At 43.5% G+C, this 255502-nt stretch overlaps 7 protein-coding genes across 15 annotated transcripts; 3 read left to right on the top strand and 4 right to left on the bottom strand.

Moving 5' to 3' along the window:
- Positions 1 to 11368: 11368 nt before the first annotated feature.
- LOC141948709 (receptor-interacting serine/threonine-protein kinase 2-like) lies at positions 11369 to 27552 on the bottom strand. 4 transcript variants are annotated; one of them, XM_074881492.1, is made up of 12 exons: positions 27374 to 27440; positions 24768 to 24933; positions 22356 to 22509; positions 22002 to 22157; positions 21711 to 21859; positions 19881 to 19930; positions 18609 to 18770; positions 17776 to 17861; positions 16232 to 16300; positions 15270 to 15438; positions 14221 to 14355; positions 11369 to 12895 (listed from the first exon to the last, which is right to left on the bottom strand). In XM_074881492.1, the coding sequence occupies exons 2-12, from the start codon at positions 24917 to 24919 to the stop codon at positions 12573 to 12575; spliced, it is 1605 nt and encodes a 534-aa protein (XP_074737593.1). In that variant the 5' UTR covers positions 24920 to 24933; positions 27374 to 27440; the 3' UTR covers positions 11369 to 12572. The 4 variants fall into 4 exon arrangements, with proteins under 4 accessions (XP_074737593.1, XP_074737594.1, XP_074737596.1 ...); XM_074881493.1 differs by having other exon boundaries at positions 24768 to 24929; positions 27374 to 27429; XM_074881494.1 differs by lacking the exon at positions 11369 to 12895 and adding an exon at positions 13005 to 13236.
- A 45359-nt stretch (positions 27553 to 72911) lies between these two features.
- Positions 72912 to 85301, top strand: OSGIN1 (oxidative stress induced growth inhibitor 1). Its single transcript, XM_074881496.1, has 6 exons — positions 72912 to 74242; positions 78463 to 78565; positions 81096 to 81232; positions 81548 to 81739; positions 82077 to 82168; positions 82937 to 85301. The coding sequence occupies exons 2-6, from the start codon at positions 78481 to 78483 to the stop codon at positions 83928 to 83930; spliced, it is 1500 nt and encodes a 499-aa protein (XP_074737597.1). The 5' UTR covers positions 72912 to 74242; positions 78463 to 78480; the 3' UTR covers positions 83931 to 85301.
- Positions 85302 to 105275: 19974 nt separating this feature from the next.
- On the top strand, positions 105276 to 191178 carry NECAB2 (N-terminal EF-hand calcium binding protein 2). Its single transcript, XM_074881556.1, has 13 exons — positions 105276 to 105503; positions 114527 to 114551; positions 145400 to 145508; positions 165944 to 165969; positions 169464 to 169561; positions 185422 to 185558; positions 188499 to 188617; positions 188781 to 188860; positions 189662 to 189718; positions 189847 to 189959; positions 190300 to 190377; positions 190750 to 190841; positions 191026 to 191178. The coding sequence occupies exons 1-13, from the start codon at positions 105306 to 105308 to the stop codon at positions 191052 to 191054; spliced, it is 1161 nt and encodes a 386-aa protein (XP_074737657.1). The 5' UTR covers positions 105276 to 105305; the 3' UTR covers positions 191055 to 191178.
- A 739-nt stretch (positions 191179 to 191917) lies between these two features.
- On the bottom strand, positions 191918 to 196648 carry SLC38A8 (solute carrier family 38 member 8). Its single transcript, XM_074881593.1, has 10 exons — positions 196471 to 196648; positions 195735 to 195933; positions 195380 to 195533; positions 195135 to 195239; positions 194753 to 194810; positions 194370 to 194484; positions 194090 to 194237; positions 193805 to 194004; positions 193555 to 193606; positions 191918 to 192032 (listed from the first exon to the last, which is right to left on the bottom strand). The coding sequence occupies exons 1-10, from the start codon at positions 196645 to 196647 to the stop codon at positions 191936 to 191938; spliced, it is 1305 nt and encodes a 434-aa protein (XP_074737694.1). The 5' UTR covers position 196648; the 3' UTR covers positions 191918 to 191935.
- A 2881-nt stretch (positions 196649 to 199529) lies between these two features.
- On the bottom strand, positions 199530 to 226712 carry MBTPS1 (membrane bound transcription factor peptidase, site 1). Of its 2 annotated transcripts, none has more exons than XM_074881143.1 (23): positions 226658 to 226712; positions 224185 to 224677; positions 222772 to 223029; positions 222156 to 222359; positions 221675 to 221785; positions 220242 to 220351; positions 219746 to 219862; positions 218690 to 218757; positions 217951 to 218053; positions 217063 to 217214; positions 215929 to 216090; positions 215216 to 215360; positions 213942 to 214130; positions 213171 to 213343; positions 212063 to 212178; positions 209931 to 210087; positions 208939 to 209063; positions 207836 to 207913; positions 205312 to 205452; positions 202847 to 202978; positions 202197 to 202323; positions 201385 to 201515; positions 199530 to 200362 (listed from the first exon to the last, which is right to left on the bottom strand). In XM_074881143.1, exons 2-23 carry the CDS (start codon positions 224369 to 224371, stop codon positions 200166 to 200168), a joined length of 3183 nt encoding a protein of 1060 aa, XP_074737244.1. In that variant the 5' UTR covers positions 224372 to 224677; positions 226658 to 226712; the 3' UTR covers positions 199530 to 200165. The 2 variants fall into 2 exon arrangements, with proteins under 2 accessions (XP_074737244.1, XP_074737245.1); XM_074881144.1 differs by lacking the exon at positions 226658 to 226712 and adding an exon at positions 226015 to 226634.
- A 1448-nt stretch (positions 226713 to 228160) lies between these two features.
- On the bottom strand, positions 228161 to 237226 carry HSDL1 (hydroxysteroid dehydrogenase like 1). 3 transcript variants are annotated; one of them, XM_074881601.1, is made up of 5 exons: positions 237153 to 237226; positions 235991 to 236223; positions 232191 to 232636; positions 230010 to 230237; positions 228161 to 229088 (listed from the first exon to the last, which is right to left on the bottom strand). In XM_074881601.1, the coding sequence occupies exons 2-5, from the start codon at positions 236208 to 236210 to the stop codon at positions 228987 to 228989; spliced, it is 996 nt and encodes a 331-aa protein (XP_074737702.1). In that variant the 5' UTR covers positions 236211 to 236223; positions 237153 to 237226; the 3' UTR covers positions 228161 to 228986. The 3 variants fall into 3 exon arrangements, with proteins under 3 accessions (XP_074737702.1, XP_074737701.1, XP_074737703.1); XM_074881600.1 differs by lacking the exon at positions 237153 to 237226 and adding an exon at positions 236876 to 237129; XM_074881602.1 differs by lacking the exon at positions 237153 to 237226 and adding an exon at positions 236706 to 236725.
- Positions 237227 to 237228: 2 nt separating this feature from the next.
- Positions 237229 to 252378, top strand: DNAAF1 (dynein axonemal assembly factor 1). 3 transcript variants are annotated; one of them, XM_074881598.1, is made up of 13 exons: positions 237229 to 238184; positions 238518 to 238658; positions 239117 to 239252; positions 241881 to 241972; positions 242833 to 243054; positions 243807 to 243973; positions 244242 to 244363; positions 244901 to 245115; positions 246277 to 246537; positions 247126 to 247235; positions 249859 to 249927; positions 251105 to 251477; positions 251782 to 252378. In XM_074881598.1, the coding sequence occupies exons 1-13, from the start codon at positions 238055 to 238057 to the stop codon at positions 251877 to 251879; spliced, it is 2136 nt and encodes a 711-aa protein (XP_074737699.1). In that variant the 5' UTR covers positions 237229 to 238054; the 3' UTR covers positions 251880 to 252378. The 3 variants fall into 3 exon arrangements, with proteins under 3 accessions (XP_074737699.1, XP_074737698.1, XP_074737697.1); XM_074881597.1 differs by lacking the exon at positions 238518 to 238658 and having other exon boundaries at positions 239162 to 239252; positions 251105 to 251453; XM_074881596.1 differs by lacking the exon at positions 238518 to 238658 and having other exon boundaries at positions 239159 to 239252; positions 251105 to 251453.
- The last annotated feature ends 3124 nt before the right edge of the window (positions 252379 to 255502 follow it).

The raw sequence follows: 255502 nt of genomic DNA, 5'->3' as shown, positions 1-255502 counted from the left end.
ATACGGAAATAAAAAGGGAGCCCTTAAAATAGTACCGTTAGCATATTCCTGCCCTCAAGAGGAGCCAGCCACACCCAAAATTTGGCTCAATAAAATACATCTAATGGATCTCTCAAAATCGTGATTAAAAGTGCCCTGCGGTGTCTGAAAATAATAGTAAGCAATTTGCTGTTCAGCAGACTTATCTGGGGTAGCATAAGGAAGGCTTTCTTCACCTTCCTCTACCAGGTTAATAGTTTTATCATGTCTAAGCCAGTGAACTCCAGGCTACAGCCCTGTCTTAATGTTCTTTTACTGCCCTTTTTGCTGTTCCCTGCTAGGCAAAGAGAAGGTCAGTGCCTGGAAAGACAGCAGGGCTCAGGAGACATGATAGTCTTTGTCTTGCTCAAAACAATCTAATTATCCCTCCCCCCCCCTGCCACCCAGTCCATGATTATTATCTACAGTCTCAAACAGATGAGTCAGAGGTGGAGTTTTTCAATAGGAGATCCCGGATTGAAAACCTTATGGGCAAATAAAAATTTCAAGGCTGTAAAAGAACAGTGAAAGGCAAACTAGGCACTGTTAATAGCCATAAATGTGCGAGTAAATGCAATGGTGGAATTCCATTCCATTGCCACGAGGCTTACATTTCTAATTTCCATACTACTTCCTCTCTCAGAGTTCCCTTGTTTTATCAAGGAGGGTTTTTTTTTACCTTTATTGTCACAGAGACAATTGGCAAAGCAACTGCTGCCCTCCTCTATATGTCCAGATATTCCTTACATTGTGTTTGGACAACAATAAATGAAAGTATTTTTTGTTAGGAGTTGGCTTTTTAAGTGCACATATGGGAGAGAACTACATTAGATTTAATTTCCACAGGTACAAGCACCATAGCAAAACAAACTGTCATTTGCAGATCATAATCTGAAGGAGCCTGATCATCTCAGCTCTTTAATTATCTTTGTTTCAACTCTTTGTTTGGCTTTTTTTCAGGTTTAGGTCTTGTGCAAGTACAGCCACACTAAATCTATTACCTCCTAAAACTACTGACAGTGTTGTAAACCAGCAAACAAAACCAGGCTGCCTTTGTCTGGGAGCTTAACAGCCCTGATAGATTACTTTGATTTTAAGCCACTTATACAGACTGATAGATCCCCAGAATATAGTTCAAATTTCTACAATATGAAACTGATTGCTGTTATAAAGATACTATGAACCAGAAAGCAGTTATTAGATGGTAATAGTGTTTAGTTATTGCTACAAACATTGATAGTGCTCTATTTTCTGTAATACTAACAGCATCTTTCGGGTAGATGGATACCTGCAAGAGTTGTCTCGCACATTAATCAAGAAATGGATTGAGTGTGAATGTAAAAGATGCAGCTGATTTCAGTTGTTGCTAGACTGCCTTTTAAGCTCTCTCATAAATTGAATCCACCTGAGACAACATTCATTCCTCAAAAAATAAACTTGTAAATTGGGAGCCAATTATAAAATTGCATTAGGAACAAGAAATAGGTGAGAGCTGAAAAGGCATAGGCAACAAATTATTAGGCATATGCTGGAAATACAGAGGATGATATTTTATTTTAGAACCTTGAAAAAGATTTATTGGAAAAAATGCCCATTTGGGAATTTCAAAATAGAAGTTCACCCTTTGAATTCTGAAAACTTACAATACTATAGAGGCTGGTATGAGAGACACAAGTTAGGGTCATCATAAGGCTAGATAATGCTTCTGAACTGTTTGCAAATGACTGGAACCCACACCAGAATAATCATTCAAATAAATATTTTTGTCCATTTTGGCAAGGTTCATAATTTTACAAATTGTTTCTTCAATTTTACTATGGAAACCAAGTGTAAGTCTGGACTCCTAATTTTACTTCTTCTCTTCTTGCTACAGATTACCTCTACAAACTGTAGGCCTCATCCCTGATTCTCCATAAATGGCCACTGGTAAGTTATGTTTATACAGGAGTGTGCATTCTCTAAGCACTAGCAGAGAAAACCTAAAAAAAAGGGACTTTGTTTCCACTAGGATTTTATCTGATACTTATTTAATCAAGTTACGGTTACATCTCTTTTAGCTGGTGAGAACAAAGTCAAACTGAGTTTTGACAAATCTGTGAGTTTTGCCCTTTCTGGTTGGTTTTTTTTTGGTCTGACTAATATTTCCACTTAAATGCATCTTAGAAAATGCAAGTCAACTCAAAAAACTTGAAGAATAAACAGATTAAATACCCCTATACAAATAAAAATTGAACTTGCGTCAGACTAAAGGAAACAGAATCCACAGGTTATTCATGAAATGGTTTTAGAACATGACAGAGCCAAGGTAAAAATTGCTGTTAAATCTAAGTGAATCTGAAACCCAATCATCAGCTTTGTGCTTGCTAGCAAGTCCATTCTGGTGTGCGGGGTGAGTTTAAGCATATCCTTACTGCCTAAGTCCTCCAAGAATTCATAGAAGAATGAGCATGTACTGAGCTCCTTAAAGGTCAGCAGTGAAGGTGTATTGTGTATTTGTAAGTAGTACTCATTGCTACATGGAACTTACACTAATAACTATCATGGAGCTGTTGCTTCCAGCCATGGGTTTGAGGGCTTATGTTCTTTTTGAAATTTTGCCATACAGGGTGAGTCTTGGGACCAGTTTCATGCTTCTTTTGAAATGTACAAGGGAATTATTTGTAGGGTCCCAGCAAATGATAATTTTATAAGTACCTAAAAGCAGAGATTCTTTTTGGTAGTTTCAACCTTCATCATCTCAAACAACACAGTGTCGACCATGTAGTCTGTAGTCTTTCAGGAGAGCAACAGAAACAGTTAAAAAAGGAGTGTAAGTGTCTCTCTTCTTTGGACAAGTTTTCAAATGTTACCGATAAAACTTTGCTAGGAGGGCAAAGAAACAACAGCAAAAAAATCAAAATATTCAGATAAATGTCAAAGGACTCTAGTATTTTTTTCAGCATTATTTTTATTAAAGCCCCAAACTTTCTATTTTCATTTTACTTTTTTTTGCTACTGTAATCTTCTCTATTACAAGTGGAATGTGTGATACATCATGTTTTTCCCAGTCAGTTTTGGGGGGATTATTTGGAAAAAATAATCCTTTATAGTTATATTTTTTTTAAAAGATACGGTTTGACTTAATTTTTTAGACAATTAAATCATTCAACTCTGAGACCCTACCCTTTGGTGATACAAATTGTCTTATCTATGTTGAATTAACTTCATAAGGATCTGGCTATTTATTAATGAGAGTGGGTGAATCACTGGCTTCATTTTCTTGGAAAACAACATAGGAGTTCGAATCATTGTTTCACCGAGACTTAAAAAGCTGCAGGGATTTTTAAAGATAATCTTCTTTGTCTGTGTCTGTTTTGAAGGCTAATAAAAGTGATTACGTATAAAAACAAGCTAAGGAGGATTTCTAGCTGTAAAAAATAGCTTCTTAAGAATAAATATTTTTTTCTTGTTTCAGGTGCCAAATTAGTATGTGGGTATGCATTGATTATGAAGTCCTTAGTGGTAGCGTTTGTAACCCAGTTTCACAGTATTTAGATAAATTTCTTTTGGACAAGACAGTTTGAAGACATCTGTTGTTTTTTTTGTGTTATGCAACTCTCAGCCTTCCAATATAACTGCTCGGACTTTCTTCAAAACAGCAAAGTTCCCTTCTGTTACAGATTTTGCTATATTATTGTCAGTCCTTTTTTAATATACTTTCTTCACTTGTACCCGTCTCTTTCTCTGATTAAAAGCAGGAGCATGGAAGCTTAGAAGATTCTGGTAATACTCAGCAGTAGTTACATTGATACCCTATTTGCAAGCAGCTAGTCACTAGAGGCTGAAGCCAATGTCATCATTTTGTTTGTATTATCATGCTGAGTCCAAACTTTGCAATTTAAATTCAACCAGATGCTCCTTAGCAGAGCTACTTTGAATTCAGCGTGCTACAGTACAACCCCATCAGTGCTGACCCCACTGATGCATCTTTGCTTTTAGTGCACTTCTGTTACTTTTCTCCTAACTACTGAATTACCCTGAAACATTTCTATGATACAAGTAAATTTGTATCTTTTATAAAAGAGTTCTCCTCCTTTTTATTTAGAGAACTTACAACAGCATAATACTTTACAGTGGTGGGAACAGTTGTTGGGTGAACAGATGATAAGGATAGCCTTTATTCCCCAAACTTTCAGACTTCTGCAGAATTCTGTAGTTGTATTTGCTCCAAATTTAGGCTGACTTTGAAAGTAAAGTTTTCCAAAACATAAACCCAAAGACCTTTCTGTATAGATTCCCACACAGTGTATGCAAATCAAATATGACTATGCATGTTGACCTGAACTAATATATTTTGGCTATAAAATGAACAGATTAATGTGTACTCCTTTAAAAGTGCAGAAATAGTGACAATTAAACAAGTTCCAATTCTTAAGTTTATATAGCATAGGCATTCCTTGTAAAATACAGAAACCATGTTGTTTCATAAATATGAGATCAGAACCCCCTTGAAATTTTTGCTGAGTACTTGCCCAAGACTGCATGTTCCATGAGTAACATTTTCAGAATGTCTCAATGTTTAAAAGTACACCTTAAAAATTGAGATGTAAAATATTTTAACATTAAGAGAGTCCTGAAGATTAGGGAAATTGCATTTTATTGAAACACGGGAGCATTTATTGCCAGTCCATTTGCCTTTGCAGTAAATAGGATAGCCCCATTAATGGATTTAGTCTTTTGTCTGCCAGCACAGTTGTTCCAATTTATAATCCATTCTTTGCTAATATTAGAAGGTATTCAGCCCTAAAATTAAAATTATGGTTGGCTTTGCTAACTTTTCAGAAATGATTTCTCAGCAGTCTATTTGTGTGCATTTTGCACTTTGCTCCTTTGTTCCACACTTGGCTCTTCATTACTTGGTGCATACAGTGTCCCACAGAGCAAATCGTAGTGGACTAATTAAGAACTACCAAGAGTTTCCCAAGTTATGCAAGATCCCCACAACTATGAAAAGCCTTTTCAGCTTCCCAGTCACATACTGTGAAGTGCCATAAATCAAACTTTTGAAAACACTCAAAGCTGTGCTGTGCATACTTAAAGGTATATTTTAGTTCCAGCAGAAAGTAGTTACTTTTGTCAAAGTTTGCAGCAGTACTGTTTTTCTTAGTTTAAATCCCACAAGCTAAGAGCATTTTGAATATCAGTAACATTGATTTAATGAGAGACATGCTCACTTATGCAATATTAGTGGCACTGTTGTCTTTACTTTCACATGAATCTGGAATAGCAAGTTAAGTGAGAGCAAGCATTTGGGCTTTTGTGTCAGAGCTCAGGCAGTATGATAAAGGAAACTAAACCTTATGGTTATGGGTGTCGTATTACTGCTTGTGGAGGTCAGGGAGATATTTTTACCTCGGTGTCTACCTCTGTTTTACTAGTATGGGAAAACTTGGAAGACCTGAACTTATTTTGAAACTAGGAGATGGCCAGATTAATTGTTAAGATGGGTCATCAGTGTCATCTCATGCAACAAACTTTATGGTTGGAGTCCTGTAAGAGTCCTCACCTCACACTTAAATCGTTTGATCACGTAGGTTGCTTGGTGTCACACTACATGAACAACTCTGTATTTGTCCTTATTGCAAAGGACACATTTTATTACTGAAGTATTGCATCACTGAAGAAATTGTTCTTTTGGATTATTCTGTGCTGGAATAATGTACATCATAGTTGCTCATAATGTTTTTTCATTAAAACAAAAAACAAAGACATTAGGTGGTTGTACTGAAACAATCAGAAGACAGCTGCATTGCGTGCTCTTGGAGTTAAATCCAGTATGTACTGTACAGTACAATTACAGCTGTGAAATCCTGATGATTATATTTTATTTTGTTCAAAAAGGCTTTCTCTGTCCAAAAAAACCCATCTGTGATTAAACAGCTGTAAAAACAGACAGGAAAAATCCTCTCTACATGCCCAAGCATACCTTAAAGTAACAAATCTGTAGTGAACCTTTACCTCTGCCGTTGCCACTATGCACAGTAACTGGTACAGTTAATTGGCCCTGTTATAAGCAGGAGAGGCCTGGCCACAGTGTATGCACCTTCTCTTGCTACTGAAAATGAGCGTAAGGAACACTGAAAAAGAAATGACAGCTTTCACTGCTGGTGGCTAGTTTGGCCAAATAAGCTGAGAATTGCCGTATTTAAAAAAATATTGTCTCAGACCAGCTAAGAACATCATGGACTTGGCAGTTTACGGTTGGTCTCGATGATCTTAAAAGTATTTTCCAATCTAAATGACTCTATGATTCTAAGAACAAATTAAATTGCTATATTGATATACTAGTAATGGAATAGCAGAAAACATTCCTACTAAACACATTAAAATAGAATAAAATGCAACAGCTGAGGAGTTTAAACCCTATTATTTATCTCATATACAAAAAGAAATCAAAGACTATCCAATTGTTTTTGAAAAACATAATATAAACCAGCATCTAAATCTCTCTTCTTTTGAATATTTCATTAATTTTATACCTGAGAGATTTCTGTAAAACAAATAAATCTGCAGCTTTGAATAGCAGCATACAATTGATTTTAGTGGAGAGAACAGGTTTTAGCCAGAGATGCCAGACTGCATTTGAACCAGCTCAGCAGGAGTCAGAGCAGAAGGGAGGAGACAGGAGTATTGGCTTGTTTTGCAGAAAGCTTCCCTGAGTTGAAATATTTATTTGGCTGTAAATCTTTTTGTCTCATACAGGGTTGAGTAAAACTTGTCTGAGACATGCAGTCTATCAGAAAAACAATCAAATTTCTGTGTGAGGTCATACCAGTTCAGCACAAGTAACATTCTATTTTCAAGAAACATTCTATTTTTTTCTATGATTTTGTTTGCATTTTAACATTGTATGTTCTAAGTTTTTCTTTACGTTCCTGTGGTTTCATGCAAAAAGGGGGAGGAAAATATATTAACACAAAGAAAATCCCATTGTAAAAATAGACAAAGGGGACAAGAGAAGGTTCACGGTAATAAAGAATCTTAAATAGTTTTAATTAATTTTTCTAAATGAAAAGGAATATGTGTTTTAGTGGCGCTCTCAGCAAACATTTAAGGGATTGACAGAAATCTTGCTTGATAAAGAGCACCTTTTAATAAAGATGGGAAAGATTTTCATTGTATTTGAAAGATGATCAACCATGATCTGCAGAGAAGCAAAAATGTAGGAGCGCCTTCTTTTCTTTCTAGAATTCACAGAAACACTGTAGAAGGTGGAAATAATCTCTGTGGCTCTTTAATTCAGGTTTTCTCTATTCCATCTTCCTGATAGCTGACTTGCTAACAGGCACATGACTTCACAGGTAGATTTTAGTGAAATAAATAGCGATTGAGTTACAGGGCAGTTGTAAGTATTCATATTATGTAACTCCCAGCAAAAAGACATTCACTTCTCCCTTAAATCACTGTAAACATTTGTATGTTGCATAAATAAACTGAACAGGCTGAGGGAAAAGGCTTAGCAAATCACTCTTGTTTATATTAATTTTGTCAACTAAAGAGCTCTTGTTCAGGTAAAAAAAAGTTCCATGAATACTGCTAATTGCTCTGGGTATGGGAAAGGAGACTGTCTTCATAACTGCCTTTAAATCTTTTTGAGCACCTGCTTGAAAGCCACTCCAGAATCATAAAGCTGTAAGACCAGACAACTGCTTTGTACCAAGTCCTCTGTTTCATCATTGTGTATTCACCACCTCTGCTCCAGACTCTTCTATCTTCCCTTTGCCTCCTGTTTGCTAGACCAAACAGTTTTATCAACTTGTCCTTACATGTCAGGTTTTCTCACTGCTTCTCAGTCTTCCTCTCTCTTCTGGGCTCTCCTCAGTCCATGCTTACAGCTGAATACTGTTTTCCAGCCAAAACATTGGCAGCATAGAATGGAAAATGGTTACTTCGACACCTTGCACACACAGAGGTGAACATAGCAGGCACTCACCTCACAGTGTTTTCCTTCTAGTTTCCTGTTCTTTTGTGTCAGGGCGCTATCACAGCACATATGAGTGGCATAAAGACAATTCTGTTAGGAACGTATTTGGCAGCTATTCCAAGGTCAAAAGTGTCATACATTTGGGTTTTTTTTTTATTTTTCAGGTGTATTCCTTGGTTATTTCTCTCAGTTTTTTTTTCCCCAGGTAACATTCTAATGGGTTGAAAAAAAGCTTTGAGCCATTTTTGGTCAAAGGAAAACAAATATAATGTTGGTAGTTAGTCTGTTAATTAATATGAACACTTTTCCTTAAAATCGAAGAACGGACTAACTGTACAGAACTTTGTGGAGTACAGCCAGGTTACTTCTGAAAAGGTGAAATTCAGCTGCACTTTCTGCTCACACTGCTGTTGCTGTGTGGGAAGTTCAAGACCAATAGTTCGAAGTAGGTGTTGCAGTACTTCAGAATGTTATCACATTTCAAGAGGTGAAGTTTTTTATTCTAAATCACCGCCATTTAATGGATGTATTCTTGGCAAAGACATAAAGGCAGGAAATAACAAAATACTGATCAGAAATTTCTGTCATATGAGCACAAGAGCTGGAAATAGTACATCTGAGCTTCATGTCTACCACTTTTGTCATGTTGGGATTAAGCAAAAGGCAATGCTGCAGCTACCAGCAGCCTTTCTTCAACACAGACTGAATTTAACAGTACAATTAATGTATTCTTGCAGCTAACTTTAAAGTAACACAAATAACTCATTAAATATGTTCTTTTCAGACCTTGTCAGGTAGTTTAATTTATGGTGGACTTACCTTCAAAATCCAGGAGTTTTGTTTAACTTGGCTGACATACCAGCTGTCAAGTCAACCATGCACTCAGTAAAGAAAATGTAGTACCAGGCAAGGCAAGCAAAGGATTACTTCCTTTGATAAAGAACAAAATCAAAACTATGCTAAGGCCTTTTGAGCTCCAGTATAATATTTTGCAAAGGGGGCAGGAAAAGAATGAAAGGGAATATAGCACAAGATGATTTCATCATGCATAAAAAACCCCATCAGCTTCAGAGACAACATATATTACTGGAGGAGAGCATAGATAATAGCTGTATAGCACTATAATCATTAAATATCAGTAAAGAAACCAAAATTATCTATGCCTGCCTTGATGATGTTTGGGTCCTAGTTCCACAAGTATTTGTATGTGCACTTAATCTTCTTTTCAAATCTTCACATGAATAGCTCAAATGACTAAGCCTGTGCAAGCATGAAAATGTTTACAAGGTTATGTAGAATTCAGACTTGAAACAATAAAATAAGAATCCTTGAGGTTTAGTATGTTTTGGTTAGTGTTTTAGTTTTCATACATACCTGGTGTAAAATTCTTCTGTGTACATTCAGAAATGCATTAATGGACTGCTAAAGTTTTGTAGATTTGTATTTTATGAATATGCACTTGTCTTCCTCTGTTATTCTCTGGAACTGTTTTTAACAGGCACTGGTGACAACTATTGAGTGGTATTTATAGCTTTGTTTGTTTTGCTCTCTACTGGAAGGATTAATCTCTTAGACATTTCATTCCAGTACCTCAGATTACTTTTCCACAAATTAACCTCAAACAAATTCTAGCGCAGACGTTCTTCCATTGCAGGAAGTATCCCAGCTAAGATAAAGGTGTTGTATAGATAGGAAAAAGGGCAAGGGACAGTCATCTTTTTACAAGTCAGCAAAAGATAGCTGCAACCAGCATCAAGAAGAAAAATATATTACAATAAAGTCAGAAAAATAACCACCTGCATACTCCACTTAGTGTTCCATTAATAAATCTAAATAGCTTCATAGAATTTGAATATGGCTTATTTTTGACATCTATTAATTCTAGTTTTGTCTTTTCTGAGTAACTGCAAGAGAGAGGTTTACTAATCACTTTGTATGGTCAGTCCTGAAGTGACGACTTTTTATTATTCCGTTGGCTGTTTTCTAGAGTTACCCATGTTTTATATTTCCTTCCTGGAACTCTAGGCATTCTTCACGTTCAAGCCTTTTTTCTTCCCATAGATACTAAAGAACGGTTTGATTCTTCTGTCTTTACCCTTGCTTGGTGTCATTTATTCTATTTTGGTTTGTGATATCAAGAGAACTGCAGAATACAGAGGCAAGGACAATAGAAATCTTAGTCAATGAACTAGCTTGGGTACAAGTAGAATACTAGAAGTTTTAAGCAGTTTGATATGATCAGCAGTTAATATGTGATCAACACATTACATCAATGTCTTTGTTACATAGCCAACACATTATAGGCGTTATAAGAGTATGTGTTTTTGGGGAGGCAAAATGAAACTATGCTAGTTTCAGGTCACTGTATTCTAGTTTTGTATCACAACTTTTTATATCAACAGCAGTTTCATTTCAATAAATTAGTAGCATCCCTTTAAAAATACCACAGTTAAAGACTCCCAACAGCTGCAACTGTCAACAAACTCCAAAATTTAAATGTTTTGATGACACAAGGGAGAGTTATGAGGAAGTCTATGCTTTTGGCTATGTCAACTTAAATATGTTTATAGCAAGGTTTTGACAGTAGCATAGCTAGTTATAACAGTGTTTTTAGCCAAACTATCAACACAAAAAATCTCAAACTCATGCATTGATTTCAGTTGAACAAGGTGGCAAAAATCTGATTGTGGATAGAGTTAATTATTAAATAACATATTTAAAGAATTCTATTCAGGCTTTTTTGAACATGAAGTAACGAATTTGCCTTTGGTTTGTAATTTGTTATAAACTGCCTTCTTGGGTTATCTTTTAAAAAATTTGGGTAAGCATGATAGTAATAGATTTAACTCTAAGGTCACATCCTATTACAAATACTTAAATTGGAAAGCTAAATATGAGAAGAACAAAAATCTGTCTGGAAAAACAGATAACTTGGGCTCCCACTGGCTTGATGCCAGTTCTGCAATTAACAGTTAAGACTGGGCTTAGGTCTGGCATGAAATGATATTCTCAAGTAGGCAGCTGTTTCAAGAAAAGAGCCCAAACTGTTTCTATGTCAAAAACATAATGACAAAAAAATCAACATAGCCTGCCAGCTGGCACATCTTTCACAGAAGCGTAAAGTGTCCAGCAGAACAACTCAATGGATTAATCTGTGAAAGCTGGTAATTAAGTTTCAAAAATATTGCCAGTTTCTCTTCTAAAAGTCTGTAAATATTTCCCACAGGTGAATGATTATCTGTGGTACTCCGATTATTTTATGCCTTCCTAAACAGTCAAAACACCATGACAGCAGTTCTTTTCTTCACAAGCAAGACATCCTTTTTTAGGAGACACTGTTGAAAGTTCCCATTTAAAGTGTAGACTGAAAAAAATTCAACAGTGAAGTAGATGTTTAACTCCTTTAATAGGCAAAACTGTTGTCAACACATTCTGATAGACATCGCTTTTAATTGTAACAATATATTACCTCAAGACAGTCTTAAAGTTTAATGAATTTACATTAAAAAAATTGTTTATAGTTCCAGCAGCATTGCTATATGCGATGTAACAGATTTCTTATCTCTTAAATGTGTGTAGAGAATACATCATCCCTGTATTTAAAACTGCAAGCTACCAAACTACTGAATTCAGTAAGCAGTTTGAAACTGCAGAGAGAACAAATGCAACATAGGGAAACAGAGTAACGTGGTTTTGCATTTGAAATAGTTGTAGATTGTATAACAAGTTCTCATGTTAATCCAGTGCCATGAAGCTTGAAGGAATCCTACTGTGCCTACAAAAAAAAATATCACCATCTTATATAACCTCATTTTTATTATAATTAAAATAATCTTACTACTTTCCTTTACAGTGCAGCAGAACCACCATCTCAAAATCATCAGCTTGGCACCTCTTCTTCCTGGTTTCACTTTACATTTGAACAGCAGACATACTTAGAGAATGACATGGATATACAGTATTAATGTTTTTCCATTTAGTAAATACTTTAAGCCCTACCTCTCCAAAGTGCTGCTATCAGTGCCCCATTTTCAGAGCATATGATCATTTGTGAAAAGAAGTAATTTATATGCATAATATATAGTTTCCAAGTCTTACTTGAGGCCCTGTTGAACAAATATTTCTTGATTCTCTTAAGCCTTTCACTCTAACAGCTGGCTCGGATACCAGCTCAGTGAAAAGCAGTAAACTTTTTTCTCCTCATCCAGTAACCTGTTGTTTGCTATCCTAATTTGGAAGGATTTAGTAACAACCGTTCTTCCATAGTGTGACCTCCAAAAAGTCATGATCCATTTTCCTCCCTTCTAAAAAAATCAAGGAAATAAGGTGTCATCTGACTTGAATTATATTTGCTCTGGCACACATTGCAGTCCTCTCATCTCTAAGGTCCACAATTTGTTATACCAGTCTTGGTAATTTCTGCAGACAGTGATTGACTTGACCTATTAATCCAGCTAGCCTTTTCCACTAGAGGACTAAAATCATGGGCTGTAGGAAGGACTGACTTCAGTCAGTGGGTTAATGAGGAATTAACAGGAATCACTGCCATTACCAGTGCTCTGATGCATGTAACGAACTGCAAAAAATTAAGTCACAACAACAGCCTATTTACCTTAGAAGGACAGTCTGGGCAATGGCTGCCTTGTCCCAGAGGACTACATTTGGTCTCTAAAAGTACAGTCACTACAACCTGTGCTGCCCTCTCTCCAAGGCAAAGGCAAGTGTCCAACAATGCCCGAGCACGCCCAGTCACTGTGGGGTAAGAGGTAATTGTTTCATAATCCATTCGGGACAACATTTGCTGTGAGCGAAGGACATCAAGGATGTGGTTGAGGCGTCCTTCTGTCATGCAGCTCAGTATGATCTGTCTCTGGCATGCTAGTATTTGACAGCAGTTTCCTTTGCAGCAAGTATCTTGAGTGAAAAGGAAACAAAATGAGATAAACTAAGTGCTCTTTTCTTCCAGAAGTTGTTAGCAAGTGATAGCATCAACACCAGAAACAAATTCAGTAGAGGAAAGGAGTAGTAGGAGTTAAGTTTATTTGCATTCTTTGTTCAAAACTAGTCCAATGTATTTTCATCTTTTGTTCAGAACTCATGAAGATCAGATTACAGAAAATAAGTGGTTCTAAAGATTATTAAATGCTCAGATTGTGTAAGAGGAGGTGATTTTCAGGTCTTGTGCTATTCATCTAACATCTGTATGAAACTTTCTACAAAGCATCTTGGCTTGACATAGATGAGAAAACACTGTCCTGTAGGAAATGGAAGAACAGATAATAGGTAGTTCAGGGTAGTAGGACTGTTTGAAACATAGCGTGAAACTGGGAACTTGAATGTATGTCAAAGCCAAACTAGTAACAAAAGTAATACTCTTGGCAAAATGGTCAAGAGCTTTGTGTTCTGTCTCTTTTCACAAACTGATTGGAATACTTAGACTGACGGTAGGGTTTTTAGTGTACAGTAAATACCACACACCAAGAGAAAAATTAGTAACCAAAAGCCCTTGCTGCTTTGGAGAACATGCCTCTGTCGTTCCGATTTCTGATTATTGCCAGTAGAGTTCTGTGATGAAGTTTTCCTGCACACACTAATCTGTTGATTTATGCAGAAATTACATCATCACTCAGAAGTAAATTGAAATGTAGAAGGATGGCTAGCTAGATGTGAGAATTATCATAGGCCAGCTTGCAAAAACTTAGCAAAAAAAGCTCAAAGCTTCACCCACAGGCAGGGGCAGGCTTCACAAATCAGAAGCTGGCCTTTTCTGCCTCTGTTTGGTAGAAAGAACTGAGAGCATGTAAGTAAGAAAATGGATGTCCCCCCTCCTCCTAGTCACCTGTAGTCAATAGCTACTTTTTTTAGAGCTATAGAATACACAGCTTAAAATTAACAAAAAAATTTTCCAGACTTAAACAACTGATGTATTTCACATCCAGTGTGTGCTATATCATTTTTATTATGGTATTTTCAGAACTGTTCTCCGCCTGAATATGACCCTGGAAAAGAAAAAGCCAAGGTTCTTGGTGGCCAGTGCCTGAACTTCTGAGAACATAGGAGCAGCTAGACACAAATAGACTCATGAGACATTTGTACCAAGTTTGGAGGAGTTATTACAATGAATAACCGAAAATGTGCACAAAATTTAGAGATCCGTGTCCTCCAAAATTTAAACAATTTAATCACTAAGATCTGGCCAGGGAGAATATTGCCACCTCGAGCTGGAAATGGTGTCTTACCTGTCACTGCTTGTGGTGTGTGCTTAAGAGCCAGTGGTGGGTCATTATGCTGATTGCTTTCTTTGCCTGCAATTGAACCAGGTAAAGGAATCGTGCAAAAGGAATTTGATTTTCTACTGTCAGAGCCTGGGTGACCTAGAAAAAGTTTAAGATGAGTAAGATGAGACCTTTGAATTGAATAACAACAGAACATTATACATGTCAGCCACTGCAGAAAACTGTAACCGAAGTGAAGACTAACTTGAGAGCGCTTATTTATTACTAGCTGTTCTTTGGGCACTTCTTAATACTTCCTTATTCCTAGGGAGATTTTGGTATATATTACTACATACATCTGACTTTTTCAAACTGTCTGTAGGAATTTGTTTCTGAAGTTATGGAACATTCTATTCTGTCCATAAATCTGATGGCTATTGATCAGAACTAAAATGCTTGGAAATGCAGATGTTGCTATAAGTAAATTTCCTATGGCTCAACTTTTGTATCCAAAGGCATGAGAAGTACAGAAAAAGCTTTTAAAGAAATATCTCTTCTTGACACAAATTCTAACACTTTGATAGGACAAATCCACATTGGAAAGGCAAAGGAAGTTACTTATTTAGGAATGGAGATTACCAGGAATCATTCACATGTTCCTGGCAACACAATCTTTTTAAAACATATTTCTTTTCTTAGCAAGTTACAAAAAAGCAGTTATTCTTGGTGGCACAAAGGTAGTGTGGTTCCTAGGAGGGAACCCCAGGACAGGGGTTCTATTAAAGCAACAGACAATATTTAATGCATGAGGAAAAGGTAGCTATACATGTAGGTCAGGGTTCTAAAAAAAAAAAAACAACCCAAAAATTAGCAAAAAAAGGCTTTTTGATCTGTACACTTAATCAAATGGTATTGTGGCATCTCTGGATTTCTGCAGATGATACCAGTAGAGAGCACAGCTGTACTCTGAGAAGGGACAATTTTACATGGAAAATAACTTGTATATGGAACAACTGGTAATATTTATCCTTTTCTTAGAATAGCTGGAGCTGAATATGTTTCAAGGTAGAGACCTTTCTTTGTTGTTGTGTTCTGTGGGATAATATTTGACAGACCCCTCTCAAGAATATTTTCTTTTCCTGCGTTATTTCCACCGCTATTAAGTAGAATAGCTGACAAGCTTGGCACTACAAAAGGAACTTTCTTGCTGATTAAGTGGTTGGTTTTTTGTGGACAGATAACCTGAAAAAGATCAAAATAGAGAAGAATTATCTTATTGGAAACTTTTGTTCTAAAGCTTTTTCTAAGCAGTTTTCTCTTAGAATATAAGACAGTAGTATCACAGTGCAGGGCACAGTGGGTATGCAGCTGTTGAGCCTGCAGACATACTTAATTCAACTTTAGCCATTGCCTTGGGTCACTGTGGCAGCACAAAGACATAGCTAGTTGTGCTAGGGTTTACTGCAGTCCTAGGTAGTTTCTGCAGCCTGTGCTGTCAGCAGCCATGGTGTCATTAGAACTTGAGCTGTTTAAAGCTAGCTCCAGTCGAGACGTGTGAGCTTCAAGTTTTATCTCTGTATCTTTCAGTATTGACAGGCCTGCCACAAGTGCCAAAATCACTTTGAAAATGGGAGCTAACTGTATTTTGGAGTTATCACGAAGGAGTTGGCCTTGCTCTAAGAAAACTGGTTGCAAATGCTAGAATTCAGCCTAGCACTTTTTCCAGCCATCATTTTGAACACACTACAAGAAAGGTTAGATTTTTGCAATTTCATTAGGACCTCTTCAAGGAGAGGTTCAAAGCAACTCTTAAGTGGAGGAGGTTGTTTTTGCAAGAGCAACATCAGAGTCAGCTGCTTGGAAGAAGGTAACACAGTGGGTTTTGTTAGCTAACTGGATGGAGTTATCCTGGTTAGGGACAAAAAAGGTTAGGGTCATTTTGCCCTACAGTGTTTGTATTTTACATTGTCAGGGCTGGCAGGAGAAACAAGCAGTTTATTAAGTACTCTTGTAAGACTTCATGGCATGTGCTCACCTCTGAATTGCATATACCCGTCTGCAATGTGTATATTTCTGAACCTTTGCATGCGTTGAGTGCTGTCTCCTGGAAAAAATAGCACAGTAACTCCAGTAAGCATATGTATGGTTTGTTCAATTCACAGTTGTCTGGAGCAAGAATTTGTACTGACACTAACAATTCTGCATTTTAACACATGTAAGTGGGCGTAGAATCTGACACAACTCTACCCTGTTACTGCTTATGCTGTTTCAAATTTATTTTAAAACCCAGTTTCGAATCATGGAGGGGAAGGTGAAAATAGCCTTATATTGAGAGAAAGGAAGATTGGGCTAGTTATAACATGTTTTCCTTTAAGTATCCAAACAGCAGGGCCATCCTGTGTTTAGCATGCCAAACTGTCTACAATAAGGATGTGTCAATACTTGTAACTTTTTTCCATTTTGTATATCCACAGCAGATTTGTTAAACTATTTTTTAGTTTATATACATCAACATTTATGAAACAATTCATTTTTAAGAATCTCCAGTAGGATTTTCACAGTCATTTTGAACATATTATCAGTTCTGTTGTTTGAATAATAAATAGTGCTCTTTGCTAATTTAACAAATAGAAAAATAAAACCTTGCTCAAGGCAGATTGATTAGATTATGGATTGGCAGTACAATCCTAAACAAACTTCAAAAGTAGTAAAAATGACTTGGACTGTAACTATGTCACCTTTTAAAACATTGATCAAGTCTGTTCTGTAATCCCAGAATGTGATTGCAAAATGTAGAAATAATCCAGCATGCATTAACATAAACAACTCACATAAGCACAGCAATGAAACCGACAACACAGCATGGGTTGTGTAAGTCCAGATGGAGTCAGAATACTTGTTCAAGGGCTGAAGCATGTGTCACTAGTTTCCCCACTATGACTATCTAAGTTAACTACGTAGGATATTGCTATATTTGTGGGAGTCAGATTTGTGCCAGATTTCCCATGGCAGTGTAGATGTATATGGAGTTAGCTGTATCCCTCAGTTGCTGGCCATTCCCCATCCATTTCTGTGGTATCAGAGAACTCTCTGAGACCCTAGGACAAGCAGTGTCTTGTGCCTAGAGCATATCAATCTAGAAGCAGTGAAGCATACAGAAAAGAGCTGATACTAGTATTGCTACAACAGATACAAACACTGTCCAGGTTTTGCACTAAACATCTTCTAACCAGTACTTGCAACAAAAATTGTCCTTGGTTCTAGCCCTAATCTGATCTGCTTAAGGCTGATATTTGTTCTCACTCACACGAGCTTACCAGTCTGACTACAGCTGGAAAGAAGCTGTCATATTTTTATAATCGCAGGTAGCAATTAACATAGTTTCTGGAGAACCTCACAAAATATATTTTGTACAATTCCTGAATGAACCTGAAGTGCCAAAGGGTACTCTCCAGCTCTCTGGCATGTCCAATAAAACAATGAAGACAAAGCCTTTCCCAGTTTTGGACCACAAAGATTGAAATTGAAAAAAATCAAGTAATGTCCTTGTCGGAGAATAAAACTTAATTTTGCACTAACCTTTGCATCCATCAGATTGTAGATTGCAGTGGAAATTTCCTCCTTATTTATACTAATCAGAATTCCATTTAGAAGGTCTACACATTCTGCAGGGTAATAAAGCATTTTAAATACCACATTGCGTATGAAAGTGTGTCTATATTTAGGCATTGGCGTACTGCAATTTTACTATTATTGTTGAGTAGCTAGATGAACTAGATGAAATTAGTTTAATATAACTTCCACCTCATACCTCCTGCTCTTGGTTTCATTTTTGAACTGATTTTAAAGAATGATTACAGTCACATTAAAATCATATTTTCTTAAGTGTTCATACAGATATAGTGAAATTACTTGCAAAAGGTTTACATATGACTGTATAAGTCTATCACAATAAAACTATATGCAGTTTGCTTCCTCAGCACTTCAACTTTGAAATTTTGCTCAAAAGTCCTCAGATATCACAATTTTAACATTTCTTAGCTATCTTTTTAGAAACAGATGATAAACATAACAATTCCACTAAAGTAAACAATGATAGCACACTTCAGAGGGAACTGGTCATGCAATGGAATCAAGAAATGCTGAAGACAGGTTGATCTCTGTTAAACTAGATTATATAGCTAATAATAATTTGTATGCATTTTTACTTTATACTAAACACAATTTTGGAGATAAGTTAGCCATTTCTGGTAGGAAGCTTCAGTTAGAAAAACCATCTACAGTACTCTGATGATCTAAAGACTACTTTCACTTCAGTTGTTCTGTCATTGATTTAGGGTGCTAGAGCAATGTTCCCAGCAAGACTAATCTCCATTGCGTATCTTACAAGGAAAGCAACTCCTGAATGTTACCTGCAGTACGTGGTCTATAATCTGGTTCTTGATACCAGCATAGAGCGATAAGATGCAACAGTCTATTCCTCTCAGGCAAATTACTTGGTATAAACTTTTCTGAAATGCCAGGCCGCAAACCGCTGCAGATTCCTGTCAAAACTTCCAGCAGGGTTGTTTGACCTGCAATTTATAGGAAAATGTCACTGCAAAGCATATTAAAAACCACAGAACTTTCTTAAAATGATATTTAACATAAGTTATTTTGTATATTTTAAAACAAACACTGCTTTTTTTAAAAGCAAAAATATATTAACACTTGTGAATAGATATGCTAATCTTTAACAATTAACTATAGCTGATTATTGGAACATTTCAGGATAAAGAACTCTGTCCAAATATTGTCACAAATGTATTGTAAACTACATGCGCACACATACATCAGGAATACATGTAATTATTATGGGTATATTTGAAACACACAGTTTTATATCCACCTGCATTATAAGAATGTAACTCCTGTTGTACAAAAAATATCTCCTGATGGCAGCCACAAGATGGCAGCCATAAACTGTATGAACGTTAAGGTACTATTCTATGCAGTATTTCTAAAAGGTTCTCAGCTTCTAAAATACAGGAATCCTTCAGTCAGCTTTGCCATGAAGAATGGAGCCTATAGCAAAGAAGCCTTTCATTGATCTCCACCCTCCATTAAACAGGGATCATTCATAGAGTGTGACAATTATTATACAATGCTTTGCAAACTAAGTTCTTTAAAACTGCTCACACTTTCATTTAAGAAAGTAAGATCCCCTGATTACTTAAGAGAATTCAGCATGAACTGGCATCTCTTGATTGGGATTTGAAACTCACAGCAACTTTAAAAATCAGCATTCTGCTCATCCAGTTAAGCTGTTTGTCACTAAATTGTTCCCCAATTTTAAAGTGACAACTGCCAAATATAAAGTGATATTCTTCCTCACTAAAAGTAAGTGGAAAACCCAACTCAGTAACAGAGTGCTTCAGCAAGCACAGAGAGATGATACAAGTCAAGTAAGAAGCTATGCCTTTCCCTCTCAGGAAGATCAGCTTCCTTGGAAACACTGAGCATTTGTTGAGGGATTCTAATCTTTACATCCTGGAATGTGGAACTTTGTGCTGTAACAGTAATAGAAGGCAAAGGGACATCTGAAAAAGGCAGTGATGTTTGTATCCTAATTTCCCTACAATAAGGGAATTTGTGGGAAAGATTAGGGCAACACAAAGTCTGACATGAACAATAGAGATAAATACCTTCAAAAGGTTTCTGTCTGCTTAGGCTCTCCCAACAAAGTATTCCAAAACTGAAAAAAGAACAGTGAAATACCATTCATTAGTTTGCAATCCATATCGATGTTCTCATTTCCAAGAGAAAGTTTATTGGTTTAAGAGAAAGGAGTTTTTCAAGGCTAAGTGTATCCAAGTCTTTTCTAATTTGATTAGATCCTTTTTCCTGCATTATTAAGTTTCAGTTTTCAGCTGAGCTGTTCTTATAAAATATTAATTTTGATTTATTATTTTTTTAAAAAAAAATTTAAACATAAGATCAATTAGAATTACATTTCAGGTTACCACCTTATCTCCATTTGCTCTTGTGAATTTCAGAACCTTCTGTTCTCCTTTCTCTATCATTTTTGTTTTGTTTTCAAGTAATTCGAACAGCAAGTGAAAGAGCTGAACTTTTCAGGTACTGACAAGCACATCAATTAACCTACCAAAAACTTGATTCTGACCCACTGTGTGTCTATTTTCTTCAGCAAATTTTGATGAGGGTCCAGATACCTTTTTCCTTTTCTGACATCCTAGGAAGTATTCCAGTGGTACCATAGATCTACATATGTAACACACAACTCAGATGGTATAAGATACAATTGTTTGATAAAAAGCTCAATCTGCAAAATCAGAGGCAGAAGCAAGAAGGCCTCTGGAAGAGAGAAAGCAGGCTATGGGTGAGTCAGAATCAAAGCAATCAAAAGGGGAAGAAGCAGTTCTAGGATAAACATATCTGCTTACTCATATCTCACTGTAGTGCTGAATTACAATGTTTAAAAGAATGCCCTCTTCTGCCTTATTTCCACATGAAATCTGAAAGTGCTTTACTTAAATACCCTCTAGGAAAGTATTAATGTAATGTGGACATACATGTAACTTACATGTACTTAATATTTCATATATGACACACACTTTTGTTTTCTCTGTTGCAGCACTGTCTAGATGTGCACCAATCTCATGCACTGAGTCACATCAGAGCATCTAAAATTATATAAGAATGACATGTTGGAAAATGAATTATGCTACCTGAAAGCAAGCCTGCACTCTTCCTGCACAAAAATCTTGTGTTTATGAACAGCATCAGATTAGTCACATCATTTATGTGACAATAAAGAAGGAGTTTAAATTTGTTACTTCCATAAAATCTCTGAAAGCAGAAGAGTGGTCATGCTTAAAAGTTATTTATAATGTTAGTCCACAGGCTTTGTATGCCAGCTGTAACAATGTATGTCCATATAGACAACAGTCTCATTTATTGAGGCAACCACAAAGCATGTAACATATCCAAAAGGGACACGTGGCAGTAGGTAATCTTCCTCCTTCATATAAATGACTTTTAAAAAGTATGAATGCTTGAGTGTCTCAGTAAGTTATTCCAGCAGAGTTCCATAGGACCCAAATGGGACACTATTGAGACAAAGATCTTATTTTTATCTGGGCCTCATCTAGGCATAAACATTTCTTCTTGAAACTAAAGCTAACAACAGTTCACACTTAGAACTTATGTGAAGTAGTTACTAGGTTTCTAAATGTATATGAAAGTTTTGGCAGTTATGCTTTTTAAACATTTAGGTCCATTATATAAATATTTTCATGACAAACTTTGAGAAGAGTTCTTAACCTTGGTATATTGTTCACCAAATACAGAGAATTTCACATTTAATTCACTGCTGAAATTGGCCTCATATGGAGGCCTACTACATTTTGTAGACCTGGCATTTTTACTGTAGTGTCTTTGAAAATAAGTATTTCAGCAACACTGTAGAATGTAGCAAGGACTAGGTATGACCTGCCCTTAGAAATCTCATTCACCTGTAAATATCACCTTCCTGGGAAGGAGGGCCTCCTTCAAGTATTTCAGGAGGGAGGTACACTAAATCCTGGCAGTTTCTCTGGTTGCAGTTCTGCAGGTCTGACCTCAGTTGCTGCTTCCTCCAGTTGGTTAGACCATAATCAGATATCTACAGAGATGGGAAAAAAAGTAAATTTTAGTAAGAATACCTCAAGTCTTGGTATTAAAATTTTGACTATTAGGATAAATATATGCAGCAATAGGACACTCACTGGATTTTACATTAATAGGCTAAAATTAGAAGCTCCTACCTTGGCTCTGTACTGCATATCCAAAAGTACATTGGAAGGTTTCAGGCTGCAGTGGCAGAAAGCAGGTTTGAGGCTGTGAAGGTGATGCAGCCCTTCAGTCACATCCGACAGGATCCTTATGAGCAAGGGAAATGGGACCTCTGGGTACAGCTGATGCTAAGTAACACAAAATACAGGTTTTGGAAGTGTGAAATTGTTACTATTCACATTTTCATTTGGCAATAAACAGAAGTACAGTACAGAAGCTAAAGAACAGATTGACTATGACTACTGTCCATAATTTACATGCTGATTTTTCTGATGGCTGACCTTGTAATTAATTTTGTCACATAAAAGAAGACTTCTTTTATGTACCTCATGGATGAGCGAGTGGAGGGATCCATTGTTCATCCATTCAGTCACTATTCCCACAAGTCTGTGGTACTGGTAAATCCCAAGAGAAGGCAGGAGACATTCAGACTCAAAGCGTCTGACACTTGCTATATCCTGAAGTAGCAACTTCCACTCCCTGTAAAAAAAAAAAAAAGGTTAGAGGCAGGTTAGACTGAAGGGAATTTCAACTAGAGATGAGATAGTGCAGGATATGGAAATGAGGGATAACCATATGGTTGAACACAAGCTAATATAATTCTACCAATAAACCAAATATTATATCACCTTCCAAACAATTCTAGGATAATGAAGCTATCCCTTGTGTAGTGTATTTTTCTAATATAACATGAAAGACCTCTGGATTCTTTGCTATGAACATTAGAACACAGTTTAAAGCAGGATTGAAGTGTGAAGGCTGGAGAAAGCTGAATTATACGAAATGCTAGATTAAGAAAAATCAAGGTTTTTTCCCCTTACTGTCCCCAAGAACTTGTATGGTATCTTTTTGCTATTAGTGGGATCCACATTTAGAAGGAAATTATGATCTTCCATGCTTATCTAATGGGACCATGTTATATAAATGATATATGATATAGCATGTCATAGCATGATATCAAAGTGAAGACAAACTCAGATCTGATGTAAACAGTACCACTCTAGTGACACTGCCAAATTTGATTGAAGCTCAACTGCAGTTGGATTGTAGACGTGAATTCAGAGTTTATTTACAGAGAATAACAAAGTTTGGCTTTGATCACCATCAGAAGAATAAGTTTTGTTGTCTGAGGACTTCAAACAGTTACTACTTTGTGCACAGGAAGCACTGAACTGTCAATTCAATTGTGCATTTTCATGGAAATAACTTCTGCTACAGATTCATTTTGTTTCTAATTGTATGTTTGATTTTAAATATCTGATTATGGTACTTGTGAGCTGAAAATTCATTGAAATTAATTCAAAATTCAGTTGATTTCAACAGACCTGGAGCTCATTCTCATTATGCTAACCAGCCTTTACATTGAGACTTCAGTTTCTCACACTTACTGTGTTGATTCACAAGCCTGTAAACTAATCACTGGAAGTAATTCACAGGCCCACCTGTTTTAACACTTATTTCCACAAATCTAAATATTTATCATCAGCACACAGAAACATGTTACAGCTGGAGTAAACCACAGTTTATTCTCCCAGCTTTCCTAAACACTGTGTAGTGTAAACAAGAGAACAGAATGGTAGAAAGAGAGAGAAAAGCAAAACAGTGGCTTTAGTTTTAGGGAGCAAATTTGAGTGAAAAGATGCCATATCAGGGTAGCATGTTAAATTCAAAGCAAAGGAAAATGTTGATGTCTGTAACTAACTGTTTTGTTTTAGGGTTTGTTTGATTTAAAGAAAATGTGGACAGGGGACAGAGGAAAATTTGTTCTTTAAACAAATAACATTTGTTTAAACATTTGTTCATTAAAAAATAACATTTGTTCAGATTACAAAATTGCTGGACTTCTATTGTCTAAAAAGAAGCAATCCTCACCCCCAGCCGTAAAAAAAACCCTTAAAATTTTCAACTCTTCCCAAATTCTGGTAGCATTTGGTTTTTGAAGTGTCACTGACAATTTAAACTGTCAGTTTAAAAATATTTGTATACTGTTTTTTCCTCCTCTGCCTTTATAATGGAAAAAATTAAACAGTATGTGTTCAAGTAGGACACTTTTGGTTTTTTAAACAAAGAGCCACCTGCATGGCAGCATTCTTAGTTAACAAGAGTAACTAGTGCATAGATGCACATCAGACACTCCTTTTTTGATAAACAGTCAGGTCAGTGCATTCCCTAAAATGCTTTGGTCTTGCTTCATCAAAAGTAGCTTGCGGTTACTTTTGGAAGCTTTCTGTGTTTTTGTTGCACACTGGAATTTTGAGGTCAGTAGGCTGATGCCTGTCAGTTACTGCTCATTTGTTTTTATAATTAGGACATGTACATATCTTGCTGCCCTGTAACCCTGACCATTATCCCTCTCTCCTCCCATTTCTCTACTCTCTCACCTGGTACATGTAGGTCTAGAAATTTAAGTTGGTCTTAAAGTCAACTGAGATCTCTTCAGGGACCTTCAGAAAGATGTCATGCTATAGTATGCTGAGTATTACTACTACTGATCAGGGTTTGTAGACATTATTATAGTAGAGATAATTAATAACTTCAGGATTAAGCTCTACTTTTGTAAAAATTTGTAAAAAAACATAGAGTTTGTTTCTCAGTATAACGGCCTCCAAGCCTCCTCTTGGCTAGTGAGGATTTCTAGGAACAGAGACATGTTTAGGGATCAGATGTCACAATTCATTCCGGTGCCATCACTGCAGTTCTGTGCTGCCCACCTGCACCGTTAGTTGGCCAACACATACCTCTCTGTAGTGTCCTGGCTGGTCAGCAGCTTCACAGCGATGTGAGTGTTCCAAGAAATATGAAAGGCTTTCAGTGCAAAGCCTGAGCCTGTCCTGGTCAAGGTAAAGCTATCCAAATCTTCCTGAGCTATTACAGGTAACGATTTGGCCATTTCTTGATGGCTGGCTTGGGGGAAAAAAATGGCAGAAAAGAAAAAATTTTAAGAACTACTTTTTGTCACTACTACCAAAGCCCAGTGAAGTTGCACCACCTCTTATTTCTCAAATACCTATCATCCTAATCCAAACAGGCTTCCTTTTACCACTCTGTCAGACTTTCCTTATAAAGACAGGAAAAATGCAATAATTGCGAAGGAGTGTCTGGACCATAACTTGTCATCTGAAGCTGCTAATTAATTCCTCATTATTATTTCCATCTGGTGACTTTGAAATGTTGGGTCAGTATTTATACTATATGATTAAAATGTGATTTTAAAGTGATACTGAATTATGTAGACAGCAAACTAGTATCTTACAGTTACATGCTAGACAAATATGGTTTCCCTGCTTCTCATAAAAAAGGCAATTATTCAATAACTCCTTTCAGTGTGTTCTGCATCATTCTCTCATATCTTCTTTAATACAATGTCACATGTGAATGCAAAAGCAGGGTAAAAGGCACCTGACCTGACTTCTGTAAGCTGGCAGGACTCTGCTAAATGGAGTTGTGTCTTTATAGCAGCCACTAATTTGGCCAATCCTCTCTCTATACAGTACCTCTCTAGGGCCGTCTGAATGTCTCAGACATATTGCATGGCAATGCATGAGGATTGGAGATAACCTCTGCAAATCATCACTGTGTTACTACACGAGTAACATTTTTAATTACATCTGTGAAGCTACATTAGACTAGAGATAACCAAAAGTCAGTGGTGAAAGAGGAGAACAAGCAAGCTAAGAAAACAGATGGGATAAAACCATGGGTAAGGATTACTGCAAGATCAGTGGTCAGTGAGTCAGAAGAACTGAAACTGGAATACTCCCTTCAGGGTCCAGTAGACCAGAGCTAGAAAAGGAAACACATAAGGGAACTGAAGTAACAGGGCCAACAACTTGAAGTAACCAGTAAAGACTGTTGAGTGTGAATTGTGTCCTTCTAGAAGATGGGCTCTACAAAAAGAGCTCCTGGGATGCAGAAGGCCTGAAAGTCTTCTGAGTTTGAGCAGATCACTTATTCTCCATGAGCAAAATGAAGATTAAATTCGCCTGTGCTTATGGCTTCTTGTTCATGACCATCTTACTTTTGGTTAACCTCAGTATCTCAGCTGTGCCATGCAGGCATGTTCACAGAGGGGTACTAAGCTCAGTTTTGCAACTAATCACAATTAAAATGCAAATAAAAATTTGGCAGCTGATTTACCAGTTTGGCTTTAATAGTGTTTAATTCTGATAGGAAAACACAGTTGAACTTTTTGCTGTTAGATTATTCTAGTTTGAAGGTAATAGCTGCCTTAGGTGCTTCACTTAGAGTTTCCTTAAAGAATAAATCCAATATGGTAGGAGTCTGACAGACAGGTTAAGAGCTTCAGAAAATTGGAAAAGATTCCTCTGAATGAAGATAAATTTCCAAATAAGCCATTTAGCCTTTAAAGTTGCAAAGACAGACCACACAGATCTACCAGTCCTAAGCATAAAGGAGGTAATCAAAAGGCTGGCAGGAGCAAAATTATGTCTCATTTTTATTATATACTATGATAAATAATGATTTAAATAGTCAAAATAATTTACTCAACTCCAAACATAGTACAAGGAAGATCAAACAATGAATAGAGAATCTAAACCATTCCTGAAAGTATTTTTGTTTAAAATTTAATCAAGTAAAGCTATAACAGTTTTTAAAATTCTTGCTAACTGGCTACTTAGATAAATCTACCCATCAGCTCCTATTTTGGATTTGCAAAACCTAATTTAACTAGAGATTTTCTAAAAACAAAATGAAAACCATTTCAAACTTTCTCTGTTACAAACTATGACGTGCCAAGCACAATTCTACCCATGTCTGAGTTTGTACATGTTTTCACACCTCAACTTAGAGTGAGTTGCTGATAATCTCCAGAAAAGTTTAACCCTAAAATGAGAACTCTTTTATTTATCTAGGGTGCTGTCCAGATTCCTGAAACAGTTGGAAAGACTAATCATGGAATATGGGACTATCATGGAATTACAGATAACAAAGTCTTTCTCTACCCCCCAGATTGCAAGTTTGGTACCAAAGCCATTTTTTCCAATAGTTCTACCCTTCTGAATGTTTTTTCTCCTAGACCATTTTAAAAGCTCACTATCAAACTACAAACCCAATATTTCTTAGGTGACCTTTGCAATGAAGTGTTTCATATTATTTTTAGTAAGACTCTAAAAGACTCTGACAGCTTTGTCACCCTCCCCTAGTTGGGCAGGCAGCAGCAGGAGGGAGACTGCTATAAAACCATTTGTTTCAAGTTTCTAATTTTAAAGGTAATTTTAAAAAAGTAATTAATAGCAAAGATATTTTCCTTAGTATGAGAGAAACTCTACATTAAATATTAAGATGACTCAATAAAAGAAATTGGAAAAAAAAATCAACTTACCTCTGAAAATACAGGCATAAAAACTGTGGGACAATGGAGTGAAACTGCTGTGGATACCAAGTGTGAGTCGGCTTTAAACTGCATTCAAACACAACCCGACCTTTCCTGCGTGAGTCAGCTGCGTTGTTGATTTCTCTTTTTATTGGCTGCCTGAAAACATCTTAAATTTCCTGGTCGGATATACAAGCTGTAACTCTTTAGTGACTGCAGATGGATTTTCACAGGCTGATTTGTTAACTGCCTGTAATTAATGAGAGCAATTTCAGAAAAAGGGGTTGGATAGCTACTTTTTGCCACAATGAGGAATGCCAAGAGGGAAAGCTATATAAGAGTGAAAACCACCATACTGGATATAGCCCAGCTACGGAAGCATGTAGAGCTGCTCGCAGATTGTGCAGCTGATGCTTATCTCTGCAGTAGCTCAAGCCAACAGCACAAGTACAACATCCCTTTAAGCTTTTAAAGTCAAGTTGATCTTAAAAGAGAATGAAAATTGCCATTTTTTCTGTTTACAGGGTTGGTAAACATAGGGCTAACATTAGGTTGCAAAGAAGTAAGGATCGACTGGCTGTCAAGTAGCCCTACTGAAAAGGATGTGAGGGTTATGATGGAAGTTAAGTTGATCATGAGCCAACAGTATGCTCTTATCACAAGTGTGGACAATTGCATACGGAGCCACATTAGAAATGCAGTCAGCAAAGTAAGAGAAGTAGTTATACCTCAGTACTCAGAAATGGTGAGGCTGCATCTGAAATACTGTAGCCAGCTTTAGGGCCCTCAGTTCAAAGAAAATGTTGAGAAACTGGAGAGGATGCAGTAGCTCTAGGCAGCTACCTAGAGCACATACCTTACAAGGAGAGATTGAGGGAGCCAGTCTTGTTTGGTCAGGTGAAGGAGGCAGGGGGGGGTCTAACTAGAAGCCTACAGCTATTTGAAGGTCAGTTGCGTGAAGATAGAGCCAAATTATTCTCCATGGTGGAATATAACAACCAGTGGCATAGGCAGATGTCTCTACTTGAGAGGTTCAAGCCAGATGGTAGAAAAATTTTTTCACCAGGTAGATAACGCAGTATTGGAATGGGCCACTCAGGTTGTAGTTTCTATCCTTTAAGGTTTTCTAGACTCAACTAGGCAAAGCTATGGCTGACCTGATCCAGCACTGCTGGTAGTCCTCCTTTGAGCAGGAGGCTGGGCTAGAAGATGCCAAAAGTCCAGAATATCTTTAATTTTATGAAAACTCTGGAAGGCCTAATTGTATTCCTGCTAGGCCCCCAGCATATACATTCACACTGAAGCTTGATGGGACTGCTGGATGCAGGCTGTAGACTTTAGGAGAAAGCAGTCATTTCAGTTGATCACGTTTATTCAAACTTTCTACTCCATGGAGACTGTATTTCTTCATAGAGTGTGACTTTAAAGCCAATGTCAGTCAATGAGATCCTGTCCACAGACTTCTGTTGGTTTTGGATCAAATCCTAATGCCCCAACAGGGAGGGAACAAGCAGAAGGCAGTTACCTAATCCTCCTGTGACCATGGGAAAGTCCCTTATATCTAAAAATCATGTGGCTAGGGCTCCATGGCCTGAGAGGAAGCTCACTACGAGTAGGAAGCGTGGAGTATGCCTTCATGTACAATGCGTTATTTCCTGACAGCTGTAGCTATCTGACCAGCATCAGCTTTCTCTGCCCAGCACACCCCTCCAAAAGTGAAATTAGTATGAGGGAGCTGAAGTAACAAAGGTATAACAAGTGAGCTGTAACAGTCCTGGAGAAGGCTGGAAATATGTCGGGTTGCTGTGGCCACAGGATCCTCCTCCCCTTGGCTTTATCAACACCACATTCATTTGTGTCCATAGTCTACACTTCTGCAAAAAGTACATTAAAAATGTTTTCCCCTGTCAGGCTCAGACTGTACTGCAGCAGAATCCCAGCTGTTCAACATCCTTACAACTAATTAGAGAAACTTCGGGGGGGGGGGGGGAAACTTTGTAGACAGTTTCAAGGACTTAATTTTGCAGAAATTCTTTGACACTTAAAGTAGTCTTAGGTACTTCTGTATTTTTAGACTATTATGTGCTGGGGAAGCAGGGTACTAGAACAATCCTGCATTTGTTTACTCTTTTTGACTATTGTTTTCATCTTAAAAAAAACTCAGTTTAAAACTATAAAGCTTAATTTTAATCCATATTTGGAGAAACCAGAAATGTACAGGCCAATTTGCGGTGCAGGTCTGAACTAATTAAGCATCATTATTACTGAACATGTTAATTAAAAAGAATCAGTTAGTATTTTACCTATGCATAATTTATCCAGAGAAATTTAAAGCCTTTCACATAATATGAAAGCTTACAAATAATGAGCAAGGAAAAAACCTCCACAGGCTCACACAAAGGCTGTCTTGTGCAGTAATTAGACAAAATTAAGAAAACCAAAGTTTAGTTTGACTGTATGTTGGGGTTTTTTTGTTGTGCTGGGGGGTTTTGGGTTTTGTGGTTTTTGGTTTTTGTTTAATTATGGAGAATACTTGGAGTAAAACCTTCCAGCAAGGAATAATGGGTAAGACAGACACTGAACTTTCTATCTCCTATGCATGTTATTGCCATACAGATACCTAAATACATAGATACTGAAGAAGTAGACACAACTCTTGCCAAAAACAGTAGCTGATTGATGCCTAGAGACTGGGTGCTATCACCAAGGACAGAGAAAGACCGAGATTCTAACAGAAGTACCACCAAGTGCGCTTCTGATCATTCGCAAAGGGAAGCAGCAATAAACAGGAAGGCAATCTGAAGAGCACTTCAGATGACCATGATGTGAATGTTTGCAGGGTTCCTTATTTAGTGAGTGAATCCAGCCATCACAGCAGGATTGGAATTACACACAGCAGACAGTGTCTGACTATAACTGCAGGAAGAATTCAGAGACAGTATGTTATTTCTCATATGTACATTTGCTCATGCTAAATGACAGCCAGGTGTTTCACAAGAGCCATGAATCTCAAAAAACCCAAAGACCAGTTGTTTTTTGTTTTGTTTTGTTTTTTTTTTCATTCAGAAGACAAAACTCTGAACCTCTAAGTGTCAAAGAACAAACAGTAAAAAAAATATTTAAACTTTTCAAAGTATCCAATGAAGGTCTTTTAAAACCTAACCATAACAATGCAAGAAGAACTAGAACTTTTGATTTTTCAATCCAAACTTGTTCTTGTGGCTCATTCGCAAACTAAGAGAGTATATATGGAACATAAATATGTTCTTAACATCCTGGAAATAGGAATAATAGTGATGCCTAAAGGATAACACAGTTTAAGACATGAGTGATTTATAGGTCTCCCCCTATAATAGTCATGCAGTGTGAACTCAGTTAATATCAAATTTAAAACAAAACGGGAGCTTTACAAGAAGCAGCATTAAAGGCCTGCAGCATAAGACAGAGCATTAATAGGGCGAGTATGTGCAATAAAAGAATGACACAGTACCAGAAGATCGAAGCATTAAGATGACCCAAATACCAAAGCCTCTGATGTATGTTCAGTAAATACTACACTTTGATATTTCAGAAGAGTTCCCATCATCGTTTCTCAATCTGGTTATTCTAGTTGAGCATCTGTACAGGATAATTTTGGCAGAGATATGTTCTAAGGTGTAATTTCTTTGGCAACTTGTGTATTTCAGACGGTCATGCAAAAAGTGAATATTAAAATGGTGTTAGACTTCAAACTTGGGGGATTCAAATGCTTTGTATTTCACCTTTAAAACCCTAACTATAGTGCATGAATGCAGCCAATTATATAATCATCTTATTCTAGAAGATAGGACTCCAAACAGGCATGATACTTGCCCACTGTAATGGGATACTTCAAGATACAAAATTATGGTGTCTGTTTCATGGATTTGCAGTTGAACTAAGGGTTCCTTTTTTTTTTGTTTGTTTAAGAAAATTGTTTCCTCAAACACCCATACCAGGCTATTTTAGAAAATAGTTGTAGCATTCACCTTATCATTAGTGAGACAACTAAACAAGAGTATCACAGCTGCTGGTTGTAGGCAGTTTCTGTAAAAGGAGCAGCGCCAAGCACCCCTAATTAAATTGTACCACAGAAATTCATAGTATCAGAATGGTTTGGTTTGGAAGGGACTTTAAAGATCATCTAGTTCCAACCCTCCTGCCATGGGTAGGGACACCTTCCACCAGAGCAGGTTGCTCAAACCGCATCCAACCTGGCCTTAAACACTTCCAGGGAAGGGGCAGACACAACTTCTCTGGGCAACCTGTTCCAGTGCCTTACTGCCCTCACAGCAGAGCATTTCTTCCTTGTATCTAATCTAAATCTTCCCTCTTTCACTTTAAAGCCAATACTCCTTATCCTATCCCTACACTTGCCAATATATATAAGTCCCTCCCCAACTTTCCTGTAGCCCCTTTAAGTACTGGGAGGCCACTATAAGGTCTCTCTGGAGCCTTCTCTTCTCCAGGCTGAACACCCCCAACTCTCTCAGCCTGTCCTCATAAGGGAGGTGCTCCAGCCCCCTTATCATCTTTGTGGCCTCCTCTGGACCCACTCGAGCAGGTCCATGTCCTTCTGATGTTGGTGTCCCCAGAGCTGGACACAGCACTGCAGGGGGGGTCTCACCAGAGCAGAGTAGAGGGGGAGAATCCCCTCCCTGGACCTGCTGGCCACACTTCTCTTGATACAGCCCAGGACACAGTTGGCTTTCTGAGCTGCAAGTGCACATTGCTGGGTCACAGTCAGTTTCCATTCACTAGTACCCCCAAGTCCTCCTCCTTGGGGCTGCTCTCAATCCACTCCTCACCCAGCCTGTATTTGTACTTGGGATTGCCCTGACCTGTGCAGGACCTTGCCCTTGGCCTTGTTGAACTCCATGAGGTTTGCATGGTCCCACCTCTCCAGCCTGTCCAGGCCCCTCTGGATGGCACATCCTTTCCCTTCAGCCTGTCAACCACACCACACAGCTTGGCATTGTCGGGGAACTTGCTGAGGGTGCCTCGATCCCGCTGTCCATGTCACCGACAAAGATGTTAAACAGTGCCGGTCCCAGTATTGACCTATAGGGAACACCACTCAATTTATTAATTCTTTACCCAACTGTTTTAAATAGTGGAATCTTAAACAGTATCACACAACTCATAATTCACGTAAATGTGAACAACAAAATGAAGTACTCCTAGACTTAGGGTCAGGGTACCCAGATACCCAGAGAGCTTAGGGTTTCATACTTCAACTTGTTAAATGGTTTGTAAAAAGTGCCCTAGTCCACATCCCAGGCATTTGCAATCTGTTTTGGAACATGATGTACTAAACAGTATTAAGGCAGGGTGGAGAAATGCTAAAGCTCCAGGTCCATCAATTATATACCTGCAGATAAATAGTTCTACTAAGCTAATGGTGAAATGACAGAGGCCTACATTGTATGACCTTGCTGTGAATGTATAGCATAGGTATGTAAGAGAATATAAGCAGGCTTTCAAAGCCTTTACCCATACCAAGCAAAACTCAAGCTCTTCTAGGCAAAGGAACACAGTGAGCACTCCCTCCTTGTTCCCCTAAGGATACCTGTTCCAAGGAGAGAGAAAGTACAGCCATACTCATCAAATCCCCCAGAGAAGCCCATCCTATGGAAGAGCACAGCACTAACATCTTTACCAATGCCATGCCTGCCTCCTGGATTTTCCACGGGAAAGTGGGCAAGTTTTTTAATTGGCTTGATCCTAATTGTCACATTTTCTCTGCCTGATAATTCTGAAATATGAAAATATGCAAATGAACACAAATAATCAACAAGGATTTAAAAAAAAAAATCTAAATTAAATGTTTTTTCCATTGTAGGGCTGGTTTGAGTTGGTTTGTTTTGGGATTTTTAATTTTTTTTTTTCAAAGTTGCCACAACATGTACATTAAAGGCATCTGAAAGATACAGATTGCTACTGACTTCCTTTTAAGGCTGGTATAATCAAGTCTGCTTGTAGGCCACTTGCATGTGGTGACATGGAGAAATAATTCTGAACTGCTGAAATAAACGTCAGTGGACTTTCAGTCATCTAGGAAAACACTCTGCTTATGGTGAAACAGTGCTCTAAATTGACGTCTACTGAGTTTATATTCTCTGAATTTGATCAGTAACACACTAAACTGGAATTAAGTACAATGCTTCTGGAGATGAGTACTTCCTCCTTCTTTGTGGAAAGCTGCCAACACAGAGGATGTAAAAAAAAAAAAAAAGTAGAATTTATCTTGGTTTCCCAACAGTCTTTCCAACCACAAGTGTCATTGCCCTTTGCAGATCAAAGAAGCCTTTGTTAACCTGAGAAATTTTAGCTGGGCTAGAATCCATGAAATGCATGAGTGATATGAAGAGATAGCGTCTAAAAAAAAAAAAAAGAAAACAGGTCTTTTTATACCACAAAATCTACTCATGGAACTTCAATCCTGTTCAAAATTTATTAATAAAACAGTTTTAACAGATCTTGTAGCAATCAAGGGGGTAAGTACAAGTTTCAGCTTTCATTTGGAAGCTGCCATATCAAAATCCTCTGAACCTATTCATTACAGACCCAAGAGTTTGGAAGACAACTAAAAAGAACACTGTTTTTTATTACACAGTCTCATTGAAAACATATTAGTTTGAGAAGCTGAGTTTTTGAATATTTGAGATGGCAACACTGCATATGAACTCCTCAAAGGAAGCCTAAACATTGCAATCTTTGGCTTTTGCTTAGCACTTTCTTCCAGTAAATTTTTAATTGCTTAGCTGATGGAGATCACTATCATTTCTCCTGTGAAAGTGTTGAGAGAACAGCGACACACAGTGAGAGACACGTAGGCAGCGTCCAAACAGGCTAGAGAACCCAAGTGCTGTCCTCAGTTGTGTGTTGCAACCACCTTGCTAGCTTTCTTTGGAAACCAGCATTTCATCTGTGGCAAAGACACTTCAGCCAAAAATATAGTAATTAATAGTAACATGATTTAAGAAAATGTCACAATAATGCAGCATGATCTTCTTTTTGGACTGATATTCTGACTTGAACTTCTCAATTATCTAACTATCCATTTTAATACAGGCAAATGAACTTAACTGAAAAGTAAATGGTTGTAATAATATTACCTTAAGTACTTTTTTGCCTCTTGCTTTTTTACGAAAATAGCAGTGTGGCATGAGTGAAAACAGGCAGTAAGGGGTGGACTTTTGTGTTCTTTCCAGGAAGTAGGAACAAAAAGAAATGACCTGTTGCAAATTCCCCCATTGTACTGTGGGAGAGAAAAAAACACCAAGGCTAATCCATGTCCTGGAGTGACATATACACCCACTTCCTCTTGGCTCCAGTAGTCAGAAAAGCAGGTAGCAAAACAGACAGCCATATGGAAAACATTAAAAAGGAAACATTTAGAAATTGTGCAAGAGAAGCTGATGACCCCTAACACCAGCAGGCTTAAGGGAAAAGCCATGAGCTTTCCTGCTTACACAGATGCCAGATTGTCATGGTTTAACCCCAGCTGGCAATTAAACACCACACAGACGTTTGCTCACTCTCCCTCCCTCAGTGGAATGGGAGATAGAGTCATAAAACAAAAGTAAAACTTGTGAGTTGAGATAAAGACAGTTTAATGGGGCAGAAAAAGAAGGGGAAACAATAATAAGAGAATATACAAACCAAGAGATGCACAATACATTTGCTCACCACCTGCTGACTGATGCCCAGCCAACACCCAAGCTGTGGTACCCCTCAGCTAACTCCCCCAGTTTCTATACTGGGCATGACATCACATGGGATGGAATACACCTTTGGCTCATTTGGGTCAGCTGTCCTTGCTGTGTCCCCTCCCAGCCTCTGCTGGCAGGGCAGTATGAAAAGCTGGAAAGTCCTTGACTTAGTATAAACACTGCTTAGCAACAGCTAAAACATCAGTGTGCTATCAACATTATTCTCACCCTAAATCCAAAACACAGTACTATACCAGCTACTAGGATGAAAATTAACTTTATTCCAGCCAAAACCAGGACAGAGATGTACGCTCAGGGTCATGAGAAGCAGCTGGCATTAAGTATATTTGCACAATGCTACGCACATCTCCAGAAAATATTTTCCTCTTAAAGCAAAATACAACAGCATATATTTGGCAGTGTGTACACCAGATTTAGTGACTCTCTGAATTAATATGCACTGGTTGTGCTGCCACTCAGAAGCAAGTCAACATGATGAAGAAATGAGCAAACAGCAGTTCCATGAAATTCAAAGGAAAATGCCAAGTTCCACACCTGGGAGAAATAACCCCAGGCACCAGTACATGCTGGGGTCCAACCAGCTGGAAGGCAGCTCTGCAGAAGAGAACCTTGGAGTCCTTGGTAGATAAGCAGCTGAATGTGAGCCAGCAACGTTCCTTTGAGGCAAAGAAGGATAACAAGCATCCCAGGCTGCATTAGGAAGAATGTTGCCAGTAGGTCAAGAGAGATCTTGCTCAGCACTGGTGAGACCATATCTGGAGTTGCATCCCCAGTTGTGGGCTTCCCAGTACAAGACAGACATGGACATACTGGAGCAAGTCTAGCAAAGGATCAGGAAGATGATTAGATAGTTAATCTGACACAGGAAGAGAGGCTGAGAGAATGAGGATTGCTTGGCTTCAAGATAAGGCTCAGAGGGATCTTACTGATGTACATAAAACACCTGATGGGAGGAAGTAAAGAAGATGGATCAAGACTCTTAGTGTTGCGCAGTGAATGGGCAAAAGGCAATGGGCAGAAATTGAAACACAGGAAAACTACTTAAACATAGGAAAACACTATAAAGGTGATTGAACACTGGAACAGGTTGTTCAGAGAGGTTAAGTCTCCATCCTTGAGGATGTTTAAAACCCAGCTGGACATGGTCCTATAAGCACAGCTTGATTACAGTTCTTCTGTTTTTTTAAAAAAACCTTTCTGCAAAATAACTGTGAAACATAGTTCTAAGAAAGGGTGTGACATCAAACATTTTCAACTCCTTAACGTTGTTATTAGCCTTGAACTGTTGAAAAATTAGGAAAAATCTCCACTAAGAAAAGTAAACTGTGGGGTTATTTTGCTAAGACTGCCACACAAGGATGTCAAATATTTTAAATGTTGGTGTGGAAAACACTTTCTACAATCTGGTGCATTTTATTATATAAGCTGCAGGACTTGTAGTGAGTCTGGTTGGCTATGTACACATTCAAGTAAGAAAGTTGGTGGATATGATATTTATCTCAAGAAGCATCAAGAGGAAGGGAGACCCATTTGAGATTACTTTCTCTACAATTAGTTTTATGTGTGTAATATTCAAATCTAATAGCAAGAAAAATAGCACTGCTTAAATTGCTTGCTTTTGCTCAGACTGCCTGTTTCCAGAAACCTGTCTGTTGTTACCTCCCAAGTGAAAAGTGATACCTGCAAACAACATTGTAATAAAAATAAGGAAATAAATATGGGCATATTCATGGTTAAGCGACTAAGGTGGTTTGGTAGGGTTTTTTTAAAATATCTTTGCCTTCTAGTCTTTATTCTAAAGGCTATTAACGTTATCCAAAATGGGGATTTCCACAGTTGGCTCAGGTTTGTATATGCACTTGCATCACTAGCTGCTGTCTTGCTTAAACAAGCTTAGAAAGCAGAGCAATCAGAAAGATCAAACTCAGTTTATTAGGTATGAAATATTATATATTATGGCCATATACTTATTTTTAAAGTATTATACTAGCATCCTCAATTTTATCTAGTCTTGTGCTTTTGACTTTCCTATGATATGGTATTGTCTAGACAACATATATATTATTTTTCTGTGCTTATTTTCTCCAGACTGTAGAGTAGGATGCAGACAGTTAGCATGGAAAGGTTCAGCTGAACTTTATCAGTTTCTAAATGTTTACATTTTAGATTACATATAATACCTGTTGTCGTTAATTCATAATAAATAGGTAAATTGGGCCTGTCAATCCAATTTGACTTGTTACACATGGCTTCATCGGATAATCAAAACTAAGGTTATCTAAGGGTTTTTTTATAAGTATTTTCCCTCCCCACAATGTCAGAGGCTTATGTGAGTTTCACTGCCTTTTCTTGCTTGCCTGCAGAGAGCAGTTGCTTAACTTCCCTGTTCTACGTCTTTAATAGAGTCAAAAGTTATTGGAACTGTGTTGTTAAGCCAGATGAGGTATAGCACAACTAGCAACTTCACTATGCTACTGTAACTGTAAACACTCAGTTCCTGACACTTCTAAAATTAGTATTGTAATAATTTAAAAAGTCTGAACTGTGTTTTACTCAGGAAGAAGATTCCCAAAGGTACTGACTTCCCAAAGTTGTTTGAAAATAAGGAGCTTGGTAGAAGAGAGAAAGAGACCACACATGAAGATGAATCAGCAGCACTACAGCAAGAGGTAAGTTTTTAGGAGACTCTAAAGACACCACTTGTCACTAGGTTCATGCTGCAGCCTCAATATACCCAAATTTAAAAAATTAAACACAAGATATAAGTCTTCAGAAAATCATGTTATATTAGTTTCAACACCAATGCAACTACTTGTAACTCAAATAAGTTTTTCTGTCCATCCAGCTGCTCTTTGTCTCACCTAACTTCACATGGGCTTGATTCTACTTCTTTTGTTCCAAGAGAAGTGAAAACAAACTGTAAGACAAAGGCTACCTTAATGATTTATGCCATATTGATGTTATTCTACATCCATTAGAATGCTTGTTTAACCAGAAGAAAGGTACTATGTTGTTCCTTTTAGTCAACATTCATGATTATAAGTATTGGAGATCTGCAAGAGTGGGCTGCTCTGCAAGGGAAGGCAAGCAGGAGCCACAAGGACCACATCCTTACCAGCAAAGGCTACAGTACCCAAGCGAGTCCTGTGGAACAGAACAGGCCTAATAATCAACACATGAGTCCTGAGTGAAGAGGCAGGTCTGAGAACAGATCCCAATCAGCAAGGTACCAGACTGAACACAAGCACACCAACAAGGTAGTACAGAGAAGAAAAAAAAACAAACAGGGAGGGCCTGAGCTTAAATGCAGTTTCTGGGCCAAGGGGCAGACAGCGCATGGATGGAGGTCCCAGATGATGCTGATGAGGATAATTAGGGACTGTTGGTGCTCTCAGGGCTCTGACAGAAGATAAATTCCAGTAGTTGTAACCTATCTTCCCCTGTAGGTAGGATCTTTGAAAAGTAGTGAATTTGTATTAAAGAGTTTAATGTGGATTTATTAGGCTATAATGAATTTTTAATCTGTAATTGTTCAGTAGGCTTTGGTAGGATCTGTTTTTAAATATCTAACACTAATATTAAAAAGAATAATTTTAATCTTATTGTATGCTATAATGCTACTTTCATGCAGTTCTGATTAGTTATTAGCCAAAGCTACAGAATTTAATATTGTTATGTCTTCTGAAAAAGTCTCTAATTTTACTGCTTTCAGTGTCATCTTCTCTTTTTGATGATACACCCCAAAAAGCATGTGTTGACAGACTGGCAAATAAGTTTTGTTTCTCTTAGCATAGGGACTGTTTCACAGAGACTGCAAGTTTCATGTGTCTGTGGTATCCTTCTAGAGAAAACTGTCATGATTTATTTAGAGGAACTTCATCAGTGGTTGGAAAGCCACGAGGGAAGTATCAGAAAGAAACAAGTTTCTTTAAATAGTTTCTAATAGGCTTCATATGAGCTAGCTTTTTCCTAAACTAGGAGTTAACACACTGCAGTCTGCTAGAGACTTTGGAAGATGAAGGCTTTGTTCTTGTGCATGATAGTAAGTTTAGTCAGTACAAAAAAACCCACAAAAGTCATGACTAGAATCAGGTTTGATGTGAGAATGGTGTTCAGAAAACACTGCATGTGACTTTTTACAAAAGCTGTCTTCAGGCCTTGTTGCTGCTTGGCAGATGGAGAAGGATTACCCTCGTCATGAAGCTTTCCATGCAGTGATACAGTGACTACTCACAAGTGTCTACTGACTACCACTTGATTTGTGGTGGTAGAAGATAAGTATTTCAGGTACAGGATGAGTATAATTAAATGAGAAGAAATACTTAGAGGTGAATAAAGATGTTAAAAATTAAATCATCTGTGTCATGTGAATATGCTATATTGATGTTGTGACACATTACATACTGTTTGAAAGGTTGCTACTCTGTTTTGTCTTCCAAGAAAATAGTATACATACATTGAAAAAATCAGTGTATATGCTGAATTGCAAAGACAACAATGCTTTGGTTTTGTGAAGTCACATGTGGTAGTTTCAGCATTCAAATCTGAGAATTGAAAAATTTAGCTTATTTTTAAAGACACTGAGTTCACAATGCTGTATCCACAACAATAAAAAGGTATTGAAGAAAATATATTTTTATTTTGCCTTCTTGCACCTTGACATAATTTAATTTTGTCCAGCTACCACATTACCACTACTTCTCTCACTTATCCTTTCAGTATTGGGAAAAATGTGGTTGAGTTTGTTTCCCACTATTTCATCAGTGGGGCTTTCTGGTAAATTTTTGTAGCCTTACTTGCAAAACATCCACTTTCATTTTGAGAATGTAGGAGCTGTTTTTAGATTCACTTTAGAGAGAAAACTGTCCCTTTCAGCACACAGTAACATAATTGTTTTTCCTTTTTGTAGGTTCTGCTTGCAAGTGTAATCTCAAGTTGGTTAGCAGTGTTGCATACGTAAAGCAGAAAATAAGGAGTATTACTGCTAAAAAAAAATTAGTGTGGAAAACTGTTGTTTTGTTCCTGGTCCTGAAACAGTTTGTATGTTGAGAATATTGTCTCCCTTTCTAGGCTGTATTGTGTAGCTGCTATTTTCTCTTGCTGCCTTTTCCACAAGTTTGCTTTCTCTCCTCTTGTTTTACCTCATTGCTTGGGAGAATTGTAAGCTGTGGCTGAAGCAAGGCTGATGTGCATTTATAGCGCTTAGCACAAAAAAGTTCTGATCAGGAATCAGAGAGTCGCTGTAGCAGTGCTGAACAAATAGGTATAAGGTGAAATGATAGCGATATACAAATGTCTGAGGTGGAAAGCACTACCAAAACCCGTTGGTAACAGTGAGATTTGTAGGGGAACAGGAGTTACATGGTAAACAAGAAGATGGCATTTTCCAATATTATCTATGGAGAGATTTAAGCAGAGGCACATGTGAACTGGATTTTGAGTTACAGCGGAGTTGTTAGGTGAGGAAGGGAGCAGAAGCCTTCAATTCTAACGTCAGAAGAGGCAATTTTTTAAGGCTGTAGAAAGCAGAAAGGCTAGAGGATTTTAGCAGGCATCTGGGAGGGTGGTGGGTGTGGACAAAGGGCTGCATTAAACAGTAGGAGCCTTAGGGGACTGCGAAACTCTGGGACCAATATAGAAAAAGGTTCAGCTCTTTAGTTTGTGGAAGGTTATGAGAGTGGTTTTTTCCCTTCTCTGAATGTTACAACAGGCTTTTAATGCTCTCTCCAGCTTTCTGTCAGACGTAGCTTTTGCTTATGTATTTACACAAATCTCCCAAGTGCACTGTTCAGTGTAAGGATGGAAATTATCCCAGTGTGCCCACAACAGAGGTGATGATTGTCTTGAGGACTCAGCTATGCCTTGAATTGGAAGGACTACATTCAGGTTGGTTAAAATAAACCCGGTGTGCTAGGGTTGGATGGGACTGCTGGAGAGAGCAGCCTGAATCTGAACGGCTATGATGGAAACTGAGGATGAAGGTGCTATATGACTTCATGTGGTCCAGGGTGTAAAACTAAAAAAAAAAAAATGTGAGGAGGAGAAGAACAGGCCTGTCTCATTTTAGCAATGGCAACAGCTCATTCTTAGATGGTGGTGGTAAAATCATTTGTAATTCAGAAATCAGTACTAAAAACTCTCTATAAATAAATTATTGCATACCGATGACAAATGCAAGAATCTGATTGCTTGTATAAGATGAGGATAAAAAACTAGTTTAATCCTAAAGTAACCATAGAGACTATTAAACAACATCAACTGTAAGAAATATGTTTCATTTGACTATGAATTATTTGCAACTAAAAGTTCTCAGAAAAAGCCACTGAAGACATCTCTTGACTCCAGATACTTAGTTTTGCCAAAATTTACAGTACTGGTGATAATCCATTCATTATCTCCAGAAAGATTTAGGGTTTTTTTTGTTGTTGTTGTTTCAAACAGTCAGGCAGATAAAACTGAGTTCATACATGAAAGATATAATAAACTGAAAAGCTGCCAGTTTACATATTACTCCTGGAGGAGGAATGGTATCACTGCTGTTATGAACACCACACTGACACCAATCACGATATAGGAGATCATTCCATGGATTTAGCAAGCTTTGCAGGCACATTTGAATCTCATTTAGAGGACAACATTCAGGAATATATGTACTTACTGGTACAGAGTATGTATTTGCTTGGTATGCTTAAGATAATCTGTTTATCTCAGATTTCTGGGATAGTTTTACTCTTGGCTCCAAGAAATGTTGCAAGTCTAGTGCCAATATGGCAGAAGTACAAAGCATTCTAAATGTATAAATCCAGATTATTACTTGTCTCAAACATGAAATATGTTGCAGGCATTAAATGTTTCGTAAAACTCGCAGAATTTTGTGAAACCAGAAGAGCATTGGTGCCAGGATTTACAAAAGGTGAATCCTGGTTGCCAGGATTCAAAGAGGAAATGAAGTAGTAACTGTAGACAAGTTTGCTTGACGTAAGTTTCGAGCAAAATCATAGAAAAGCATGGAAGAAATTCAGCTGAGAAGTAATCAGAGTATAATGTCAGCTAACATATTTTGATAGGAAATATTTATTTCCAAGAAAACTAACTTTATTCTTTGAGATTACAAATTCAGAGGATAGCTGCATAGATATGTTTTGTTGAAAGCTTTATTATACCATGATGTTTCAAATAAAAAGTTTTACAAAAGTAAACAGGGATTTTACAAATGTTAAGCAGACATGAAGTTGATGATGAGATGGTTTACAGGAAAATCTAAGAAAGTAGTTGTTGGAGAGAACTGCTATTTATTAGATTTAGCACTAGTAGAGCTTCACAGTGGTTTGCAGAGGACCTAGTAGCCTTATCTAATCTGAGAGTAAATGTGAAATATGATAAACTTTTGTGATTGATGCAAAAAATAGGCTATTGAAAAGCAATGTGGAAGAGAGCTAGTTTTCTTGCTGGGCTCATTCCAGCAAAATGTATTTTTCATAAAGATAGGGCTGAAGCTAATGCATCATGGAGCAAAAAAAAGTGAGCCAGCCTAGACAGTAAGACTTATCCTGGAAAATCGTACCTCCAAAACTGAAATGGGAGCAGGGCAGATAGAAACAGGGCAATAATATTTCTGTAGAGCCATCAGTGAAGTGAAAATCTGTACGTAGCTCCAGCACGCCTCTGCAAAGAATGTTGGAAAACTGGAAAGAGTTTGAACGATTTGCCAGAAAACATGAAGATTGGCAGAAACACCTCACAGCAAGACACTAGAGAATGTTGTATGTTTCATTTATCAAAAAGACACTGAGAAATAACTTGTTCACAGGTTTTAAGTTCTTCCATGAGGAGGGAAGATGGGACAGAGATGCTTTTACAGAAAGAGCAAGGACACAGTAATGAACAAATGGCTGGAGAGAGAAACAGGCAGCATGAAATAGAGGCACACCTTTTTAACACTGGATGTGACTGACTGTGGGGAAAAAAACAAACAGGCACAGGAATGTAGTGTCTGCCATTTGATTTATTCATACAATAGCTAGATACCTTTTAGGAGTGGTATGTTACTCAGGTGAAGTTTTCATCTGCAATATAGAAGCTAGGGGATCAAGCTGGATCATATATGGGAAGTCTTACAATCTGAAACAGTGTGGACATGTGTGTGTGCATAGTGCTAACAAAAATACAGCCAGATTATCCACACCCAAGTTACTGGGATAGATCAGAGTTCATCTGCTTCTTTTTAAATTGTCATCACCATGGCTCTTGTCTGTAGTCAAGCCCATGTGACTAGACACATCTACATACCTTTTACCTCTGGGCAGGATCACTGGGATCTTTTTGCATGTCACTCAGTATATTCTTTTGAAGGCCTATGGTTTTTCTTCCTCTCAGCAAAGCCTGGTTTGAGAACAGAACAGTTTGCCATGTTCTCAGCAGAACTTCTGTAATTTGGGTTAAGTATTTTGAGAACAGCTGCATTTGGTCAGCTTTACAGTACATTGCACTAGCTTTAATATTATATTCTTTTAAAAACTGTATTTTTTCCATAATTTTCTGATAGTCATGTACAAATAGGGATCTTTATAGCAGTACTGGATGCTCAGTAGTCTAAGGTGAGAAGTCAGAGCCCTCATATTTCATAAATCCCACCCTCCAATACTCTCCTGAGGAAATCCATAGGTGCAATCTTAATCCACAGCTGGTGTCAGTGTTTCACTGATACCACCAGCAAAGCCAGTTTGCCACACTTGCTCACTGTCCTTTGCACATCTGAGATTCAAATTCGGAAAAGTCTTTTCACTACTGTTATCAGCTGAATTGGGTGTCACTGGCAGCAGTAAATGAGTGATAACTTCACAATCTGCCAGGAAGCTTTCTGCTTATGGCTGAAGGGTTTGAGTGAGTTTTCTGCTTGCTCAGCCTAGTTTCACCACGCAGAGGCAGTGTGGGATCACACAGCTTTGCTCCACGCCAATTTTAACTTTTCTGGACGGCAGTGTGCAGTAATGTCGGACTGTTGCAGGGGCCAGGCTCAAATTCCTTATGCGCAATACAGGGACAGGTCCTGGTCCCTTGGAGAACTGAATGGAGAGAGAAGAAGAGTTAGTGGTGGGAGGACAGGGGAAGGACAGTGTTTTACATGTCGCTCCCACTGACTTAGCAGAATTTATGGTTGCTCAGTACTTCATTAAGATCAAATCAAGAGGCTTATGACTGCTTTATGGGATTGATCTCATATGATCAAGTAAGAGTCAAGAGCTGAAAACAAGCATCCTGTCTTTTTTCCAGTTTGTATTGCTTTTCCTTGTCACATGGGCAGCATGGGGTGTAATGAACAGGCATGACACATGCCATTTACAGTTGGTTGATATTCTGAGATTATTTTGTGATTAAAGAACAGGGCTTGAAAACATTATTTCCCCTGAACTTGATGCCTCTGCCGTTGATTTTTGGGTGTGACTGGTTTTTGGCAAGTCACCCAGTGGGTTGTGCCTCAGTTTCCTTCCCAGTAAAATTAACAGGAATATTTTTATGAGGGTAGTTCAAGGTTCATTTAATGCTAATACTCTTCTTGATAACCAGTGAAAGCATTAAAACACAGTTGTGGTATGTTCATGCCAGTAACTTGAAAAATAATCTTCTGTAGTTTGAAGCCCTCCTATTAGTAGAAACAAGAATGCACTTACCTTGAGGCAAGAATGCTTGCTTTTGAAAACGTTGTTTTAATTTATCTGAAAGAGTATTAACAGCAGGTTTAATTTAGCACAAGAAGTATGAAATAGCATCAGCCATGCAGCAGAGGTCACTGCTGCATTATTTGGATAAATGCTGCCCTGTGGCTGATAGGCTTGACCAAGAGGATTTCTAATTCACAAGAAATACTGGGATTTCAATGAAATAAACATTTCTCTGAAATTTTTGTTTCTTAGAAACAGATAAAAAGCACCAGATGAGCTATATGTACACAGAACTTGTACTCCCAGGATTCTGCAGCTATTTGAAAAACTTGGCCTTGACAGTTTCACAGGCTGATAGGAAACTCTCACAGACAGATACAATATAGGCAGCTATTTTCACATCATGTCTTTCACTCTTTAACACCCACAGAATTGACAAGAATCAGTTTAACAGAGAAGTCAGCCCAGGTTTGTGTCTCATTGGAAACAAGGCACCCAAAAGGCTCAAGCTCTCAGTTTGGAGGTGGAGATCCTCTCAGGTGGAGATCCTCAAGCGTATGCCCTGTGGGGCTGGTTGTGTGCCCATAGCTGGTGTGCCCATGCCCATGCTGTTCAGGACAAAGTCCTGAACAAAGTCCCAAAGTCCCGCTTGGCCTCCTAAGGAACCAGGGGAGTCATGCATATACCTGGTGCCTGGAGCAGTTCAGGTCACAATGTCAGGGTGAGTTCACTTGGCAGGTCTGTTTTGGAGACACTGATTTGGAGCACATCAAGAAGTGTACCACAGGGTTGAACAGTTTGGAGGGGAAAAGATGGGAAAGAGACCCGCTCCTGGAGTACTGGACCAGGACTGTAGGCAGGAATTCACTTAGACCTGTCTTGGATTTAATGGACGTTCATCATACCTCAGGTCCTTGAATCATTTTAGGTTTAATACGTTAGCATTTTCAGATGTAGCCAAACTACATCTGCTATATAGAAAACTACATTTTCTGCAGACAAAATATTAGGCCTAAAGTATTTGTGCAAAATAACAAAAGTAACCTGTAAGAGTATCAGTCTTATTTTCCAGTGTTTCAGGCAAGTGTCATGAGTGAGTCCTTTTCACATACAAATTATCTGCTCTATTGTATTTATAAATGCACAACAGTAAGTGGGACAAGTAAAGCAGTTCAGGACAAACTGGTGATATTCTTTTGACCAATGTAAAAAAATATTAAAGAAAAACCATACACATAATATTTTACATTTCAAATCAAACAATTTAATTTTAAACTGAAAGAGGGTAGATTTAGGTTAGATATAAGGAAGAAATTCTTTACTGTGAGGGTGGTGGGAACAGGTTGCCTAGAGAAGTTGTGGCTGCCCCCTCCGTGGAAGTGTTCAAGGCCAGGTTAGATGGGGCTTTGAGCAACCTGGTCTAGTTGAAGATGTCCCTGCCCATGGCAGGGGTTTGGAACTAGATGATCTCTGACGTCCCTTCCAACCCAAATCGTTCTGTGATAATTCTGAATGTGAAAATTACTTACTATAAATAATGCAAAAGGACCTCTTTCTCAATGTGCACATTAAACATCAAATAATGTGTAATAAAGAACAGCTCATGTGCCATAAATTTGTAATTCAGTTACTCCTTATGTATTATGACTGAATAATACTTACTTGTTTAAGAAGACTTACCCAGTTCACACCATTGATCACCTTATAGATCCCTTGCAACATTTCAGCACCATTCTGAAGTGAGGGGGGATAGAAGAGTCCAAGATGTGGTGTCAGATCTGGTGATGTTGACTCAATAGCATCAGGCATCTGAAAGTTTTTTCAGGATGCTTGTCAAGATAAGAAGTAATTCCACCCAATGTCTTACTCTGTGCCAACTACTGAACCCGGAAGAAAGATGAAGAAATGTGGTATTCTGCCAGGACTTTGTTTTTCCTTATTTAAACAGAAAAATTCATCATTAACTTTAAATTCAAATCTGTAAATGAGCATTTTTAAGCAATCCTAAAAAAAGTGAGCCTGCTGCACTTCAGTAATTTTGGGAGTGTTATCAGGGGTTATTTATCAATTTAATCATGGTTTTAGGGAGTTTTTGGAAATGTGGTGATCTTCCCCAATAGAAAAGTGTAATGAATGGCCTTTGTCCCTTAAAAGGAACAATAATTAAGCACAGCACCAGATCTCTCTGTTCCCAGGCATAATCCTGTAAGAACAGTGATCAAGGGATAAGTAAAGAAAAAGAACAGGGACCCAGCGATTATGATTTTCAAAATGTTAAAGACTGCATTGAGGTCAGTCAGAATGCACAGACCTAGGGGAGACAGAGAGGAGGGGACAGCGCAAGACCCCACTGTTCTGAAGAAGCCTGCCAAAAATATAGCACAGGTGCAAGGAAGGGCAGCTTTCTTACCCTCCTTTGTTCCCAGCTAGCAATACAAAAAGGATTTAAAACAAGATTTGTGTTATGGGAGACATAAGCGTCAAAGCCTCACTGAAATGAAAGGGGTTGTGTAGAAAAAAGGGTTTCACCTCTGCCAAACAACTAGCAGGGTCAGTGTCCAAACCATTTCTGAACAGTGTTTACACAGAGATTATTTCCAATCACAACTGAGCCAGGTTCATATTAAAGTCAATTTCTGGGCTTGATTACACAGTGCTGTACATTCTGGCTCCAGTCTAGTAGGTTATTTAAGCGTATCCTTAATCTGCCTAAGGAGGGTTGTAGAATTCAGGAGGTGCATTGTGAGATCAAGACCTGAGCTCCGTAGACTAAGCAACATCAAAGCTACCTGCGCCTTTCTGCACCCCATGGTCAGTCCTCCAAGCAAGACACTCTTCACATGACTAATTATATTAACCATGGCTTCACATCTTTGGGTCGTATTTTTCAACAGGAACTTCTGGATTATTGGATCCTTAGCTCTTCTTTTCAAGAGAAGTCACAAGCTCTCTCTTCTCTTTGTAACTAACAGTTTGCAGCTGTTTGGTGTTGTGAGTCTTCAGGCTCTCTGAAAAGCCAGTGCAAGCTATTTGTCAAACTGAGCTAGTGGCACAAATGGAGAAAAGTATAAACATAAACCTCTAACAAACATTGTATCTGCCTGTACCAGTTGCAGTTCTGCGATGGGTAAGGAGGGTAAACCTCCAGTCATTATGGATGCCGCTGAATTCAGTGCTAGCTGAATATTTTTAAAGCAGGACTGAATATTTCCATCATCACTTTATACATAGAGTTTATATAACTCTTTCCTGGAACTTTACCAGATTTTAGATAGTAGATTTTTACATACTATGATCACACATCAGTGTTGGCATGAAGAAAAAATTCCTACAGTTAATAAATAAAACCAAACTGTCCCAGGAAATCTTAACATGAGCAGTCCAGAGTGATTTTGGCACTCGTCCCTGACATTAAAAGTTCTTTATATTGTTCCATTATAGTCTGTTCTGTTCCTAATTATTTAAGAAACCAAACACCTTGGATAAATTCCCACCTGATACTAGCGGGCAAGTGCTGTGGAGTCCTTCATATAACTGTCCTTCAGCTGTGAAAGACAACAAACCATCAGCAGCACAGGCTGGAGAGCAGCAGTAACAGAATAAGATTTAGTCTGGAATGGGAATAAGTGCAAAAACCTGTTGGTGTTTTCAAGTGAGCTGCACCAGAGATGTGCTTCAATCATGTTTTCAGTTAGCTAGGAATGTCTGGACCAGATTAAGTGTTCATCTGTCTACAATACTGACAGTACAAAGCAACGGAGAAGAGCTTTTTTAGAAGCATCCAAGGGACTGATGTGCTTTCAGAAACTTTTCCCAGAAACTTTTGTGTGTAGGAATAACTTGAGCTATAAAAGATGATTAGTGATTTAAAAAAAAAACCAACCAAAAACAAAAACCCCAACAAACCAAACAACAAAGCATTGCTTTAGTATTTTAGTTAGTGCTTAAGTAAAGCAAAAAATGTGAGCTATTTCCTGAGTCGATAGTTGTTCTTGCCAAAGTCTACAATGAACACTCAGTCAAGAGTGGTTCTTCATCCTCATGATCCCTGACCATGCTGAAACACAGTTTTGAAACGTCCTGCTCCCTTGACTCCAGTGCTGGTTGTCCACCCTCCCTCTGATCATTCCCCTTGGTGTATCTTTGGAAGTTTTTCCAAATCCTCTCTCCAGTTTTCTGTACATAGGAGTCTCAAATGTCTCTTTTCTTCCACATTTTTTGCTATGGTTCATATGCAAAATTATCCACCATCACTTGTTGAGGACTAAGAAATCTACCTTTTTATTTCTGTGTTCTATGCAGAAGGCGGCCTTGGCTAAAATTTATACTTGTGGATAATTTAACATGGTGTTAAATTCACTGTAGCTGAAGAGAACAGTTGAGGTTGAAAGGGACCTCTGGAGACCATCTAGTCCACCCCTTCTGCTTAAAGCAGGGTCAACTTGAGCAGGTTGCCTAAGGCCGTGTCCAGTTAGCTTTTAAATATATCCAAGAATGGAGGCTCCACAATTTCTCTGCACAACCCATTCCAGTGTTCAGCCACCTTCACAGTAAAAGCAGGGCTCAACTTTTTCCCTCCTTCTGCAAGTCATTTTATCTAAGTCCCTGTGGAGATCATTGTCTTGCTTGTCAAAAAGCTCACTTTGGGTTTAGACTTCTCTCTAGGTTCTTGCTTAGAGTTTCTAATTCTTGCTGCAGGACAAATACAGTAGCTAAGCTTTCACCAAGACTCATCCTGCAATTGAATTCTCAGCCTGAGATATTGTCTTCCCTTTCTGTGATAAAAGTAGTCTTGGCAATCAAGACATTTATGGAAGAGTATTTCTTTTAAAGTCTTCCCTACTTGCCATGTTGGCTTGTCCCTTTTTATGGTTCTCTCTTCTAGTTCCTTGTTCTTTTCTGTTGGTTGCCAGTCAACATCTGCTTCAGTAAAAGTGGAAAGAGCAGGATGGAGAACCAAACCAAGAAGTTCTAGTAGATGTGTACTGTCTGTGTGTTTCTTCCACTGTGGTTGTCTCGGACTGATGTAGATGTGGGCCCGACAAGGCACCTTCCCAATTTTCTTAAACCAGGTTTGTCTATAGGAAGGTCAGAAGAACTGCTTGTCTACATTTCCAGATCCATCTCTGCATGGCATGTCATTGGTCATAGTCTACTTTTGAAAGCTGTCAAATGAACACTCTTATTTCTCTCTCAAGGTGCACTCCATGCTTGAGAATAATTACTCCTACAACACTGTGTGGGTAATGGGAATGTGCCTTACCATTGACAAAATGTACCAACACCAAAAGCATACAAAACCTGTGACTTCTTACTATTAACATCCAATCTGATAGCCTCATATTCAGCAAATGCAACTGATATTGACAGTAAGGGACTGATTTGTGTTCTGTAACTAAGATTTATGATTAATGTAAAGAACTGGAAATTTACTGAAGCCTCTGTGAGACTTCTGTACCTATCTGCAATTTTGAAAGTTGATGTCACTTGGTTACTAAGATATTGTTATTACTCGACACAAAGCACAATCACAAGGGTGTAGAGAGTTACCAGGATACTGATGCCAGTTTAACCGGTGTGAAGGACAATGCCTTGACTGCAAGTCTGAGGAGTTCAGAGAAGCAGGTTTGCTATTAAAGTAGCAATATAGTCAAAGAGCAAATCAGAAGATATCTGTTCCTCATTATTTCATCCTGGCACCTCACATTTCCCTCCGCCCCCCCCCCCCGAGTAGGCTTTAGAGCAGCAATCTGAAGGTTGATGCATCCACATATTCCTAAACAGATCAACAGATCTGTCTTCCACTGAAGATGTTTATACAACCTGTTGTCAGAAATCCTCTCTGATATGGACTCCAAGGCCTCCTCAGGCAGTTTGTTTCAGGCCATCTATTACATGGGTGACTGCTTTCTGAGAAAGTTCTCCCAAATGCCCCACTGAGATCTTTGCTGTAGTTTTACAGCACTGCATTCTGCCCTATCTGGTCTGCACAGAGATTTGCAGCAGCCTTTTATGTTTTTAAATTCATTATCATGCCTCTGCCCCTTCCTCTCTGGAATGAGCAATGCTAATTCTTCCAGTTGTTGTGTGTGTCACAGTATTCTCAGTTTCTCTTCTTTTCTATGGACTATACCATATTTTCTGTATATTTATTAACAAGAAACAGAATGTGGGTTGGTTCTCAAAACTGGGAATGAATCACTGGTTCCTCTTCTGGTTTCTGGGTAGACTCTGGACAGGATCTGAGGGCAACTTTCAGAAACCATAAGAAATTATGGTACAGAAGTTCTTGGGGTGACATTCAGTACATCATTACATTATTTTTCAATCTGCAGTAAGCATACTGTGACTGATGCAGTGTGCATACCTTATCACTGATGTTATTTAGAGTAGATCCGACCTTTTTATTCCTGTTGGAAGTTTGTGGTATTTTACTTTGAAACCAGCATATACTTAAGTCTTTGTGGTATCCTGTGTGTATCATATTGGATGGAAAAAGCCTGCACTGGCATGTGGCTGAGATCACTTGTATATTTAACATGCTAAATTCATGCCATGAGCTGTAAGCACCAGTAACAAAGTGCATCTATGGGCAGGCTTATTTAAGCTTCTTTGCACAGGTTTGATTGTAGTTTGCCTGTTGTCTGCAAGATGCTACATACTTAAAATATAAACTAGAAGGATTTTTAAAGCCCAGGTAATGAATCTATGGCATCTAGAACACATATTCCTAATCTGTATCTGGACCAAGTACCAGAGGGTAGGAGTTACTGGGATCAGAGAACACTATTCCTTTATATCCTTTAGGTTCTGACTCATGGAAAGCAATTGAATTCTGATAAAACTGTAAGTGCTGGAAGGTGATTTTTTTGAGAATGCTCACAAGGATGAGAATTAGAGAATAATGTATGCAACGAAAGATCTCTTTTTTCATGTTTGTAAGTGACATTTTAGACATGGTTTGGGACACAGACTGTTACTTCCATACATATTACAAATAATTACAGTAACACTTAAAAGCTTACATTGTATATGAATGGGAAAGGGCCAAACTGAGCAACATAGACCCATAGCAAAATAAAGATTTCCTAAAAGATCCAGAAACTCCAGGTACTGTTTAGCTTTAACTTGTTTATTAAGCAACTGCTTCCTCTCACAAGCCATCAGCAGGCATGCACCTTGGGTAGCTGAAAGTATCACTACATAGACCAGAGCCCACTGAAGGATTCCAGCAGTGGCTTTAGCTCCAGCAACAGGCAAACTGGAGACCCTGATTAGGTTCTTCCTTCTCTGACTGCTCAGGTTACCTAGAGAGATTTGTGGTTACATCCTTCCACAGCCTCCTTTCTTTTGGGGTAGTTTCATTGTTTTTTAGCTCGATCCCTTTACAGCAACTTGCTTTTCTTATACCTTACTCACCAAGCACACTGTCAGGGAGAATCAAGAAAAGGATGCGCTGCAAGGGAAGGTGAGCAGGCAGAGGCTGTGTCCTTCCCAGCAAAAGCTGTAGTCCTTGTGTCTGAACAAGAGAGGAGATCTGGTGGCCACTGTACAAGTCCCAAGTAGTAAGGTAAGGTGAACAAGACAGGGATAGCAAGACACTAGACTATGTACCATTTAGGCAATGACTGAGAGCAAGGCCTGGGGCTTAAATGCAGTCCCTGGGCCAGTGGGCTGGCAGTTTGTGGGTGGAAGCCCCAGGTGATGTTGCTGAGGGCAATTAGGATCTGTTGGTGCCCTCAGGGCCCTGACACATTCCAGAAGGTAGAGAGAAAACTTGTGCAAGTAAGATATTGCTTTTGTAAATGGAAGTCGTATGTTTAGCAGTGTAGGGGGCTGAAACAATGTGAGTGCAGCACTAGCTGAGAGAGCAGATCTGGACCAGGGTGCCAGAAAAGCTTTGTACAAGGGGGTTTTGTTATTCGGAGTGTTCCAAGGATGTGTGGTTTTGGAATGCCTTGGAACAAGAAAACCAAATTATTTTTCTGGGTGGTGGCTTCCCCCCCCCCCCCCCCCCCCCCGCCCTGCCTCCAGTTATCTAACACGTCTTGGGTAGGTGGACTTAAGTTATCTTTTTCACTACATTTCTGCAGCAAGGTTTTTTCTTCCACATAACTACATTTTATACGTATGTCTTCAACTTAACTCTGCAGTACTTTTATTTGGACATTGGTCTTTGAAAACAACGAGGACATTGACCGTTATTTAGCACAGCACACTAATCTCAGTGTATTTTAGCTTCCAGTACAGTAAATATTTATTGGACAGTAACTAAAATTCCTAAATAAATGAATCCTTACAATGAGGAGGATGGAGAAGGGTAGAGAATCCAATCTGAGCTGAGACAAGAACATCAGCTAAAGTTATTTAAATGTTTGCATGTTGTAGGAAAACCGCTCCTTCATCTAATGGATTTTATTTCTCAAAATATCTTTGCATGCTCCTATCTCATTTAGAAGTAATATAAAATTGTTTCAGAATAAAAATCCATGATTTCACCAGTTACTTGAAGCTACAAATACATGTCCATATAGTACTATGCTCAAGTTAGTAGACTAGAAGTTAAAGAAGCTGGCTACCGATTTCCCCAAAACAAAAGGCAGTGATCATTTTAAAATTGCTCTGTGAAGAAAAGCCACTTAAACTTATTTGAACCCAGAACAGACACAGCCATTCTCAGGCCAACTTGTTTTCAATTTCTATTAAAACATGTGCCTGGCAGCAGTACTGTCCTATGAATAATGGTTAAAAAAATCTAATGGAAAGAAGTTATCTACTTGAAGCCCTTTCTACCTGTAACACTGACATTGGGATATAAACAATAGAGTGAAACTTCTTTTTCTCTCTAATGAGATAAAGTGAATGTATAAATCTTGACTAACACACCTTTCTATGTATTAATAAAGTTTTTGGACTCTAGGAATATGGACTTTCTTACTGTCTTCCATTTTGTTTTTGAAGGTAGGCAGGGATGTTACCTCTCTGAGGATGTTCTGGTGGACCTGGAGGAGTATTTTTGTGGGTACATTGAGCAGCTGAGAGCAGAAAACTCTGAACCAGTATTACATTGTATGTCTCCACAAACAGTTAAAGTTTCCACTCTGGCAGCTGACAGATGCAGGATATGAACCCATTACTGAAGCAGAAGCTAGGTAAGGTTGGGTAAAGTTCATGTATATTGAAAGATTTTTTTTCAGTCAGGAAGGTTTTGCTTTACTTTTTCAAGTTAATTAAATTAAAGGCAAATAATACAGCAAGTAATTGCATATACCTTGCTCTTAGGTATGGAAGCAAATGATGATGTTGGAAAGAGACACCTTCACACCAAATTGAAGTAGGAAGCATTTCTTAACAATGGATTTATAGCCTATTTAAGGCTTCAGAAGAGCAAAAGCTAGTTTAAACGGGCAGAAAATTCCCAGAAGAAACAGAAATTTCATCTGTTTCATTTTGAAACATTTGGGTTTGAGAGTCAATACCTGTGAGAACTGCCTGGGACTCCAGGCTGTGCAAGCTCACGTCCACAGTTTTCTTCCCATGGCACCTGGGCAGTATCCACTGCTGCTGCCACCCCTAATTTTTGCACCCTGTGTATCACAACTGGAAGAAAGGAGATTATCAGAGGCGCCAGTGGGATGAAGGAGCCTTAGGAATTCATGGTGCCGGAAGCGGTATAGAGGGTCAGACAAGGTGATAGGGAACAGCTCATCCTCACATGAGGCTTGAGGCGTTTTCTCTCTCTTGAGAATAATTGAGATCTTAGTGTTTGGTAGCCTTGTCATGTGCTCTCCACAACTGCTTTGCCTAGAGGACATGTCAGTGAGAAACTCATGGAAATTTAATTTTGTATGTTTTATTACAGGAACCTACACAGCTAAATTCAGTCTCCTCTTGCCCAGAGAATGACAAAGTGTTCTGCCATGCCAAACAAGCTAGTTTTCTGCTTTTCTATTAAGAGAGTGATGTGATGAGGTAATGAATGCTAAGCTGCTCCTGTGATTCAGGTAGCTCTCTTACCTGTCCCCAGAATCCAGATTTCAGAACTGCCAATGTCAAGTTTATGTTTGTGGTTTTTTAAAACCCAAAATAACAGAGATTACATTGGTCAGAGCACTGGCAGAAGAGCAGAAAGGACCAAACAGAGATCCTATTTCACACAGAAGAAAATTGGCTTTATGTTTGATTGACATGGGGTGAACATGGGATGAACTGATATATATACATACTGTCATAGACAAATTTTTCCATTAGATCCAGAGCTGCTCTGGAGACAGTTCAATCTGTTTGAGCTGAATAAAATGTTAAAAATCATAAGTTGTTCCTGAACCCACCTCCAGCATGCTCTAGTCTCTGCTGTAGTTATTCCCTTGATAACTCCTATTACTCCTGAGAACCATGTTGTCTCCACTGCTTTCAAGGGACAACAATCAATACTCAGTTCCACAGTTAAAACCCAAATGTTTTATTTATCTCATGCTAGGAAATTTCCAAGTACTGTTCCTCAATATATCTTCCCTTTCTTCCATTTTTTCTTTTAGCTTCATTTAGTATATTGAGGCATGATTCAGGCTATTGAAGTGAATGAAAAGACTTTGGCTGATTTCACCAGCCCTTAAGTTGGGCCTGAGAGACCAAGTTAGATGCCATTCACTTCATATGCATATATATATGTGTGCATATATAATAACTACCAAAAGTTTAGGGAGAACAGTAGTGCTTATGAGCCATTCAAATTAATAACTGTGGAGATGGAAATTGCCTATTTACCCATACAGCAAGCAGCAAGAGCAGGAGAGTTAGCCATGTTCTCCTGAATGTGCTTGTATTTGGTGCAGAAAGGTGAGTTTGAGAGTACTTGGGTAGTCTTACTGACATGATTTATTTCTTTGCCTTCCTGGACAGACTGATAGGAGTCTTGATGGGACTTATTTTTATAACTTTGAGAACCTGAGGGAGTGCTTTAATGGCCCTGGGCAGCCTCACCTGGGATCTTCAACCCACCTTGCCCTCTACCATGGGCTCAGGAGCCCATTTAAGCTCAGTCCTAGGTCTTTGGTCCTTTCCCGAGCTGTGCATGTGCTAGTTAGTCTCTGTGCCTGCTACTGGTTCTTGTTGGTCCTGACCTGTGGACTGACTTCTTACACTGACCTTGTCACTACGGGCCTGTTTAGAAATCACTGGCCTGCATCTGACCTTGGTTATCCTCACTGGTGCTGACCTACATATTGAATTCCTGGCTTGACCTTGGACCCGCCTTGTTACCATGAGCCTTTCTCATGATCTGGGCTTTCAGCTGGCCCTGACTGTCTTCCATGGACCTGGTCATGGGAACCTTCAAACAAAATTTCAAGGCTATTTTTCCAGGTAGCTACTAATCTTCATGAACTACCTTGATCTTTTACTATTCTTAATCAGCTTAGAAGCAATTGCACATTAATCATGAGATGAAAAGCAAAGAAAGAACCTAGCTTGTGCTATGATGACTAATATAGTGGTTGGAGCCACAAGGCAAAGTGGATTTGTCTACCACTAAAGGTAGTGGTAATAACATAGCGTGATACAAACCCTTTCTTTCTATGTTAACACTTCAGTTAATCTTTAAAGCAATGTTAGGCAGCCATTGTGAACAAAGTTTTGATTTTCTTGGTGTTATCTTTCTGATAGAAAACCTGGAAGTGTGAAGTGTTAGCAACTTGTAACTCTTGCCCATGTTTTTGACTGACAATGCCTAATGACAGGCACTTAAGTTTGCTTTTAGGCCATTTTAAAAACTATTTTTTCAGTGGTTCTCAAAGTATAGATTCTACTGAAATCCATAATACCTGTCAGGGTGTAAGCTCTGAAACTAGGGCATAGTGATTTTAAGTCACCTAGCTGGGAAAATACTAATGATACAAAGCAAAGCATTTCTGGTAGTTGAGATGTGAAAGGTGGAGCTAATACAAAGATGCTAGAATGTAAAACACACGGTTTTTTCTATTATTGCCTTAGTATCTGTAGTAGACTGGTTAGTTATCTTTGAAGTGGTTGGAGTGGTGTGCATGTGTACATATATATTTGGGAATCAGACCAGTATGCCTTACTATGTATGTGTACATATATATTTGGGAATCAGACCAGTATGCCTTACTATGTATGTGTACATATATGTTTGGGAATCAGAACAGTATGCCTTACTATGTATGTGTACATATATGTTTGGGAATCAGAACAGTATGCCTTACTACTGTGCATAAGCAATATTGATATTGCCTAAAAATGAACACTTCTGATATTGGACTGGAATGTTATGAAGTTTCTGTAAGCTTAGACTTGCAGTAGAGAAAAGTAGATGCAGTAAATAAAATGGAAAATTCTTTTCTGGAGCATTGTCTTCTTTGTATAGCTTTTAAATTGTAAATTTAATTGTTAATGTCTTCTTGATATGTGAGTAGTTAAGGGTTTTTTCCTCCTCATCTTAAAATATATCTTTTTAAATGTGTGAAAGTCTAAGCTTATGTAATGTTGCAGCTGTGCAGTGCCTGCTGGTGTTTATTAGCTGTGTAATAATTTGTGTAGTGTACCTTCCCCTCTACCTTCTGCAGGAGCATCTGTGTTGGTTTGATGCAGCCAGTGATTAGAAGCACAGTGTGCTACTTTAAAGAATTTGTTGGTGTTTCTTGGCTCCTTTTATTGAAAAGAAAATACTTAAAATATACATTTGCTCTTCTTGGAGTCTCATGAGGCAGACTTTATCCTAGCTTTTCTTGGCTTACACTTAGCTGTATGGACTAGAGTTGAGTGTATTATTCACCTTGTAGTTATCCAGACAGAACCTGCCTTGATACTTTCTTGGGAACGTGCTGGTGTGGTGTCAGCACAGGATTTGTTCTGTCTGCTGTCACTGACAGCTATATTATTTCAAAAGCAAAGTCTCCTACATAGTCCCTTTCATCTAGAAAATACTTCATACCAGTCTAGAACCTTCTTCTCACATCATCTATTGGTTTTTAGCTCTTTTGGCTGTAGTGATCAAGCTGGGCTAAACTATCTTCACAATATTTATGTATCGGTAATGCAAATAATACTGGACTGAGAGCCAACAGTTTGTTGAATGTTGCTGTATTTTGCTAATTCCTCAGGCTGTAATGATAAAATATGGATGTGACCATGATACTATATCTGAATTTCTTTTGTAACTGGACTTAAAATGTCTTCAGTGTTTTTTTGGTGCTAATGTCACTCAGTAGCTCAGACTGACCTTCCACAAGATGGCACTTCAAGTATCCTGATGGAATATGTTCAGTACTAACATACAGAAAACTATACTGCGTTATATATTTCAATTTGTAATATGCTGCTTTCGACCTTTCGGTGTCTTAGGACTGGAATCAGAATGGACACCTGTATCCCCAGGTACAGACCCTCTGAATGCAGTCACATCGTGTAATCTCATTCAGACTATTCCACTCAGCTTTTATGCTTGTCAAGCTGTTTTCCTTGGAAATTTCCATCTAAATATGGCTTGGTCAGTCCTGTTGTGAAGCTGTATGAGATGAAAGCTTTAGGAGGTATGGCTGCAGGCCACTTAATACAGATATGCAGCCAGAAGTCTACTGAGTGTGTCAGCTGGAGTTCACAAGGACCATGCTGGGTTTAGAGACATGACAATGAAATACCACAGGAAGAGAGGCAATATTTTTATGGAGAGTAATATATCTTATTGATTCAATACAAATGTAACTGTATATAACTTTAAAAACCCTCAAGAAACCATGAATATGTAATTCTAGAATATGTTCAGTTTCTGTTGTGGTGTTAATATACCAACAGATTACTCATCCAGAGGCATGAAAAGTATACTTATATATTTGGAAAAGGCCTCTAATTATGTGGTTAAAAAAAATAATCAGATGTTCATCATTATAGGTCTGTAGAAATGATCTGTTTAAACTGTTTGTATTAGCTTTTCAAGCTGTAAAAGGGATTGTGATCTTGTTTTTTCTCAATTCTCTATAAACATGCTTTGAAAAATATTCCCTGCCCATGCAATATAACTACAATCAGAGGATAGGAAGTTCAGAAAGCTCAAGTGACTTATCAAATGTCACTCAGGTCTGGAGATAACCTTAGTATCTGGGTTGTTTTAATCTGTTGGGTAGTGCTTTTGATAACTAACAATGTAAACTCTTCACATAGATGTCTTCTGTTACTCCTCTGCATCTTTCCCACTTGCCACAGAAAGAGATCGGGAAATCTCTTTTTATGCTAGAGTGATCGTGTCAAGACACAGGACTTCTAAATCTTCCTACCCATTGCTTTTAAAATCATATTCTGAGTTTAAATTAACATTTTTAATACCTAGACATAGCTGAAAAGTGCTCTGAAGCACAGGACAGACAGAAGTAAAGACCCTTCTGCTACTGTAAGATGACTGTGGTACTGTCACATCTTCCAACAATTTGAGTGTTGGAGAGTGAACAGAGAACATCCAGGGAGCTATAACAAGCTGTATAACTGAGTTAATCCTTGGCAAGGATGAAAACCTTTTTATCCCTCTCACAGGACTCATTACTTACTGTTGATTTCACTGGGGATGCACAGGTCAGTAAGAGATCATGTCCCTGGGCAGACCAGGTGCCAGTGCTTTCTGCTCTAATACAGTTCACTATCCTAGGAAGCCAGATGCCTTTGCAAAGTAACAGGCTTCTGGTTTCTCTGGGTGTGAGTCTTTATCTTTCACAGCATCTCAGACTTGTTCAGATTGGATACTTGTAGTTCAAGAAAACGTTGGAACTCTTTCCATTTTTGAATTCTCAGCTGAGTCTTTTATTCTTTGATTATGTAGTTAAACTGAACTTGGAAGTGAGGGGAATATGATTGCAAAACTGTGGGTACTGTTGTCTTGATTGAGTTCAGTCCTACTTGCAGCTGAGCTTCATATGTGAGTTGTCTTCAGCAAATTTTTTCTGCCAACTGAATTGTAGGAAATAGCTGGTTGTTAATCACAGATGATGAGGAGATTTCTATTTGCCCATTCCTTTTTTGATCAGTGTGGGTGTGTGAGAAGCAGGTTAAATCCAGCTTATAACATAAACAGGCTTTTTCAGACACAACTTATTTTTTTTTTCTTGAGATCTAATAAAACACCCTGAACGGGGCAGTTAAAATAATAAAGGTAAAGTGAACTTGCTGACAGACATTTAATAAGATGAGTCAAGGAGGAGGAAGCTAAGAGGCAAATGATCAGTGTGGTCTCATCAGTGTAGGTGAGGACAGCATCCTGGCTTTGTCAGCATGAATAAAACCCTGGAGCTGAAAGGTTAAAAATGTACCCATCAATCTCAAACTGGCACTTCAGGAGTTGCCTGCCTAGCTTTTTTAAGGGCCTAAAAGTGTGCAAAAGTTAGATTGGAGAAACTAGAGCCCATTTGTGCTGCTCTCAGCAGCAGTCAGGGAGTTGAAAGAGCAGCTGAAGATATTTCGAAAGCAAGGAAGGGATGTCTGAACTTCTGTTTTCACATAAATGGAAGGTCCATGTGGTAGACTGCAACAGACTGTGTATTCAGATCAACTCAAAATTATTTGCACAGGCAGCTGCTGTGAGCCAAGGGAAGAAAAGGCTTGCAGATATAACTTAAAGAAGCCACTACCATAGATAGAACTGAAAGCAGATCAAGGTTTCTATAATCTATTTGGTTTTATTTATTAACTCGATATTTTGCACAAACATTTAATACTCTTGTATCACGTAGGGCTGTGTATTTACTGTGTGAGTAGTCATGCACTGTCTTTCATCTCTCTTGTATTCTGAGAAGAGTCTGAATAAATGTCTTTGGTAGAGGTTGTTCCAGTTACAGGTTACGAGCATATCCCTAAGAAATGGAGAGGGACTGACAGACCACAGAGCCATAGACTGTACTTTTGTAACTGGTTAGTGTTATTGTGTTTTATCTATGCGCATGGACTAGAAAACACATTTGTGTATCCTTTGATAGATGTAGGATGGAGGGAGACTGGTCCAGGCCAAATCTCTAGAAAAGACTTATGCTCATTTTAAATATTAATTTGCCTTTTTTCCATTATTAGAAACGCAAGTGTGTTTGCTCGGAAATATGCAAAGCCCTACTAGAAAAGGAGCAATCTGATCCTAGTTTGATTACTCTTCTCTTTACCAGGTTTCTTCCTAAGACTTTGAGATTACTGCCTTGAAGTATGGAAAAACATTTTAACTTTTCCTATATTACAAACCCATCAAAATATAACAATTATATAGGAAGGCTAATCCAAATGCCCTTGAAACTAATAGGAATACTTACCTTTGCTTCAACAGGCCTTTCTATTTAATGTGGTGTGATTTGGCTCAGATCCCTCTTAAAAACAAAACGCACAAGATGTTCCAAAAGTAAGTTTTCAGGAATGTTGACAGACACCTTCCCCCCCCCAGCAGCCTCATTCTTGTTAGTGCTTTAGATGAAGAGATTCAAGTGGGTAATTAACATGTATGAGCTGCACTTACAAGCTGAAAAATGTTTATTGTTTTATCCCTTAGACTGCCTTGCTCAACAACAAACTAAATAAAACCAGGAGGAAAATGATCCTAGTTTTTATGAAAAAACATGCTTCTGAAAGTAAGGAGCTAAGGCTAAGGTTGTAACCAATTCTGACAGCTATCGTATGGTATCTCAGCTAACAAATTCCCTTTCATCCGTCACTGATACTCATCCAGAAAGAACTTCATCATGATACCTGAGACTAGGCTGTTATAATGAAAGTCTATAAACTTGAAATTCAGGCTTGTTTTAATGTGTTGCTCAGACACTTTTTGTGCGTCTTGGACTTTTTTCAAAACAGCTTTATGTTTAGCAGTTTAAATAAACAAACCAGCGAGGTTTTGTTTGAATTAGAGGGACATGGGGTACCTGCTGGCCTCCCAACAGGTGATTTTCTCCATAGACAAGGCATCTCTGGAGATGTGGGCTAATGTCATTCAAATGCAATACACTATGATCTGTATCTCCCAGTTTGTGGAACGATTCTGTGGTGAGCAATGTCCTGTGGAATAGGGTGTATTGTGTGACACCTCTCTCCACTGGTGGAAGCTGGCTGCTGCTGAAACTAGCAAGTTTCCTCCAAGGAGTTGTTGCACCTAATCAGCTAGAGATGGGTTTATTTCCCTTAAGGCTCTTTTTCTCCCTCTGCCAGCTGTAACTAGTGAACCTGTCTTCCTGTGCTAGGCGCATTCTTTTGATGCACCAAACACTTCTTCAGCAAGCTGCCGAAATATCTGCTCTGCTCCAGTGAATATGCCAGTATTATTCCCAAAGAGGTATTGGGCAACTGATTTCCGAAGACTTTGGCAGAATCTTTAAAGGACTGGATTTGATATTAGGCAGAAGAGGTTTGGCGTAGAGTTCTGCCTGACTCAATTGTTTCATTTCCCAACAGAGTCCCAAACGCAAGCTCTCTGCTTCATGGCCTGTTGCTTTTGACGAGCTTATACCTGTACCAGGGCATGAAGCCATCTTTTTCAAGTTTTAGAAAAGTATGCTGTTTCTTGGCTGAAGAAATAAGGAACAGAGGAAAAAAATATAATTTGGTAGGTTTCAGTAAGGAGTTTTTGTAGGGAAAAACCCTTGGAGGCAACATAGTTGCAGTATATGAGTCATCTGAAACACATAACATGAATTGGGTAGTAAAGTCACCATCCCCTTCTCAGAAAATTAAGTTAATTATTATTTCTAGAAGATTAGGAAAAATAGGGGAGAGTGGATAGATGTTTAACAAGTTGACCTTCCAAAGTTCATGGAAGTAATTTCTCAGTACAGCCTAAAGATAAGATCAGAACGTGTGGGACAAACATGCCTCCAGAATAAATGCAGCCTACAAATAGTTGTAACACAAAGTTCAACACACTTGCTGTAATAGACTGCTTGTTTTAGTTATTCACATACATGTTGGGAAATAAATGCTTGTATATTGGAAAAATATGCCAAGTTTCTGTAGAAAACTGCATCATCTTGGAGAGCTGTGAAACTCAATGTAGCTATAAAGATGCAGGAATATCTAAATCAGACTGTTCCTATAGTGGCCTATTTCACAGGGATTGCTGGGGGTTTTCAGGAAGAATGACTGATATGAAATGCACTCTATCCTGGTGATGCTGAAGGGTTTAGCAACTGTAGTAGAAGAGATGCCTGTTTACAGCAGAACATGCCTGAACAGTGCTTGGGTATGTTACAGGATGCTCCATGGCTGAGGAGACTGCACAGGCATCTCGGGCCAAAAAAACCCCACTCACAGCATGCAAATGAGAATTCATTCCTGGGGATCATATTCTATAACTAAAAATGTACTTGTATTGTAAATATCTATTGCAAATCACTTAAAACTTTCTAATACAATAGACTAGCATTTTTTGAGATGCTCAGGATTTGTGATTGGGTAGAGAAGGGTGTGACACAGGTTGTTCTCTTGTAGCACAGCAAGAAATCTGGGTAATTTTTGTGCTATAGTAGCCCTGTGGCTGAAGCACAGGCCAGGAGATCTGGGTTCACTCCTGACCTCTGTTACAGCAATTGCTAAGCAGACAATCTCTGTGAACTCTTTCTGTGTCCTTAAATGATTGAAAGCATTTATTTGACACCCAGCCACACCTATGTGATACTCATGAGACAGACTGACACCCTGTTAAGATTGGAGTTTTTCCTTATGTTATGGAATTCTACTATTGTTTTGTAAGAAGATTTCTGCTATTGTATGTTCATTTGTGTGCCACTCATTTAATTGAACTTTTTTATTTTCTACTACACTTTTGTGTATTTGAACTGTGCAATCTGAATGCACTCTCAGGACACAGCTTAGTAATGACACTCTGACTTTTAATGGTGTTCCAAGACTAACAGCAGGACACGTTTTCTTACCCTTTCCCAAATGACAGAACAGGGAGAAAACCATCAAGACTTTATATTGAATGCGCTTCACTTTCAAGATACGAAGTTAAGTGGTACTCAAAATCTTGTAGCAAAGTTTTATGGGAAACAAAAAAACCCTGCATATTTTCTAAAATTATGTTCCGTTATAATAGTTTATATTAACACAGGTGAAAAACTTCATAAAAATTGGAGGGATATAGGGCAAACTTGCATAATTGTACAGATGCATGTAATTAAAATTATTTTGCTAAAGCTACTCTTGTCTCATTCTATCTTAAGATAAATGACTGCATATTTGACCTGAAGTGAAAGCTTTGATTTAGCAAAGAACTTGAGGATACTAAGCATTGTACCAAATCCTTTCCTCAGCAAAAGTACTTGATCGCACGTCTACCCTTAACTGTAAGTGCAGCTACCCTTTTCTAATCACATGTATGCTTAAATTCGAATTAAAATCCATGAAATGGATAAGGAAAATAATTCAAGATAATTGTTTGACGGTGATAGTTTTTTTACCTTGCAAAGCTCGTATGAAGTACAATTTATTTCCCAATATATTTGTGCTCATATTTGATACTTTATTCACAGGCTGAATTGAAGAGTTGAATAAAGTGTGAGGTGTACTCATGTAGACTGATGGTAGTGGTTTTGGTAAGTGATGTGAGAAAATGAAAATTCCTTTTAGAATGGAATGAAGCATGTTACTTTCCTTGTTCTTTTTAATCTTAAGTTGAAATTTTTAGAATTTTTTTATATAATGTAAATGAAGAAATAAAATATACTGTCTTGGTATTCAAATTTCATAATATTTAAATGTAACTGAAATTATTACATGTTTTTCACTGAACTTATAAATTCTCTCAACAGTACTTTTAGTGGAAGACATTTGTCCAGTAGCTCAGTTCTTAACTCTGGAGTCTTGATTCTTTGCAGTGCATTTTGCAGTGCCAGTCAGCATGCTGGAGCATTTCTGGGCCAGGAGCTGAATTCCAAAGTGCCACAAAACATGCCCATGGCAGGGTGTGTGACTTGATTTTTCCAGAGGCATTGACTTTGCAATGCACTGAATGCTGAGTGCCAAAAACCTAGGAATTGATGTTTCCATTACAGCTTACCATAGTGGGGACATCAAACATAAGCAAATTGACAACTGGCACATGGCTTATTGTTGCTGCTGAGACATTTATGAATGCCTGGCTTGCTTTCTTCATGGTCACTAATAGAAAAGCTTTTAACATAACTCAGTGGGCTCAGGGGTGAGAAAAGGGTAGGGAAAGGCTGCAGGGAGAGAAGAATGAAGGTTGTAAGGTAGGCCACAGTGGAAGATGGAGTAAGAGTCAATAGATGGAGAATGATGTAGTACAACAGTGACTTAGTTGTGTGCTGGCATTGTTGGCCTGAAGTGGAGAAGCAAAACTCAAAGGAAGGCCAACAGCATGGACTGCTTTTCTACCAAGCCTGCATGAAAAAGGGGGTTTAACATCACAGTGTTGGTAGCAGACACACAGGAGATTTGGCTCTCGGGCTCAACAGCCTCACCTGTGTTTCCTGGTTGCAGTAAGGGTAGGGAATACTTCAGAAGTCTTGCTCGTTACCTTGGTGCTACTTAATATCCATTGTGTGTCTATTCCAGGTTGGTTAAGGGTTCAGTACATTCACTAGCTGTGCATGTACTTTGTCTCTTTCAAATATGCGTGAATAACAGCAACTCCTGAGGCAAACTAGGAGTGAATTTGCTTAAACTCTTCATATATGCTTTTTTCCAGATGAAAGAATAAGAGCAGATCAAGATCAGGACAGGAGAAGGAGTGCAATATGAGCTCTTCATGCTTCTCTACTGTATTTACCTAAGGCCATCTCCCTCCTGAGGTATAAGGTGAGAACATGATTCCTGAGGTATAAGGTGAGAACATGATTCCTCCCACATGCTTGCCCTTTAGTTATTTTGTTGAGGTTTCTTTGTGAACAAGAAGTATACAGAACGTCTCCAAGGCTTTCCACTTTGCTTTTTATCAGGCATGTGGGTGACTGCATTGGTTTGAAGAACAAGCTGTGCAATACTGTCATATTACTTCATGTTTTGCACAATTCCTGTGTGTTGTCTCACACTCTGGCACAGGTCTAGGCAAGGAAGATCACTCGGAGTAGGGCCTAGCTTGAACTTTAATCTAAGGTTAGGATAAATAATCCTGTGGAACTGTCAGCTTAGTGCTTACTGGTGATGAAGCAAATTGAGTGCTAGGAAAAGATAGAGGCCAAATCAGAAGGCTGCTGCATAAACCTATGGTTCATATGTACTTAGGTTACTGGATGATGCACTGTTTTTCACATCTCAGCATATGAGAGATCTGGAGAAGGTCTAGAGGAGGCAAAACAGGTTGACATAAGGTATGGAGCAGTTTCTGTATTGGGAATAAGTCAGAAGACTGAGAGGAATATAATAGAAGTATATGGAATTGAATGGTGTGGAGATGGATCAGTTGTGTAATCTCCCTTCAATACAAGTGCTAGAGGCCACGTGTGAAATTACTAGGAACTAGATGAAAATAAATGGAAGGTGCTAGCAAGTGAACAAACCTCATCAGATTTCAGCCAGTTCCCTCAGCTGCAAATAGCTGGAGGTAGAGGAAGACAGAAGACAAGCATGACATGCTTGTCCTGTTCTCTCTGTGGGTGTCTGCTAATGCCCACTGCTGAGGATGGGATACCAGGCTGGATGGACCCTGTGAGTCAGTCTGGCCAGTCTTATGTTTGTGCCCCTCCAGGCAGGGCAGATGGATTGAACTCGGGTTACCCAGTGTGACAACTCAGGCACGTGTTCAGGCACAGCGAGCTGCAACAGCAGAGACAAGGACATAGGCTCCTCATGACATGGCAGAATAGCTCTGCTCTGCAGTTACTGCCGATAACCTTCGGGATGTCAGGAGTGCAAAAGAAGGCTTTGGATGATAACACCCTGGTCAGAGCCCCCAGGGAATTGATATCAAAGATAGCTTGTGCTTCTGGTCATGGTGGTGCCACACCCTTCTGCCCTGCTGAGCACCTATCAGTCTGGACTGATAAACAGAGCAAGTCAGGTACTTCATTGTCACAGCTCTGGTGCGTGGCTTCAGCCTGGAGGTAAAGGGTCACTTCAGCCTGGAGGTAAAGGGTCACTTAATATTACAGTCCTCAGGCTCTTTGATAGAGGTTTTGCTTGATGACTCAAACTTAGCATTTTCACAATCAAGACAAATATTGACCAGGGAACCAGAAACACCTCCTCCTTTTTATCCCTGCTTGGGAAAATTTCTCTGTGGAAAAACAGAAATATTGGGGCAGTATGACAGCTGCCAAACATGTGAGTGGATTATAAACAAGTTATTTCTCTCTATAGAATAGTTATTGGCTAATCTAGAGTCTTTCATCTCTGGTCTAGAAATAGCTGCTTGATAGACAAAAACTAAAACACACTTTAAAAAAAATCAAAACAAAACCAAAGTAATTCAAGCAAAAAACCACCTGAAACAGGAATAGCAAGCTTTTGGTAAAATAGTTGGGGAGGAGAAGCAAGGAAGATACCTTTAGTGAAATTTGTCTGAAACAAAGGCAACTTGAACAAGATCTTCAGGGGATTTGGGGTTTTAATCTGTTAGATATGTATATTGAGATATAATTCTTGCTACAGCAGAATTGCAGACTTGTTTCATTGACCTATGCTCAGTTTTAAGCTTTGACATGTGCAAAAATGGATGACTGTCAGCTAAATGTGGAATTACACAAATCACTAGGTATTTCTAAAACAAATGCATTGGGGAATTAGTTACTGAATGGTTTTATTCTTGTGCAGAAATCCTGCCTCTCTCTTTCCTGTAAATTCGCTGTGCCAAATCCTTTCAGAGTTCATAGTGAATATTTTGTATGTTCCTAAACCATAGAAATGACCCCAGAATATATGCATATATTTCAAAATAGCGCATTCTGTTTTACAGCAAGTGGCATCTCCTTTCATGTTCCAGCCTCCTTAAACTAGTCTAGAAACAGAGCTGTCAATTGCAGGTGAGAAACCTTGACCTATGAAATAATTTTGTTACACTTTAATGCATTACTGTTATACTGTGACTAAGTGATAAGATTGTCTTTGAAAAAGATACTGGTTTATCCAGTTTTATACAGAACAGTTCCAAGGGACTTTAAATTTCACTCCTGGCAGTCAGTGTTGCAGCATGTGGCACTACTGTGAGGGGAAGTTGGGGTCTAAGAAATACTTACATTTGAATATATCACTTCAGCTGATCTTTCGATGTGCATGAAAGCCCTGTTAAGAGGAAGGGACTTGCATGCTAAAATCTCCCAGAATTTCCCAGAGACTCTTAAAGTTACAGCAGAAACAAAATGTTGCAAATCAGGAACGTCAGAACTGGTAATCTGGATCTGAGCAGCATCTATCTCTGATAGATGATATCAACTGATTAAGAGGAAGACAAAAATAAACCCTGAGGGTAGGAAGTTGCATGATAACTCTGGTACAGTCCTTTTCTAAACCTTCACAGCTAAAAACTATTGTGCTCTGCTGTGGAAATGCTTATTTTTCTTTGAGGAAATCAATGATGCTGGCTATATTAGCTCTGGATGCCCTTAGTTATACATGTTTCTAAGCCTTTCAGGAATGCTACTAAATCCTTTATCTTGATGAAATGATTCTTGGTCTTGATAAAATAAAGAAAACTTTAAAGTTAAGCTAAAGACCTGCAGAATGGCTTAAACTGTGACAAGGAAATGAGTCCAAGAATCTCCAAAGGCTTTCTGCAGCCCTCTTTATGAAACTTTGTGCTACTGAGTTAAACAAGCTCATTGCATTACATGCTCCTTTTCCAGTTTTGAATTTCCCACTTGTATTTGAAAATTACTGTTTTGCCTTGAGGGAAAATATGTGCAGAAAAGATGTTCAGTGCTCACAGTTAGGCTGTACCTCCTACTTCAAGGTTTCTTTTCTGTTGGTTATTCCAGTCAAGAAACCATGAACGTTAGCTTTTGTGGGATAATTTCTGTTTTGGGGCATATGCTTGCCAAGTTGCTTGGTGGGTCACATCATAATATGAATCAGCAGTTTATTAAATTAAGCTATCAGTTGCTAAATGCCAGTATAGATTAAAAGAACATAACTGAACAGTGACTGTAAGATTATAGAGACTAAAGGCTGTGTCTTCAAATGATCCTGCTATCTGGAACTCATGTACATCTTTATAAATATATTGACATTAAGATAAGAAGAGGAAAATACCCTACCAGCTTCATGTGCAGTTTAATCTTTGACTAGGTCATAGTTGCTGTTTGTTTGAAATGAAAGTGCATGTGTTTACTTCTTTCCCCAAACTGCATCAATGTTGAGATCACGATGGAGGTCTGAGTGCAGTGCACGTGAGCAGAGTTTTCCTCTGCATGTTGCACTTCGGGAACAAAGCATCTGCAAAGGGCCAGTCCTTCTGGGAAACAAGTGTGGCTGTACTCCCTTGAGCCTAAGGACTGTACCTCCTTGCATCCTACTAGTTTTTGAAAGGAAGCATATATGCTGGGAAGTAGAAAGCACATGAGATTTGGCTATTATTTCCATGCACTGTCATCTGAGGAGACAACTGTGATCCTGGTCCATTTTCTAAGGGGGCCTGGGGGAAATGCATGCACAGCCACCCAGCACTCTGCACTACTCCTCTAGATGGACACTTCCCATGTGAACTCAGGGTGACTATTTTTGCAAGATAGCCACTAACTTGCACTATAGTGGGCTACTTTGTACTTGGTAGCAACATGTTTTTCAGGGTGTGTTTATACAGACTAGCTAGATCTCTGCTAATGCTCTCCATTATTGTTCCCTTAGCCTGGATAAAGAAGATGTGCAAGATCTCCCAATAAGGCATTCTTAGCAAGCACTACAGTGCCCACACAAGTCTTCACTGCAGAGTAGCCAAAGATATGACCAAATGAATGCAAACAGTAGAGCTTCATAGCCCTCCTGGGTAGTATGATTGATTCTCACCTCCCCAAGTTCATTTCTTAACAGATGTTTTCAAGACAGCGGTGGAAGTGGGTCATGCCTCTGGACAATGAAAGGTGGTGAAAATCTTTGGTCTGATCTCATAGCTTTAGGAAGACAATCCTCTTAGAACAAACAGAGAACGATTTCAAGGTAATGACTTGAGAGCAGAGAAAATCAAAATTCACTGTTTTAAAATAGTTCCAGCAAAATGTAAAGTTTTGCTCTTTACTTTCCTCAAACAATTTTCCAGGTTACTTGGACAAAACCATTTCAATCATTTATCTGACTGGGAGGTCAATGTTCCTTTGAATAACAAATGGTGTGGTGAACCTTTACTTTTCTCCCCTTGGACCCAGCTGCCTAAACACTGCAAAACAAAGTATGAACACAGGGCAGATATGGCCTTGGCAGGGCCACAGGAAAGTAGGATATGTGCTCCGGGCCAAACCTTTCTTTAGAGGAAGCCATGTGAAAGCACAAACACATGTAGGAAGTCACAAGTATAACTGGGAGCAGAACTGTGTCTCACACTTGAAAAGTTGCCTAAAACACTTTTCCTGTCAAGCCTAGCAATTATCTGGACTTCCCTATGGCTTTTCACCTCTGTCATTTAGCAGAGCAAGTAATGTACTTCAGAGATCCAGCTGCTGTCAGAGGTGGAGTGGCCACAGCTTGCTGCTGCTGATTCAGGGAATACCAGAACATCTATAGGGGGCATCCTGCTAATGTGGGTGCAGGTTATGGTGTTGGTGACAAATATGGGGTGTTTTTTAGTTGAAGCAAAAAGAAAATAGATAAAATATTTCAGTATTGATGTCAAACCATTTATTATCATTAAATATGTGGGTTCTAGTTTTGGTGCGTAAGCAACTTAGTTTTGTAAGTGGAACTTCTGTATGAAAAAGGTGGAGATGCTTTAGGCAGCAGCAGAGTGAAGCTGGATTTTAGGTGCTGCACAGAGACCATATAGAACCAAAATACTTGATCAGGTTTTCTAACAATTGAATTTGAGATTCTGCCTTAGATTAAATGATCTGAATTGAGGGGGTGGTGTGTGTGGGGTGAAGCGCTTAATGTTCTCTTAGGCAGAAAACGTGGAGAATTTTATATTTGTGTTTTGCCATAATTGAAAGAAACACCAAAGCATCAAAGCACTACCATGGCCCATGGAGGACGACGCTGGGAGTGTTTCTCTAATTATGAAAAACCAGCAGAACATGAAGTTCTAATGTGAAACAATGTAGTATGTCATGATAAATTGGCACAGAGTGAGGTACACCTTAAGTCTGGCTAGGGGGGAGGGTGGATGCTAGAGAGGTACTGTAAGAAGTGTTCTGCCATAAGTTGTCAGCAGCAGAGGTAACAGCAATGAATTCTGACACCAGACGCTCTTACTCCTTAAGCTCCCCCAGATCAGGAGCCCTGATTCTCTTGTCTATCTGACAGGTTTCATGAGTAGGACATGGATGGGTGGAACTTAATGACCTGAGGTGAAAAGTCAATTGGTAACAAGGAAATTTCTTGCCATATGAGATGGTTCAGGTGCAAAATGTTCCCCCAGAACAGTGTTATGGCTCTGTCCGTGCTTCCCGACATATTCTTCAGATTTTACCTTGGTAGAACATAGCATTAACTTGTGGGAGTTATATCGTGGCTGACCTAGAAACAAACTGACCTTGGCAACAGATGCACCCAGGATTGCTGATACTGTGAACTGCAGAGTATGACTTGAAGGTGGAATGAATGACTACTAGTGAAGTCTGCCTCTCTTTTCTGCAGGCTAAAACCTTCTCAGGTAGAGCCTGGTGCGGTGTTTTGAATTCCTCCACCCACTGACAGTAGATGAATTGCTTAGCTACCATTATGTTATGTGCAAGGCTCATTCATATAAAAGCAAATGTAGTGCTGTACCCCGTGCCCTGTGTTTTTGCAAGTACAAAGACAGAATTGATCCTTTACATTATCTGAAGGCAGTCCTTAATGTCATGGGTCCTATTTAAAAATAACAAACAACTTTTTAGAGACAGAAGCTTTTCACAAGCTGCAGCCATAAAGATTATCTTGCTTTTGGTAGATCATTTGGTGGTGTCTTGCAAATCTAACTTAGTATCTGTTCTATGGATGATGTTAATTAGAGGTTAAATTTCTATTTTGTTTTTAAAATGAAAAAGTTGAAAGAACAGAGGAGAAATCCTTGCAAATAATTCATTTTACTGACAGTTTCCACTTAAGTCTCACAAATCTATTTGTATCCTGTGTGACAGATGAGCGATTCCTCAGATCTCAGCTGGAGTACAGTGAAATACACCTCGATCAATGAGCCTACAGACTAGTAGTTTAGAAGAGTTTTTTCTGTAAAAAAAATCTGAAGCCCTCTAAAGACCTTAAATCTGTGCACCAATAAAATGTTTTTGTCAGTTTGTGCAAAGAAGTTAGTATTGTTAGTCAACTGCATACTCTGACAGCTATGAATAGAGATAGTGCAAAGTCATGCTGGAAATCTCTATATAAGCTTTTTACTTGGGCACTTAACTAATCTGAATGTTACTGCTTGCAATAAATCAGGAAGAAAACACCAGTGAATTGCATAAATTTGTAAGTCAAAGGATGGCTGCCAGGTCAAGTGCAGATTGCACAATTACTTCCTATTCTGGAAAGTTTGTGCAGACCTTGTTGGGCTGAATTATTTGTTTCTAGATAAGGTACACAAGGAGAAACAGTAACATTGATATATATTCCATGTCATGTTTTTGTTGGGATATCTGTAAAAATAAAGCCCCCAAATTGCTGTATTCAATGGGCTTATTGTACAAGCAAATAAAGAACAGTGGGTTATTGTCATACGTTAACATTTTCATGTAAAGAGTTGTACTGTGTGTAAGAATATGACAGAGCTTATGGTTTTGCAATGACATCCTATCTTTCTTTGCAGAGGTAATAGAGATGCTAGTGGGAAATGGAGAGGATCTCTTCTTGTCATAGTGGACAACTTTATTTCTGCATGTTTGCCCACATGGGAAGTATTCCTCACTTTATTGCTTAAAGCCTCCCAAACCATCATATGCTTTCTTGTATCTATGCTATGAGCAAGTATGGACTTGAACATCTTTGTTCTGAAATGTTTGACATGCAACACTGCAATATATTGAAGATAAGTTTTCAAAAACCTAGTAACAGGACAGTCTTGAATCACCTAACTAAACAAATGCCTTAGTTTCTCTGGAAGCTTAATTTTTTCTTGACTGATAAAGATATATTTGTTACCTGTCAATAAGTATAATACATATAAAAGGCTTTGCTCCTGTCAAAAAATCAGTATGAGTTATTTAAGAGCTCTGTGCATACGCTACCATGAATAAAAGCCCAGACAACTTGAAAGAGACCTTAAAAAAAACCACTCCTTGGTCTGACAAGTATTTCAGAGTGATCACTGTTAGTGAAATTTTAAGTGAAACAATGGCTTCATATTTATTAAAACAACCTATTCTGGTGGAATTAAAATAGATTATGAAGTATCCTACTTTGTGGGTCATGAGAGTATAGAATTCCTTCTCATGAACTCTTTTTATCTTTTGTATCACATGGTTGAAAGTATGCATCTTGACAGGGTATCAGCAGTCCTCCTGATTCCCTGGAGATTCTAGCTTCAAAGTAGATGGCCTCGGAGATACAAATATGCTGTACTTACTACTTGAACTAAACACTTTGGCACAAATTTATTTCATTTGTTAAGGACACTTTAAATTTAGCAAGCTTCATTGATTATTCCACTGAATTGAGTAAGATACCTTGGATGACAATCCTGGCATGTTGTAAGTTTTACAGGAAGTAGTCTGACTCATTTTACTGCTACTATGCACAGGTTTATCAGACTTCACCTCACTGAAGAAAAAAATATAAACTGAAGTCTTTTTTTCAGACCCACTATATCTGTGATATAATATTAAGGTGAAACTAAACGCACGAACTGTCCAAAGTAGGAGGAAAGTAATCACATTTTCTTGTCCTTTTGTGGCCAAAAAGATCACTTTTAAAGCAAGCTTACAGTGCTATCCTATCACTTTTATTCCCACTTGTAATTATAACTAGCAGTTTTTCTTTTAATTACAGAGGAAAAACACAGATCTGCCACAGGAAGCATTGCATTTTATAAAGTCTCAGGTTTTAATTTGCTCTGAGGGTTAAAAATTAAGATATTTGTTCAATGCAGGACTTCTGCCATACATGGCTTCTATAAGCCTGCTTTTGCTGTAGTCATGTAGTCAGCTGAACCTTACGAAGGAAGATCACTACCTCTTTCATTCACAAGCTGGAAAGGGAAATAGTCTTGCTGACTCATGCTTATAAGTATTTTCCTTGCTCCGCCTCCATTCATTTCAGCTCCTCCTCTCCTCTCTTAGTGCTGCTAGCCTACTATATTTAAACCGCTGTCTTAAAGCAGAGACAGGATTCAAGGCTCGTGGTTTGCTTGGCTTTCCTGACTACAGGCATTTTCATAAAGACCCCACTTCTCATCTGACCTGCTGCTAAAGGTAAGAAGGCTGTAAGTAAATGTAGAGAGCTCTGGCATACTGTAACATTGCTTTCTGAATATCACAGGGCTGTTTTTAGAAAGATATTATTGGTATGTACCATAAAGTTAACATTTTTCCATATACTTTAATTGTGTTTGTGGGGTAACTGGCCTGGCATGTAAGAGTGATGGGGGGGGCAGGGGGGGCAGCGACATGGGGAACAAACTTCTGAAACTTGTAGGAAAGTATAAAATGTAAAAGCTATTGAGACTTCAGGGGCGAGGGGACTAAGCACTAATGAATTAAATTTTAAAAACTGCTGGTGAAATGAATGGGTTGATGAAGAAATGAAGCTGAAGAACTGTTGCATTTGTTAGAATTGTCCTTGTTTAAACTTGAGTGTCATGGTAACTCTTTCAGTCTCTTCCATTATTTATATACTGACTGCACTGACTATTATTTATATACTGACTCTCCCCATGTGCTGTACAGGCCACACTTGGTAGTCCTCACTTGAGCAAAAGTCTCATTGATGTTATAGGGAGAGTTAATTGCATATGGCTGATGTAACTTGGCTTTTTATTTCTGTTAAAGATCATTTAGTGTATTGTCTTGCTAAATGTATCTTTGCTTTTCCTTTTACTCACTTAAAACCTGTTTCAGTTGTGCAGCCTGGAACTATTAGGGGCCACACTGACTTTATATGAATTATAGTCCCTCTAGGCTTAAGGCTGTGTTGGGAAGGTATGCAGAGTTTGGCCCAGAGTGAGCTGGGTGCTTTTCTAAGCCAGAACAGTTATGTAACATCACATAGACACTGAAATGCTTTGGAAGCAGTGAGGAGATAAATTGTGGAGCTTGCAGCATGCTCCCAAATGAAGAGGAGGAAAGAGACACCCATTTAAAATAGGAAGCCTAAAGCAGGAGCCACGACAGGCACCAGTGTCACTAAGCTGACCAAGTGTGAATGCTCAGCAGCCTACTCTACATAAAAGGAAGGCGAGAAGAGCAGTCTTGGGTTTCTTGCTAGCTCAGGCTTTCTCTTGCTGCTAACTAGTTCTGTACAGATTGGAAATGAGCTTCAATGTCCTGTATGCTTTCCAATAGCCTCTGCAAGAACAGGCTTTCATCTGCTACACTGTATTAGCTGTACAGGTTATCAAAATATATATGGTCTCTTGATTCTAAGACTGCCAAAAAAAACCCCAATAACTGAACTTTATTTCTGAGGGCAGGAAAAGTAAACATTTGGCCTGAAACTGAAATGTCTGAGATGCCCTGAGCTTGGTTTTACCCCCAGAAGTCAAACATGCCCATCCTGTAGGCTAAAACCAGGTTCAGCATCTGGTTCACTTTCTAGCTAAAAAGAATTACTAGCTATGAATTAGAGATGGTAGCTATAGGATGTGAAAGGGACTTCTCCCATTTGTAGAGACATGTTAGATAAACAGAAGCATCTCTGATGGTTAATCTTGTGTTGATAGAATTGTCCCATGTCAAAACTTCAGGAAACAAAGCGCATAGCACTAAAATGGTCATTATGGGGTTTTGTGAACCCAGATCCTGAATAAAGCCATGGCTAAAAATGGTCATGTGTGCATGGATCTGGTAATTTCATCAGACTAACAGTTGTGCTCCTCTAGCCATTATGGTTTTGTTTAATTCCAGCAAATGCTCCTTTTTCATGTGTCAGAAGGTACAGAATGGAGGAGGAGGAGGGTGAAATGAGAGTGTTATCACTGAGCCCATGGCTGCTGGCTTTGCTCTCTATCAGGGTGGGGTAGGGTGGCATAGTGCAACGGCCAGGAGCCAAGGCAACCTTCCTCTAAAGCAAACAGGACTGCCAGGCTGACTTCTACTGTCTTGTGCCTTTTTTGTCCCCTTCAGGCTCCCCCAGAAAAATGCTGGCATACAATGGCATGACTTTGCACCCAAGTCTTACAAATGGACTTGCAGGCTTGTTATTTATATGCTGGCTTTGCTGCTCTCCTGGAACTGTTGCCGTGTGCCATACTGGGTTGGTTCAGCAGTCCTTGCTTCCAGCAAAAATCCCACAAATGTAGCTGGGTTACCACTGTCTACAGAGTTTATACGGTCTTTCCGTGCTTGCTGCTGCAGAGTGCTATGGAGCAGAAGCCTGGAACATCACTTCCAGAGATCTTCCTTCCCTCTTCCAGACTCCCAATAGTCTCACAGAAATAAGATGTGCACTCTGTGTTAGGTAACTGTCTTCTTGTGTAGTACAGCCATGGAGAGGGATTTCTTTGTTACCATGGAGAAGAAACCTCTGCTAACCTTCAGATAGGTAGTGTGGTTTAGCTGGTTTGAGGGGAATGCCTTACTGGTCACACCAATGTCCTGTTCCTTTGGTGTCTCTGGCCATCCCAGGTGCTACTGTGGAATTCTACCAATTGCAACTCTGGAGCTTTGGGGTAGGGGATTATTTGGGGGTAGATTTACACAACAATCTGCTTGAAGGTGGTGCAGGTTTCGGTTCATGTGGTAGAACCTACCCAAAGGCTGGGGAAATACTTGGGCAGTTAGGCTGTGCTCCTGCAGCTGCCAGGGTTGGGTTCAATACGCCTTAAGGGGTTGACGCATGCCTTGGTATGGACATGATACACTGAAACTTTCGTCTTCTGTAGTGTATGCATCTACCTTTGAGTCTCAGTTAAATGGGGAACCTAAGTTTGCTTGAAATCCAACTCTCTTCAAAGCTAGATGCTTGAAATTACTTAAATTAGAAAGCATGACTGTTATGTCTTTTAAGTGGTTCTTGCCCTGTCAGGCAAAATGCATGGGAGTCTTAAACTAATGCTTAGTTAAGTGGTAATAGGCAACCAGTAAGTGTTACTAAACTGTGATCCAAAATGTGGTTGAAGCTGCAGGTTTTGAATTCAGCTTGTAAGCTTTATTATGTGCCTCTTTACTTGGATGAACCCAGTCCTCTTGGAATAGCTCTGCCTAGCCCAGTGATGGCTGTATATTGGTGTGTATGAGAATTGTCACATCCTTGCAGGCAAATGCACTTACAAGACTCCTCCTGAAGCCTGGGATTCTACAAATCCTAAACTTGCCTGTGATTTTCTGGCTGCTCATTCAATCACCAGGGTCTTACTGTGTTACTGTAGTTGCTGGTGATGTAAATGTCAGGCTTAAAGTGGAGCATTACACTTGTAGGATAACATTTGCTGCAATACCTGTGTCAAAGGCAGCGACGTGCCAGACCTTATGGAAGTGTGCAGTGCACTTGCCAAAGATTTTTCTGCGCTTGAAAAGGGTGTGGAGAACATGCCCTACTGAACAAAGTCATGCCATTCAGTGGATTTTCACTTAGCTTTCCAAAATGATAATAATGGTTTTATAGAAGACTGTTTTCTCTGTAGAATAATTTAAAAGCTTATGCTGAATTTCAAAAATCTCGTGTTTATTGTGGTAAAAATAACTTCTCTAGACTAGTGACAATATAGTTGAATTCCCTGGAAAACTAAAGTAGTCATTGTTTGACATGGTAGGATTCCTGCAGGAATGGCAAAAAACTTTGATTTGCTGTTCATTGAATATCTGCATAATGATTAATTATGTAGATTCTACTCTAATGAGACCTTAGTCTCCCAGATAATTATGATGTATATGTTGTTTAAAGATTTGTTGTTATTTACTTGTTCAGACCTAGAACTCTATTTTCTGGAAAATTAAGAAAGAAGGTTCAGGAACTAAACTAGGATTTATCAAAAAACCTTGTAGTGATGGAATGGTACATATTTGAAAATGCAACCAGGAGATTTCCAGCCTTTGGGCAGAAATCTTGAGTGAGGTTTTCTCTACTTATCACTAAATGTGCAAGCTGCTTTAAAAAGTATGAGGTGTTCATGTTAATTATGATAATTTTCTGCACAGTATGGGCAGAAGTGAAGTTTTCATTAACAAGCTGCAATACTTACTGTAGTCAGAGGGTTACTAAAGCTGCCAGCTGTTCTGGAGGGACAGGAATTCATGTGTGGAAGAGAAGATAAGGGTTATCTCCTTTCTATGGTGTATAATCAGGGAATCATCCTTCAGTTTTGGGGGCAGGAAGCAAAAAAGATAAATAGGCCTGTCCTGAGTGTGGAAGTGTAATGTGATGGTCTACAGTGCAAGGATAATACTTGAAATCCACCCAGGTTTGTGGGCTATAGAAAGTCACAGGGTTTTTTTGTCAAAAAACCAAATAATTCAAAACTTACTTGTTTTAACAGGAAGACTCCAGGACCTAAATGCTTCCGGACGGGAAGATGTATGCATTGTTGACTAGACCCCAAAATAAAAGTGGGTTTAAGCCACTGCCTGTTGTGATCATAGGTAAGCTTTCTTCTGCCAGCATAACTGTGTTCTCTTGTGCTGTTGTTGTTTTGGACTTACTGTCTGCAGCTTTTGTTTCACATGTTCTTAATCAAACCAGAAATGCCTGACCACTGTTTCTGCATCCCTTCCCTGACAGCCAGTGTTTCTCTAGTACTAAGAGAAAGACCACTAAGAGTTGTGGAAAGTAGGTAACTAGGTATTTGACAAAATAAAACACATACCTCTTTTTTTACTAGTAAAATTGGTAGCCTTTTGAATATCAGTTTGGCTGAGCCTGGTTTTTCGCTGTTGAATTTTTAGAAGGATTTGAAACCTTTTCACTACAGATAGTTATTCAGCTTGCTGTGAAGTGATTATCTGTAGTGCTTGAATTGGAGGTGGGTTTGTGTGATCTTCTTCCCCATTGTGTGTGTTTAGAAAGTGTTCTAGATGCTGTTAAAGTTTCTTGAAATTTTTCACAGATTTCTTTTAAAATGCAAGTCAGCTACACTGATGTTGTACAGATTTAATAGAATGGTAAAAAGCTGTGGGTTTTTACTTGTTTAGAAAACAAGTTGTGTAGTAACTATCTTGTCTCCCTTGCAAGAGGGGAGCTTTGTAATGTGGGGTGATTCTTGGAGCAAAGCACAAGTATGATGTCAGTGCCTTCTCCTCTGATGGATCATGAGTGGTGCTTGAGCGCAGGTGCTGGACTCTGTTCATCTGAGCATGTGTTTAAATGCCTTGTAGAGCTGGGTTCCTTCCCTGTCTGTCATCTAATAGCACCCAAGAGAGCAAGTCCAAAGTTAGTGCACCCACAAATCATGCTTAATCCTTGCTAACAGTGAGTTTGACAAGGACACTACTACCAGCAGGTTCTAGTCTGAGAGTGGCTTTGTACTGCCCAGTTGTACAAGTCTTTAGGTGAGAGGGAGGATATTTTGGTACATCCATAGTGCACCTATACAGGGATCCAGTGTGGAGATGCCACTAAAGCCTCAGAAGCACCAGTGCGAAGATGTGCACTACGAGGAGCCTGTTGGACTGAAGTAACTCAGCTGTTTCACTGCAGCTGGACCCTGCACGGAGGTCCTAGCTACTTCCCCAGGCCCTGCTCCAGGAAGGTTGTGGGCTCTCTCTGCTGTGCTGGTAGCCTCATGAAAGCAGTTGCTTTCTAGAATAGTTTGAGCCCCAGAGACAACTGTACTTGTGGCCAGCCATATCAAACTTGGATGTGGTCAGAGTAAATCCTCTGTGTGTGTTGCTAAGTGTCATGTGCTCAGGTGATTAAGTTTGTCTTAGGTACCTCCTTGTACTTCCTAAAGCAAAGAAGAAACCTGAAAAGTGTTATATTTTACTATAGCTGTGGTTTAGTTTGCTTTTAATTTCTGCTGCTGTTGGTTTTGGATAACTTTTTTGCAAGTGGAATATTCCAAACAGTGACCTGCAGCTGCTGATCCTTGCTCAGCACAGCAGACTTTGGCCCCAGCTGTGGCACGTACTGCCCTTCACATAGCTCAGCTCACTATTAGCTTTTACAGCCTGAGCCTCCCTCTATCTCGCATCCCCAAGAAGCAGCCTTTGCTCCAGTTGCTCACACATGCAGCACAGGCATTGTGTCAACACAGAGGCTGCTGTGTCACTTCAGCTATCCTCTCCTACATCGTCACTGCATTATGTAATGGTGGTTAGTCACATACTAGTAAGCAGTGAGCTGCCAGAGAGGCTGACACCTAGTTATGCAGGCACTGTAAAATATTAAACATGCTGGAGAACAGCCATGTGAAAACTTTCCATGGGCTACTCTCACTGGACTCTGGAGTCACATATATCAAGTTTTTCCACTGGCTGTTGGGTGGTCAGCAGGAGGAGTTCAGTCATCTAGCAATCCCTTTGAAGTGCTGTATTCTGGGGGATTGTCTCAGCATGGCAGAGAGACTTTTTTCCTTAATACACTGCCCACAGTACCGTGGTAGGGCTGGTTCCCATTTGAAAGTGTCCTTGAGACCAGTTAGTCAAAACTGCTATTGCCAAATATCCCTTCTTAGACAGGATTTCTTACTGAGCAGGGCTGTTTCCCCTTCCCTTCAATAGTCACCCTCTTTTCTGGACTTACTCTGTACCCTGTGCACAATGAACTACTCTGCACTGGTGTGAAAAGTGCGTCCAGGAGAGCTGAGGCCCCCAGTCAGTATGTGGCCAGTTTCTAAACCTTTAAAGAGGTTAATGAGCAGTAACTCAATTCATCAGCATGCTAGAGACTTCAAGCTTCAGGTGAGGTTAACCTCTGGCTTGTTTGACCCAGTGTCTTTTCAGAAAGTTCTGAAGACCTTTCAATGCAATTAGATGCAACTGAGGAGGAAAAGGGGACATATCGGGGTAAAATGACTCCCCCAACTCCACCCAATAGGTCAGTGGTCAACCTGGAATAAGTCCCCTGTATCCACAGTAGCGTTGATCCTTTGAATTGGTCTGGATATTAGAAACACTCCTCAAAGGGCTGCTCTATCTGCAGGAATATAAATTCTTCTCCATTGTGTCTTTTTAGGGAATGGACCTTCAGGAATCTGTCTCTCATATTTGCTGTCAGGCTATACCCCTTACTTCAAAAGAGACTCTCTCCATCCTCATCCCATTCTCCAGAGGAAACTGGAAGAGGCACCAGATGTCTCCATTTTGGACCAGGTTTGTGTAAAGAAAAACAGTATAACATCCCAGTAAAGTATCCTAGGGGTATCTTACAAGTAATAACCTCATTTGAATTTTTAAAGTATACAGACAGAATTAGCCTTAAGCAGAGTACTTTTAGTTGTCCAGATCTGCCTTGTATGAAATGCCAGCATTGCTGCTAAGATGCTTGAGGTAGTCCTCGGGCAATAACAGGATCTTTGTGCCAGTAAATGAGCTTCACAGAACACCAGATCCACTGCTTGGAAATACTGGAGTAATAAGCAGTCTGCTGCCTGGCATTTTGAGCATCTGATCTGTGTCTCTTTTTAGGATTTGGAGTATCTGTCTGAAGGCTTGGAAGGACGATCCCACAGCCCTGTGGCTCTTCTGTTTGACACTCTTCAGCGTCCAGACACGGACTTTGGTGGAACAGCAGAATCCGTCCTCACATGGTGGCATGAGACTTACAGAGCCATCCCCCACCTGGTCCTTGGCAGGAACGCTCCTGGAGGTGCCTGGCATGTATGTGAATTGAAGCCTAACTATTTGGGTCTGCCTGTTGTAAGATAGCCAAATGTGTTGACTGGAGAGGCAAAAGCTCCTCTAATGTGCCAGTCAGCCACATTTGATTTTATGTATATAGACAAGAAAAAAGTTTAAAGGGAAAAAAAGCATGAGAGGCATTTATATTTCCAGTCCACTGTTCTTTCTGGAGAACATGGATGGTTTTCTCCATGATAGCAGGCCAGAGGAATCACTGATTTCATGATCTGTGCCATATTGAAACATGACAAACTTGCATTTCACTTGTTGCATTAAATAACATTTAAAGTAATTTTTACTGTGTTTTTTGTCCTAGTCTATCGAGGGCTCTATGGTTACCCTGAGCAGAGGGGAATGGATGGGACTCCCAGGTCTCCCGTTCAAAGACTGGCTAAAGCAAAAGAGAAGGTAAGATATCTGTGGCGTGATTATTTGCAAACATCTGGAGGTTATTTGTGAACCTGGAGTGGAGTGAACTTCTTGAATGTAGCTACCCATCTGTTATGGATGATTCTAGCAAGAGAAAGGAGACCCTCTCACCCCCCAGTAAAAGTCCATTTTGCATTCAGTGATGCAGGTAAAGTTGCAGTGCTTCTATGGATGATTCTAGCAAGAGAAAGGAGACCCTCTCACCCCCCAGTAAAAGTTAATTCTGCATTCAGTGATGCAGATAAAGTTGCAGTGCTTCTTGGAATGTGTCCTTATCAACACCCACTGGGGAGATGGATCACAGTGGCCATGAGTTCTGAATAAAGCTTGGAAAAGGCATGGTCATCTGACTTATGCGTCTACTGCTGCTGTCCCGAATGACAAGTATAATCAGCTCAGCTATTGTGCAGTCTCTGAGGTGCTTCTGCTCTTAAGATGTATAACAGCCTTAAAAAGTCTAGGAGTTAAAAATGGAATGGAACCAGGATGTGAGAGGAAGGCATAAATGAGCACCTGTGTTCTTAGGGATGGGATCAATGCTAGAGAAAGCTGCTTCTGTTCAACAGCTTGTGGACCTGAGTGTTAGCTCTATATACCAGGAATAACTTTGCTGAAGTCAGGGAAACTAGATAAGTCTTCTCTGGTAGTGCCACGATAGATGGCTCTAGGATACATTCAGTGGAAGAGGGGAAAAATTCCCATCTGTTACTTAACTGCAGCCTGACCTTTGGTTGTACTATATTACAGAGGCCTCAGAAACAATAGAGCCACAGCAAAAGACATTGCTCAATATTACCAACACTATGTGATGAAGAAAGGACTGCAGAAGAATTTCAGATGTGGTACTGTTGTGACCTCTGTGAGGAAAGTGAGTGCAGAGAGCATTTCCAATCATGGACAGAAGGATCTGCAGGAGAATAGTGACTCACTCTGGAACATCAATGAGAAAAATACAGAGGTCTTTCAGGTGGACGGATTTTTCAAAACTGTGAAAGGTGATAAAGAGTCCTTTTCCATCTATGCAGAGAATGTGGTCTTAGCTACAGGAACATACGATAGTCCTACTTGGCTTGGGGTCAAGGGAGAGAATCTTTACTATGTCCATCACCAGCTGTCTGCCCTAGAGGAAGCAGTGAAGGACAACAGCATTGGCATCACGTCAGATCCAGTCTTGATTGTAGGTGCTGGTCTGACAGCTGCTGATGCAATTCTCTTTGCTCACCATTGCAATATTCCTGTAATCCATGTTTTTCGCAGAAGAGTCAGTGATCCAGGTCTTATTTTTAACCAGCTCCCCAAAATGATGTACCCTGAATACCACAAAGTCCATCAGATGATGAAAGAACAGTCAGCTGATTGTGCTGGACCCTATGAGTGTTACCTTAGCTTTCCTGAACATCATGTGCTATCCTTTGGCAAGGACAAGAAATGTATCTTTCAAGACAAGAACGGCTACCAGAAAGTTTATAAAATTTCCATGGCTCTTGTTCTAACTGGCTCAAACCCCAACCTCTCCTTTCTGCCAAATAATGGCATTGACTTGGCAATGGACAGTGACCAACCAGTCAATTCAAAGAGGAACCCCATAGATGTTGACCCATTCACCTATGAATGCACTCAGGAGAAAGGGCTTTATGCTCTAGGACCTCTAGCTGGAGATAACTTTGTACGCTTTGTACAGGGAGGGGCTCTGGCTGTTGCCAGCTCTCTGTTAAAGAAAGCCAACAAAAATCCCCCCTAACAAAAAAATCCCTGTGATAACTGTCTGAATGGGTTACTGCTGTTTCTTAAGAGAAGCAAGTCATCGGATTTGTACGCCCTCAAATGTAAAGCCCACTCCTGGTATTCTCCAAGGCTATGCAAAGAGTAACTAACTTCTTGCTGAGTTATTTGAGAAGATTAAGGGACCAAATACAGAGTGGGTTTCACACATGGCAGTACCTTCAATCCCTGGGGATTCAGCTCCTTACCTGCATAGCTGTGCATGAAGGCTGCAGGGGCTTTGAATCTTGTGCCTGGAAAGGTAGGGGGCAAGATAGTGATTGCTCTTCTTTGTAACACCTCCCAGGTTGCTGAAAACTGAATTGGGAACAATCAATGTTAATTATTTCCAGACAGCAGGCTGACAACCTGGTGTCTGTCAGTGGTTTTTTATGAAACAAAGTAAGCTGACAATTTATTTGCTCCTGTGGCTCGGATGTGTGTTCTTATTAGACCAGAAATCACTGAAAGATGCTGCAGGTACCTCTCTGGCACATGAAGTGACACACTGCAAATAAAAACTGACATAGAAAGAGTCAAAGCTGTACTGTCTCACTAACACCAGCAACGAGTAATATTTAATATCTTTTTAATCAAGAGATTTCTGTGATGGATTTTCTCCTGTCTGAGAAGGAATGGTACTGATTTACAAGCACTTAGTTTGCCATCTTGCAGCTTTCTACTTTCTGAATCCTAAAACTGTGAGAGCCAAATTCTTGGCAGCTGCTGTAGAGACAGCAGAACTAAAGGGGAGCTAATGGTCTGTCTTGTAACTGCCCATGGGGCTTCTGCTGCACAGAGTATTTCAGAAAGATGGAATATGTTGTGTGAATTTCTAATGCAATGTGATTTTTTTAAAAAAAAAAAATACTATTTGTGTAAAGGGGAAACTGGCACAGTCACTTTTTGATAGTTTTATGCTATATATAGCAATTTTTTTATACTAGTTTTCTAAAAGATTTTTATTGGCACAATATTTTGTTACAGACTTTCAGTCAGTGTTTTGAATGAGCTGGGGTGGGTGGGAATGATGCCTTCTGTTGCAAATGGCATTCTCAACAGACCTACAGGGTCTTTCATACCTCTCACAGGAAAAATCAGAGTCATAGCTAATCTTATTTGATGTCAAGACAGACTCTGCTTCCTGTGCTGCACTGAAACTCACTGACATGACAGGATGCTGCACTTGTCTCTGGAAAGCTGAGTATGTGGAGAGAGTGGCTGTAAAGGAATCAGCCTAAGCTTGAGATGTGTAAGGAACTTGTCTATGGTGTTGCTGTATCACACCTGAATATTTTTGCCACTGACTCTTCTTGTATGAAATTTTTCAATAAAGTGATTTCAAACTTCATCTGTGTTTTTAACTTTGTTTTTGACTGTGTTTTAACTCTGTTTTTGACTTTGAATATCTGACCCAGAGAGGATCTAATGAACTGTTTATCAGCTTTACGGCAAGCACCAGGGTGTGGTTTGTGCCTGTTAAAGCCTGCGTCTTTCCTCTCCCCAGGAGCACAACACTATGGATTTGCTTTCTGTGTATATTCCGCTCTCCATTAGGATGGAAAACTCTTGTAGAGTGCTTTGGTAGTGTTTGTCTCTTGTGAGGCTAAAACACAATACCAAACCAAGCTATTTGCCAAGCAAGTTCTTGCCTAGGGGACCTTAGATCTCTTTCCTGTTACTTACTGTCTTCTGTCTAGAAAAATTCCAAGTCAAGGCCTAGTCCAGTAAGTCAAGACAGTTTAGATCACACAAAGATGTTCCTCAGGGGTTGGTGTGGGGACCAGTGCTGTTTAACTGTCCACATTGATGACATGGACAGTGGGATCGAGGCACCCTCAGCAGGCTTGCTGATGACATCAGGCTGTGTGGTGCGGTCGACACGCTGGAGGGAAGGGATGTGCCATCCAGAGGGACCTGGACAGGCTGGAGAGGTGGGACCATGCAAACCTCATGGAGTTCAACAAGGCCAAGGGCAAGGTCCTGCCCATGGGTCAGGGCAATCCCAAGCACAAATACAGGGTGGGCAAAGAGTGGATGGAGAGCAGCCCCAAGGAGAAGGACTTGGGGGTACTAGTGGATGGAAAATTACGAGCCAGCAACGTGAGCTTGCAACCCAGAAAGCCAATGATATCCTGGTCTGCACCAAGAGAAGTGTGGCCAGCAGGTCGAGGGAGGGGATTCTCCCCCTCTACTCTGCTCTGGTGAGACCCCCCTGCAGTGCTGTGTCTAGCTCTGGGGGCACCAACATCAGAAGGACATGGACCTGCTCGAGTGGGTCCAGAGGAGGCCACAAAGATGATCAGGGGGCTGGAGCACCTCCCCTGTGAGGACAGGCTGAGAGAGTTGGGGGTGTTCAGCCTGGAGAAGAGAAGGCTCCGGGGAGACCTTATAGTGGCCTTCCAGTACTTAAAGGGGCTACAGGAAAGGTGGGGAGGGACTTATATATCAGCAAGTGTAATGATAGGATGATGGGTAACAGCTTTAAACTGAAAAAGATTTAGATTAGATGTAAGGAAGAAATTCTTTATTGTGAGGGCAGTGAGACACTGGCACAGGTTGTCCAGAGAAGCTGTGGCTGCCACTCCCTGGCAGTGTTCAAGGCCAGGTTGGACGGGGCTTTGGGCAACCTGGGCTAGTGGAAGGTGTCCCTGCCCATGGCAGGGGGGTTGGAACTAGATGATCTTTAAGGTACCTTCCAGCCCAAACCAGTCTATGATTCTATTACATTTGAAGGTCTCTGGTCCAACTCCACTGAAACAGGGCAAGCTTTGACGTTAGACCTAGTTACTCAATGCCTTACTGGGGGAAGCTTTGGGTATCTCCCAGGGTGGAGACTGCACTTTCAACATTTGATTGCCCCATTCAACATTTGACCACCTTTGTTATTGAGAATTGTGGGGTATTTTCTTTACTAGTTGAAGTGTCCCTATTGCAGCTTATCTACTGCCTCTTGGTTGTTTGGTTTTTTTTCACTGCAGAGCTCTGAGAAGAGTCTGGATAAATGTGTTAAAATACCAATTCTGATTTTCTCTGAAAACTGAGAATGGAGACCCCTCAGGATTTTGTGGGCTGAAAAGTGTGGTGTGGATGGGTTTCCTGGTCTGTGCAATTGCTTACTGGCCAGAGGGGCTCTTTGGCAGCATTGCTGTAAATGAGGTAGTAGTTGTTCCCCTGAATCTGTTAACCTGGCAATATGGGAATTCCTGAGTATGGATAATGTGGTCCTATGCCATCTCACATGTTTTTGGTACTCCCCAGGAGAGATGAGCTGATGTTCCTTTCACCATGACTTATGTTCCTCTTAGGAGCTTAGGTCCCAAGCAGTGAAGGATTGTGTTGTTCCTCTCCTGCAGCTGACCTTTGCTAGAAAAAAAATCAGTCATCAATGTTCATCTTTCTAAAAATACCATTTTCAGCTAAGTCTCAAATTCATGCATCAAAAGCAAATGAAGTGGAGAACAAAAGCCAAAGGTCACCTTAAAAAAAAAGGGGGGCATTGGGGTATGCTGGGAATAAGGGCATAGGATTGCTGTCAAGTGAAATGCTGCTCTTCCCATCACTGGGTCACAGTGCTCATGCTGATCATTCCCGAATCACATATTGCGTTACAGTGATTTAATTTGCCCTGCACCAGGGAACTCCTAACTAGGGCAGCAGCCCGTGCCTGCATCAGGCGAGCTTGGGTGACCGTGTTTTAAATAGTTGGCTTTCTTGCCCAAGAGGAATGAGCTGATTGCCTGCCCGGTGTAGGACCGGAAAGGGAAGTGATTTTTCACAACTGATGCTTAGAAAATATTCTACATTCTGCCCTGGAGGGGTGTCAAAGCAGAGGATCTTAGTAGCAGAGGTGGTGGTTTACTCATCAAGAACAAGTCCTCAGGGCAAGGCTGCGCAATGCTAATCCAAGTTGTCATTCAGTTCTCTGTATCCAGGAAGGCAAATATGAATTATTTTTCCAAAACAATCAGCTGTGAAAGTCAACAGATACCAGCTTTGGTATGTGTGGGATTCAACTGTGCATTATAACCTTGACCTACAGCATGTGACGGGACCAGGAAAAAAAAATAGTCTCCTCCTGGGCCTTCTGCACATCACGCTCCACCTGTGGTAGTGGCCCAGCTTCGTGAGGTGAGATGCTAAATGCTTTCACCACCATTACCATTGCTGCATGTGGGGCCCGGTTGGTGAGTTAGCTGGCTATTTAAAATCGGAGGCCCCTTCTGCTTCATTCTTCTGTCCCCTGCAAGTCCTTTGGTGCCCTCTCCATGCTGCCCAGTGGGAACCTTCTGCAGCCACAGAGACCAGAGCAGGCCAGTCTGGGAAGCCTCAAGCAATTCCCTGCTCTGCTCAATGTGGACAGAGCAGGTTTGTTTTTTATTCAGACCTCTGGCTGCCACTAAGAGGTGATGTTCGTCACATGGCAACAAGGACTCCACATCAGGCACCCATTTTCTGCCCTTCAGGGCTCTTCAGCCTCCTTTGGTTTCCTCTCTGAACTGATCAGTCACCAGTTTGTGTCTTCACAGAACAAGCCCCTGAGACCCACTGGCACTTGTCAGGAACAGTGGAAAATTATGCACCCAGAACAGAAACAAGGGTTTGAAGTTTACCAACAAGACATAAAAAGAGAATTACGTGTTTTTTTCTTTTATTGTGCTAGTGAGTCCTTGTAGTCAAGGCTGATGTGTTTTAAATAAACACACTTGTGGGTGTGGCAGAACTGACTGTACAAGTCTGAACTCAGGTACCTCTTATTATGCAATTAACGTACAAACTTAGGGCTTCTACTTTTTTGCTTTGATGAAGGACTTATGAGATGTCAGAGCATGTTTGTTGTGAGCATTTGCTTCTTAAATGAAGGGAAGGGTACCATCTTTTTAAAAAGAGCCATCTTTTACCTATCATCTGGATTGAAATTATTTCAGTAAAATAGTCTCAGGAACCCCTTTGGTTGTTCAGCATTCACTTTTTTTGACCACACTTCTGTCTTCGAGCACAGGACAAAAGGCAGACACATCTTGGCCAGACCACTCTCTTTAAAAGGTCTATAGAGCATTACGATGTATTGCAAGTGTGATGTTTGCGTAAATCTTAGCTTCATGAGGACCCTTAGGGAGCTGTCAGACTATTGCAGACTGGGGTGGCTTAAATTAACCTCTTTTATTTGTGAAATATAGATATTTGTGGGCAGGCCAGCAGACAGCACATCACTGCTAACTGATAGCTCCTGAGGTTGTGCTAAGCTGCTTGTAATTGGGGGGCACTTGAGGGGTGGATGGTGCGGGGGGTAGTCTAGCAGAAGGGGTTTCAAGCTGGAATCAAGCCTGGAGGCTCCAGGGAAAAGCATCTGACTTCCAGGGCTCTGAACCAAGCTGTGAGCATCAAAGCAAGCTCCTGGCTAGAAAGTGGCTAAGTAAGAAAAGGGAGCACAAATGTTGTTGCTTCTGTTGGCTGGATCCTGCCTTCTGCCAGAGCCTGGAAAGCTGCACGGATCCACTGTCCAGGGAGAGTTTCCTTTGCCATCCCTGGGGACCAAGCTCTGAGGACCAGGACAAAACCTGGATCCTCTGCTGTGCAGCTCAGAGACAGAGATTCTGCTCCTGCGTGGGAAGAAAAATGTCTCACAGTGTTTCTGCCTTTGGCCATATGAATATGCCCTCTGCTCCGTATGGGCAACCATATTACAAAACTTGGCTCAGAGAAGCAGAACCTACTAATACATCGATTTACAGAAGGCTGTCTGAGGAGGGGCAGATCAGGCAGCTCCAGTGAACTTTCTGCGAAGGAAACAGAATGGATTTTGTTTTCCAACCCAATTTTTGCTGGTTGCATTGATTTCTTGGAAGTGCTGTTGATGGTTCTGCCTGATTTTATGGCTATGCTGCAGCAAGCTGGAAATGAGGGAAAGGAGGGGAATCCCGAGCCAGGCAGCACACGTGCACCATGGCCCTGCTCTGCAGCATCCGTGGCATCACCGTCAGCTGGGAAACCCTGTTGGGAAGGTGCAAGCACTATTTATTTAAGATATTTACCCTACAGGTGAATTTCCATATCTCAGGGTTGCTAGAAGCGAAGGGGCTGCTGAAATAACCACAGGATCCACCTTTATGAACTGGAACACAGCTGCTAAGTGCTGCAGTCCCCATGGCGGCTGGCCAAGCTGGGGTGTTTGATTACAGCCCGGCTATCTCGGGGAGTAAACAGAGCTGGTTTGGCCGTGGTGTTAGACCGAGCCATGTCCGAGGGGGTTTGCTTGGTGAAATAGTAGCTAACTGCAAGCTGGGAATGAAGAGGCAGTTCAACAGGGGTTGTGAGCATGTTAAGTTACTGCTGCTGCTGAAGTGCAGATTTTGAGGTATTAGATTATATATTATAGTCTCCAAATTTGAGTTGCACTTTTATAGGCCAGTGAACCTTTTGCAGGGGAGGCAAACTTTAACCAGAGGACAAGCAAAGGGCAGGATGAAATCAGTCCTTTAATAGCAAAGAAATAGAAAACCAGGAGAGCTGTGCTTTTTTATGAGACCACAGACACAGTTTCAGGCCTAAAACATTCATTTCTTTTGAGAGCTGGCCCAGTGGAGCAAACCTCATTTGCAACTTGGCATTAATACCCAAGTTATCCAGTATTACCGTAACTCCGAGTCAGCAGAGGTCTCAGAGGCATAGATAGCTTTCAAAGCTAATAAACTGACCAATAGATCTTTCAGCTGAAAAAGCCAGGGAATTTGTACGTCAGAAGAAAATTCCTTCATGTTTTTTCTGGGGTAATAGATGGAATTTTCAGTTTAAACATTAAGATCTAGCAAAAACAAGCGAATGACAAAGCAGTGGGGTGCTGTATGCAGATGTCCCAGGGGCTGCAGTGCCAGGAGCACCCTGGGCTGGGCCAGATGCAGCCCATCCCTCGTAGGGCATCCAGCTCAGGGACCAAAGGGGACAGATAGACTGTACGGCCTTGTCCAGCCAGAAGGAAAGGGGAATGTGTGATGGGCATTATGACATGCAGAGAGGTGAGAGGTTTGTCTTCCCAAGCTGCAACAGAGGCTGCAAAACAGATGGACACAAAGTTAACTTAGCAGTGTTGTTTCTAAGCAAATTTGAACTAGTGGAAAGTTTATGCCATGTGAATCCCTTGTGCTGTGCAGCTGAGTTTTCTGGTTTTTTTGTTTTTTTTTTTTTTTTTTAAAAAAAATCTGGTTGCTGGGATGCCAGTGCTGGATTTACTGTTTTATTGAACCGCAGCTTGGGAAAAGAATCAGTGGCAGCAGATGCTGACATGTTGTGGCTCAGGGCTAAAGGGATTTCACAGCTGAACAGCTTTGTGGGTGGGATATGCTGTGGGCTCACTCCCATGAGGGTGATTGGGTGGCAGCCCTGCCCAGGGCACATGTGGGTGTCTGCGCAGGTCTGGGGACCATGTGGGTGGGAGAGATTCAGCAGGGTCTGACCCTGCATGTGGAAAATGCAAGGAAAGGGAAACTGGAGATACGGGGTACCCACTCCCCAGCAGCTTTCCTGCAGCTGGTTGGGAAGGACAGTGTCAGCATGGCCAGAAATGTGAGAGCCCATCCTGGGCATTTTGGTGGGAGCACCAATTCCAAGCTCAGATGTTGCAATCAAAGTTTTCCCTGAGCCCTTTCCAGTACATGTTTGTCAGATTCCCTTTCACAGGGGTTGCTGGAGCAGCTTCCCTGTAAATGCTGCTCTTGTCATAGCATCTCTGGCAGCTGCCCAGGAAATTAAAGCGATTAATGAGCAATAAGACACATGAGCAGTGAGAGGGAAGGGCAGCGTTTCATATGAATGAATTACATGTGATTGACACTGCCTGAAATAACCTATTTGAAAAAACATATCTCATGACCCGTATTGCACTTTCACAAAGTTTAAGAAAAGAGATTTCTCAGGAGCGTGAGTAACTCGTGGTATTTTTGCTGGCTGGAGTGTAACTAAGATGGCTTAAGGCAGTGTGTTAAAGCAGGCAGCACTCAACCTCTGAGATATATTGACCTGATCAAATGTGTAATAGGTTTTCTTCCCTGAAAATGAAAGCTTTAAAATCCTCCCTCTGTTTTACGTAGAGGTGGGAGTAAGACCTTTGGAAATTTTTCATTAGAAACAGAGACAGAAAACAGTGTTTGATCAGGGATTTATAGCAGAGCCTCAGACGCAGTGCTTTGACATTGTGGTGAACGCGGTAATCTCTGGGGTTTTAGGGTGGATTTCTGGTTCCCTTTTTGGCTAGCGCTTTCATCTCAAGGCTGAGAGACATTTCCAGATTTGTGTTTCACCAGAACTGGTTTCTTCCCCTGCATAATTCTGTTTTTGGTGAACTGGTGTTTGTAAGAAGCAATAAAAGTTCCCAGGCAGTGCTGTGGAGGTCTGCAGCAATCACTTGTACCATTTTATAGTTAAGATGACTGTCATCCTGATGTTGATATAAATAAGTTCATGTTCCTGAAAATATAAATATTTATATAAATATTTTTCAGGAAGAGGGAGAAGCAAGTGTCTGAGAAAAAGATAAAGTTATATAAACAAATACTATCTGTCTGATGTAACACTACATGCCTCATCCACTGAGTAATCTGGATATGACGTAATGGGGGAGCTAGACAAGAGCTGGCCAAGTGAAATATTCTCACCCTGAAACAAAGGAAAGCAAATCAAAGGGAGGTGGAATTGCCCATTCCCAGGCTGCCTGTTCCCTCTGACCTTTCTCGTGCTCTGTTACATCAATTTCCAGCAAAAGGCTTTTTTTTTCCCCAGCGTTAGGTGAAGAAAATTACAGGGCTTTGAAAGCAATCTTGCAGCTGAAACAATAAAGTCTTACTCTGGTTGAATATCGTTACGGATGAATGTCTTTCCCCCTTTCCTCATGTGAGCAGTCCCAACAGTCTTTGAATACTGCACTGATAAGGGAAGCAGAAATGCATGGGATAAAAGTGCTTATTCTGTTAAGGATATGAATGACTGAGCCCTAAACTCACATTCTTTCTGAGGCTAGAAGGTCCCAACAGCCCCTGCTTGGTGAAAGAACTAATACTACACATTTTCGATACAGAAATATAATTTCCATATTCCTCTGATTCCCTAATACTCAGATTTGTCAGGATGATATTTCATGAATTATTTACTACTTTGAAGATTATATTACATGGAAAAAGCTCAGCAAGCAGGATGGTCCATTTGATCACGCCTTCAAACTGCCACATGAATGTGGGGGTGTTTTTTTTCTTTTCTGACAGCTCTTACAATAACAAATGGGAATTACATTCCTAGGAAATCTGACTGCCAGCCAAGTTTGACTTCAAAATCCTTACAGTGGCTGCAGGTAGGTAGCCACCCTGTCTATGAGAAGGGTTTGACATATCCTAGTGATGGACAGTGCCCAGTTCAGCAAACAGGATTGTCCAGAACAGGGAGCTGAAGGAAAGCCTTTAACAGGGCAGCAGAGATGTAAAAGGCCAAAAGAGGTCAAGAAGAAAATGAACTATTTGAGGAAACCTCCTTGGATTTGGGCTGGAGGATCTGAAGGTGGCAGCTGTGGCTGTGTGCAGGGTGCTGATGTGCCTGGTCCTGCTTCCATGTCCTTGGTGCCGAGGCAGAACTAGCTGGGCATGGGCTGCATATTTCTCACTCTCTTTTAGATGAGAAATGCAGCACATTTCTGGAGGAGGAGGAGTGAGATTATTACAGGGAGCTGGGAAATGCTGTTTCTTTTTATTAAAAGTGGACATTTTCTAGGGATGTCTAACTGCCCTTCACCAACGCATTGTGACCCTTGGATGGAGCTGGTCCCTGCTGTATTTTTAGTCTGGGAAGGTCAGCTAGTTTGCTGTACTTCACTGTCAGGTAAAGATGCTGTGTTCAAACTGTTGTTCATGGGAGCCACAGGTGCCTTTTTCTTTCTAGCTCTTCTCTCCATTTTCAGCTATTGTAAACCTTAGTTACGTCAAGAATCCCTTTGACGCAAGGCACAGGCAATACAATGTCATGCTGATTCTTCCTAAGAAGCACAGTATTGTATTTATCACAGCCTGCTCGCCCAGGGTGGGACTGCCGAGCCCTGCTCCCTGGCCAGCTTAACTCCTAATGTGACTGCAAATGTCAACATTTCCCAGTGCAAGCTGGTGCTTGTATATCAGTAAATATTAAAAGAAATCATTGTTTATTTGTTGAAGGAATGGCCCCAAATATGGCCTTCTGACAGTATCTAATCCAGCTGTCAGAGGTAGAGGGCAGTGCCCATACTTCTTGGCATTTTGCAGTTGACACTGGGCCAGGCTGTTACCCAAGTGTATTGTATTGTGAGGGTTGATTATAACCATCACGAGAGATTGAGCATGGGGAGCCAGTCATTCAGGAGAAGGACGAATACATGATGGCATTATGTTGTCCTAATTCCATCCCCAAAAATCATGGAGAAAACCTCCTCTTGGGAGGTGGACTCAGAAACATATGGTACCATTTCTGTTAGCCAAAGCTTTTGTATTTTTCCTTAAAAATGGAGCATCCAGCACTTTTCTGCAGCCTGCCAGGCAGGGAGAGCATTGGTGTCTGTGGCAGGGCATGGTAGGAGGCAGCTTTGATGTCAAGGATGTTGTGATTGCCAGTGTGGAGCTTGCCAGCACAACAGAGTAAGAACCACAAGCTCGGGCTGGGGAAGGGTTAGTAAACCAGCATCACCCATATGACCGTTTTCCAAAATCCCAGATGGCTGCCTGAAGGGACTTTTTCCCCAGCCAGTTCAGAACTGCAATGTGCGGCAAATTGTAATTCCAACCAAATGCCTCTGGCACCTACCAATAATTTATCTCCTCAATCCCTGAATTTCCTAGCAACGAGATTAGCCCTAGCCTGGCTGGCCCCGTTAAGGGGCCCCACAGGTGCCTGGGTGCTTTTCATCAGGCTTTGTGCCCTCTCCTGGCCTCACTCCACCTCTCCCAAAGCCAACAGCCCTGGTGTCGCCCAGCCTGCTGCCTCTTCAGGACCAAAATGTGCTCACCCCTCTCAAGAGCAGTTGTTCAGAGTGTCACATCTCTGTGCTGCGATCACAGCCTTTATGTAATTTATGTTTGCAGTGGGACATTAAGGGTAAAGCTATAAAATAAACAACTCTGGATTTTATTTTTTTTTACAAGTTTGAGACTAATAGCTAGAATTGCTTCACAGCCATAAAGAACATACAGTGAGACAGGAGCATTGCACTGAGAATCTGTCTGCTGGAGATGGAATGGTTTTCAAGTCTATAATGGGCTTCTGGGGTCACTTGCCATAATCCTGGAGGCAAAGGTGAAGCAGTAAATCTGCTGTGACTGAGTGTGCACCTGGGAGAGAAACCCTCAGAAACATTACTGCAAGGCACCAGATTTATTCTGGAGATGGCAGGTGAGGTGCATTGGGGGAATCCCTCTAAAATTGTCCAGAATCGAAGGGAACCCAAACAATGATCCAAAACAACCATGAATGCAACCCACAAGCATTGTTTTTCTCTGCCAGGAAGAAAACCAGAGATTAAAATAGTTTATTTAATTGCAATTTAAGATTTCTCTATTTCTACAGTCATGGACGCAAGCTTTATTATGCTATTTAATATAGCCAACTCTTCACAAATCTGAAGTGATGCCTGAAGAAAACTGCTGGTGGATCTGTCAGCTGGGAGCCCTGCATCCCAGTACCAGACATCCCACCAATACTCTTGCTTCCTGGGTGTCCACCATGAGAAATGGGCTTCTACCATTTGAGAGTCGGTCCTAAGGAACCCAAGAAAGAACCTCTCCTTTTGCAACAGAGCTTGCTGCAATGAGCTCAGACAATCCATGTGACCTAGGAGTCCTTTGTAGTTATAACATGGTTTCATTTAATAGCTCTATTTCTGCCATTTTCATGGGGGAAAGTGTGTCATACTGTATTGTCTCCTACTGAAATATATGGACCATCAGGTGTACTCAGAAACTGGGAATAAAGGCATGATTGGAAAGACATTACAACAGGTCTTTTAACACTTAAATTTGTGGTTTGCTTTGGATCTTTTTTCCATGATGTTCCAGAAGTTATGAAGTCGGAGTTACCTGGAGTTTAATTGCCACCCTTGCTGTCAGAAATCACTAAGTAGCACATAGAGGAAGGGGAAACCTCTCCAGGTGTTTATTGCTTGTGCTGGAAGAGGGGTTTCTCTGGAAATCCATGCCTGGGAGCCCCCAAAAGATGCTGTTCTGTGCTGGGCTGAGGGCTCTGCATGCCGGCCTGGCAGCAGGAGGAGACAGCCCAGGTTTTCTCAGTGATGCTCGGGGTGTTTGCACAGAAACAACATGGAGATCTTCTCCATCACGATATTTTGGACATCATATTATGTGATTACCTGGGTACGGATTGTACAGACATGGTTTCAAGGAGGTGATTAGCTGTCTTGCCAATCCTGAAGCACCGATCTGGACTTGCACAGGGCGGTAAAGCTGTTGGGACAGGTTTTGCTGGGAAACAGTTTCAGACTTCTGAAGGTGTGATTCAAACCCCAATTAAGAAGATAAAACCTGTGTGCGTGTGACTCGGGATGCAGTTGGCAGTGGGAGGGTCAGAGCTGGGATCTTTCATTTTGGTAAAGAGATGGCAGGTGGCAGGTGGGATGGGGGAGGACGGGTGGGTGTCTGGGGGTGCTGGGGTGTTGCGCAGAGGCTCTGTACAAGCAGGGCAGCACCAATACAGGGGTAGCAAGATAGTTAAAAAAGTGATTTTTTCAGGGGGCCTTGTTACTCATAAACTTGCACCAATTTTGTGAATAGCTATGTTTTTTTAAAACTTCCAAGGATAGAGGGGAAGACAACTCAAAAAATGTTGATGCATTCAATTAAAACCTCTTTAAATCAATAACTTAGTGAGGAAACACGAGCATATTGTGCCACAAGGTCTGGTCGAAATCAAGCTTCCAACCCTCCTCGCAGCGTCCGTGTGTCCGTCCGGCAGCAGCACAGCTCCCTCTCCCGACTCTGAATCTCCCCAGCACCGCGGCAAATGGTTAATGAAGCTCGCTGTGAGACAGGTTCATTTGGGCAGAGTAAAGGTCCTTTAAAGCGCCAAGGGACGCATCCTTACCTGCGGCGGTGGGCTAGATTAAGACATCCCAAATCCATAATTATTTCAGGTTCTTTGTTGAACTACATGGCCCACTGGGACCTTCCCTAACTCCAACCAGCTTCTGTGAGTCTCCTTTAAAGAAAACCTCTGTTTTACAGAGTAAGGGCTGCTGCCTAAGGAGGGGTCATGGGCAGGGGCATCTGCTGGCAGCACCTCAGTGCACTTGGCCAGGTGACTGCCCTCCCTGCTGCCATCCCATGTCCCAGGGCTCTGCAGCAACATTAGCAGTACAGCTACTGTGCAAACACGGTTTGTGCCTAAACCGCTGGTACAGCTGTGTGCCAGTCTGCAATGCTCTGACCTTTTAGCCCCATGAGCCGGTCTTGAAGTCTTGATTGTCCACCTTCCTCAAGTGTGGATAGCTTAGATTATCTTCAGAAATATGGTATTTGTGCTTGTACAAGGGCTTGACAAGCCCTGTTTGTATTGCCCAAGTAGCTTTAATGCACCAGCTTGGCTACAGATAACTTGGATGGGAGTATGTCCTTTGAAAACAAGATAGGTTTCTTATGCTGCAAACAGTGTGGCCAGCTCCATCCTCAGATGCAGCATTCAGTTAGGATGCTGGATCTGTGTCGGACTTTGAGAAGCTCACAAAACAGATAGAGGAATAGAAAGGTGGGCATTGCAAGTAGATGAAGACACAGATCTTACATCCTCATCAGCTGTGCTGTGTTACCTGCATTACTCCATGAGCTGTGTGGGATGTGTCAAAGCCCAGTTGGGGAAATGGCCCAAAACTGCCCAAACTGGACTCATCAGAGGAGCTGTGTTTCAGGCAAGGGGGCACAGGCTGTTGGGGAGCTCCAGCTCGTGAGACAGAGCCCCAGATGTCACAGACAACTGAAATGCATGTCAGAGCCTCGCAGAGACCCTCCCGCTGGGACCCTGCTCCCCTGAGCGCTGCTGGTGCTGGGCCCATGGGGACTTTTTGCTGCTGCGAGGAGATAAACCACCAGAAAACCACACTTCGCCGTAACCCAGTTCCTCCTTGCAGCCTCCGCATCAGGCACTAGATGTCCTTGCATGCCGTGCCGTGGCTGTGCAGCCCTCTGGTGCCGCACAGACTGCAAGAGTGACATTTCCACGGGTGCAAGCACCGGAGCAAGGTGGCCCTTTTCCAGCTCTGGCCTTGGAGGATGGAAGGGGCTTCGTCGGGGAAAGCACTTGCTGCTCCACAGACCTTCACACTCCCCTGGGGATGCGAGGTCAGGAGCTGCCTCGCTTGGGGGGACATTTTCTGTGAGATCCGAGCGAGGTCTCTGTGCACATCCCAGCATCTGCAGCTTGAAGTCACTTAATGGTGATCTTGTAAATTATTTTAAGAGCAGCCCTTTGTTGTGGGAAATCAATAGCTGCCTCATGGGCCTGTTGAGGTCTCAGTGAAACCCATTAAATTACATGAGTTTGATCCTAAAGTGGCAAACACAGCAGCATTTTAAAATAGCTTCACAGCCAGGAAACCCAATATGTGCTTATAAAGTGAATTTTTTTGTGTCCAGCGGTGAGCAGGGCTGGAGAAATGGAAGATGTTACTCACCCAAACTCTTAGTGAACAATTACTGGAGCGGTGTAAGATATAAATAATTTCCCCACTTCTGTCACTTTGAGGACAGCAAATAAGGACAAATGCTGCAGGAAAAATGAATGTGCCTTGTGCTTGAGCAGTAAGGAGCAGCCTTGAGTACGCTACTAAATTGATGGTCTGTACATGAAAGACTGGTTCACTCCTGGGAGTTGCAGTGAGCATCCTTTGGGGAGCACCTGACAGACCTCCCCCCCTCACTGCTGGTGCTTGCTGCCGTGCCACATGCTTATCCTGAACCCCCTTTACTGCTCATGCTTGTGGCAGTGATCCCTCACCCCTGGGGATCCCACCCAGGAGCACAGCCACCTACATAGGTAAGTACACCAGCAAACGCTGGAGCTATGTGAAACTTCTAGTCCCAGGTGTCCCCAGAGTGGCTGAGGGCAAATTACAGGCACCCAGCAGCTGCTCGAGCAGTTCCCGACCGTTAGCACAATGTGCCAGACTCCTCTTTTTCATGTCCAACTCTTCCTCCAGCCACCCATAGAGCAGGTCGGGGGATGCTCCCAACCCCAGGCTCTAGCACAGTGCTGAAGTTGTGTGAGGCAAGCCCAGCTCGTAGGTTCAACCTGTCTTGGCACAGGTTTTGTGCCAAAATTGCTCCTGTCCTGCAGTTTCAGCGTCAGTCTAAGGACAGAGAGCAATGCTGCAGGCAAGCAATACTCGGGCAAATTTTATGCCCTTCTGAATAACCTCCATGTGTTTGCAGCTTTAGCCACAGGCTGAACACATTAAGAATAAGAAAGGTTTCTATTTTATTTCTTTAAACCAAGCATCCCCTTGGGCAGCTCTCGGCCAGCATCCTGTCCATGCCCTGGCTGTGCCCTGCGACCCTGCCCGGGCCCTCGCCAGAGGGGCTTTGCCATCGTGCCTATGTTGGGTACCCAGAGGGAGTCCCTCTTACATTGAAAGCTGTCAGATTTTACCCTCTGAGCAGTAATTAATGGTATTTGTTGTTCCAAATGAATTGGGGAAATCTTCTTGTCCTCCCACAAATGGAGCCAGCAGTGGTATCTGCTGGGTAAAAGAGGAAATTACTTTAGAAATTAATTATGAAGGGAATGAACAATGGGAAAAATGCCAGTCTCTCCCTCCTCACTTTTGCTATGAAGAGCTTGATAGCTCTAATTTCAATACATTTACAGACACATTTTGTCCATTATAATCATGTAAATTAACAGTTTTATGTTGCAGTTGAGGAGAACACAAGGTCAATTATAAGGAGGCAATAATTTATGTAGGTGCAATAACTCAACTGGTTTTTTAATTGGTGGTCATGCCCACACACAGGCTTATGAATCCGAAAGTCTACAATTCCCCATTTCTGTGCTTTTTATACTGTTGCATATGAGCCGACGTGAGGTGTACCAGGCACGAGAAACAAAGGATAATTTTGAAAGGTCACTAGAAATGGATTAGCTTATTCCAAGGGTTCTTAATAGTTCTGACCTAAATTGCATGTTGAAAGGAAAAATATTTTGGTCTACTTAGTGTGAACACTATTGTAAGAAATAAACACGCAAGAAAAATGTTACAGTATCTCTTCTCCACAACTACGCAATCACAAGCTCTATCAAGTCAGTGGCCTGTAACTTTAAGCAAGGGCAGGTCAGTTTTGGTGTTAAATGCTCTTTTTCTCAGTTGTCAAAGCAGAGTTGGGTAATGCCCCCTTAATACCCAAACAAGCAGGCTAAAAACCACCAAACCGAAACCAACCACCACCCTCTGAATTTATTTAGCAGCCACCAGCAGAAGAATTTTACCTGCTGTTTGCCTGCATCCCTGCACCTCAGCATAACAAAAACGCAGTGTTCTTTGGTTTTTAAGCTTTCCACGAAATGGTGGCAGCTTCCCTGGGGAGGAAGGGCCATGCCTGGAGCTGGTGTGGAGCCTCCAGCCCAGGTGTGCTGAATTTCACAGGATGCCCAGAGCCCAGGGGCAGCCCCAGCCAGGAACTGTGCTGCTGCTGAGGGCTTGGGAAAAGCTGCCCAGCTCCCAGGCCCTCCCCAGGATAGGCCTGGGTACGTCTCAGAAGGTTTGGAGCTTTGATTTTTTATTTTTTTTTTCTTACATTTCTCATGCTGCTCTGGAAAACCATCTCAGCTCTGGGGAAGTCTGGGCATCTGAAGCCTATGATCTCCTAATGCTGAAGGAGTTTTATTTGATGGTGAGGTTAGTCCAGGAAATTCTCCTTTACAAGGTTTCCCGGATATCTGTGGGTTGCCTTTAGGATTATGACCAGGAATAACCTGAACTCTCACACTGTGCCTGGTCTTCATTTGCAGTAACTGGCTGCACTGGGTGGTTGAGTAATTCCTCAGAAAAACCCTTTTGGTTGCCTGCTTTCACGGAGGGGCTCTCCCACCCTGGGCTGAACCTGCCTGTTTTCCCCAGTGGCTGCAGTGCTGGTTGTGTAGCAGGGGAGGATGTTTGGATGCAAGCAGGATTTTTTTTTTTTTGCTCATGAGCGTAACTGCAGTTGAAAGAGGCTCTGGAGGTATTTAAAGTCAAAGTATACATTTTGTCTTAATCAAGAACCAGTGTGGGACTCTAAGATCAATGACATGTAAAATGGCTCATTTGAAGCTTTGTACTTTGTACAGCTCCTTCCCTGACTGCAGGGCCTGGATCAGAAACCCGTGATCCCAATGACGTTGTTAGTGGTGTGGGCGAGCTGTGTTCCCCAAACCATGAGTTCTGCACCCTTTAACTTGCAGAGGGGAGGGGGTTTGTTCTATTTTTAGAAGTTAACATACATTGCACATGTACATGGTCTCCCTGGGATGACTTCTGCTCAGACCAGTGCATTACCTTGGTGCTATCGGCAGTGTGGCATTTTCAAGTTGGGGTATAAATTTGTTATAAAATCACCTGGTGATTACACATTGCATTATAATAAATATAAATTAGTGCAGGGACTAAAGTGTCATTTCAGCCTCTGGGCTGGGCAGGCAAGGTTGCTCTAATTCCCATCTCTGCAACAAGGTCGCCATTTCCTCTTCCGGCCATCGAACTGTTGTATTAACCTCAATCCCTCAGTCATTAGTAAATATTAGTAAGTCATATGTGACATTTTGCACTAAGTGAGGCTGCAGGTCCTGCCTGTTGGAAGTTTTTAATTAAATAAAGCTTCCTGCTGTGCGCAGAGGGGCAGGGGGGAGAAGGCAGAATTCAAAGGGGAGATGAAAGCTACTGTCTCTGCCTGCCACGCCGGGGTGCGGGCAGGACTTCTGCTCTGTCTCGGACCTTTCTTTCAGAGAAGCCCTTGGGTTCTTCAGGTGGCCTCTCATCTGAAACTACAGCACATGGTTTGAGCTCCTGCTCCACCAGCCTTTCCAGAAACTGCTGGAAAATATTGGGCGTAGCATCTGAGTAAGCCCCTTATGAAAGCTTGTAGAGCAAACATCACTGGTGATAGGGATAAACCAATGCTCTGTGCTGAGCACCACATGCACCAGGGAGGAAAAACTGTTGGCCCAAAATCAGACTTGAAACTGGAATGACAATAGCCTTTTCTTGAGATCTCTGAGTTTCTGAACTTGGAGCTGGGGTGAGGGAGAATAGGTCTGATGTCTCCCAGCCTTCAAGAACCTTCCTGTCCTTATTGTATCCTTCATCTATAAGACTGTAGTGGTCTGGGACCATATGTGTGCCTGGCTAGCACTGCAGTGGGGAAGCTCACCATTAAATGTCAAGGAAGAGAACATGGAGCTGCAGCTACTGCCTTTCCCTATGCAGCTCGCCCTTGCCACCATCGGGCAGGGTTTGAGCTCTCTGCCTGCAAAGCGGCGTGGAAGGGAAAATGCCACCAGGCCAGCAGTGGAGACAGCAGGCTGTGCTATGTGCTGGGCTTTGCTGTCGCTGGGTGCTGCGTGGCCTGACTGCTCTGGGTCTATCAAGACCTATATAATTAATGTTTGCTGCTTTCACTGGGATGCACTTTGCCTGGATTTAACTGTGCTTTTTGTTGTCTCTACTTTCTCCTATTTATTCCTATGATGCTCAGCAGCTGCGTTATGCATATGCATAAAGCTTTCAAGGCAACCGGTGGCTGCTGGTGGTCCTGTGTTCACCTTTAATGAAAGCAAAAAGTGTGCTGGATGCCAGGGAGCACCAGCCAGAGATGCTCCACCATCTGGCTAAAGAGGCAGGCAGATGTCAAAACCGTATTGTCTCCACTTGTCCATCACTTGTTTGGTTTCTTCTTCTGGCCCTGGTTGATGGCTACTTGCCGGCTACCTGGGCAGTGCCATGGCTAGTAGCACAGGGTGGCAGGAGAGGCAGGCAAAGTCCTGATGCTATGGCTGCAGTTGTATTTATTTGCACAGGACAGACAGTGTCCTGTCACCCTCGGCAAGAGGCAGGGGATGAGTTTTGGCACACAGAGCCCAACCTGAGGTCTGTGCCTTTGCCTCCCCCCTTGGCTGTGGTGTGACACGTGGGCCGGGACCAGCCTGAGCACATGGCTTGGGGGTTCTTGGGCTTTCTCACCTGGCTCAAATAAGTACAGAATTGTCTTTTCCGTTTATTCCTCAAGGGGAGACTTCAACCTCATGGAAACCTAAGAATAACTGAGCCCTTAGCAATACAGCTGGTTAACTTCCCAGTGCAAATGGCTGACTTCTTCCTAATGCCTGACTGGCTGAAATTTTTTCTATCTAGATCCATTTAGGAGGAAAAATGAGTATTTAAATGCCACAGAGCTGGTTTTGACATTAAGAACTGATTTTGACAAAAGCACAGAAATAGCCTCAAACTTCCAAGCCAAGTGATGACTCTTCATGACACATGGAAAGGAAAATTCTAAGAACTTTATAAATAAACTTGTTCAGTAAATAGTTTTAAATTACAAACATATATATTAATCTGAAACTGGGTGTGATTAATAAAGACTGAACCAGCCATTTAGCCATGTCTAAAGGAGAAAGAAGCATATGAATAATCTGAGGATTGTACAGAAGAGTGCAGTAATTTAGGCCATGAAGGGTACGGTCCGATTGGCACCAGCAGTTGGTGCGTAGGGATCCAGCCCACCTAAGCCCATGGCAAGGATGGTAAAACATGTCTTGCCTTGGATTATCTTTGCTGTGAGATGTAAATGGAGATTGAGTGATGACTGGGTTGTACAACAGCCTGCTCTGAGCATCCCTGTAAATGAACACAGAGCCATTAAAGTGCTCCACACACCTCCCACGAACCAACATAACCCCCTTGAAATGTTTCCATTTTCCCCCATTAATTTTATATTGCTGGAGAAGAAAGAAACCCTGAAAGGCAAGAGCTTGGTGAAAGAGGGGCTCAGCCCACGGGTGTCCTGGCCTACTGCCACACTTCTCTGTGCCTCATCTATTTAAAAGCCTTTTGAGAGCCTTGAGCCATTATCCACATACTCCAGCAGAGAGAACCAGGCTCCCACTTGCTTTTCTTTCAGCAGCAGCTGAGAGGAAAATGCATGTTCCCCCACCTGACACCTCAAACACGAAAGTTTCACCCTAATTTACCTGAATAAAGACGGGTGGTTAGAAGAAGAGGCTAAATAATACCTCAGAAAGGCTTTGCTGGGGGGTCTGGGCTCTGGTGCACTGCAATAGGTAAACTCTGTTTAAAGACATAATTTATTGCTGTTTTTCTCCTCTTAAAGCAGTAGCTGGTTGGGCCTTTTGGAGTGATCATGCTGTTCCTCATTTGGAGATCAGGCATAGGGCTCAACATGGGAAGTGTGTAACGCTTGCATGGGGGTGCTGGGCTTGCTGGCTCCTGCGTCAGAGATGTTCATTTCTGGGGACATGGGCCTTGTGGGGCATGAAGTCTCCTAGAGCTGCCTGTGCCAGGGTCGGGCTGCCAGGGTGGGCAGGGGGGAAAGGCCATTCAGAGCCTGTAGCCGCTCCAGCGCTCTGGGGAACCCTCCAGGAGGGTCTGGGTCTGAGTGCTCTGGGCCAGAACTCAAACTGGGAGCATCTCCTCAAGGGTGGAGGGGGAGATGAAATGCTTTATTTTGGCCAGAAGACTTACTGCCCCTACTGCAGGTCTAGATCTTGACCCGTGTAGGTGAGCACAGGAGCATCACAAAGGAATATCCTCGTAATACAGAATTACAGGATTAGAAATATCAGACCATCTGAGCACTGTGATTAGCACTGTAGCCATGAATGCTGTGACACCCCAGCTGGAATTGCTGGCTATTCACTGTATAGGGACTTTTTGGAGTAGGGGTAGGGAGTCAGGGGCAAGTTTTATTTACTAGCAAGAAATGTGTCCTCTGCTGTCCTTACAAAGAGCTGCTAAAATCTGTTGGGGTAGGGAGGCTTCAGCGGGGAAAGGACATGCAATAGAAATACTCTTTTTAGATAGAAAATGCCTAAAAGGATGCTTTGTGTTGGAGCAGGGGGCTGTATGGGGGTGGGAGCACGCAGGCAGCACCCACCGGGGCTGCTCCGAGGTGACCTACCCCCACCCTAAACCCCCCCCTTGCTCTTAGGGCAGGAGCCCCCCGGCCGCCCGGGTCCCCCCCCCCCCCGGGCCCGCCCCTGCCCGCTGCCCGCCGTGTGGCGGTGGGAGGAGGAGGAGGGGGAGGAGGAGGAGGAGGAGGGAGTCCCCAGCTCCGGCATGAGGCCGGGCTGAGCGATGTGCGAGCAGGCAGCGCGGTACTGCCGGGCCGGCGTGCAGAGGCTCCTGCGCAAGCCTCCGCCGGCGCTCCGCGGGCTGGACGGGCTGCTGCGCTGGGTGGGGGCCAGGATGAACGACAAGGGCGTCGCCGAGCGGGAGCTGCTCGCCCCGGGCGCCGCCGCCGCGCAGAGGAAGGGCACCTCCGTCATCCTCGATGTGAGTGGTCCCCGCGCCGCCGGGCGGGGGGTGCGCCCCGCGTCCCGCACCCCGAGGGCCGGCGGCCGTGGGCAGCGCGCCGGCTCCTGCCTCCCCGCTCCCTCCCTCCCTGCCCGGCCCCGGGCCCGGCTCGGCAGCGGGGTTATTCCGCGGGCGCCGCGCCCCTCCCCGGACCGGTTGGGGACTGGCGGGTCCCGCACCCCCTTGCCGGTGTCCCGCACCCATCCAGCCCGCTCGGGACCGCCGTTATTTCCTGGGTTCTGAGACCGCGGGGCTGCGCTCGGGTCCAGCGTCTCCCGGACCGGCCGGGCAAGAGGCTGCACCCCGGCTCCTCTACCCGCTTGCCCGGACCCGTGGCTGCATGGGCAGGGGAGCGCAGCCCCCGGCTGGCTTGGCACCAGGGTTACTCCTCGGATCCTGCAACCCCGGCCTGTTGGGGATGGGGTGCGACCCAGGTCCCGCATCTCCCGGACTGGCTGGGCATAGGGGTGCCCAGATCTGGCAACCCATTTCCAGCTCCTGTGCCCCCAGGGCATGGGGTGCAGCCCGCGTCCTGCACCCACTTGTCCGGATCTTGCACCTCCCAGACTGGCTGGGCACTAGGGGCGCAGCCCAGGTCCTGCCTCCCCTTGCCCTGCACATCCTGGGACAGCTGGGAATGAGGTGCACCTTGGTCCGGCATCTCCCGGACCGGCTGGGCATGGGCGTGCAGTCTGGATCCTGTACCCCCTTTCCTGAGTCCTGCACCTCCAAAGTGGCTGGGCATGAGGGTGTAGCTCGGGTCCTGGTTTTGGTTTTTTTTTTTTTTTGACTGACTGGGCATGTGGGATGCAGCCTGTATCCTTTATCTCCTTGCCTAGATCCTGCACCCTCTGGACCGGCTGGGCATGGGGGTGCACCCCAGGTCCTGCAGCCCCTCTTGCAGGTCCTGCATCCCCTGGACCAGCTGGGATGGGGATGCACTGTACATCCTTAATCCTGGTATTAGGGTAACCGGATGGGGATGCAGGACTCCAGGTCCTGCAAACCCCCCAGTCGTGCACCATGGCTTACTCCAGGTTAGCTGGGCGTAGGGGTGCACCCCGGGTCCTGGACCCCAGTCCCTGGAGGGCTGCAGCTGCTGGGATCTGTGCAGCAGGAGCTGGGCAGCATGGTCTTGGCTGCCTGCAAGTGCATGGGACCCGGGGCTCCCCTACCCAGGTTTGGGGGGGCAGGCAGGGGTGTGCTTAGGTGCCGTGGCTGCCGTATTTATAGGCTTCCTGATTAGGGAGCTAACGAGGCTATTTGCACTTAAATGAATTGGGAGAATTGGGTAGAATCAACCGGAGTGCCAACGGTGTAATTACAGTCTTTCTGCAGCATCTAGTAATTAAACACACAGATCCTCAGCTTTGCTATCTCCTAGCTTTAAAAAAAAAAAAATAAAATGCAGTGAATGCAAAAATAAACTACTGAGCCAGTAGTAAAGGATAACTCACACTCTCCTCCAGCCTCCTCGGAGTTAGGCAGTAGTAGCACTTCCAGGCAAGCCCTTGCGTTTTCTAAATAATTTGCTGAATCTTCTACCACATCCCCGGTAGGCATTGGTATTGGCTGGCGAGTCCAAAACTCCTGACATCTCGGAGCACCCTGGGCTGACAGGCATTTCAGTTCCCTGAATGAACCGGCGCGACGGTGTGAGCAGGCTGCTTGGCCGATGGTCCGGCCTGGTGAAACGGGCCAGTGGGCAGTAGGAAAAGCTGCTTCACAGGGAAGCTGAAAGGACAAATGCAACTAATACCCTTACGTCTTTCAAGTTAACTTGTTCATTTTTTCTTATTTTTTTCTTTTTTCTCTTACCTGCCCTAAAATTACCAAAACTTTACAACAATCTGGAATCTGGGTTTCAGACAATAAATGAGGTTGGGAAGCAACGTTAAGTTTATACAAGAGGTGCTTGAGTTAGGACTGGTTTTCCACCGAAATGGTATCTAATCTGTTCAGCTTTGCCATCTTTAAATGGATTTTTCTTTTTCCCTTTGACGTTTGAGCTGAGAAAATGAGCCATGAACTTTCAGAATGGCTTAACCACCGGGAAATACAATAGAGCTTGGGTGTGCAGCTTCTGATCCTTTTTCTCTTTCACAATGGGGCTGGGAGCCCTTTCTCACCTGCTGAAAGTAGAAATGGATGCTGGAAATAGAAGGTTTGAGGGTTTGGGTTTTTTTTTTCCTCCTTCCTTAGAACTTGCTTCTCTCCTTTTTCTCCAGTTACAATAGAAACCTCAATTGAAGCTGTGGCTCCCTCTGAATCCTCAGGGATGAGAACATATTTTCCAATTAACTCATTCACGTTCTTGCATTACATGGATGTGCTGGGGAAGCAGCTAGTCCCAGCCATGCAGAGTCCCAGCCATGCAGCAGTGTGGCTTCTGGGTGGGTGGGGATGAAGTAAAAGACCTGTAAGATTTTGTATTTAACTAACATATTCAGATGAGCTGGTGTGCTATGTAGGCAGTTCATCGGGGGCTGGGGAAGGGGAGTTAAGCTTGGTTTTGGCTATGAATTAGATAAGATGGCTCTGACGCCAATGGTACGTTAGTCACGTTTTCTTCCTCTTCTGTTTTGGTTTTTTTTTGACTCAACCATTCCTGACGTGCTTGTTCTGACTCCTCCACACCATGAGGGTGGCTGGTGGGTCAGTATGAAGTTGCCTACACGCTTTCCACCAGAGAAACAAAAGTGTGGTGTTATGAGGCAAAACAGGGCTGAGAAGAACAAAATACAAGGGGGTTAGGTATCTTCTGCCATAACCTGGCTACTGCCACTTGGAGGATGAATCTTAACATAGGGCTGTTTTCAGTATTTTTCCTTTATTTTGTTTCTGTCCTTTTAGGTAAAGGTTTTAAAAAAGATTGAATAATGTTTACTAGGTCAGCTCAAAATCCTAGGTTTCCAAGTGAAAAAAGTAGCTAAAATTGCAGATTAACTAAACCCTGGTAACAAACTAAATGAAGAAGATATTTAAGTCCTAAGCATTTCCTAAAATAGGCAACAAGTAAAACTAGGGAGCAACAAATGCTCTTCAGTGATGGTAACAGATCAAGTGGAGGTAATGTGTGACTCTGGAACCAGGAAAACATCACTTTGCATTTACTGATCAGCTCTTACAATGTCATTTGAATCAGCATAAGGGGTTGGGGTTGAGCAAAGGGTCTGTACCCATCCTGCGCTCACCCTTAGGTCTCTATCTCTGGGTATTTGCTCTGTGGGTCTGGATTGCACACGGCTGCCCTTCTGCAAGAGCAGGGTTGGGAGCATGTGTAATCTGCTGTAGAGAACTAGTGTCTATCCACAGTTTATAATGTGAGATTGTGGTAATGTTCTCTCTCTGTCTTCTGGGCTGCTTGAAGATGCCCTGAGCTTCTCTCTGTACCTGCAAGGACAAAACCCCTTTATTAAAAGGAAGCTGAAACTGTCACGGTGCTGCTGAAACCCACGTATGGTGATGGTGGCATTTGCAGTCCAGAACAAACCCTCAACTGTCACAAGACTTGTGAAAAGAATATAGTGTGTGTGTGTCTGAGCCTATATTGGATCATATTGCTGAGCGTGGATGAGTCCATATGGAATATAGAGTTGAAGTGGATGGCTCTCAGGGCATGGGAAATCTCTAGACAGGTATTGCTGTCTGGGGGTAAGCTTCAGTGCTGACTTAGTGTTCTTACTCATCTCTTCCTGCCTTCACATTACTGTCAAAAACCTGTGTTGACAGCAGGAGTGTGAACCCCAGCTCATGTAAGACCTGGTCAGTCCCAGCAGCTGCAGGCAGAGATGCCCCATCTGGTTCACACCAGGGACAGCCCACTGAAGAGCTCAGCTCCGACTTGGCATCTGAAATAAGGGTCAGCCCTGGGGTATGGGTGAGCATCGCTGTGGCAGGACTGTGTGCTCCAAGGGGTGGTGACATCTCTGCCACCTTTCTGGCTTTGCCAATAGTGAGTAAATTAATTGCTTTTTGGCTTTGTTTTAAATGTCCCTGACGAAAGCAGTGCCATTCATTTCAGGTCAGATGAAGCTTTTTGTTTGATCTGTTCTGTCTTTTGCTGAAAACTAATTTTGACCCTTATCTGCCTCGTTACTTCTTCAACAGCGTCAGAAAGATAATTTCAAATCCATCTCTCCTGCTTATGGCTCCTCTTGGAACCTCTCACATGCCAAATGTGATTTGCACTTCTTCGGCCCTATGGGGTTGAGCAAGGTGTTTGGATAGAAGATACAGAGAATTTGGTTTGTGCCAAGGGTGTGTTTCCAAGATGTAGATCCAAGAACATGCACAGTTTTCCAGCTGCTTTGTCAATGAAGCCGTTCCCAGTGTAGTGTAGCCCTAACTAGCAAAGCTATTGCAGCCACAGGAATCCCTTCTCAGTCCCCTTCTGCTTTGACCTTTGTCCTTCTGTTTTTGGGTTTTTTTTTTAAGGTTGATTTACTCCCCTTCTTGTGTCCTTGTTTACCTTCTCACTTCTCTGAGTGAACTGGGAAGGCTGTAAAAGCTCTTTGTTTTTCCTCCTCCTTCATCCTCCCTTCGTGAAATCCATGGTTTGAAGTTGTCCCCTCGAGCCATGCTGGTAGGGCACAGCTGGAAAGCAGGGGCAGGGGCTGCCTGGGCTCTGTGCATTTGGGAATTGCTTGCTGCAAGGTACATAATCACATGGAAAAGTGCATCATTCTCTTCTGCTCTTCAGGGCTTTGTAAACAGGCACTTGAAATGGAGCTGTATCCAGGGCCAACGTTTATGGAAAATAACTTCTAGTGCTGTGAAGGTGGTAACATCTAATTGCAACTCTTGCCTGTCTCATGCAACTTTTTTTAGGACAGCTAGGTGAAGTCTAAGGAGAAGGTAAAAGGAGAGGCTCGGACATGATGCCAACTGCTCTTCTCTTGGGGAGACAAAAAAAATCTGCTTTGGAGTGGGAGCCCCTCTGGATGGGACAATATTTCCACACCAATGGCATATTTCTTACTGAAACACCAAAATCAAACCTCTCTCCTGTGTGGGGAACGGTCGTTAGCCTGATGATATCTAACAATTTAGACCAAAGTGACAGAGCTTTGGGTCATTATTTTCTCACATTAGTACTGGAAAGAGCAACACAGAGAGACTGTAGAAAGGAAATTCTTACCATTGCCTTGGGTTAGAGAGCTAAAGGCCATACCTGATATAAACCCTTGTCTCAGCTCCAAATGAGGTGTCAAGACTTGTAGGGAGAGGAATGGAAAGGAAGAACAGGAATGTAGGAACACAGTGAACAACTGAATCGGGTTTTTAGGTATATCTGGGTGTCTGAATGCTTTCTTATCCGTAGGCTTTCCTCACCCTTAGATTTTGTTTGTCCTCGATTCTGCACCAAGATTATGATGGAAAACAAAATTCTAGCTCAGTTGCACTCGATTGTAAATCAACATCATATTAACCTGCTGAAGGGATAATAATCGCTATGAACTCTGTAATAATTCTTCGGCTTGTTAGGGGAGTGCTTGTGTGAATTTTATTAAATTGTTGAGAAAACATCCATTAAGCAGCCTCCATTGTTGCACATTCTCATCCAGGAGCTTTGAGAAGGCAGAACTGAATGTTTAAATTTGAAACCATCAATTTTTTTCAACTTTATTATTACTACTAGTGTTTTGAATTGCTTACTTCTCCAGCCAAATATCTGCAGTAGCCATCTGAGAGTACAGCAAAAATGTACATTTTTTTTAAAAAGCTATTGGAAATCTTCACAGATGCTCCTTGCTCTAAATAAAATAAACTTTATATTCATCTAAACACCTGGTAAATGGAGTAAGTATGTGGCAGACAGCAAACTGCATGCGTTGCCTGTGTAAATCCTATAAAATGAGTTAATCTGGCCCATATTGTGGGCATCCTGTGGGCTCACCATGCGATTACCCTGTGCTTCAGGAGACTTGCTTAATAGGTTTAAAGCACAGCTGATGGGGGAGATGGTTGCTGTAGTACTTTTTGGGCTGGATAATTTCTCATTTACCATCTGAAAGCAGTGCATCACCCTGACGGTTGGAGAACTGGGGGTGATGGAGCGGAAAGAGCATCCCTGGTCAGGCTTTGCTGTGCTGCCGGCTCCTGTTTCATGAAGCCCTCGTCGGCTGGGGACGGTCCTCAGCCTGGGTAGAGGCACAGAAGCCAATTGCTGCTGAGGGCCTGGCAGGACAGGGCGCTTCTCCATCAATATTTCATCTCCACTCTCACTGACCTCCAGGGCTGCTGCCTTGACAAAGTCTAAGTGACTTTGCTGCTGAGTGATGGAGTTACTGCAAGCCTGCAGAGAGCAGCTGTGGGGTGGACCAGCTTTGCAGCCTCTGTGTTGGAGAAGATGCAGCATCCTTGCTTATATTCCATTCTTCCTGGAGCTGGTTGGAGCTTTCCTTCCTCAAGCTCCCTGGGAGCCTGGCACTGGGCTGCCCTTGGGGGTTTGCCCCACTGGTCCGCAGGGGAGGTGTAAGGGGCTGCAGCTTCAGTTCCATCGCCAGATTTTACACCTTTCCGTTAGCAAAAGCACACCACATCCTTCCTTCAGTGAAACAATTAATTCAAGCCATGAACGGAGGGCATCTTCAGGTTGTGTGTGGGAGGGCACTCTTGTTTGCTGAGCTAGAGCATAAATTCTGGGTCTTCACAGAAGCAGCGTTTTTGGCAGCATTACCAAGCTATCATGGAGTATATTATGTCTTTATCAGCCTCCTGATGCTCATTCCAGTGTTCGTACCTTGATGTACTGCCTGCCTGTGCTGACAGATGGCTTTATCTTAAATTGCTTTCCTTCCAGGTGTCCTGTGTTAAATTTTTTTGTGTGTGCAAATTTTAGGTGGTCCAATTAAGTTGGAAGAATAAATCTTGCTCATTAGCAATAAAAGCTAAACAAGTTGGTCCTGTAGAATAAACCTTGGTAGGTAACACAGCTGATGTGATCTTCCATCAACGTGTTCATTTACAAATAGTCATACTTTCTAGGAGTACCTGGGGGAGTTAAAGTCCTAAAGAGGTCACTTAGTGAAGCTAGACATAAATACCTCTATTTCTTAACATTTCTTCCATTTCTTTTTCCTCTTGCTCCGAGAGTTCATTGCAAGGTTGGTGGCTTCACAGAGCAGAGAACTGCAGATTGAGCCTTTCTTCCACTTCAAGCTACATTTTACCTATTGTTTTTGCCTTCCCATCTCCTTCTGCCAGTTGTGCTTGGCGGGGTGCTGATCTCCCACAGGACCTTAAAATATACATCGCTGCCTCTGTGTTAGACTTGATGTAATGTCTTTGTTTGAAAGCAGTGGGAACAGTAATAGAAGGATGTAGTGATGAAACAAAAAGCCAAGAAATAATCAGCATCTAGAAAGAAAAGTGCCTTATATGGAAGTGCTCGTGGGGAGTGAGGAGTTGGGGTGTCCAAGCTAGGAAAAAAGGAATATTTCACACTACGGGCAGGGCATACTGCTCACAGTTGGGTGATGTGTGCCAAAGCCACGGGGCTTGCTGGGGTCCTGCTTGTCCTGCCTGGCTTCATTCTTTCTTCCCATAGACAAGCCATGACTGGCTGGCCCTTTGAAACTCATATTTAACTTCAGTGAAGTCCATAAGTATGGAGACAGGTAGGATTTTCACCCTAAACTTCTAATTGGTCTAAAAAAATGAAGGTCAGCCCAAGAAGTAAGCAATTGTGGAGTGGTCACAAGCTGTAATCCTTGTAGGGTTTGTATGACTATCTCTTGAAGCTGGGACTCAGTGACTCCCACCATTTGGGTTTGGCTTAAGCAGAGGGTGTTTGCCTCTGCTGAAGCACACCAGAAACTCCAGCTTTGACTTTGCCCTAGGAAGCACTTTGGATTCAGCCTAGGTAGAACTTTGGGCAAAAGAGTGATTAATGTTCCTTAATTAAGCCATATTCACTTAAATAGCACATTCTGCAATTCATCTCTTGGGTTTCTTGTTTTGTGCAGCAGTTTTTCTTCTGATATTTTTTTTCTTTGTAATGATTTTATGACCCAGAAAATAAGAGGTTCTATTTTATGGCTGGCTCTGATCTGTCCTGCTGGTGCTTTTATTCCCTCCACAGGGAAATTTCTTTGTACAGCCAAAGATCTCTGCTCTTGCTCAAATTAATAGGGTCAGGTCTGAAGAGACGATGAAAATGTTTTCCCTTTTCTGTCCAGTTTATGAGCATGTTAATTTTTTGGTAATTTATGCACAAACCTGTGTTAGCAGCCGTTTTTGGCAGAAACCTGTAAGATTTCAACCCTTGCATAAGCCTTTTGCTATTAATTTCATTGTGTCAGGGGACTATTCCTAAGATGAGACTAGTCAGAAAAATAGCAGTTGTTTCTGCTGTTTTTCTCCCTGGCAAATTCTACTGTACTACACATTATTGCAATTTTTTTTTTCTTCTGAAAGGGCTATCTGATTCTTCTCTGTGGGCTGTTCATCCACACTGTAGTTTTAAGTCTAAATATAATTTCCTTCCCACACAGAAAACATGCTTTTTAAAAAAAATATTGTAAATAATTTGTTTCAGAAGTGCAGAATTGTGAAACTTGGTTTAAGAGATATTATTGATGCTAGAGAAATTGGCTGGACTGGCTGCATGGCTGTTGTAATTTTTTTTTAATGGGCATTTTTCTTGTGTTGGATCCACGCTTTCAGCTTTCTTCTGTGAGGGAGATGGGAGATGCTGGAACTGCTGGAAGCATTTTGTGTTGTCTTTATTTTGCTAGCTAGCCCTTTTCCACCAGTTATTCCAAAGGCAACCATGTTGATATTCTGCCCTGGTAGTGGTTGTCTGTCATATGGGTCTGGAGGTGATGAGCTGAGTCTTGGGAAGGGTGAGCTCAGTAAGGCACCTGAATTGGCTCTTGGGGGGCTGGAGCACGTGGTCCTGCCCTGTGCACAGGGTGGAATATGGTGCTGGTGCTAAGGGCTTCACTCTTTCAAGTCAAACAACATAGTGAAAATGTTTCTCTCTCTTTCAATTCTAGATTTTCAGAAGAGCGGACAAAAATGGTAAGTCTGTATATTCATGTTTCACATTTCTTGATCGAACTTTTGTCAGTATTACCATTTTTCCTGATAGTAACATCGAACTGTTTAAATGTCCTTTAGTTTACTGGGTCTGACACTGATACGGCCTAAACATCAGAAAAGGTTTGGTTGTTTCTTTGGTTGAGACATTCTTAGAGTAGCTGTGGTATCAGTGTCCAAGTCAGCATGGCAAGATCCACCAGATTTGGGGCAATTTCACAAAAAAGAACTAACAATAAATAGCCACTAAGTGATAAATGAGGATCCACCTCTCAGTAATCTTGGAATAGCTTTGCAAAACAGACCTGATCTGTGAATATTCGTAGTTTGGTTCCTGAAGGACTGGACACACGCATCGAGGAGCAACATGTATTAATGTGTTTTCAGTCTGTGCCTGTAGAAGGCTGAACAACTTCGCTGAGCCTAGTGTTGTCCTTAGATAGGGAATAACGCGGAGGTGTCTTCATTAAATAACTTGGGATCCCGAAAGGAGAGAGCTGCTCTGCTGTGAGATAACGTAGTTATAGGAAAAAGAGGCAATGGGTCCAATTCCAGGGTCTCTCTCCACCTTGAAAGGCAAGTTAATTTTAGCTCCTAGCTAAAATCCCAAGAGCTAGTCTCTATTCTTTCCCTGATGTACAAGAGGAGAATTAAATATGCATCAAAACTCTGTGTGTTTGCAGAGGGACATGTGGGAGGGCTGTGCAGAGGAGCACAGGGGAGAGTTTGTTTTTTTCCTACCAGATACCTGATCTCTGCAAGAGCTTGCAGACACATATGATCACCCCTAGGTAAGGCAGTGAAGGATGCTGTGAGCTGGCTGGCATATAAGCAGCAAATGCCCTGTTAACGTGGGCATTTGGTTATAACAACTGACACAGTAATAAGACACTGAAATTTGTTGCTTGGATAAGCTGAGCAGTTGTGTGAAGGAAGGGGAATGCTGGGGGGGCTGGCGTGGGGGGGAGAGCACTCCAGGTGCCCCTTACAGGGAAGAATGAATTTGTGCTCTTGACACCCAGACTGTCGTACTTCACAGCCTCCTGAGCACTTAATTATTGCCTCATCAGAGACCTGGAGGTTTTGGCTGATAAAATATTAGATGCTGTTTCTGAGAGATACTGCCTGCTTGCTTTCTGCTGGCTGGTGTGCCTGCCCCCATGGAGCTGAGTGCTGGGGTTGCCAACTTGTAATGAAGTCTTACCTGCCACTTGCTCTCCATCAGGAGAAGTCTGGTGAGATTTTTGGACTACAATTTTCAATGTCTTTGTTGCATGCAGATACTGGGCTAAAATCTGTGCTTAGTTATTTCCATCTCGGTTTGAAGTTGTAAATGCCACTCCAAACTTCGACCTGTGAAACTGTTCCTTGCTAAGCCCGTGTTTAGCCTCCCTGCTGCTGGAGCCTCCTTCCAATTTTCAGGACAGCCTCTGTGTAGGGCATCTGAAATCAAAAGCAGTGACTTTTCTTTTCAAGAACAAATGTTACGCTGCTGAACAAAGCTTGAAAGGATGCACTTTAATATACTGGTCTTGATGTAGTTATTTCCAGTGACTGCTTTTTGAGCTCTGCCAAATGACGCTGCGCTTTTGTTTTAGTCTCAACAAAATTTATAACACCTGTGACAGGGTTGAAGAATCAGTACTCAAAGTACAAAATCTTATCCTGGCTGTTGTGCCAATATTAAGGCTTTTCTAGGATGGGTGAGCGGAGCAGCTCAGAAGTTGCTCTTGAAGCTTTGGTATTCCCTGCTCACTGCAGCATGATGGAAGGAGCTGCTGCCTACCAGGGGCAGACAGACACGTCTTTCCAACCCAGCCAAGAGGGCAAAGCTGTCATTTTGGCGGTTTTACCACATCACAAGGTTGTGGGGGTTAAATCTTAGTGCATCTCTCACCACAGGGACAGCTCTCTTGGTGTATTTGATAGGTGCTAGTGGCAAGCCATGAATCTGTGTTTTGTGGCGTGGGTGATAGCTTGGGGAAACGATGAACCTTTGGACCCTCTTGGTCTGCTCCGGTGATGGGGATCTGAGAAGAAAGATGTACCTTTGGAAAACTGGTGACTTTTGCTGACTAGTTGCCTTGCTGTTGTTGAAACCCATCCAAAGCTCCTATTTTTGCAACCTTATACTCTGTTACTAATGATGGGCAGACACTCCTTCAGTGTTTTAGCATGAATAACAGGTAAAGGCCAAAGAGCAAACCTGTTGTTTTTACCTCTATCCCTCACACTGAGAAAAATGTGCCCAGCTCTTCTGTGATCTTCTCCCTGGACGTTCTTCCCTTTGTAAGGCTCAAGTGATCCATGTGGATAACAGGCAGGATCACTCCACTGCATGTGGACAGGAAGACAGTGAGTGGCTCAGGTACAGCATGACACTTAAAAGCATTTTCTTGTCCTGCTCATCCAACCAGAGAGAATTTGATCAAAGAAGAAGAGATAAATACCTCAGGCACCCAAACACCTCTGTCCAGCAGACATACCCTCCTGGGGGCTAGGTACCCCATAACATAGTGTCCATGGGGAACACTGCTCATGGTTGAGTACTCTTTTTGGTTGGCCATGCTGTGCAGACATGAAAAGGTGTTCACCCCTTTGCGGGTATTCCCCTGGATGCTGTTTGTCCGAACATCTTTCTTCCATGTTAACCAGTAATATCCCAATTAAAACTCAATCAGGGATGCTTGCATGGATCGGAAGAACTGAAGCTCTTCTTGTCTAGGTCACAAAATGTTAAAATGAGTGTGGATTGCCAGTGACATGTCTGCCACTGGGTAGCTGTTAATGCACTGGGTGTAAAGGTGATGGGCTGACTTGTCAGGACCTGTAATCAGCTTGGGGTGGTATGAACAGGCACCAGCAGGACAAGCCCTACCTCGATGCCTGGTGGTTAAATTGGTGGTTTGTTGTCAAAGATGTTGCTGGGCGGGAATTTGAACTGCTCAGGGTGAGAGCTGTCACTGCCAGGGTGCAGCAGACCTGAGTGCTAGGCTTGCAGGGGGGTGAGGAGACCAAAACCTCTCAGCACAGGCAGAAAAGGTACCCCTCAGCCCTGAAGAGACTGCTGGCTGCAATTGCTCTTCTGCAATTTGTCCTGCCTCTTCCTAACCCTGGATGGGCACTGCAGGGAGTATCACTGGCTCTGTTAATAAAGGCCAAATGTTCTCTGAAGAAAGAGTTATCTCCATCTCTGCTTCCACTCTCACTGGCTGCAGTGCATGTGACCTACAGCTACATTGTTTGGACAACACAATGCCATGCTCTCCATGGGACTAATGCTGCCAGGCAAATGGGACTCTGCCTTTTCTTTTTTATGATCTGGATGACAGGCTGTCACAAAGTAGAATTAAGTGGCAGCTCTATCCCCACGTTGGTTCCTGCAAGGTGAGGTGGCCCAGCATGTGTCAATCTCAGCGTGGCTGCTTTCTATCCCACTGAGTAGGGTTGTCTCTGTGATCTTGGGGCTGTCTTCTGAAGGACTGTACGTCCTGCAGTGGTTTTCTCTACATTGTTCTAGATGCCGCTTTTTTTTTTGAGACAACATCTGCCAGTCATGGTGGCCAGCTTCATCAGCCATTTGTATTTGCTTAACTCTTGATAACAGAGTTTGTCACTCTTCATAATGAGCTTAGTATGTTCTTCCACAGCCTTTTGGGGTCACGACTTCCCGCACCCGCCCCTTCAGCCCCCTGCAGCTCACAGCAGCTGCTGCAGGAGACGTGCGGGAATATTTCCCTCTGTACAGCCTCCCTGCAAACTGTGGCTCAGATGTTTCCAGAGCCAGAGGTAATATCTTTGCATTTAATATCCCTAGAGATCTCTTTTTCACAATTTTCTCTTTGACATCCTGGCCTTTAATTTATTGATTTGTTGAAATTCAGTCTCTTTATGGCTTTACCTGGTACAGCTCCAAGGAACAGTGGAAGCATCAGCCTGCTGCTTGCATGTCTCAACGCGGGTGGCCTGTGTGCTGTACACAGCCCTCCACTGAAAAATGAAAATCTTACACTTTTTGATTTTTGTCAGAATCCCAGGCAGGGGCCCTAAGCCCTGGACAGGCTGCTGAAAACACAAGCTCACAGGTTCCCAAAATATTTTACTCTGTTAAGAGGTTTCACACCTGCAGAGGTTCTTGTCTGTCAGGGACTTTGCTCTTTTTAATTAACCAGCTGAGACGAATCATTATGGGGAGCTGGGTGCTGGTGGCATACTGGGGGAGTGAGCTCCTAGGGGAGAGCTGGCAGCTTTACCCAGAACTGGCAACTCTTGCTTTCTGCCATTGTGCTAAAGCCCCTCTCATAGACCTATGTAGGAGCCCTACAGAAATAGGGGAAAAAATCTGAAGAAAACATCAGCTCTTGCCTTCTAGTTTTAACTAGAACTTCTCGTGTAACTTTTGCCATCCAGAGGTCAGATGATTAAAGGGTCAACCTGAAAGACAAAGGGGGATTGTAAGCTTCAGGAATTGTTCCATTTATTGTGCAGATTCCTACAGTCAAGAGGTCTTAAATTTATAAATCTTTTCAGCATCTTGAGTTTGTTTTTTTTTTTTTTTTTACCCCAGCCTGGTAGAAATGGCATGTATTGTGTTAAAACAACGTGGCTCGTTCAGACACGGTAACTATGGAGCCTGATCATGTGAATTCAAGAGCTTCTCCCTCCTCCTCTTCCTTCCAAACTCCTCGACATAAATTGTTAATTCATGTAAAATTGGACTTTCTTGGTGCAAGATGCTAAAACACATTATTGTTCCTGCCATGTTCAGATACTTGTATCAAGGTGATTTAATTCAGTGCCTACATGTACTAAGAGACTGCTGATGAGGCAGCTCTTGCTTGTTAAAAGACATCTTGGTCTCCTGCCTCAGAGAAGTGAGATTCTGTCTCTAACGTGAGTTAAGTCCCCAGCCTTTCCTCCATCGATGACACCATGCAGCTGGACTTACTGCTATCTGTATAATAAACTTGGCAAACTGTCTGAATAGCACACCTTGAAATGGTGAACATGTTGGAGACATCTGGATAAACTTGCAAATGGTCTGAAAAAAAGGAGGAGGACTGGGGTGTAACCTTCTGACAGTGAATAATTCAACTAGCTCTAGTCATGCTTTGCAGAGGCATGGTTGTTAGTCATTCAAAATAATCCTTTTATTCTGTGTAGGAGTGTTTTTCCTTTCTCTGCTAATAAATCCACCTACTGTCTTGTAATCCTCCCAATCCCAGTAAACAATACTTAATCGTTTAATTGGCATGTGGTAGGAAAACAGAGGCATCTTCTTTTAGGCTGGTGAAGCAGAGCTGTCGATCATCTGAGTTATCTACTGTGTACTTTAATCCTCTCATTAGAAAGCTGTTAATCAATTATAAGTTAAATAGCTCAGGATCCCCTCTGAAAGATTAAGATGGTTTTATTTTGACAGAACAGTGTAACTGCTAACCATCATAGAAATGTTGCTTCCTGAAAACTGAAGTTTTATTATCTTGAAATCTCCAGTCATTGCAACTACCCAACTCCCATATCTTGAGTGTAACTAAACATGAAGTGCATCCAGCTTTAATCTTGTGGTTTAGTTCAGTGGTTTTTGCTGTAATTACTAGATCTTGTTCATGGAAATGCCTGTCAGTCTGCCCCATCCATGGGGCTGGCTTGCTTGGCACTGGGGGTTGGGTGGTTTCCTCTGGATCTCTGCTATGGAAGAGAAGAGATGCGAAAGAAAATATGCCAAAAACTTGGCGTATGGTTATAAAGCACCTACAGAAAATGGCAGGAGGAGCTGGCAGTGGTGCAGTATTTCACTTGACAGTGACTAGGGATGAGTTAGCACTGTGGTTTGGTCAGTGTGGCACCTTCCTATTGCTGCTGTCCTTCTATGACTTCTACACCAAGAACTGGCCCAAACTGTTGTTCTTCTCCCTTGAATTTATCATATCTAGAGAAGGTGTGGATGGGAACAAAGCCATTCAACACATGCTGTCTTGGACAGCTTCTGCTGTTACCAAAAATGAAACACAATGAAGTGTGAACATGGATTAAACTAATTGATCTAAACTAAATTTTCAATTGATCTCCATGATCAGCTGAAGGCCTGTAGAGGACGTAGCAGAGCTATAAAGGAAAAAAGGGAGCGTGAACAGCAGGAACAGGTGGTTGGAAAGGGCTTCTTGGTTAAGAGCCACAGAGGGCAATGGAGTTGTGCCCATTTCTATCCCAGTAGGGCTTGTCCTTTAAATAGCTGCACACAGATATCTGTTAGTCACTGAAGAGCTCATTAAAGGAGATTTATGCTGTTATTCTTTGTAAGTAAAGGTCTGCATATTCCAGGGTTGTTTTTTTTATGGCATCTGATTGCTGGGCAAAAAACTTTCATTTTGGAGTTGTTCTGAGTTTAAAAATAGCAGGCATCTATTATTAATTACCTTGTTACGCTATTGAAACATTTTTTTAAAATTACTTGATTAGAATTTAGTATGGTAATTGTCTACAAGATGGTTGTAGGACTTGAAGTACTTATCTCCCCACCTTTCCCCATCAATTTGAGGCCCTTCTGGAAAATATGCTTGCACAGGACTTGAATGGTGTTAAGCAGCTGGGACTTCAATAATATGGCACCCAAGGCATCAAGGAAGAGAAATGAAGACGTTGTAGCTTTGGGTGCTTTTATCAGACCTTAAAAAGATGCCAGGTTAGGGCTGTGATACTGCCGTATATATATCAGAATAAAAAGACTCCAAACACCTAGTAAGCCTCCTGTTGCACATACATCTTTCTTCCACAGCCACAACTCTGCACCTATTTTGAAATTATGCTTTCACTGTGAGCTCCCGGGAGTGTTGCAGTCCCTGCCGTAATGGGCTACCACTCATCAAAACCACTTATCTTCCAGAACTAGGTAATTACATTCTGCGTGGCTACTGCTCCTCACGCACAGGGAAAACCTTGAGCTATTCATATCCCGCTGGTGCGTCCAAATTAAATCATTAGTTCTAAGTGAGAATATTTATAATTCTTGCATAACAAAAACAGTATTAGCAGCCACCCACATATAAGTGGAAAAATGCAGTGATGAATCAGGTTTTCTAAGTATGGATAAATCTGGTACGTTCTTCCATGACCAGACGACCAGTCTGAATGTATTTATCTTTTTAAAAAAATAAATTAAAAAAGATTTGCATTTAGATAGTCTAGATTTCATGTGACAGTCAAAAAGCACCTCGTAAAACTGTGTGATGGCTTTTATTTACAAGGAGAAAGTTTGAATCTGTTTTCAGTTATTTGGACTCCTGTTTAATTTCCTAGCTCTCTCTATTGTACATTCAGTTATCCTTCCAAGTCCTTGCAAAGTTCACAGCACATGGTTTTGAAGAGATGACATCTGTCTAAATCCGGACATGCTGTTCCCAAAATAATAAACAAACCTATCAACCAGATGATGAATTTTTAGATAATGTAAAAATTGTGAAAGGTGGCTGCTGGCCACACTCTACAGACTGTCACTAGATGTGTCTAGTGCTTCTGTCCCCCCTTTAACCCTATGAATTTAGGATTTGATTTTCATCATTGACTGGCTTGAAAGGCCACTTCTCAGCTGCTTGTGCCCTTTCAGGGATGCTTTTTTCAACAAAGATATAAAGGTATCTGGTGCACACTGAGGTGAGCAGCAGATGTGAAGAGCTGAGAGTTTTTAGGACCTGTTTTTCTTCTCATGTCATTTCCTGTTAGCAAATGCATGTTAGAATCAAGGAGTGTTTATACTTTTTAGGCTGGACCACCTTAATTCTGCAGAGCAGACCTTGAATTAGATGCATAGGGTTAGGACTTCATTAACAGCTGCATCCTTGCAGCTAGAGGCTGACAGTTATGCGGCGTCCAGCTTTAATCCCATGCATGGTTTGCCTAGTACAAGGCTTAAGCCAGAGAAGGTTTGAAGTGGGCAAATCTAGCCCAGAAACTCCCCCATAAACTCAAACCATTGATGTGGCCAGCACATGAGCTTTAATTTCCACAGAAGAAATGTCCATATCCCACCTATTCTGCACAGCACCAATTTATGGCCCATCACTCTCTAAAATTGTTATTCCTGTCCTATTCCTAAAGCTTTTTTCCTGCTGAGAGAGCAGGCTACCAGAACAGAAGGTACCATGAAAGCCTTCATGGACGGCGGGGAATGGAGGTACTATTGGTCTGAGTGTGACCTGTACACAGTGATGTGCAGGGAATGGGGCTGGGGAGTTATCCACAGCTGGGAAAGTCGCTCTGTTTAAACAGAGTGCTTGGCCTTCCATGCAACTGGCTTGCTGACATGTCAGATGATACCTGATAGCTCAGGTGCCTGACTGGGATTGTGCAGAATGCTCTTTCCTCATTATTCAAGGTACAGATTGTTGCAGAGTTAGTAGCTATCATCTGTGCCCTCGCCCTTTTGATGTAAAACCTGCAGCTAAAATAACAAGCCAGACTTAAAGAAAAAATAGCATCACCTAATATTTGGCCTTTTTCAGGCGTGCTTGCCAGCCAGCAGTACTCACTGCCTTGTGACTGTAAAGCATATTTGCACGTTGGCTGCCCTCTCTGCCCAGCACCTTCCCTTCTCGTGGCTGCTGAGCTTTTCTCTCGTCCCTCTCTCAAAAATTCAGGTGTTGAGTGAAACACATGGTAAAAGTCAGAAATTGCTGTAGCCTTCAAGGCTTCCTGACATTTCTGCGTTGATGATAAATGGATTTGAACCTCAAGGACAGTCGAATACATAAACACAAAGATTTCACACCTTCATGCTTTCTTAATAGGCTGTACCTCAGTTCATCAAAAAACTGAGATGGTGATGCTGACCCCGAGGGTTGTCTTCCTACAAGTGCTGTCTGAGCAGAAGTATCCGCCCTCGGGCCATCGCTGACCCCCACTATCTGCTGGACCTCGCTCAGAGGGGTCAGACACGGAAGAGCAGGCTAAATCAAAGCTTGTGCATTGGAAACCACCTACCAGTCTGACCCATGCCTGGATTTCCAGCCTGACCCATCAATTGAGCCCTCTTGCTGACTGCATTTATCACTGTTAGGTTCAGGTGGTGTGAGACCTGCCTGCCCTCGGGCATCCTCCTATGGTCCATCAAACCTCTTGCTCTCAGGAAACATTGCTCCCTGTACTTAGCAAATGCTGATCTGGCAGAGCAAAGAAATGTCTGCGTTTGGGCTCCCACTAATTAATGCAATTGTGTTGCATTGGGAAGTGGGGCACAGCCTAGCTGTGTTCAGCCTTTAAGGTGGGTTTGTGTGTGTGTGTGTGATGGAGCTTGAGCATTTCGATAGGCAATGCTCTTTTTCTGCTGTATCCATTCTCTCATTTGGCTCCTCTTTCAATTCCTTTAATACAGAGAGTCAGAGACAAACAGCAACACTTGGGTGTCCCCAGGAGATGTGGGGAGGGGACATTGAGCAGGGATTACTGTTTTAGCCTGGCAATTTGAGGCTGAACATTTGATCTGGGGGGCAGCATTTCCAAACACTCCTGGTTTGCTTTGAAGCTCACCAATTAAGGATTGACATACGACGCAACCCGTAGAAGACGGGTTTATTTTCTTCTTCTCTCTGTGGGTTGGGAGATGTGGGTTTTCTTCTGCAAACCTCATTAGAGACTTCAGGGTGGACAGGAACGAATGGGATATATTATCGTAACAGATTTAATGGCCTTGTGCAAGTTGTGGAGGGTGGGAGTAAGGGATTGTGGTTTCCCAAAAAGACTTTGAAAAGCCGCTCAATTAGCCAAGAGGATTTTTAAAGACATTTCTTTCCGGAGCCAAAGTTGAGAGATTTAATTGGGGGCTGCACAGTAAATGTGTCTACATGTCATAATGACAGCCCGGAAAGGGCACTATTGAAACATTTACAGAGCTATTACCTACTTAAGATCCTTAGCCGAAAAATGTGAGCTGTATTCATAGTGCCTTAGAAGTGGTGGTTCTTGCCCTGGCTTTTCTGGAGCATGGAAATCGCTGGATGATGCCAGCTGGGCCAGAGAGCCATGGCTGTAGCTGTTCTGAAGGCCATTTCAGTTAAAATGTTATATTCATGTATTTTCCTTGCCAATGGGTCAGTCTTTGTGCACAACCCCCTTGACATCTCTCCCCTCTGAGTTCATGACAGAAGCCCCAAATTGACTCCAGGCTCCTTGTCTGGGTCAGTTGCTGGGAATGTCCCTGTGGTCTGGCTCACCGGCAGCGCTTGCGTTAGCGGGTAGCAACCATCAATGGGCAGAGAAGGCTAAACCAGCAGGGCATCCCTGAGAGGTGATAGCCATGAGTGCTTCATGGGTCTGCTGAGATTTGGCTGCACCAGGTTCACCCAATACCTGCGGATGGGAACACAAATAGAGGAGGTTTGGCGCGGCGAAGCTGTGAGCTTGTGGAGATGTCACTGTGTGCATTAGCCCAACCTTACTGAAACGCTGTGGTCTGGTTTCAGGAGAAGAGGGTATCTACAGGAAGGTCTTTTTGCGCGGAGATGGCAGCACGAGGCAAAGGGAAGACTCCGGCTATAATGGCAAGCCAGGGAACTGATGGACATTGAAGGCTTAATACCTAGGGCACTTTCTGATCTGTCCCATTAATATCTCATGTTGCTGTATCTGGGAAGCTTTTCAAAGTAGATCCAGCAAATCAATACTCCTCCTGCTAAATTCTTCATGTTGTTTTTTTGGCAGAGATGAAATTTCAAAGTGCTTGGAAAGGACTTCTGCAGCTTGGCTGGCTGTAGTAGTCCGACAGATTAAAGAGGTGCAGCTGACTACAAGCTTTGGGGACATGGCTGATGTGTAGCAGTGGCCATGGGACATGGTTTGGATGCAGGGACAAGCTCCTTGGGTGGACATTTGCATTTTGAGTGTTGGGATTCAAACCCTACAAAGTGTGGGGCTCCAACCACCTTGTGTAGCTCTCTTCTCCTTCAGCAGGCAATGCACCCTCTTCTCACGTGGGGCAGTCAAAGAGCTCGCTGCTTTCTTGTGCATCAAGGTGTAGCTCTGGTTTGAGCCTCTTGATTAAATCCTCGTGATACCTAATTTCACTGTTAGATATTAGTCTGAAGGATCTCAGGTGCTGTTCCCTGCTGTATTACCATCCCTGCTGCCCATACGTGTCCCTTAACAGGGGGACACAGGCAGTGGGTGCAGGGCAGCAGGGACCTTGCCAGGCACCGGAGCCAACGGTGTATTCTGCATCTTCCTGCCCTGAAATTGTCCTTGCAAGATCTGAGATTAAAAAAAGAGTTGGTTTTATCCTACTCCCTTGGTGGGAGGGCATCACCACCACAAGTGTTTCCCAAACGGTGTTCAGTCACGGGGTGGCTATGGGGATGACTTTATGCCAAGCTTCTCCTCAGTGTTCAATGAATTTCCCCTGGAAGCACTTATGCACGATGCTGCCTTTGGTGGAGAGATATTTTACCTCATTTTTAACTGGATCAGTGATGTGGTTTGTGTGCTCCTGGTGTATTATGAATGAGTGACAAGGTGCAGTGTGGCAATGGCAATACACACCCAGGTGGCGATATCAAGCATGTAGAAACTCCTTAAAATGCCTTTGCCACCACCACAGGCATATTGTGTGATCCCCAGCTTGCGTTATTTCTCCTGCCACCCCACCTAAATCTCACTTACAGCTTCCATTGCTCCTCTTCTCTCTCAGTAGCAGGACTTCCCTGTGTTTGCCTTTCAGTTTAATCCCTGGGAAGTTTCCTCAGGGGCAGTGGAGCAGATTCTGTGTGGAGGAAAGTCACTGCTTTTGCCTCCTGGCCTGGTGCTCGCATGCCATCCTCTGCTCTGGGTGGTGTGGGAGCAAGGGGCAGCACCAGGCTTCGGCATCACTTTTAATTAGGTATCTTCTGCAGATCAGCTGTATTTATTGAAGATGGTTTATTATAGCTGTTAAAATTAAATAAGGCAAAAATTGAATCCAGAACAAATACACTGCTGCAAGTAATGCTTATAATTTGCTAGCAATTTTTGCCAGACAATTGTGAGAAAATATGTTCTGGCAGCCTGTGTTCAGGCAATTGTCCAGGAACAGCTATAAATCATGTGTATCTGTTTCTTCCTATTATCTTTCTCACTCTTTTAAAATCCATGGGTTACCAGATAATATACATTGGAGAGAGGAGAATAAGTATCTTACTGACTAGCAGCAGGGAAGGAACTGTCTGAAGCTCAAGCAATGATACCTCCAGATCTGTAACTCCCGGCAAGGACAGTCTGCAGGACAGGAACAGCTAACTTTTTTCCTGGCAGAATGTGTTAGTAAAGAGTGAAAATGGATGTTCATGGACATGAGACACGGAAGCCCAAGTGTCTTTGGTTTTATGCTCAGTTGTCTGCAGTGTGGGAAGGTAGTATCTTGCTCTGAAAAAAGCCTGTAGTGCTTTCTGAAAGTTTTACAGGTGGAAATAATTTAAAATTATTTTTAGAGTGGAAATTTCTCTTCAGTGCAGAGGGGGAAACCTGTCTGTGTGTCGGTGGAGTCCCAGCCAGAGCTCAGCTGTGAGGGATGATGCTCTGGCCACACTCCTGCTGCTGCTCAGCAGAACATTAAAGGGCTGGTACACACTGGGCTTGGGTTCAAGAAACAACTCAGCCCAGGCTTTGAGTTTGGATCTGAGATCAGTGTCTGCTGCCAAATTGCTGCCTTAATTAGACACTGGTACTGAGGCACCCAGCCTGACACAGCGCAGACACAAGTGGTTTCAGCCCTCTTGTTACTCATTGCTTCCTAACCTCAGTCTGTGAAAGGGGACAGGTTTTGGGGCGCTGCTATCAGTGATGATCAGAGGAGGTGGCTTTCAGGTGCTTCTGCTGCTTGGCATGTAAACATGGGATTTCTTTTCCTTAAGCCAAAATAATTGACTCCAGGAGCCCACAGAGCCTGTGTATTCTTTAGGCACATGGTGGTTCGGTTATGTATTGCTCTGCTGTGCCGCAGCAGAACACAGGTTTGCACCTGGTCTGTTAATAAAAATAAGTACACTGAGACTTATTTTCCTTTCCAAAGGATTTTCTGTTCGTCATGGAGATGTTACATTTCCGGCTGGCTGGTTTGCTGGCTTTCAAACATGCTGCACTCTGTTAAGCAAGGCTGCTCTTCCTTCCTTGCCTTTGTAGTACAATCAGTTGCTTGCTTTGTTTCCTTACACCTCCCTCCCCAGTTTCTAAAACATTTGAATTAATATTGGCAAATAGTTCAAGATTAACCAAAATCAGTGTGTTTACATTAATAGGCTCCTCGCAGTATAATACACTTTTTTCTTGCTTAATCCATAATAGATACACCTGTTAAGAATGAGTATCTGATGCCTCTTAGTGGTTTGTTACTCTAATAGAGCATGGAGGGGTTACTTTTGGCTCGGCAGGAGATAAATGGGGCAATCCGCTCTCCTGGCAGGTGGGAGCAGCCGCAGACCTGCTGTGGCAGTGCTTCGTCAGCGCCAGCACCAGCTGCAGATAGCAAATGTGCAACATTCACCACCTCCTGTGACTTCCCAGTGGGGTGGGATAAGAGGAAAGGAAGGATGGAGGGGCAGGAAGGAACCATGCATGAATCTGAAGTGCTTCTGCCTGGGAAAACTGAGTGATGGGAAGGCACAGCTTGCCTGGCTGGGTTTCAAACTGGAGACCAGGAGTAGGGGATGGGGGATGCAAGTCTGTCCCTAGGCTTTATGGAGTTCAGGCCTTGTTATATGCAAACATAGCCACGTGCAGAATTGTCTTGTTATACTTCTGTAGCTGGAGTGATAGTGGTATCAATTAATACACTTGGTATGTGTTAAACAGTCGGGAAAAAAGTGTGTAGTATAATGGGAAGTACTTGCACAAGACTTTAAAAGCAAAATGAAATATTTATATTTTTCAAAGAAAGGAACCGGTCTTGTTCTCTCTCCCCTACATCCTGTAATCTAGTTGTTGGAAAACAGGAGAGTTTAGATCTTGCAAAAGGAATTCTTAAGTTGGAAGCTAGAGGGGAAAATGGTTTTACAGCATTTAACTGGAAGAAGAGTTAGCTGAAAAGAAGTTATAAAAGTGGGACTGTACATAGCAAGGAATATTAAATCCTTGTATAACAAGAGCACTGTGAGCAGATGAGGTGATAAATGCTGAGAACCTGGGGAGATGAGGGGGAAAGGAAAATCAAGCAGTGGGGGATGCTCTTGCAAAGCATCGTCTGCAAATGTGACTCAAGCAGGACACAGACACTTAAAACTTTTCAAAACCAGTTGTTGCTTTCTAAATGAGGAGCCTGACATTTTAAAGGTCAGCAGCCAGGGAGAGGGTGACCCCTGTTAAGCAAATACAATCAGGGACTGTGCTTACTGGCTTGCTATGTCCTTCATGTCAGAGTGTGGTATTGCCTGGAGAGACGATTTCTGTAGACGTTTCCTAAAAAGCCAGATTTGCAATACCCACATGAGGGAGGATATCTGATATTTTTCCCATTTCTCCTCACTCTAGGAGAGCTAATAAGGGGGAAGTGGGCAAAGAGAAACCTCACGGGAGTTTGAGGGTGGCTTTGGGTAGAGGAGATTGAAGCAGAGGTGTCTATTAGCAGGGGGACCTCTCTGCAGACGAGGGCAGCAGTTAACAGCAGAGATACACCCTGCCTTGCTAACAGCCGGGGCCATGGGGCGATGTGTCCCACGGTGGTACCTCGGCATGTCCCTGCCCCATCCCGGTGGGGCAAGCCCTCCCCAGCCCAGGGCTGAAGGCTCGGGTTCTTCAGCACCAAACCCAGCTGGGGGCTGGCTACAGCCAGAGCAAAGATTGGGTGGGCGAACAGACCTGCATTTTTTTAAGTATCAAGAACCTAAAACTGTGGGTCACTGAAGCCACTCGCTTCCTTCCTGTGTGCTTTTTCTGAGAGCCCCACACTGAACTGAGCAAATGTATTCATACCATGAGAGACCGAATAACCAAGGCAACATAAAAGAAAGCAGTTATCTTACAATCATAAATCACTACGGAACAGGACTGGGCCATTGCAATGTAGCACAAGTGGATTTTTTCCCCTTTTACCTCCTGTCTTCTACAATTTTGGTATTCAAGTTTTAAGCCTGCAGTATGTATTTCTTTGCTCTGATACTTGGATGTTGGGACTGCTAAACCTTTGCATTATCAACATGCTGAGCATTTTGATCCTTTTCTAAAACAGGAATGAAGATTAAATGTTTCTCACAGCACTGCTATTGCAGCACTCGGCACAGATTCATAGGGGCTGATCTTGCAGTAGGAGCCAAGTTGTTCTGTAGCACAAACATCCCTTGGGACTTTGGCAGGTAGGAAACTGCCGAGCCGTTCATCTGCGAGTGCCTTTCTCTCTGCAAAAACACATCAGTGTGCTTCATGAGAGAGACAGATGAGGTTTGGAATTAGCTTCTCTTTAATTAGGGTGGAAATATCAGGAAACAGCAAATGTTGTGTTATCTCCCATGCCAAATGTCATCTGAGCCCTCAGTCAAGGTTTCCTATGAAAGCATGGCACCAAACCCTGCAGCACCCTGGTCTTCCTCAGCTGGACATTGCTCTTTGCTGGTTTCCCTGAAGGGAAACTGCATCACAGATCACCCTCAGATGTGCTCAGCGGGGTTTGCTGGGACGAAGTGGGCACTGCAGCACCTGTGGGCTGGTTGGCCAGCACTACCTCCTTCTGCCTGAGGTTTTGCAGGAGGTCTGATCGGCACCATGACCCCCACCAATGCCAATGTTTTTGTAAAGGCTATTTTGCTTCCTGTATCTTAGATTATTCTTATGTCCTTTTTTTTGTTAGCAAATAAGACACAAACATTTCGAGTTCATGTGTGTACAATGAGGCAAACAGGTCCCTCAGGACAGAGGGTGGCTCAAAAATCCTGTTAACTCCACCCATAGCTTTGTGCATTGATCTGGTCTATAAATCCACCTTGCACTAGCAGTTTGGAAATACAGGTGGGTTTAGTGGGTTTCCTGCAGGCAAAGGAGAGCCTGGAGAGAGCTGTGCTCCTCTGGGGATGTGATGACGTTTGTCTGCTTTCTGGAAAGCTTTTCCATGACAGATTTGGCAGTGACATGTGAGCTGTTAGCACTAAGAGACAGAAAACATCTCTGTAAACTGCTCTTTGATGAAGCTCTTAGCTGAGCTTTCTCCTGCATCAGGATGCTTACTGCTTCAAATGGGTCCAATCTCTGCTAATAAATCACCTCCTCCACACGTGGAGAATTTGATCGAACATCACAGGAGATACCATTGAGGGCTAAACCTAACATTTTCTATTCCGTTAGCTAAAGTTCATAATGTTCAGTATTTCAACAAGTGAGTATCACCAAGTCGGGCAACCGGCAGTGACATCTCCATGTGCAGAGTAACTCCTGATTTTTCTTTCTTGATTGCTTGGTTATCTTTACTCCTGTTGCAAGTCCCAAGCAGAACAGAGCAGGGCTGTGCTCCCCATCTCAGGGCTCCCCATCTTTGAGAAAAAAATGTCGGCAATTTGCATTTCCTATGAGTTACCTGTATAATGTTTCCTGGGATGGCACTTTTGTGAAATCTAGATGCTGTTAGTTTTTGGTGGGATTTTTTTTTGTTTGGTTGGTTTTTTTGGGTTTTTTTTAAAACTACAAAAAGATTCCAATGATTTTGTTACCAGGCTTGAGCAAGAAGAAGAAAGTCAAACGTCTGTGTTTTATCTTTAAAACTCTTGAGCATCACCGTAAGTGCTGGAGTGCTGAGAGGACCACATATACTATAGTTGCAGCAGAGCAGGGTCTGTGGAGCTGCAGACCTGCAGCAAGCTTGCCCAGCAAGTGTGTACGTAGCCATTTCTCCAAGACTACACTATTGTCCAAATTTGGGTGTTATTTCACTGGAGTGCCGAAAGCAGAAGGTGGTTTATGCTTCGCCCTTATGCCTGGAGGCCCTCAGTGCTGCCACGCTCCTGTGTTAATTTGGTTCTGCCAAAGCAGAAGGTGGTTCTTGCTTCACCCTTATGTCGAACAAGTTCTGTATCTTGACTTCCGTGGCCCACTTCCCCTTTTCATCATCGTTCAGCACAATGCATTGCTTTCCCAGCTGGTTGCTCATGCCAGCCTCCATCGCTTCCCCCTCTGCTCTCCAGCCATCACCTTCATGCTTCCTAAGACCTTAAAGAGAAAAGAAAGGAAGAGAGTAATAGTTCACTGTGCAGAGGCTGCGAACAGTGCTGTGCTGGTGGGTTTGGACATGCTGATACGCGCAGTGTTGCTGTGTGTTCTGTGGGTGCATCACTTGAATCCAGGTTAAAGCTGGATGGTGGCTTGGGGAGTTGTGCGTCGCAGAGGTCTGCGGCAGGGTCTGGCAGCATCTCCCTGCGCTGCCCGTGTGCTGTCCCCTTGGGATCCGGCTGATCCTGGGTTGTCGGTCCCTCTGGGAAAGGCTGCGCGCTGCTGCTGCTGCCGCAGGTCGCAGAGCTGCAGTGGCTGCTGCTGAGATGGCGTGGAGAAAATGTGGATTCAGCAAAAGCTAAGTAGCACACGGCATTAAAAATTCACAAAGGCTTCTCTGAAACCCAGTCTCCTGGAGAAGCATTTTAATGAGATGCAGCAGGGCTGGGTGAGCGAGTGGTGGGCTGTGTTAGGAAGCAGCCCCCGTGCACTGGTCAGTTTATGCATGTATGGTTCTCAATTTTCAATGAAAAACTGCACCAGAGCGTTTTTCTCTTCACACTTAGGAACTCAGTGAAAACTTAGTTAGGTTTGCTGTGGAAAAGTAAAATAAAAATTGAGAGGCTGTTCTCAGTGTTCAGAGGAAAATGTTAAACTGGGACAAAACTTGAAATACTTTGGGTCTGGGATTTTTAGATGTTCCTTTGAAAGCTTTCTTTAAGAAGAGAAGCCAGGTGACCCCATTTTGCCCTGGAAAAAAACTTGAGGGCATTTTACCAATGACTTTGTCCTTCAAATACTTTTTTCCCTCATCTTAGGTTTAACCAAATTAAAGCAGGACAGGGGCTGAAAGGAACTGACTGGGAGATGCTGAGATGGCGGGGGGTGGTTAGGGAGTGTTTCAAAACAAGACTTGAGTTGGTGCACAACTCTCCCTCCAACTTTCATGCAGATACTAATGGGCTTTGGCTGCTTTTGCAATTAAATCTTGAGTGGAGCACATCGACTGGGCACTTTGGGGATGCTCTGCCTCAGCCTTTCGCAGTGCTGCGCTGTGACCTACTTGTTAAACCAGCGCCTGTTTGGTGTGAGTCGGGGGTAGGTTTTCACTGTGCAGCTCGATGCTGCGGTGGCTCTTGTTCTTATTTTATTCATTTGTTTAAATTTATATTTTGTCATCTCTACTTTACTTTCTATTCACTACAACGTGTGTGGAAAACAGCAAAATATCTTTCCCCTCCCTTAAAACCAAAAAGTCTGATAAGAGTCCTGTGTTGGGCTTTTTTTATTAACCTACTTTTGAAACAAATAACTATAAAAAATAAACAGAAGAGGTATTAATGCTGCAGCTTTGTTAAAAGCTAGTTGCAGAAGTATGTGATTAAGGATGTGCTTGTTTAATTTGCTTGAGCAGAAAAACGTATTTAGGGTTTTTTTATTTGCAGTCTTTTCAGAGCAGATGCACCTTCCCTGCAGGACTGCTCTGCTTCTGTGCTGCTCAGCTGTTTGCTGAAGCAAATGGATGAAAGAGCGTGGAAAAGATCTGCATTGTTTGCATTAGAGATGTTAAATATCTCTGACAGGGCTGAGACACCCATCCTGCCCTGGACAAATAGCTGGAGACACTAAGCATAGGGTTTATATTTTTTCTGAGAAAATAAATGAGAAATGCAGAAGCTTATTCAGTGTGAGCATAAAATGAAGAGCAACTGTGCTGGATTGAGTGAGGTCTCGCTTGGCTGCTCTCCCCGAGCAATCACAGGGAGCCAGGACGGGCGGTGCTGGACAGGAGCATCCCTCGGGGAGGGACTGCTCTGGCTCTTGTTTATACCGGGTCCTGAAGCAAAGGTTACCCCAAAAAAGAAGTTTCTGGAGGAGATTCAGCTGTTGACAAAGGAGTTTATTGGAGAGGGACCATCAAATATGAGTAATAGTTTCGTTTAGAGCCTGAAACTTTTTTCAGCGGGAATTTTGTGAGCATTGAGTTTCAAGAAACGAAATGCTCATGTTGCAAGAGATCAGTGTTGTAGGCTTATGCCTGGACTTAATAGTTCAGGGGTTAAGACAAGGTTCAGGGGTTAAGACGAGGGGTTAAGACAAGGAAGCAAGTTATTAATTATGCAGGTTCTGATGTGCTATTTATGTACCTGTTCAGTGCTGGCACAAGGAGCTGGATATCCTATATGCTGCAAATGATAATGCAGTAGGATAACTTTTTCTGCCTTCTGAGGATGCAAATGAGATATCTGCTTTTTGAGTTAGTTTAATTTGCTGTCTTCATCTCCGCACAGCTTGTTAGCCGAATGGAAAACTGTTGATGCTGCCAATGCAATCTGGATATTGTTTCATGGGACTGCAGAAAGCCATGAGTTTGTAGCTCTCTAATACACGGTAATTTGCTGCTAATTTGTCAACAGTCAACAACTCCAGCGGCTACTGCATCAAAACAGCCATGATGCCACTGCCTCCCTCTTATGGGTGGTAGTAAAAGGTCATTTATAGCAGTGCTTTTCATCTGCTGCGAGTGTTTTACTAAGCACACAGTAATGCTTATTTTACAAGAGGGAAACAAAGTCACAGTGTAACTGTTGCCAGTGACAGAAACCAGGTGAGGTTTTAGACTTGCCGGTGGCTGGGTGGCTCATTCTGGGCACAGGGAGACTCCATCCCACAGCGTCCTGGTACAGCCATTGTACCCTGGGGGGTGCTTCTGGATCTTATACGAATCCTTCAGTTAGCTTGAAATGCAACTTCTGCTACCATAGATCAAGAAATCAAACACAATGTTATAGTTGCATTCATTGCAATTTTTTTGACTGAGCACTCTTCTTCCCTGGGAAGGGCAGAAGCTGAAATGCCACTCGTAGCTCCTGCCCAGGCTGTCGTTGGGAGAGGCCAGCGCTGTGGTCCAGCAGCAGCCATCCCTGCCGAGCAGCTCACGGAGGAGCTGGCAGCATCCCTGGCTCAGCTGTTGGAACGGGGCTGCATCCAGCTTGAGTGTGCTGCTGCAAGCCTGGCTGAGAACAGCCTAAACCCCAGGGAGGTCCTCTCCCTGCCTCACCCTGGTCACACCAGGACCACACTTTTGAGAGGCAACACTATGCATTTTCATAAATTTTTCCTCTTTTGCTCAAATGCTAGCCTATTCCTTTTTTTGAAGCTGAGTGCTGGGTGTAATGAGCTGAAAACAGTGCAAACCCTACCCTAGCCTTTTGAAATATTCATCTGCACCTTAAAGAAGAAAAAGCAAGTGAGAATAATTGGTTAATGAGGAGTAGAGGGGGATTAGGGCTGTTTGGTGCCTGTTTCTGAGCTTCCCAGAGCTGGGGTGTGCTGGAGTTTGTAGTGTTGGCCTCTGTTTCAGCTTGATTGAAACTTCCTGATGTATCATCCCAGGTTCACTTTTTTGATGTGTTTGCCAAAGTATAATGATCAAGTTTGGAAACTTCTGTGCTGGCAGTCTGCCTGGAGTTGATATTTCCTGAATGCTTCGGCGTTCCCAGCTGGGGCACGGTGCAAAGTTACATACATTGCCTTTCTAAATCTGTTTTCTGAGTTGTGCCCACTCTGAAGCAGGGACACTAATTTGGCAGAGGAGGTCAGTAAGATGCCAAGATCTTTCTTTCTTGCTCTTCCAGTGAAATAACAGCCAAATTTGGACAATAGTGTAGTCTTGGAGAAATGGCTACATACACACTTGCCAGGCAAGCTTGCTGCAGGTCTGCAGCTCCATAGGCTCTGCTCTGCTGCAGCTATAGTATATGTGGTCCTCTCCCCTCCCTCATCAGAGGGCTGCCTGTTTTGCTGACCTTTTGGAAGTGAGAAGGCCCTGTACAGACTGGGATGTGTTTTAGAAATATGTGATAAGTTATTGTCAGTAAACCGTGGTGTTTCCCCACATGATTTGATTTAAGATGAAGAATCTACTGTATAAAATTTTCTTCCTTCTCTTTTTCCTGTTCACCCTGGTCTTTGGCAAAACATGCATCTGCTGCTGCTTTCCAAGGAGGCTGAACGCTGGGTGAGCTCCATGGTCTGGTTTTGCCGCTGGTCTCGATGCACACAACTGTGGGGCTCCTTGTCTTTGAGCTGTTCCCTAAATCTGGTGGGATACAGAGTGCATCCGACAGCTGCCCTGGCACCAGAGCTGCTGTGCCCATGCTGTGGCTGCTCCAGTGATTTCTGGAGATTATCAATCTCACTCTCCCAGTCTGGCTGGGTGCAGGAGGGAGCTGTAACTCCAGGGTCTGCTTTTCAGCAAAATGGAGCTTTTGGCTGCCCTCCTGGAGATGGAAATGAAGTGACCTTCTGATAAGCTCCAGAACTAATGTTTTGACTTGTCCCTACACAGAAACCCAGGTTTCCCTCTTAGGTGCTGAACATAGTAGAAGGTCAGGCACTGGTATATATATGTGGTTTGTCCTCAGCCACCCTGGAGGGAAGGGGCTCTGCTCATGTTACCCATGGTAGCTTCTCAGAGGCTTTTTGTTCAGATAAGGTGAAGGTAACCTGGAGTTCAGGAATGCATGAGCGCCCTTTGGCCCCATCTCATTGTTGTAGGAGACCTGAAAGAGACCACACAGAGTGCTGTCATGGTTTTTTGTCTTGCCCATCACCCTGAGCTTTCTGCCTTTCAGCATATCTGGTGTGATGCATCTGGAGGAGGATCATGGCATGGCAGGAGTAAGAGCCTTGCAACAGCCTGAAACCATGGATAGCTTTTGATGTGCGTGGTGGGAATTGCAAAAAAGTCTCCCAAAGAAACCCACTCCTCTGCTTGGATGGTGCCAGAGCTCAGTAGCAGATTTAAATATCTCTCTCTGATTTCCAGGCCACCTCTATTGTGTGTACAAAGAAATACTTAACCTTGCAGGGAATTATGTATAACACTGGTTTGCTGATGCATAGAAATTAACTATTTGTTGTAGATGAAAGTATCAGCTATACTATTAAATATTTTAATATACATATCCAAATATCAGGTTTTTCTCCCACTATTTATTTTAGTGTATTTTTCATGGTTTGTAGTACTTGCCGTGCAGAATAGTTGCTTTTAGGGCACTGTAGGAGTCAGGTTCTGTTCTCTTTTGGCAAGGTCTCCTTGGGAGAATTTTGCCTTAAATGGAAGGAGGAAGTTTTGAAATCAGGATTTACAGCTTTGGGATTGCTGGAGCACAGAGTGATCTTGTATTAATGGCAAGCTGTGCTGTCTTTGTGTTTTATTTCTCCTTTAGATCAAATGTTTAGAGAGGCTGTCAGTAGCTTGTGTGGTTTGACCAGAGGTTTGGTAGTGGAGAGCTTGCTGGTGTTTTTGAAATGCAGCGTTTCAGGAGGGTGACTAAAGAAGGGGTCTGCAATAAGGCTGCCTGGGCAATAAACAGAAATTTTGGGGATCAAGTGGTAGGGATCAAAGCTTGATGATATTTCACCCACTTCTCTCCATACAATCCCCTCTAAAACAGAAATTCTAGTTTTGTACAATTGTATCTACAATGTCATTGCATGTTACATCCAAGAGTTCAAAAAAGAAAAGAAGGTGGGAAGTGTGGGGAGCTGAAAGCACATTAATGGAGAAGGAAAACGATTGGGATGACAGAGAAGGATGGAGCCGAGTAACAATGGAGAGAGAGCAAGGCAGATGGTTGAATACATGGAGAATCAAAGCCGTTGGGAGAGAGAGTTGGGCTTTTTGGGTCAGGAGGCTGCAAGCTCTGCACAGGAATCTGCTGCTTCACCATGGTGGCTTGTGCTTGTGTAACTCGCAGGGGAAATGGTTTGAACGGGCGAATAAATCAAAGGTAATAAAAAGCTATAGTTGTTCAAAGTCAGTCAGCCATTTAATAGTACCCAGTATAAAGGAGATAGGCTGAGGCCAACTAAGATGAAAAATAACTGAGAGGCAGTGGCAGTTGTATGTCTGGAGCTAAGCTGGGATGGCTGCAACAGCTCGGAAACAGAGATCTCTGTGACTGATGGGGAGAGCGAAGAAAGGGGGGAGAAGGTATGTCCCCAATCTCTTTATATTTATTTATTTATTGTATATAATATATTTATGGTATTTAGCCCAGAGGAGCCGTGAGGTCTCCTGTGTGCTACCGCACTGACCAGTAAATACCCTTGGTACATGTCCATCATCTGGGCTGCCTCCCCCCTGGCTCCCCTCTGTTGCCCAGGCTGGAGCCCAAAGGCAGGCATCAGGAGTTCAGGTATTGCCTCTTAATGTGAACTATTTATCACAAGGTTGCTTACTGCAAGCTACAGTTTCTTTTCCCGAATGTTTTCCCACTAGTCTTCCCTGAGCTAGACCAACATGTTCATGTACAAAGTGTCCCGGGAGCCAGATCACCTGCGTTTTTCATAGATTATTACAGAGCAGCAGCACGTGGAGGGGCTGACTCAGTATGTTCCTTGTGCTGCTACAGATGTGAAGCAAATGTATTGAAATTGGCTGTTGGCATTCATTTTCTTTTAAAATTGCAAGAGAAGAAATCTAATTAGCAAGACAAAAACTGAAACAGGCTGCCTCCTGTTTTCCATGGGAGGATGGTGGATTAAGAAAGCTTTGTGGGCTAATGGCAGCATCTGTCTGAATCCTCTTCTAAATGTTCAGGTAGGGTTTGTTGTAGCCTCTCTTAAGAAGCAATTGCATTGAACCTGGCCAGGCTGTTTGAACCCTGGGGAAGTCTGATCCCAGCATTTAATTTGTAAAGAACTGGGAATTTCTTTGGCAGGCATTCCAAAATAGCTGTGATAAAACATCCAAAGTCAATATATTGGGTAAGTGCAGAAAAAACCCCACATTTAAATCAGCTCATTACAGCAGGGTGAGGATTATTTGGGAAACTGAATAAAGTAGAGTCTTCACAAAAGACAGTGGGACAAAATGTGCTATATCACTCCTGCATGTCTCCCTGCCTACCGGCCTACATTTGATATCTATCTATAGCTGCTATTATAAAGAATTTCAAAATTACTTCTAATTCTAGGATGACAAAAGGCTTGATTTGATGATAAAAGCTGAGCATCTTGGGGAAAATTCAGGCATGTTAATGGACACTGCTGGATGCCCAGGCTGTTTCTGGTGAGAACGAGGTACAGGTTTCTGACTACAGTGGAAATCCCTGCTTTTCCCCAGGCCAGGTCCTAAAATGAAGATTGCCAGCCATCGTCTGCTTAGTACATGTCTACTCATCATCCTAGACAAGAACCAGGCTTTAAGTTATTTCTCAATGTCTTATGCTGACTGATGTGGTCATTTTGAAATGAAAGTCACTTTTCTCCCTTTTTTTCATGGAAATGAAAAGGTTAATCCTGGCACAAAAAGGAGCCTCAGTCTTGTATCACTGCCCGTAAAGGATTTTGAATATGCACCAGTTCCAGTTGTACCACAAAACTGCATCATCTGCTGCAGAGCAGAAAGAAAAAGACCAAAATTGACTTAATATTTTGTTTGATGAACTCCGTGCTTTGATACAGAGAGAAGTACCTTCAAATTACTGAAGGAGAGCTGATCTTTATTACTGGGGTAAATGGCTAGGGAGGGGTATTGGCTGACTTATTAAGAGATGCTCTTTCATTTGCTATGTGCAACTTAAGTCTCTATAATGCCTCATCTGAGCATAGGAAGGAAAGATGTCCCAGGAGGATAAAAAATCCCAAAGGTTTGTATTAACACATGGCAAAAAGAAAAAGGTGATGCTGAAAGCAGAGCTGCATGTGCCATTTGCCACTGGGCTGTGGTGCCTGTGCACAGCCTGCCCCAGAGCGAGGAGCTCATAGGAGCTGTGGTGGGGCACTGGCAGAAGATAGGAGACACCACCTCTAAATTCTGTCAGTGGCAAGAAGAAAATCATTTATCAAGTGTTTTCCAATGAGTCGAGTAAGCAAAACCCCAGCTCCTGAAGTTCAATCCGTGGCTTTGTCTGTATGGAAAACTGTGGCAGCTTCTGCACCAGGCTTTGCATTCCTGTGCCAGCATCAACCAGTTGGTCCCATCAGCAATCCCAGCTGGCATTAGGAAACGCACAGGAGTGTTTCAAACAGAGATTATCAGCTGTGCTGGAATCATCAATCTCTCTCTCAGGTTATCTGTGCAGATTGCTTGGTGTTGTACCAACCCTTGCGAAAACATCTGGTCTGGGCATTAGTTAACTTTCCAAAAGGTGATTTTGGAGTAATTCTGTAAATTCCTTTCACTAGAAAATTACTATAATTGTAGTAATTTCCTTTTAACGATATGTGTTACATCTCATTAGCAACGACTTTTGCAGGGGCTCTGTTCCAGTGGCAATGGCACCCGTCCTTGTAAGGAGCCACTGAAACGTGGGTTGTGCTTCTCATGCAGAGCTCCTGTGGCTTCACAGCTTCAGCCAAAGCTGGAGGTGAATCAGCAGGCCTGCTTCCAACTAAATCCAATTGCCCCCAAAGTAACACTGTGGTACTGGAGTCAAAGTGGGTGGCTTGCAGAGGAGCTGCAGATGACTTGGGGAGCGGAACGGGGGCTGCAGTAAACGCACCCCTTCTTCGGCTGGCAGAAAGGTTGTGCAGTGCCATGCAAGGTGTAGTCACAGCCCTTCGGTGGCACAGGGGACATGGCCCATAAGCTTCACTTGAGAGTGGCAGCTCAGCAAGCCTGATTTGGGACCCTCCAGCAGTCTCTCCAAAGCCACAGACTAAGATGTTGGAGGACATCAAGACACTCATCAGGACAGCATCTAGGTGAAAATAAATGGTCTAAAAAAAACCCACATTTCTTCTGAAAATGGCAGATGAAATGGCTTTCTTCAGGTTTAGAAGCCTATTTGCTTCATTATCCTTTCCCTTGTTCAGGATGACTTCCCCTTGCAGCTGATTCTCAGGGTGCAGTTCCCTACCTCTGGGTGTATCTGTGTTACAGCTGGAGCCACGGCACAGGGAAACAGAGCGATGAGCGATGGACTGCCTCCCCATCCTCATCGCTACAGAAATCCCAAAATGCATCCAGCTGCCTGAACATGGAGAACATCCAGCTTTCAAGGTGCATTTTTCAGCTTAAAAACTCTGTTAAAAGGGATATTTTGAGTTCTCACATTTAGTGTCCGATCTGCATCTTTCAGATCCATCACAGATCAGATCTGTGAACCTGAAGGTAGTTTTTCCTAACAGCCCAGGACTGAAAACTATATGCAGCTTCATTTAGATGGATAAAGCTGCTCCTGCTGACTTCTGAGGGGGCTGGATGAAGGGCCCAGGGTAGAAGCCAGTCTGTGTTCTTGCTGGCTCGTGTATCTGCACACACACACCCCCCCCAAGAAAGAAGAAAAAAATACAGTTGTCGCTTTTATTCACAGACCACAATAAAATCCAATTTGCTTACCCCTAGCTCTGTTGGTGCCTGCACACTAAACAGGGCTTAAAGCATTTTAAAACTCATAGTAATAAAAATAAGTAATGAAAAATATTCATAATATACCTAGAAAATATATGAGCAATCTCAACCTGATGTAATTGAAAATGGATTTAGCAAACTCAGGCTCGGAACGGTGACCTTATTTTGTAGATGCTTTAAGCTATTTGTATCGTTGAGTGAATTTTCAAAAACTCAGCCATCAGATTTCCTATATTTTGAACGATTTATGATCTTAGTTTGATTCCCCTGGTGGCGTAGTGGGTGAGAACAGCCTGATTGTGTGAGTTAGAAGGCATAAAAGCCGCCTCTAGACTCCTCAGATTTTCACAATGGCAAATGGAGCAATAATAAAATCCCAGTTGGATCTTTCTGATGTTCTCTGTTATATCCTTCTCTCTTCAGTTAGTTTTAACTTTGATAACTCTATTTGGCTGGTAATTTGCATTGGTCTTTGCCTGTGATTGAATTATTTTGAAAAGCTAGAGTAAAATGAAAATTGCTCTCTCAGGAAAAAAAATATGGCAGAATAACTGTGGCCTGATTATCTCTTTTCTCAGCTGATCAGCACCGATGTAGGTGATTTAGTTGGTGGTGTTTGTCCTTGCTGCCAGCTTAGGTGTTGACTTCGAGTACTGAGTTTAAAGCAGGGGCGGGGGTGAATAGGTGATAGAAGGTTGTCTGCTTTTAATGTGGTCATCCAGATGAAAGTCACAAAGACTTGTCTAGATCTTAAAACTGATGGAAGCTTTATTTTGTTTAGTGAGATTTGGTGTGGAATCTCAGTTTTTCTATTATCCTTCCTATCAAAAGTAGCTACCTAGGGCTGAAATGTCCCCAGATGAGCGCCTACAGGGCAGGGCATGGGTGAGGTTGAACCATACGATTGACGCTGCCACTCTAGTGTGACGCCTGCCAGTTCATTTGGACAATTTGTATCTCTCGTACCCAGGAGCTTTCAGCAAAAAACAGGTTTCTGGAAGTCTTATCCATTCTTTGGTGAGCACAGACACTTCTGCTTTCACAAAAAGCTTGCTTTTCTGTGACTTCCCTGATAAGGCTGCTCCTGGAGCATAGCGTCTCCATCAGCTCTTATCACAGCACATGCCGACAGGTGGACCTGGTGTCGGTAATGTTGTGGTCAATCATCCCTGCCCAGGATTTTCTACCTGTTTAATTTTAACTGCCAAATCCCAGCTCGGTCTGCTTCCTCTTATCGCTCAAGTTCCCTGAAGGCTTCCTTGCCTGCTGGGCTCCAGCAACCTGTGACTTTCAGGCTGTTTCACAATTACGCAGCTCAGGGATTATCTTGTTACTCTGGAAGGCTTTTGCTTTTTGTGTTTGCAGACAAGTATTTAAGCTTGTATTAAATAATTATCAGCTTTAAGCTGACGGTACTTTGTGGTGGTGTTTGTTGGGGAATGAAAGTCCTGAGCACTGTTTGTGAGTAAAATTTGTACTTTTGTTCAAATTCCTGCTAGGGACCTACAAGTTATGTGGGGTCTTCAAACAACAAAAATGAAATAAAATTCACTGTCACCTCCTCCTTCCTCTAGATCCTTTGCTCATCTTGTATTACTTTGGGCTGTTAAATACCAACAAAAATTCAGTGCATGTTGGTTTTCAGTGATCCGACCTGTCACAGTAGTTAGTACCTGCCTCCCTGTTCTCACCTGTTACTGGAGGCTGCAAGATAGGAGTTAGAGCAGTATTTTGGCACAGATTCTAAACACCAATGTTTCAGAGACTGCAACAAAAATGTGGTCTGGCACACATTACTCAAAAAAAAAAAAAATCAAGCACAAGTAAAATGAAGGAGACAAGTTGTAAGATATAAACTAGGTAAAGGAAAAAGATTTCTTTTTCCTTAAACTTAGAAATACCTTTATGCCTTTCAGAGGTGAGAAAACTGTAAATTCAGATTAAAGTACTCTCCTGAAAAAAAATCGCTTCATTTTACAGTTTTTCTTTTCCAGTAAGTTGATTTATGTGACTTTCCTGGGAATTTAATTCTGCCTGCCCTCTGTGTGGAAGGACAATTTTGAGGTGAACAAGCAGTGATTTAAGGATTTACAGGAAAAGTGTACCATATATAAAGAATTGTTTAGCCCTCATGGGATAGAAATGCTGTTATCCTTTTGATCCTGATGCTTGAAGACATATATTCATTGCCAGTCAGGATCCAAAGAAACCAAACTTTGATCTTGGCTAGGATACTGCATAAATAGGAGCATCGTGGGGGAAGCTTCTCATCCAGTTGTGCCATGCACAGGGGTGGAGATGAATGGTGTGGATGCTCTTGCTCTGGACATGGTCTTTTCATCTCCTTCAGCAAAAGAGTGTCACCACTGGGTTAGCCTCCAGGTGACACTGCTGGGATGCTTCAAGCAATAGGTACTTGTTGAAGTACAGATGCTTTAGTTTTCTGTAATTGGAAACAGGCAGCGAATCTGGGACCCATCCTCTAAGCTGTGAATTGGTATTCTGCACCCGTCCTGCTGCAAAGAGGTCATGTTTTGGGGAAGGAATGCAGAAAAACACTATAGGCAGCTGGGCACTCTCTATAGCCATCTGACAATGATACCCTTTTCACCCAGTGTTGCTGTAGATTTTGTTCTCCTGCTGTGTTCTTTTCGTAATTGCCAATTAAATAAGTATCTTGGACTCAATTTATCACTGGTCTAAATTTGTCTGTGTCAGCCAAGGGAAACTGGGGTAGCATTGCATTTGGCAATGCAGGTGTGTTTTAGGAGCAGCAGACCAATTTAGTTTGGGGAAAAAATATTGACGTGTATGTGGTAAGTTAGCTAATTTTGTCTTCTAGCATCATTTCCTGAAAGAGAAGCAACAGCGTTTATAATTGATTTGATTAAATAATAAATGATACATTCTCCTACTGCAAAGTAGGCAGCATTTCCAGTCTGTGGATCTTCTGTGGATATGAATGGAGAGAGTCTAAATAGTACATGACCTGGAGTAGTTATTCCCCACTAAGCACTGCTGCACACCAGAGCACAGTGTCAGCAGCTTGAAAAAAAAACTTGAAGTAATTAAAGTTTGTTCAAAGTTTCTTTTGTCTCTCTCCCATTGCTTTATTGCTGAACTTCAAAGGGGCTTTCTCCAGACCTCCTCACTTCCAGCTGTGGCTTTACAGATGTGCTGTACCTGTCCACAGCACAGCGAAAGGCTCCAGATTTAAAAGTTAAGTGTAAGCCTTTGTCACCTTATCAGCAAAAGTTCCAAAGGAGTCCTCCTTAATGTTTTTTCTTTCTTAGTCATTTCAGTAGGCTATAGTAAGACTAGTATTAAATTAATGCTGGGACCAGTATATAAAATAATATGCAAAGTATATGGCCAGATTTTCAAATCCAGATGTTGTTTATTGATCTCTGAGTTGAGACCAGACATGCTTTCCCCCAAGCACTGGCTATCTACAGGGCCTCTTCCTATAGCCAGAGATGAGGCTGCTAAAGTTCTTGTGCACTTTCATCCAGAGCTGGTATCAAAATAAATCTTTGAGTTTGAGCTTGGAGCTTGCTGCTGAAATTACTGCAAGCTCCTCTCCAGGTGCCCAGGAGAACATTATTAAACCTCTGTCTTGTGACTCCTTCGCGTGCTGGTAGGTTTGCCAAAAGGCATCCAGCAAGCTGCAGCCCGTATGGTCAGGCAGATGGATTCTGTGCGTCATCAGGTCCCTCTAGAAGTAAAGGCACAACATTAAGGTGACACAGCCCTTGTATGTTTAAACAGTTGACAACTGAAGCAAGATGTGTCTTGTTATGCTTGGTAGCTGCTATCTTGTGTTTCTGTGCAGAGCAGGGAAATGCACTGTTGGAGAAGATGCAGCTGGATGGAGATGGCAAAAGATACGTCTGGGTCTGTTGTTAATTCCAGCCCTGGGTCTTCTCCTATCTGTTAGGTGTCCCTTAATGAGCATCCTGCATCATTTGAACGTAGGGTAGACAAAACGCTCCATGATTTCTTAAATGTAATTCAGTTTGCAGCCTTTTCCTCTTTAGGCTTGAGTCATGCTTTGGGTTAATGGCCCAATTAGTTGCGAAGGGCCAGTGCATCCATAGACAGGAGCAATGAACCTTCACCTGGCTCCAGGGCTGACAGAGCTGCCAGGTCCCACCCTGTGGACAGTGAGCTCTGCATTGGTTGAGGGCCAGTTCTGCAGAAGCACTTTGAGGTAATTTTGGACTGAATCTTTAAATCTGAACATAACTCTTGATTGTCAGTTGTCGTGCCCCTTGCTTTGCCCATTCCCTAATGGCGGCTGTGTTGCTGTTTGCAGATGATGGGAAGCTGTCCCTAGAGGAGTTCCAGGCCTTTTTTTCTGATGGGACACTCAACGAAGAAGAACTTGAGAAGCTCTTTCATACCATTGACTCGGACAACACCAAGTAAGTTCCCCATGCCAACACCCCACTGTTTCCTGGAGCTGCTGGATCACAGAGTTAGTGTGCAGGGGCAGTGCTGCTCCAGAGAGCTAAGCACCACAGAAGCTTCAGGGGTGCAACTCACTTTGCAAAGTTTTGCAAAATCTCCATTTCTGCTTGGTTTGTGTCCTATCATGATGGCCACTATGACTTCTTTTGTCTTGGTGGTTTTTTCAGGCCATTTTCTTTAGTGCAACCTGATCCTTACGGCATCTGAAATGATGCTGAGTTTTACCCATGAGGGCGTTTAAATAGCTCTTTAGCTTTTCCACTTTATCTAAAAGCTTTGCTGTGCTATAAAAGGTAACAGTGTGAATCTCTGTAAACGTTATCCTATCTAGCTGTTTTACACACAACAAACTGGAATGATCTGTGGTCTTGTCTCTTTGTGATCTCTCTGCATCCCCTGCACTTAGTCCGTGCCTGCTTTGCTTCCCGTCCAAAATATCCCCTGGTGCAGTGATCACTCTAGCACTTAATAGAAACAAGCCCCCTTCTCTTCAAGTTGGAATTCAGCGGCACTGAAGCCAGCCCAAGCCCTGCAGCTGCTGTTGTAGGTGCTTTGCCTCTGCTCTGTTCCCAACAGCCTGCTGTGGCTGTACTTCTGTCTGCACAAAGCCTGGGCAAGGCAGCAAGGGGATGGATCCACGAGCAGCGCTGCAATGTCTGCATCGCAGCTGCAATAGCAGCAGGGAGAGAAGATGGCAGAGGAGAGATCTAGGCATGCTTTAGTTTAACATTACATCAAAGCTGAAACTAAATATGGCACCTGACTGGTCTTGCTGAGAATCAAGTTTTTGCAGGCTGCGCCAAGCTATCAAATTAAGGTGACAAACTCATTAGCTGCTCATGTTTCCTTCCCCTCTGCCTGCCTTTGCAGTGTCTCCCTCAGCATCCCCTCTGACTGCCTTTGCCTTTGGCAGGGTCTGAGGTGTTTGTGAGTCCCCTGACAAGTGTCTGGCACCAGCAGCATTCAGGATCAGCACCAAGCTGTGGGGTCTGTGAGGCCCTGGTAGGAGCCGTCCCTGCCAGCAGGTAGTGATGGTGCTGGGCACCAACACAAAGGACACAGCCCACTGGTGGGTTTTCTCCTTCCAAGAGGAACTCATCTTCAAAAGCCTGAGTAGTTCAAGTTGGCTGGAAATACAAACGAAAGCCAGCTTTGAGTCATATTCCAGTGTGACTCTTATTCCTCTAGAGAGAAAAAAAATCTGTCCAAAAAGCAGATGAAAACAGAATCCGATTTCAAATGACAAGTCTTGTAGTAAGTGCTTAAAAATATAAGTCTGGTTAATTCTAAAGCTTTCTGGCAACAGGTAGATTGTGTCTTGCCTGTGTGAGTGGTGCATGCTTTGCCACCCATCCAAAATATCCCCTGGAAAGCAGTGATTGTTCTAGAGTGTGCTGGCACCAAAGCAGAGGATGTAAAGCTCATCAGCCTGGTGCAGGGGCTGCTGCTGAAGACATTTCTGAAAGCAAAATAAATGTGAGGTTTCTCAAAATCCCGTCTTTCCAATGTGTCTACTTCCCGAAGTTTATTCCAAGACCAGAAATGCCAAAGACCAACTTGGTGTATACTATTTGCTGAGTAATTAATCAAAGGAACTTAAGTGGTCTTGTTACTAAAATTAGCTGGGAATGATCCATCCTTTCTAATGGTTCCTCTTCAATAGACATTAGATGCTGCCTTATGTTTTGTGGGTCTATTTACCAAGCTCCAGGCGATGTTCCCAGGTGGGCTCTCCTCTCTGTAGACACTGGGACTTGGGTACTCACCTGCATCTGTTCTGAAATAATTTATAGCGTTGTCTGAGCTTATCAACTTTCATCCGGCCTTTGAAAGGATGCAGGCAGCTGATGTGTATGGGGGTTAGTGTGTGGATGTTTCTTCTGGCCTTCTTGAAATAGGAAATTGGATTGCAGTCCATTTTTGCTGGGGGATTTTAGAAAATCTGCAGCTTGTTCCGAGCCTTAATAAGGGATGTCTTCTAAACCAGACAGAGTACCATTTCTAAATGTCATGCAACAGTGCTGCCAGCAAGCAGGGTCTCGCTGAGCAGCTCCTGAGTGTGGCAAGCCTTCCTACAATTCAGTTGTATTTTTCTTTGGCCAAGCTGGCTTGATCCAGTCATCAATACCCACTAGGGACTGATACTCGCACAGAGCAGCGTAGCATCTGCTGTTCTTGGCTGGAAGGAAAAGCAATGAGTTGGTCACTCTTCAAGTTCAATCCTTGCATGAAATTGGCACTTGCTTATTGTTTTGGAAAGCATAGACACCTGCAGCAAATTTAGCAAGTTGGGGGAAGAAAATATTCCTCATTTTTTTTTTATCTGCAAGAGCTCTCCGTGTCCAGAAAACCTATTTCAGAGCTGGGCTTCCTTCTGCAAAAGTGCTTTTCACTATGAAACAAGTAGTTTGCTTGACGGCAGTCTTGCATCTAGTACAGTCCTTCAAGTTGTGTGTGTGCTTTTCACCTTGCCCCACCTTTTGCTCTCCTCACAGTAAATCGGTGGGTCTGTGGGAGGTTGGGGAGGAAGGGTACTGCCTCCAGCCTCTGGCATGCCCAAGCACTAGGGTTGCAATTTGAGTGCTGCTGCCGAGCAAGAGGAGTAGAGCTTTCATTTTTCCATTTTACAGGGGAACGTAGGAACAACATTAACTTGTATCTTTCCAAAAGGCTGTTTGAATGACAATTATTTGCTATTTGATAGAAGTTTATGTATTTTTAAGCCTATATTTTGATAGTCAGTTTTATCTCTCTGTTTTTCTCATATTGCCCATCATGTTTGTTTAGTGTGCAAAACCAAGTTTGCTATTGAAATTACATTATAGCTAGAGTAGAAAATGAAGAAAATTATGTTCCTGCTGATTATTAGTAATTGCTGTTACCAGCCAAATTACAAAATGTTGATTCAATTTCCTGGAGTATTTTTAGGAGCAGGGAACTGCCTTACTGGAGTAGATAAAATGAATGTACTGGCTTCTCGACTTGCTTTCGTCAGGAAGACTGTGGAAAGGAGAAAAGTTGGGCAGAGGAGTGGGAAAGTGAGGTAGGTTACAGATGCAGGAGTAGCTGTGCTGCTGTGGGGAGTCAGTCATGACGTGCTGAGGCTGGAGGAGTGCGTGCTTCAGTCTTGGGCATCACAGTCCCCCAGTGAAACACCTCCTTGCCAGCAAGGTGCTGTTAGAAGGATGCTGAACTGAAATGAGATACCCCAAAATAGCCCAGGGGCATTAATGAGGCTCCTTCTTTCTTCTTGACTGCCTGGGAAGTATCTTTAGCAGGTTAATGATGTGGCAGGGTGGGCATGGGCTCCAAACACCTGCCCTGGGGTTTTATTACCAGGTATCTCCATAAAAGAACCTGCCATCCGTGGCAGGGTGCAAGCACTGTGCTGTGAGTCCCATCGTCACTGGTTATTTCATCTGACAGCAGGAACGTGCGAAATGTGTCATGTATTTCACTTGTTTTTTGGCAAAATTATATTCATAAACCTGCTGTTGCTTAAAAACGATGATCAAGTGGTGTTTTTCTCACCATTGCTCACACTGGCTGCCCTCCTTCCCTCCTCCCAGCTGAAGCAGGAGGCAAAAGCAAGGCGTTGCTAGGTGGTTTTTACTATTGGTTTTAGCTGCTATTTCAGGAGGTTTCAGCAGTGCTTTATGGGGAGCTGCCTGAAGATTAATGGGGAGGTAATGGTATGTTACTATTAATATCAAGGCTACTGGAATCACACAAATTATGTGTATGATATGTAGACACATGTATTTAAATATATATATATATTTGGTTTAGTGGCAGAACAGGGCTTTAGAAAACATTAGATTGATGTTCATCTGGGAAATGCTGTTATATTTCCAGAGTTATCTACACCTTTTCTTACTTTTTCTAATGATATGTAATAATTTTGAAAGGAAAAAGTCATTGCAGATGAAAGTCGAGCAAGTTTTAGGGTCACCAACGACCAGATGAAACCCTTTAAAATGGTACTGCGATACTGGATGAAACTTGCTTTGTCTGATCCACAGTTCCCATCTTCTTTCAGCTCCTTGGCCCAGCACTTCTACCCTCTCTGCATCCCCTTGGAAGGAAGGAGCACCTCTCAGTCCTTGTGAAAGCAGGGAGAGGTCAGGCATGGCTGTTGACAAAACAAATTTAGTCCTGGCAGGGGATTTTAAAAATTCCTTTTCTATCCTGTACATTTTTCATAGCTGCAGACGACAATCCTTTGGGGAGAGATCTGCTCACTGGAGCAAGACTTCTCCGATGAGCTGTACAGGTCCATTCACAAGGAGCCAAGAACATGGCATTAGCATTCTGCTGCTCTGTCATTTGTTATCTCTTCGCTAGGCTTATAGCTATTCTTTTAATTGCTTTATTTCCCCCCTACTTGCCTCTAAATGAGCTCTTCTCTCCAGTGGCAAACGCTAGAAAAGGTTGGAGCGTGCATGTAGGATAATTAACAGAAGCGGTATCTGTTCTCAGAAGCCCTTCACCGCTTTCCCAGACTGTCATTTTTCTGGAGGTTTGTGAAAAATGGGGAACTGAAGGCACTCGGGTTCTCCAGCCCGTATGGCACCCATGCCACCCGCACAGCATGCCCCCTCCTGCCCTTCGTGGCAGTTACCTAGGGCAGTAGTCCAGAGGGGCAGTGAGAGCGGATGGATGGGAAAATTTGCTGCATGCACCTTTGGATGCTGAATAATGTTCTCAGAAACATGAAGCCACCTTCCTACCCCAACCCCTCAGCTGCTCAGATACCACAGGGAGCTGTATTATAAAGCAGAGTAATCTGGGGTTGCTTTGGGGTGCAGGGATGTAGCAGGGTATGGTCAGGGCTGCTACCAACCCGAGTGCTGTGTTCCACCCCAGAGCGAGGGGAGGCATGGCTGTTCAGGGCCACTCTGGAAGCAGGTAACGGAGCTGATGAGCTGCTCTTGCCCGTGCTAATTAGTCCCACTGCAAAGCTGAACATATCAACCCGGAGAGCAGTGCTGGCACAGCTGTGCTGCTTCCAGCGGTGGATCCAGCTCCAGCGTTTGGAGAGACCTGCAGCGCCAGTGCGGGCAGGGTGGGAGCTTTGGGCTGCCCCTGCTTCTGGAGGGAGATGGGGTGTACCTGGCCCTGCGCAGGGTGTTGAAATGGCTGCAATCCTGAGCAGAGCTGTTGCAGGGGGCAACCTGCTGCTTGGCAAAGTGAAGCTGGCTGAGATGGGTCCAGCCCTGGGCTGGCACAGTGGGACAGTGGCTGCTCAGGGCCCGGCTGCCAGTGCCACTTACTTAAGCTTGATGAAAGCAGAGCAAATGAGGAGGGACAAGTCTATATTTCGCTGGCTGTTAATTGTGCAGGAAAAGCTGTTAAGATCATGTTAGCCCTAATGAGGGATATGAGCAGGAGCGAGCTGTCTCCTGCCATTGTGACTTGCTGGTGTGTGTTTCCAGCCAGAGGCAGCTGTGCAGAGCATCAGTGCCGTTGCCAGGGCCTCTACGGAGAGGGATGGAGTGTGGCAGTATGTGCTCATCCTGCCTGGCCTCCCCAGTCCCCTTCCTCATCTAACTCAGCTGGGAAAAATCTCCCCAGCTCTTGTCTGATTTCTACCCTCTGCAGACATCATCAGGGCATTTGCAGAGCCAGAAGCTCTCAAAATTGGGCTGGTAGCTTGCATGGATGAATTTTGTTTCTCTGTTACTTTGATTGCATCGATACCCAGAGAATAAAATTGGTTTACGTTAGACCCTGTGCAAATACTCAGTGTCTGTGACTATGGAGCTTGGTGAGCAGCATCCAAAGAGTGGGAGGAGATGCTGGCAAGGTGCTGCTTGTGTAGTTGGGGGTCTGCACTGATGCCGTTCCCCACAAGATGATCCAAAGGAAGATGTCGTGGTACCCTGACACTGAAAACTCCTGGTTTGATGTTGTATAAGAGCAATGGGGCATTCTGGAGGGGACAGAGACAAAGGCAAAGGAGCTCAAAATCTGTTCCTGAGTGAACAGCAAGCAGCAGACAACTTGCAAGGAAGCTTGATGTGTGCAAGCTAAAGCAACGTCTTGTGCTCCAGCTGATAACCTGGGCAGAAATGGAGCTTCACATCATCACAAGTGAACAAGAGGTTCTCAGCACCCTCCTTCTAGCACACAACCCTGCTCCAGACCCGAACACCTTCAGTCCTTTCTATCAGGCAGCAGCCTGTTGTCCTTCTGTTCCAGTAATTATTTTCCTCTGGTGGAAAAGGTCTGTTGTTACCACTTTGTTTGGACACCACAGCCCCCCCCTCCGCCCTACCCTCTGAGATGTTTTACCTTTACAACCTGCATTGGGTCTGGTGTCCTGTGGTGTGAGGAGACTCCATCTGATGGAGTCCACTGTGGGCTTTAGTTCATGCTGCCCATGCTTCTCTCCAGGCTTCTACAGTCCAGTCCTCTCAAAGTTGTGCAAAAAGTACTTCCACTTCTTGGGTAAGGAACAATGATGGTTATGATTGAGTGTTTTTTCCTGTTTTTTCTCCCCCTCCCTAATCTCAGCTATTGCAAACCTGATGCAGTGGAGTGCCGGATATGTCTGGGAGACGAAGCCCACACTACAGAGATGGATGTGCCCATTGAAACCAACTTAGTTTTTGAATATTGAATGTTCTCAATTAGCTCTCTGGGAAACAAACTACGGATGGTATAATCAGCTGAGATTTTGATTAACTGATTCAAGAGACGGTTCTCATCTCTTCTGAAAGGGACAGAATGATTGCACAGAAATTATATGTCTGGCTCTAATTTCTGGCTCTCGAGAACATGGGCATTTGGTGGATTTTGTTCTTTCTGTTTATGTGGAAGATGTTTTTTGAGTCCTAGCTTATTCTCCTCTGTGCCGACGTGTCGCTTATGCTATACTCTGCTCTACTTTTCATTTAAGTGAAGAAATACTTGGTGCCAAAGCTGGTGCTCAGCAGCTGTGTGCTGATAGAGCTGCAAAGCATTTGAGGCTCACCAAAGAAAAGGGGTTTAAAAAAAAAATTACTCACTGGGAAGGTCATCAGGAGAAGCTGGAAAAACTGCACAGAAACTGGTTTGAAAAAACATTTGAGGACATTTTTCTATTTCTAATTGTATTTCCCAGGTATTTTCCCAGGCAGCCTCTTGATGGAGTCTCTGGAGGGAGCCTGTTTAATGTGAGCAGCAAGGCAGATTGGAGCTGGGAACAGTGGGCTGGTGTTTACTGTGGAGGGCAAGGATCGGGGAGGGTTTATCTGTGCAAACAGAGTGGAGAAGTATCACACCAGAGGGTTTTCTAGCTGGGACTAGGGCTTGGCTTCTTATTTTTCAGAATGTGCAGTGCTGTTCTGAATTAGAGATTTTCTTTTCTAGAGAATGGAAAGATACCAAGATCTTGCATTAAAACCATTAAAGTGACTAAGATACTTAATTCCAATCAGGTGGTTGTGTTCAAGTCATGCAGGCATTCAAAGAGATCATAGCATTTTGGTTTAAGCTCCAGTCTTACAAATTTATCCATGTGTTTATTCTGATTAAGTGTGCATAGGACACTGTGATCAAGCAGCAGATGTGTCCAGCTGCTGCTTGGTAGGCAGAGCAAGCCATCTGCCTTGGCACTGAATTTGGGGAGGGGTGCTTTAGATCATTTTTCAGTGGGAGGAGAAGAGAGTACATGAGAAATATATTGGATATATTGGAATAATATCCAGAATATATTGGAAAAATACAGGCAAGAGAGTACAGGGATTTCTTGTTTACTATTCTTTTCTAGTTCCCTGCCAGTTGTGTGTCACATATCCAAACCTGCATGTTTGTTGCTCTAATTTCTTCCTCTCCTACATATAACTTTGGTGATAACCAAGATACCTGCAAAATATAAAAGGAGGAGGAAGCTGATTTAATTTTAACTCATGCTCTCAATGTCTTATCATTTGCTTTCGGCAATTAGCAAATCATTCAGCTGAGCTCTGAACAATTAATATTTCCACGTCTCTTCTGCAGTTCAATATTCCAGATATTACAAATAGAAATCAGATTAGTCCAGGCTTCCTTATCAAGTAGACATAGGCAGAATGTTAAATGTTCATTCATTAAAAAAGGCCATTTCTGACTGTTTCATATTGTTGGCACAAAAAAACCTGAGAGACTCTCTCTTCCTCAAAAAAAGGAAGGAGTATTTATTTGTTTTAACGGTTTTCTTTGAAAATTAAGCTAAAAGAAATAATGAGGGGTTAAAAACATGCATAAATTACTTCCTTTGATGGAAACAAGAGGGCCAAGAAGTGGAGGGAATTTTGTCTCTGTGAAAAACAGCTGAAGTATATCTTTGCTGCAAGCCATGGAGAGTTATCAGTGCCATTAATCTGCCTCTGTGAAGGTGAAAAATCACAGCATCCCTTGGCTTTCTTCCCAGGGAGGACCAGGACACCAGTACCCCAGGACAGTGGAACAAAGGGTGTTCAGTCAAACAGACACAAATAGCTCTTCTCTGGGTAACTGAGGCTTGCAGGGTCCATCCAGCACAGTACCACTGCAAAATCCAGTTTTCCACCTTTGTAACTAGTCTATCACCGCATTCACACACCTATCTTGTCTTGTCCCTGTCATGGTGGGTACTTGAAGAGAAGCATTGGCTTTGCCAGGACCCCCAGGTTCCCTGCAGTGATATTTGGTGGGGAGATGGCCCAGTCACTGCCTAGCATTGTGACTCAGAGAAGAAGAGATCCTGCATAAATGCGAGCGAGCAGTACCTGATAGCTGCTCAAATTGCCACTGCTCTTTCTTTGGCATGTGGCACCATCGGTCTGCTCCCTGTATGCAGGGTGTGCATCAAGCACTCCAGGGCATGAAAGCTATGTTGCGGTTTTGTAAATGAGCATCATAGGTTGAACCATTCTTTTTCTTCCTGTTCCTTTTTTTTTTTTTTTTATATTTTTCTGCAAACAGGAGTTCCCTATTATACAAAACCAAAATAGTTACAGTAACTATTCCAGTAATAGAGTTGACATCACAGAATGGTCCAAATGCACCACAAACAGCTGGTATTTAAAAGTCTACCATGAGGCTGATCAATTTGAACAACCCTGACAGCAAAATTGATGTTAACTCAGACGCAATTGTTGTGTTTACTGTTTGTGAAATGCATATGCAAGATGAAGAGCTCACTTTAAAGCGGACTGTGATGCAGGGCGCAGGCTGAAGATACTGGCTCTGCAGGGGACCAGGGTGCCAAAATTAAATAATCAATTATCTCAATGCAACATGATGGAAATATCTCAAAAATTCATGCTATGTTTCCAAAGAGGAGCTGGTGGGAATACCCTGAGAGCCTGTGCCACCTCTCTGGTGGCCACGGCGTGTACAGCCCATCCTTCCAAGGATTATAGTCCCAGTTTTGCCTGGCACTGTCTGGGGATAAATTAATTGAGAGTTGATATCACCCAGTGTATATACGCACCAGGCCCGAGTGTGTATATTATAATCGCCAACTTAATAATTTTGGAAGTGCCATCCCTCCTAGCAGCTAAGTTACTTGTAGGCTGTAATTAAACCTGCCTTCTCTTCTCTTTGATGTACTTGTGGGCAGACTGATATTTTCAAGATCAAGTCATCCACCCCCCCCCCCCCCCCAAAACAGAGTTGAGAGTTTAGATGTGATTTATTAAGGATTTGTCACACACAGAGACTTGAAAATGTTTAGTATTGTGCTAAATGACTGTTTTATTTAAGGTGATGACTGTTCTTAGAAACCAACCGTTGGATTAATCTTAGTAAATCACTATGCCACACTGATACATTTTTTAGGGTAGCAATTGCGTTGTAAACAGGCATTTTATTGTGTTGTCTTGTTCAGAGTTTTTATGAGCTTTTCAAGAGATTTTCAAGCGCATGCTTAGAGGTTCTGTTCACCTCTGCAAAGCAGAGAGAGAAGATGTTGATTATTTTTAATAGACGGTGAAATGGTCTTACAAGGTATGAAGAGGAGCATGTCTTAAACACCCAAAATTTTCTTCTGTGGGCAGAAACAACCCCACCAATTTTTGCTCTTAACATGCAGATCCTGGGTGGCCTGTTAGGATAGGATTTAGAGCTGCCAGTCGGAGAGGGACCTGGGGGAGTTGATTGACAGCCAGCTGAACAGGAGCCAGCAGTGTGCCCAGGTGGCCAAGAAGGCCAATGGCATCCTGGCTTGTATCAGAAATAGCGTGGCCAGCAGGGACAGGGAAGGGATCTTACCCCTGTACTCAGCACTGGTGAGGCCTCACCTTGATGAGTGGGTTCAGTTTTGGGCCCCTCACTACAAAAAGGCCATTGAATGACTCGAGCGTGTCCAGAGAAGGGCAACGGAGCTGGTGCAGGGTCTGGAGCACAGGTCTGATGGGCAGCGGCTGAGGGAACTGGGGGGGTTTAGTCTGGAGAAGAGGAGGCTGAGGGGAGACCTCATCGCCCTCTACAACTCCCTGAAAGGAGGGTGCAGAGAGCTGGGGATGAGCCTCTTTAACCAAGTAACAAGCGATAGCACAAGAGGTAATGGCCTCAAGTTGCGCCAGGGAAGGTTTAGACTGGATATTAGGAAGCATTTCTTTCCAGAACGGGTTGTTGGGCATTGGAATGGGCTGCCCAGGGAGGTGGTGGAGTCCCCATCCCTGGAGGGGTTTAAGAGTAGGGTCGACATAGCGCTGAGGGATCTGGTGTAGTTGGAAACTGCCAATGCTAGGTTAACGCTTGGACTAGATGATCTTCAAGGTCCTTTCCAACCTAGATGATTCTGTGATTCTGTGATACAGCGGGGGGAAAAAAACAATCCCCTTGTCCACAATTGTGTTGCAGAAGGCTGTGGTGTCACCGACCCTGCAGTGCCTCAATGGGGCTGCCGTGGACAGTGAGGTGCTTTGTGGAGGACAGGCAGGGAGAGTGGTGGTGGGACATCTCTGCCTTGGGCTTCTCCTGCACTCCATGGAGTTTGGGAATTTGGATTCATGATCAGCACATCGTGGAAAATTGCACCTTTATGCTGCATTTTTTATGTTAATTTATAGAAGTGATAGGGCAGGAAGGGCAGAGCCCCACCAATGCAGTACGCAGACCCTGGCTCCGAAGCTGAGCGACAACGCAAGATGGTCTAGCACCAGCTGACAGCCTGCAATGCCATATTGCAGTTGCTGATGAATGAACAAACAAATGTCTGGTACTCCACAGGTGCCAGTTTATTGCCCCTGCCTTTTTTCAAAGTGACATTTATTTCTCTTTTAACTAGCGAGAGCTTAGAGCACATATTTTCCAACAGCATCCAGAACATTTGTTTCATTTTTATCCACATTCAGTCACTTTTCTTGGTGCCCTTGATGATTAGATCTGGGTGTTTTGTTCTGTCAAATGCTTCCCTGCATAGAAAATGTTGTTTTGTTTGTCTTGAAGCTACTGATGAAAGCATCTGGTCTGCATCAGGGATGGTTTGCAGCTTGGGACTTTCTGAGGATGCGGGAGAGGCAAGTGGGGTCTTCACCGAGCTATTTCTGACCCATACCTGCAGCTGTAGGTGGGAAATCAGGTTGCACAGAGGCTTGCACAGGGCAGGCTGGTGTTAGGTAGGACCTGGTGCTTCATAAATGTCTGTGACTGCAGAATAAATCAGTATGCCAAGGGAGTGAGGAGCTGAACTGGCCTTGAAATATAGCAGCAGGTGGGAGTCTTAAAAAATGAAAAACTAAGCAAATAACACGTTATGTTGTAATGATCTCAATCTTTATGGTAGACATTGATTCCCTGAAAGGAAATGGAAACTCTGAGAGTTGTGAGGGGTGTTTAATCCTTCCCTCCCTGACAAAGTGCCCATGCTGGATTTATCAGTTACACAAGCAAAAGCAGGAATATTGCTGTTTGCAGGCGTTATCGCCAAACCAAGCCCCAGCATGTGTATATGGGTCTTGGGCTCATCATACCTTACACCTCGTGCGCAGCCCTCGCCCACGGCTCTGGGGAGGGGAGCGGGGTACATGGTCCATAGGGGCTCTGTGGGGTCACTTGTGAGAGCCTCCGAGAAAGCATGAGCTATCATTGCAGAAGTTTTCCTTTTCTAAACCCAGGAAAATCCATACCAAAAGCCTTTCCTTGAGTACCTTGACCGTTGAAACTATGGTGGAGGTAAGGGGCTGGATCCTGCAGGAGAAGACCAGCAGCTGAGACAGAGTCACAGGGGGCAGAGATCCCTTCGGCTGCTGCAGTCATACCTCAGCTTTGATGGTTTTGGACCTCAGAGATTCTCTTTAGCGAGTTTAATAGCCTCTTCACATCATTTTTATGAGGTTTATTATTGCTACAAGAAAAATGCAATTGTATTGCAGGTCATTGGCTAGAGAAGAGACATTTTCCTGTCACATCCCTAATTACTGCTCATGTCGAGTGCTATGGCAACCGCTTTCTGCACCACGCTTCCAGGCAGGACATCTGCACTTGGGTATCGCAGGCTTTTTGGAGCAGGTCCAGGCTTTTTTGGACCTGTTGTTCCCCAAAGTGTGCCACCCACCTGTGGGATTCAGCGTCATGATGAATCAATTAGGAGTTAGTATTCAGTGCTAACCATCCTTTCATTTTTTTCCCTTTTCCTTTGCAATCAGAGCTGGAATAGCCTTCATAAGGCACACATCTTACTGTGGAGGTATGAAAGCTGCTCCAGGCTGAACTCAGCATCTTCTGGCATGGTGGGAAGGATGCCAGTGAACAGGTCTGCTTGTAAACCCTACACCCAGGGCTGCAAGGTGGCTGTAAGGCAATGTGGCACTTTGCTGAGGGTGTGACTGTCCCTAGGAGAGCCACCAGCCATGCTCATGGGTCTGCCCAGGGGCTTCCACATTGAGGAGGAGAAGGGGGTGAAGGTCTTCTGCAGATCTTCCCCATCATGCTAGAAGGTCACCTAAAGGAGACTCTTTTGTGGTGCTGAAATATCCAGGTGTGGATATCTGAGATGCTTTTTGTCTGGTTTGGGCAGCAAGAGCCCTACATGCTGGTGCTCAGCAGGGAACCAGGGCCTCATGGTTTCCCTCTATGTTTCTGCAGGCAGAGCAGGTCCGTCCTGGCCTCCCTGTGTGACACTGCAGCAACTTCACAGGAACTTCTTGTGTAGGGAGGGAACAGCATTGAAGCAGGATGAGTGTGTTTTATCCTGAGCCTGCCAGATTTACCATGCTTGTTTGTGTTGAAGGTCAGTTCAGTTTACCTTGAAAAATCAATGTTTTCCAGATTACTGGCTTGTAATGAGGATTCTGCTGCCCCAGTGCTCTGGAGCAAAGAGCACCATGCAGAGCACACAGCTTTGGGTGCTAGCATTTTCAATGAACATATGCTTATGGCTTGAAAACTGGATCTGGGCAGTGTGTGTATTAATGAGGATACAGATGACTTAACAAGGTGAGGAGCCACAGAGAAAGCCATATAAAAATGGGTCTGAATACAGTTTTGCTGTGCAGCCCCGCTGCTGCTCACCTTCTGTCTTGCTAAGTGGCATTAGCCACGGTGGCCGTGCGGTATGGAAGAGAAGTGAAACCATCCCTATCTTGGTCATCATCTGCCTAAATCCAGAGGAAGACTGTGTGGGAAGGAACCTCATCCTGGGTTTAGGTGAACAAAGCATCCTCAGGGACACTAGCCTTCAGCCTTCAAACCATCTGGTGAATGAAAAGCCTGCCGATAGCAAGGCAAGTAGGAGGAGAGAAGTCGTCTCACAGAGTACCTAGAATCTGTTATAATCCCAAATCACACACCACAGGGGATGGGGCTCTTCATAATACAAAATCTGTATGGGAAAACTTCATACAAAATCCTCTTTTGGCTTCTCTTTGTTTCTGGGCAATTCTTTGTCTCTGTCTTTTCTTCCCTGTGGTACCAGTGCTTCAGAGAAAAACATGGTTCACTGCTGGGCTTTCAGACCCCCTTACTGTGCTCCCAAAGCGCTCGATGCTGGAGCACGTGCCAAGGGAAGGATAAAGTTATTAGTTTTGCTTTGGAGAAGACAGCATTTCTCTCCCTTTCAGGAGCCCTCCAGTGGGAACTGTTCCCTGTAGGTGTTTTAATGTAAGTCATCATGCTCCAATGCTGGAAATGTCCCAGTTACATGGCAATCCATATGGACTCTATGCCTGTTTCATACAACATGGATTTGGGGGGGGGAACCTCTGTCTGGAGTGAATGAACCCTGTATCAGCTCATGCAGATGGGCTCTCCTCCATCCACTCTGGGCATTTAAATAGGTGGTACTCCCTGCCCTGGAAAAAGCAGAGCTGAATGAAAAATACCTGCTGGGTTATTTAAGACTCACTGCTCACTCTACTTATTGGTTGTACTGAATTGTGTGCAGGGCAAGTGTGCCTGTGTCAGTACATGCATTTTTTAATTCTTCCTGCTGAAGCACTCCACAAACTACATTTTAAATTTATTTCATACGGGAAGCAGGGACATTTGGTGGGAGATTAAGAGCATCCTTTAAAGTAAGAGCCAGGTGGGCATCAGAGCCCTGACTACCAGCTTGCTACGGCTAAAGAAATTAAGGCAAAAACTGCCATATGCTATGAATACTTGTCTGCCTATATCATTTGAAGCTGCAGCTGGCTGGAAGCACTTCTGGTTGTGGACAGCCTTGCCATATGGTTTATGCTGTTTCTTTGCATGTGGCACCTCATATTTTGGAAGTCCTTTTTTACGTCATACCGTAAGAGTGTTGGGTTTTTTTTAAAGAAAGTGGGCAGGTGAAGGAGGTACTTGGGAAGGTCTCGGGAAGGACTTGTCAGGGTTCTCCAGAAGGGTACGATGATGGGCTTGGAAAGCTGCTTAGTTGCTTAGAAAGAAAGTTATTCAGCTCCTGGCTGGCATCCAGTATTTGGTATTTCTCTTGCTCTGCCTGGAATAATTTCTCTCACTCTGGGGTTTGTGTAAAAATGTTTCTTTGAGTTCAGAAACTAATGATCAAGAGTGACCATCTGTGACACGTTAGTAGGCATCTGGATGTACATTTTCCACTTCTGAGGTGTTGAGATAACACAGCGCCGTTGCTGCTGGGACTAGAAGGCGTATCATCAGATATAATAATACTTTTCAGCTGCACATGTTGTTTTTTAGTCTTTCCTAAATGAAAATGAGTTTTGCAGGTGGCTAATGCTAGAGGATAATTTGTTTCCATGCTTGTTCGAAGCCTTGTAGCAAACCCAGAGCTGTGAATAGAAGATGGAAATAAAAGTAGAACACGATTTCAGAAAAACCTCCATTTTCTGTGCTGGTGAAGCAACTAAGCCGTGTGGCTGCTGATGCAAACCTTTCATCTGCCCAAGTAAAAGGGTTATTATCTTCAGCTGAAGCCAATCAGGTGTTGAGTGGCATTTGAGCAGCACATCCAGGCAGCTATTTGAATGAGAAATATGCTGTGAAGATGAGACTTTGATGTATTTGCAACTTCTGAATTCCCTTTATGTTTTTGATTGTGCTGCCCATTGGGAGAGCCTGGGACACTTTTCCCTTGGGTGAGCTGGAACCCAAGAAGGGAATTTCATGCTCCACTCCTCCACATTATCTTTTCCATTCTGAGATAACTTTTCTGCTCCTCTCTATAATTGAAGAGAAGCCTGGAGAAACGCATTAACAACAGCAAGTCAGAGGCCATCAGCCTTGCCTTAGGGAGACAGGGAGATGCTGGGAAAGTGAGGGAGAGATGCTGGATGGTAGACGCACAGCCCTTTTGGTTGGAAGGGACCTCTGCAGGGCTCTAGTCCCTAGGAGTGGGACCAGGACAGCCCTGGCTTTGCCGTGCTGAGTCCTGAAGACCTCCTGGGATGCTCTCTGGGTAACCCCTTCCAGTGCTGCACTGCACTGGGCTTGCTTATTAAGAGCTAAAGCTAATAATCATGGCGGGAAATTTCCAGAAATGCCTGTTTTCCTGCTGGAAAATGCTGATTTGCTTAAACAAAGCATTGGTTTGAGCTGGATCAATGTAGCTGGAGCTTTCTGACCTGAGACCTGGAGGTTACATGGGGGACCATCACCCACCCAGAGATCTGACTGCTGGGATGCCCAGCTTCAGCTTGTAATCCCTGGGCTGTTGGACACCCTGCTGCTACATGCTCTCTGGTCTGGTGTTGCCACCCCACCTGGAATAAGTCTCAAAGATGGCAACATGTTTCAAGAAAGGCAGGCAGAGAAAAAAAAAAAGCTTAAAAGTGCTTTGAACCGATGGAAGAGCAGCAGAAAGTCAGTACAGGGACAACTCTGATAAAAGCCCATTTGCTAGATAATCTGCAATCAGGGACACGGCAAGGCAAAAATGTGACTTCCCAGGGATCCTCATTAGTTCAGGCGCTCATCAAACTGCATTTTAACGTTGGATGGTATTTTTTGGGGAGAAATTTATTTCTCTCTGGAGTATGCAGGAGGCACAGTGATTACTCTGGGCAGCCTCTTCCTCTTGCTGGTCGTGCAGCAGTAATTACTCTCTGGGCAAATTCACTTAATTAAGCCCACTGAGTAGATGCTCTCACAGCATGGTTGTTGCTCTTTAAACTCCCACGTACAAGGGAGGAGTATCACGCTTTGAGAACTTTTCTTTTTCTTTGAAATAGTTGGATGTGAACCAGCAGGAAAAACTATTTCCCTATTGTCAATGTGTTTATCAGGTCAAATTATCCCAGTGTATTTAAATAGCGGTGGGCAGTGAGCAATAAACAGTCTTTTTTGTGGCCAAATTAGTTTATGGCTTGGACTGATTTTTCAGAAGGTGCTCTAGGTTGAAAGCTGAGCTGTTGTGTTTGGTTGTCTTTCTGTCAGAGAAATTAGGTCCCAAGTGGCAAATGGAGGATCTCCAAAGTATATCTTTGCCTTGGGAAAATCTCAGAGGGTGCACATCCCCAGCAAGATTGGGGATGCAAGGTTGTGCTGCTCCATGTTACAGCTTCTTTGGTTGGAAAACAAAGAGGCCTGAAACCAAAAAGATTTGGATTTTCTTGATTTTTTTTCTACTTTGAAAGAAAGATTTTTGTTTTGGAAAGAAATCAGATGTGGCCTCTACTATGCAGAAAAAACCTGCATAACACAGAAGTCTTTAATGATTTCTTCATTTAAAGTTTCATTTGAACATTATTATATTCTGCTTAGATGGGTTATGGCTTCAATAAGTTATTTAATTAGTCATACTATTAATGTAAGAAAGCATAAAATTAAAAGCTAGCACAACCAAGTGTTCTGGTAGCTGAAAGATTTTTTTTTTTCCCTGAGAAAATGAGAACAACTTGTAACGATTTTTCTTTTTAGTTTATTGTGGCTTACAGGAATATTGAATATTTGGCAGCTGAAAAAAATTGGTAACTAATGCTCACCTAAATGTTTTCATGTTGAAGGGCTTCATGATATGTGACCATTCTAAAAATCTCCACTGAAGGGCAGTGCTGGGATGAAGGGTTAGGGACAGCAAGGGTATTCGTGGGGAGCCACCACCTCCCATTTCACAAGGCTTGAAACCCAGATCCTGAATATTTGTATCATAAAATATCCTGCTGGCGTAACCTATGGGGTGATTAGCATCAAACTACCAGAGCAGCTTGTAAATTGTTTTCTATCTGGGTATTGTACATCCCTTGTGTTGCATGTTCAGCTGTGCAGCACCCATGTCGAGCAATAAAGCCCCTGTAACACTGATGGGGATGTGGCTGTGTGTCAGTGAGCTTCCCGATGGACATGCTCCTGTGGGATGGAAACATCCCAAGAAATGCCATGGGTCATGCTCAAGTACTCATTGATTTGTCCTTACAAATTTTCATCTGAACATTATCATATTTTTTATTAAGTCAGTTTATTACTTCAGTAATTTCTTTAATTGGGCTTATTCTTAACACAAGATGTCTTAACATTAAAAGCAGCTTCTCAGCCAAGTTAACATTCAAGCACAATTAAGTTAAATAATATGATGGCAGGGTGTGAGGAAATAAAAGGCCATTTTTGACAGCAGCAGATCAATTATTAGAATGCAAAACCACATGGAATACAATAATAGATGTTTTGTCAGTGATGTGCCCTAGCTGCAAACCCATAACTACTTCATTAGGTGTTTATAAACACTAACTGGCTTCTGAAAAGTATTAAGTACTTTGCAGGTGATGCTGTTGTAAAAACTACTCCTGTACATGTGCCTGAGAGTATCAGTTGACTTTCCATGCTCTGTGCTGGCAAGGGCTTTGATAAAAGACCAACCGTGGTCTTCGGGCAGGCATGGGGCTGTGCCAGTGTTAGAAATGCATCTTCTGGGTTTCTTCTCCTCCTGAATTTTCTCTGCCTGTGAATTGCTGAGGTTCCATGTTAGCAATCACAGGCTGCCAAAGCTGTGGACTATTTGATCAGGAGTCGGCTCGTTGGGGTAGCGTTTCAGATCTGCATATTCAGTTTGGGCATTAGAACGTCAAGTCAGGGAAATTGAGCTCTCAGGATCCCTGGGGAGTTTTGTAGGATTCAGTGAAGTAATTCCAGGGTTTTAGAAAGATGATAAATCTCTGAGGGAATTAAGATAAAGTACTGTGAAAGCTCATTTTTCAGAGATGCTTGTGCCGCTTGCACCTCCAGCAGAAGCTTGTGCCAGCGCGTTTGCTGCCAGCTGCTGCCACGCTGTGTATCCTGCACCACGAAGGTGTCTGAGATGAGAGATGACTTTTTTATACCGTGACAGATATCAGTTACCCAAAAGGTTGCGTGATTCAGTAACATGTGCTTCTACAGCATGAGAATGGGTTGGGTGGTACCTTTCTGGCAGCCAGCATCTCACAGGATCGAGATGTTTGTGTTTGCCTCCAGCACCCGGCAGGTCCCACAGCTCAGGAGTGGTGGTGAAGGGGTCCCCAGTACCATCACCTGGCGCTCTGCTTTTAGGGAGAACCTGGGCTCGAGTGGCACTGTGAATTTGGGGAATTTCCTCCCCAGAGATCACCAGCACACAGATGTGTTTCTACATGGCTGTCGTGCACCTGGCTAATGCACCTAGGGGATGAAATGCATCTAGTGAGAGGCCAGCAGGGTCTCTGAGCTGCAGGAACTTGCATCTTCTTAGGCAGAGCCTAAATAGAAAGAAAAAAATCTCCTATATTAGTCTCTCTGCTAAGGGAGAAGCTCTCTTGATAACGTTATCTGAGTGGGAAATGCAGCCTGTGCCCCGTTCCACTGCCACACAGCCCAGTGAGGCTGCTCTGCTCACTTGGATGCCTGAGCCCGCTGCAGAGGATGGCAAAAGATTTCAGCAGAGATAAGATTTTCCTGGGTACTTCAGCTTGCTGCAAAGACACTGTGCTTTGTGTTGTGAATCCTCAATGACAGGGTTCGAGCGTGGCCTTGGTGGCGAAGAGCAATCCCAAATTAATGCTTTCCCACCGTACATCATCCTGTCAGAAGGATGTCTCATACCAAGAGAGAGCCAGCAGTGAGTGAAAGCTTCAGGTCACGGAGGGAAGGAAGAGCCCAGGTGCTGTGGGCTTGGAGCAGACCTGTTGGTCAAGGCATGGTCAAGTGGTTGGGAGGATTTTGGAGTCTGGGGCAGGGCTGCAGGAGGATGCTGCTAACAAAGCAGTATTGAAAACATTTCTTTCCTTAATTCACTTATGTTGACAGGTCAGACAGAGCAGGGATGAGTTTAGTTAAAGAAATAGCTTTTCAGGACATCAATGGATTGATAAAATATAATTCTATTAAGAGATCATTCCAGTGCTTGAATGGCACTAATAATTGTGTGGGAATCTGAGGCACAAAGAGATTAGCAGCAACCTTTATTTCCTGAGCAGATTGTCTGTTGAGATTTCATTACACAAACTAAATGTTCCTGTATTAAGAAGTAATTGTGCAGTTTTGTCCAGAGGGAGTCCTGAGCAGGAACTGTGCACAGCCCCATGGCTGCTTTGCAGGGGCAGAACTGGGAGAACTGATTCCTCTAGGAAAGTAAATTTTGCAAATTTTTATTCCAAGCAAATGGGAGCAAACAGATTCCTGTTCCACACCGCGTGCCTTGCCAGGGTGGATATTTGGGAGGAAGGCAGAGGAGTTGCTGTGACAAGTGGGTAGAGTCCCCCATAGACACAGGCCCACCCCTGAGGGGGGACATGCAGGTCCCCCTCAGGGTACACCCAAAATAATGTGTGAACTTGTCCCAACTGCGTGAATGCTGAAGATGCAGAGGTGTGTGGATGCCCTGAGTGGCACCAACCATTGCCTTCTCCTTAGGCTGTCCCCACCGGTGGCAGGGGGATGCTGAGGGGGCGGGTGACGTTGCAGGCGGGTGTCTGGCATTAAGCCTGCAGAAATCCTAAGTGTATCCTTTGTCTGTCCTTTACATTAAAATCTTCTTTCTCTTTTTTTTTCCTGCTTCCTCCCCTGCCTCGTCCTCCCCCTCTTCCAGCAATGTGGACACCAAGGAGCTGTGTGGTGAGTGTGGTTCCTCTCTCGGGACGAGCAATCGCTACGTGCATGTGTGCTTTCAAAGGATGAGCGAAACCTGTTACAAAGCTGGTGGTGCCGTGGCCGCTGCGGAGCTGGGGGGGTCTCAGCACTTCTGCTGCTTCATCCCTTATTCCACAGGAAAACTGGCAAAGATTTTCTTCATTTTCTTGCAACACAAATGGAGTCAGAGCTGAGCAGAGCACGTGGTCCCATTCAGTAACAAGGCAGAGTTTAATTTCTGACAATGTCATGGCTTCCAGCTCTGCTCTGAAGTTCAATAAACCAGTATTCCTCTGCAATACCCTTAATATGTTTCTCCTTAGGCAAACCTTCGTGTTTCCCAGCAGGTGCCTAAGGTGTACACCACCTCTGCTGTACCTCCCACAGCTTGCAGAAATTAAAAGCTGAAAAGAAAATCTCTGATAATGTTTTGTCCCACACCTTGACCAGAAAGGGTATATTTCCTGACAGGATTTCTGAAGGGCTTTGCCTCGATGGGAAGTGACACAGGGCTCCTGCTGCTCACTCGGGTATATTTTTCCATGGATACATGTTATTGGGAAACATCTCCTGCGCTCCAGCTTTTTGGGAGGAGATGGGGAGACAGAGGTGTGTGGCCTTGCAGAGGGCTAATCCACCTCTTCTCCTGCCCTCCCATTCCAGGATGCTGAAGAACATGTGAAGCCATCTTGGCAGGTCCTCATCATTTACCTTCATCACTTTGCCACTAATTACAGCCTTCAGAGGTTGGCTGAGCCAGAAAGGGGCTTGCTGGGGTGCCTGTGTCAGCACCAGGCAGTTATTTTTTACTCCCAACACTTTTAAGACCTCTCTGTCCGTCAGAGCCCGCCGGGTCTGCCTAGGGTTTCGCTCCTCCCAGTGTACTTAGCCCCTGCCAACACCCTGCCTTTCTCACCACAGCATGCAGCGGGATTTTGAGCATTCAAGCCTGCAGCACACTTTTAGCTGGTTATCTCCACTTCTTGTTGTTTTGGTACACAATAAACTAAATCTTCCATAAAATCCTTTTGGTTTGCTGATGATAGGGTGGGCTTGTTCCCATCACTCCTTTCTCATTGCATTAGGTGTCCTTGCCAGCTGACCCAGGAAACCAAAACCTCACAGCCTGTACCATCAACTTTGCCAGGAAATTCAAGGATAGTAATGTCATTGCTTGACCCCACCCTGTTTCCTCCATCAGTCTGATAAAATCAGAAAATCACATGGCTGTCACTCAGCATGATCCCACCTCACTGCCTCTCCCCAGGGGGTGAAGCTGCCAGGAGAGGAGGGAGATAAACCCATCAGCTCCTGTGGGAAGCTGGGGGAAGGATTGATCAGCACGAGATCCTGCCTAGATCCATTATCTGCTGAATACCTGCCCTTGCCTGCAATTTATTATTTGCTTGCTACTCTTCTAAGTGTTAGTTTAAATATAAAACCTTATTTTGGCTAAATGGAAGCTGTGGTCTGTCTCCAAAAATGGGTTGCATGTTGTAGGATGTTAAGAGCATCTTAAAAGGGATTTCTTGATCCCTGCAGCTTATATGAGAAATTTTATATGGCTTAATCTGTATCAGGTAGTATCTTACAAAGTTCTGGGTTTTTTTCTTGCCGACAGTCGCCAGCACCTAGGCTGACTTAAATGTGATTGTGTAGCCCCTCACTCCCAGAGCGTAGGACAGCTTGCAATGCTTAATATACCCAGAAAATGCATGTACAGCTACCAAATTGTACCTACCACCCTTCAGATTAAATGAAACACACTGACGTTGCATGGAATGGTACAAGCTGTCCGGCCAGCTGAGATGTGCTCTAGAAATGGGAGATGCACATTGACCCAGTGCAGACTACTGAGCTGGTGAGCGATGGCTTTGCTGGGGAGAGGTGGGTGGGGGTCACCCACCTCCTCCCGCACCAGCCCCAGGTTCAATGGGGCTCATCTCCTGGGCACTGATCCCACTGCTCTCCACAGACGTGTAGGAACCATGAGCAAGAACCATGTAGGATAGGAAGAGCTGATCTCAGATGTTCCTGTGAATAAATGAGATTGAAATGGTAGCACTGAATACTTCCGTTAAGTCAACACTGTTCTCCTCCCAGGTACTCCTTCGTCTTGAGGGCTGTGCTTTGCCCACAGTAGCTCATTTCTCCTGAAATGTATGGGTCTAGCTTTTTATTTTGAGACTTATAAAAATAGTTTTTCTTTACCTTTAAGATTTGCTCAGTTTTTCTTTCCCAAGTCAAGTAATGATAAGAAGAATAACACGAGTAAATATGCTGCAGTGAGAACAAGCTGTTTGGTTTATCGTGGAACAGCAAACAGCTGCTGTCAATCATGCTGTGACATTCCAGTTTCTGCCAAAATCTTCTTCCCCTTGGATATGTTCACGGGCTGTAAATAGCTATAGGCACTTCTAATTAAGCCAAGAGAACCTAATTAGTGGGATTGTTTCCTGGAGTTTATGTCTTGTTGTATTCCTCAGAGATGTCACCTCGGTGTGAAGCTTCGTGTCCTAGCGCTGAGGAACAACACTGGTGGCTTTTAAGGAACAGCTTTTAGCTGTAGTCTATGTCAATCACCCAGAAACTGGGTAACTTTGCATCTACGCTGCGAATTCACTGCATGCCTTGCTGCCTTGCTTCACTTCTTGCTGTTTCTGTTGTGAATGGTGAATTTCAGGACTCGGTAGCTCATGCACAAAACTGCACCAGGGCTCATAGGTGTCATGGAGTCATTGGCCGTGTGGGGACACACCGATTTTGGCTGTATTTTACATCAGTGAAGAGTGGCTGAGATTGAGACTGGCTGCTGCTGGAGCTGCTGTGCAGCCTGGCATGGATCACCCTCCCTCAGGAGGGATGAGGATGGCACGGAGAAAGCGTGGACTCCCTCTCCGTGGAGAACATGTGCTTTTGGGCCCAGCTTGCAGCTCCGTTTTCTTCCTTTTGAGGCATATTTTGCTCTCAGAAGTCTGTGCAACCTGTGATTGTGGGCTGAGGTGCAAATGTGATGGGAATGTAGGAAAAGATGTAAGGCCAGTCTTAGCTCATATAAATTGCGGTAAACCTGGCAGGTATTTGGGTTCATTGAGTGGTAAAGACTGTCAAGGGAGTGGAAAGGGGATTTCTTTTGAGACTTCTCCCTCCATGTCGGCAATAGGAGGAAAAGAGCCAAAATATGGTCAAATGCAGAAGTGGGGATGGAAATAAAGCACCTGCTAAGTTATTTTCAGTGGGAGCTACTGTGCCTTACATCTCTTTTTTGCAATGGTCCTAAACTCTGTGGGAATTTCACCGCTTCCCATCCCTGCAGGATAAGCTGTGACTTTGTCTCAGGATACAGAATATAAAAATATACCTAAAACCACCCTCTCAGGTTTTTCTTTCCACCAATAAATAAACCTTGCGGTGTAATGTAGCCTTGAAGTGTTAAGTTACATCAACAGTTCCCATCATGTCCCTCTTGGTTTTCCCAGACTATTTTGCTGATCATATGGGAGACTACGAAGATGTCTTGGCCTCACTGGAGACGCTGAACCTCTCCATCCTGAAGGCAATGGACTACACCAAACGGGTGAGTCCGCCTTACTTGTGCCTTATCCTCCATGGGCTCAGAGCAAACAGTGCAAATGTTACATTAACAGAGCATCTAAATCTGAAGGTGTTTATCCTGTTCAGCAGTGTTGTCTCCTCGTGCTGTTGCATTTGTGTGGTAAGTGGATCATCGCAGCAACATGATGGCAGTGGATTTTTTGTGTGTTAACAGCAGATGAATCTTGAAAACCTTGGCCAGATTGTGACCAAGGTGCCAGTGTCACGCAGATGGTGGCATGGAGGCTTTGTTGCAGAGCACCGTGCCTTCTCAGCACCGTTCCTCAGTCTGACAGGCAGTCTTGGCTGTGCCATGGCTTACGCTCTGGTTGCCTGAGTATGAAGGTGCTCCAGTTGTCTTCAGACAAGGGGATCTTCAGACAAATTGTCTTTAGATGTCTCAGGGTCTCTTAGGTGAGATTTTGAATGCATGAGCTCTTATTAGAGTCATTGGGAATACTTTTGGAAACTTCATATTATAGAGATGCCATTAAATATAGCTTCCATGTTGGAAAGCATCCAGAGTTCCAGAAATGTGGTCGCTCATGTGTGCAGCTGCTGTGTTAGAAACTAGAGGGCTGTGTGTTTGAAGGACTACAGGGGAATCATGCAAGCGCCAAAACTGAGACATAATGTCCTATTTTATGTGTAGTTTCTTAAAAAATACACCACGTACCTTAATGATACTGTTAATAATGGACTACTAGGCAGTGACACTGATCACGAGGCATATTGAAGTTTATTTGTGAATACCTAGAAATTCTGAACTCATGTGCCAGATAAACATCCCCGCTGAGAGGTGCACCATTCATTTGGTGTCTTACCAGGAGAAATGTTTATAGAGCTCTTGTTTCTTTGAAACCATTTGTCTGTCCTTTTTATAGCACTTAATAAGTAACTGGGCTGTAGTGGTGATATTTATTACCTCAGGATAATCAATCCTTCTCCCACTTCTACCTTCAATGGTATTTGCATCATTCTTTTCATCATTTTTTTTTTGCATCATTTATTTGCATCATTTGCAGATGACACCCAGTTGGGTGGGAGTGTTGATCTGCTCGAGGGTAGGGAGGCTCTGCAGAGAGATCTGGACAGGCTGGAGCGATGGGCTGAGGCCAACTGGAGGAGTTTCACTAAGGCCAAATGCTGGGTGCTGCACTTGGGCCACAACAACCCCCAGCAGCGCTACAGGCTTGGGGAGCAGTGGCTGGAGAGTTGCCAGTCAGAGAGGGACCTGGGGGTGTTGATTGACAGCCGGCTGAACAGGAGCCAGCAGTGTGCCCAGGTGGCCAAGAAGGCCAATGGCATCCTGGCTTGTATCAGAAATAGCGTGGCCAGCAGGGACAGGGAAGGGATCTTACCCCTGTACTTGGCACTGGTGAGGCTGCACGTCGATGAGTGGGTTCAGTTTTGGGCCCCTCACTACAAAAAGGACATTAAATGACTCGAGTGTGTCCAGAGAAGGGCAACGGAGCTGGTGCAGGGTCTGGAGCTCATGTCGTACGAGGAGCGGCTGAGGGAACTGGGGTTGTTTAGTCTGGAGAAGAGGAGGCTGAGGGGAGACCTCATCGCCCTCTACAACTACCTGAAAGGAGATTGCAGAGAGCTGGAGCTGAGTCTCTTTAACCAAGTAATAAGCGATAGCACAAGAGGTAATGGCCTCAAGTTGCGCCAGGGAAGGTTTAGACTGGATATTAGGAAGCATTTCTTTACAGAACGGGTTGTTGGGTGTTGGAATGGGCTGCCCAGGGAGGTGGTGGAGTCCCCATCCCTGGAGGTGTTTAAAAGTTGGGTTGACACAGCGCTGAGCGATATGGTGTAGTTGGGAACTGTTAATGTTGGGTTGATGGTTGGACTGGATGATCTTCAAGGTCTTTTCCAACCTAGACAATTCTGTGATTCTGTGATTCTTTTATGTTATGGGAGAAAAGTAGTCTTCCTCTTCACTGGTGAGCAGTAATGTGGTGCACTGAGGACCAAGCCAAGGAAGAAGGTTTTGCTTTTTCCAAGCACCTGTAAGGAATTCCCAATTCAACTCCAGCCCTCTTCTGAGTAATCCAAATTGAAATCTCCCTTCCATTTATCTTTGAAGCTAAAGGAGAAACTCAAATTACTCCACATTAAAGATGTGGTAATGATAAGAAGCTGTAGGAGTTAGAATGGGAAACAGCAAATTTCTCTCCCCCCTGGATGCTGAGTAAAGAGCCTGATTTCTTTACTTGATCGAAATCCATCCTTTTTAATGTTTGTGAGAAGGGCAGCATAGAAAGTGAAGCCACGTGTTTCCCATGTTGATGTCTTGCCGTAATAAACTAGAGGCAAAAGTCTTTGTCCAAGCACTGACCTGTCTGAAGTGTTTGTGAAGTTTTTATCAACATTATGAGAGGGTAAAAAAACCGAGGACAACAGTAATAGTTCATTTTTTCTAATTAAGTTGCTGAGTCTGTTCATACTTCATTTATATTCATTATTAGCAAATTTTCTGGCAGTCAGATTTACCAGCTATGTATTTTAAATACATGTTAACATGCTAATAGATATCTCAGTAATTCACTCCAACTTGCTATTTGTGATGCCTTCCACCATTGCTTTTCGAATGTGACGTTAATATATGTGACTAACTCCTCCCAGTATTTTGCAAGAGGAGGATGGCTTATTCCCTGTTTATGAGTTAGGCATCTGAGGCATTTCTTACCATGCATAAGAAATTTGCAGCAGAAGCAGGATGGTTATTCATAATCCCCATCCATTGCCTTCATAAGATGAGCATCTTTCTCCCTCTTTGATTCAGCAACTCGTGGCAGGATCCACCTGCCTTAATTGCAATGAGTAAAGGTTATTTACCTAAACCTGAGCTGGTCACCTCCATCATGATCTTATGGAGGGAACTGGCGAGATCCAGAGCACTGGAGGCATCTTCCTCCTGTGATGCTGAAGGATCACAACACTCTTCATGTCAAATGCAGACATTTCCTTTCTAGACGGTTAAAGCCAGACAAAGGGGTGCCACCCCAGCATCCCCTCATCACTCCATTTTACCAGCCTGTGGGGTGTGTTGCTCTTATCAGTCTGGCAGAATTTTGGCAAGCGAGCAAATGGAGCAAGACTCCTTCACAGAGAGGAGCTGGCAAAGAAGTATTTAATTTTAAAAACGTCGCTCCCTGCTGTGATTTTGTGAACAAAGTGGTACAAACCTCATCAATGAATTATTCAAACACAGGTGCTTTGTTCAAATAAAGAACTGAAGGGGGAAAAAACAAAACAAAACCAGAAAATAAGCTGTTGTAGGTGGTAGAGAAAGTCATCTCCAGTGTCCACATAGGACAGACTTGCAGGCAGCATCAGAAGCTTTTCCTGAGTGCAAACCGTTAGTGCTTTTTTTTGAAATGTGAGGTTTTTTCTCTATATGTTTTCCCTGAAACAAACAAAAAAAAAGGTGTTTGTTTACTAGACTTTCTGGTTTTAGTGTCAGAATTGCTAAAACAGAGTGTCATAAGGCGGCTTCTTATGATCTGAACTGATAAAATAATCTGGCTGAGGTCTTCTCACCAGTTTCCAGCTGATGTGTGTTCCCATACCCCACCTCAGCAGGGGTGTTTTGTTTGCTCCAGGGCTGGGACCACACTACAGAATAAGGCTTCAGCCCCAGAGAGAAAATCCATCCCAGGACTGCAAAACCTGGTGTGAGCTCCCACTTGTCTGATGAGTCCCCGCATAAAAGTCTCCTCTGCTCCATCTCCTCCACGTGTGATGCTGTAACCAAGGGCCCCATGCTGATGTCACGATGTTTAGGAGATACATACATATAAATATATATTTAGAAACACTGGATCAGGGAAAAGACTGCTGAAGCAGCAGGTTTTGGTAGGATCCAAGTGTGGTTTTGTGCCCCTCAATGCTCCAGCCTGTTGCTGTCTCTGCAGCTTTTCCCTGAGGTCAGACCCTGCAAAGGGCTTGGTGCTGATGCTGAGCACTGTGACTTATAACCAAACTGCTTTTCTTGTGAGATGCTGCTGCTTCTCTGTATTAAAATAAGTATTTCATCAGCTGGAGAAAATTATTGATCATTTGAGAGAGTTCCTTATTCCCTCCCTCTCACCTCCAGTAAAAAAAGTATTTGGTGCAAATGACAAATGAAGCCTAACCTTCTGTGTTGGCTCTCTGAGGAGAGGTGCCTGCTGATGAGAGGGGCTGGATAGCCATGGTATTTAATTGCTGTTTATATTTCTCACCTTAAAAGACAACTGATTATTTCTTGCTCATAAAAAGAGAAAGCAGCAATTATCTCATGCTGGAGGAGCACATAAAGTATCAGCAGTAATTAGATTCAGTAGTGGAAGGTCTCATACAGCAAAACAAAATCTGTCATTGTAATTATTTTCCAATACAGTGATGTCCGTGCCGCGTTGAAATGACTGCCAATGATGATGGGAAATGCAAAGTTAAATTGGAGAGAAAGGAAATGAACTTTCAGGATCTAAAAAAAACTGACAGCAGGAGATGTTCTTATATAATTCTCATTTACTGTTTTATAGTGTAGTTGCAAATATCAAAACCAACGTGACTGGGAAGAACATGGTTTGTGTGTCTGGTGCAGAAAGGTGTGTGTGGGGTATGGTGGGAGCTGGGGGACCAGAGCCAGGCGGATCCTGTCCCTTATGTTCTGACCCCCTGCCTCGGGCTGCCTGCTGTGGGACGGTGCCCACCCAATGCCTCCACCATCCCTGCCAGCCTCGGGGGGGGCCAGGGGCAGGGGCGACAGTGGCTAGGGAGCTGGAGGGACGGTGCTGGGGTGCTGGTTACCACTGAAAAACACTCTCACCCACACACCCCTGGGAAATGTGCTTTAGCTTGGTAAAAAAAGCACATTTTGTGGTTGAACCTGAGAAGCTTCCACCATGGGCCAGACTGGGGTTGTTCCTTCTCCCCGCTTGTGCCAAATAAACATTTTGCAGCACTGAGCATGGAAACATTAGCAAGGCTGACCTTTAGTGGTGAGGCAAACTTTAAAAGCAAGCTGCAAAGAAGTCCCAAAAATGCTGAGTGAGGGACAACCTCAAGGATGAAGCAGCTCAGATTTAAGGTCAAATGGTTCCTTCCTGGAGATGCTCCTGTTGGGCACCAGGCAGTTCCACAAAGCACTGATGGCCGTCCTTGGTGTGTGCCCTGTCCCAGCTGGAAGGGGAGTGCTTGGAAAGCAAAATTGCCCAAAATTGGGGCTGAAATTGCAACACACACACACCCCCCCCCATGCACATACTGGAGTGAAATGGAGCTGATCTCTCTGGTGCTCATGAACATGGTGCAAGGAAAGGCTGCGCCGCTCTGCTTCGGCAAGGGCCAGGAATCGGGTGAGCAGAGCAGGGGAGGGGTGTGCTGACAAATTAGGGGGGATTCAGAGACTGGCTTCAGGAAGGAGTGAGGGGCAGCAGGAGGCATTTATGGAGGAGGCCTGAGGACCTGGGGGTGGCCCTGGACTACCCTCTGCTTGATGTTCAGCATCACCTTCGGTCCTAGAGGAGACATGAAAGACAGTGTTTTACTCTTTGTTTGCTTCCAGCTCCACTGCTAGTCTATCACTTGCCCAAATCCTTTTTATCTCATTTAATGGACCTGAAGAGGAAATGTGACCAAAAGTGGGGACACATCACACACCCCTTGAGAGCTTTCTCGTGTCAGGGTGCCAAATACTACACGTGTGTCTTACGGACAGGTACTGTACCCAAACTAGCTGCAAACACATTTTCCCTCCTGAGAATCATTATTTAGATGAGAGAATATGTAAATCATAAAGGAAAAATGGAGTGTACTGACCTTCAATACCAACTGCTGATGCTCCAGCAGCACTAGGGAGCTCAGAGGTATATACATACAGGTGAATAAGTTTGCATACATTATTTGTGAGTTAAATTGTTCCAGCTGCAATTCAACCTTCTTGTCTCTACCTTATGACATGTCATCACAGTGAACAGGAGATGCTGGGCTCCTGGGGCTCGGCAGGAGCTGCTGCAGCAAACCTCCTCTCCCCGCTGCTGGTGCCGGCGTGGCCGTGGGTCTCCCCCAGCTTTCAGGCACCTGCAAAGGAGCGTTTGTTTGAGCAGCTCAGCTACAGCCCCAGAGCAAGCACCATCTGCCACCAGTCTTGGCTGCTAAAAATGATGGATGGGTTTTTTTTGTTTTATAGCACAGTCCAGAACAGCAATATAGAGTGTTCTCATTTGCATTCTTACCTGCCAAAATTAAGCTTGCCAAATATGGTATTGCTCTTTTTTGAATGATGACACCTCGAGATAAAATAGTCAGTAGAAATAATCCTTAAAAATAATCTTTTCCTCCCACCCTCCAGCTAATCCTTTATCTTGTCCTTTCATTTTACTTGAGCAGGTTTTCTCCTGCTCTGCTGAACAAACTTGGTGTTCATACCGAGGTCGTCTGAGGCTCCTGCAGCAGTGCTTTGCTGCAGCAGGAGACTGGCCCGTGACAGGGTGTAACAGCTCTGGGTCGTCCCCAACCCAAACAGTGTGAGCTCCTTGGGACTTCCCATAGACATCGCGATCTGGCCCCGACTTGGCTCGCACTGAGCCATGATGGTTACATGAGTTTCAGCTGAGGTTTCCTGGTCTGGGCTTGAAGCCCACTGCAATGCAGCACATCTGTTTCTCCATCTTTCCTCCTGGGCAAATTCATACCCTACTGCACAATCAGGCTGTCCTTTGGAGAAGTGTTTCTCTGGCTTCCTTGCTGCCGAACACGGGAACAGCTTATCTCCTGGTACTTTGTACCTGGCTGAACCCCAGGAGATCCTGCACACCTTGTCATCATCTTCCCCCTTGGAAGCGTTTGGCTCTTTTTAAGGAGCAGGATGTTTGCTTTGCCTTTTCTGTGGGGCTCAGAGCATCATCCATCCTCACCTTTGCAGCACAGAGACCTGCCCTGATGGGGAAGCAGTTGTCTTAGGGATTATTAGCTGCTTTTTTGCCCCTTTCTTGGATGGGTCATTTTATGATGAAATTCCAGCTTTGAAACACTCCTATAATGCAGTTGAAGATGGATTCACAGTGAATGGTTTTGACTGAACAAAGAAAGGAGTGGTGATGGGGCGGTGAATTGGTAAAGTCATCTTTCCATATATTTTTAATGATACATTTCTGAACAATTTCAGTATGAAGTTCTATAGCAAAAAAAATATGTGGATTTCTGGAAAAGTTATGGAACTTTATAGTTCAATAATAATCTAAAATTCAACAAGGCGTATTTGTTTAGCTTCTCAGAAATATTTCAGCAAGTCTTCTCTGAAATTCATTTAAGAAAATATTGCATTGCAATTTAAAGCAAAAAGTGCTACTCCAGTTCTGCAAGAACTGAATTTTTCCCAACTTTTCTGTTCAGGCTCCAGACCAGAAAGCCAATTCTCTGTGCAATGCCATCCGGAGTGATTTCCTTGCCAGCCCCGCAGGGCTGTGCGTGAGATCCAGCTGGGCTGCCAGACTGCCGGGGAGCACAGCGGGGCTGGCAGGGAGATGAATCTTAAGAAGGTCTCTCTTAGAGCTTATTTTTAGACGAAGATGTTTATTCACTGCTCTTCTGCTTGTCTGTTGCTGCAAAATTCATGTCCCTCCTCTCTCTCTGACAAGAAAGAGCATCTTCTCTGGAAGTCCTGTTTGTGCTGCCCTGGGTCCAGCTCTCATGGATCTCCTGTAGGACATAGTTTTCCTCATCCTCCGTCCTGTTTTAAGGCTATTGCTCCTGGAATTAGATAAATTGTATGGTGAAGGAAATAAATTCACCAGACATCAATGATGTGGTCTTGCCAGATAGCCCAAGAGCAGCTTTGAAGGAGTCACAGAAAGGAAAGGCAGGGACCAAGTCAATGCATAACCAGCTGGCACAACCAGGCAGAGCCTTCAGCAGCTTGACCATCCCACGTTGTTACATCTACAGGGTCTTTTGAGTAGGTCCTGTTTGGAAAACAAAATCTGTACTTCCCTTGGAAAACGGAAATAAAGTATGTATTATTTTACTGCCTTGTGGATACTAAATCCAGCTAATTAGGAACTTGTGTGAAGGGAAAGACTAATTATAGCCAGGGTGTTCAGAAGTAGGAGGCCATGCTTCGTTTCCAAGTCTGTTCTTTGCCTGCTCAGTAAGTGGCCAGGGTGCAAAAGTGCCATATGCCTCTTGATCCATAGGTGACCTCAGGGTTGTGCTGTATAGCACATACATGGGCCAACAGTTACCTGCCCTTCACATCCAGGTGGCTGAAATGAGAAATGATAGGATTATATTGCAGCAAGATTTTCTAATAATGAGAAGAGGAATGTCCTGTGATAAATTGCTTGGGAAGGGTCCCTGGCAGGAGATCTTCAGGACCAGACAAGGCAAACATGAGCTGAGAAGAGTCCAACATTGAGATTTGCAAAAGGAAAATTTTATAGCAAAATACTTTTAAAACCCATGTGATGCTGTTGCCATTTTTTTTATCTGAACAGGTGTCTCATTTGTTTTTTTAGAGCCCTTTCAGGAAGGCTGAGGGTCTTTCATATGTTAATGCTTTCATTTATCAACTATTTAAGTGTCTGTTCTCTTCAGGTTTCTTCTACTGATTATGTGCCAGGCAATCAGTTTTGGGTCTCCACTTTTGAAGGGATTTAAGAGTCAGGGAGAGGGAAAGGAGCAAGAGACGGGTCTGAGTGTTATTCTAATTATAAGAAAATAACTCTTGGAAGAAAACAGGCAATTATGAGCAACGAATTTAAATCAACCACTCGGAGGTTACAGCACAACACATGCCTGGTTTTTAAAGGGGTGAGTGGGTGGAAGATAACCTCTCCATCATCCTGGGATGAGGTTTGACAGGGGTGTTTCATGGCATGGCAATAGGTTTGTTGTTGGTTGTTTTTTTTTTTTTTTAACTGGAGGAAAAGTGTGGGTGAAACAGAATGGGCTTTGGTTTCCATTTGAAAAGCCTCCTTGGTTCGGTGCCATTGCTCTGTGGGTGTGCTTCGGCCGTGGTTGGAGTTGATAAAAAATGGAGAAGCCATCTATGCCCTCAGGCTTGGTAAATGTCAGCCAATTTGGCCAATCTTTCTGAAAACCAGTGCTGGAAAGCCTCGCTGGTCAGGCTATAATGCTGCAAGGCAAAGGGGAAGGGTGGGGTTGTCGCGGGGGGGGGTCTCCAAGTCTGTGGGTGGCACAGAATCATTTATATTTTACATCCTGTAGTCTTAATGAGCTAAATAGTGACCTTTAAAAATGCCAGCAAAGAAGCTTTGAGATGCTCAACAACACTGAAAATCTCCTTTTTCAGTCATTTGATACCCACAGGAACATGACCGTGAGACCCCAGGTTTAGGCATCACTTGCAATGCCCAGTGAGGGATGCTCGATGCTGGTGTTGGTAAGTCCAAGCACTCAATGGCACCAAAATCCCAGCTGTGATTTGCACAGGTAACACATCCCAAGGGTGTTTTCATTAACCTGTGCCAGAATTTGGGCAGATTTGGGGCAAGTGTATATGGAACTGGAAAGCTGAAAGAGCTGTGGCAGGGCTTTGAGCAGCCTGTGCCCCAATATATGCACCAACTGTGCATGGGAAGGTGCATGACAGGCACATAAAAAGCCTGTGATGTGAAGAGAGGGGTGGGATTTGGGGCTTGGACCTCGGCTGACTGACCAGAGGACCCAGCACTGGGCAATATTTCCCTAATTACTTATGGCTAAAGCAAGTTGTCCTTTTCCCACCCCTTCCTTCTCTCATTCTTCAATGTTTCTGGCTCATGCCCTGGTTTGTCGAACGGTGATGCTTACTGAGGCTCTCCTGAGAGCTGTCTCCTGCAGAAGGCCATCCTTTCAATGAGGCTTTTATGTTTGCTCCTTACTGCAGATGCATGCAGCCATCTATTTGCAGCAGCAGACGTCAAGGCCAGGTGGCTGGCGAAGTAGCACAGGGAGAGATGTTTTTTTCACCCTCTTCTGCTTCTTTGGTGGCCACCATGCTCCTTCCTCAACCAAGACTTGCCAGCAAAACACTCTGCAGCAGGCTAGTATCTGTGATGCTGTTGTGGTTTGAGCCCAAAGGACAACTGAGCACCACGCAGCCATTCACTCACCCCTTCCCCCCCAGCGCTGGGAAGGAGAAAAATGCATCAAAAGACTCAGGAATCAAGATAAGGACAGAGAGGGGTTGCTCACCCATATGGTCACAGGCAAAAGACAGGGCTCATTAGGGGAAGAAAAAAGAAGGTATCACTTTAATTCAAAACAAAAGACAACAGACAGAATGGGACAGTGAGAAGTGTTACCATATCTTAAAACCACCTCCTTCACCCTTCCCTTCTTCCTGGGCTCAGTTTTGCTCCCGATATCTCTACTTCCTCCCCCAGGGGCACAGGGGCAGGGGATGGGGAGTGCAGTCAGTCTGACGCTTCTTCCTGAAAGAGGGGGGGAAGCACTCTTCTGTGTTCATCCCCAGCTCCACATGGCATCCCTCTCACAGGAGACAGTCCTCCCCACGGGATGCATTCTTCTCAAGATTCTCCGGCGTGGGTCACCTCCATGTGTTGCAGTCCTCCCAGGGCCGAACTACAGCAACGGGGGCTTCTTCTTCCCACAGGGTCCTGGGGTCCTCCACAGGCAGCAGGCTGATCTCTGCTCCTCCGGTCACCCCACGGGGGGTGGGGGGCGGCCCTGCCATCTCACCACAGGCTGCAAGGGGGCTCCATGCTCCAGTGTACCTCCCCGCCTTCCTCCTCCTTCCTTCCACTGACCTGGTTGCTTGCACAGGTGTCCTTCTCATAACTCATCCTCAAAGTCCCAACCCCCTCTCAGGTTCCCCTTCTTAAATACGTTATCAGAGACGTGGCCACCATTGCTAATCGGCTCGGCCTTGGCCAGAAGCGGGTCTGACTTAGAGCCGGGGGAGCTTCAAGAAGTTTCTCACAGGGGCCGCCGCTGTAGCCCCCTCGCCCTCTACCAAAAACCCCACCACTCAAAGCCGGCACAGATGCCAAAGTCTTTCTAGCTTTGAACTAATGGACTAGCTGAATGGAAAAGAGCAGGCTTGGAGTTGCGCCTCTCCAAGAGCTTCTGGGACAAAGTGGCTTCATTGAGCAGCAATTATTATATTATCTCCATAAATATTTTAACTTCTCAAGTGAAGTGAGGAGGAAATAACTCTTCAGGATGGAATTAATAAGACCAAACCTCATTAAATCTCCCTAGGACAGACTGACAAATGTTTTAATAAGACAATGGGAAGGTTTCCTTTGGAGCTGGTCTTTTTAATGACTTGTTTTTGCAATGCCAAATAAGACATTTGCTAGAGGAGAGCCTGAGGGATTGCTGAAAAGCCTCTGAGCACATGCATTTCAGAACCAGCTTGTGAGAGCAAATGTCACAGCTGGGTTGGCAAATGACCAGAGTTAGTTAAGTGGGAGAGGGGGGGGAACCTACTGTTGCTTTAATTTCAGAGCTATTGGACTTACTGGCCTGCCAAAAAGCATCCAGTCTTCATGGACACCTCAATATTCCTCTGCATTGGCTGGTGTAGCTTTGTACCCAACATCCATCTGTCCAGCAAATCTAGATGTAGGGAGTTAAGGGGATTTAAATCAACGTGGGAACCACCTGTATAATTTTTCCTAAAGCTGGACCAAGATTATAGGCTGTAGTTACGTAATAAAATCCCAACATTGAACTACGCATTCTCTCATAGCCTGCATGCGCTTTCATAAATACGATTTTCCAAAAGGAGCAGGTTCCTGTGCTAGGGAGAGTTCACATGAGGCATGGGAAGGGTTGATCAGGAAATTGGTGGCATTTGCAGGAGACAGACTATAGAGTCTTGGAGAGCAGCAGAAAGGTGGAGGTAAATAGCAGCATGTTACCCCATTTATTTGATGTATGGATTGAAATGGAAAAATGGTGGTGCACTCTTCACACCTCTGGAAGGGAAACTGAGGGTGGCATAAAGAGCATGGAGTGGGTGTGAAATCAGTCGATGGGCTTGGAACATCCTGGGAGGATGTGGTACGTGGTTTGGACGACTATCAGAGGAGAAGAGGACAAGGCAGGGGTGTTGCAGATCTTGCTGGAAAGGGATATTAATGGGGAATTACTGTCTCTTTGCTGTGCAGTAGTGCTTGGAGCAGCTGTGGGGGTCTCAGGGCATGGGGACCTGGGTGCAGCCCCCAGCTCTGGCCAACACCCCGCTTGCATCCAGCCCCCATGCTCGGCAGGGCAAATCATGTCCCAGAAAACCCACACCTTTAACTAAAAGAATAATCCAATCAGCCACTCAAAGGAGCGCACACAGCTCCATGTTTAGCCGCAGCAGCTCCCAGAGGCCTGCAGGTCTATATTAAATCCATGAGGAGGGACATAGCCCCCAGCCCATGGTAACAACCACCCTCTGCCAAGGCAGCAGTCAGATCCCCAGCACCAGCAATCAGAGCAGGGCTGGGTGCGAGAGTTAATCAAAACCTATCTGTAATTATAGCAGAGCCTGTTTATAGAGCGCCTGATTAATATATTTACACCTTCATTATGGGCAGGCTGCTGGCTGCAGGCAAGGGTGTGCACGGGGGGAGCAGCCATGGAGGGGGGGAACCACAAAAGAAATTGTTCCAGATCCCAAATGTAATGATATGTCTTTGCCAAGGAGATTTATCGATTTAATACACTCTCCTTAGCCAGAGTGTGGGTAGTGGAAGATGTATTAAATGATAAAATAATTGCCTGGGCAAAGGGGAGGATTTGGCCCGGTGTGGTGCTCTTTCCAAAGCGTGCTGGCAGAGGAAGCTGAAGGGTGAGGTACCTTGATAGTGAATCTAGACACCCTCTATACAGACTTGTTCAGATGTGACATGTATGTCTGTGTGTATATGTATGCTTGGAAAGAATACACACCTATATACAGTGTATATTGCATGTTCTGAGCGAGTTGTGAGTGTTTTTCTAGGGAGAACAGAGATCTTCCAGCTATCCAGGAATATTTGTGACCTTGTGACCGCATTCAAATATTTTTTTCCCAATCCAAATGCTCAACAAATGTTTTCACATCACCCCCTTGGCTCTATTGCTGTTTATTTGTCTCGTGGTGGTGCCTATGCCTCCCATGGAGGGGGCCCGGTGCTGTGCTCCACCAGCTGGCACATCCGTGGTCCCAGGCTGCCTGTTCATTGCTCTCCTTGCCTGCATAGAGCAAGGGAAAACTGGGCAGGACTTGTCAGGAGATGTCTGAGCTTGGCATGGTGGCACCTGTGTGCCAGTTCAAAAAGCCCAGCAGCAAACCCCTCCGTAGCAGGCAAGGAAGCGCAGCCAGCTGTATACTCTCGTGTCATGGCACCCACTGCTCTGCTCCCTGGTAAAATAAGGCAAAATCCCGAAGGGGAGGGCAAGGGGGACATTGATCTTCAGTTCCCCCCGGCGAGGCAGAGGCAGTCTCGAGGCAGCCCCGATGGTGACACTGCTCCAACTGCGCTCATCGTCCCGTGCTCATTCACGTGGGCGAGCGGTGCTGCACTGGCTGCGCTGAATCTCACTGTTAAGTGAGAGGTGAGATGGTTTTTCTAAGTCATCTGACCTTGTTTTCAAACGTCGCCAGGCTATGAAGGAAGGTGATAACTCAGAGGTGCTCACTCAGTGTTAACGGTTGTGTTTCTGAGTCTTTGATGATACCTGGCCAGGGACATCCCCCGGCTCTCCTGCCTGGTTTTCTGATGTGTCTCCCTGTGTCCTGAACTGATGCCAGCTTTCCTCCCTCTGACCTGGGTGTCGGATAATGGTGGTGCTGGTGGAGTGTGCTGGTTTGTGCTGGGAAGCATGGTCCTACTTGGTGAAAGGCTCAAAAGGTGGCAGGGTCCCGTGTGTGCTGCCAAGTGCATCCCCGAAACCTGAGGAGCATCCCAGTGCTTGGTCCTCATGCAGATCCGCTGCAGCCCATGGAAACCCTAAGCTGGTCCTGTCACCGTGTGTCCTGGTGTGCTGGTGAAAGAGCAACACTTCCTGTCAATCCCTGCCCTTCTTACATCTCTCTCCCTGCTGCCCGATGGTGCTACAGCAAGCAGCTGCAGGAGATCATGAATATGGCACTCTGCACTGCAGTTTGCTTCAGCATCACCGTGCAGTGACGATCACCACGTCATGCGCATCCCCCAGAAACACCACGGCTGTGACAGGGAAGGGAGCAAGTTTGTTGTGTTAAAGAAAAGTCATTAACTGCTGCGCTAGTTGGATGCTCAAGAAGCTGTCAAGAAACTCATGCTCCCCTTCCAAATCAGGGGTGAGAAATCAGCTCTGTGACAGTTTTCCCAGAAGTGTTTTTCTTCAGCTCATTCTTCTTTTACGATTTAAAACAGGAGATAAAGGCCCTTCAGGTTCTTGTGAAGCTGCTCCTGTTGCCATGGAAATAACCCTCGTTAATCGCTTCACCATAAAACTAGAATAATTTGTTTTGGGGAGCTTGGGGTATTCATGTTGTGCTGCTGTGTGTTCAGATAACTGGTGGTGCTGGGACCACTCCAGTCCCCCACGAGTTTGGTTATTGCTGGCAGCATGCAGGAAGCCAGGAGCATCCATCCCCATCTCACGGCACCAAAAAGTCATGAGTCCCGGCGGAGCCCAGTGCCAGGAGGTGCTGGCACTCAGGAACAGGCTGCCTGGCAAGGGTTTGCCTGGGCCACGTGCTGTCCCAGCAGTCACTGATGGATTGGAAAGAGTCTGGGAAAAAGGTGATACTAGTGACTTTGGGTTTAGAAGAGCTTTTTTTTTTTCACTGCAAGTTTTTTTAGCTCTGATGCTGAGTGGTCAGCGTCAGCCAGACCTGGTGTGGCCAGTGGCCTGGCTGGTCTTAGTCTGGTTGGGCTGGGGTCAGACCAGTTGGGCTGGTGTTGGACTGGTTGGAGTGGTGCTAGGCCAGTGTTGGACTGGTTGGGCCAGTTGTGGACTGGTAGTGCCAGTGTTGGTCCAGTCGTACTGGTGTCAGTCCAGCTGTGCAGGGTCCCGCCTCTGCCAGTGGCTGGCAGGAGGTGGAGGAGCAGGACCGTGCCATGGACAGGGCACAGCAAACCTATGCTGGGGAAGGGGCCCTGGGTGTTTTATGCAGATCAGTCGTGCTGTTAAAACATTTTATTAAGTGTTTTCTGTCTTGGGAGGGTTTGGGTTATCCCAGGAGCTTCTGCCGCTCAAACAGCTCATCCTCCTCCACCAAAGCTCCCTGGGAGCAGCCTGCCTCCTGCTGAAGGCATTCCTGCTCCGCAGGCTGTCTCCATCCTGCCTCTGGCCCCAAATGGCCAGAGCTTTCCTTTTTCCCTCTTCAGAAAGAAAACTCTTAACGCCAAAATATGTTGAGGCTCTTGTGTCACAGCGTGGGTCTGGAGGGAATCTGGGTGGGGACTGCCAGAGCTTTCTGCTGCTAGACTGAAGGCATCTTCAGCTTACGGGTCCCCTGTGAGAGACATGTTAATCATCCCAAACCCCTTTTACTTTAGCGCTGGGTTGGCTGTGCTGTTGTGGACTGAGGCACTAAATAACATGCTGAAGCTCTCGGAGTAGGAATATCCAAAGCACAGGAGGGGCCACTTTTCATACCTGCACCCGCTGGCTCTTGCACTGCAAGGCAATAGTAAAGTAATTTAAGATCACAGTAAAGAGAGCAACTATGGGCTTTGGGTAATCACCTCTTTATGTTGCTTTATTTATCTATAAATAAAACAATGCTCACTGCCTCACTGCCCACACTCCCTCCTGTCACAGCCTCTCTCAATCTGTCCCAGGGGTGGTGGGTGCTGGAGGGGCTATATGCAGGGCCACCCATCTGACAGTGCTCGCTGTCTGCCTTCACAGGTGTATGAGAGCGGCAGCAATGTGGACCAGTTCGTGACTCGCTTCCTGCTGAAGGAGACGGCGAACCAGACCCAGTCGCTGCTGAGCTCCGTGGAGAGTGCTGTGGATGCCATCGACGAGCAAACCAACCCTGCCAGGTCTGCAGCAGCTCCTGCCCTCCTCTCCACTTCCCGGTTGATTTTGGTGCAGGGGGGTGGAGGGAGAGGCAGAGGATGCTTGTTGTGGGGTGAGGGAAAATGCAGCAGGCTGTGTGCGGGAGCAAAAGGGAGCCGAGCAAGCAGCTGCCTTTGCTTTGCCCCACTTCCCAGCTTCCTGAGGGCTCTTGGGGCTTTCCTTTGCCACTCTGTCCTGCCCCGTCCCTTACTCTCCTGCAGCCCTAAGGGTGCTTCTTGACCCCTTCACCCAGGGCAGTGCAGGGGGGGGTGGGGGATGCAAACAAGGGGGCAGCACCCTGGGGCCGGGCTGGGCAGAGCTGGGTGCACCGAGGCTGCTTCTCCAAGCAAAGCCACTGGTCCCATCCAGGACAAAACATGGGCACCAGCCGCAGGGTGGCTGTGTCTGGGGTGTGCTGGGGACAGCCTTCGGCCGGTGGTTTCCTGTGCAGGGATGCTGTCCCTCCTGCGGGGCACCCGACGGGTGAGATCATCCACAGACGCGAAAGGTGCTTGTGCACTGGGGACAGGTACCGCTGTCCTTGGGTCCCATGGGAGGGGGCTGTCCCCATCCTAGCAGCCTGGCATGTGCTACTGTGCTTGGAGAAGACAGAGGAGATGACAATTTCAAGATTTCTCAAGTGCTCCCAGGGCTAATATATGAGGGGTACCCTTGGTGTCACAGTGTCACTTGCCTCCCCGGAGTATCTCTGTCACCAGCTGTAACCAGGACAGGTTGCCATGGAAACCGTTCATCAGATGCTCATGAAGCGAGTCCCTCTCCTGCCATACCTGCAAAGCAGGAGGCCACGAGATGCTCATCCTGGGGGGATGCCTTGGCTTCCTCAAGCTGTGGGTGGTCAGAGGGGTCCAGGGCACGTGGACCACAGAGAGTGAAAATCCCAACCGCCCCCTGGGGCACCGCAGGGGCCACTGTGCCCGAATGCTTTGCTGCAGCCAGGTCTTGACGGTTTAGATTTTAACATCAGCAGGAGTTGCATCCCAGGACAGGCAGCAGTGGGCTGGTCTCACAGGAGCTGTTGGTGCCTGGGGCACAGAGACCCTGGGCAGCTCTGGTGACATCTCACTAGCTTTCCTAGGAGGAATGCTCTGGGTTTTATCACCTCACATCGCTTTCTTCTCCCCATTTTGGAAGGAAACCGCTGGCCTGTGGCAAACCTTGTACAAAATACATGGAAAAAGTAAGAGCTCCTGGGAAACAATGAGGAGGAAACAAGCCCAACATCAGACAGAGCAATTAAGGCCCATGAAAGACTTTGCTGGCTTTTATTTGCCGACATGTGAGCCTAGTTCATAATGAGGAGTATTGTAGTTGTTTTCTCGTGGTGATAATAACCAAAAAAAAAACCCAAAAAAACACACAAAAAATGATCTCATGCATCCGTATGAAGACAAAGAGGTGGCCTAAAAAGCACCAAAATAAAGGGCTGTAAAACGAAGTTTGAGAGCAGTCCAAGCCTGAGAGACCTCATTAAATTGTGATTAAAAAGAAATCTCTGTCTGTTCTTGCCTAATTTCCTGCCTATTGATGGGGGATTATTCAGCACAGGCAGTGGGATTATTGCACAGCCTGTAGCAATGGGGATGTTCCTGCCACCTTTATCACTGTTCTTGCTTCCTTATCTCGGGGATGCTCTTCGGGACTGGATCCACTTGTCACGTTGCCGTGTGCATGGTCAAGTCCACGCTGTCTGATTTTGGGGGACAACAGCACCCAGACATTGTTCCCTCGGCACCAAAGTAGTGAGCCAAAATTGCCTGGGGTAGTTGGGGAGGATAGAGAGGGCACATGGCTGCTGCGCTTCAGAGGGAGCCGGGTGCCTGGGGACAGACAGGAGGGCAGGGACAATGCTGGCTGGTGTTGTGTCCATCAGCTCCCCGGTGCTCAGCATGTTGACTCCAGCCAGGAGCTGCATGGCTGGCAAGAGATGCCAAAAGGAGCCGGGGCTCCCAGGCACATCCATCAGCAGGCAGCCAGCACGGAGTTGCTCTCACTGGGAAGAAACGCTGGAAACCCTTTGAGCAGCTCAGCCTCCCCCTCTGAGGCTCAGGCTTCCTGCAGGTGGAGGAGGAAGGAAAGAGAGGGTCATCCTTCCCAAAACCCATTCCCATCTATCTACACACAGATGGCAGTTGCAAACCCTTGTGGGCATGGCAGGTCTTAGCATCCTCCCTGGCTTTCAAATGAACGAGGGCCTGGGGGGACCACCGAGGAGCTGGGTCAGTGATCTCAGGGGTATGTGCATGCATTTCACACACACACATGCTCCTTTTCTCCAAGAGGTGTTGCAGGATGAGCCAGGCCAAATAGGCTTCATAGCCCCAGAGGAAGAAGCAAGGTGGAGGACATGCTATGGTGGATGTGTCTCCATTCTCCAGGAGAACCGTGGCTGCAGCCAGGCTGCCAGGCAGGCAGGCTTTCCCTGCTCACCAGCAGCAATTCGGGCATGGGTAGCCTGTGTGCTGCCCGTGTGACAGCAACTTTTCCCATGTGTTAGTCATCAAAGCCATCCGCTAAGGTGCCACCAGCCAGCTGGGCACAGCTACTGGCACCCCAATGCCCAGTGTTGCCAGTGTCTGTCTAGGGCAGAAAAAAATCCCTGAGGACTGCTGGGAGGGCTGCTGCAGTGTTTCGTAAGCAGGAAAGAAAAGTGATGGCTGCTGGGAGTAGCCCACTGGTATTGGTCTAATTCTGACCCACTCCCCGTGCTGGGTGATGCTGAAGGATGGTATGGAAGGGAGGCCTGCTCTGCCTGGGCATGGTGCGGATGCTGCTGCTCTCCAAGGGGTTTGGTGTTGGCAGCAGAGGTGCCACAAAGGGTGCTCCTGTGTCAGCTCGCCAGGGCCACACTGTACATGCTCGGCTGTGCCCTCCCTGACAGCCTGTGTGCTCTCTGGTTGCAGGCACTACCCCAGCAAGGCTGGTCACAGTCTGATGGACACCTGGTACGACAACCCCGTCCCCAGCTACTCTCCCACCAGCTGGATGGTCCCCAGGGAGCATGGGAAGAGCTTCCAGACTGGTAAGTGATGGCCACTTCCTGGCAGCCTAGGGTGGCTTGGGGTGCTCAGGGAAGGGAGCTGCGGTCCTGGCGGCAGCACAGAGGCCACACTCGACTTCCCTGGGGAGAAGCGGGGTCTCAGGGGGTACCTCTCACTCCATCACTGCCTCCTGGCTCCGCACAGGTTCCCCCGACACCAAGGCGGAGGGGCTGGAGGGGCAGATCAACAGGCTGGCTGAGCTGATCGGCAGGCTGGAGGACAAGGTAAGGGCCAATGTTTCCACGCTTGGGGCTGTCCCTTGGGTGTCCCTGCAGCCCCACCACCTCCCTGCCCTGGTTGGGACCGAGGTGACCTAGAGGTGACCATGCCCATCCCCGTGCCATGGCGTGCACAGGTGGAAGCTGGGGTGCCGGTGATGTTGGGGGATATTACGTCTGATGAGCTGACAGCAGCTATTGAATGTGAAACAATTAACTGTGAGTTTATTTAAACAAGAAAGAAACATAAGGAAGAAGGCAACGTCTCTCGCAGAAGCAATCTTACTCCATCTAGGGACTGAAGGAGAAAATGGTGCAGTGCAGGAGATGTTTCTGAAATCCTCCTGGTTTGCACTTTCAGGGCAGGAGGGGATGGGGAAAGGTGGTGCTGTACATGGGGGCAGAGAGGTGCCATTAAGGGTGAGGGCAGAAAAATGTAGATCATGGTTGTCAGAGGAAATTAGTGTGCCCGGGGCTGGGAAGGGTTGGGTGGCACTGGGGAGGGATGGGTACCCCCACTCCTGCTGCCCCAGGGACAATTCAGGGATGGTGAAAAGGTGACAGTTGTTTTGGGGCTGATGCAAGGACATGGTGTCGGGGATGTTGGCTGTGCTGGGAGCATGAGGAGCTTTTGCAGAGGGTCCTGACGGGAGGGCACGAAGGTGCAAATGGCTCTCAGAACTGGCCCCAGCAGAGAAGAGGGCACAGCCTGTCATCCCAAGCACTGGGGACAGAAACTCCCTGGCCTAGGAGGGACACACAGTCTCAGCCCCCCTCCCACCCCAGGGCTTTTCCCCCTTTTCCCAGACCCTCTGGTTTGACCTGCACCAGCGGCTGTCGGACAGCGAGAGCACGGCTTGCACGGTGAGAGAGCCCGGCCACCCCCCACGGGGTGCTGGGGTGTCCCTGCAGCATGGCATCGGACTTGGGGGGTGAGGGGTCACTGTTTTTCGGGTCTCATGTGCCGCTGTGTTTCGGGGGGGGCCCGGCAGTACCTCCTCCTGGTGCGGGATGAGATGACGGTGTCGCACAAGCACCTGGGCGAGTTTTGCAGCTCCCTGAAGCAGTATCTGAAGAGTGTGGCCGGGGAGCAGGACTGCTTCCAGTGGGTACCGCCGGCAGCCGTGCATCGGGGGGCTGGGGGTTTTGGGGGGGGGATGGGGGGGGGCAGGGGGTGTCCAGCTGCTCCCACAACATGGGGCACCCTACCAAGTGAAGGGCTGAGGCAAAACAGCCAGGAGTTGGGGTGTAGTGGTGCTTGGCCACCAAAATCCTTTTGCATGTGCTGGGCGGGGGGGGCGGGGGGGAGGGGGGGGTCTCATCCCACCTGGGCTGCTGGGGTCACCCCTTGGTGGCCCACCCTGCAGCATGCCCATGGCTGCAGAGGCCAAGGGGAGAGGGATGCCCCATGGTTAGGGGCTCACCCCTCTCCCCACTCCCGCCAGTGTCACCGCAGTGAAGCTGCCCGACGGGGTCACCTTCATCGTCTACGAGTTCTGGGAGACTGAGGAGGACTGGAAGAGGTAGAGGAGGGTGCACAAAAAGCTCATTTTTGGGTGGGGTGCTTGGGCGTGGAGGGGTGTTGGAGCTGCTGAGCCCCGAGCTCTGCCCCCTGTCTGATGGCAGGAGCGAGGATCTGTCTGTCTGTCCTGGGGCTGTCACTGTAAAGGGGACAGGGAGATTGGGAGTTCTCTGTGCATCTCCCACCGGGGGATGCCTCTGGACAGGGGGGATGGGAGGTCTCACTGTCCTGAACCATGGCAGGGTGCTTTGCCCCAGGGGAGGGTGAGCAGGATTGCTGGCACCGAACCCCTGCTAGAGCCAACAGGGTTGTGGGGGGCTGGGATAGCGATTCAGGGGGAGGTCATCACCCCCTCTTTCCTGCCCGGGCGCAGGCACCTGCAGAGTGCCACCTGCAAGGGCTTCCAGCACGTCAAGGTGGACACACTGAGCCAGCCGGAGGCCGTCTCCAGCGTGGCTGTGCCAGGTAGGAGGGCGGCTGCCCCGCGGTGGGGGGACAGGGACCCCCAGGTGGCCAGCACTACTCCCACTGTCGGGGAGCAGGGGTGGGCACGGGGCGGGGGGCAGCGCAGACGGGGCTGGGTGGGACGGGGGTGTCGGGGTGATGCGGGGCCGGGCAGGGGTGACCCTCCGGTGCCGTTCCCCTGCAGCCGCCTGGTGCGCCCTGAGCCGAGAGTGACCGCCGGTGCTGGGGGGCCCACCAGCACCCGTCCCCGCTGCGGGGTGGCTGTGACCCCCGCGTGGCTGGGGGGGTGGGAGGTGTCGGTGTGATCTGTCTGCAGTGAAGGAAACACCCGTGTGTGTCCCCCGCACCCCATAGGACCTCCCCCCCCAGCTACCCCATCACCTGGTCACCTCTCCCTGGAGTGGGGTGGTCTTGAGGGGGGGGGCGGGGGGAGTGGGGGAGGCAGGGTGCAGGCAGCCAGGCAATGGGGAGGGGGCAAGGCAGGGGTAGGGAGCCGCTGATGAGGAGCGGGGCTGAGAATGGGAGGCTGGAGGTCCCCTGGGGGGGTAAGTTGGGGGTCCCTGCTAGTCCCCAGGGTCACCCAGGGAGGGGGCTGGGGGGGCGAGGCCGTGCCTGGCACAGTGTGTGTGTGCCTGCAGGGACAGGGACCCGTGCCCCTGGGGGTGGTCAGGGTGGTGACAAAGCGGGGTATCCCTGCTCCCAGGCTGCCCCTTGGTCCTGTGGGGTGCGGGTGGTCCCGAGGGGTTTCCTTTGCCGTGTGTGTGGTGGCAGCGGGTGCCTTGCAGGCGGGGGGGTGGCTGCCCCCGCCCTTCCTGGGGTCTATCTGTGTGTCTGTCTGTCTGTCTGTGTGCAGCACTTGCTGCCCTTCTTGCCCCCACCCTGCCGTGCCCGGGGGTCCCTCAAGGTGCGTGGCGCAGGGCCCTGTCCCATCTTTATTAGCCGCTGTACAACAGGGACGGTGATGCCAAATAAAACCGCGATTGGATCCAGCAGTGTAGCTGTGTCCGGGGCGGCTGTCCAGGCCGATGGGGCTGGGGGGCATGGTGTGGGGGGGGGCTCATGGTGGGGGGCATGATGGGGGCATCCGTGGCCCCTCAGCGCAGCAGCCCCAGCACGGCCAGGGCAGCGCTCTGCCCGCAGACAAAGGTGCCACCAAGCACGGAGAGGACGCCCCAGGCGATGAGAGCAGCCCTGTGGGGACACGAGCAGGGGGCTGGTGGGACAGAGCCGTCCCCAGTAACACACCAGCCCCCGGCCCCCTCGTGCGTGGGGCCCTCTGCGGGGTCTCAGGCTCCTCTGCCATGCTGCTCTGCATCGCTCCTGGTGGGGCCAAAGACCCCAGCAGCCCCTCTGGCTCAGCCCCTGTGCCCACTGCAACGACACACAAAATCAGGTCAAAAGCCACCACCACAAGACCATCCCCAGTTCTGCCTGCTCCCGGTGGCCCTGCCGAGGGGGCACAGACCCACCTTGACCCCCTGTGCTCAGGCACAGCTGCTCCCACACACCGCCAGCCCCCACCCTACTGCCACATGCACCCGCCCCATCCTCTCCCTGGCTCCATCCCTAGCCCCGTGACCTGTGAGTCCGCACCTCCCTGTCCCCCTCTCCCCAGGCACACAGCCCCCCCCCACCTCAGCCGGACACCGAGCCCTCGGGACGTGGCACTCACCCCCAAGCCCCACTGCTGCTCCAACGCGGGGTCGTCAGCACCTTCCCGAACTGCCCCAGGCAGGCTGGGACTGTCCCTCGTTGTCCCCATCACCCTGGCTCATGTTGTCCCCTCATGACGGCACTCCTGGGCTCATGCCCTGGTGGGTCTCTCCAAGGGACCTCTCCAAGTCCTTGTTGCCCACCTGGGTGCCCCTGCTTGCCTCCTGCCTTGGCCCCCCAGCACTTTGACATCCCCAGGGACACCCTCCCCCCTTCCAAGACAGTCATAGGCCTCCCCCAGGGCACCCTCTTGGCTGAGACCCCAAGGTCCTGGGGTGCTCCCTCTGGCCACCATGGGGGACAGGACCTGCCCCCACATCACCTCCAGCCTCACTCAGACTCTGCTGCTCCCCCAGGGGCACTGCAGACATGTTTTGGCACATGCTTACCCCAAAAGTCGCCAGCACCATGCCAGGCCCCCCCAGCATGGGCTGCTGCTGTGCCCCAACCTCTCCGGCCAGGAGCGGTGATGGGGACACACTGCCCTGGCACAACAGACACTTGGTGCACCGTGTCCCTCTGACCCCCACCCTGACCCCCACCCCAGGTGCCCCACCAGGTGCCCCAGTGCCTCCAAACCCCGTGGCAATCCTTCCCCTAAAGCCACTGCCTTGCAAAGGGTCTGGTACCCGGGCACAACCCCATTGCCTGAGCACTCCCCGGTACCTGGGCACATCCCCGGTTCCTGAGCACCTCCCCAGTGCCTGGGCTCATCACTGACACCCAGGGACACCCTTGATGCCCAGGCACAGCACCGGTACCCAGGCACATCCCCATGGCCCGGGCATATCCCCGATACCCAGGCACACCCCTCCATACCCGCCCTTCAGCCCCACCACAGACCCCGTGTCCCGCAGCAAGTGCTTCTGCTTTCAGTACCTACAGGTGCCCCAAATCTCCCTCCTCGTGGGGCTCCCACCTTGGCCAGGGTGGCCCCCAGGGACCCTGCCCGCACCCTATCCCTGCCCCTGCCCTTGCCCCCGAGCCCACAGACACTCACTTTTTGCGTGGCCCAAGGGTCCAGGTCCCGGTCATGCACACCAGGCACAGCCCTGCCACCAACGCAGAGGCTCAGCCCCACAGCCACTGCACCCCTCCTCCAGGCCCCACTGCCGCGCCCTCCACAAGCACACCCCTGCACCCCTAAAACAGGGCCAAGACAGGCCACCCACCACCACAGCCTCCCCTGCCTCCTCAGCGATGTGTTTGGCACTGGTGACCTCTCCCCTCCTCCCACTGCTCACTCTTGCCTGGGAAGATGAAGATGAAGAAGGCGCTGATGCCCCCGATGAGCTCGATGACCTTGCCAATGTCCGGGACAAACAGGGCGATGGCGAGCGTGGCAGCCATCCAGGCGACCGTCAGCGCCACCCGGCTCCGCCGCTCGTGCGCCTCGGGCACCGCCACAGCCCCGTGCTTGGGGGTTGCCCACAGGTCCCACACCACCGATCTAGAGAGGGGTTGGAGGGGGTTTACAGCACCCAGCGGAGCCACACCAGCCGGGGGGGACACCTGGCTCGCCACCGCCCCCTCACCTGCCCAGCAGCACCACGATGGGGTAGATGGTGACGATGGAGACACCGAAGAGCAGGCGGGCGACAATGACAACCGGGTCGTTCCCTGGGTAGGACATCAGGACGTCGGATGCCACGGCCTCGCCGAAGGTCAGGTAGCCATAGATCCCTGCCGACGGGGAGGTGGGGGTGGGCGGCTGGGCCGGTGAGGACAGAGGAGCCCCGAGGAGGACAGATAAGCCCTGAGGACAGGGGACCCTGGGGGCAAGGAGGGGGTGAAGTGCTCCGGTGCTGGGGTTACCAGTGAGGGAGTAGATGAGCAGGCAGACGAGCATGGAGAGCACAGAGACAGCGACCCAGTGGGAGAAGCTCTGGTTGCGCATGCTGCTGTAGATGGCCACGCAGGCCTCGTGGCACTGCAAGGCACGGGGGGACGGTGCTGGGTCCCCTGCAGGAACACCCCCCACCCCCAGTGCCTTCCCTCCCACGCGTGGGTGCCCTGTCCCACTCTCCCCCATCCCCAAGGGCTTGTGCCCTGCCCCACAGTCACCTCTGGTGACAGCCACGGGCCCCCTTCCCTGCAAGTCCCCCCGGCAAGGGATAGTGTCCCCATGGGCCGGGATGCCGTGGGAGGCTGCCTGCACCGCCCCGGCAGCCGGGGACAGTGGGGCCAGGGTGACCTACCTGGAAGCCAAAGCAGATGGTTGGGATGACGCTGAAGATGGAGGCCCAGGAGGAGGCCCTGTGGCATGGAGGGGAGGAAGTGCAGAGCAAAGGGCATGAGACCCCCAGAGGAAGAGGGGACCTTAGTGGCATAAGCTGTGAAGCTGGGATGCCACCGTAGGAACCTCCCGCCTGGTGATTTTGGGAGAAGGGGAGATTGCTGAGGTGAAAGGTGGGGCTGGGGGCTGCAACCCACCCACCTCTCTGCCAGCGCTGTCCCCAGCTCACCCCCCCCCACCCAGGCCCATTCCCTGGCACTGCCTCCAGCCCTGGCCCATGCCACTGCTGATGTCACGGAGAACAGGGTGGGAGGGATGCAGGGATGACACCCCCCCCCCCCTACCTGGAGGGCTGGGGGGACTCGGGTGAGCCCAGGCTCTCTGCCTGCAGGTGGTACTTCAGGATGATGACCAGGGTGAGGTAGCAGGCAGCCAGAGTGCCCAGGATGCTGCCGGGGAATGGGAGAGCATCAGCACGCAGACACCTGACAGCCAGGAGGGAGGGGGGTCCTGTGGGCCTGCACCGACCCGGGAGGAGGTGGTCTGGGGTACAGGGTGCTGAGGGCTGGACCACTAGCCCAAGTGGTACCTGGAGTACTTCTGGAAGCCGATCTCCCTGGGGACGGAGAGCGGGAAGATGACGAAGATGCAGAGAGCCGAGAGGGTGAAGCGCTGGTCCGCATACCAGGGTGGTGGCGGGGGGACCCCGCTCAGCGTCCCATTGGGGTACAGGTAGTCGCACACTGTGGGGGGGTCAGTTGTGCCCCAAAAGGTGGCCCAAGGGGGTCAGGAGCATCACACCATGTACCAGGGAGCCCCACGTCCTCAGGGGTCCCAAGAAAACCCCAGGGCTGCCCCCAGCCCATATGGAACCACCTTCCCCTTGCTCCCATGAGCTGCCAGCCCCAAGCAAGCCCCGAATGTGGCAAGGGGAAACAACTCACGTTTCTCCAGCTGGTCACCCACCACCCTGAGGAGAGCCACGGAGATCATGAAGAGGTTGAGGAGGAAGCAGACCTCACAGAGCTTCCCTGCCGCCGCCCCACACACCACCCGGACGACCCCCTGGTAGGTGGGCTGGGCGCTGAGAGCTGCTGCGTAGCCCAGCACCGCCAGCCCGCTCACCAGGAAAACCAGCGAGCCCTGCGGGGACGGGACCCGGCAAGAAGCACCACGCCGACCCTCCATCACACCCCAGACCCAGGGGGACCCAGCAGGGCCGTGGTCAGGGACCAGGTTGCCAGCCAGGTCACCTTGTGGCCCTGGGTAACACGGGCCAGCAAAAGGATGGAGAAACAGCCCTATGTGATACTTTAGGTTTAGATTCGGGGTTTTGGGGCATGTAAGGGACCAGCCACCGATTCCGTTTTAGGTTGAGCTAAAAGCCAGCTGAAAGTGTGGCTTCAGATGCGAAGGGCATCTCTAAGGCGGCAGCGGCTTTTGCCCCCCTGCCCTGGCCGTTGTCCCTTTCAGCCTGGCTCGGGACGCGGGCGCTGCGCCCCGTGTGAAGGGCAGGGTCCCCGCCAGCCCCCCAGACACCGGCGCAGGTGAACCCCCCCTTCTCCCCTCGCCCCTTTCCCCGCGCCGGCAGTGCCTCGGCTCGCTCTGGGGATGCCGCTGCCCGCAGCCCCTCGCCCCCGTCCCGCACCCCGGATCGGGCCCCCCCCGCCCCCCCCTTACCAGCTCCACCAGGAGGGCGGGGGCGGCGCCGCCGGCCCTGCCGAAGGCCCAGGGGAAGCTCAGCAGCCCCGCGCCCAGCGCCGACTTCAGCAGGATGAAGACGGCGCCGGCGGAGGAGAGCCCGGCGCTGCCCGCCGCCGGCAGCAGGGGCCGGCCCTCGCCCGCCGCCCGCTCCATCCCGGCGCCTCCCCGCCAGGGCTCTGGGCCGGGGCGGGCAGGGGGAGCGCACCCCCCCCACCCCCCCACACCCCCTCCGCCGGGCCCCGCGGGGGCGGGCGCGGATGAGCGCGGGGGCTCCGCGGATCCCCCCGCCCCCGCGGGGAGGGGGGGGCACCGGGGGACGGGGCAGGAGCCGGCCGTGGGACACCCCACCCCCGGTCCCACCCCGGCTCGGCTGCGGGGGGAGCGGGCATCGCCCCGAAGGCCCCGTGCACAGCGCGGGGAGCACCCACGGTTCACGCATCGCCCGGCTGGGCAGCAGCGTCCCGCTGTCTGTGGGCATCCCCCAGCGTCAAAGAGCGAGTAAACCACGGGAAAACCAGCAGCCCCAGCAGCACGGGGCTCGGGCTGGGCACACTGGGGGCTCCCCGTTCCGTCCCTATCCATGAAATTCCCACCACGGGGCATTTTGGAGCATCCCGGGGCAGGGAGGGTGCGGGAGGGTGGCTGCAGCGAGCGCCCTTCAGAGCGTTTGGGTGGTGGATGCTGCCCCACTCGTTGGGGGCAGGATGAGGCCGGCACCCCTCAGTGTCTCCGCAGCAGCTGAAAGCCCACCGGGGTGCTCCTGCACTCGGGAGACCGTAGCGAGGAGCCACCCCATCCCACCCCTGCTCCTCACAGGGAAAAGGGGTCCCGGGATAACAGGATGGGGTGACTGACGCTGCGGGGGACCCGCAGGGACGAGGCTGCACCCCACGGGGACCAGGGGCCCGTCCCGTACACGGGGGGACACGCGGCAGGTCTGTGCCGCTCCCAGCTCATGCTGCGACCCCAGGGCGCAGCGCACAGGCCCCCAACAGCCCCTAATGCATTTTTGATTTCCCAAATATGTGCCCTTCTGATCTCGGTAAGACGGATAAAGAGACTTTAATCAGCTGCTAGGAGGAATTATGGATGGCTAATTGTGCCTGCCACCTCCATTACATCTCTGCCGCCTACAGGGCTTATAACCATTTAGAAGGGCCCTTCCAGGCCTTCATTAGCTGCACACCAAAGGCTTCAGAAATAATTGGCCCCTACGATTTAGAAATTGGCCACTGGGCTGTAAAATACCAGCGACTGGGAAAGGCTCTTAATTCGGACTGGCGCTTTGATACAGCTTGACTCTGGTTTCAAGGCTGCGGTGGAGCTGTCATCTCTCATTAGTGCTGCGAGGAGAGGAGCGAGCCTCCTCATTAGCACGGACCCGAGCAGAGGCACCGAAGCTTTCCAGGCTCCCTCCGAGGGGAGTGCCTCAAATCAAAGGGGCGCAGCTCATCTCCCACACCAGCCCAGTGGTTTCTCTGCCCAGGGGCTCTGGGCTCCCTTGCTCCTGTTCTTCCCCCTTTTTCCCATTTACCAGGGTGCTCCAGCCCCTGGGCTGTGAGCCGCAACCAGAGGGTCCCCGTGCACTGGCAGCTTTACCCGCTGCTGCGTCCCCTTGGCAGGTGCCTTCCTCCCTTCTCTTTGATGGAAAAAGGGCTGCTGATGTATTTTCCACATTGTACCGTTAACTGTCTTCAAAGATAATAAAGGTGCAAATGGACAGTCCTCATTTTGGACAAATGAAAACACTGACTACAATTACGCTTTGCTACCTGCAGTCCCTTCTGAGGTCTGGGCCTTGGGATTTTACACCTTTACGGACAGCTCTTTCGCAACCAGTACAGCCTGTAGAGCTGTTGCTGGCCGGTCCTACAAGGGAACCTGATGCCACAGGTAAAATGGACAAGATCCCCTCCCTGTCTGCATGGGTGCATGTTCGGAGAGGGAGGAGCAATGGGCACCCCATTGGGATGGCACACGCAGCCCAACCTCGGGACCATCTCCTCAGCCCTGACAAGCTTCTGCTAATGGCTCCAAAGTGAAAGCTCAGTCCCTTCCCCGGCACCACAACACGATGTGGCCTCTTCCAGTTCATCCTCGTCTTTTGGAAGGGAAGAGGCAGGCTGGGGAAAGCCAGCCGTTCTCCAGGTTAGGGAAAATGGGTTTTCCCAATCCTTTCTGCAGGACACTCATGCACTGTGAAACCCTACCCACGGCCACCTCCTGGAAGGTTTGCCCCAGGCTACACGGAGAAAGGTTCTCTCCTGCAGTGCCCTTCCCAAGCCCACCACCACCATCCACGATCACAAGTCCCAAACAGGGTGGGTGGGTGCAGCCAGGCCGCCCAGCAGGACTGTCCCTGGCACCTTCCCTCTCCAGCCATGCCCAGGGCTGTGCAGGAGCCGATGAGCTGCCCAAGAGCTCACCCAGGGCCGTTTGCCAGTACCAGTACTGGCCACTTCCCTGCCCAGGCACCGCTTCCATTCACCGACACAGGCTGCACCAGCTTCCTGCTCCTCCTGGGATAAGGTACTCTTATTTGGAGTGGTGACCAAAGCAGCTGTCAGGGAAAACACTGCAGCTTCACTGCAAAAGACAGAAGCTATTTCAAGGATGGCAACGTTAACCGACACCACGTGGTCAGGGGCAACTTGTGCCTGCATCCTTATTCAAGCCCGTAACAAGTCACAGGCTTTCATGCAGGACAAACCAAAGGAGAGAGGGCTTTTGGCTTTGTGACACACCACGCTGCTGTTAGGCGTGTCACCCTCATGACAGTTTTTTCAGCCCTTCAGAAGCCCTCTCCTTGTTCACTGTTTCTGCAGTTTTGAAGGTGTTCAAAACTCTGCGCTCACTCAGAGCGAGCGCCGTTCGTAGGACTGCCCAGTTAATGCTCCAAAGGAAAGTCTGCAGCTTGGGACAGCTCCTGCTGTTAAGGATACAGATATGGGGGGAAGAGGGGAGACATGAATATTTTCTCTACTCAACAACTTGCTCTCTACAACTGGCAGTGGAAAGAAAAGCCATCTAGCACATTGTCTCAGCTTCATATAGATAACATATTTATTGAAAATCTGCTTCACCAACAACGGTGAAATCATGACCAAAAATTACAAAACATCATGGTAGTTGACTTTATAAAAATAAACTGCAGGAGTATGTCTCATTGATTTGTACTGGTCTCTCTTGCCCCCTCTCTCCTTTAATGGTGTATGTTATACTCTTCAGGGTAATACCGTTCTAGAAAATTGCATTCCGTCCAAAAAAATGCACTTGTTTTTCCTTAGCAGAGGTCCTTAAAGTGACTTTTCCCCCCGCCCTCCCCAACAATAAATATAGAAAATAGCCTCTAAACAAATAAATTTTAGTTTGGTCAGCTTAAAAAAAAAGGTCCATTTTCCCCCTCTTGGGATATGTAGTGACTAAGCAGCCATTTAAACAGTATTCAAGTCTTTGGTGGCTTCGGCTGCTTAAAGCTGCAGTTTTATGTACAGACAATCAACTGAGGTCCTTTTTTTTTTTTTCTCTCCAGAAACCAAAGACTATGAGATGATGTCAGGCGCGAATTACTAGTACGATCAGTGCCGCATTCGCTGCACCTTCACTGGGAGCGATCGATCGCCCAGGAAAGCAACCGGGCAAAGGAAGTCATCTTTGGCAAGCGAGAGCTTTCACACAGAAGGCGTCTTTGGTGGATGAACCTGTTGCATAAGCTGCGGTCGTTTCACTCGCGGTTTTCGTCTCTTTGGCCTGCTCTTCGCTTTGTTGATCTGCACCACAAAGAATGCCAGCACCACCATGGCACCAAGAAAAGCAAAGACCGGAATAGTCTGTCCTACGTCCTGGTTGTACCGGCCGGGCATTATACCTAGAAAGGCAAGGAGGTTTGGAAGCGACTAGTGACCCATGAGCTACGATGTCTTTGCAGTGTTAGCGCTACCTACCAAAACGATCCAACGGCAACTCTTGTTCAAAGATGAAACAGCTCTTAATCTGATTACATTTCAGACAGGAAGATTAACAACTGCAGACCGATTAGTGAAAATAAGACAGGATGCTAATGTTACAGAAAAGCACCAGCATTTCCACCTTGACCCTATTCGGGCACGTGAAAGTATAACCCAGATTTCCCCTGCAACAACAATCTTCTGTTCTGCATCAGAAGAGAGATGCAAATGCTTGACCATAATTTTACCACTAAGTAATCCCTATAAATCACAGCAAATCCTGATGCCATGAGGAAACTGATTTTGTGCTTGCTTCAGGGACCATGCACGTACACGGTGAGGATGAGCTACCGAGACAAACCCTTCGTTTTTACAGGCATCTTTTGGTCTAGCAGCTCAGACTGGGAAAGAGGACACATGAGACTTTCAAACAACTTCCAGCTGGGCCTGCAGGGCCAAGTCCGTACAAGAGAGTAGCCCACCATTAGACTGAAAGCTGTTTCAAGTGCTCTACATCATTTGTTACTGTAACACCTTGCCCAAGGCACCATTCAGATAAAACTCTTCTGGACTCTGCTTGTGTGCACTCACACAAGGCATTTTAATTAGCAGGAGGTATCTAGCCACAGCTCTCAAGGACAGGGACTGCTGCTGACACCTGTGGGTCTGAACAGCACCAAAACAAACCTCAACTACCCAAAAACCACCCACCAAAATCTTCCTCCCAGTACGTCACGCATGCTTTCTTCTGAATAAACCATTCATATGCAAAAATATTTCTCTTGCTTCATCAGTCAGCCTTTTACAACACAGCCATACTATTATTTGCATGTTTTTCACAACTGAAAAGCCTCTCTTCTGGCTGTCCCCTGTTTGGGCTTTTTTTCAAAGCTTCTACAAAAAGCAAAGCAAAACAGCAACTTTCAAACTTTTCAATATTTACCTCCAGGAATGTCCCATGCTCCGCTTTCTCCAGGGGACAATGGTCTCACTTGGGGTCGGTTCTGTCGAAAACTGGGCAGAGCCACTTTATCAAGGTCAATTGACAGTAACTTTTGATGTTTCCAAAGGTTGCTAGAAGAAATTTAAAGACAGGGGTTTCTGCCCACTTACTTCAGCAATGCCAGGAATTTTGTAGAAACATATGGAGAATGTGACAGTTGGAACCTAGAAATAACTCACTTAGTTTGGACCCAAATGATAATCCGATCCAGTCTGTAGGTTCTGTTGTTTGCAGACCTCCAAAGTTAAATTCAGACAGCACAGGGACACACTTAGATTGGCAACTATTTGCTAACAACTCTCTTGCACACAGACTACCAAAAGTAACCATTAGCAGCTCCATAAACAAGTATGGGCTATATGCTGACACATTTTCCTTGAAGTGACTGACAAAGTGCCTCACAGAAGGAAGTTAGGCAGCAGTCCAAGAAGCTGCTTCAGAAAACTATTCCAAAGGCATGCAGTGAGGACGGATTTAAGCAAAACCGTTCACTCTAAGTTGGGATCACTCAATCACAACAGTGAAATGACTTGTGAAACTATTTTTAAAATCTCCCAGTTTCATAGTGTAGCTATAAGGTGAGTCAGAATTATTCACTGAAGAGGCATTAATCATTACTTCCTCTTTGCAACCTGATATTTCTCTAGGAAAGGCATTCTAGCTGTCCCTTTCAGAAGCAGATGGGACAAGTAATTCTTCAGTTGAACTCAAGTGAGACTTCTTGTATAACTATAAGCAATATGTATACTAACCTGGGGGCTGTTTCATTCAAAGGCTGTGGTTTGGCCCAGGACAGGTGAGGACAAGCAGGAAGGGACCGGGGTTTAGGGTCTCCCAAGTGAGCCTCGAGCACCTTTGAGTATCGATGCAAATGGTTACCTGCAACTCACAGCAGAGACAGACTGGGTTACCAAAAGACTGGAAGGATAAGAGTTACTGACATTCGCCTCCAGCTAAAGAAAGCTGCTGTAAAACCAGGAGCTCTTTACAGTAAAGACAACTTGTAGCTAAATCTTGGTTAGAATAAACCAAAAGGTACCTTATGAAACAGTAAGACTCTGCACCTACAATGGTAGGTAATGCAAGTTTTGCTGGCAGCATGTAAGACAAGACCAAATGCTTTATACATGCTCCGTAGCTAGTAACTAGAATGTTCCCTAGCAGAACTAGGCATCTGAAAACTCCTGCTCTATGAACAGAACATTTTTCTCTAGTCGAATCACAACTATATCACGACAAATCCCTACAGTAACTGCTCTCTTCCAGTAAAACAACAGAACATTGTAGAGCTCACACCAAACTAACCTTACTGGCATATAACTCAAGGGGTCTGCCTGAGTCCTCCTAAATTCCACCCTGACGCTCCCTCAGTTGCAGACTGTTTGGTAATTAAGGCTCTCACCTTCCATCCGCTCGGGGAGAGAGTAGCCTCCTCCTGACGGTGGTCGCTGTCTGTTTTCGGAATGGCTGAGACTTGGCGGCATCACTCCATAAGAAGTGTACTGCAGGAGGGAATCCAGGAGCCAAAAGCAATCTGTGGATTTCATAGCCCCAAGCCCCAAAACAAGATATGTATTATGCCACATTTCAAACAGCTTATCTTTCTGTTTAGAAGGCCGTAACAACATTTCGAAGTACAATCAATTTTTCTGGCTCTTGTTTTTCTCCTGAAGTCCTAGGCCCAATTTCAGAAAGATGCCACTTTCAACAAGCATCCCACAACCCTGCCCCCTCAATACACAAACACAGAAATAATCTGTTCAGTCTTAAAATACATTCTCTTGTGTACCAAATCAGGCTCTTTTGGGGAGTAGGACATAAAACAACTAGTCTCAAATATGGGAATTTCAGGTTGTGCAAGGCCATCCAAGTCCCTGCTAAAATTAAGAGGTTTTTTGGTGTGGAAACACAGAAAGCTCAGAGCTTCTGATACCATTTTTAAGAGGGCAATGGAGAACTAACTATTTTTTTGAAAGGACAAAATAAATACCTTGCAAAGAAAAGTAAGAAAAAGGTAGTGTTTTCAGTGGAAAGTTACGACTCATTTGCTTTTCCAAGCTTAAAAAAATAAATAAACAAATGAAGGGGAAAGGTTCTGGCTACATCCCAGCTAAAGCAAAAGCAGTACCAACAGCAGCTGTGGCACAGACCAGGCTGGGAATCAATGCCACGATATACTGGATTGTGGTTTTCCTTTGCACTTCAACAGCACACAAACCCTCATGTTGATTTTCTCCTGAATTACTACGACCTTAATCCAGAGCTACCCCTAACAAACAAGCAATCCAGCTAGTTAACATCACAATTCTCTAAAACTTCCATTTGCAGGAGTAGGACAATCCCTTATCAGCTATTTCCACCACACAGCAAACTATTTTTCTCAGAATGTCTCCCCCCAGGAACAGTTGGCTGGGAATGGGAATTAATCTTCATAATCCTGGTGTCCCTTAAACCCTCACCTTTGATTTTTAAAGAGGTCAATCAGATTTTAAGGATTTATATTCACAAATGTTAGGAATTTACCTCAGTTAAAGCCACCGATGTCTCTGCAAGAGACACAGTTCCTGGTTCACAACTTAAAAGCTAATTTTAAAGGATTTCTTTAGAGCCTTACACCACTTCTTGCTTCACAGGTCACACTGAATTTAACAGCATTAGGGGAGCCACAAAGTGTCATTTTCTATTACAAAGCTATGTGTCTTCTCTTATGCTACGTGCTTTCGAGAACCTACAGCAAGCACGTAGGCACCAATATGTTGGTGTTACAGCAACTCACTGGAAGCCACCCAAAGACAGGTGAGGAAAAACCAGAGAACTTTCAAAGAAAAAGAAACTATTTGCGAGAGAAAGAAATGAGCTACACAGAAAGCTCCCTTAGGCAGTAAGTTCCTTTAAACTTAAATAAATTAGGCAAGGGATGGATTACATAACCCAATATTTTAAAATGTCAGTGACAAAATCTTAAAAAATTATAAATGTACTTTTCATCACAAAAGGAAAATTCAGGTTGAACATCAAATTCAGTGGAAATGCAGAAAAAGATCTCACATATTGGATTATCTTCTGCCTTTCGAGCCACAGATCTACCAGCTTGTGCTTTACATGTAATGAGAAACCCAGTCAATCTCTTAAAAATATGAAGAGTCAGATCAGACCAAGTGCTAGAAAAAAGGTTTCATAAGGACCAACCACAGTGCGTAGGCAGAGTGAATGGCTTCTCCGGGAATCACAGAAACTGCAGGCACACATAACTCTCACACTTACTATCTGGAGCTGCAAACAAATGCTTAGAAAACCCAAACAGAAATTCCTACTTTCTGACATATTTACACCAGCTGGTTTGTGTCAAAGTAGAATAACCTGAAAATAGTAATGCACAACTGAAATGTTGAACATTACTATAAATCCTCACAGAAAACACTGCAAAGGGAACAAGGCATCCTGATGAGCAAATTCAGAAGATAAAAACCACTGTACTACACAAACATTCTGAAAACGCAACTGGGGAAGAGTGGAAGCAATCCCTAATGGCCTCTTCACAACTTCAAATCAAGCATGTGTAGCTGTTAGTGCTTTCTGGAAACAAAAACACCCCAAAGAAGCAAAAAACCCCCACCAAAGCCCTGCCTCCCCCACAAAGAAACCCACCCCAAAACCAGCCCCCAAAGCTTGTGGAAGTCTTTTGTTGTAACTGCACTTTACAGCATTTTCAGTAGAGCTCTGCAGAATTGAGATTAATCCCCAGTTAGGAATATTTAGAGAGTCCCTAGAAAACAGCTACTTCTGATGGGAGCTGTAAAAACCCCACAGGACAGCTGTCAGCTTAAGACAGTAAGTAACTCTTCCTGTGGGTCAAAGCTTACACACCTTTCTGTCGATGGCTGTCATCCAAGCAATTAGAGTCGCCGTACAAAACAATTCTGCCACCACCTTCGGAAGGAACTTGGTAAAGTCCCAAAATAGGGACATTTTCAATTACAGCAGTCTCCTGTTTTAAAACTTCAAGACCTGAAGCAAAGCACAAATAAATTTCATAGCCTGCAAAGCATCAACATCAATTTACCTGTAAGTCAACACAGCCTACATTGCAAGCTTACACATGCAGCTATGCCACTCTTCATGTCACACAGTTAGGCAAAATGCTTTCAGAAACCCCATGATGTTATGATATTAAGTTTTCCTTTCTTTGGTGGAGAAGCAGAAAAAGACCTCACAACCTGGATTTTCTTCAACATGCTTGAATGAAAAATCCTAGTATTTTCAGCAGCAGGTTTAAAATCAAAACATTCTTACAAATCACTTTATGTCATTTTAGTTCTTCTGCAGAATTCTACAGGACACGGTAACTTAAGAATCAGCCATCACAGTGCACACTGCTCTTTGCCAACTTACTTTGCTGCCATGCCTACCTATTGCTACAAGAAAATCTACTATGGAACTAACAAAACAGAATAGAGACATTCCATGAAAAACAACATCTGTCTCTCTGTAAGCAATAGCTGCAAGACAAAGGCTTTGATTTAACTCGTTCAGGGGAAGCCCATTTTAAAGACTGCTGGGCTTGGATCTCTCTGCAACTCTGCAGTTGCTAGTTACCCATGTACTTTCAATTCCAGAACAAAGAAAAGTACTGTTTAGTAAGAATACCTAAGCCCAAAAAAAAAAAAGAAAAAAAAAAGAGAAAAGAAACTCACATGAGTTTTTTCACCTTCCACCCCAACTTTCACCTTCCCCCACCTTTGGCAAATTTTGCTCCCTCCTCACCCCACCTGCTCTTTGAACTAGCAGGCAGAGCCAGTTTTCAGTACATCCAGCCCTGCCATGGTTCAGAGATCTGCTTCTCAGCCTTTTCTGAAACACTTGTACCAATACTGTAAAGAGTAATTTTTGAAGGAGTATCTCATTTAAAGGCCTGCCTCCAAAAGCCCTGCAAGTATCCAAATAATAAACTGTCAACCTAAAAGACATGTTTGCAAGATATTTACAATTATAATCGATGAACAGAAAAGATGAAAAAAGCACAGGAACCTCCCCAGTATGAACGGGTATGTGCAGCAAAACCCAGAGGACACCTGGCTATCAACCTTACAAATCCATCTTACAAATCCATCCAATCATTTTAACTCCTGTGAACTGAAAGCTAATAAACAGCAGGAGGGAAACCACCCGAATTCATGAAGGAACTAAAATGGAGAAATCTGGCTTTAGGTTAAAGGTTTCCTGCCTCTAACACCCATTTCAAAAAACAAAATAAGACAAGTTTCAAATGCTAAATATTTAGTCTCCTTTACTTGAGACACTGCCTTTAGATAGCAGAAGCAAAACACGAAGCTCTTTTGCTTCATGAACTGCAATGAAAAGTATTCAACAGAAAAAGCAGGTCTAGCAGGCTACTTGTCAAATTGACACTCTCTCTCTCTCACACACACACACACACACACACACACACGCATAAAGAAATACCTAAGTCACCAGCATACAGCATTCCAGGGATATCGTCTTTTCTCCAAAGGCTCACACGGATGAGCTCCTCACTGTTCCAGAAAATTTTTGCACTAGATAATCATGCCTACTGTGCATCGTAAGTAAAAAATACAATGAACTTGCTGATCTTCTCTGGCAGCTGCTGAGTTATATCAGAAGCTATGCATGTGCTTCTGCTCACACACTGAAATGCTCTATACACAGACCTGACCCGCAACATGCTAACAGCTCTGGTCATTTAGTCCTACACAGCACTTCCTAAAGGCTCATAAAACCCATGATTTACAATTTTTTTTTAAATGGCCTGCTACCATTACAGTTCTGAATTACCACCTCACAAATTCAGGTATTATGATAAAACTAAAGAAAATGGATATGCACAGAGAACAGATCACTCAAGTCTGAGAGCACGTTTCCTGTGTGCCTAAAATTTTCCCTTACGAGAGTCTAGCAGGTGACATTTTGTCTACCAAAATTTTCCTTGCCTATATCCGTAGATCACCACAGCTACCATAACACTCACACCAAATTTGGCAGTGATTAAGGAATATAATTCAGTAGCACCTGAAATCTGTGAAAAATGTGGACAAGTAACACAATTACAACAGAATCCCCTCCCCTCCAAAGATGCACAACACATGTACATGCAGATGTGTTTACATACAGCAAACACAAGACTTCATAAATACACTTGGATATTGTTGTACTATATAAAAATTGTATACAGAGTAATATTGCAGCTGCCTATTAGGCATCCAGCTACGTGTTCTAGGCAAAATGAAAAAATACCTACCTTGTCAATGTGTTTTTAAATTCATTGTTTTTACACCTTTACACTTTGTAACTGCTTGTGCACAGACTCCAAAGTTCTCCTTAAAGCACAGAAAAAAGACAAGGAAGCACATACCTTGATCTTTAAAGGTCTGTGCAATGACAATGCCATCTTCTGGAAATTTTGCAATACTGCAGCCTGATGCATAATTCACTGAAAGACATCACAAAATTGCAGTTTAGACTAAAAATGACACTCCCTCCCTTCCCACCATATGTCAGCAAGCTGTTAAAACAAGCACAGAAGAAAACATTCCCAGGAACACTGCTCTGAATTTGCGTATTTTGACCAATAAGTGTATTCACAGAGATGGCATTTCTAAGGACAGCTTTTGCAGATTCACCTTTACATACTCCTTTCAAAGCTTTCCATTTAGGAGACTCGACATTATCTTTTTAAACTGCAAAGCTTAATCAAATGCCATGAGAAACGTAGTATTTCACACTGGGTCATTATTTATACTACAGAGAACCCGTCTCCTTCAGCCAACACTGGTGAGCATATAGAGCCCTCAACACTGGTGCCTTCTCTTTTCACAGACACTTTCCAAATGAACCAGCCAGAAGACAAGAGATTTGGAAACAAAGCATGAAAACATCGAGTGACTTGGTTAGATAAAAAAAACCAACTGACTAGACCTAGAAAGTCAGAAAACAGTAAGGTCACACAGACATGTGGCCTAACCACAAAGCTTGAACTTGAAACCAATCAAACATATTCATTTCAGGGGGAACAATTCAAAAGATTACAGGAACAGGAATTTAGAAACATCTCAGGATGTTGTGATGCGTGTCTAAATTGGCATATTCCAAGGAGAAAGTCTCTATCGATTTTCTCCGTCCAGAATTTCAAATTTCCACATAACTGCAAAATTAAAACCAAAAGCTTTAACTTAGCAACTAATATTTATAGTCTAGACAAATAGAGACACACCCCAACAAGACTCTTCAAAGTATCAGCACCTGGAATGCAAGCCTAACCTGAGGACACTCATTATCGGCTCTGAAAATTTTTCACATACAATCTACAAAAGAAGAAAACATTTAAGCATGCTCATGAGACTCTTTTCACTGAATTTAAGTGGTTTCCTTGGTTCTTGCTCAATCTCAAGTCTCACAGAAAACTGTTTTCCAAACAGCACGCTGTAGCCTGTGTAGGCAACAGACTGCAGTACTCACTTTCATGATTTGCCATGGTAAAATCACCTTCGTACAGCCCGTCACTAAAGGCCATATTCCAGACAGAAAGCAGATCATTGAGAGCTGGTATATTAGCACCTCCAGTATCAGGCATCCACCACTGCCTGTAAAAATTACAGTGTAACACAGTTTAACAGTATATAGAATATGCTCCTAGAGTTTGTATAATGAAAAGTCAGGTGTGATGCAGATTTTTCCAGTCACTTAAATAATGAACTACATCTCAAAGCCTTATTTAACTCCAGGGACATGTGAGCAGCTGTCTCGCTTTGACACCAATGCTTTTGAGCAAAAGTTAAGTAGTACTAATGTAAAATTCTCAGTGCATTTCAGTTCTATGGAAAACTTCAATTTGCTAGAAAGAAATTCAGTTAGGCTCTTTGTTTAGCTAAGGTGAGGCAAAAACAATGGTTGTGTCAATTGCTTCCTATTTTTCTAATGAAGCGAAATGTTGCTTGCTCACAAACTGCAGAACAGATCTTTCTAGCTTAACAGTAACACAAAACAGCCTGACAACTACAGTAATTATGAGGGTCTTTATCACCATTGGTGATATTAGTGTATTTTCTCTCTATACAATACACTGGAATGATTTCAATAATGGGTGCACAACTTGGTGATTCTGTTTACAACGCACATTTTCTTTCTATTCTGCTCCCCAAAAGTGAAAACTTATCCATTTTTCTTTGTTTGTCAGTCTCCAATTTCTTATTTCTTTTCATTGTAAATGTTTTTCTGGGCTTTAAAGGATTATATTACAATGGAGGCCTCTGCAATCATGATAAAATAGGTAGCTATTCTCCTTAAGCTGCAGCTTAACATCAATTTTGCTCTTCAGGTAGTCCCTTCTTACAGATAGCATGCAAGCATTCAAGTACAGCATACCACATTTGGGATTTTTAGAGTAATATCTGCATAAAATGCCAATCCTATGCCATTTTATTTCCCAAAGAACTAACAGAAATCAGTACCTTGTGTTTTCATCATAAAACTTGACTTTTCTCATCACAGATGTGTTGTACCAGTCACTAAACACTATAAGTGAAAGTCCGTTATCAACATCCCTCCTCAGCTTGGTGATCTCTTCAGGAAAATACTCTTCCTCACTGTCCACCATCAGTAAAGTCCCTGTGTGTAAAAGCAAAACCAGGAGTTCACCGGGCTGTTCACTGTAATGTTACAGCTATTCAAAGAACCCATGCAAAAGTCAACACAAGCACATATTTTGCATAACATCTGGTCCATGTGCCCTGCTCTGGCAGCTCACCTAAAGAAGGCACATTTAAGGATGGGAAATATAAGACATTTCAGTTTACAAATGTATCCAAAAATTAGTTTGGCAGCATGGTATGCTTTTTGAGAGTGCTACTTATGACTTGTGCTTGTGTGGTCTCATGAACTGAATGCCTGCATATGTCGGGTGTATATTTTGCAGTTTGGTCTCACCCAAATGCTCCATAAACCAAGCCAAACTGTGGCAGAAGAGGACAATCAAGAGATTCACTGCTGACCCAAACTAAAGTGCTACTGTAGATGCTCCCCAGTCAGAAGGTTTTTTCACTGCTCCAATTCTACGAGGTATTCTGCTCACTACTGCAGATTTGCAGTCAGGTAGACAGCAATTATTCTGAAACATGGTTTGATGCAGACCTTGAAAACTACAGCTGCATTTTAGTAGACCTGACTAAAGTGCCATTGCCACTTACATATAACCCTCTCCCACTCCCTGGGAACAAGCAAGCACAACCTTCTCTGCATCACTGAAAGGCACAACCAGAAAAATACACTTTTATTCCCTGACAATATGTTTATGCTTTTAGATTGCTTCTAAATATCAAGACATTTTGTTTCTTCACTTTCTGACTGCCCAGAGAGGTGGTGGCATTTCCATCCTCAGAGACAGTGCAAATTTCAACAGGACAATACCCTGAGCAATCTGATCAAGCACTGATGCTCACCCTGCATCTCACAGTCCCTTTCAACCAGGCCAATTCTACGAGTCCAGTCAGTCTGTGTTTGGAAAGCCTTCTGATAAAGATCCCGTAGAGACCATGTTAATGACATGGACGACAGGACAGAGTGCACCCTCACCAAGTTTGCAGACAATACAAGCTAGGGAGAAGTGGTAGACGGACCACAGACCACTGCACTTTTTGCCCCCCACTTCTTCCCATTGAGGAAATTCTGGAAGATCAACAAACTACAAATCAAATGAGGTACAATGTAATGGTGAATCAGAGGAGAGAGAAGTGCCTTAATGCTGCTCTCTACCAACTATAAAACTAGAGGTCTCAGAAGATAAACTATTTTGCTACTTTTTTAAGGGCTACAACTCAAAAAGCAATGGTGAGATATTTATTGAAGACTCAAGATAAACAAAAGTTTACTACTAACAACATTTCCAGAAAACTGTCAGGAGAATGCACCCTCACTTTAGAGTCCACTGAAGAACATCACAGCTCAAATGAGAAGAGGGTCTTGTTGGAGCATGTCATGGTTAAATAGAGGGGCATATTGGAGCAAAAAAGATCATAGACTGCTTGGTTTTTCCCCTTCTTGGCAAATCTATCAAATCTCCTTCCTGATGAACACAGAAGAAACAAGCCACATACTGCTTTGCTATTGCATATGGCTGGATGGAATACTTTCCCCACTCCTTTATTTATCCGCAAAGACCAATGCTTTAAAATGCTACTGCTGAGATAAAAACCACCAGAATGGACACTTTTGATTTCAGTCTGCTATTCACGTCATGCTTCACTTTGTGCCAAATCTTTCAGCAAATACAGTTCTGCCTTTGTGGGACTGAGTACAGAGGGACTTTTATTTAACTCCCTCAGAGGTGGGCTTCCCTCACATTTTTTCATGATAAGGATAGAAAACTGCACTAATTCTACTAGACTCCCAAGCAAGCTTCTGCAGCAACACCTTACACAACCAAATAGGAGCATGTAAGTAATAAATACACCCACTGTTATAATGTTTTTCCACTACCATGAGAATTTCTCTTTGTGCCCCCACAACATTTTTAGTCTTCCAAAAACCAAGCCATTTTAGGGAGAATTTAACAGTATGAAGAACAAGGCAATTAACTCATGCTTACCATACTGACTTGCATCAAAGCATGTAAACGGGGAACCAAGAACCTCAACAAAGTACCCCATGCTCCTGAGGTGCTGGTACATATCCCTGAAGTTTGTGTGGATATGGTCACCATTCCTTAGGAAAAGAGAAAAGTGTTGAATACATTTAAATCTGGCATGCAGAAATCCAATTTAAATCCTCTAATTATAGATTACTTCCCAGTTTCCTTTCTAAAAGGTCCATTTTTTTCAAATTATAACCTGTAGTTTTCCAAGCACCATCTCCTCCTTGCAAAATTCTTCACAAATTACACTGGTTCCGAGTGCTACAGAGAAGAGTTAGTTATACAGTCAAAGCAAGAGATTAAGCGTGTTCCTTACAAAGCACATGTTTGCATGACACCACAGAGAAACACTGCTGCGGTAAAACCAGATGCTCTTCAGAGGACTTCCTCCTCGCAAAAGAGCCAGTAAGAGCAGTTCTAACTGCTAACTGGAAGGAGCACACAGGATCACCTGCAAATAATTGCTGAAACTCAGCAGAGTGTTCCTGTGCATTTGCTGTATCTGCATGCTCCAAGTAGTTTCCCAAAAGCCTGTGTCTTGGTGACTGACTCAGTTAATCCTCCTTTATACACTGTTGCATGATTCTTCCTATGGATGGTTCCCCTCTCCATCTATGAAAGACAACAGGTCAGCTGAGACTTGCCCTGCCTCGAAGAGTCTCCTTCAACAGACAAGGGGTTTCTTCTTTATGATTCAGTCTTTCAAATTTCTCATGGTTTTTTGATAAGCGAATGCTGAAGTGGCTAATAAACTGTCCCCCTTAACTTCCTGGGAGAAATCAGGGCAGAAAAAATAATGCTACGCTTTCAAAGCCAAACAAAAATCTCAGTGTCTTAAATGTGCTTTTATAAGCTTTTCATTTCATGTGAATAAAACACAGAGCACACAAAAAATCCTGCACCAAAAGCATGCAGAGTCCAAGTGCTTTTCATGGATTTCTTAGAAAAGATAATCCCATGCTACACTGGAAAAGGCCAGAGCTCTCTGGCATTCAGTAAAGTCATCCCATATCATTAACACACAATCAAGAAATACTGATTTAATAGAACCTGAGATAAATACCAATCTAATGGATCATTCTTCATCCTCAAATTATCCCTGGGGAAGTATCCTGGTGGATAACGGAGATTATGATATTGATCCCAAAGGACTCGCTTACTACGAGGTGGAGTAGGAATAATCTTCACTTTTATTGGAAGCTTGACCGTTGAAGTCTGCTCTGCACCATTCTTAGACTGAAGGACAGAACAAACTACAGTGAAATCCTTTTTCCCCACAGGAACATTCACCAGTTAACTGTGGATTGTAAAAGACCTAAAAAATGGAGGTATCAAATCTACTTTTAGTCACCAGTCCAGCTCTGGAGACAAAGAGATGACTTTTGCCTTAAATCACCATAGTATTTCTTCTGCACTCAACAGTTTATATTTATGCTCAGAATGTAAGATATTTAAAATAAGTTACAACTGTGATTTGGTTCAATCATTCAAAACCTTAAAAACTCCTCAGGAGCAATTAAGCATGGTTCCAGAAGAAATGTATTTAAGTAATCTCTTTTTTTCAAAACACATTACTTGGAATTCACAATAAACAAATGAAATTATGAAATCAGCCTCAAAGAGAGGTTTTCTGATTCTAAAGCATATCCACTTTGCAGGTTAATCCTGCTCTCAACTATACAGATCATTATTTGTACTCTTCAATTCTCTGACCCCAATCTAACGTGCTTCAAATGACGGGACCAGAGCAACCCCTTAAAAAGAAGGTATTTGTATATTGGAAAGCAGTTTTAATAATTATTAACACAGAAAAAGCAAAATGCACAGAACTTACTTCATTTTCTGCAGGGGATGATACTGTGATCATAACATGACCTTGAGCAATGCCCTCCCAAGATGCTGCTTTCTTTGCTACAGAGATCGAAATTGCCAAGTATCCAGACCAAGGCCACAACACAGGGGAGTAGGAGAAAGCCACTTCGATATTATCCCCATTTTGGGGGAGATAGGGTTGCCAGTCTGGCTGTGAAATGCAGAATACAGAACATTGGTAAAACAGTATTTGCAGTCTCTAGTTTCTGCACACATAGCGCTCTCCCTCTGCACAAAGAAATAACAAATCTTAGCTTTTCTGAAGAGTATGTCCAATGTTAAAATGTCTACAAAGCCCAAAAGGTTGATGTTGTGTCAGTGAATCAACCTAATCGTGACAGACTTAATGATCTGACCAGAGGCTTTTCAGAGGCAAGACTCTCTAAGAAGTTATATGAATAGCATACGGCCTAAGTGCACCTGTTTTAACATTTTGGCGTCCTGTGCAAAAATTCATTGGTAAGAACCCAAAATATCCCTTGGGTACCAAAGAGAGCTATGGCTATAACAGATACAGGCAAATTACCTCAGCTGTGTCTGAGTATTACCACAAGCTAATGATGTTGGATAAGAGCTCCAATGCCCCTTAATGTAAGCTTTAACCTAAAACAGACCTCAGGATTCACACTAAAATGTTGAAATTAAGCTCATTTACATTGGCTAGAGTTTTGGCCTTATTTAACTTGTATCAATTCTACATTTAAACTTACTTAAAGCTTAATAAAAAAAAGATTTAAAAACCTCCCTAGTCAACCAACATGCTCAACATCACTCGTGTAAAAGAACAGGTTTTGCAGCAGACCTTGGTAAGTTACATTCAGGTCGTCTTGACCCATGCAAGAGGCATGATTTATAATGTCAGGATTCTTTACTGAGCTTGCTTATGCTCCAGCCCAAAAAAAAAAAAAAAAAGATGGGGAAAGTCTATCCAGAAGATTTTAAATGCTACCAGAGAATACAAAGAAATCTCTAAGTACCTGTCAATCCAAACTGGTTTTACAAAGATAAAACAGTACACGCCCCTGTAACCAGTGCATTGCTTGAAAACTTGTAGACAGCTTATGTTGACAAATCTTACTAATCTGGGTGCGTCCTTTAAAATCAAACACGTTGCATCTCTTGCTCTCAGCAGTAAAAAATCTGATTTGTTCTATGAAATTCATAGCTAAAATAGTCTTTTCTGGGAAGCTTTGAGCAACATTAATAGTCAGAACTTGGAACAACATTAAGTCTTACCTTGTCTACAATTCTCCCAGTGACTCCCATACCATTAAGGATAGTAACATTAACAATGGTTGGCATCCCTCCATAATATATGGGCTGAGAACAATAGGGCCACATGTAGGGACATTCTGTCAAGTCAATATAGCTTGGACTCAAACTACAGCAGGATGGAGAAGGTAAAATTAAAAAAAAAAAAAAAATCAATAAACAGAAGAACATGCCACTATACAGAGCTGTGAAAAAATTACAGATAAAACATGCCAGTCATAATCACTCTATCAAGCTCTCACCTCACTTCCCAAATCTGACCCAAAATCTTGCTCCCATCCTCTCTAATTTCTTTTTTAAAGTTTTGTGAAGATTTTCACACACACAAACTTTTCAGTACAGTGAGATTGTTCTTATTCTCAAAAGTTAAAATTTAAGTACTTTTCTTTTGTGTTCTAGGTTACATTATTCATAACATCTGAGGCTAGAAGAGAAAGTAATTTAGCTCTCACAGACACTTCGTCCCGTACACTGCTATAACTTAGGCAGAAAATACTTTGACTTTTCATCCATTCTCTTGTCAAAATTCATGCTTCAGGATTAAACAAAATCTGTGGAAGTTCTCGTTGTTGCATAAGCACAGATTGCTCAACTGAGTTATACATGCATCACCTGCTCTCTTAAAAGAATACAGCAGATTATAGTGTATCGTTGATTAATTAAGGATTAAAATTAACCTGGCCTGTGGTTTATAGCTGTTGAGGATCTGATAAGCTCTCAGAAGATCCAACTTGCCATGGCCTTGTTCAAACATGTTGACTCCAGGAAGTCTACGTGCTGATGCAATAAGTGCCTGCTTCATACTTGCTGGATTCACCATTTCACGCTTCTGAACTGTGCTGAAATAGGAAACAATAGATCACATTAGGTGGCCTTTAGTCTAGTTTCTAGCTAGCCTTGTTTACCATTCTGCCTTAACAGTAATTTGATTTAAAGAAAATGCAATCAAAAATCAGTTTGCTGTAACATCTTCTGTTCGCATGTGTCTATTATTACTTGATTTCTCACTGGAACAGCTGAAGAAGAGTGACAAGTTTCTGACACATTTCTCTTAAAAACTAGTATTACGTGAATTTTTCTCCTTACAGTGTGCTCCATGACCAGCAGTCGTTACAATCAGGACAGTATCTTTAAAGGCTGAATAAAATGCTCTGAAAATCAAAGTCTCTGTAACTGGAAACTTGCTGGTATCTTTCACAACATGACTCTTCCAGGGGGGAAAAATACCTTTGCTGTTCAATGAAAACCACACAATTTTATGGAGGAAATACGATGACTTTGAATTTTTGGTGTGTTTCTCAAATAAGGGTTCATCTCATTCTTATGTAGTAGCAATGACAAACACAAAGTACAGACTTGCAACTCCCACCTTCCTTTCACGTACTTCAGTGTGCAACAGATGACTTACGTGATCAGCTAATAGCCATAAAACCCTGAATCCTATAAAATTCCCAAGCACTTAGATAATTATCTGCTACAGGTGCCTACTTTGAGCAGCCTGCTCTTCTACAACACAATTGACTGAGGCTCAGCAATTCAATATGATTAAAAAATGTGACAAAACTACTTTGTTCTCCCTAGATATATTTTCAAAGACCTAACTATTATTCAAAACAGTTCTCGAGTTTTTCCCAGGAATTTTAGAGCTAGCCAGACAAGGTAATGTCTCAGGCAGAAGAACTCTGATTTCACCCTCCGAGTTTGTTTTCCTACCTCTAAACACAATTTAGTTTTATTTGGTGGGTTCTTTCAAGGGCCTTTAAGACCCTCCTGCATCAGTATCTTTTCAGAGATTCTCATTTAAGACCTACCTTACTAACAAAGTAACAGCACCTGCCACCACAGGAGATGCTACGCTTGTCCCAGAGAGCGAGCGGCATCCACCTTTCATACCAGAACCTCTCACTCCAGAGCCGTAAGTAACAATATCAGGCTTCACTCTACCGTAACCTCCAGGCAGCTCCTGTGAAAGAAAATGGATGGATTATTGTACTAATACATAACAAAGACTGGTTGCTTCATCTGGGCACTTAAACTGCAAGTCATTCAGAAGTAAAATTATCAACTAAATTAGCTGAGGTTCAGCATCACGGAATAGCAAGTAACACCTAAAGAAGGCATTTACAACAGGTTTCAAAGTCAATATTACTGCCAATTACTTTAGTATCTACACTAAGCTTGAAACCACTGACAAGATGATAACCACACTGCTACCTGACAAATGAACGAGGTGCAGCACAAACAGAAATGTGTAATAGTCCCCTTAATCAAGATCACAGTGCATTCTCATCTGAACACGTGTACAGTACCCATCACCTCAGTTCAACAGGCAAATAACTGCAATGTTACAGGTAGCATCTGGAAATCCTAGGGTTTTTAAACTAAAGAAAGGACAAGAGCAGGCCTTCCTTTTTGCAGATTTAACCACACAGGCAAGTCCTCACAGTAAATCAAAAGGTACAGGACATTTTACAAATACCTCAAGTGGTCAAGATTAATGATGAGAAACCCTGCAAAGAACATTAAGCTTCTTGCTTGAAGACTTACAGTCTTTAACTATTCTGATCTTTGATGAAATCTTTTATCACTGGTTATTCCACACATACCATCTACACAGGACTGCCCCTTCAAAAAAGGTTCCCTTTCCAAGGCTCTTATTTTGGCTGCAAATGTGGCTGGCCATAGTTGAAATATCTTACCCAAGTGGTCATTCCCCTTGAGGAAAAGCGAGCTATATTATCTTCAAAGTCAATGCCACCAACTCCAATCACATCCATCTGGTCAGCAGGGTTATTGAGAGTCCTAGAACAAGTTGGGAGATAGGAAGAGCAAAAAAACCCCAAACAAACCAAAAAACAAGACACAGTCTTAAGTTTACCCTGCTAACGGACATGCTGCCATCAGATTTCTGTCAGACCCTATTTTTAACCTCCACAGAAACAAATTTTGGTCTTATCTGGTACAGTTATACTTTACAAGCAAGAGCAACTTTTCAGGCAGTTAGTATCTCAGTAATGAACTCAGTAACTACCAAACCATGTATCTTGAAAAAAAACCAAAATCTATTTTTAGGCATTTATTTTAGAAATATACCACAAATCACTCTGGTTTGATCCCTTCTATATTCCTTAAGCCCAAGATCAGTACTCAAAGATGTTTGCTCACACTAACAGGGAAACTGTCAGTTGGAAGTACTGCCATTCTTCCTTTACTAACTTTCCACTGTTTCAATGAAAATATTTGGCTAAGTACTTCACAAACTGCTGTGCTACTTCAGCAAGTGAAAAAGGCAGTGGAAAGAGTTTAACTTGAGTCACTTTCTATAAACAGATTACAGAAAAAAGGAGGAGGGAAAACTTCCTGACCAAGCACAACTACTCCCAAAAACATATAATAACAATGTATTTGCTTTTCTTTGAAGTGGTCATTGAAACTTACCCATACAAAGGGCCATCATTGCCAATAGCAGAGACCATGATGACATTGTTAGCCGTCAGTTCCCATACCTACAAAAAAATAACGTTTACAATAAGGCTCTACCACCAAAAAAGAGACTTTTCTAACACACATACACTCCATGGGGCCTGACATAAGAAAACAATAAGTCCAACCCCTCTTTCTTACTGAGATTTATAAAATACATCTCACTGGTATATTCAGTATTAAGCTCCAAACTTTCTTAAGATTATGTGACCAATAACCCAGCCTCAACAGCAACACTGCCAATCATACGTATTTAGGTGAAAATAAGAAAAAACTCCTGCCCATAACAAAGTGAGATGCCAAAGTCAAATTATTCTAAATCCCCTCCAGTAATACTCCGGGGAGAGTAGTGAAGTCACTGTCAAACTACATTTTAGTGCAGGTTATCATAAAAAAAAAAGAAGAATTTCTACGACTCAAATCCCTTAATTACCCTTTACAAAGAAAGAGTTTATCCTGTTTTAAAATGTAAGTTAGTTCACTTAGTGAACTTAGCTTGTGAAGGACAGATCAACAATTTAGGGAACATTTACAAAGACAAAAACCTAATTCCACCTTATTCTGAAACAAATCTCTTTATCACATATCTGAGTCAATTACCTGTACTTTTTACCTATTTGTTCTTAAACAATTTGCTGATAAATTCAGACTATACGTATTTTTACCATGAAATAAATTAACCGTGCAGAGATTTAAAAAAAAAAAAGGTGGATTTCAGTTAAGCTTCTTCTATTAAGGGCCTACTTAGTTGCCTGCTTGGGAATCACACTTCCTAGCAGGACATACAGGATTTTGTAAAAGGGCATGCTTCCATAGCTCTGTGAATATTTGAGTTGTGTCTGGGGTTTTTTAACCCATTCCTTAAATATATTCCTAAAAGCCTGTACACTGTACAAAATTTCTCTCATGTAAATGAAACCGTCAGCAGCTGTGGCAAACAAGCAGCTCTGCAAGTCCAGCATTAGTGTGAGGGACTTAAACACCAGGACCATTTTATTTCCTCATACTAACTTTGTCCACAAATGGATGATCCATGAAGTCTGGCCCACCAATACTTAGATTCAATACATCTATCTTCTTTAAAATTGCATAATTAAAGGCATCCAGAAACCAAGATGTATATGAAACCTATGGAAGAAAGAGGGGGGAAAAAAGCTATCATTGGAAAATTCAGTGATTCCATGAAAATACAGACTTCAGAGAGGAGAAACAACACCAAAATAAAGCACAAAACTGACAATCATCTCCTAGCATTTCTAGTGCTCAGTACATATGAGTGATTGCTCCAACACTACACAGATCAGACTACCACACATTAGTTCTGAAAATTATAGCAGATTTGGAAACTGTAAGACATCTTGTACTAAGTCTCTTAGAAAGATGTATCCTTCTCACTTATCAAAGAAAATATGTCAACATTTACAAGTACTTGCAATATTCCTAAAGGAAAAATTAATACAGCATTAATCTGTAAAGGTAGAAATTGAAACACCTGTAAAACAGCTACCTGGTTATTGGTGAACACTCTGAAAATGTGCAGTTCTGCATTTGGAGCAAATCCCTGGCATTCTCTCATGCTGGCTATCACACCTGCTACAAAAGTCCCATGGCCTAAACCTATCACAGGGAGAAGGAAACAAAGCAAGATGTTAGAAAACAAACCGTTTCATTGTCAAGGATTTGTACTGTTAAACACCGCCTATACCAAAATTCACATCAATCTAACAGACTTCACAATAACCCTGGGTTCAATCCTAGTCTTCTTGTGTCATAGTTTGCTACTGGCTTCAGTAGGGCCAGAATTTCCAGTACTGTCTAGCCAAACAATCAGCTGATGAAACTCTGAGTGATACACTCTCCAGTCTATCCACTCCTGATTGCTACCAATGAAATCAAGAGCCACACAAAGCAGTCATGAAAGAAAAAGGTTATTTTGGAAAACACAAGTCACAAGGTCAATGTATTTTTATGTAAACTCCTTAAAATATTTTTATCCTGACTCTGCAATAACCATATTTTTGGTTATTATAATACTATATAATCATAAGATGAAAAATAAGACAAGAAAACATTTTTTTTTTTCTGCCTCCCAAAAAATAATTTAGCTTTTGCTTTATGGGACTGCATGCATTATATTTCTGTGCTCCAAATCTGCCTGTTCAGCAACCACCTGGGCACAGAACTAATAGAAAGTGCTACAAAAAGCAGGTGCTGCGATGCAAAGAAATACTATACAGGACAAAACTATGGAAGTGCACACAAGACTGAGCAAGATATGTATACACCTTGAACTCTAAAGCGATTAAAATGCCATCTCACTGACCTAGACTGTGTGATGTTAATGATCTGTGAAAGCATACGGTCAGGGCAAGTTAGGGTTGACATATGAAAAAGGAACACAAACATGCTACGGAAAATAAAAAAGTTCTTTGGAGCACCTATGGGCATAAGTCAGCGTAATGTTTGTTGATGAAAACTATACAGATTAGAAAAACTTTACAGGAAGGTGCCAAAACTCTGAATAGTTTAGGACTGCACAGTAAAGAAGGAAAATGCTCTCCCTCGTAAGTATGGAAATACATATGCACTGTGAAACAGCAAAAAACATAAAAAGGAACAGGAAAGAAACAGCTTTGTGGGGTTTGCCCTCACCTCCACCTACACATTTATGCCCGCATAATGTCTTCTTGCCTTGACATTTTTCAAATGCTATGATGAAATGTCACATATGATTCAAAGGAGACTTATGCAACACCCTCCTCGAACCTTAATACTCCTCCTTCAATTTGGTATGAGTACAAAGAGCTTGGGACACTGCAAAACTAAGCTTAATATCAGTTTCAACAGATGTTAGTACCACAGCAGCAACAGCAGTTTTACAATGGGAAACAGAACATGCCAGTGTCAGGAACAGTTGGACAATTGCGCACAGCAACTCACCGTCATCCAAGGTTCTCTCGTTAGTCCAGTTCGTTCTCTCCTTTACATTTTTGAAATGTGGATGTTTCTCACTCAGACCAGTGTCAAATACTGCTACTCTTACACCAGCACCTATAATAGAAAAGCATTGCTTTTTCTGATTCAGCTTCATAGCAACTCTATTCTGTCAAGTCAAAGAAAATGTTTACATTTAATGTAGCATGCAATTTACAAGCTCAGTAAGTTATAGATCTTAAAGAAAATATATTCCAATTCAGAAACTCAACCACAGATTATAAATATGACCGATTTCTCTTAAGTACAATACACACAATACACACATACTTCATAAGTATACAATGCATCTCAAAACAAAATATATCTCAATCTTTCCAGAACTGGCACCCAATGAGAGATTAACACAGGCCAATTAGCCTTTCCTTACACTTCACTTGTTTTTTCAAAGAAAGTAATTGCTCTAAGCCAACAGACAAAAGCATACCTGTGTAACCCATCTGCCAGAGGACATCTGCCTGCAAGGTCTGAGCAACTTGGCGTGGGATAGCTCTTAGCAAACGCCTGCTTGAGTGTCGACCCGTTGCATGCCAGAAGCCAGAACCTAAAGAAAGACTTGCTCTTCTCAAGGGACGAGACGACTGCCATTTTTGAGTCCATCTGGTTTCATTGCAGTGCAACATTGGATCAGCTACGCAGAATGAGGATGAAGAAAACACAGTATGAGGAAAACCACAAAAGATTAGCTTTTAATGCAAATACACACATCATACTGTTACAACAAAAATTTCAGACAAGTGAGTATCCATTTTCTCTGATCAAAATCAGTCTGTTTTATCTACTAGGGGTATAGTGGTCCATAGCCTCTGGTAATCGACTGCTGCAAAAGAAATGTTTCTACGTTGCAGTTGGGACTGTTGCCACACTTTAGCAAAGGTATAACAAGACCCTGATGATTTTATAGGCAAAAGAATAGATTTCTGTAAAGTAAAGAAAAACTGTAGGGCACTTCTCATTTGTGTAATGCTAAGCTGATGGTCTGAAATAAGGCCGAGAAGACTTTTGCAAAGCAGATCTCATGCAACCATACAAAAATTACTTACACTCAGAATATTTGAGTGATCGGAAGACCTTCCGCTGAGGTGTTACACGCTTGATGTTTGGATGATCTTCCAGTGTCAATACTCCATCCTTCTGTTTCTCATTGATCTGAATAACTTCAAAATCACTAGGATAGTCACTGGCTGGGTTGTTGCGTGGTACAATCCTCCAGTTCTCAATATCACTACTTTTTAGTGCACTTGAAATAAATTTACTTCTAGCTTTAGCTGTGAAGTATCCATTAAAAGCCACAATATACTCTGGAACAAGAGCATAACTTATCAGAACTGATGCTTAAGCTGCTTACTCATGCATTCACATCACAAAGGTCCAAATATTTCTTTTTTTCTTTATCCAGAACAAATAATCACAATCTGAGGCACTTTTTTGTTGCTTTTTGAAATCTGTAATTTATTTCTGCACTATATGCTTTTTTTTTTTTTCATTAGAAAACCTGAAAAACACAACAAAATCCTTTGAAAGGAAGGTAGAATTGTAAATATCATGGAAAGCTGAAATGAAGGGGGCGAGCTGGGGTGACGTAACAGACTTAGTTACATCCAGCAGTACAAACAACTGCTTGATATGCCAATTCAGTATGCTTCTTGACATGTATGAATTAAAGACACCTAGCCTGTATATGGTATCGAGTTTTAGTGCAAATTACTGACACCAAGTACAACACACACAGCGAAAGAAGCCAGTCCCAACAGTCCAGTCCTTGATCTGGATTAGTGATTTGAGAGTGGACCTCAGCCCCAGCTCACACCACCACATTCACCACAGTAAGTCTTCGGCTAACTATGCACAGAAATGTCACTAGGGCCGTCCTGCCTGTAGGCACCCAGGCACACACAAGCTTCACTGCAGAAACATTATGGGTACCTGAAGCACTAAGTGGACGCAGGGTCAAGGCGATCCTTCGCCATCTCAGTGGTGATAGCTGCCTCACTTTGCCTTTCACCTGCTCCCCTCACAGTTATCTTTGCAATTTTTCCATGTGTGTATTATCACTTCCAAACTTTTTCTTGAACAAACCCACAGAGATTTCTTGCCTTTCTCACCCCTTCAAGGCCCACTTGTGGTTACATTTCATAAAAGAGCCTCAACCATACCACCGTTCGGGTTGAAACAAACAGCTACTAAATACACCAGAGCGACCAGACTTGCCCACCTGAGCCTTCGCACTCTGTTTAACATCCTCTTTATTTCCCCCTCTTTTCCTTCTCTTGTGCTTTGAATCTTGTCTCCAGTTAAACCAAGAGCCTTTCTCTTTTTGAATATAGAGAATTTATCAGACAATATGCTTCCACAGAAACTCTCTGAATGTTACAATTACACAAACAGCACAAATCAGTAACATACACTTGAACTTCACAGGGATATTTTTTTTTTACTGCTTAACTCTTTATTACCATGCTCCACGACTGTCGAAGTGAATTCCACTTTCAAAGTAAGGCGGGAACATCCAGGACATATGTGAGCCTCATGAGAGGAATTCCCCAGTCTGGTACTGAAGTGTTTTTTGCCACAGAGTAAAATAACAACCAGAACAAACCAGATGTTTGCAAACTTCATGGTCATAGAAGAAAATGGTTTCATTCCAAAAATTCCAGATATTCAAATCACAATTTTCTTCTTTATAAACTAGTTCATTTTTGTTTCAGTAAACGTTGCTTTCACTGTGCTGATCAACTGGATATTCTTAAAGCTGTGTCCAAAATAAGTAGAGATTTCATGGTCTTTTGAGGTAAAGCCTTATAAACAGGCTCATTTCTTTCTACGCTTCTTCTCCATTTTGTATTAAAGGATTCGGTCACTCAGGATGTGGTAGCTGAGTCCTGTACTCCATTTCTGATGGCAAAGTTAACTCCCTAGAAGAATTAGCAAAGTTGATTGCAAGCCAACCTGTAAGGCAGGGCAATATAGAAAATAATTAGATTATATTTGTCCAAATGTGTAGCCTCAAAATCACAAAAGATAGACACCTTTGGCAGTATTATAAATAATACAGAAAAAGTTGTTCATATGTTTCATTTAGTAATTTTTCACAAACTCTCAAGTCTCTTCCTTGCTTGCCCAGACCACATGTGGAACACTCAGGCATTAACCTGACAACAGAACAGGCAACAGTGACAACCAAACTCTACCACCCGGTGCGTAAAGGGTGTGTGAAAATAACAAAATGATGTGCCAGGCCCATGGCAAGGAAAAAGTAAAGCGCAAAATAAAATATTAACATGATAAAAAGTGTCCACAGATGCTTAAAAGAGCATGGTGGCTTTTTTCCAGTCAGAAACATGGCAAATAGAAATTCTGCTATGGCATGTCATTTTACCCAAGGAGAATCAAATTCAAAGTCTGTGACAAGGGTTGGTAAGGACAAGAAATACTACAGGAAGCAAACTTTCAGTCCCTGTGCTTGTAAGAGAAAATCAGCATTAAAAAAGTCTTTCACATTTTCTTGAGGTGGGATGTGAGTTACTACAACATGGGCACATGAGAAAATAAGGGCTGGGATTACAGATGTAATAATGTGAAGTTCAAGGAAAGTGTTTTTCACGTGGAGGGGAAGCTTCTTGCCTTTACATTCCGAGGTGCAGCAAGCATTTGAAAAAACTTGCAATGCTGGTACTTTTTTAAATTCCAAACATTTCACTAGCAATAGATAAAAAGCCATTAAGAGATGAGTGAATGAGTGAAGAGAAACATTTTTGTCTGGTCTGTCACACCACATGGAAAAGCAGAGCAGAACTACGTTGCTGCAGTGACCAGGACTGAAAAGCAGGAGCGTTATCAGGAGATTCACAGTATTTAGGAGAATGATGGGCTGACTTCACAGCACAACAGAATGAATCAAGTCTGCATGTGACAGCTGTTACTTTGTTTTTATTGAGCATTCTCAAGTATTTCTTGTAACAGGGCTAGAATTCCCCTCTATTTCTAGCTGACTGACAACGCCATGACAGACTCTGAACTGCTTGGGATTACAAAGCTCCCTCTTCATCCCGAAACTAAACACAGTTACAGTACATTGACACTGATCTTGGCTGAGCTCTGCCTACCTTATCACTTTGTTGGCTTATAAACTCTAGAGTAATAAAATAAGAAAAACAACTCCACAAATGAGCAAAACATTCTTACAGCTGATAACAGATTGTATGTAAGCCCGATGCTGAAACATGATGGAAACTAAGAGCAAGGGAACAGCACGCTCACAGCTTTATTCAGTTTAATACCCTTACCGTGTGGAGCTGCATAGGAACCTAAACTTGCCAACTTGTCTGTCCCCTAGAACAGCTACACTTGAAGTTACTTCCTGTTTTTTCTGAAGCGAGGGTACCCCAGGCCGGGCGATGGGAACTCCGCAGAGCTCGCCGGCTGAGATCTGCTCAGAGAGCAGCGGCGGAGAGGCTTCGGGCCACGGGCAGCAGAGGAGCCCTCCCCTTCAGGGAGCTCTGCCCGTGCTCAGCGCGCCACAGCCAGCGAACGAGTAAACTCATCTATTCGGTGCCCGTTACCGCGGGTCGTTAGCGCCGTCTCGGCGAGAGCAGCCGGGCGCCGTGCGCGGCAGCGCCGCCGCTCCCAACCCGCTCCCCGGCCGGGAGAGGCTGAGGGGGTAGCGCCAGCCAGCCGGAGAGCGGGGAGGGCTCCGCGCTGCAGCCGCGCGGAGCACGGCGGCGGACGAGGCAGCCCCAGAGACGAGGCGAAGCAAGCACCGGGAACGGCGACCGGGTGCTGCAGGCCCGGGTGCTGCCCGCCCCGCGCCCCCCAAAGCTTGACAGCACAGCGTTCCCCCCAGCCCGCGCACAGAAGCGGCGCGGCGGAAGCAGCAGCAGCGTCGCCGTCCCACTCTCGTCCCCCGCTGCCCCCTCCCGCCGCGCTCACCGTGCCGCCGCCGCCGGGCCTGCCGCCGCCATTTTGCGCACTGTTTACCACAGCGCTCTCGCGAGAGCCCCATGGCGGCCGGGCGCGTGCGCAGGGCGCGGGGGGGGGGGGGGGGGGGGGGGCTGAGCGGCAGCGCGCATGTGCGGGGCGGTGGCAGGGCAGGGCCTGCGGTAACGGACAGCGCTGTACGGACCGGGAGGCCGCCGCCGTCCGAAGGTTGTCTGAGAAACTGAGTAGTCAGATGTGGCTGAGTCGGGTCTAACTCCTGCAAGGAAAACTTGAGGCGTGGATGTTATCGGCGGCGATGGGCAGGCAGCGCCTGAGGAGCTAAGAGAGAGAGGGGAGTCGGGATGTTCTACAGCTTCACATTTCTCAAGCTTTATTTAAGCCTTTGCTAAAAATAAATGTGTTTGTTTAAATCCCGTTTACAAACAGGCATAAATCATTATTAGCAACACCGAATATATACTTTTTGCACAATTGAAGCAAACCGCTTTCAGGGCCAGAGAACAGGAGGTCAGCGGCCGACAAACTCACGGAACGGGTCCCGCCCCTGACCGCTCCCCATTTTCTTCCCCCCTCCCTCCCAAAAAGAACTGAGAATAGGGGCAGCAGCAACGGAACTGGAAAAGTGTCAAGAGAGGGAACCCCTTCGTTATAAAAATCACAGCCTGAATTTCCCTCTGGACAATAAATTCAGTATCTTCCTACACGGCCCTGCAAATATACTGGGTACCTCAACAGAGCATTCAGCCATGAAGGCTGGGGGCAATTTCACCATATTAAACATCTGGAATTTGGGGGAGGTTGGTTTGTTTGTTTTAAGAGTTCTAATCAGCATTTCACATGACACATCTTAGAATTAAGTTATTTACAAACAGATTTGTACCCAGTCTCTTACTGGATGGAGATGAGTGCTAAATTATTTCCTACAATTAAACCTTTGTAGGGGACATCACTGTTAGAACTCCATGTTCTAACATCACCAGTCCAGAGCTACTGTGGAGGAGCAACAGGTACCCACTTCATAATCACAACTGCATTATTCGGAAACAGAGTGCAACTGTTGTACATCCTCTCGTAGGGATTTCAGGGAGCAAACTAGCATACTATACTGACCTCCCGTTGTCACCATCAGGAAACACAGCACCGTAACATTCAAGCAACAAATACTAGCACAAACAAGGGTAGGATGTTCCTTGAGTCATGCTGCTGTGTATAAGATACTGCATAGGTATTTCACGGGTTTGATATTTCAGTATAACATTACAGAAGCAGTACTAACAAGCCCATGATAATATAAAACACAAAAAGATCGAGAACATTCTTCCAGAGTCACGTCCCTCTTTCAGGCAGCAATTAAGCATACACAGACAGGACAGCTCTCCTGACTCTCAGATGTAGAGCCTGCAACACATATGAGCAGTATGTGATACCTGATGACTTCTAGTAAGTACATATGCATAAACGCATTTAGTTATATAAACAAAAGCATCAAAATCATAGAGCATCAAAACTTCAATAATTTTTATTATTGTAGGAAACCAATCTCTTTTTAAGTAAAAATATTATTTCCTCATTATTTTTCTTTAGCTAGTGTTTTCACATTCTTTATTCAATTCTCCAGCTGTATTTCAGATTGCTGAAGCAATATTTAAAGTATTATCAAGATCATTCACACCTGGAATAAGAAAGCATACAAGCTTATCTCCAAATTCCTTTACAGCTCTGTAAGACCTCTTCTGTCATTTAAACAACCTCCGAGTCAACAGTACCTTGTCATACACCTTCATTTTGAAAAGCTCCTTAAATAACGTAATCCAAAAGCAATATTTGCACTTCAAACAAACAAACAAACAAACATCTGCTCTTAGAAGACAGAGAAGTTACACAAAACTACATATTAAAGAAATGTAATACAGTTGACTGGGATTGTCTTTTAGAACAACATGATTTTTTGAGGCCCATTTCTGACATATTTGGAGAATTCTCAAATTCTGTCAACTTTGCAAGTTGACAGCATATAGGACTATGCAGGAAACAGTCATTTACTATAAGAATTAAAACTGTACCTGCTCCTACCCAATTACCTTGAAGAGAAAGTGAACAGAGATTAACCTTAACAAGATCAGCTCTCTGTCATGGAGGAAAGTAGCAGAGGAGCTATTTAAGGATACAGAGAGGATCCAGACTTCTGATGTCTAGGTTGCACATAGCTTGTTTAGCAAGGTATGGATAAGTTACCAGTAAGCCCACCAAGGTTCACTGAACATTTTTGCAGCACTCTGATCAGAATATAGTACTCGTTACACAGGACATCTAGATACTCCTATTTCACTTTGCATGTTAAAGCTTCCTTGCGCATAATTCTGAGAAAATACATTGCAAACCATGCCCAGATCCATTCAGGTAGGCGCTCACCCAGCGTGAACTGTGGAGACGTACAGGGAGACAAGGGAAGAGAAAAGAAAGGAATAGACAGATTAAGATACATTCCATTAAAGTAAACAAAGTTTCTCAAATTACCACTAAAGCAAGGCAAAACCTGCTTGAAGCAACTGAGCCTTAAATTCAACCCCCTGGAAGTAAATATATTTAGCCACTTTGGAAGTAGTGCCCACAGCTGAACAGTCTGGTTCTGCAAATAAATCCTGAAATGGTTTGTTCAAGTTCGCAACAGCTACACTGCCCACTTCCTTTAATTGCCAGATCTTACCAGAATCCTTCCCATCTCTTTTATTCCTTTTGGAATAATCCCCACCTCTTCAATTCCTTCTACTCAACCTAATGCTATAGAAAGCCACTAGGCAGGACACATGAGATGTGACCAATGTTCATAAAATTACTTTGGAGCCCACAGTCTGCCCCCCAAAATGAAAACCTAACATACAGAGAACCTGCTTCCAGGTAGCTTAAGATAAAAATGTGGGCTTTTTTATCTGCTATTATTTCATCCTCCTGCCCACTCTTCCTCAAAGCAGAAGTATGCTCAATAAATCAAGATTGAAAAAAGCTATTTCTGTTCATAGAAGATCGTGAAATGCTTGCCCAGTCAGCAACACCCCAAGTGAAGTGAGATACTCTGTGCTTTTGAATAAAAAGTTGTCTTTTTCCCATTTTTGCTGTGCATTTCAAGTGGAAATTGGATTCACTCCCTCATTCTAAAAATAAGCATGCCTGAGCATAATTTTCTAAAGCAGAATTAGCGTGAAAATATGGCACAATGCCTTTAAGTCCTGCAATATATAGTGCACTTTTTCAGAATACGAGCATAGTTTTCAGACTCTTAAGAAAGTCAACAACTTATTTACTTCTATTGACAGACATGAAATAGATTAATGAATTCTATTACCTTTATTGCATGCTTCCAGTAACCAGTAGTCCTTGTGGATAACCCAAGAGTAGAAATAGCATGACTTGCATATTCTTCAGCAGAAGGAAAAAAGAAAGATCTCTTTGATGTAATGCTGCTGCATGCTGTCATTTTTGTAGCAATTATGAATGGGGTTAAACTCTGAACAAAAATTCCTTTTGAGGCATACTCATACTGTAGTGCTCTACTAAAATAGTCCAAGTAAGTCTAGAAAGACAAAAGCAGAAAGAGACATCTTTTTTCCTTAATTTCTTATTTCTAAAAACAATCAAGTCTTAGGGCAGAGTTTTATTGAAATTACAGAAAAGTTGTAGCATATTTTATATATCAGCTAAAAAAAAATAAGATCTTGAATAAATAGTATAAAAATACACATTTCTAAAGAATTACCAACATTTTTATTTGTTGTTATTTGTTTGCTAAAAACCTGCAATGGTATAGTAACTTGCAGGACAAAATGACTGCTTAACTCTCTGATGTAAATTTAACAAACAATCTGACAATTTCTGCTTAAAAACAATACAGAAACATTTATTTCATCTAAACCAAACACCTGTAGTCTGAGGGCACTGCAGGGGACACTCTGTCAAAAGGACAAAATGAAGTCCCATTTTTTAATACATTTACAGGCAAACTTCATACTCAACTGATCTTCCCCAGAAGCTAGGTTAATTATTTCCTGCAACTCCCTTGTGCAAAATTAAACATGCATTTGTTTATGTATATCTGTATTATCTCCTTGAGTTCATTTTACTTTTACAGAATAACCTAAAAAGCAGAAGCCTGATAACTGGGATTGCTGGAATCAAACAGATGGGAGAATAAGCATGGCTCAGTCTTATCAAGGCAGCAACACTGCTGTCACACTGAAGCTGCTGCTGTGTCAAGAAAGAGAATTTTAGACTCAGCTTGTGAGCAAACAGGTTGCTGCTCCCAAATGGCCTCGCAAAAGCTCCGTTCCCAGCAAACTGTTGGGATAGCATCTACAAATGCTTACACCTGCTTTAAGAAAAGAAACAAAACAAACGAACCACTTCAAACACCATACACTGTTAACACACACAGAGGCTTACGATGCTAGCGCAGCTTCTTCCCACTTCTGTGCCAATACAAGTGTACAGAGGCCAGCCTTTAAACTGGATTGCTGATCTAGGATCTGGATTAATGATGGCAGCTAAAGGAAGAAACTTTGGTACACTTGGTTTTGTTCTGATCTTTTTCATTCAGGCCTCAGAGTGCAGTTCTACATACACTCACCATAACCTACGGGGGAAGATACTCTGCAACAGAAACAGGAAGCTTAAGCCAATTTCCACACTGAAGAAAATCTGCAAGGAGTTTTATACCTTGGGGTAGTAAGAGCTGGTTTTGCTCCAGGCAAAAGGAAGTACAAGAGCTATCCCAGCAGCAAGGCTGCACAGGGGTTAGGCTACAGCAGAGGGCAGCCACCAACAGCTGGGAGCAATAATCACTTGTGTTTAGACCCCAGATCTAGGCAAGATCCTGCTTTTGTGGATTCAGCAGCAAGTCATCCAGCGTAAATCTGCATCCCCACATCCATTCATACTTCCAGCAACACCCAGCTGCCCCATCCTATTCATTATTGACTGGATCTCATCAGGGGGAGGGGGAGGGAGTTCTCTTCTCCCCAAATATGGTACAGGCAATGGTGTAAGCAGCCTTCTGTCCCTTGGTGTTAAGTGAAGCAGTGGCTTGATTTGGTCACAGCCCTTGTCATCGTAGTGCCTTGAGCATAAGTATAATCCCTCTTGCTACCAAACACTAGTGTGTAAGTAGCTTGAGCTATGTCTGCGCAGTTCAGCTGAAGAAGAGATTAAATGCCTGAACCTTTCAATGGGTCACAGAAATGTCACTTTGCTTTACGCATCATTCCTCTGAGGAAGGTAACATTTTTCCTATGACTACTGTTATGCCACAGTTCACACGTAATCCAAATAGCACTGCCTTCGGTTCAAAGTCCAGTATTAGTGAGGATAAAGAGTTTACTGCATATTACATGTAACACCTCTGGCATTTGAACAAATTCCTAGAAAACTTTCAAGTATATTTTGATATCCTTGCTAAATGTATTTACAACCAACCAACCTATAATGCATCTACTTTTTAGTGCATACCATTAAACATTACACCCCAACTTACTTTAGAGGCTCCATAGATTGTCAACATTGGTGTTGGCTGACAACAGGATGCAGAAGAAACATTCACAATTGCCCCTTTCTTCTTCTCTACCATGCCTGGCAGCACAATATGAATCATCATATTAGCAGAAGCAATATTTACGTTGATTATGTCCCACAGCATATCCTCAGACAGGTTGGTAAAATAGTCTGGGTAGGGATAAGACATTCCTACATTATTCACCAAAATGCCAATTTCGCGGTCTTTCAGAGCCTTCTTAATGCCTGGGTAAGGCTCACGCCCCTTGCTGAAGTCAGCTACTATGAAATCTGTTTCCACTTTATAGGTTTCAGATATACTTCTAGACACAGCCTCCAGCTTCTCTTTGTTTCGGCTGATTAAGATGATGTTGACACCACGCTTTGCCAGTTCTTCAGCATATGCCTTCCCGATACCATCTGTGCTACCTGTAATAGGGAAAACAAAAGGTGAAAATCAGAGCAGCCCCAGCCTTCTCTTTTGCCAGTTCTTTCAATTATAGCTTTATTCCTTTCTCTGAAGATCATGTGACACTGAATATGGTGATCTCAAAAACACAACAATAAAGAAATTGTCACAGAATCACAGAATCATTTAGGTTGGAAAAGTCCTTTAAGATCATGGAGTCCAACCGTTAACCCAGCACTGCCAAGCCCACCACTAAACCATGTCCCTAAGCACCACATTTACGTCTTTCAAATACCTCCAGGGATGGCAACTCGACCACTTCTCAGGGCAGCCTGTTCCAATGTTTGACAACCCTTTCAGTGAAGAAGTTTCTCCTAATATCTAGTCTAAACCTTCCCTGGTGCAGCTTGAGGCCATTTCCTCTTGTCCTATCACTTGTTACTTGGTTAAAGAGACTCATCCCCCCTCTCTGCACCCTCCTTTCAGGGAGTTGTAGGGAGCGATAAGGTCTCCCCTCAGCCTCCCTTTCTCCAGGCTAAACCACCCCAGTTCCCTCAGCCACTCTTCATACGACTTGTGCTCCAGACCCTTCATCAGCTTTGTTGCTCTTCTTTGGACACGCTCCAGCACCACAATCTCTCTTGCAGTGAGGGGCCCAAAACTGAACACAGCATTCAAGGTGGGGCCTCACCAGTGCCGAGCACAGGGGGACGATCACTTCCCTTGTCCTGCTGGCCACACTGTTTCTGATACAAGCCAAGATGCTGTTGGCCTTCTTGGGCACCTAGGCACGCTGCTGGCTCATGTTCAGCCAGCTGTCAAGCAACACCCCCAGGTCCTTTTCTGCTGAGCAGCTTTCCAGCCACTCTGCCCCAAGCCTGCAGCGTTGCAGGGGCTTGTTGTGACCCGAGTGCAGGACCCGGCACTGAGCCTTGTTCAGCCTCATACAACTGGCCTCGGCTCATCGACCCAGCCTGTCCAGATCCCTCTGCAGAGTCTTCCTACCCTCAAGCAGGTCAATGCTCTTGCCCATCCTGCTGTCATCTGCAAACTTACTGAGGGCAGACTCAATCCACTTGTCCAGATCATTGATAAAGATATGAAACAGAACTTGCCCCAATACTGAGCCCTGGGGAACACCACTTGTGACTGGCCACCAACTGGATTTAAGTCCATTCACCACCACTCTTTGGGCCCAGCCATCCAGCCAGCTTTTTACCCAGCAAAGAGTACACCTGTCCAAGCCACGAGCAGACAGTTTCTCCAGGAGAATGCTGTGGGAAATGGTGTCAAAGGCTTTACTAAAGTCCATGTAGACAACATCCACAGCCTTTCCCTCATTCACTAAATGGGTCACCTTATCATAGAAGGAGATCAGGTTAGTCAAGCAGGACCTGCCTTTCATAAACTGGTGCCAACTGGGCCTGATCACCTGTTGTCCTGTACATGGCACGTGATGGCACTCAAGATGATCTGCTCCATAACCTTCCCCAGCACCGAGCTCAGGCTGACAGGCCTGTAGTTCCCCAGATCTCCTTCCAGCCCTTCCCGTAGATGGGTGTCACATATGTTAACCTCCAGTCAACTGGGACTTCCCCAGTTAGTCAAGACTGTTGATAAATGATGGAAAGTGGCTTGGTGAGCACCTCCAACAGCTCCCTCGGCACCCTTGGGTGGATCCCATCCAGTCCCATAGACTTGTGCGTGTCTAAGTGGTGTAGCAGCTCACTAACCATTTCCTCTTGGGTTATGGAGGCTTCACTCTGCTCCCCGTCCCTGTTTTCCAGCTCAGGGGGCTGGGTACCAAAAGAACAACTGGTCTTACTATTAAAGACTGAGGCAAAGAAGACATTAAGTACCTCAGCCTTTTCGTCATCCTTTGTCACTGTTTCCACCCGCATCCAGTAAAGGATGGAGATTCTCCTTAGCCCTCCTTTTGTTGCCAATGTATTTATAGAAATCTTTTTTATTGTCTTTTACAGCAGTAGATAGATTAAGTTCTAGTTGGGCTTTGGCCCTTCTAATTTTCTCCCTGCATAACCATGATGTCCTTGTAGTCCTCCTGAGTTGCCTGCCCCTTCTTCCAAAGTCACAAACTCTTTTATTTTTTTCCTGAGTTCCAGCCAAAGCTCTCTGTACAGCCAAGCCAGTCTTCTACTCCACCAGCTCATCTTCTGGCACATGGGGACAGCCTGCTCCTGCATCTTTAAGATTTCCTTCTTGAAGAATGTCCAGCCTTCCTGGACTCCTCTGCCCTTCAGGACTGCCTCCTGAGGGACTCTGTCAACCAGGCTCCCAAACAGGCCAAAGTCTACCCTCTGGAAGTCCCAGGTGACAGTTCTGCTGCCCCTATCCTTACTTGTCCAAGAATCAAAAACTCTATCCTTTCGTGATCGCTGCGCCCAAGACAGCCTCCAACTGTCGCATCACCCACAAGTCCTTCTCTGTTTGCAAAAAGCAGGTCCAGCAGGGCTGGCTCCCTCACCAGTTGTTAGGAAGTTATCTTCCACACACTCCAGAAACCTCCTGGACTGTTTCCTCTCTGCTGTATCGTACTTCCAGCAGACATCTGGTAAGTTGAAGTTCCCCACAAGAACAAGGGCTAGTGATTGTGAGACTTCTCCCAGCTGCTTATAGAATATTTTGTCTGCCTCTTCATCCCGGTTGGGTGGTCTACAACAGACTCCCACCATGATGTCTGCCTTGTTGGCCTTCCCCCTGATTCTTACCCATAAACACCCAAATCTATCATCACCGTCTTAAGCTCTAGACAATCAAAACACTCCCTAACATACAGGGCTGCCCCACCGCCTCTCCTTCCTTGCCTAGCCCTTCTGAAGAGTTTATAGCCGCCCACTGCAGCACTCCAGTTGTGTGAGTCATCCCACCATGTTTCTGTGATCATCAGTAGGAGCCTTCTGCAATCCCATCTCACACAGGTTTTATATTTTCTATGACAACAACAGAGAGCTTAGAGTAGAACCTGAATGAAAGGCGAGGATGTCAGAGGTACGTGACTTGAACCTTGTTGAAGAACTTGAGCACATATGAAAAGCTCATAACAAAAAAAGGATCTTGCCTGCATCTCTGTCTATACTTGCATGTGTTTGGGGTATACCTTGCAATTTTTGGGAAAAAGTGCTCTGTGATTCTTTCCCAGCAGTCAATCAACAAGCTTGCTTGTCTCATGAGGAACTGAATTTAGTAAGGCACTGAACAACTGTCACTGCTCAAGTAGATTAACGTGCAACCTGAGACAATGCAGGCACCACCTTGTGACATAAACCTCACCAGCAATATAAGCTAGCAAGTTTTACAGTACTGGCACAATATGTTATATAAACATAAACAAATATACTGCTTCAGTCTCTTACCAGTGACCACGGCCCATTTTCCATACTGCTTGACAAGATCAATCTCGCCGCCCAGCTTTGGAATTAAATGCAACCTAAGCATGCGGTAAGTGTCAAACGCAAGCGAGACACACTTTCTGACTGTGTACCAAGCTCCAACTATAGCCAGGGCCTCTATGTAAAAATTGCAGGAACGACTGATCTCCCTGTACAAGAGGTTGAAACGATCCACTGCAGCCATGGTGATCACAAGCCTGGAAAAAAAACAAGAGACACAGGCAATTACAATCGCTTCTTGGGCCATGCAGACTTTTCAGACTGAATGGATAAGCTTTGAGATTCAGCACATTACAGTCTGAGCACCATTTTGATGCAGAAAAGCCACGTCAGCCTGCTAAAATTTGGATATCACCTACCATCATCCTCACAGGTTTAGCTACTGTTTAGCCCTTGTTCAAGGCCTTAGCTACTAATCAGTTATATTGCAATAACACCAATCAATTATACTGTAAATAAAACAATTCAAGTCCAAGTAGATAAGGGAAGCTCAACATGTAAAAACTAGTTTTGGAAGATTAAGATCCACCTACAAAAGAGGCAAGGATAACCAGCAGGAGAGAGCCGAGCACACAAGAAACAACACGCTCTTCCAAGCACAGACAGCTACACGAGAGATGAAGCAAGCTCAGAGTCAGAAGCATCACTTTAGTCCCTGGCACTATCACAAAGCACTAACCCTTTCCTAGCGAGTGCACCACATCTACCGTGTCCTTACGGTTTGAAAAACCTCAAGCCACGGTACAGCGCCATGCATCGATATCACACAGCACACCGCCTGTTAGGGGAAAGCATACTGCGCCTCACTAGGTTTTTACTAGTGAATATTTTTTTAAAACAAGCACAAACCCCAACCGCCGCCTCCTCGGCACCACTCGATCTACAGCCGGAGCCGGAGGCTTCCTTTAGCGCCGTTCCTCACCGCCCTCCCCGGCCCAGCCGGCCGACGCGCACTGCGGGCCGCAGGCCTCACCCTTCCCGGGAGGGATGGCGGGCTCCGGGCACGCCCTCGCCAACCAGCGGGCCCGACCCTGCCAGACCCAGCCCAGGGCCCTGCCTAGCCCCGGCCGGGCTGTGACGGAGAGAAACCGCCCCCCGCGGCTGCCCCCCGCCCGGAGCGCCTCACCCGCGGCCGCGGGGCTGGGCCGGACCCTCCGGGAGCACCGCGCTCCCCTCGCCCGCCGCCACCTGCGCCGCTGCGCGGGGCCGCCGGGAGCGGCCGCGGGGCCTTGTGGGCCTGCGCGTGGCGTCGCCATAGCAACGGCGGCCGAGGCGGGGAGCGCGGTCGGCAGCGCCTCAGGGGTCTCCGGTGCCGGCGGGGTCTCGGTCTCGGTCTCGGTCTCGGTCTCTCCGCGCCGTCTCTCGCGGTTTACATCTCCTGCTGCCTGGGAGGTACCGCGGCGAGGCCAGGAGCGGCCGCCGACCCCGTGCGCCGGGGCTCGCGTCCGAACGCCCGGCCCAGCCCAGGCCGGGGCCGGGTCAGGCAAAGGGAGCTGGAGGTTTAACGGGAGATCCAGCACTGCGCTCTAGGGCACGAGTCTGGCCCAGAGAGCTCCCGCGCTACAGCAGCGAAAAGTGCAGGGGGGAAACGTGACAGCATCTGCAGTCCTTGTGAGGAGACTAAAACTCGCCTCAGGAGCCCGCCGGCTTGCAGGGGGGCAGCAGGCAGGCGGTAGGCAAGAGCAGGCTGTGCCTCGAAGGGCACCATCGCTGCGTCCTCAGCTCGACACCTTCAAAAGGAAAAAAGTGACTCCCGCTGCTTTGGGAGGCTCTTCGGCCGTGGCCCTCTGCTCTGAGTGAGGTCCACAGGGGGCAGGATTTAAGATAAGCTCTCCCTGCCTTTTGGTATCTTTGCAGTGACTAGCCCCAGGTTGCCAGCTCCAATGCAGGCTTCATAGTTTAATCATACAGGTCTTCTTATCTGTAAGAGGTTCTCCTACTAAAACCTTCAGAAGTTTTGTCTGGGAAAGTTGGACTGTAAATCAAATGCTGACTTGGCTGATGTTTGTCTAAATCACATATCTTAAAATGCAGTCACAAATTGAAGACAAAGGCCTTGGAAGAAAGGTTACTGCACAAGAGGTGTCAGGGGAATCTCTGAATGACATGAGAAATGCAGCTAGCCAAACAGAAAAGGAAGGCAATTCTGTCACCACAGGTGAGCTCATCCAGCTGGCTCGCTAGGATTTAGAGAATTTAGAGAACTTCAGTGACCATAAAGCCTAGACATCAAGTCTGTCATTACTCATCTGGATGTAATATGAGTTTATTCTTTCTCTCAGCAAAGTCACTGAAAATCTTGCCATAACTGAGACTTACTCAACTGCTCTCTTCTTGTGCTTGCTTTCTTTCTGTTTAATTTTCTTCTTGCTGAAGAGATACCTTTTCCTGTGTTGCAATCATGCAGCTAGCCTGACCTCCAAATATTTTAATTACAATCATATTTAAATGAGTTGGTACAATCATCTTGTTTACACTGTCTCTTTTTAAGTATACGGACTACAAGTGCAACTAGAAGGTGCAGAGCAAGAGTCTGAAGAGAAGAGTATTAAAAATGCAATTAATCAAAGGCAGTCTAAAGATGGCTTGAATGAGTATAGCACCAGAGACACCTTCCGAAGAGTGCAAAAGGGTAACTTTGTAGAAGAGCTGGACTAGGAAACAGTGCTTGAGATATGCCATTACTTTAGTCTCTTTACATGCAAAGTTAGCAGTCTTCTTAAACTCAGATTATTGTTAACTAAATGTAATATATAGTAGATGTCTAAGACTGTAAGAATATTGGTGCCAGTACTTTACTGTCACTATATGTTATAATAAGACTAGTGGGAACTACCTGACTTCCAGATCTAAAAAAAAAAAAAATGCAGATTTCAACAGTTTATTTTGCTACTACTTATTTTACTGCTTTGCCTTCTAAAAAAGTTAAGTTTCCTTTCATTAAAGATTTGAGCAAAAATCTTGGTTAGAATACTGCTTTTCTTGAAATTCATATTGAAGTGCTCTTCAATATTTCTCTAAAGTAATTGACAACGTGCCAATTTTCCCTACCCATGCTGTTAAACTGCACTTGTTTTCTTACTTACAAAGATCTTAAAACTCAAGAGAAAGACATGAACTGTATGTCCATAGCAGATCAACAGAACGAACAAAAATCAGATGGTGATCACAAATCGGTAACCAGCTCGTTCAGTCAAAGAACAGAAGAAAAGAGGGGCTGTATAAGGTAATACCTTGTTTGTGGGTGGTTTTATTTAAATCCTGGCATCACTGAAGTCAATGGGAGTTTTGCTATTCTATATGTTAATCTTAATTCATGAGAAAATTTTGAAGATTAACTTGAGAATAATCAATAAATCAGGAATTGGTGATATTTCCAGCATCTGTACAGCTTTTTTTTTTTTATGGCCGCTTTAGCAAACTACATTCTAACTACACGATGTACTCTATTTAATGGTTCTGAAGAAAATTGTGCAAACTCTTGTGGGAGTAATTTGTCAGTAGATTTGACCAGTTCTCAGCATCAATTCAGACAATGCATTGCATTAATTCATCACAATGTAAATATTACAGTTGTGAAGATAATTTTTAGCAGAGAAAATCCAGAGTTACCTCAGGTGGTTAACAATAAGATACAACTCCTTTGTAAGGTCTGGCTCTGATTTTGGTCCAGCCTAAACCAAAATACACTGTGATGGCTGTTCATTAATAGTCGTGAAATGGGATTATTCTCATGTTAGCTCTGATTAAGCACATTGCAAGCAAATAATAAAATTAAAACCCCTATTTGGTACTATTTAATAACATTGTTGAAAGTCTGGTCACGTGGGCTAGTTATGCAGTGATATATAAGGAACAATGAACATTTACCCTCCGTTCCTATACCTGCTTACATGTTGGTGAAACTTCCCAAAGTTTATGTTGCTGCTAACTTTAACATAGCTGTTCTATTAGAGACAGACATGGTCCTTTAAGTCAAGGGAAAGACTCTCACTGAGTTATCAGGAGGTAGATTGGACTGTACTTACTTAGAAAACTTCATTATCCCAGGCTAATCAGCCTGGCACACTTCAGAATTCAGTTCTTAGGAAGAATGATGGCAGAGACCAATAACTGCACATAAGATAATTAGGGTTTTGAAGGAATGTATTTTATGATTCTATAAATTTCTTGAAGATGGTAATAATTTGATTAAACGCTACTACAAATAGCACAGGGAAAAAAAGTGGGATATACTGCAAGTAGCTACCATAGAATAATGTACCTGGGCTGACAATACAAGAAAACAGTTTATATTTAAAGATTTTGCTTGAAGTTTATAAATCTTTCATTCCTTCAGTGATTTATGTCAGGCATGTTTGGCTTGCAGGGCAGTTACAGGCTGACAATCATATTTTATATTGCCTCAGGAACTCAGCTGACTAGTTGACTGCATTACAGTTTTGTTCTTCAGCAATATTGAGATTTTTAGTGCAGTAAGTAAATATATCTAAAAGCAAATTCATTAGGAAGGATTTAACTTTGCTGCCTTTACTCAAGTTTTTTTGTGATTTTGAAAATATCTTCATGTCATGAAAATCTTACTGTTACAGACGTTAGGCCTACAAATACTTATGACCACAAATGCAAAGTTCAATTTGTTAATACAGAATTTACAAGTAGAAAATAATTTTGGATCATTTAACATTGTACTTTTGCAATATTTCTTTAAGTGAGGGATATCTGCTAGAAGTTTTATTCTGACATTTTGTTCTACAGAATCTAATCTTTCTAAGTGGGAAGATAGAGATATTTTCTGCCTTGGAATGTTTTTGCTAGGTGTTTTCCCGATGGGTTCCCAAGTTGCTTGTCTGTAATGTTACAAAATTTTTCGTAGCCCTGGAGACCTTGCCTTCAAAACCAGTGTCCTGTCATTCTTTGCAAAGTCCCTGCTAGGGGACTACCAACTCTATGAAACTGTCGATCCAGTGCTGTCTAGCGCAGGGGCCCAGATAATGGTGTAACTCCTCCCATCAGCTGCTCTTCACTGCGATCCATTTCTGGTTTAACAGTTTGCAGGCCACCAGTGTACTTACTCACCAGGTTGGGGCTTTGCTGTCCTGCTGACTGCTGTCTGCAACTTTGGTCTCGCCAGCCTGAGGGCTTTGTCCCCGCAGCCTCCGCTGTTTCCCACTGTAGCTTTCTGCCCAATGACTCTTGCCGAGTCCTCTGCCCCTGCACTGTTCAGCTGTAGCCCACAGCTTCCCTGAGTAGCCTTTTCTTGCTTCTTGCTTGCATAAATCCCAAAAGGAGTGGAGCTGAACATTAAGCAATTACAGTTGAACAGGTATTACTCATCTTCTTACTGCGTGTCCTAGCCAATCACAGTTCTATATTAAAATTGTCAAGTGCTGTTTCAGAGTCAGCATTTCATTAAAATGTTAGGTTGATAACTATTGATTTTTCTAGTCTGAGAAAAATGTGGCATATTGGCTATGCCACCAAAGGTCCTGCACCAAAGCAGCAAGGAGTGGAGGAAAGAATTGGAGAGGAAGGAAACAGAGTCTAACATAGAATCATCCTGCTCTTTTCCAAGAAGATGGGCTCTCTAATTCCCTACCCACTTTCCTACATACTCTGTGTTTTTTAGCAGAAGAGCCTGGTAACTCACTTCAAACAGGCAGAAATGGAAAGCCACTCTAAAGAAACTACTGCTTTTTTGTTTGGAGTATAGTCTTGTAAAGCTATAACTGTTTCCCTTGCATAAAAGAACTATTAATTGTGTGGCATTGAAATCTGTTAAAAACCCAAAGATTTCAGAATATGCACTGAAATACATTTTTTGTTTTGCTTCTGCTTCCCATAATTATTTTAGAATGACAAAGAAGATTCTGAAAGACATCTGTAAACAGCAGAAATTATATTGGACCCCATACTTAAATGATACACTTTACTTGCATTATAAAGGTAAGATGTGGACATAACTGTTTAGATTTATCTTTCTAAGTAGCATTTTAGCAGAGAATCTATTTTATGGCTCACTGAAGTAGGGTATCTAATAATTCTTTTATATTAGAAACGTAATTTAATTTTATATACTAACAAAATTGTGAAACAAAATGAGTCAATATGAGGGTAGAAAAATTAATTGATTATAGACCAAATCCAATTTTTAGAGTCCTTCAAAAAATCAGTAGGAACCAAGGGATACTTCCCCCCCCCAAAAAAAACAACCCAGTAGCCTCTGAGAAATGTTTTAAAATTCTGGTCTGGGTTGCATTCAGAGGAAAATATATGTATTTCTTCTTAAATGTGTTCATATAAAGAAGCTGTTTTTCAGCTTTGGGGACTTTTTTACTGCCAGATAAAAATGGTCAGGAAGAAAATGAACAGTAAACACTTGCATGTTCTCAAAAACTACTGAAAGAAAAAGAAGTTGTTAGAATGAACATGGATCATCCTCTTGGGATCTTTGAGCAGGTTTTTGCATGATAGTTAGCTGGTTCAGCTTAGCATAAGAATTGTTTTAAATAAATAGGACATGCTAAATCTGCCTTCTACATTTGGCCTTGGTTTTGCTATTTTCTCAAAATGTATTATTTGAGCATCTAAAGGGCTACACAAGATATAGACCAGAATAGGTACCTGTATGTTTTTGCCCTTTATGGGCCAGGTACCGTACCATTAATTCAGTGGAAATAGCGGCAGCAACTTGAGTACAAGTGTTCTCACAGGCTGTTTCAGCAGCACTGGTTTAATGAAATTTACTCTTCTAAGGACTTGTTTTCAGCCAGTGCAATTTCATTTTAAAACATCTTTTTCTGCAGGATTTGATCGCCTGGAGAATCTTGAAGAGTATACTGGATTGAAGTGTTTATGGCTGGAATGCAATGGCTTAACAAAAATTGAGAATTTGGAGGCTCTGACAGAGTTGCGTTGCCTCTACTTGCAACTCAATTTAATTAATAAAATTGAAAACCTTGAACCCTTACAAAAGCTGGATTCCCTCAATATCAGTAACAACTACATTAAGACCATTGAGAATCTCTGTAAGAACTGTTGGTGCAGCATGTTTTAACCTATAATGAGCCCATATTCCTAAGCTTTGACTAAGCTAAGCTATTATTAATGGTGCTAGTTTCAAAGGGATTTTTATTCCTGTTAAAATTTTGCACAGTATCCCATACCAAAGTCCACAAGGCTTCTATTGAAGAGTCAGACCTATGTATTTTGCAATTTAAATAGGTGACAGAACAGAGAAGACATAGTAATTGCTTTCATATGGATACCTAGGACATTTAAGTAGTTTTTCCTCATTTCTTAATACCATCTCAGACCTTAGTGTTGCCAACAGGCTGACAATCCAGTTTTCACCATTTACTTTACAGTTAAGATGTGCTTTGGCAGTTGCAGACATGATTACAAAATCTTTTATGTCTGTTAAAGGATTTATTCCATCTTCAGCAGAAAATAAAAATGAATTCCTCTACATTATCATTTGTGTACATTGGGAGTAATTTGAAACATAAGTCTTGCCTTTGTGTAACTGACTAGTTTGAAATGTAAATTAAAAACAACCACGGTCCTAAAACCAAACAAACTGTTTTTCCCCGGGGGTGAAGAAAGCAGCTTTGGAGGCCTAGCCAAAAAGTGCATATAGCAGAATAACAAATTCAGGAAAAAAGTTCCCAATTCAATATAAACAACTGTTTTGACAATGCAGTTTTCTACTTGCTCCAGAAAACTGCCTGTGAAGCAATGACTCTTACCTTCCTTTCACTGTACTCTTCTTGTCTGACAGCTTGTCTGAAAGTCCTGCAGACTCTGCAGATTGCTCACAATAAGTTACAAACAGTGGAAGACATACAGCACTTGCAAGAATGCCCAAGTATTTCTGTTCTCGACCTTTCTCACAACAATCTAAGTGATCCAAGTGTTATAAATATTCTGGAGGCCATGCCTAATTTGGTAAGCTGAATATAGCTGAGGGTTTGTATCATGTATATGGGTGAATCCCATTAAATGGGACCTGACAAACTACACATTGGGGGGGTAGTTCAGTGCACAATAGGTCGTGGTCTAAAAGAAATGTTATTAAACATTGTTTTTTGTAGATTATCTATAAGACCCAGGATGTTTTATTTACATCATGTTTTTGAAATGATAAAGCAAATGCATATCCAGATTGGGGTTTTTTGCTACTTAACTTTCAAAATTGTTTCCCTTGTTTCTCTAGCGTGTGCTGAATTTGATGGGAAACCAAGTGATAAAGAAAATTGCTAATTATAGAAAAACACTTACTGTTCGACTAAAACTACTAACATATCTGGATGACAGACCAGTTTTCCCAAAGGATAGGTAAGAAACAGAGCCATCTTCTTTACACAGCTCAAATAAAGTCCATTTTTTGTCGATATTGTCACGGAAGGAAAGGAAGACTAACTGGTATAATTTATTGAGGGTGGGTGGCTTTGCGTACAAGTGCACTATACTATGGAGTTCTACATCTAACATACCTAGAAGAAAACATGTATTTTTTCACAAGAGAATTAATTCTTGAACAGAATTGTTCTACGCCAAGTCTGTAGACCAGAGGCAAATCCCAATTTCAAGAGAAACTGAACAGGTGTCTGGAAAAGCAGAGCCAAGATCAGCAGTCCTGGCAGATCTCTGGTGGTGGAATCACCAGCATTTGGATATCGTTGTTTCTTTTGTTGCAATTCTGCATACAGGATAAGATATATGTGCATCCCTGTTGTGTAAGAGATTGTCACTGCTATATGCTTTTTTCTTTTGCAGCTATTTTGTGCTGTTGCAAGCTATTTTAAATTTCTCTCTCATTATAAAGATGGGCTTTTAAAGCTGTATTACAGTGAGCTTTTGTGTTTTCATTAGAGCCTGTGCAGAAGCCTGGGCAGTTGGAGGGCTTGAAGCTGAGAAAGCAGAAAGGGAAAAATGGGAAACCCGAGAGAGAAAAAAAATCCAAGACAGCATTGATGCTTTAGCAGCAATCAGGCAAAAAGCAGAGGAAAAGAAAAGACAAAAGTATATGGAAGAAAGAGATGCAAGTACAAAATGTGAAAATGGAGATGCAACAGACATCCTAGAAGGTTTGTGGTTACTATTTTGGAAGATGTCTGTGTCTGCTTCAATTTGAATGTTTAAAATAAATAAATAGTTCCTAAGTGTTCAGAAGCAGGCTGATGCAATTTTTGGAATATATTTATGAATCTTCTTTTCCCATACTAAATACTTTATTAATCTTAGTGCATCTTAGATTAATCACAATGATTTTAAGCAATCATCACCTTTCTCATTGCTGATGAAACAAAAAACCAAAAAACCACTTTCACAAACTGCTTTCTGTCCCAGTGTTTCAAGCTCTTGTTTCAAGCTCTTCACCAGAGCAACCAGTTGTCCAGCAGGCTTTCATGGGTGGAGGCAGGCTGTTACACCTAAAGAGCAGTATTTCCCCAAAATGCAGAACAGGGCTGGCTTCAATAGGCATGTGGGCTCCAGTAAGATCCAGTGAAAACTGCCTTGCCAGTCCCCATCTAGGCACCTCTCCACTGCTGCGTTCACTACCAGTAAGAGCTTCAGCCTAGAGCCTGCCGCGGTGGTAATACAGGCACTAAGAGGAAGGACTTTAATCATTTGCTTCACTTACTGCCTTTTTTTATGCCACAAATCCTCCTGTCACATTATTCAAGGAGGCTTACGTTTATGACCAGTAATAGGCCCCAACCTAACCTTCCTAGAGAAGTATGCCTGGGTAACAAGGACTGAAGCCAAGTAATAATGCTACAGTGCAGAGGAGTGTTTATCTATCCATCCGATACATTTTGGGGTTTCACAGGCTCTGAAGTCAACAAGTAAAACTTCTGCAAACAGGTAGATTGCATAAAGGAGAGGATGACTTCAGCATTTGTCACTGATCCATCAAAATTCTCAAGCATATATTTAAATATCTAATCGCTGTGAGTCCTCTCAAAGTTAACTATAGATACCAGACAGTTATTTGCTATAGTGTTTTCTCTAGGTGAGTTTTTTGCTGGGGAACTCTATTTGCTGGGGAGTTGAGATGGGAAAACCCACAACATTGCTCCAATCTTGGGAGGACTACTGATCCACAAATAGCTGCTCAAACGAAGTAGGAGCTTTTCATGCATATTTTAGGCCAAACTGTTAAGACCATGTAGTAAAGTTTGGATATTTAGAATGAGTGATGGTAGATTAACTCAGCAGTTTTAATGAACTTGTTTCTTCTCTAGGAGAACCTGCAAATTCAGATGTCAGTGGTGGAAATTCTACTACATCAGAGCCTTCAAATATATCAGAAGAGGGAGAAACTCAAGAGAAGACTGAAAAATTTAGAAATGAAAGTTTTGATGCTCATGATGAAGTGATAACGCTTCTACCAAATAGGGTCGATAACACAGATTTCAAATCTGGAAATATTCCTGCTAGAATTCAAGAGGATGCACAAGAATCAAGTTCTTACAAATGCTCAAACTTCAATCAGAAGGCAGACGGTAATGTATGCAGTGAAGAATCAAACCAAGCTGAGGATGCAGAGACGATGAGCCAAACTCTGTCTTAGTGTAGCACCGCCTCTGCCATGATTCAAACCAGCTGATTCATAGATAAGAACATCCTGATAGATTTCCACAGTGACTAGTTGAAAATCAAGTAGTACTTGATAAAACGTTCTTTAAATACAACAAACAAAAAAAAATTCTGAGGGCTTAACCTGCAACTTCTGCTACAGAAAGGTGGAATTCCCCTTCTTGTGTGTGCCGGGTGTAGCGACCTGCTCCCACAGAAACTGTGCGGCCTGTCTGCCAACAGAAGCTGGATGCCACTGGAGGTGGTTTTGTGCCTTCACACATGGAAGAATGCTTTTGTAGATTTATGAAATACGTTATTGCAAAATGCAAATATTAATTTATACAATATAAGGGAGACCAAGAATATGATGGAAAGACAAAGTACTGGATTCAGCTGTGAATTTTGCAATGGTAGTCAGGTCCCCAGCAGTCTGGTTTTGCAGTACTTGCTGTTGCAATATAGAAAACCTTCTATTCAGTTAGTTCTCTGCAACTGACTTGTTTATTCCTTAGATCTACCAAGAGAGAAGGCAGCTACTGAAAAGGTCATGCTTCCTGAGCTGGATGAATATGCTGAAGTTGAACAGATCAAACTGGAGACACCAGAGAAACTTTATCTTGATGTATGTATTGGATTCAGATTTTGAGAAGTTCAGATTGGGTATTGTCTGCTCCTAAATTAATTCTTATAACGTGTGGCTAATAAAACTATATGGCTATGTTTCTAAGAAAGGTCTACTAGTAAGAAAAGTAAAAGGAAAGAAAGAAAAAACCCCAAAAAGTAAAGTTGTAGGGGTATTTATTCTCTCCAGTGTAGCATGTGTAAAGAATTTACCAGCTCTTCCAAACTTTATTTTGGCCTTAAATCACCACAGACCTTCTATCTGTGATTTCTCTGGAGAAGGTAATGAGTGCTCTCTTTTAAAAAAACAGAAATCACAACAAAAAGAATCTAGTGGATCCATGTGTCCTCTTAGGCAAAACTCAAATGAAATACACAGTAAAAATGTGAACTATTGCAGAAAAAGTATAAGTAAGAAATAGCCACCTACTCATTGTAAATGTTAGCTAGCAATATTCGATATTATAAATTAATTCTCAAAATATACTTTTAGGTATATTTCCAAGAAAAGCAGAATGTGCATTATTCAGGTGTGTAATAAGCGATTGACATTTGTAATACAGTCTTCTATTATCTAGATTTCTATCTGATGATGCAAACATTTAAACATGTTTAACTACATTTAACCATGAGGAGGACATGGAAAATAGACATGGAAAAGACACTGAAAAATACAATCTCACTTTGGAGGAGAACTATTCAATTTGTCCTAAGTATGACACCGCTGCTAAAGTGACGGTGTCAGATTATGACATACTTAGCAATAACAAACTTCTGAGCTATGATTTCCCAGAGCACTCAATATACTCTTTGATCCCTTATACTGCCACTGTTAACTAAATTCTTACTGAAATGTTTTAGAACAGTCTCTTCTATCTTTTCCATGCTCTTAATTTTCCAGGAAAATATTCCGTCCTGTTATCGAAGGGCTCAACTCACTGCTTCAGTAGAGGGCTTACTGCTGCCTCCTCCTGTTTAGCTGTTTTTAATAATAGGGTTAACAAGGATAGTGGAGAGAACTGGAAAAAATTCCAAGTGTATACAATATTATTTTTATAAGCAGATCTTGCAGGGTCTGAAATAAAAACTTTAAATAAATAGTGATACTGTAGGTACCCACAGTGTGAAGATCTCGTGGATTCAATGTTTGTTTTTTCCTTGGTGCTATGTGGCATCATAGCAAGCTCCTTTGCACAAACTTTAACACAGTATAAAAGGAACTCTTCAGCATACGTGCATGGGGGTTTTTCTGACACATAAAAAGTGTGACTAGTCTAATTCTACAGAAGAAAAACCAAACCCAAATCACACACTACTACACATTTCAGTGTTCTCTGCTACTCTGTTCTCCAACTGACATTAGGTAATGGAAAGAGCTTCTCCCAACAATCTCCAATACTTACAGTAGTGCAGATTTTCCAAAGAGACTTAGCACTGACGTAGTAGGGGATGGCTGTGAAGATGCCGACGGTGAGAAGCTCTGGAGGAGCACAATCGTCTTCCTTCATTTCCTGGAGTCAGTCAATGGTATCAGTAGTGATATAAGGGAGCAGAGTAGAGGAGGATTTGTAATGCGGTGGTTGTGACATCCCTCTGTCAAGCAGAAACAAGCTCATGTTGCTGCACATGCCTTGGTGGTGATTGAACTACATTCTGTGTACCTAAACCAGGATAACTTTGACTAAGCAATATTGGTTTGATCTGCAGATGCACCCTGCTGATTGGAATAAGACTAACAGCTATTTCACTTCCCTACTGACATCAAATTCCACCCACTAACTTTAGTCTCAAATCTTAATTTGTACATTTTTAATGCTGTTCTAAAATTGTTTGACTTCAGGATATGCTGCACTAGGTACAACCGCATCAGGAAACAGAAATTTCCTTTGTTAATTTTAATTCTGTAATAATCTTCACCACACAAGACAGTACGGATTAGATGTTCCTGATGCTACCATGCCAAGCAACTTGCTACAAAATCATTAAGCTCTAAAAACATCTAAAACCAAAAGGAGATGCTTTTACCAGTATTGACCTACACTAAAAAAATGGCAAAAAGGTATTACTTTCTGCCTTTGATTTTGTATTCCCACCCTCTGTTTTTGCTTTCATGTCAGCAAGCGATAGTTGTCTTAGGTAATATTTTCTAATGGAAAACTGAAAAGATTTGACCTGTCTGAGGAAAAACAGTTCTCAGCAAGTTTGCGGTTCTATATCCTTAATTCTGAGGCATTCACAGTAAAACATTGTTTTATTAGATCTATTTAGGTTAACAGTTTATTGATAAACAGTTTCAGGTAGCCTGCAGATCTTGATTTCGCTCTTACCCGTAAAGATGGGTTGCAGTTGACATTAAGAGTAGTAGAAAATAGCATTCAGTCTGACATTAAGGTTATTGCCTTCCCATCTGCTGTTTCTGGAGACAGATGAATTTCCCTTTTCCCACATGTGCTTAACAGAGAAAACTGTCATCAGGGAGAAGATGACAGTGTGATATTGCTGGCTGTGGCCTCTTACCCTGAAAAGCCTTGCTTTGAAGAAGATTCCCCATGAGATAGAGATGTCATATTTTATTGGTTACAGTAGCTCTTCCCACTGATTAATGATCCTGTGATTGTCTTCAGGAGCTGCCTGATTTAGAAGATATAGATGTAAATGAATTTCCCCCAGAAGAGGAAATCTTTGTTCAAAAGGTAAGATTCCTATTAATTCCAGTGATGAAGTTTCCCTAAACACATTTTCAAATGTTTTGCAAAGTGAGGATAATACAAGTTGTGAAATGCTGTTTTGGGAGCTGCAGTCGATTATGCATTTATAAACTAAAATGGATGTTTCAGCAGATCTTCTCTATCCATTTGTAAATCTTTTTTTAACTTGATTTTTTATATTATTGTGTCGCAAATACAGGAGAATGAAAACCTAGGATCAGGTAATGCAACAGTTAAATAAGATTAATTTCTCAGCAGCATGTAGTGTTTTAATGAAGATAACTCTTAAAATATACTTGCCCAGTACTAACATACTGCAAAGGACTGAACAGATAGAAGAAATTGCCTGCCTCTGAATAAAATCAGACTTTTGAACTGAAAACACAAAGACGTTCAAACTCCTCTGCTCCACTGCGGGCTAGTCAGATACCTGGCAGTTCATGCCCACATTAGGATTGTGCTGTGCTCAAACTAATCTGCTAGGAAAAGCCTATAAACAGAAATAGAAGAGAAAAAAGAAAAAGAAAAGAACAAATCTTAAACCACAGTTTTGGTTGTCGTGCTGATGTTGACTCATACTTGCCTGTCTGGAGACAGAGGCTGATACAGTACATGTTTTCACAAGTCCCTCCCCAAGATAATGCAAACTTTTCCTACAGTCAGTGTAAGGCATGGAATTTATTCGCTCTTTTGGTCACAGACTCATAATAGTGTTGCAAAATGTCTTGGCCAACAAAGCCTCCAGTTAAAAGAAGATAAGGGAAGGGAACAAAGAGGAGTATTGAAGGAGCACGTGGTAGCAGCTGTCACGCTTCAAAGGCGTTCAGTTCTTAACTGAAGTCAGATGAAGGTGTTAGTCAGGTCCCTCTGTTTGGAGGTAAAGAAATAGAACTGAGCCCACACATTGCTGAATTGCTGAAATAGGTCTTTTTATGAACCGTTAATAGTTTATGGTCAGTTCATGGCTAATGCCTGAGAAATAGTTAACCCAAGATTCATCCACAAAGAAGCAGAGCTATGGGTGAAGCACATCTTCCATGCATTTTGGGAGAACAGCACATCAAGGCTGATGACTGTTATGTGGATCCAAGAGATATTTACCCATCTTTTAGGTTTTACATCTAGAGTGATACATTTCCAATTACGTTTTCTACCTTTACAGCAGAAATATCACCCAAAGATTGAAATAATTTCTGAAATGACAAATGACAGCAATTCTGCATTGGAGGAAAACGGTAAAAGCGTGTTTGAGAATTCTGTAGAAGTTCCAACGGCAATTTTTTCAAATGTGCATAAGATACATAAAGAGCGTGAGAAGGAGCACTTGAGACCCCTTGTTGAAAGCTTCTTTACAGAGCCTGCTAATTCAGAAAGATACCTGGAGATCAAAGATAAACAAGCCACCCTCTCGAAACCCTTGATAGAAGAGGTTATCACTGAGCCCAAGGATAATCTACTATTGTTACCAGTCTGCAATCAACCAGATGTCCCAAGCCCAGGGGAAGAGGATGGTAAGATTACAGTTACCTGCCCTGGTTAAGATTACAGTGACATAGTTAATCCCAGAGAAAAAGATGTGTGGCACATACACACTGAAAGTAAGGATTTGTTCAGCTCTTGTTGAAAAAATTTTCAATCCATTGATAGTTAACAATCACCTCTTCCTTTTATTTATGTGGGAATCCTAATAAATTAGGAATTAAAATGTTATTTTCTCATTTTCTACAGAGGATTTCTTACTGAGTTTTATTTAAATACTTCAAAAAACCTGGGCTCTACATTTCTTTTCCAGTATTAAAGACCACCAGTGAGTTTCATTTGCCTTTATGCTTTTAACAGGGAATGGCAGTGATGGAGAAGTACAGTGTCTGTCCGAGGGTGAAGGATGCCCTCACAAAGCCCAAGATGACAAGAACAGGGAGAGTGGATTAGATTAATCACTTTGAAAAAAACAGACCAAATCTGGAGCACAGCGCCTGGCTGGCTGCATGTGGTTATTCTCAAAATGCAGAGCTCAGCAGTGGGAGCATTAGTTAAAACTGACGTAACACTTACTGTGATATAAACCCCACCGCCCTCAACAGGAGGAGTTAGAGTTTCAGTCAGTCAGAGGCTGCGGGGCAGAACTAGTGGTTGTGTCAGCGTGAAAAAAGCCCGTAATCCCCTGTAACCCACAGGCAGCGAGTGCCTTGTGCTCCCACTGCCAGAGCGGCTCCGGGCTCTTCAGGGCAGCCAGCAGCACCCACTGCTTTGATAGTGAGGGCACAAGTGGTTTAAGGTTAAACTCCACTCTCATGTCATTTTTTTCCTTTGCATCCTTCTAGAAGTTACTTACTTAAACGTTTATATCTTTGGGTTTTATTACATACATAGTTTCAATGCATAATGTAATGTTTCTGTCATTTGAACTAAATAAAGATTCTACTTGTGACCACATCTATTTTAACTTGTATCATCTCCTTCCCAATATTCATCATACCAGATGGACTTCAATGACAAATGGAGATTGCTGCTTAACATGGTATTTTATGGATCTAATATTCATAGATATTATGATTGTTTATGCAAAACCAGATGTAGAAACAGCATCCATGCATGGAAAAATCTGGTTTTAACTTTTAGGGCAATCTGTGATGAAGCATATACTTATATCATGTTTCATTGTGAGGTGTGTCTCAGTATCTGGATTTTGAATATATCAGAAAAATAACCAGCCAGTCAGTAGTGGCAGAAAGACAACTTTGGTGTAAAAAGCCAACTAAAGGAATCTTCTTTCATTAGCTTCTCTCTTACACCACAGTGGTACTCTTGTGCCAAAGTGAAATGGAAGATAACAGCAGCAATGCCTCAGCCAAGTCCTCTCCCCTTCTTTTATTTTTCCCTCTTCTCCCACTTCTGAGCTAGAGAATAAAATTCGAGGAAGTCGAGATTGCTTGAGAGCAGTGCTTCCTCTGCGACACTGCAAAGGAAGAGTTGGGGAAAACGGGCAACTCTTGGCCAATCCTGCCGAGGCATTAACGGCTCTCACTTTCTTAATGCAGAAGCAGCTGTGCTAGTCAGTTAAAAAAACAATTGTACACTCTTAAAGCACAGCATAAGAGTTGGCCTCATCTTCAAGGGCTGACGTTTTTATGATACAACAAACAACTGCAACATCAGGAACAAGCTAGGCTTTAGGTGACCTCACTTCATTAAGCTGTACCCGTTTAGGATGTCTGTTTTCATATTTCTATAAATCTTTAATGATTTGTAGTAAATAGAATTGAACAGGTCTTGCAGATGTGCACATTTAAAGAAAAAAAATACTACTATGAGCTTGTTGAAAAGCTGTATTTCCAAGTAGCTGGGCTTAGGTGTCATCTGGTGGTAAGAGAACTGGTCCTAACCATAACATGAAATAATCATAAAAGCCCTCAGGGAAGACAACACAATTGATTTAAACTTCAGCCATTTTCCACCTTCCATCAGTGAAAACATGCTGGTAAAATCCTTGGCCTCCAGGACAGGGCAGGAGGATGCGCAAAGGCCTGTGGAGAACAGGCTTGTCTGAAAGCATCTTCATGGGAATCTTCTCTTTAGAAAGCCACAAATGCTGCTAAAACATTTGTGAGCTCAGTCCTAAAAATATCTGCTTCCTTTTTCTGACAGAAAGCTGGATAAGGACTACTTTGAGGGCTTTGGGTTGTGCATTTCCTGTGCTGTGTTTTAGTGCCTGTCCTGGTACCCCCTTACTACACTAAGAACAAATAAGCAGGAAGGACCATATTATCACATCACACTTAAAGAAAAAATGTTTATAAACAAAAGATTTTAAAAAGTAATTCCAAGAGTGAAGTTTGTACTCTATTATCACTGAAAGCAAGCAAAAAAGGATAAAAGGCTAAAAAATGCAAGTAATTTCAAGAACTATAGATTCTTTTACTCTGATCCTGAGTTTACCAGCTGTACCCACCCTGACCAGCATTTTAGTTTGAAGAATTCAGCTGTTTTCTGAGCTGCGTTGACTGTGCCACGTTTTACATGCCAGATCTCTCTGCAGCTCCTGTTTTTTCACACAGGAGATCAGAACCCATCAGTGGGCCCTACATTATCTCACAGGTGGATCTCCTGAATTCCTGGAAACTGTTTTCACTTGTCAGTGAGGACTTGGGAAGGAGGAAAGGAGTAAGGGGTAGGCGAAAGTAGTGACAGAAAGGCCAGAGTAGGACTAAATGAGAAAAAGGAAACATGTTTAATTAGTGTTTTCTGTAAAACTTTACAAATGTACAGCATAGTGCAAAAACGCAGTCTCAGCACATCACCTTCAAGTAAAATTAACAGTGTAAAAAGCCAAGGAACACAAGCTTCCTTCTTCACAGGAGCGGCTCTCGAATACTGTTCCTGGAGGTTCCTCTCTCACCATCAAGCTCCAATCTCATGTTTATAGTTGAGCAAAAAGCCTAAAGAAAAACCCAAGAAACATCCCAAGTGGCTGCTCACAGCGAGTGCAGTCTGCTGCTTGGCACTGTAACAAATGCTGCAGCCTGAGATGGTGTCGGGCAGCCTTGCTGGCTGAGCTGCACCTTTGTCTACTTGCAAGTAGCTCTCCTAAGACAGTTCATTTCTCAACCCCAACTAGACAATCCAGTAAGACACTGAAGCGTATGTCTAACCTCAAACATGTGATAGGCTTCACAAAAATACGGGAAAACTACTCAAGAGCTTGAAGTTAAGCTTGTGCTTAAATACCTTATTGGATCAATACATTCAGTGTTAACATTAAGGCAATCTAGCGTGCGAAGGTTCAGAGAAGGATGTAAATCTTGAACAGGGATAACACACGCTGTCGGGTGATATGAAGACACCAGACAGTTTCCAGTTATGAGAAAAGAAGTAAACAGAGTGCAACTCAACGATGTTCCACCGCTGGAAATGACAAAATACAGTGGCAAATGGGCTGATCTAGGTGACCTTTCTAAGCACAAATCTGTCCAAAAGGAAAACCTTGTCCATGATACGCTCAAGCACATCATCTAAATACCAGGCCAATGGGGGCTGCCAGAATTTTCCCTTAGTCCTGAACACGAAAACAGTGGCTGGAATTAATTCAGAAGCTCTCACAACCTCGCTTCTGCAAAGACTGCACCACTGAGGTGGTGACAGAGCTCCCAGCACACAGTAATTAGCTGGGGAAAAATGTGCTCAAAAGTTAATGTTTCTGAACTAACACATCTGTTCACGTACTGATAAATGGATGGAGGAAAGGGCTGTGACAGGAAGGTCCATTTAAAACATGCTCATCTTATTAAGGAGAATTTGAGCCTGCATTCATCTGACTGACTGACTACATTTTGGGGTGGATGCTGCTTGACCATTTAAGATGCTCAGAAATCTGGTTTAGAACCAAGAATCATCATGGCAATGAAAGTGGGCAGAGCATTTCTTCAAATGATACTGGCACGGCTTATACCTCCCTGTCTAGGCCCTCAGGAGGCCTGAGTTAGTTGAATTTCCTGGGTCTGTCTTACTGCGTTTGCGTAGCTTTCCTAAGGAAAAGCAACTCAGAGAATACTGAGATAAA

Source organism: Strix uralensis, chromosome 12, assembly GCF_047716275.1.
Source record: "Strix uralensis isolate ZFMK-TIS-50842 chromosome 12, bStrUra1, whole genome shotgun sequence".
Classification (NCBI taxonomy): domain Eukaryota; kingdom Metazoa; phylum Chordata; class Aves; order Strigiformes; family Strigidae; genus Strix; species Strix uralensis.
This window is presented reverse-complemented; position numbering and strand designations above follow the sequence as displayed.

Coding starts and splice junctions, on each gene's coding strand:
- LOC141948709 (XM_074881492.1), bottom strand. CDS start 24,919: ATGGCCAAATCGTTACCTGTAATAGCTCAGGAAGATTTGGATAGCTTT. Junction 17,862..18,608: donor TTATAGACCACGTACTGCAG/GTAACATTCAGG, acceptor ATTACCCTGCAG/AATGTGTAGACCTTCTAAAT. Junction 15,439..16,231: donor CGGGTATATGCAATTCAGAG/GTGAGCACATGC, acceptor GATCTTTTTCAG/GTTATCTGTCCACAAAAAAC.
- OSGIN1 (XM_074881496.1), top strand. CDS start 78,481: ATGCTTCCGGACGGGAAGATGTATGCATTGTTGACTAGACCCCAAAAT. Junction 81,233..81,547: donor ATGTCTCCATTTTGGACCAG/GTTTGTGTAAAG, acceptor GTCTCTTTTTAG/GATTTGGAGTATCTGTCTGA. Junction 81,740..82,076: donor CTCCTGGAGGTGCCTGGCAT/GTATGTGAATTG, acceptor TTTTTGTCCTAG/TCTATCGAGGGCTCTATGGT.
- NECAB2 (XM_074881556.1), top strand. CDS start 105,306: ATGTGCGAGCAGGCAGCGCGGTACTGCCGGGCCGGCGTGCAGAGGCTC. Junction 114,552..145,399: donor CAGAAGAGCGGACAAAAATG/GTAAGTCTGTAT, acceptor TGCTGTTTGCAG/ATGATGGGAAGCTGTCCCTA. Junction 169,562..185,421: donor CAATGGACTACACCAAACGG/GTGAGTCCGCCT, acceptor CTGCCTTCACAG/GTGTATGAGAGCGGCAGCAA.
- SLC38A8 (XM_074881593.1), bottom strand. CDS start 196,647: ATGGAGCGGGCGGCGGGCGAGGGCCGGCCCCTGCTGCCGGCGGCGGGC. Junction 194,811..195,134: donor GAGTCCCCCCAGCCCTCCAG/GTAGGGGGGGGG, acceptor TCCATGCCACAG/GGCCTCCTCCTGGGCCTCCA. Junction 192,033..193,554: donor ACCCTTGGGCCACGCAAAAA/GTGAGTGTCTGT, acceptor GTGTCCCCACAG/GGCTGCTCTCATCGCCTGGG.
- MBTPS1 (XM_074881143.1), bottom strand. CDS start 224,371: ATGAAACCATTTTCTTCTATGACCATGAAGTTTGCAAACATCTGGTTT. Junction 223,030..224,184: donor TTCGACAGTCGTGGAGCATG/GTAATAAAGAGT, acceptor CTCTTGTTCCAG/AGTATATTGTGGCTTTTAAT. Junction 202,979..205,311: donor TGACAGCCATCGACAGAAAG/GTGTGTAAGCTT, acceptor TGAAATCCACAG/ATTGCTTTTGGCTCCTGGAT.
- HSDL1 (XM_074881601.1), bottom strand. CDS start 236,210: ATGGCTGCAGTGGATCGTTTCAACCTCTTGTACAGGGAGATCAGTCGT. Junction 230,238..232,190: donor CAATCTATGGAGCCTCTAAA/GTAAGTTGGGGT, acceptor TTGTCTTTCTAG/ACTTACTTGGACTATTTTAG. Junction 229,089..230,009: donor ACTGGAAGCATGCAATAAAG/GTAATAGAATTC, acceptor ACGTCTCCACAG/TTCACGCTGGGTGAGCGCCT.
- DNAAF1 (XM_074881598.1), top strand. CDS start 238,055: ATGCAGTCACAAATTGAAGACAAAGGCCTTGGAAGAAAGGTTACTGCA. Junction 241,973..242,832: donor ACTTTACTTGCATTATAAAG/GTAAGATGTGGA, acceptor CTTTTTCTGCAG/GATTTGATCGCCTGGAGAAT. Junction 251,478..251,781: donor GATTACAGTTACCTGCCCTG/GTTAAGATTACA, acceptor TGCTTTTAACAG/GGAATGGCAGTGATGGAGAA.